General features: G+C 40.4%; 15 protein-coding genes and 1 non-coding gene across 30 annotated transcripts; 9 read left to right on the plus strand and 7 right to left on the minus strand.

Annotated features, from left to right (window-relative positions):
* The first annotated feature begins 18,966 nt into the window (after nucleotides 1-18,966).
* Nucleotides 18,967-34,303, plus strand: LOC122396345. Its single transcript, XM_043394656.1, has 2 exons — nucleotides 18,967-19,114; nucleotides 33,107-34,303. Exon 2 carries the CDS (start codon nucleotides 33,112-33,114, stop codon nucleotides 34,045-34,047), a length of 936 nt encoding a protein of 311 aa, XP_043250591.1. The 5' UTR covers nucleotides 18,967-19,114; nucleotides 33,107-33,111; the 3' UTR covers nucleotides 34,048-34,303.
* Nucleotides 34,304-36,562: 2,259 nt separating this feature from the next.
* Nucleotides 36,563-69,755, minus strand: LOC122396122. Its single transcript, XM_043394252.1, has 2 exons — nucleotides 69,619-69,755; nucleotides 36,563-39,061 (listed from the first exon to the last, which is right to left on the minus strand). Exons 1-2 carry the CDS (start codon nucleotides 69,633-69,635, stop codon nucleotides 38,092-38,094), a joined length of 987 nt encoding a protein of 328 aa, XP_043250187.1. The 5' UTR covers nucleotides 69,636-69,755; the 3' UTR covers nucleotides 36,563-38,091.
* Nucleotides 69,756-78,385: 8,630 nt separating this feature from the next.
* Nucleotides 78,386-79,311, plus strand: LOC122396344 (UPF0488 protein CG14286). Its single transcript, XM_043394655.1, has 2 exons — nucleotides 78,386-78,600; nucleotides 78,733-79,311. Exons 1-2 carry the CDS (start codon nucleotides 78,580-78,582, stop codon nucleotides 79,252-79,254), a joined length of 543 nt encoding a protein of 180 aa, XP_043250590.1. The 5' UTR covers nucleotides 78,386-78,579; the 3' UTR covers nucleotides 79,255-79,311.
* A 179-nt stretch (nucleotides 79,312-79,490) lies between these two features.
* On the plus strand, nucleotides 79,491-79,563 carry Trnar-acg. The gene has a single exon. It is a non-coding gene; the product is annotated as a tRNA-Arg (tRNA).
* A 449-nt stretch (nucleotides 79,564-80,012) lies between these two features.
* Nucleotides 80,013-118,228, minus strand: LOC122396285 (ribosomal protein S6 kinase alpha-5-like). Of its 6 annotated transcripts, none has more exons than XM_043394526.1 (7): nucleotides 117,444-117,544; nucleotides 108,596-109,038; nucleotides 90,379-90,453; nucleotides 89,759-89,977; nucleotides 88,522-88,637; nucleotides 87,766-87,966; nucleotides 80,013-87,223 (listed from the first exon to the last, which is right to left on the minus strand). In XM_043394526.1, exons 2-7 carry the CDS (start codon nucleotides 108,819-108,821, stop codon nucleotides 85,265-85,267), a joined length of 2,796 nt encoding a protein of 931 aa, XP_043250461.1. In that variant the 5' UTR covers nucleotides 108,822-109,038; nucleotides 117,444-117,544; the 3' UTR covers nucleotides 80,013-85,264. The 6 variants fall into 6 exon arrangements, with proteins under 6 accessions (XP_043250461.1, XP_043250462.1, XP_043250460.1 ...); XM_043394527.1 differs by lacking the exon at nucleotides 117,444-117,544 and adding an exon at nucleotides 114,413-114,940; XM_043394525.1 differs by lacking the exon at nucleotides 117,444-117,544 and adding an exon at nucleotides 113,196-113,986.
* A 443-nt stretch (nucleotides 118,229-118,671) lies between these two features.
* Nucleotides 118,672-120,557, plus strand: LOC122396287 (iodotyrosine deiodinase 1). The gene is made up of 4 exons (XM_043394533.1): nucleotides 118,672-118,900; nucleotides 119,113-119,325; nucleotides 119,383-119,699; nucleotides 119,784-120,557. Exons 1-4 carry the CDS (start codon nucleotides 118,726-118,728, stop codon nucleotides 119,967-119,969), a joined length of 891 nt encoding a protein of 296 aa, XP_043250468.1. The 5' UTR covers nucleotides 118,672-118,725; the 3' UTR covers nucleotides 119,970-120,557.
* A 91-nt stretch (nucleotides 120,558-120,648) lies between these two features.
* On the minus strand, nucleotides 120,649-135,500 carry LOC122396286 (zinc finger protein ubi-d4 A). Its single transcript, XM_043394532.1, has 9 exons — nucleotides 135,366-135,500; nucleotides 135,180-135,289; nucleotides 134,691-134,927; nucleotides 133,939-134,156; nucleotides 133,679-133,748; nucleotides 131,499-131,654; nucleotides 128,321-128,773; nucleotides 122,740-122,852; nucleotides 120,649-121,803 (listed from the first exon to the last, which is right to left on the minus strand). Exons 1-9 carry the CDS (start codon nucleotides 135,443-135,445, stop codon nucleotides 121,672-121,674), a joined length of 1,569 nt encoding a protein of 522 aa, XP_043250467.1. The 5' UTR covers nucleotides 135,446-135,500; the 3' UTR covers nucleotides 120,649-121,671.
* A 1,020-nt stretch (nucleotides 135,501-136,520) lies between these two features.
* Nucleotides 136,521-140,270, minus strand: LOC122396289 (threonine--tRNA ligase 1, cytoplasmic). 4 transcript variants are annotated; one of them, XM_043394538.1, is made up of 5 exons: nucleotides 140,002-140,223; nucleotides 139,621-139,696; nucleotides 137,927-139,482; nucleotides 137,554-137,843; nucleotides 136,521-136,861 (listed from the first exon to the last, which is right to left on the minus strand). In XM_043394538.1, the coding sequence occupies exons 1-5, from the start codon at nucleotides 140,085-140,087 to the stop codon at nucleotides 136,713-136,715; spliced, it is 2,157 nt and encodes a 718-aa protein (XP_043250473.1). In that variant the 5' UTR covers nucleotides 140,088-140,223; the 3' UTR covers nucleotides 136,521-136,712. The 4 variants fall into 4 exon arrangements, with proteins under 4 accessions (XP_043250473.1, XP_043250474.1, XP_043250471.1 ...); XM_043394539.1 differs by having other exon boundaries at nucleotides 136,523-136,861; nucleotides 139,621-139,707; nucleotides 140,025-140,222; XM_043394536.1 differs by having other exon boundaries at nucleotides 136,524-136,861; nucleotides 139,621-139,707; nucleotides 140,147-140,270.
* LOC122396290 lies at nucleotides 140,012-146,810 on the plus strand. 3 transcript variants are annotated; one of them, XM_043394541.1, is made up of 6 exons: nucleotides 140,012-140,067; nucleotides 144,818-145,151; nucleotides 145,216-145,383; nucleotides 145,554-145,974; nucleotides 146,045-146,235; nucleotides 146,430-146,809. In XM_043394541.1, the coding sequence occupies exons 2-6, from the start codon at nucleotides 144,963-144,965 to the stop codon at nucleotides 146,616-146,618; spliced, it is 1,158 nt and encodes a 385-aa protein (XP_043250476.1). In that variant the 5' UTR covers nucleotides 140,012-140,067; nucleotides 144,818-144,962; the 3' UTR covers nucleotides 146,619-146,809. The 3 variants fall into 3 exon arrangements, with proteins under 3 accessions (XP_043250476.1, XP_043250475.1, XP_043250477.1); XM_043394542.1 differs by lacking the exon at nucleotides 140,012-140,067 and adding an exon at nucleotides 144,705-144,817 and having other exon boundaries at nucleotides 144,907-145,151; nucleotides 146,430-146,810; XM_043394540.1 differs by lacking the exon at nucleotides 140,012-140,067 and having other exon boundaries at nucleotides 144,670-145,151.
* Nucleotides 140,349-144,483, minus strand: LOC122396288 (zinc finger protein 107-like). Its single transcript, XM_043394534.1, has 6 exons — nucleotides 143,387-144,483; nucleotides 143,054-143,226; nucleotides 142,826-142,984; nucleotides 142,569-142,697; nucleotides 141,024-142,487; nucleotides 140,349-140,932 (listed from the first exon to the last, which is right to left on the minus strand). The coding sequence occupies exons 1-6, from the start codon at nucleotides 143,868-143,870 to the stop codon at nucleotides 140,738-140,740; spliced, it is 2,604 nt and encodes an 867-aa protein (XP_043250469.1). The 5' UTR covers nucleotides 143,871-144,483; the 3' UTR covers nucleotides 140,349-140,737.
* Nucleotides 146,664-148,883, minus strand: LOC122396291 (RNA-binding protein 48). Of its 3 annotated transcripts, none has more exons than XM_043394543.1 (5): nucleotides 148,508-148,883; nucleotides 148,033-148,223; nucleotides 147,626-147,814; nucleotides 146,999-147,496; nucleotides 146,672-146,927 (listed from the first exon to the last, which is right to left on the minus strand). In XM_043394543.1, the coding sequence occupies exons 1-5, from the start codon at nucleotides 148,610-148,612 to the stop codon at nucleotides 146,819-146,821; spliced, it is 1,092 nt and encodes a 363-aa protein (XP_043250478.1). In that variant the 5' UTR covers nucleotides 148,613-148,883; the 3' UTR covers nucleotides 146,672-146,818. The 3 variants fall into 3 exon arrangements, with proteins under 3 accessions (XP_043250480.1, XP_043250478.1, XP_043250479.1); XM_043394544.1 differs by having other exon boundaries at nucleotides 146,676-146,927; nucleotides 148,492-148,883; XM_043394545.1 differs by lacking the exon at nucleotides 147,626-147,814 and having other exon boundaries at nucleotides 146,664-146,927.
* Nucleotides 148,884-149,347: 464 nt separating this feature from the next.
* On the plus strand, nucleotides 149,348-159,622 carry LOC122396495. The gene is made up of 9 exons (XM_043394977.1): nucleotides 149,348-149,572; nucleotides 150,178-150,641; nucleotides 150,722-150,991; nucleotides 151,783-151,934; nucleotides 154,983-155,080; nucleotides 155,256-155,616; nucleotides 155,693-155,904; nucleotides 156,001-156,336; nucleotides 156,422-159,622. Exons 2-9 carry the CDS (start codon nucleotides 150,318-150,320, stop codon nucleotides 157,825-157,827), a joined length of 3,159 nt encoding a protein of 1,052 aa, XP_043250912.1. The 5' UTR covers nucleotides 149,348-149,572; nucleotides 150,178-150,317; the 3' UTR covers nucleotides 157,828-159,622.
* A 272-nt stretch (nucleotides 159,623-159,894) lies between these two features.
* On the plus strand, nucleotides 159,895-163,527 carry LOC122396496 (large subunit GTPase 1 homolog). Its single transcript, XM_043394978.1, has 4 exons — nucleotides 159,895-160,052; nucleotides 160,897-162,274; nucleotides 162,923-163,244; nucleotides 163,387-163,527. Exons 1-4 carry the CDS (start codon nucleotides 159,951-159,953, stop codon nucleotides 163,520-163,522), a joined length of 1,938 nt encoding a protein of 645 aa, XP_043250913.1. The 5' UTR covers nucleotides 159,895-159,950; the 3' UTR covers nucleotides 163,523-163,527.
* Nucleotides 163,528-164,038: 511 nt separating this feature from the next.
* LOC122396498 (RNA polymerase II subunit A C-terminal domain phosphatase SSU72) lies at nucleotides 164,039-166,422 on the minus strand. Its single transcript, XM_043394982.1, has 4 exons — nucleotides 166,027-166,422; nucleotides 165,805-165,948; nucleotides 164,561-164,819; nucleotides 164,039-164,180 (listed from the first exon to the last, which is right to left on the minus strand). Exons 1-4 carry the CDS (start codon nucleotides 166,107-166,109, stop codon nucleotides 164,079-164,081), a joined length of 588 nt encoding a protein of 195 aa, XP_043250917.1. The 5' UTR covers nucleotides 166,110-166,422; the 3' UTR covers nucleotides 164,039-164,078.
* Nucleotides 166,423-166,585: 163 nt separating this feature from the next.
* LOC122396497 lies at nucleotides 166,586-215,427 on the plus strand. 3 transcript variants are annotated; one of them, XM_043394980.1, is made up of 4 exons: nucleotides 166,586-166,693; nucleotides 166,798-166,899; nucleotides 208,212-209,748; nucleotides 210,853-215,427. In XM_043394980.1, the coding sequence occupies exons 3-4, from the start codon at nucleotides 208,298-208,300 to the stop codon at nucleotides 211,184-211,186; spliced, it is 1,785 nt and encodes a 594-aa protein (XP_043250915.1). In that variant the 5' UTR covers nucleotides 166,586-166,693; nucleotides 166,798-166,899; nucleotides 208,212-208,297; the 3' UTR covers nucleotides 211,187-215,427. The 3 variants fall into 3 exon arrangements, with proteins under 3 accessions (XP_043250915.1, XP_043250916.1, XP_043250914.1); XM_043394981.1 differs by lacking the exons at nucleotides 166,586-166,693; nucleotides 166,798-166,899 and adding an exon at nucleotides 177,610-177,639; XM_043394979.1 differs by lacking the exons at nucleotides 166,586-166,693; nucleotides 166,798-166,899 and adding an exon at nucleotides 193,947-194,742.
* Nucleotides 215,428-218,309: 2,882 nt separating this feature from the next.
* Nucleotides 218,310-228,053, plus strand: LOC122396337. The gene is made up of 11 exons (XM_043394638.1): nucleotides 218,310-218,507; nucleotides 218,822-218,941; nucleotides 219,024-219,150; nucleotides 225,530-225,656; nucleotides 225,762-225,863; nucleotides 225,931-226,053; nucleotides 226,168-226,307; nucleotides 226,375-226,530; nucleotides 226,621-226,869; nucleotides 226,927-227,202; nucleotides 227,734-228,053. Exons 1-11 carry the CDS (start codon nucleotides 218,310-218,312, stop codon nucleotides 228,051-228,053), a joined length of 1,938 nt encoding a protein of 645 aa, XP_043250573.1.
* Nucleotides 228,054-228,956: the final 903 nt, after the last annotated feature.

Consider the following 228,956-nt stretch of genomic DNA (forward strand, 5'->3'; position numbering starts at 1 on the left):
CTTTCATGGAAACGGCTACTGGAAAAAGCGAGGGAAACTAGCGTTGTACAGACACTGGTCGAAAGTTGAAAAACTAACCCCCAAAAATGCTGAGAGATGGGGTTGCTTTTAGGTGCTGTACGATTAATGGATTTTTCAATTTTAACATTAGAATATACAAAGAAGCTATTGGGTCTAGGTTAGGGTCCATTTTTAGGGTCCATCTTACATCCAAGGTAAGTTACAAAGAGAGCAGAGGAATTTCATGACAGGTTACCAGAAACGGGTTTAACGAGAGTAAGAGTTTTAACATTGTCTTTTTGTACACTTTGTATAGACCCTGGTATTAAATCTTATAGTCAGTCGAAAATCGTCTCGTTTCGAGAGTCCTTGGCGTCGGTGTGCTAATACGACCACGCATGACAGTATCTCCTACGGCGTATGTAAATACATGCCTCTCGTTATGGAAATATCTACGAGCACGTTCGTTGTGTCCGCGGAACAAATTAGTAACTACCGGCGTGAACCTCTCGTACACAGAAGGACGTTAAATATCATTTGCATTCATGAATTCCAAGCACGCGTTTCGTAAAAAGTGACGAACAATGATACCTAAATAGATAATTAACGCCGTGTTCGTTCGCTCTGAATTCCGCGAAAGAGATGAACTTTCTCGTTACGATTTCTGACTGGATGGCAATTAAGTTACGACACGTTCTCTTTCGCGAAACGTCTCGGATCGTCCGCTAGAAAGAGATCGGACTAGAAATAGGTTAATTGTCTTCTAAAAGACGCTTCGTTTCTCCGACGCGAACAGTTATTACGTTCTCGTGGATAAGTAAATAAATTGGCTACCCAACGACGCGCTTGTGGTTTTCATTATCGTTTCTCGATTAACGTTTCAGATTCTTCCGCGTTTCCGGTGAAAGTACCGTATTGTGCTCGAATATGAATTTTGATACACATAGGTTGCTTCGTATAGAAGATTAATAACGTTATTGGTATAAAAACCAAACGATACCGTAATACGTGAAGCATTGCCAAGCGAATATAAAGTCACAAGTAACAATAGGATATTTGGTCACTGTTACGGGGCGTTTCGCGTATGTCGTGAGAAAGTAGGTGTCGTTCTTATCGCATAGTTTCTATTACACTTGCCGCGAACTAGGTGGAGCACAGATGGAAAGCGAATCGAATGGGTTGGTAGTTTCTTGTCCAATATATCCCCGTGTTAAGCGAAGTTTACATACCTCGGGTCTCGAATGAAAAAAAGGAATTCCTCCGAGGACTGCGGTAATTGCAATACTTCTTGACCGTGACCAAGTGGCTGCTACTTTATAGGTCGTTCCGTTAGAGGTATATCGCCATTTAGACACCTCTAATGATACATTGCGTGTCGTAATTATAGAACCGCTCTAAAGTTGTCAATTTCTATATATTCTTGTTAATATATCTTTAAATCTTACTTTTTCCTCGAGCTCAGCCACGCAGAACGCACCCTCCTCGTCTCCAGTCATCCCGAGCGCACTCTCTCGAGCACTGCCTGAACTACTTTCGAACGATGGCGCGAACAGGTGATTTTCTAGTCATTGTTGACATTTGCCTCGCTATAGAGGTGTCAGTTTCTCTGTTCATTCGACTGTTTGGAATATACTATTCTCAAGACTCATTACTTTATTGAATTCAGCAATAAGTAATTAATCTTTCTTTAAAATCTTCATTTACAAATATATTATTGTTATTATCGACTGTTGCCTCTTCCTACTTTTTTTTTATCTTACAAACAAAGCTCTTTGATATAGTAGAGTAAGAGAGTAGAGAATACAAGTCTGTGCAACAAGGTTTTTATCGATACATCCTGTAGAACTTAAAAGTAGATTAAACTTCTTTGTCCGTTCGTTATTGTCGATGTTCTCTAAGTACTATGGTTCCCATTTATTAGAAAAGTTAGCGTTCATCCGAGCTTCGCCGTCCGCGCGATCTTGAAGCATGATTCCCAAGTTCTTCGTCGAGCGACCAATTCAGGGAAGGATCGTTTCTTGCAGCCGCAGCTAGATCGCAATCGATTCGCCGCTGAGTCACTTCCCGATCGCTGGAATCGTCGATGGAACTTCTTTCTTTGCTCGCGATCGCCGGATCCCAATACCATAAACGATAAATCTATACGCGTTTTACGTCTTAGTAACATTCGTTTGAAACGCCGATCCGCGAATGTGGGTCATCCATTGACACGGGATCGCCCGTGTACGGCGTCGACAACATAATCGTTTCTTCCTTAACGACAAATGTAAATACGAGAAACAAATGAACCGTAATTTAGTACAATAATAAAACCAGCAAGAAGAATATTATTTAAACGATCATCGTCGCGACAAAAAATACAATTAGTAGAAAGAAGGAACGCCGAGAAAAATACGATCGGTCGAAACGGGGCCGGATAATCGGTAGTCTATTGTACAATTTTTTTGCGCCAAACGAAGATTCTACGTTTTTGTTCCGTATTCCGTTTTTCTCCACAAAATGGCCTTCCATATTTTTAACGTATCACGTTTCAAGATGGCAATTTGCCTCCATCCGCTCCGGTAATTAAAACTCTATTATGTTTTTTTACAGTTTTAGGATCCCGGGAACAAAAAGAGGACCGAACCAGCTTACAAATATCCGTCGGATCGATATCGATTCGTGAAAGTACAGAGAGGGGGAGGGGTAGTATTGGTCAACGGCGATCGAACGAAATTAATCATCTCGATATCTCGTTAACGCCGTCGCGCGTGGAACTGGTTTCGGCTCATCAAAGAAGAAACGCTATGCTCGATCGCGGCTAGGAAACGCGTAATCATAATCGACGAGGATCCCCGTTCGTTAAATTTCACGGATAAGCGACGATTGTCTCGTACGGTCGCGTAACAAAGACGCGTGCACCTGAGTGCAGCCATCGTTTTACAGTTAACCGTTGCGAGCGGACGAGCTAGGCTTTTCTTCGCCGGCTTCTCGAGCGTCCCGTAGATTACGGAGAGATTAAAGCCGTGGTGAACGTGACGCGTGTTCGGAATGCTCTCGATTTTATCTGATTGCAACCGTAACAGAAACTTTATTCCCGCAGACGGCTGGCAAAAGAAACAAGATGTAGATAAACAATGAAAAATCGCGGACTGAGGGAACGAGGGGGGCCACGGTGGGACTCGTGAAATCGGGGTTCGCGCGAGAAGATTCACGGAATCGAGCTCGTATCTGACGCGTTACGATACCTCTATCAAGGGGGTAAAAATGTCTTTTCATTTGTTGCAATCAGAGTTCGAACATTTTCTAACACTTTTAACGCTAGATTTATTAGTAATTATTTTTACTATTACTTCACAATCATTTAATTCCCTATCAGGGCCCATTGTTAACAATTTCGACTGACAAGGGGGCCTTATAGAAGTAGAAATTGCTTTTGAAACAGTAGCAAGTGCAAGTTATAGTACATAAGATAGAGGGTTCTTCACAATGGGCTTACTACTATACTTACTACTGTCTTTTTGTATTAAAAACTGAAGGATTCTTTGCTTTAATATTAATGTCATACACACATAATAAATGAAATATATTTTTCCATTTCAAAATAATAAAATAAAAAGTTATTGGAATATTCAGTTTCAATTTCGCGCCTTTTTTTGTTATTAAGTGATACCGCTATGTGGCGCTATAACAGGTTAAGTTTTTCCCCCTTCTTTTGTTTTTTGGTGCGTGGTTGTGGCTCTTTTCCTGATTAATGGAGTCTGCTATTTTGCTTGAGTTGGAAATTTTAATATCTGTACGAAATAAAGTTTAATTATCAAAACAAAACTAACTTGACCGGGGATTTCAACCCGGTACCAAAAGACTCACAGCTAATCTCTCTACCGGTTTGACCAAATCTCCCTCAAAATGAAAAGTAATTTTCTTAGTACATATGTACCAAACTTTAAATAAAAATAACTCGAAAACGAACATTGAGAAGAAACCTATTAAGGTTTTTTAATACTAGGAATATACTGTAACTTGCACCAGCTATCTTTACAAAAGCAATTTCCACGACTATAAGGCCCCCTTGTAAGTGGTACAGTACTCGCGACAATGTTTGTGGGGATTCCCCAACTACCTTCATAAACGAGGGGCAGTCACGAACACTAATTTAAACCAATATAGCTCGACTTTTAAGTTCGCCATAATAGTTATTCGGAGTAGAAGGATGCCTGCGCGTCCCGATAAGTCCCCGATAAGTCCCCGATCGTACTTAATTGTATAATTGAAGAGAAACGCGGCGCTTTCGAGGGAAAAGCACACGGTCGTTTATATGCGAGGATTGTCTATCACGGACTGCTCATTCGTGCCATAATTACTGGTTGGCGGAGAGATCATTAGATCTGGGGCCAGCCTCCCGGCCGCTATTACACGAACGAGTCAAGGTGTTATTTCGATTAGTGGATAGGATACTAAGAATGATAACGATATGCCTGATTATATACAAATTAATGCCTGCACGCGCCTCAACGCGCTATATCTGTTCATTTACATAATACGTACGCGATCTTTGTATAAGTGCAACACCGCCAATTATCGCTCCTAACGAGGATAAAACGTTTTCGCGCGTTTCTAAACCACTTCGGTGATATACTCTACTTTTACTTTTCTCGGTCGCTACTTTCCAAACTGTTGCCTCGGTGAAACGTAATGTTTTTTTTTTTCTTTCGTTTAAATTTCAATTTCACACCTCGACGGGTAAACGTCGTACGCGCGTCTTTCTTCAGTAAAAATTCGAGCGAAAACGAAGAGACACCGACCCGCACGTGGAATTAAACTGGCTATCGAGAGGCCTGCGGGTCGAACAGCAATTTTCCAAGTTGCGCGCGTACGTTTATTGTCGTCGTACGTTGTATTAATGAGGCTCCAGGCACGGAAACAGAAACGGCACTTAACGTTTTCAAAGAGGATTCATAAATTCATTTCTTTCTTCACCGTTGGTTTCTTGTTCCCGTTAAGTCGGATGCACGGTTTGCGTTAATGTTCGACTACGTTAATTGCTACGAGTCGTTCGGTTCTCACGGGACACCGGAGCCGTACGAAATTTTCCTTATCTCGCGTACCGATTTCAAAATAGGGTCAGACGGGACAAGGAACCGCCTCCGTGTGTCACCGCGTAAAAGGGAAACTCGACCAAAGTAATTTAAATGGCATCGTTCAGGTATCAACTGTTCTGTGGCGCCACTAGAGGGCCACGCTCTCAACTTTCTCGCAAGCGTTCGACCGAACTTTCGTTTCTATACAGGGTGTTCCACCACCCCTAGGAAAAATTATAATGGGAGATCCTAGATGCCAGAACAAGACGAAAATCATGAATACTAATTTGTTGATCGAGGCTTCGTTAGAAAGTTATTAACTCAGCGTGAGAAACTCTATTTAGTGACCTATCGACAGTCTTACAAATTTATGAGTCAAAACCACTAGCAACTGATCGCAGATTGCACTTCTAAGTTATTAAAACGAGGAATATAATCATAGATTTCTGGCCACACATTATATTTGCAGTAAAGAATTTTTTTCCCAAAAGTGAGTAGGAATTCGGGGGTATATCTATTCAACAAAAATGATTGTAATTGACCCCTGCAACTAAAAATAATTTTTTTATAACGATTTGAAATTTGTTAATTTCGCCGAAAAATTTCACACCTACTCGAATTTTTTTCTCGAAAATGGGTAGGAATTCGGGTGTATCTCTATTCATAAAAAATGATTGTAATTGACCCCTATAGCTATAAATAATTTTTTCAGAGCGATTTGAAATGTTTTAATTTTGTCGAAAAATTTAATTACTCGAATTTTTTTCTCGAAAGTGCGTAGAAAATCGGGGGTACATCTATTCACCAAAAACGATTGTAATTAACCCCCCTAGCTATGAATAATTTTTTCAGAACAATTTGAAATGTTTTAATTTCGCCGAAAAATTTGTCCACCTTCTATTATAGTTATTCGGATAATCGGAACGCCACTGTATCAGTTTTCTTGATTTCACGATAAACTGAACTCCAAAAATATTTAGAAACTGTACCACCATAAATTTCACGAATTACTATATCCGCCATTCAAGTCTCGAATCGAATACTCGAGCGGCCGCGCGGCGATGAAAGTAAACAATGATTTACAGGTGAAACGGTAGTACCGTTTCTTTTCGGGACAAGGCAAGTTAGACGCCGGGTATTCTCACGAAAGCAAAATCGTTCCAAAGACATATTACCCAACCGTCCAATTAACGGCTCGTTACGGAGGGGAATCGTTACTTTTGAGTAATTGGTGTTCCGCGGAAACTTTCTCACCGGCGATGCTTGGAAGTGCGCCGCGCGCCAACGGCCATCTGCAATTCTACGCGTCGGGGCTCTCCGCGAGGTAGGTAAAAAGAAGTCCTCGGTGACATCGAAGTCAAACATTCTTCTCTTCAAATATTTTAACTCGCGTCGGCTGGTTATATCTACAAGAAAATTCCTTAGACCGCACGGAAAGCGGTTGGTTCCGCGGACACGCACGAAAGCTTCCGATTAACATTTACCAGCACCGTTCCCCGTGGCTGTTTCGTCCCGCGAAATTACTCGGAAATCTATTCGAAGGCTGATATTATCTCCTCGATGGACAGAATTTCTTTACGTAACCGACCTCCGTATGGATACTTCAACTTTTAGCGTATTCGTGGCCGAGCCAACTCGCGGGCGACGAACTCATCGATAGTCCCCCGCTACTGTGCCCGAGGGGGAGTTGGGATCTTTTCAGACCAGGCCATATTCACACATTTTTTCCTGTTTCGTATGATGCATGCGTAACGTGTGAACAAATACTGGGCACATGCCACGCCCCGTACTGCACAAATAATAGACGTATAGCTTGGTCAACCGCGGGTGGGCGAAACACACTTTTGGGGAAATATTTTATCCTACAAAAATTGTTTCGAATTGTCGCGATGAACTTCTATTTTAAATAACTATTATGACAAACTTAAAAGTCGAGTTATATTTGTTTAAGTTAGTGGTCGTGACTACCCCTCGTTTATGAGGGTAGTTGGGGAATCCCCACAAACATCTTTGCGAGTACTGTAAAGATAGTTGGTGCACGTTACAGTATATACCTAGTATCAAAAAACCTTAATAAGTTTCTTTACAATATTTTTATTTAAAATTTAGCGGATATGTAGCAAAAAAATTACTTTTCATTTTAGGGAAGAAGATTTGTTCAAATCGATAGAGAGATTAGCTATGAATCTTTTGGTAGTGGATTCGTACCCCCACCAAGTTACTTTTTTTTTTATTAATTTGAAATGCAAAAATATATTTTATTTATTATGTATATAATGAGATTCGTGTGATGATTGTGGGGGAGTGACTATCATACAGGGTGTGTCTTATGTACTGTGTGTTTCAGAATCTAGTCTTGTTGGAAATAAAATGGAAGTTATTAATTCTGTAGCAGGTGAGAACTTACTACTACTAACTTGCGTGTTATGTAATAATTATCGACAAATCGTAGTCCTAGTCTTGTTGGAACTAAACTGGAAGTTATTAGTTCCGTAGCAGGTGGGAGGTTCGAATGTTTCTGAATAAATCCTACAGTAGGTACAGTAAAAGTTGGATATATGCCCGAAAATTGGGACCCCAAGTCAGGCACTTATGGACAAGATGGATGGATTCTGATTATAGAAGCAGCCCGAGTCGACTGTCGAACGTAGAAAAGGACAACGGAGCAGAAGAAGGAGGTCCTTCTTGGGAATGAGGAGCTTTATGGTATGTCAATGGGAGTCCCCTTTCCAGTGGCGGGGATGAACACCGGGCATTTATGCTGCAGATCAGCTCGGGCATATATCCAACTCTTACTGTGCACGCAATTATTATTAGAATTTTGTTACGTGAACGTTCAAGAAGGATACGACTGATCTCAGAGGATTTAAAAAAGAATATCATGAGATACTTAAGTGTCTTCCTTTAAATTAAGTAGTCGATTGTTTAAGCAATCTTGGTTATCCAGGAAACCTTGATTATTCAAGCAAACTTGATTATGTATCCTTAATTATAGTATTATATTTGAACAATAAAGTTCGATTGGGTAAGGTTTGGTTAAGCTTGGATAAAGTCAAGTTTATCTATATACCTGAGGGTGGTTTGATATTTGAATAGTTTTCTATAGTCTGCATGCTTAATGCTCCAACAATTCTGAAATATTATGACTTAAAGTTGCAAGTCCCTGAAACGTGACATTTTCATAAAAGACTTTCCTAAATTGCAAAATTAATAATCGGTTTGGGAGAGTAAATATAGGAATAAGTCGAGTGCTTGTGAGAGAGGTAGAGGCTGAGCGCCCCTCTGCCGGCGCTCGCAGGAAGTATCGCCACTCTTTGGTATCACGGTTGCAAAAACGAGAAGCACTACTGTTTCATTGATTTAGGTGATACATTTAAAAAAACCTTGCATTTCTAAAGAGTGCAAAGCATCTAAGCTACAATATTACGATGCAACTGACACGGTAACAATTTCGAAACCCTGTTTTTCGATCCCAGATTGCGTCCAAACGTTTTACTTTCGATTCAGCGTTGGATTTTAGGGCCTTACTTTGGACAACTGGTCCCCGGTGAGCATGATCGAGCGAGACAACGAACGTACGGTGGGAGGAAGGGAGGTATCGTGGCAGCGGGACTCGCACAGGTGGCATACAGAGGATCTGGCCGGCGTACAGTGCTCGGCAGCGGCTACCTGTCGGCGAGAAGGAACGTGATTAACAAACGTGATCGATCCTCGCGATGCCCGAGATAATTCGAACGGGCAGACCTGGCACGCACGATCAATATTTATAACGCGTGGCGGCCGGTGCTCCTGTTTCTTCGACGAGTGGAATCCACTGTGGTTTGCGCGTGCACGAGCACCGTGGGGCTCGCTCGCGCGCGTTTCCCGTGCGAATAGTAAAATTATTTTTCCCCCCTCGTTCTTTGACTCCGAGTCGTGCACGGTCGGTCAAACAGAATCTTACGATTTGTACACGATCCATCGCTACCGTCGCTACTTAAACCCATCGCTACGTATCGAAATCGCGACAAATATGTATCAGCGCCTGTGGGCCGCTTTGCTCGGCGTTGGAACGTGTTCTTGCCGGAATTTATGTTTGAACGAAAAACCATGCTCTTCCTGCTCCGGCACAATCGGGGGATTAAATAAGCGTGTGAACTGGAAACACGGACGATTAGTAAAAGTTTCGAGCGAAGGATGCGGTCGTCCGAATGATACGTCGATTCCTCGATCTTCTTGTCTATGATAAAATGTTTTCGAGCGAGAAAACCGTTTGGCTGAAAATGAGACTGCGGTTTGGACGGAATCGAGGTGTAATTTAGGTTTAATTACTTGCGAGAGAGAGGCAAAAGCTTGCTATATTGAAGTAATAATGTCTTCTGATTTATTAGATATATTTGTATAAATAATGATTAATTTAATTGTATTACTGTGTAACTATAATTTAGGTAAATGTATCTAATAAATTTCAAAATATTTTTTATTTCTTATTTATTTTTTATTTAGTATAGATTCGAATACTTTTGTCTCTCACTGTACGTAAACGTAAACGTGCACTTTGGAAAATTGTTATATTCGTAAAAGCGAGACTGCTGCGCAACGTGCGTGCGCGCAAACTGTATCAGCATCAGTGAATCTGCATTGATTTAGCAGAAGCGTAAGTACTTACTGTGGTTACGCGATGGACAGTCCCACACGTGCCTGGAACTATAATTTACTCCCCTATAGCGAACTAACGACCATCCAAGTTTTTCTTGCTACGTAAATCAGTGAAAATTGGTCGATAGAAAACAAGAAATCGTTTGCACCGAGAGTGCACAGCGAAAAAAAATGCTCGGGTATATGAGAATTTTCGAGAATTGCACGTGTCTCGAGAAATAGAACTTGAAGGGCTCAATAGATTTAATCCTCTCTATAATCCGAATTATGTTTCACTTTGGGATTCTCTACATTCCTGAGATTCTCAAGAATTCTCGAGTCTAATGTGCGTGTCAACATTTCTTGAACCATTTCTTGGAAAAATTTGGTACAAAAATATTAACGAGAGGCCTCCAAAAATTTGTTAGAAATGGACGTGTAATTTTTCACTGCAAGTTGCGAAACGAGAAACCACGCAATTTTCTTAAACTATAAGATAGAAACTTCAAAATGGTGGAACCTTGAAGGACAAATCTCGAAAAACAGCGACGCAATCAATATTTCTTTTAACACCACGTCGAAACTAATTTAGTATTAATAATATTAGAGTACAAAATTTTAAGTAGAACACTTCCCATACATATGAAACCTTTACCACGGTAAAAATAAAAGAGTTTCAAGTGAATGTTCCTAAGTCTAATAAATCTTCTGTAACTTTGTTATTTTTGCCAATTTTTACTATAATATTTTACCCCGAAAGAGATAAAAAAAAAGAAATTTCTATTTTTTCAATCCGTCACAGTGGTTTCCCTCTTTAAGTCTATAGATCACGTGACATTGGAAATTGACGATTCAATGTCGAATTAGTAATTCGCTTAGATCCATCATTAATCACTGGTATGTTGATAGGTTAAACCCATTGCTTGTATCGAAGCAAGTATCAGCGTCAGTATGCCGCTTAAAACACCACCGCGACTGATCTAATTAACATCCTACTGGTCGTCGTAATCCTATCGCTGCTCATGTTCGCGATGCCATTATCCCCGGGGAATATTTCCAGGTCTTTCCGTCCGTAAAAGAGCAATTTATCGATTCTATCCGTGCGTTTACCCCGATCCCTCTGGAGCATCGAACAGAAACCCTTTCGAGTCTCATTTTCACCCAAAACTTCGAACGCTTCGATCGTGAACAAAAACGGAACGAGATATTTCTAAACTTAAATTACGCGTATTCACGGGTGCAACGAACTCGATGATTCACGGCCGTGTAAACTAATTGAGAATTTCTTTTTGTAAATCGATTACTTGTCCTTTCGTTCGCTCCCTCACCTGTTCTGCTATTTTCATTCGATTCGTACCAAAGGCCAGATCACAATTACGCACTGGGGACAAATTTATCCCCGGCGGTGCTCGTGAATATTTGTCGTTGACTCGCGCGAGCACGCGATGTTATTAATTAGCATTTCGATTATCAGCAAAATAAAATTCACGATTGTTTATCGAGGACGATTTGTTTCCAAGGGCTCGTTTACCGCAATTATGCACGGAGACTCGCTAAATTGAGTATCTTTTTTTCTTGGTTAATTGAAATTTAAACAAAGCAGATGATTTATCGAATACTTCGAGTCTAGTTAGCAGCGATTGAACTTTAAGCGTTCGAATTTCGCGGGGGACTTTGTACTAATCGATCAACAACCGTGTCGATTATCCCTGAAATATATAATCGGGGACTTTCGTTGTCGGTACTTCGTGTTCTTGTTAATTTAAAGACGCGATGTAAACACGCCAGCGCGAATAAAACGATGGCACCCGCGAAAGGAAACACGTGCTCGGACACAGTCAGTCACACGTTAAATGCATTCCGCGCGGCCTTGGTATCGTCTTAAGTGCGGAGAACAAGGAACAAATACAACTTCGTCGGAATGTTTGCGTGAAACCAAAAAGTAACATCGAAAAAAAAAGAATTCTCGATCCTTTTGTTCTCGGGTATTCCCCTCTTCGAGGAGGTAAATGCACCAATGGCCAGCTCAAGACGATAGATCTTCATTAAATTTTTACGTTAAAAGTTAAATTAAATGAAATCTTATTCGTTGCATATTCGAAGCATACGATTAACAAACACGATAAATATTGTAATTAATATATTTACGAAGGTCTGGTTTAGGTCTGGGTGAAATTTTTAAAATGTTAAATAAAGAGTTACAATCTCATACTTAACCTATACGATCAACAAACACGATAAATAATGTAATTAATATATTTACGAAGGTCTGAGTTAAACTTTTAAAAAGTTAAATAGAGCTAAATCAAATAAAATCTCATACCTAAACTATACCGATTAACACGATGTACGTTGTAATTAATATATTTACGAGGTTCTAGCTTCCTTTAAATAATTACTATCTCGAACAAAATTAGCCATTGTAGCTCGTTCGTGTCAGTTAATTTTCCATTGGAAAGGACCTAATTGACAGACTTATCGATGGACGTTTCCGCGGGCGGAAATGCAAGATTTACAAGCAGCCCTGCTTCATATCGACGATAACAGGCCGTGGATGAGGTTCGAATAATCGATAAGGAAGCGTGATCGATTCAAAAATCAAATCCCTAGAAGATCGGAGATATGGATCGGAATGTTGTCGCGGTATTACGATCGGTATTTGTCGTTCGACGTTCAGCGGGATCGTAGAGCTGGTGCATTCCTCTCTAAGTGCAGGGTCAAAGAAGTAAAGCCAAGATCGCGGCGCAAAAGTTTCGCGGGTGAAAGAAAATCAGAGTCGATCGGCTTTTCCTGAAACTCCGGCGAGCGCCTATTAGACCCTTTCTACTGCGCTGGTATCGAGAAACGTTCCGATAGCATCGATGGATTCGCGTTTTACGCGTTACGTATGTATGTTAACGACGATCAATTAAAATTTAATCTTTCGTGCCGTTGCGTTAATTTGCTTGTCTGCGTTGGTAAATGGCTGAGCGTAAAAGGCAGCGGGATGACGGTAATCGGTACTAATGGGAGCGAGACACGATTCGATATCGTTGATACGTACGCGATTGAAGTTAATAATCCGATAAAGCGCCTTTGAATAATTGTAGACGCGTTGAAACCGTGGCTGAGCATGTTCGAGTAATTTTATATACTTTTTAGAAAATGTTATTAAAATATTTCGAATGAAACTGAGAAAGAATACTACGAATGTCTATATTCGTGATTGGTGGTTCGCCAAAAATATTAAACTGCTTGAAACACATTTATCGATAGATTGCAATAATAGTAACTGGAGTGCAAGTATTTATGCGTGTACGAGCGCGCGTATGTACCGAATGTGTGCAAATATGCGTATAATATATGCAAATATATGGGAAATAAACGAACAGATATGCAAAATATGTACGCGTGCATATGTAAAATGAGAGTAAATACTCTCTTCACACTTTACTTGTACGCGAAACCACAGAAATAATCTCGTACGCACCACTAATGCGTGTCTGTTCCGATGTACCTATTTGTTTGCACGTTGTACAAAGAAAATATCAAATATGGAATTTCATAGACGCTAGAAACTAATCGTGAGCGCTGGTCTACATTTTTTAATAGCGAAATCTTAATCGAAATAAGAACGTCTAATGGCGGCGACGATTAGAACAAAAGGTTTGTTATTCGAGCAAATAATGAGACCGAATAGCCAGCAAGGAGGCATTATGCGCTTCGTTTTAGACGAAAGTCGGGCATTTTTGATGGCTTTTTTATACCGGCGGAATTCCTAGATAATGATCTAGCGATCATGGGAAAATGAATTATATTTTAAAACAAGTCTAGATATAGTTAAGTTATCGCCAGTGGTGAATAATTCGACGGAAATAGTCGTTAAACTTGCGCGAGATTATAATCAAGTTTTAGCATATAATGTGAAGGGGATACAGTTAATATCACTAACTGTATCAGATTATCGTCTAACAATATTCCGACGTTGGGTGAGTCTATTTTAGTAAAAAGTATATGGGGTGTCTCAAAGCTACACGAACGTATCAGGAGAACACACTGAAACGAGTAAAAAAATGTCACACACGATTTACATAGCAGATACGTTGCACAATTGTTATCTAATATCGATGAAGTTTCGATAAATGGAGTTCTAGAATAGTGAAAACAATGAATTTTTACTGAATATCAAATATACTTTCTAAGTCTCCTCAATTTTCTCTCCAGGATCTTAACTCCTGTTCCAAAAAAATTTCACAATCCAATGTCTCGAGCCAGAAGATCTGCGTAAATAAAAAGGAAAGTCACGAGATACTAATAACTCTGTTTCCATAGTTGGCAACACGTTAATGTGAACAATCTTTTCGCGGGAGTTTCCATTTTCTAGCGTTAATATTCAGAGCGAAGAAATCGCATCTGGATACACGATGCAACCGATTTACAACCAATTCTTCATCATCATCATCATTAGCGGCGTGCTCTGTGTTCGAACGCATACACCTCTGCTTTTGCCACCCTCATGAAAGTTTAACGAACCATTAGTAACAATCCTCATTTTGCAAATACCTTGGATCCCGGATGAACGTTGGAATCTCGAAAGTTATCGTCTTCGCGCGTTTTTCATTGAACTCATCGATTTCGTTGTCGAATTCACTAATAGAAACTATCTTTTTGACTAGGAAGTTACGTGAGTAATTACTAGTCTACGTTATTCAACTTCCTAGTAGCTTTCCCGTGGTTTTACTACAGGTTTGGTATGTCTGTCCATGGCATCCAAATCTCCTTCAATGGCTGCATATAGTTTTTGCTGTAAACTCTTTCTTATTCTACACAGAAGTATACTATGATCTAGATATTCAATATTCTAGCGATTCCTGGTGACAATTAAGCAGATAATCATCATTGCTCTGCTGTGGTTCCACTACAGATTCATCCATGACATCTAATCTTTTAATATGACTCTGACAGTTTTGCTATGGTCATGTAGACATTATCCATACAACTACTTCTTAAACTCTTTGTGATTCTGCAATAGGTACATACTATGGTCCAGACATGCAATATTCTAGTGATTCACTACAGAAACGTATATGCACCAATGCAAGGTCGGTCGAGCGCTTGTGAGAGAGACAAGAGCGTCGCCCTCTAGTGGCGAGTACATCAAATCCCCAAACGTCAATCACCTATACCTCTCTATTACTCTACAATAGGTACACTACACTCTATACATCCAACAAATAATCATAGCTCGTACAAGATTCTAAAACTCTACGCAGACCTCTGATCCTTCACTTGCAGACGTCCTCGACCCTTCACACCGTGTTTCCTCCCTATCCATCGCGATCGATCATCGAGCTCGAAGCTCAGAAAGCCACTAAAGACTCCACTAAAGGTTCCACTAAAGATTCGTCCATGATATCTAATCTTTTAATATGACTGCCTCTGACAGTTTTGCTATGATCACGTAGACATTATCCATACAAATACCTCTTAAACTCTTTGTGATTCTACATAGGTACACACTATGGTCCAGACATGCAATATTCTAGTGATTCACTACAGAAGCGTATATGCACCAATGCAAGGTCGGTCGAGCGCTTGTGAGAGAGACAAGAGCGTCGCCCTCTAGTGGCGAGTACATCAAATCCCCAAACGTCAATCACCTATACCTCTCTATTACTCTACAATAGGTACACTACACTCTATACATCCAACAAATAATCATAGCTCGTACAAGATTCTAAAACTCTACGCAGACCTCTGATCCTTCACTTGCAGACGTCCTCGACCCTTCACACCGTGTTTCCTCCCTATCCATCGCGATCGATCATCGAGCTCGAAGCTCAGAAAGCCACTAAAGACTCCACTAAAGGTTCCACTAAAGATTCGTCCATGATATCTAATCTTTTAATATGACTGCCTCTGACAGTTTTGCTATGATCACGTAGACATTATCCATACAAATACCTCTTAAACTCTTTGTGATTCTACATAGGTACACACTATGGTCCAGACATGCAATATTCTAGTGATTCACTACAGAAGCGTATATGCACCAATGCAAGGTCGGTCGAGCGCTTGTGAGAGAGACAAGAGCGTCGCCCTCTAGTGGCGAGTACATCAAATCCCCAAACGTCAATCACCTATACCTCTCTATTACTCTACAATAGGTACACTACACTCTATACATCCAACAAATAATCATAGCTCGTACAAGATTCTAAAACTCTACGCAGACCTCTGATCCTTCACTTGCAGACGTCCTCGACCCTTCACACCGTGTTTCCTCCCTATCCATCGCGATCGATCATCGAGCTCGAAGCTCAGAAAGCCACTAAAGACTCCATTAAAGGTTCCACTAAAGATTCGTCCATGATATCTAATCTTTTAATATGACTGCCTCTGACAGTTTTGCTATGATCACGTAGACATTATCCATACAAATACCTCTTAAACTCTTTGTGATTCTACATAGGTACACACTATGGTCCAGACATGCAATATTCTAGTGATTCACTACAGAAGCGTATATGCACCAATGCAAGGTCGGTCGAGCGCTTGTGAGAGAGACAAGAGCGTCGCCCTCTAGTGGCGAGTACATCAAATCCCCAAACGTCAATCACCTATACCTCTCTATTACCCTACAATAGGTACACTACACTCTATACATCCAACAAATAATCATAGCTCGTACAAGATTCTAAAACTCTACGCAGACCTCTGATCCTTCACTTGCAGACGTCCTCGACCCTTCACACCGTGTTTCCTCCCTATCCATCGCGATCGATCATCGAGCTCGATCCTCAGAAAGCCACTTTACGTCCGATCGGTTCTTAGCAACGCGGTTATTCGAGTCGATTCCCGTTTTACTGGACCCGTCCGCGTCGCAACCGCCTCGTTTTCCACGTGTCGGTCGCGTTCGCTTTCGATTCAACGTCGATTAGATGCAACGATAAACCCGCCTGCTTGGTTTTTGCCTATTTTTCGGCGACGATCGATCGCGTTACGCACGATCCATCGATACCGCGAGCCGCTGTACTTTCTCCGCGGGATTCGTACACTATCTAGAACGCTTACGCACCGTATAATCTGCCGGCGGTTTCCAACAACAAGAAACATGTATGTCACGTCAGATTGGATATCGACTCGCGTGAAACGGCTATTTGCAGCGAGCAGCCGTATCGCTGCAAAACGATGAGCCGAGTTTCAGCGAGACGGAACAATGTCGAGCTGCAACGCTTTCTAAATACATGTATGCTTGTTCCTTACTTCGGGAATAATCGTCGGATGACTTTGGCTTTCGTTCGTTAATTGACAAGAATTATCGGAGAAAACGTTGAATTTTGGAAGACTTCAAACGAAATTAAGCGCGATTTGAATCGTACAAAGCACACCAGGTTTGGTTTATAGTTGAAAATCTGGAGTCCGACGGTGGCAGAGACCTCGTCTACGATCGTTTCCAGTTATTCACGGGGATCGAGGTATCGTGGAAGGAGAAATCTCCGTACGTAACAACGGAGAAACCAGCCACCGGGACGCGCGAGCCTCTGCACCGCGAACACGATGGATTTATATATGCGTTTATATTACGAGAATGATCTACGAGGAATAACGACGATCCGACGTTAACAGAATACCGAGCATTTCACGCGGCGCGGATTCAACGATCTAATTGTTCGCCGTGTTAACAGTTATCCGTTTAAGATGAACGGAATTCTTTCACAGTCACCGAGTGTTTTTGTTTGTTTGTCGCCTGGACGACTGAAAACAAGAAAAGATGAACGATACCGTTCGATCGAACATAGTATCAGTCGTGATTCGACGACAAAAACTATACCATATCGTGTATGGAATATTTATTTGTACAAATAATCATAATTTCCGTTCTATTTCTGCCTTTTTTCGTGGGTCAGGTAACAACTTTTCCACCGTGGTTCTTCATACTTATTCTTATACAATTATTTTACTGTTAATGCAATGTATACAATACAATAAAATAAAATATCGTGAGAGTAAATAAGGATTAAAATATCTCTAACGATAAGAATGCATGAGGGAAAAACGTTGTGTTGTTAGATTTACGTGATTTTCGGTGTGACTGACGCTTAATTTCTATGTGCAACGGTTGTTGATTGTTCGATGTCTGGATCATGTTGAAAAAAAAGCAACACGATCCGTTTCTACGGCAGTCATTGACCAGTCGAAACATTGGGAGGATTCCCATCCTCTCGGCGCCTGTATTTCAAATCTTACATCGTGAAAATTTAATTTCAGTTTTCAGTAATTTTAGTTTCTAAATTTTCTGTTATCAGCCAGACGATATGTATGAGTTCTCGTTTTAATAACTAATTAGGGAATAAATCCGATAGTAACATCTTGCTGTTTAGATTATTGCAAACTTTATCGAACAAATCAAGTTTACTTCAGTCAATTTTCACACGAATTACTGACAATTTTATATGGTGATTCTCAATGTTCTTTTCTCTTCAGTTGCTTCTACGAAATTTTTGTCACAGATTCTCGAGATCCTTTCTTCAAAGTTCTACTGTCTCATAGTTTTAAAAAATTCCATGATTTTTTGTTTCAAAATTTCCACTGAAAAATTACACGTCCACCATTTTGCAACCAATTTTTGATCTTCCACTTCGATCCCTATTCCATAATAATTAATACTTTCATTCAAAATTTTTACAAGAACTACACCAAGAAATGTTCTTTCGAATGCATTAAACATTCATTAGAAAAAGTTTTAAACCCCTCAAAAAATTCTCGAAAATTGCTTCCATTTTCAGTGATCACAGTGGTCTCCACCTTGAGAAACTATTTCTTCCAGGTCAGTTACCGGATAAATTTTGCGTCTAGTACTGGTCTGCAACCTTCCGCGAGAAGTAGGGTCAAAGATCGACAGGGTGGATCGTCCTCAAGGAGGAAAAGTGTCGCGTAGGCAAGAGTGAACCCGTCGAAAGAGTGACGGGAATCGTCGAAAGAACGAACGAAAGTGTGTCGTCTGTCCTGGCACTCCTGGCACGTATTTCCTTTTCTATCTTCTTTCGAGGGAGGGAGAGGGGGGGAAGGGGCCCGCGGTTCGGGGCCCGAACGCTCAAGAACTTGGAGGAGAGTCCGCGGCGTGCGTTGGGGCCCCATAGTGGGGGCAGCGACATAAGTACGAGACGGCCTTAAGAAAAGCCTTCATTCTGATACCGCGATTCACAGAGTCGGTGAACTCGTAAAACGCGTCCGCGTGTCCATCCAGATACGGAAAATCGATTCATCGATCGTATCCGCGAACGAGAGATCGAATCGCGCCACGTTTCGTCGTACGATAACGAAAGAAACGCGCCGTCGTCGCGTTTGGTGACCTGCGCTGGTGTCCTGCGGGCGGGATCCTCGATCTAATTCGATCGATCGCTTGGTGACGTCCGGGCCCCGTGGATCCCAGAGCTTTCGAGACTACTGACGAGGTGGGTAGCGCCAAATTTACGCAATTTTAATTTGTCTTTCAAGATTATGTGCCGTTTTTTATTGTAGAGACAGAGTGAAATGTAATTCAATTTTTAATTTTATGGTTTGAAATCGATTCGTGGTATGACACTTTTGGGATGTCGAGGTTTTTTTTAAATTGTATTTCTCGTCGTTTATACAGTCTTTCAAGATGGTTGACAGACTCCTCTATCGAGTGTTTAATTGTTAGTATTTTATTGGAAATTTTATGGTAAGAAGGCTCGTCTTGTGTTGATAGATAAAAGTGAGTTTAATTGAGAGTATATTTTCTCTTATAATCACTGTTCGTTTCATTTTTATAAAATTTTTCTACGTCTTGTTGTTATCATAGAATGCATTGTTTTCTTTCCTAATGGATGCACGAAGTAGCAACCATATTTGTTTTTGATTTTGTTATTTATATAATTACTATTTAGAGTTATATTTGATAGGCATACGTTGAACACAATATTATTATTGTTATTCGTTCTATCTTTCGAATTTATGCCCAGGTGATCTTCGAGAAAGAGTAAAATTAATTTATAACAACAAAAATTAAATTTGATCCCATAATAGTAGTTAACTGAGAATCATTTTGGAAAATTCAATTTAGACACATTATGCGAATTTTAACTTGAACGTGACGCAGTAATGGCGACTAAGAACAAATTGGACTAATACAGTTATTGCGTTGTGATTCCAGTCGAAAGTGTTCGAAGTACCGTTCGGTTCACGAATCGAAAATGATTAAAAATTCAGTGTCCCGCTCTTAATACAAAGTATCGCGATTATTGACCGACTGTTTTACGCGGAAGCTAACGTCTGTCACCTGCTATTTTTCATGCAAGTCGATACCAGAATACGTACGAATCAGTAATAGACAATAGCGACGAGTACTTAATTAATTTGTAGTTTGTTTACAGTCGAATGCTTAGAAGTATTCGCACGTTGCTTTCGGTAGCCGTGTACAACAACGGAATACTTTTATTCGGTTTCACCGTCGAACACGAGACACGTGCACAATTGTTTTGCAATTAACGCTAAATCAGAATCTACAAGTTGGTCCCAAAAGTGTTGGACCACCATCCACGGATTTCTGTGTAAAATTATGAGTTTGACGAAGCGTAGACCAGATGGATATTTGATTTGACGTCAAAAGAACTCATATGTGATAAATTATATCAATTATGTTAAATCCTAATTAAATAAATAATCTTCATACTTCAAAAACAAATATAAATATTTAAACAAGGGGGTACAACAAACCCAAACTCACAAACGGCAATCTTACGACGAGAAATACAAGTTAGACTAATGTCTCGACACAGAGTTCGCGTAATCTTAACATTAAGGAAACGCCTGTCGCCTTTAATGCTACTCACAAGGTAGATTCAAGAGTGATTTCTTATACTAGCGTCAAGATTTAATCTTTTGTATAGAAAAATAGGAAAAAGAAATAAAACTATATAAAGAACAGTGCTCCACCTTTGTCTCCATATTAGTTCGAGAGTCTCTACGGTAGCCGGAAGCGATCGAGAAAAAATATGGAACGAGCACGTAGCCATTGTAAAACTGTACGATGCCTCCGCCAACTAGTTTTCAATTATCAAGAAATTCTGCGTAGAGTTGTAAACGGCGTAATTTCGGCTCGTAAACAATGAAAACGGCGGGCGAGATGGCGGTCCCAGTTCGCTTGTTGGTCTATTAATCGAATTCAGAATTCGAATTACCGTCTGCCATGCCGGCTTTTACCACGATCGTTATCCGTTCCGTTAAGGTTTCCGCGATTATCGGAAGTTAATGCCCCGTTCGCACAACTCAATCTACATTCCACGCTCGGCGAACGACTACGCGTTCGCCCATCGAATGGACCTTATCTGAAAACGGTAATTCCCAGAGACTAACAACGGCGACTTCCTTGTTGCCGCGATGTTACGCGGTTATCCGAGTTGCCGCGACGCGTCCCCGAACAAGAAGAGGCGGAAGCAAACGCAGAAGAAGAAGACCAAGAAGGAGGGTGCATCTTTCGAGTGGTTGGCGCGGGGCCCGGAGCTTTTGCTTCCTTACAACGGGCGCTCCTTCAGGAAATGCCCTTTTGTTTGTTTTTCGAAAAAGTACTCGACGAGATTGTCGCATTAAGCATCCACGCTGGGATTACCATAATCGGACCCCGATCATCTCCAACGAACAACATTCCATCGGGAGAGCTATGGAATTATATTATTTGAATGCTTATTTTCGTCAGAATTTGGCGCGATTTTCTTTCGTTTGTTTTTAACATCTTCAGCGAAATTGAAAAATTTCAAATCATTTTGAAAAAATTATAGCTGGTTCCGGTGGTCGATTTCAAGCATTTTTGGTGATCAGACATACCCTCGAAATTCCACCCACTTTCGAGGAAAAAATGCGTGTAGTTGCTAAAATTTTTCGACGAGAATAAAAAATTTCAGATCGTTCTGGAAAAATTATTTTTGGCTGCAGGGGTCGATTACAATCATTTTTGGTGAATAGATCTACCCTCGAAATCCTAACCAGTTACGAGAAAAAAATTCGAATAGGTGCCTTTTTTCGGTGAAAAAAAAAAATTTCAAATCGTTCTAAAAAAATTATTTTCAGTTTCAAGGGTTAATTACAATCATTTTTGGTGAATAGACTTACCCCCGAAATCCTACGCACTTTCGAGAAAAAAATTCGAGAAAGTGTCAAATTTTTCGACGAAATTAAAAAATTTCAAATCGTTCTAAAAAAATTATTTTTAATTGCGGGGGTCAATTACAATCATTTTTGGTCATCACACATACCCTCGAAATCCTAACTCTATGAGAACTGTATTTTTTTTTACAGTAACACTTATTTTCTTTTTTAAGTTTTTCATTTTTGCCTCTAATTTCTCGATCAACAAGTACCTCCCGTGGACTACAAGCGAACATTAGCGAAAGAAGACTGTATTCGATACCCGATACAAAACTGTTTCTCTTCCATATTGAAAAATAGTTCGTTCGAACCAAATAAAGCTGGATTTCACAAGAGTACAGGCTCGCAACTCAACATATGTGATATGTAGAATTTAATCCGCGGCCAGAAATGATTTTCACGGTAACTGTTCTCAGCAGGAACCTTCGAAGGTTCAGTTTCTACCGTGGGCAATAACATTTTTGCCCCGGAAACCCAGTGATCTCTATTCCCGTAGATTAAATCTCGCGCTCGTTTCAGGATGTGGAATTTCGTGAACGATACGAAGATAAGGCTCGAGTAACAGTTCTAAAATGTATACGATCCGGTAATACGAGCCACTTTATGTGTCTGTCCCGTACTTTCAGTGGAAAACCGTTCCGGGGGTACCTTCGTGTCGCAATGGTGTGAAATTCTAGTAAAATTTTGTCGATCGAAGGGAGATACGTTGTCCCCGTTTTGGAGAAGCTGAAAGTACAGTGTCGTGAATCTACCAACCCTTGAATATTTAAAGAATTCGATCTTTCGGGAATAAATTATGCCACAACAGTACTTACATTGAGAAAAACGCTACTCGAAGACACCGAGTCTAACAGACAAACGAAACACGCGGTATCGCCATTTTGAAAAGATGTTTCTCCAAATATCTTCGAAAGTATCAAACTTACAGAAAAATATTTCCAACAAAACTTCTGCATTCTTTTATGCAGAATACGATTCCCAAATAAAAAATGTAAGTTTCCCACAAAATAAACAAGATGACCTTGAAGTAACCTTGAAAACGCCCACGCATTCGTTCCATTCTTTTGTACGTGTAAATTTCGAAACACCGGGAGATTTTAGCAAAAAAGGGGGCTGCTACCCCTACCGTGGGGGGTTGCAAAGGATAGTTTAAGCAGCTATGGTTTCGTATACTCTTTGCTGGACTCGTCGAGGCTATCGCGGCAAGGACGCTCGCACAGCGGAGCGAGTCATGCTCGTTTTGCACTATTTGTGCGTCACGGAAAGTGCTCTCTAGTCTAACATTAATGACGTAGTTGTCTAACTTATCCGCGTGTTAGCGAAACCAGTTCGATGCGCCTCGAGACGGATCGAATCGAACGTGCAACGATGATGGAGCCCCACGGACCGCCATTACGCGATTCAAGGATGTTTTCTATAATTAAGATCGCGAAACTGCAGTATACTTTGTACGCGTCGTATGATTGTACCCCGACTTTTATTAAATCGACGGAGATGCGCGTCGATTGGAGTCTGCCCGGTTTTTTCTACGCGTCGCGCCTAGTCAGACTTCATAAACAAACCGACGAAAGCGTCTAAGCATGTAATTTTCACAAATACACGGGTATCAGGATCTCGAGGATCGCGCTAATATCGAACTTCCTCGTCCCTTTCGACACGCTTTTAACGAAGCGGCCGGCTGCCCGAACCATCCGTATGCAAATGCTGCTCGAACCGCGGAAACATTAAAGCTAACAATTTTTCTAAACCGCTTGGCACGATTAACATTCCTCGTTAAGTACATTATGAGTCTCTGAATCGCCTAACATTCGACGTTTCCTTAAATTTTAACATCTTTATCGATTCTCATTCTGTATTTCTCAAGTACAGACGCGTGAAAAAGGTCAGTTTATTATTAACAAAATGGAAAACGAAATTCTGTAAAAATTGAAAGACTTTGCATACATTTCTTCGAGCGTAAAATTCAGTTTCAAACCAGATTCAAAATTTTAGATATTTCTTGAGACTTTTAAATCCCTTTTCCAATTTTTATTATTTCGTACTGAAAAAATGTGCATGTTTTTTCCAAAACAAAGAAAGTACAAAGGTTATTTGGTGCCCCAAATTCCATTTTCATCGAACGTTCGTTACCAAGTGCTATTACAATTTTTTTTTTGTAAATTTACAGTTTAAACTAACATAAACTCATGTTATTATTTTCCCCGTACCGTTAAGCATGAAAATCTAATACCGAGTATAAGTGAACGGTGCCGTTAAATATGAATGTCTATGAAAAAAGTTCCCGTAATACATGTATTAAATAAAAGGTGTATATCATTTATGTATCTGCAGTTTTAGCTTCCGTAGCATTAACTTGTTATTTGCTGTACTCGATGCATACAATGTGATATGGGTTCAGACGACGAAAGCGCCGATAGCTACTCGTTTGCACTAACGTGCATTCATGCATTCTAAAATACGAGAATCTTTAGAGAAAAAGAAAGAAAAAATGCAAGAGCTGCAAGGGCTTACAAAAAGTCAGGTTCTATTCATCCAGACGTGTAGATTAGCTAATGCAACAGTGGCGCTTATGATTTATCTGATTGAAATGTAGATAATCATTTGGTCTCTCTACGACGCGTGAACAAACTCTAATGCACTCTTGCCTACAGTGACGTAACCTCCCGTACTCGCCACCAGAGGGCCACGCTCTCGTCTCTCTCGCAAGCGCTCGATCAATTATCCAATATCCTGTCGTCCAAGGATTACTTTATTAATTAATGAGTCTACTATCATTCCCAGAACGATCTTTCTCACTTCCTCCACTAATAAAGCAACACCACACTACTAAATAGAAAACCAATTCCAATGCATGATTTATATCAAGTTCCTCAACTCCATAAATCATCTAATCTTGTTCAGTCCAAAGTTTATCGTAACAAATATAAAATTGAATCCACGGATGAAGGTTATCATCGAGACCAACGAAAGATTGTCGATCGAATAGTGTAATTTATAAGGATACTGTCGATATGCGGACGTTAATACCATTATAAACGTAAATTAATAACAGGATGAAACGACAAAGAGTATCGATCGTTGAATGCAAGCTTTTCTAGCCGTTGCAATTTATCTATCTCGCAAGAAGCGACTTCGTCGGTTGGCGTTCGGGACGACAGTATAACGGTCCCATTTACATCGGGCCGCACGTAGATTAATGACTAATTGAAAACCCGTGTATACCAGTACTAGTTATGGGCTTTTGTGGTTCGCGACGGAGACGGTACGCGATTTTTGGAATCTCCCTTGAAAGCTACAAAACGCCAAACATGGGCATCTCGAAGCTTCGCAAAGTTCGATTCCATTCAACGGGCGCTTCGATCGTCGATTTATAATAGCGATCGTGAATAAATTAAACGCATCAATCCTCCAAGAATAACTTCTTCGGTCGAAACTTCTAATAGCCGACAGTTTCAATCAGAGGATCTATATAAAGTTCGAATCGCTGATTCATTCAGCCAAGATTTCTCAAACCGGGTTCAAAGGAAAAGTGCATATCGTAAAGCAATAAAAATGTTTCCTGTAATATTTTATTCTCATTAAGAGGGATATTCAACTGCACTAAAAAATCCATGTTCCTTTGAAAGAAATCTTTGGTGACATCCTTGAAATATAATTAAAAAATTTGCAACAAAACGAACGTATGTATTAAAAATTTATATTCGATTTAAATAGTGCTCTACTACTTAACTTAGACTTTTATGTGCTGTTTATTAAAATAAATATGGAAAAAATATTACGAATTAAAGATTATGCATTTTTAAATACATAAATACATCATTCTCTAAATATTGATTAATTATACAGAAAAAAATATGTAAAAAATTTTCGATAATTCTGCATTAGAGGCGTTAATGGATCACAATGGCGGAGGATGAGACGATAAATTGGATCGTGCAATGTTGCAATTTTAGTCACGTCGGTGAAACTGGCGTCAAAGAAAAAGGAAAAACCGGGAAACGATCGTCGAGCAAAAATCGACACCGAGTTAATTAGATTTAACGTAAAATGAAGACGATACGCGACGACGCGGAAAGTTGTATGGAAAAACGAAGACGCACGATTACATAAGATTACGATCCAAGCAGTTCCTGCGCGACGATCACGATCTTTATCACCGCTACTAATTGGTATTCCGATACTGGCAGAGACCGCGAACGTTATTCGAGCAGCGAGTATGGCATGGGAAAATCGCGAAGAATTTGTCTGGTTCACTAGGCAATCGACACCTTCGTCGCATACCATATTTCTAAGCAGCTAGGGAACTGTTATTTTTACTGGACTAAGCCTGGTGTATAACACGAAGCGCCAAAACATTTTATTAGACAGGCTAAACGATACTAAAAAATCTTCAGTGTCGATTTATTTTAATAAAATTGTCACATTATGTAGAAAATGTATTTGCTGACCTCGATGAATCGATCTATTGCAATTTTATTCAAACAATAAACGTTGCATCGACAACCCAAAATTAGAATTTATTCAACACGAAATCCAGCCTGTCCTGTAAATTAAATTCAAATTTTTAGTCGACGAGTAACAAATAGAGAGTTATTTTTACTCGTGATCTCGATATTTTTATCTAAATAAAATTAAAAAAATAATTTATAAAACCAACGAACCGTGTTTCCTGTAAATTATTAGTTTCGTTATCGGAATCTAAAATGTGAAAAACTTCGAACTGATAATTCTGTAATAAACATGCACCGATTAAAGGAACGTTTAATTAACCGAGCAATGGCATCTAACTGAAGAGAAACACGCGGAATATTTTCATTTTGCTCGTGCTGTATCTGTTTGCGAACCAACATCCTACATCATACACGATGTCTTCGGATTGCTACTTAATACATTTTATTTTAAACGAAAACGAGTCGTGTTATTATTAGAAATAGGAAACGATCGACAAGAATATGAAAATGTCAAACGATCTATATTACAAAAAATAGAGAAACGTGAAATTTAAGTATCGAAAGTTTCTCGTGTATAGAAATTTAGAAACTTATGAAACGTGCTGGTAATTAATATATGGGCACTGTAGTCAAATGGTTTGATCGAAAACGTATTAAAAAATAATATATAATTAAATTAATATAATTATATTATATAAAAAGTATTGTTCGTGAAAAAGATTATGCAGTGTTAATGAAAATTATCAGAGGAGATTCTAAGTGTGGCGAAAAAATTCCGAAAGCTTCCGTTTCGATATTATTCGACAAAGTGGCGAGGGGAGGGGGAACAAAAGCTCATTTCTATTTGCGGGCTCGATCGTCCGTGAGACGGTTAAATAATAGGCGACCGTGTGGCGGACAATTTTCGCACGCCTGTGGCCTGACAACGTATCTGACCGGTTTAAGATTTCACTTCCTAATGATTCTGAATACAAATCGGAGCACCCTCCGTGCAAATGGCCGATCTCTCTCGTTAGGGAGGAAGAACGAGGAGACGCGGAAACGTTTCGCGATTTTGTAAATTATCCGAGTCAATAGCCGGAAAACGAGAACCCGCTGCTGACTCACCCGAACGAAACAACGATCGTTAAGCCGCTGAAAATGCCTACGCTGAAGCTACATCGAGGAACACATTGTCCATGTTCCACATTTATTGAAAAAGTCAATCATAATCGATAAAGATCAAAGGAAAACACTTTGTTTAAATAAAAATGTTGTGCCTTGATTATCATGGGAGAATTCCGCACCTTTGGGAAAACCTCGTTGATTTTTTGGAAGTCAAATTTTTCTACGATCGCATCTTATTCCACTTATCGAGAGAATTTACAAAAGGGACTCGTTATTACCTTAAATCGATCTTGTTCGAGTAATATTTGCATCCCAACGTTTCGTCTTTAAATTAAATTGCAATTTGTTTAATCATAGTCTGTCACCATACTCAATATTTATATTTCTCTTCTCTATTTACATACAAGTCGAAGAATGTTTAGTTTACTACGGTGCAATAAAACTGAATGCGCCCACGTGTCGATCGATCGAAGCTAAATGGTGAATCAATAAAAAAACGTCGTGCTTCCCATTGAAAGAAATTACACGCTTAACTTTTCGAATGCTTGTGTATAAACACACGAAACCGAAACTGGGTTAATCACTGCGCGTAATACAATTCGTAAATATACCGTTGCTTGGTCGCGGTGCAAGTTTTTAAAGAAATACGTCCATCTTTGCGCGGACGCTAACGGTACGCGTTCGGGCGCTTGTTTCGTCCGCGAAGAAAAGAAAATCATTCATAACGATTCGAATTAGGAACTGATCGAGCCTAAAATACTGTTTCTTTGGCGGGACAGCTTATTTCCATGAAATCCGTTTAATCGGTTCGTTAGACGCTGAATTCTTTCTTTCGCAATTTGCTACGAGCTTCTTTCGATTCATCTGAAATTTCTTTCTAATTCGAAACGTTATTAGAAATCGACCCTGTTCGCTAATCCGCCGAACGTAGGCAGCCACGACCGCATCATTTCTGCGACAATTGAAACGTGTCCGATCGCGAGAATGATGCAAACTGAACTTCTCGAAGCTCGATCGTTGATCCAGAATGTTTCTTCGATCGTTAAACGTTCCAACTCTGGTATTGGATCCTCGATAACAATTTGTAACGTTGATTAACTCAAGTTTTAAAGGAGACAAATATAATAAATACATTATTCTCCTTCTAATGCTTGTTAAGAGCTTTTCGTACCGTGTTACAGGAGGGTTAATCGTACTTTAAAACAATTTAAAGCACAAATAGAGTCCATGTGAGAAGATAACCGCCCCCGCAATCAAGCCACAACGTCTAGAGTATCTTTTTCTCGCGTAGAAATCCTTCTCTGGAATCCGGTAAGGTCTCGAAAGAGGTTAATTCGATTTTCGTAACGCGTGATCAGGCCCGAACTCTCGCCGCGTTTTGAGATTGCTGTATTATTATATCGACGAAATCGACGATCTTGTTACAGTTAGACACCGTGATTTTTCGAATGGGGATTCCTTACGGTACTTAAATTCGATACAAACAGTAATGCTTTACATTTCTCTAATAATATACTGCTCCCCGTAATCGATCAGCCACTCGAATGATCGATACTTTGAAATCTTACAATCGGACAAATTTATATCTAAAACTTAAAGACGAGAAAGACAAGTGAAGAATCGATTCATTTCTAACAAAGAATTTGGATTTCGTTGAACTGACTATTACAAAAATCACGGTATTTACGATAATATAATTTGAATAACAATGGCTGATTGTGAGTGTTAGTTTTAAGAACGTGTTATCGTTGTGTGTGTATAAGAGAACGTTAGGAGCAAATTTAGTATTAGGTTACTAACGTTGTTGAAGCACCGATTTAAGTATCGTTAATTTGTACGCCATCGAAGGTCGAGTGAGTCTTCCAGACTTTCTCATAATTGCACCGGCAGTCACGAAGGTCGGAACGACTACAGGTGGTTCTCGCGAGATCCCAATCATGTGAGTCAAGGTATTCTAACTCCACACAATGGCCTCTTCCTGTCATTATTACAGCCAGAGTCAGGACTCAGCGATTCAAATATTCGGTCCAATTCTCTAACTGTAATACGATTGTTCCTTTCGGTGTCCAATCGTTTCTCTGACAAATTTAATTCTATATAGATCATTGTCTCGATCTTGGGTAAATTAATAATCAATCCGTCTTTAATCTTCGCTGAATTACTACCGAATTGTCGATCGTTGTGGCGCCACCAGAGGGCCACGCTCTTCTCTTTCTCTCTCGCAAGCGCTCGATCGACTACCGAATATTTCCTTTCCTTTTCTACCCTTATACGATCTTTCTCGCTTTCTCTGCTAGCAAGAAGCAGCGTCACAAACTCATCGCTATGTATGGAGGTTCAGGAAACGCCAGGAGCCCCAACAGCGTCTTCGAGCGGACAACGCAACGGAAGAGAAGAGAATGACACGTGACGAAGGCGAGCTTTCAAACGCCTCATTGAAGAATCCTTATCCCGCAAATGTTCCCTCCGTGCCGCGACTCGCGATTCTTGTCTCGTCTCTGGCGTCGCGAGACGGTGCCATTGTGGAGTCCCTGACAAGGCTGTCCCATAGAAACTGGCAAGCATATACACGTACCCGGCATTTCATTTCGGCAAAATAACGGTGCACCGCGCCGTGTTACGCCGGTGACGGGTTAAAAAACGACCAGGAAAACGAGAGCGGATATGCTGCAAAGAGAGACTGCAAAAGTCTTTGGTCGTAAGAGGACGTCGAGCACACGGATGCAAACATGGGAAACACGAAATCCTTACGGTGGGCCCGTGGACCACGCGACGTGTGTTGTATTTTTTCAATTTTGACTCGTCACTCGCGTTGATGAACGTCAAGAGAGATTTTTAAGGATTTGTCCTTAATTGGGGATCATCTTTAAAATACCAACTGGCCCAAAGTTTTCAAGACTACGAATATAACCATACCAAACGGGCTACTCCAGAGTTTTTAATCTTCTAAAATTATATTCGTTCGAACCGATTCCAAGCGCATCGGTTTCCGCCGCAAAACAGAGTTAAATTTAATTACGATAAAATACGGATCAGGATCCGACAACTTTTTCTATAAACACCAATAATGTTGAATCGTTAACAAGATACTTCACCTTTACGAGTTCAAAAAAAAAACTGTTTTTTTCCCGGTTGTTCTATAACTTATTTAATTATGCGGGCATAGCTGGATATGAGACGTTTTTCTTCGTAGTGCTTCGTTAATGGGGTGCTTTTCAATTATATTCACGTTTGTTATTTACGACTTTCGACTACCTCTTAACGTTTTCGATGCTGTAACCGCAATAACACGTTCTATGAAATGCGTGTCCGCAAAAAATTCCTGTTCCACGGTTTTTGTAAACTGTAATACTACTAAATAGAAATAAAATATTGCACGTAGTAAAATAAAACCAATGGCTGACAATGCAGGTGCCTGCACGTGATCTGCTTTATCCTCGGGCGAGAAGGTAGTCAGTTTACTTGCAATAGTCCGACCGTGGTAAAAAGGAATTTCACGTCGATAATAACGGAGTACCGTGTAACAACCATCGGGTGTTTAATTATAACGATGGTGGACGAGTATGTAATGGCGTCACTATTAACACAGACGAGATATACGAGCAGACCGTGTAAGGTGGACTTTTGTAGCCCAATCTGACTGCTATACCGACGTGAAAATTCGGAGGTGATTTTAGCGCCCTCTTCGCATATATGGCTGTCAGTCGAGAAACTATTCACTGAATCAGTATTGACGGGCAAACAACTGTAGGTGTGCATAAAACATGTGAGTTGACTATGGGAGGGATTGAAAAAAGGCAATCCAGTATTATCAGACGGCAGACCGGTGCCCAAAGGAAACTGCCCCTCTACTTACACACATTAATGCATAGCCACCTTGTATATGAGTTCTGGCGCTTCGTATAGCTTTAGGGATTCGAGGAAGAAGTATATACATAGTTGATTCTAATGGTCTTCTACAATAGCGAATGTATTTCATTGAATTTCTGTAGTAGAGCTCATGGATACCTACAAGAAAAGTACTAAACAACATTTCCATAGAGCGTCAAACGAATTTTTAAGAAAAATCGACAGGGAGTAGGTGTAGAAATTCGACGAAAATAAAAAATTTCAAATCGTCCTAAAAAAATTATTTTTCATTGCAGGGGTCGATTACAATTATTTTTTGTGAATAGACATACCCTCGAAATCCTGCTCACTTTCAAGAAAAAAATTCGAGAAGGTGTGAAATTTTTCGACGAAATTAAAAAATTTCAAATCGTTCTAAAAAAATTATTTTCGATTGCAGGGATCGATTATAATAATTTTTGGTGAATAGATATACCCCCGAAATCCTGCTCACTTTCGAAAAAAAAATTCGAGAAAGTGTGAAATTTTTCGACAAAATTAAAAAATTTCAAATCGTTCTAAAATAATTATTTTCAGTTGCAGGGGTCTATTACAATCATTTTTGGTGAATAGACATACCCTCGAATTCCTACGCACTTTCGAAAAAAAAATTCCTTACCGAAAGTACAATGTCTGACCAATGTCTGATTCTCCTGAAATTAAAAAAATCGTAACTTCTGAACGGATTGGACGATTTTACTGTTTCGAGATGCAAACCTCAACCAATTTGTTTAATTATCGACTGTTTTATTTTCTGTTCCAGTACCATCTATAACCAAACTCATCAAGAATCCTTCACGTATAAATAAATCTAGTAAATTCAATTGCAAGTGGCTTGATACGCAAATGATTGCTAAAAAAACTTTGAAAAGATGCAAGGACGAACCGTTCGAAAGCTGAGATTCGAGCAGCCCCTCGCTATCCGCAACAGGATTTTCCCCCCTAAAGGTCTAACTAGCTCGCGACTCATTTTCCTTTTCATCCTACGCGCGACCTTCTGCAAGGTCCCCGCGCAGAAGTTCGCGGGTAGGAATGCACGACTGCATGACTGGACGATTTTATAACCCGGTTTCAATTACCATTCCTGGTGCGCTGCGGTTGCGCGAACAGAGAAGAAAACTTGACGCGCGGAATGTACGCGAACCGTCTAGGTAAATGCCGGCCCGTAGTTTGTCCCCAGCCCCCATCCCTGCCTCCCCTTCACGAACCACCCACCCGTCTCACGCGTGATCCTCATTTTCTCCTTTTTGTTTATGCTGCCACACCGGGGCCGTGATTTATTCGACGTCGCCGGACGGAGAATGGCCACCGCTGGTGACGCGGGATGAGGCGGGGAGGGTTTGATAGTGGCATCGAGGGTTCCCGAGAAAACGAGTTATCTTTAAGGAGGTTGTCCAGAGCCCGACGAGCCCGCAATTTGTTTCGGCCCGTTTCCGATACACTCCCCTAAATAACGACACGTTCATCTTATTAACATCAGATTCACCGTAGAATTATAATACAAATTACTTTTCAGTTTATTTATTACAATTTGTGAGCGTTAAATCGTTTAAAATTTGTGTAATCTCTCGAAGATATAAACGAGGTCTAGAACATATGAGTAATAATAAAGGAACACCCATAGACCGCTAAAGTTACGTTTAATTTATATATTCAGTTCACTTATAATTACTTTTCTTTCATAATTTCATTTAACGTATACAACTCTATGTTGCAAATAACTTAGATCCCTGTATGAAATATATTTTTCAGTCCCTTTCGATGGTCTGCCACTCTTTTTCAATCCCGTTTTGCAGACAAAAACATAAATGAGATTTTATTTTTATTTTTTAGAAGCCATGAGGACGTCGCTGGCGTTGCTGATTTCCGTGGTGGCGACCGCGACGGCGATGCCTCTACAAGACACCCCGAGCGCTCGATTGTTCCCGCGGAACAGGGACGCGATCGCGGTTTCCACGGAAACCGACGATGTCACCGCGAAGGACGCGACGAATCGCCCGGCAAAAAGGCAATACGAGAAGGACGACGGCGGAACGAAAGATCGCAGAGCCGCGATCCCGCCGGTGACCTCGATTCCGAGTCAGGATAATCGACCGGAGAGCAAGGAGGACGAGGGCAGGGACAAATCGGCGAAGAAGAGTCGAAAGCACAAAGCCATCTTCGTCAACTATCCGATCGTGCCTCAGCTGACGTACCCGAACGTGCCGTACGACGTCGACTACAACGGTTTCGACACCGACGAGAGGACGTCCGACGACAGGAGCAGGTACCAGGAGAGCAACATCATCTACATTCGGTTGCCACCCACGCAGTACATGTTCGTACCGGGGCTGGACTACGTCTCGCGACCCTCCGCCTACGCCACCTCGAAGATCCATCAACAGATACCGTTCACCAGGCCCAAGCCAGTCTATCAGCAACCCGTTAATCCTTTCATCAAGTTGCCCATTGATTTCGTGAGCAACGGTAAACCGACGTCGGTCTATCAATGGCAGAAGAAACCGAGCAAGAAGCCCACCGACAGCCCCATCACCAATCTGGACAGTCTGTCGGCGGAGTTCGTGAGCAACGGCAAACCGACGTCGATCTATCAGTGGCAGAGCAATCTGAAGCCGATCAAACGACCCGACGATCTGGCCCACAAGCTGGACAAGGGACCGTACAGTTTCAACGGGAAACCGACCAACTTCTTCCTCCTGAAACCCGACGGAACGTCCACGAAGCATCAGCCTTTCCGCTACCCGGACTACCAGCAAGACAATTCCTACTATTGAACACTTCGTCGGGATCCTAGAAATTGATGGTTCGATCGCACATTTCGAATCGTTGCTCCGCGAAAGAGTGGTTCGAGTGTAAAAGAACGCTCGAGGAATCGAGTTTGTAGATATTGTGGGGTCTGTGAGCGAGATGGAAAGGGAGAGGACTTATTAACGAATAAGGCGATCCTAGAAGGCGCTGTCTCAGGCGCCATGACATTGGATAGTCGAGCGCTTGCGAGAGGGATAAGAGCGTGGCCCTCTGGCGGCGATGGACCCCACAATATCGTAGTTCGTACGTTGAAACTTATTTACGATAGAGAAACTACGTCGATTTGCAATCGGGACGATTGTTTCGAAAGTCGATTATGGTAATCGATGTTCTATCTAGCGATTTTTTAGTGGCGATTTCGATAATTCCAACCGAACGAATCTGCCATAGAATCGATACGTTTCGTCGCAGAAATATTTACCGGAGGGATTCGTTGAAACGGTTTTGAATTTATGTCGTGAAACCTACAGAAACCAAAGCAACCGACCATGAAATTTATAGTCATCGAAGTTTGAATTTTTCCCCCCCCGTTCTCCGTCGCTACACGATTCGCCCCGTTGGCCAATTCGAGTGCTCGACCATCGGGCAGATGTGGTAATTAGTTTTTTAAGGAGCTATTTTATACAGAGTGATCCACGCGATATGTACGCCTTTATAATTTCCAAAATATGCATGAAAAAATGTTGCATACTAAGCTTGCTTGGTTTCAAGTTGTACACTGTGTAGTGCATTTATTTTTTTTAAATGGAATACTATATTTTTTATACCAAAATGTAGAAGAATGCTGAGTAAAAAAGTAATTTCACTTCATTTCCTGAAAATTTGTGTAATCTTCAAAGCGTGAAACAAGTAATTTTTAAGAAATAAAGTGAAATTACTGATTAGCTATTAATTTAATAGAATAATACTACATAGTGTACGCCTCGAAACATATTTTGGAAGTTACAGATGTGCACATGTTTCGTGGACCGCCCAGTATATAGTATCGATATTTATATGCCTATTTATACGTCAATTAATTAGGCGTTCCCTAATATAATCGTATATTTATAAACCTAACCGACAATTTACGTACGAGCACGAATTATAAGGAGTAATACGATAATTAGAATGCAAATTTTACTCGTATGCGCTAATGAGAAAAATAGCATACGCAAACCGTAACACGAATACATAATAATATATAACAACATTAATATTTTACTTTTTCACATTCGCATACGAACGGCGTACAATTTGCAATCTAACGACTATTTGCTCAAGGAGTTAGCGTAACGCGATATTTAATATTTTTGTACGATGGCTGGAGAGAACCACGATTGCGAAACGGGTAGTATTATTACAACGTCTTGCACGTAATCATATATTTATTTAGAAATCGAAGTCATACGTTTGTATATTGTTTCCTCGTCGACGAGACGACCGTTGAGAATTTACTGCTTTATATCTTGTAAATATGTGATAGATACAGAGAGAAAAAAAAAAAAATATCGAATCGACCCCTCACCTTCTTTCTTTCCACCCCCCGCGAGAGCGAAACCATCGTACTTTTCTCGAATCCTTGCCGTTCCTAGCCCGGCTACGTCGATAAGAAGACGTGTTTCATATGTTTCCCCCTCTCGCGTAACACAAATATTGACTTGGGACGCGAGTCTGCTCGGGATTATATCCTGTCTGGTCGCGGGCGCACTCCGGGGCGATCTATGCTACTTACTCAAAGAGATTCAATTCAAAGATCACGATAATACCGTACCCGTCGTCTCCAGGAAACCGACTTAAAGTGAAATTTCGATTCAAGCTCTCAGCACCCTGTCGAATAAATGTTTGATCCTCCGCCGCGAAGATCAAATTGAATACGCAAACAAATCTCTCGGTGGCCGTAGCAGAGGAAACTCCACGAATGGGCGAAATTATTTCTACAACCACGGGGAAACTAGTCCCTTCGAATTCAATTTAAAACAAACAAGGCTGTTTCAAAGCACGAACGTTTCAAAAAGATAGGAAAACAGTAAACACATAAATCAAACTATTTACTTCAAAGGGAGTACTCTAGTCTAGAGTTTGGTCTTTTTTTACAAGGAAAGTATAAGCTTCTTAATTTCGAAATTTTGCATGCATATTTATATATGCGTTACCTATGTTCGCAATTTTTTTTAAACGAAAATAATCAAAATTGACTGAATTGTCATTGAACAAGGTTCCTTTAAAAGGTCCTACTGGCTGACACGATTCCAATCATTCTGCTCATCTGAAATGAAAAAATCAAAAGGATTCTCGATTAGTATGATTGTGATTATAGTGTGCACCAAAATTATTAAAAAAAAAGGAATATTCCTTAATTTTTTTTTGCTAATAGAATTGAAGGAACAAAACGATCTCGTTAATTTCATTGGCGACACGCAGCAGGTAATATATACATATACAAAGTACTATAAATACTTTTATTCGCTACACTGAATGCCATGGTTCGATACAATTGAGCTTCTTCCTATAACATGTATATATATATGTATATATATATATTTATTTATATATAAGAATATAAAAAATGTTTGTTGCTTTCGCGCTCTGCAATTTAGTCATAAAAAACCCAGTAAAAATCCTTGCGCGGCAATACGTAGAAAAGGCATAGTACATCCTGTCGTGAAGTATACAAAGTGCTTTACTGGAAACAGATCGTTTTAATGTTTTCGCTGGTTTAAATGGTCGAAAGAATACGCAGGTATCCCTCGTTAGTTTTTTTTTAGCGAATTACGAATAAATAAATGTTAGATTCATTCCGTAAAGTAGCTTTTATTGAAAAGTTCATTCTTAAAATTCTGCTACTCAAAAACTAGTCGTTTCGTTTAATATAATATTCAAAGGTCTATTATTCTGTGAATTTACGATATTTTAGGTCCTCCTGAACGTGTACTTTATCCGTAAAAGACACTGAGCAGCGTCTAGTATAAAGTAAAAACTAAATTGAAAGCGTATACAATGCCTCACAGCGATGCAAGTAAATATTTTATTCATTTCGAGCACTGCTTTAATCTTTCAACAACAATTCTTTTCATATAAAAACATTTATTAGAATCAGAAGCGAACTAGTTAGTCTGGCCATTATTAAAAGTATAAATCTCCTTCCTGGGTTTGCAGGAAGGAGATTACACCGCAACTGATCAGACCAAGTAAATTTTAGCATCGAATTTGAAGCAAGTAGCTTAGTCTTTAAGTACTAAAAGCAAAGTATCGAATATTTTTGTTTATTTGAAATAAAGATTCAGAAAAGGGAAGAAGAAATCCTTCGATTATTTAAAACAGCAAAGGTTTTAGCGTTGAGACGATCTGTTCCCAAGACACCGTGCGTTGTCCAGTCTTTCTTAAGAATTGGCTCGCGAACGATCGCTTCCAGAGGACACAGAGAGCATTACTCCTCCGCCGTCGACCGGCGCCAACTCACGTCTCCCCAGAGTAGTCGCCCGAAGCACATAGCGAAACGACGCTGACGCCGTGTCGATAGAAAAAGTATCTGTTGAACTTATAAAAATATATTGTACAAGTTAAATCGTGGCAACGGGAAACGAGGATCGGGGCGAGACGTTAACAACGCCGCCGATAGATCGTTTCCATTCGCGGTTCTAGCCGAGTGTCGCGCGAGAACTCGGGGCCCCAGGCGTCGCGGAACACCCTTAAATTATCCTAATTTAAGTTCGCCCTTTCCGTGGAAAGTTCCGACAACCTAAACTAACCTCCTAACAACTGTAACGAAAGTGGAACGGCTTTGCAGGATACACGTAACTTCGAGTAAGGACGATTTTTTTTTTATCGAAAGATCATAGTCTCTGTCTTTCTCTCTCCCTCTCTCGATCTCTCATGTTCTGTGGTTCTTGAAAATTCCATTGTCGTCTTACGGAACGACGGCCCCTGTTCTTGTCTAACCGTGGTGATTGCGCGACTACTTAGGCTAACAAGCTCACGGGCCGTTAACACGTAACGTGATTACACACATGCGAGCACGGGCACGAGGATTAAGGTAATAAAGGGTGATAGTAGACAGGTTTGCGACTCTTCTCCATTACGTAGAACGCCTTGGGCTTGCCGTTTCCGGGGAAGTTCTTGTGGATGCTCGTGGAACCGGACTTGCTGGCGATCGGCGCGTAGTACGACATAGCTGCCTTCTTCCGGTGTTTCTTCACCTTTGCCGCGTTCCTCGAGCCGTGAAGCTCGTTCGTAAGGTGGATCCTGTGCATACCGGAATCGTTCAGCCTGTACGTTTTGTTCCCGTTGCTGTTATTCTTCTTCGATTCGGTCTTCTTCTCCTCGTGATCGGGATAGCTCAGCCTCTTGTCGTTGTTCCTCACGTGTTTACCGGCGCTGGTCTTCTGACGCAAGAGGATCTTGTTATTTTTCGCGCTGTAATATTTCTTCTCCTGAGGCTCGTGGGCGATCTTCAAATTCTCCGGACGATCCTCCTCGAAGTTCTTCAGCAGCGTGCCTTGGTACTTCTTCGCGTCCTCGAGCTTCTTCTTGGCCAGGTCCAGCTTCATCTGCGTCTGCAGCCTCTTCTTCTCGGTGATCTTCTTCACCACTGGCAGGTTCCAATGATAGATCTTCGCCGGTTTACCGTTCCCCTGGAATCCCATGGGAAAGTTCGACTCGCTCTTGGTCAGTTTCTCGTCTTTCACGGACTTGTGCGGTTTCGTGATCGTGTAATACGGCGGACTCGCCGGAAGCTTCACTATGTAAACGTGACTGTCCCGGTGCCCGTGGCGACGGCTGTAGGGCTGATGGATCCGCGTCTGGGAATTCAAACCCGGCGGCTCCGGGCCGGCCAAACGTTTCTTGTGATGACCGTCCGGTATCTGAAGCGGCGACAAACCGAGGCGATTCAAGATGGCCGCGTTGCTCGTGTGAACCGTTTCGTAGTTGGACATCGCGTCCTCCTTAGCGATCGTAACGACAGCGCCGAACAGCAACACCAACGCGCTGTTCAGTAACCTGAAACGAAAAGAATTGCGCTAATTTTACGTCGAGAAAACTGTAAACTTATGGAAGGGTAGGATTTTTTATATATTCTTTCTGTACTGGCCACCAGAGGGCCACGCTTTCGTCTCTCTCGCAACCGCTCGACCAACTACCCAAGGCAAGGCCTGCTAAGAAGCCTTTACTGCCTTTCTACGATCTCCCTCGCTTCCTCCACCGCCAGAGAGGCAACACCACGCTCTCCTCTGGACAAATAGAATGTGTTTGCAGACTCTCTGGCCCCCATAGAGATGAATAGGACGACAGGATCGAGAGATCCGGCGTCAGCTTAGGAAACGATCCATCACGGCTGGCAAGCCACACACACGCGATCCAAAAGGAGAAACAATCTAACTATGACCTCGTCAGCTTGCGCCTCTTTGAGCGTACAAGAGAGGGCAGAAACTAGTCTCCGTAGCCATCCCGACCGATCGTAAACCAGAACGTCCGAAGGAAATGGGAAGAAAAAGGAAATATCATTGACTCGTAAAAGCGACGAGTACGCTCAACGAGACGTACTTTAAATTTTACGAGCGTGGAATGGACAAACATCGCCACTAGAGTGGACGCCAACCACCGAGGGTGGCGCGATGTCTCGAACCGTTCCGAAACCACCTCCGCTTATCGCTTTAATGGCAAGACGAACGATAAATCACCTTTTCCTCTTAATTACTCAGTACACAGAGGAGGCAGTCTTCGCTAATTATTCCCTCGTCGTTCTACTCTTTTTCCTATGGCGACGCTTCGTGCATAATGCCGCGAAACGTGCGTTCCATTCCATTAACAGCGTCGGCATGTTTCACTGGCACGTTAATTTCCAAGTTCGACGAAGAAAAAAAAAAAAAGAGGAGAGATTCGCCGAGGCAAACGATTCACTTGACGCCCGTGAAACTGGAATACAGGTAGACACAAATCTAACTATCGCCATTACGTCCACGGGACTAAATGGGACATGATATTTACACTTCGAACGCGCGACGAACAACCTGCAATTTTCCTGTTATTGCTTCAACCGTCCCCGCGACGAGCCGTCGTATATTATTTAATATAATATCGACGCGTCCTTTAACGAATCGAGAGACGAGTTTCGATAATCTCGTTCCCCGCTATCGATGATGGACGAGGGAAAATAACAGGAGCTCCTTCTTGGATTAGTTTACGACATTATTACGAAACCGTGCACGAGCACCGTCGATGGATCGCGTACGAAAATATGGCGGGAACGAATAATTAAATGTTCTTCTTCGCGCGTAGCCGTGTTCGAAAGACAGACGAGTTAGTCGATGACCAGCGGTTCTGGGATATCCGTCACGCAATGCACATAAATTAATGCGCCGGTCGGGCGTCTCCCTCGTTGCAAAATTATTCCTCCATCCATCCATCCAGTCTCTTCGCGTGGTCGTGCGGGACCGACGTGCGTGTCTGACGTTAAAATAAGAAGAAAAATAGCGGGGTTCGAGGCGGGGACTGAAAACGACTGTCAAGAGTAAGAGTAATATTACTTTGACGAGTATTCATCGTATACGGTTCAAGTGTTTAATATAAATACAGCAGAAATACCATTATTCAAATTAACCGGGAGACACGTTGTTCTGTCTTTCGGATAAAATAATGGAAATTAATAAATAATGCTACCAAGCTCGTTAATTGGCTCTGATTAAAGAGAAATATTTATCTCGGGCCTGATCGTGACACGGTGGCTCGTTCACGCGGTTCCCTCGAGTTTCGAAGCGATAAAGTGGATACAACGCAGCGTTGCGATAGAACGAAAAAAAAAAGAATAGTGAATGATGTCATTGTTCCAAAAATTCTCCGTCTATGGTCCAGGGAGTTCAATAACCGGAATCGTGAGACCCAACGAGCAACCTGTGTAAGCCTGCTTTAAATGTCAACGACGGCGAACGCTGCACGCCATAAACAGAAGAACAACATCCTCCTATGCGAGCAGATAACTAACAGTAACTGGACATAAACGTCCGACGACTACCTATCGACAACCATACTCGACGCGCATCGACGCCCGTAACCTCTCGCAAAAAAAAAAAAGAGGTTCTAGGATTACAATTCCGGTTGGCCGTAGGAAGAATAAGATGGCCGTGCGCCGATCGGTAGTCCATTACGGCTGGATGTATTCGTCGAAGGCGCACGATTGGCAGGTTGGAGGAACGCGGAAGAAGGCTCGTACGCCGCTGAGAAGAGAACGAGAACCGACCGGGAGAAGGAGGATGAAAACGAGGGGACGAGAGAGAAGAAGAGGAGGAACCGTAGTAGGTGGAAAGACGAAGTAACAGGCAAGAGTACCGAAGCACGTGCGTGTGCGTACGAGTATGCGTGAGAAAAGACTGACGCTTGAAAAGGCATCAGCAACAGCACTGTCCGGAGGGACACCGGGGCTGCGTAGCGTCGTCGCACCGATGGAATGAAAGATGAAAAGGAATACCAACGCCGGCGTCTTGCGGTGAACCGAAATTAATCTAAATGATCATCGGATGGATCAACGTTCGCGCGCTACCTCGCTTCAGGCCCTTGGTTTAACACTGAACTTACCCACGACATGTCAAACGATCATTTTTTTAAATTTCATATTAGAATTTTTCAATATTCGCTTCTATTCCTATTGTTCGTTTACTGAGAAACATATGTAGTCTATCACGGTAGGGCATCGATATTGTTCTTCTTCAGTTTCCACCGACTTAGAGAGTCTAACAACGAGGGCTGAAAATAGTTAAACTTTACACGCGTGTAGCTCCGAAGATACTAGTGTTATGCCCATAATTGAGCCACTGTTAGAAGCGGCAAAGCTTCCCCTTTGAAATGGTTTTTGGTTTTTGGCGATCCGACTTCTCATTTTCGAGATATCGTAATTTATGTAATGGGTAATTTTTCTAATTCTCTGCACGTGTGGTCAACGACCTTGACAAGGCCGTAGTGGAAGTTCATTGACCTCGCGACGTAAACAAACGCTTTTAACCCTTATATCTCCGGAACTAGCCACCGCGTCGACTTGAAACTAAAATCGCAATATCTCCGAAACTAATTGAGCTATCGACTTGTTCGACCACTCATTTTAAAGGGCATTTCATCCCCTAATCAATGCATATAATAACTATTATAATTTATGCCGACTTCTATGTTTATTTTCACATTTACTTTGACGCTACATACCCAAAGAAGTTTCAACTATTCCTATTGATTATACGACTGGTACGCGATAATACTGGATCATAAATTATTTATTTAATTGAGAATGAATTTAAAATTTGTATGTATATAAAATAACAGAAACCGATATCGTAACTGTTTTCGATCCCCGTTTTCAAGACTTCCAACAGGTTCGAGGCATTGAAAGGCTTCGGAATCAGATCCCGAAGGGGTTCGAATTTTCCGTCGTTTCGCAGATTCGAATCGATTCGAAGTGTTCCGAGTCCCCCATCGCGGGTAGTTAACGGGATCACGCGACACATGGAGTTTCCTTATCGTTCCGGGGATATCGGTCTAGGTTGGAATACGAGCAGAAAATGATCGCGTCAAGCTGTTAAATTGCCTCGAATGAGTCACGCCGAGATCCTTAACCGCGAGGCCTGGGTGGCGAGTTGCCCTCCTCTGGCAGTCGAATGTTAACTCGACCAAGACAGAAATTACAGGCTTTGCGGGTCATTACAACCCCGCGGCAACCACCAGACGTCTGGTCGAACCTGCCTCGTTCCTCCTTCCCCTCCGGTTCGCAAGGCGTTTTCGCCTCGCGGTGAAACGAACCACTGAACTGACGTGTTATTCTCTCGTTTAAGCGTTCACGTGATCGTGACCAATTTGTTCGAAAATATGGTTCGAAGAACCGCGACGCCCAGGGTACGTACGATGGGATGCGCTCCGGACGGAGCAGGCGCGTTATTGAATCAATCAGCGTTTCCAGATCGACGCGTTGAATTTCTATTCGGTAATAACCAGTGTATAATCCGTTGGGGGTCACGACGGAGATACTTAACGAAGCAGGTAGTTCGCGAAACGAGCCGACGCGCCGGTAATTACGTGGTAAATTACCACGGTGCGTAACAAGTACACCGAAACAATCTGCGTTAGTGGTACTAATGACTCGAGCTTTCATCCTCCTTGATGCATATGTTATGGTCGAGGGTAGCGTCGGCTGACCAAACCTCTATTAGCCCTAAGTCGCTAGAAGACTCGACGGATATCGTACCAATGGTGTAACAATTATTCCCACGCGCCATTCGTCTCTATTCTTTATTTTTGGAACGTATTAGAATAACAAACTTGAATAGCTTTGCAGAAAATATGGTGAAAAATAACATTTGAATTTTGTACAAAATGAAGATGTATTTGACTTCCTCTACGAAATATTAATAGAAACAATTTATGTAAAATATATTCGCCTCTTTAAAAGCATAAAATGTAGACTGTTTGCTGTACATTTTAACTAGTTTAGTCATATCCGCCGATCTTCACAACGCTGGGTCAGGGCAATCTCTAACTTGGGGTCAATAAATACTCCCACCGCGCTCGTCGTTTGTAATACCAGCTTATGTCGTTCGTTAAAAATGCACGCAATTTGAACCACTATTAAGCCGGAACGTAGGTGTTTCAATACGTCCAAATCGGTGCATATGAACTACTGTTTTTTTATTTTTAAATTTATATCATACATACACAATAAATCAAATATATTTTTTCATTTCAAAATAATAATAAAAAAAAGTAACTTGGCGAGGATTCGAACCCACAAACCAAAAAGCTTCGTAGTCAATTACTCCACCAACTCAACCATATACTCCCATGTGAAGTAAATTTAAATAATTCTTTTGCTTTGCACATACCAAACTTGAAATAAATCTCGAAAACGAAGGCTCATTAGGAAGAAACCTATCAGGGTTTTTTTTGATACTATATACTATAAATTGCGCCCACTATCGTTTCGAAAGCAACGTCCACGACCCATTCTGAGAGTGTTGGGGTAACGTTAATCCTGAGATGGTCGTCGGATCATACCGTGGACCCGACGTAGGATTAAACCGTGGCAGGACACGAGAGCAGCCGTGAGTTTGTTCACCCTAGTGATCCAAGGAAGCAGGGGGCTATAGTCGGCGCGAAGACTGTAGCTCCGTGTCCGCGCTAGAATCGAGCGTGCAACTTTTGTGTCGTCGGAGCTCGTGCGAACGCCACACGTGCCCCGTGCGTGTCGTGGCGTGTACGATTACGCGTGTCAGGGAGGCCCGGGGAGCCCCGTTGCGTGTGTACCGCGTCCCAACAGGAAACGCAGAAAACCACTCGTCCGTCTAACAGGAGCTCGGGCCCGCAATCCCAACCGCCAGGATTCGAAACGATTTTAAATGCAGCCTGTCCCGTGCAATTGTATCAACTGTCCGGGGAACATTTCCAGCTTGAACATTTCTGATTTCAATCGAACATTGTCGGAATCTATCCCCCTTTATTTATTTCCCTAGTCATGTTTTTTTCCTATTTCTATACGTTTAAGGATTCGTTGTTAAATCATTGTATCTGTTTGTATATGTCTCGTAAGGCTTTAATAAACGTGTGTTAAAAGAAAAAAAAGGGGGCCTGATTGGTAAATCCAAGGTTATGGGTTCCCATTCTCGATTCAGTGGTACACACTTTTTTTAATTAATTGTTATATATGCAATAAAAACACGAATAATGGGAAACATAGACGATAAGAATAAATGTATCAAATGTACAAAACATTAATTGTTTGTATCCTTAAAATCGTCGAGTGCCTACGCTGCAGATTACGGGGTCCAAAATGAGTTTTAACGATCGGTTACGGCGATCGATTAAATCCGCATCCGATCGTCAATTTCTAAACGATAAATTCTTTCGTAACCATAAATCGGACGTTAACGACCGCGCTAAACGTTACGCTTCCAAAGAAGCAATCGGAACGGACGTTCGATTCTGACATAAAGTATCGAAACTGCCAGCATCCTGACGTTCGAAATGCCTCCGCTGTCTGTCGGGGATAGTATTTCCCGTGGCTCACGCGATCCGCGGACAACCTGCTATCACCGCGAGCCCGTAATTACGGATCGCTGCCTAAAAAATTAATTGCAATCGCCACTGATAGATGTCCGTGGCAGGAGGCGCGTAAGCAACGGCGGAATGACAGTGATCATTTGCAAATGCACACCGAAGAATTCAGCCGCGACGTGACTGAAATAATTTATCGATTTCCGTCGCGGATGCATCCGCGGAACGTGGACGACGTCATAACGCAAACGTCGGGATCGCGTTCGACGTCGCGGCAAGCTGGAGAAACGGGCGGACGTGATGTCCATAAATCTCAATACCGGGCCGAATTCGTTTGGTCCGCGCCAGACTAACATTCATTGCAATCAAGGCCTTCCTTCCTATCGGCGGATACCTCCTGCCCGTCTCTTCAACTATTTCGGAAATTTATCGTACGAATCTCGCCGGGAATCCACCGGGGACTCCAGGAACCGACCGCTCCCGGAATTCCGCCACGACCGCGTCGGATTTTCCGCGCGAACATTCTCCTCTCAAAGGGGACGACTCACGTAAAACGGCAAAACGGAAAGATATTTGAGAATTTTTTTGTGGCATAAGAGTTCGATGAAAGGTAACGGGGAAAAATATATTTGTATCTTGAAATGCTAAAGATTTAAGGTGGAAAGTGGCGAAAGGTTTCATCGAATCCTTATGCTGTAAAAACATTGTCAAATATCGCTTCTCGTTTTACCATTTTACATGAGTCTACCCCCTTGACAGATCGGTTGCCCATATATGGCCGACAGGTCTTTCCAGCGAGGGCTTAAAATAATTAACCCTTTGCTGGCGGGAAGCATTTTCACTTCCCCCAATGGGGTCGAAAGAATTTCTTTTTTATTGAGCGAAATTACGTATTAACCTCTTCAGGACCAAACTGTTTTGTTCCTAATAAACAAAAGCAGTAAATAGATTTATGAGAAATGGACCCAGTCGATGATTTTTGTATTTAAAATAAAACTAATATGCCATACAATGATACATGTTTATCTGTAACGTCTAGAGTATTAACCAGAATAAATGAAATCATGTTCACAAACGTATGCAGAGCTTCTGCTCGAATTACGTGAACGGGTAAAGTGTTAAAATAGTTAATTCAATTTTTTTTAATTTTAAAGCGTACTTTAATGGCGTTCGAGGATGGTCTACCTGATCCTGTCTCGTCACGGTGTAGAATTCCACCAGAACGTGGGTCATAAATTTCGTTTTCATTTAAATACAATTATTTACGATTAATTCAGTCGTTGTTTTTTTCAGTTACACCGTGCTAAAACATAAAATACTGGCACTCGTGAAAATAACGACACGCGCCGGCTGACGTTAAAGTATTAGGCACGCCTGCGGTAAGGTTAAACGGCGCTCGTAAATCAGAAGAGAGCGAAACAGAGCGAGAAAAAGAGAGAGAGAGAGAATTATCATGGAATTCTTGGCCGATAAATAATTGTAATGATATCGTCGATTCCCCCCGAGTCGTTCTACATCAAATCGATCACGCCCGTATCAAGGCCAAAGATTTTCATGTCAATTTAATATCAGATATCAAATCACTATTCAGGCCATTGAAATCTTTACTTCCAGGAAACCAACAGACGTTAACACCTCAAAAACGACTCTGTAAGCGTAACGAAAAAATAATACATTCGAATACCAAAAATGTGATAAAATTGTACGATAATATTGGGAAAACGTTTCAACTAACTATTTAATTTATTCACTTGAGTGCTCAAAGTGATGACTCTGACACGATCGATCATGGAATCGTGATTCAGTTCATAACGCAAACTAATATCTCGAAAAATCTCAAAAAAACTGAGAAAATCAATATTTCTTTTAACACCATGTCGAAACTAATTGTTCGATCGAAAATTCCGTAGATGCAACCGAAGAGAATAGTATTGGGAACCACCGTACAAAATTCTAAGTAAATCGGATGAAAATTGACTGAATTATCGAGCCACCCAGTTTGAAAAATGTGGTTCTGAGAAAAACGCGTTTAAAGTTTACCTAAAACGTATGCTCTGCAGAAAGATCATCGTCCATTTTCCTCAACAGAATAGTTATCTCGATCAAAACACTTTCCATTCATGTGAAACCTTTATCAGAGTAGAAATAAGAAGTTTCAAATGAATGTCCCGAAATAAGGAGCAGTTAGTTTACATTTTCTAATAAATCTTCTGTAATTTTGTCGTTTTTGCGAACTTTAATATTTTAGAGGGTCATTCTTAAAATACCCAACCATTGGAAACAGATAAAAAACAAATTTTACAGTGGTTTCGCCCTTTAATAGAGTGTCTTATCTCCTTGTCCCTAACTGTGCGGCGTCGCCTCCCATGCTCGCCGCCAGAGGGGCAGCGCTCTAACAAGCGCTCGATCGACTTCCCAATATCCCAATCGACTAAGGGAGGGCCTACTAGAAAGCCTTTTACTGATGAGTCCGCTAGCAGGACCAGCCGAAACGCGCCCCCTTCCTTTCCTTTTCTGCCCTACGAATTTCCCCGAGTTCCTACCCGCGGCCAAAGCAGCGCCACAACTGTACGAACTCCTCTTGGAATTTCTCTCGATCTTCCCGCGTTAAATACGGCCCATTCCTGCCAAACGACTCATCTTCCAGTCCCGGCGTGGCCGGTTTCGCGCGCTTCTGAATATAATAAATGCCCACGCGTGGTGTCTGTGACCGAAGTATGTCACGAGTTCACTGCACGTTCCCGTCATCTGCCAAACGCGCGAACGATCGTACGTTCATAGAGCAAGGAGCGGATTTTAAGCGGCAAACCGGTCGGCAACCGGTTCGTTCTAGCGAGAATTCAAGGGGATTTCCACGTAGAGCGTCGAACACGTCGGTGGCCAAGAAATGCTCTCCCTCTTAGGTCTATCGATAGGAACGAGGGGGCGTCCCTTTTCAAGAAAATGCATTAACGAGACCCGCGGTGAAACTACCGATCGCTAATGCCGCGACAATTGATGGGGCCCCGCGTCGGCGTGCAACGGCGCGGATAATTGGAATTGTTTCGAGGCACAATCGCGACTGTTGCTCGTTCGCGAAATAACAATCGACGATCGGGACGCGGACGCATAAATTCAAATCCCCGGACTGTTCGTTCGGTCGCAAAACCAAAACGAGCCTCGTTTTTCTGCCCGTCCGACAGGAGCGTACCCGTATATCACGAAAGGATCGTCCGAGAAAGGCATCCGGCCGGCGATTATCGTCGACAGAAAGCTTCCAGCGTGCTCGGAAAACCCATTAGAGCACTTTCTTCAACCGCTGCTACATACTCGCGCGTATCCCTAATCAGGTGACGATCCGCTGATCGATCGTGCTCGTTACTATCAACAAGGTCGCCGATTAGAGGAGAGCAATTTTACGGGAACGTTGATTAATGGAATTGGGCGCCGGCGAAACCGAAAGCGGAGGAGTAAAAAAAGGAAGATAGATAGAGAGAGAGAGAGAGAGAGAATCGTCGATTCTGCGTAGCGCAGACGTCGCCTTGTAGAGAATCGACCCTCCCTTACGGCCTATTAAATCCACACGCGCTGCCAAGAAATCGTAGAAAGATTGAGACAAAAAACAAAGGGGGAATAGACGGAGACGCAAAAGTCGATCGTGCTTCTGGAGAACCAGAGTATTCTGGCGATTCACTTTTTTTCTTGGTCCCTTTAACGGTGGAACTACAGACAATTATGGTGTACTTATTTGTACCAAAGAAATTAAAGCTCCTTCACCTTAAGTTTTCTTACTACCAATTCTCTTGCTCTGATAAAACTTTTAAAACATTCACTCGACTGGATTGTTGAAAATTTACCGTAGTTTTTTTACGAGTTATTCGAATAAAATTTTGCTAGTTTCTGTCGATAATATTGATGATCTATCTTTAATTTTTATTGGATAAAACTCGACGAAAATGTACCGTTGAATTCGTGCTTGCGATTTAGCAGCGGCGGGCTCGTTCGATATGTAAAATTGTTCGCTACGTGGAAAACCGTCTGAAAGCATCCGGCGGTCACGGGTTGTGGTTCCCAGTACGTGCTACGAATCCTGAAACGAGCATTCGATTCTACAGAAAACTGTTCGTTGAATAGGACGGCCAAAAATATTTTCCATGCCACTACGCTTTGTCGCGACGATTTTCATTGTATTCGACTCGATTAACAGATATGGGGATTTCCTTTATACGGAACGGGCACGAGAAGACCAGCCATTTTGAAACGAAATAGCTTTCTAATGTTCTATTGGAAATCGAACATACTTTAACCCTAAAACTACCGACAATTATAACCGTATTTATTTGTATCGAGGAAATTAAAATGATGTATACGTCGAGAAATGTGTAATGCGATGGAAATAAGTGTTTATTCATTATCCTATAGAAAATCAGGGTAAATTTTTTCCAAGCTCCATTAGAAATTACGAATGGGTCATTTTGACTGCTTAAGTAGTTCTAGTGTTTCTTTTTAATAAACTTTTCTCGATAAAGTATATTTTCCTCCCTTTTGGTAAATTCTCAAACTGATTTCAAAGACTTTGATATAATCAATATATGGATTGTTCGAGATGCTTTGGAAATGGCATCCCCTAACGCTGACACTTGAAGGGTGATTCTTGTGCACTGTGTCTTTGGTACAACCCCAAAATATGATATCCCACAAATTGAAATCAGGGGAGCAAGAACGCTATTTCAATGTTGGGGGGACTCGACTATCTCAGCGCAATCACATTATTACTAAACAGCTAATTAATTTCTCATAGACGAGACTGGTGCTTTTCCATATCATAAATCCTCCTATTTTAGAAGTCATAAAAATTTAACCAAATAAAAATCATTTTTCTTTGTATCAATTGACAGTCACGAGTGCTCATGAATCTAAACTATTTTCAACGATGTTGATATTGTTAGATAATTCACAAATTACCAAGATCGCTGCTGATAAATTCTAATCGAAAATACTTAGGAGTATTAATTATCGCTTTTACATGATTCTAAATTCCTTGGTCACGCGTATCGAAGGGATCTGACTCGCGGGGGCTATCCTACGGTTAAGTTTATTAATGCAGCCGGAATATAACGTCGGATACGTCGAACGATAATAACGACGACGGTATCTAAGCTGGATCTCGGGCGATAAAGGAGCTTCGGCCCCCCCCTCTGCCATGAAAGTGACGTGCGGCGAATTGCAAACAACGAGCCTGCGGAAGAAGGAACTCGAGAGCGACAGGGGCCTCCCTTCGCATTTACATCGATCGTAAATTCACCAGCCATAAACGTACATCTCGCCATTAGATTCCGCGCCACCCGCGTCGCATGCTCCTCGCGGTACGTCGCATGTGTGCAAGTACGGAAGGGTTTTCGTTGACATCAATTACTGGCGTTTGACGCTAGGCGAAATCGTGCAAAGCTTTGCTTTCAAGATTTGTGACCACCCGGTACGAATTTATCACCCCGTTACGATCGAATTCTAAGGATTTACTCGTTCACGTTCGTCCGTGGCGAATCACTGCACGCGATTCCCTGTCGCGACGTACTTTTCGAAATTTAAATTTGTCCCTTGTTTGTGCATTGATAAAGTAAAATATTTCAGATTAATTTTTCTTAAAAATCTTGAACTGTTAAAGAAATATACCAAAATTTAAAGAAATATACAAAATTCGATGATCGAACTTAGAAGGGTTGCTATTTTTTTAATTGTACACTGTTTACTTTTGTTCTAGTACTAGCTATAGTCAAATTTATATTAATTGAGAATCTTTCGTGTTTTTGCGTTTCGAACAAAGAAAATGGCCGGAATCACGGACAGTGAAACACCTTTTTTTTAAACGAATATGTTTGACTGTGTTTTAGAGTGAATAGTGCTCCTAATTTTAACTCGTTTTCGCCCAAAAAATTTGAGAACGTAACTCAAACATGTACAAATAAACCCTGTAAATTTGATCGAGAAAGGTGTTTGTCGAAGAAAGTTTAAAAAGGAATATCCCCTTAAACAGTGTTATCTTTGACGTTTCCTCCCTCGGTGCGAGAGTCACTGACGCGGAAAGCAAATTCTCTTGCATCCCTGTACAACTTCAAAACGCTGAGAACATCATTAGCGAGATTGCTGACCGGGAAACTCGCTCTCGAAACATCATCGTTGCCGGAGCGTCGAGGAAGCGATCGTACTTAACGCTAATAAGACGTCGGATTATTCTACTTAAAAAACTGCCGGAACTAGCAAAAAGGAAATATTCGAGGAATATTTGTAATATAATATACAACGCGATACACTTCCTCCTTCGAAAGGGGGGAAAAAGGCGCGCCGCGAACAGAACAGTGCAGAATCAAGCTACCATTAAGAAACACGAGTTCCTCGAAGAGAAACCCCTAAAGGTAATTAACCCTGCGCGCGTGCACCCCAAACGGGCGCAACAGAGCCGTTCAAGGGCCTCGAAACGTCGTCGTATCGAGAATTCGGACGCGAATCTACGGCTTCCGAGACTCCACAAAAGGGTGGAAACCGAGGGCAAACGACCGTTTAAAGGAAAATACAAACCTCCGATATCGGTTCTATCGAATACAGCGGGACTCCATTACGGAAACATGTCGGCGAGAACAGGGAACAATATTCCTACGATAAACGTTTTACATTCTATAAATTTACTAACGAAGTTTACGAAATATTCGCAATATGTTTACGGGGGTTGGATATTTTAAATCTACTGGCACGATTATCGAACAAAGGCGACGTTATTACCGGATATAAAAAAAGAAATATTAAAATTTTAGATTGGCAAACTTTAATCTTGTTTCCCTATCGTTTCACTGGAGGGGTTGCAGCCCTTCTATTGTGCGAAACTTCCACGACATTTCAACACTTAATTAAGATTCTTGTAAATCTCCACGTAAGAGTAAAATAAAAATGCGTCAGTAAAAGTGTCATTGATGATCTAATTTACATACTGCAATTATAATTTGCAAACTGTAAAGATCTTTTCAGTTTATGAAGGGAAAACGTTCGAGTTTTAACCCTCTATGGACTGAATTTTGTTCTTAAATATAAACTTTCATTTACTTTGATATTTCAGAAACATTATACATAGTGGTATCCCTCTATAACTTCCAAAGTCATCTTGTGAAAAAACTAAACTTATTTAATGAAATATCGATACACTAGCACGTGATCTGAAAGCTACACGTTCCTATAGAAAGCTACCAAAGCGAAAGATCATTTTGAATTAAATTTTGTTCAAACGAAGGAAGTTCCGCCGCAGTCTCGGCAGATCCAGCCGCGAGAAAAAGGCCGAACAGAGAAGACGAAGAAGGAGAAAGAGAGAAAACGATACGCTCGGAGGAAAGAAAAGGCGAAGAATGTTAAAAGAAGTGGGGAAACAAGGGAGGGTCACACCGAACGTTAAACAATGCCGGCTGTATTCCAGGAGAGGAGCCGGTCTAAGCCACAAGGGCATTGTTTTGATCACGTAGCCCTCCTCCATTTTGCCCTATAATAGACTCGAGTATCTTCTGGCCTTATATCTCACGCGTTCATCCGGCAACACCCTGAATATTCCGAACGTTCCAAGGAACCTGTTACTTAGCCAGACACGAGATACACCAGGCCTTTTTTTCATCCGGTATTCGGCCTCTCTGCACCGGCGAGCACGTTAATTGGCGCGGTTACGTATTTATAGGACCACGAACTGCTAATTAACTAATTGGATTAGCGCCGTGACGATGATAAACGAAAGTCTTGGATTCTGGCAATTAACAGAGGATAACGATAGCGGAACGTAACGCGAGAGACGACCATTAATTTACGAACGTTCGTCGACCAACTATGATCAATCCTCGTTCGCGGACAAGATAATACCGAGCAAAGGGAATTTGTCAAAGCGTATACCGATTGGCAACCGAGCACCGACGATCGAGACTCTTGGCGCGAGCCTTGTAATTGGCTCCGGCTACGGTCCTCCGACTGCCAAGGAAGTGTCTTCTCGTACGAGTAACGGGGGGTGACAGTGGCTCTCAAAGTCGTCGTTTAACACCTACGGAGGCAGACATTCCTTCGAATACCTGCGCTCAGAAATCGTTCAACGGGTTCCCCTTTCTAATCAAAGCGTTTCGTTGCAACATAGACCTTCGAACGAACGTCTACCTCGTATATCTCTACGTTTTCTACATGTGAGAGAAGAAAATTTACATTTTATATGCTCCACGCGATACATGCTATCTGTGGAACGAGATCAACGAACGTATCTGCTCCAAAAACCAACTTTTTCATGGCATACCGACGAAAGAAACGAAGCATAAACATATTTTTCCAAAATATTTCCTGAATTATTCATTTCTCGATAACGTTACTGCGACACACTTTTCGACGTTGTCTTTAAGAAAACCATTCAGGTTTCCTGCGTAACAAAAATAAAACTGGTTACAGTTACGTAGACGGCGAAATCTTTTTGCACGATGAAATAAAAATCGCGACGAGGCTCGAGGATTCTTTTAACGGAACCTCCCCGTTGGCTGGGTTAGGTCGATGAAACGAGGAAGCGTGAACGATTTCAGGAATCTCGTGCTCGCATAGAAACTTACGTTTTCTGAGTGGACGGATCAAGCTCGTCGGAGCGTAGATGCCAAGGTGTCGACCATTATTCGCACACTCTGATAATTCCTTATTGACGAGCGACACGACGAACCCCGATACGGAATGCTGAAAGCGAAGAATCGAGGGAATGCACTTTCGTTCTGCAAACCGGAGAATTTCAATAGTCTAACAGGCCTATACGATCACTTTCTCGCTCGCTGAACGAATGAAATACATACTTGGAATTTACAAGAGCCAACCGTAGCGATCAATACAGGCACCATTAACGCCGGAACCACACCGACAATTATAGTGTATTTATTTGTACCAAAGAAGATACATGTAATGCGATGGAAATAAATGTTTATTCGTTTGAAAAAATTCAGTCGAGTATATTTTTTACAATTTTTATTAGAAATTACGAATGGTCGACTGCTTCGATAGTTCTGATTGCGATCAATACAAGTACCATTAACGCTAGAACTACCAACAACTATAGTGTACTTATTTATACCAAAGGAATCACACCGATAAATTCTTGAAGGAATGTATAATTCAATGGAAATAAATGTTCCTTCGTTCTTTTAGAGAAAAAGGTTTGCAAAAATTCAGTCGAGTATATTTTTTACAATTTTTATCAGACACTGCAAATCATGTTGACCACTTCCGGTAGTTCTACTGTTAAATAACAACACGAGCGATCGAAGTAATTATTTTTAATAAAATGTTTCCTTCAAGTAAATTTGCAGTCTCGGGGACTGAAATTCACTTGGAACTTAATCCCATTTCAGTTTCGTAACTCGAAAGATCGCAGGCGTAATCCTCTTCCGAGTATCGAGTCGCGACGAGAGTACGTTTCGCGTAGCTCGGTACAACTTTGGCGGTTTAATCGAAAGAAATCGAGGCGCGTCGAGGCCGATATCCTTTCCGGGGTATCGGGGAAAAGCAATCTGTGAGAAAGGAAGAGCAGGAAGCGGCGCGACTTGCACCTGAGAGACCCATCTCAGTGCGTGTAGCCACCCATAAGAGTCCCAGGAGCGCTCGATGTTCTGGGAGAAACCGACGAGCGAAAAAGGGTATGAAACGCGAGACCAGGCGGGGAAAAACCGTCCTCGAGGACGAGGCCGGGATGGATATCTAACGAAGTTTCGAACCAACGTCGAGAGAGCTATCCCGACGACTGATGTAACGCCGTTTTTACGAGCCGCCGTCGACCGTGTTTCTTTCGTAACAATTTCCTTTTTACGACGCTCGAGAAAATTTAACGCGCGCGTTACGATTATCGCGATTCGATCTGCGCCCCAGATGTTTCGCAGTCGATTAAATCGCAGAAGCCGTTTGGCACGGACTAGTGCAATGCACCATCCGAGAAACGTTACCGATAGAGGCCACGAATCGTTTGCATAATCCATAACAAACGATCTCCGACATGTTCCCAAACTTGTTTCCAGTACTCCAGAAATAGACCTTGTGATCAATGGAGGTATTATCAAATTTTTAATATAGAAGACGGTAGTAAGTACAGTAGTGGAATAGCATTAGATTTATTATCAACTAAATTCTGTATTTCAAATATATCGTATGACGATACGAATGACTAACACATTTTTTTGTACTAAAAGTTGAAGGATTTTTTGTTTTAACATTAATGTCATACGCACATAAAATATAGTTTTCCATCTCAAAATGAAGAAAAAAAAAGTAACTTGTCTTGTAGCTAATCTCTTTACTGACTAGACCACATCCTGTTCCCTAAACTTTAAATAATTCTTTTACTTTGCACGTACCAAATTTTAAATAAAAATATCTCGAAAATAAAGGCCCATTATGAAGAACACTATTACTATTTTTTTTTATACTACACTATACACTATAATTTTCACCTGTTCTCGTTTTAAAAGCAATGTCTACGACTGATAGGTCTGCTTGCGAGTGATATATCAATTGTGGAGTTGGTTTCGGTTCGACGTTAAACTCAGAAAATTACACCTTTCGATATTACGGGTCTCGAGTAGCACGCGTCGCTACCTGACCCTCTTAACGGCACGAGATTCAGCTGTAAACTTTTGTTACCTAGGCGACAGTCGAAAAAGGGGATCTCAGGGTCCCTCGACAATAGACGCACCTGTTAACCGGAGGGATACTGGTAGATTACGCTCGAAAATTCGATTCACCTGCCTATAGTAATCCTGTTTTGTTACGTCGATACTTCCGCGTCCGAACCTTAGACACGTGCGACGCCATTCTTCTCGAGGATCTTTTCAGATCGTTCACGGATGGCTAGAATTTATCGCCCGTACCGACACTCGATATGCACAGACTAGAAAGAATGTCGCGGAAACTGAACCCCTCGTGCCGGGACGATTCGATCTCGAGACACGGAGATGGTCACGGCGAATCGATCGCGGATGAGACACGGAAACAATAGAAAGAAGGATACCGGTGAGACGTGGGTAGACGCGAAAGAAAGCGAGGAGAGGGAAGGTGAAGTCTGAACATAGAGCAGCAAAGCCGCGTCCGAAACATCCGCTGGCTGCTTTCCTTTTTTTTTCCTTTCTTCCCTTCCCCGCCGGCCGCCATTTGTCTCAAGGATCCCTTTTGCTTTCTTTCCTTTTCTCTCGGCCTTCCTGCCGCAGGACCTAACGCGAACCCCCATTCAAGCAACCGCGTCGAGAAAAAGGAGCCAAAAGAATCCGACGGGGAGCCGGAGCCGGCCAACCAGCTCCATTCTGACCGATCACGATTAACAAAAGCCATTATCCGGCCGGATCGTCGGATGTACCGGACCACGGACGCTTCCTGTCGATCCTTCAATAGGATTATTACGCGCGTCAACGGAAATTTACGATCCGTTAGCATTTCACCGTTGTATTACGCAACGTCGCGAACATCGGTGACGAAACACTGGTATTTGTTATGAAGATTTACATTTCGTTTGTTAAATCATGATTTTGAGCTACTACGAGGATGAGTAATGAATGCAATCTTAAAAAGGAGAGAATCTTCAGTTTCCACTATCTTAGAACAGTCCGACAACGCGTATTAATAATAGTCAAACTTTAGACCCGTGCTATTCTGAAACTACGAGCGCTTTATCCAAAATTGAGCCACTGTTAGAAGCGGTAAGGTCTCCCCTTTAAAGTGGTTTTTGGTTTTTGCCGATCGGACTTTCCGTTTTGGAGATATCGTGATTTATGTAAAGGGGTAATTTTTTTAATTTCACCTTCTGTGTCTCCGTCTGACACGTCGCGCATTGTTTACTATTCACACGCGCGGTCAATGACCTCGCGCTGATGTCATCAATGATAAGTAAACAAACGCTTCGGTCAGCCTCCGCGTCGACTTGAAACTAAAATCGCCATATCTCCGAAACTAATAAAGCTATCGACTTGTTCGAACGCTCGTTTTAAAGGGCATTTCATTCCCTATCCAATGACTATACCAACTACTATAATTTAGGCTCCCTTCTATGTTTATTTTCACATCTACTTTGACGCTACATACCCAAAGAAGTTTCAGCACTCCCTATTGGCATAAATTGTTTAATTAATTGAAAATTAATTTAAATTGGTATGCTATAAATTAGTATACACGAAGTGACGATAGGTTTACGCTATCGACTTGTACGACCATTCATTTTAAAAGGCTTTTCATCCTCTATCCAATGCATATAACAACTATTATAATTTATGCTGTAAGAACTCCATTACCTCGTAAAAGAGAAAAAGAAAGACCGATCATTTGACCGGTTATTTGATCCTCCGTACGCCTTCTCAAACATCATTCTAATCTTGGACAGCAATAGATTCCACTTGTCGGTGCCGGTGGAACAAGTTCTGGATCAGTTCCACGATATTTAACGTGTCGCGCCTCCACGTTTGGTTCGATCTCATAAATTATGCTATCGGTCTCGTAATTCGTGTAAGTTCCCGTGTCCATTACAAGATAAAGATTGATAGCAGCGATTACGAAATAAGAGACGAGGGTAAAAGCTCGCGAATTACTTGCGTCGGTCCGTTTTATCGCGGAAGGGTGCATGGAACGTAATTGCAAGGCCGCGAAACACGGTGTGCCCAAAGCTCCATTCCCAGATCGTTAATTCCGCGCTAGACCTGACCCTGTCATTACGTATCTTCGGCAGTAAACTTTGATTACACGTTTCGAGCGAATGCCGAGAGGAGAAATTCGTTGGGGAGGGAGGGAGGCTGGGTGATGGCGAGGGGAGGAAGCCGAAACAGCGTTATCACCGATAATTGGCCGTGCACCGCCGGGATATAGTCCGTAAACGACCTTTTTTCCACGTACCGCGCGGCTTAAAGGATTACACGGAGAACGTAATATGGTCACGGTCCGGTTCGTTTTTCCAGAATAAAAGAGATTAACGACAGTATCAAATTTAAACAAGGTAGCAAAAGATAAGGGTCGTTCGAATTAACTCTGAAATTATACGTTAAACTGCTGTCTGTATTCATTTTACGAGAACAAGTAACATATTCTCCTGTCAAATTAGGAATTTTTTGAATTCCATGCACGTAATTGCTAGGGATCGTGAATTCCCTAGGGGCACGTAGCGTTTAAAGGGATAGCATCGAACGTATTAACACTGGAACTACCGGCAATTATAGTGTATTTATTTGTAGCAAAGAAACGTATAATGCAATGGAAATAAATGTTCAATTTCTTATAAAAAAACTACGGGTATTAAAAAATCCAGTGAAGTAACTTTTCTACAGTTTTTATTAGAAACTACTAATGTATCATTTTGACCACTTTGATAACTTTTAATGTTAAACTAGAAGAAAATCGCAAGAGTCGATGAAGACGTAGTAAAATGCATGCAATAAAAGTTACATTACAGTTACACAAACCGTTATTTCCTGCCTACTAGTTAACACACTGAGGTAACTACAAATTTTCTTGTCATCTGTGCATACGAGGAAGCGTCAATAACACTTATATCCGAATAGACATCGTTAGTTTCGCCGCGACAAGTGGCTATTTCTTTTCGATTAAACGCTTCGTCACGCTGTGTCGCGAGGTACCGTAAGTTTTCGAGACTCTACCAAAGTGTAAAGAAACGCTGACCCAAAGTGCTCTTTCACGGATCGAACGCAACGAATTACGCAGAAACCCGTGGATAAGCTTTGGGCAAAAAAAAAAGAAAAAATTTGTATGAAGTCGACTCCGCATGCGTGAATATTTTCACATCGATACTCCGCGATCCTCCTTTACGAGGAACGTAAAACGGTTTCTGTTCATCTGACTGTGTCGCGTAAAATTCTCTCCCCGACAATTTTATCATATCTAGCAAAGCGACAACCGCTCGCCAATCACACGAACACGACTCGTCCATCGATAACAAACGAAAGCAATAAATTATTTTTAAACTGGCTAGCAAATTGAATAGGGCATTCAATGTTTCGACAATGAAGTTTAACCATCCGTGTAATTCCAGTCGTACGAATCGAATTCGGGTCAGAGTTGTTAAACCAAGTTCGAGCAAACACGCGTCAACGTCGAAAGACGCGATCGCGACGAACATCCGACTCGTTTAACCGCGCAAAGGAAACGATCTTTCTTTTTTTTTCTTCTTATTGCGTAATTGCACCCCTTGAGATACGCAGGGCAGAGCAGGAAGGGCGTCGAACAGGCCTGGTTAATTTTCATGTTGAGTAATGCAACGACGGCTGTTTCTTTTTGTGTCGGTTTCCAACGTCAAACCGTTCCCGTTAAGCCACGCTCGTCAATCTCGCTTAATAGCTTCAACGCCATTAATCTGACCACGTTCGCGTGTGTACCATTCAACACGCACGGGATAACCGAGCCAAGACTTTCCGAGAGACAATCAGCGCCTACAACTAATCACTTTCGTTGATTAATTAACGGTGCCCGCAGCTGGGAGTCCCGAGGAAACTTAAACGCGCGGCTAAAACCGTTAGCTCTATTCAATATCACGAATCGAGTAACGCATCCGATATACCGTAACCCGACATTATTCGCGTTCTGTCTCCTAATTCCAATTTCACGCCAATCTACCCTCGAATATGATCACCCCAAACGACCTTTACGACTTTAACTTAACCCTTCTGGGATTCAACCTTTTACCAACCGACCCATACATCGGACTGAAAATCGTGTCACTGGGCCTGGCGTTTGATAGATATATTTTTAATTAAAATTATTTTGTAAAAAAAAGCAAACAAATGCATTCTCGTTTTTTGGGATATGGAAAAACGCCTGTTACAATGTTTACACTAGGATTGCGTCTGCGACATTTTTCTACAGACGTGTACAGGGTGTTTCATTTAAGTTGAGATTGTACAAAATCTCAAAGACATTTAACAGATTTGCATAAAAATGCACAAATTTCGTTTGAAACATTTTTTAAGATATGATACCACATCTGGTAGGCTTGCATCTTCAAGTAGTATTAGTAGCTTGAGATACAGATGTTTCGATATTTCTCTCTGTCGAATGTAATAGAGATAAGCATAGCTGCTACGATTGTATCTACAAATGTATCTGACGATGTGCTATCAAAACAGGATAAGTTTGCCATTGAATTCTTAGTCATAGAGATACTGTATCGTCGGTTCAGTTTACGTAGCGATTGGAATATTTAACAGTTGCAGAAAAAATTGAAACGATTCTTCTTCATGGAAACATTGAAGGAACTATTAATTTGTATGCTATGTGATACCCTGGAAATTGTTTTATACAAGAGGGTAGTGTACAGAAGAAAACACGTAAAAGAAAATGTTTCAAACAAAGTGCACCTTTTCACGTAGAATATGATTCCGAAATAAAAAAAGACGACTTTGAAATAACCTTGAAAATTCAACCCCCCCCACCTGAAACACCAAAGTACAAGTATCAATTTATTTATTTTAAATCACACGTGTTCGAGATTTTTGACAATTTCTTAAAAGGAACACCCTGTATAACTTTAAAAATGCCACTCTCTATCCTGTATCATTACGAATACCAGAGAGTCGCAGCAAGGGACGCGTTCGTTCCAGTAACCCCAAATATTTCAAGAGGCTACTCCTCCGGGTCAATCAATTATTTTGAGGAGTGCTCGTTCCGTGTGGCTCCCTTTATACGTCCCTCCATTGTCCTTGCAAGCTTCTTTTTTTTTTTTGTACCCTACCCTCGCATGAAACGTCCCGATCGCAAGTGGCACTTACGCGGGAAAAAGCAGAGGACGCGACCGGTTGACAAGAAACCGAAGACCACCGGGTAGAAGATCGACTTGTCCCCGGGTCGTGCGCGAGCTCGTAAATCCTCGACGAAACTATACACCGCGCGGAGATTAATACCAGGCACGCAACATGTCGGAATAATTGCTGGATATATTTAGCGAACGAGAACAATACGCATTAAATTTTACGACGCACCGGGAAAAGTGGAACGAATTTCTCGCGTGGACGTTACTGGCGACGGTCTCGGGGCGCGCGTTAAGCGCGGTAACGTCGCGTTTCTTCCTTTTTAGGTATTTACGATGCCTCCGAGGAATAACGAAAAGGACGCCGACCGGCTGATTATGCGCAAAAGTGAAAAGGAAAAAGCCGGATTTTGTCCATTATCGACGCGAGTCGAATTTCTAATTTCTCATCCCTTAACCGACTTCTGATAGCGAGATATACTTTGGTTCCAACTATATCGTTAATACGAAGACCATACTCTTTTCACTGGCTCGAGACTGTCGAAATATTATCGATAATTTTAGATACAGAATGTTCTTATGTATATTATTACAGTTGGATATTAACCCCTTGCACTCCAAGAGTCTTTATTGATATGAATAACTGGCAATACCGATTGCAATTTTGAAAGTGAATTAATCACATATTTTCTAAACTCAATTTCTGTTATTATAAATGAAACTTGAATCGAGTATACGGTACATATTATGTGGTCATAGCCAGTGTAATGAATATTAAAATTTGTCGATTGAAAGATAAATGTTATTTCCTCCAACGAGCAGTACTTCGATTCACTATTAATCGAATAAAAAATGTAAAATATATCGTTTCGAATAAATATCGCGTCTGACCCGTATAAAGCAGATCGGAGGATGTAAACGAGCGCAGCGTAACGCACACATCTGATCTGCGCTATATGCCGCGAGAATCTATAGAATGCAAATAACAGGGAGCGCGTAGGAGAGACGCGATAAAGCGAAAGCTGGCGTTTTATCGGGCATTCGAACACGTGTCCGCGACAGACATTTATCGATCAACCGTTAACAATCCGCAGATATATCCCCGGGGGAGATTTATTATTGAACGCCCCTAAAACGATTGCCGTCGACGAGCTGCGTGCAACAGGAATGCGATTTAAATGCGCGTGTACGAGCACAACGCCCCAATGGAGACGCGTGCTGCGGTGAATGGACGTTCAGGAACAATTCATTTAACCCTTATTAGGTCAGTGTCAATGGCCACGATTGAAACACCACCGAGGACAAGTTTCACCCGCGATAAGCGGTATTAGAAAACCGCGGGCTCTGATTGCATAAGACGACGCTCGACGCGATACGAACGAGTGCAACGACCGTAACACGCGGGAGCGAACAATCCTTGTTAATTGATTTGTTGTTAAGGAAAATTAAGAAAACGGCAGCCGATTCAATTAAGGCCGTGGAGCGCATGCGCGTAACATCGATCTCGAAAACTAATCTCGATATACAAGTCCAATTAAACGAGTTCGCAGCCGGTCGGATTAAAATAATGTTTCGAAATCGAGAACACGAACGGTTCTGGATACGTTCGCGGCGCGAAACCCCGACGTGAAAGGTATTTTTCGTGTATCTGGTGGATCTCACGACTCTTAAAATATTCATGAGCGAACCGGCTCGAACGAGCATATCCGATGCACTTCGAACGCATCCCAGACTCCGCTTCTTCTCTCCCATCCCGTGCCGGCTCTTTGACCTCAGCACCATTCTGCATAACGGTGCATCGGCCTGGACGTTTGCCTATTATGTCACTATATTCGCGAAAGGATGCTGTGTACCGTAACTATAGCCTGGAATCGAGAGCCACGATGGATTTTCCGAATCCGTGCACGATCGCCCGGTTTGCGGTGCCAGATCAGCCATGGGAAAAACAAATTGCAAATACACGGTCGACCGACTACCGTGGAAAACGTACTTATGGTCGACAAATACACACTGAGTGTCGTAACTACAAAATCACTCTTTCAATCTTTATATAATTGCTGTTGAAACAATGAAAAGCAAAGCGTACCATATTTGAAATCTGATTTATTCTTGTTCCGTGACTATAAAACCGTAATAACGAGGTATTCTTATTAAACAAATTCTAAAAACATTGAGAACGCGATCGAATTAAGTTGTAAGAATAATTTAGTAACGCGTGGGACTTATTTTCAAGAATTTCAATCAGTCGATTTTTCATGCTTTACCAGCATAGATTCTTCGAACAATACTCCAAATGAAAATTGAAAATTTTAGAGTGGTTTTATAGTTTTGACTCGGAGTGTATTACTACCAGCAACAAAGGAATTATAATGTTCAGATTAAGATTAAGAAAACACATTTTTAACGACAAATCACACTCGATACGAGTGCAAAACATTCAACCAGCAAAAACGAGAACATCGAATCCGGAGACTAACATCAAAGGATCGCAATAAAAAATACTGTGAAATTCCTCGGATCTACCGATTTACATACATTAGAATAATAACACCGTATTTCGAGATGTCGATGGGATGTTAAACTTAGAAGAAGAAGAAGAGGATCTTAAACAACCCGTTTTTTCCCCGACAAATAAATTAGAAAGCCTTTTACGCCAAATTGCAGAAATACTCGTTTCGCGTTTACCAGCCTCTCCGAGATGAATTAATATAACGGTGCACGTCTGAAAAAAAAGAGAGAATAGCACCCCGATACAAACAGTTAGGATAACTTCTCGGAGCCTTAATTGCAATGGATGGTTGCAGTAATTATTCCACCTTGTTTGCATACCTCGCGTCCCCGATTGATCACGGGCCCGCAATAATTCCTCCAGCGCGTACGCGTAAACTCGTATTTTTCTTAATTGTTCTCAGACCGAATGGAATCCGGCGCTGGCCTGTTATTTACGATTCGTTTCGTACCGAGAGGTTTCCTTTCTTTGCATCGTCATGCTGTCTCGGAGCTCGCGGTCGGTGGTTTATTTTACCGTGGACTAATTGCCACTAATTACGACTCCACGCGCGATTCCACGGGAGCCACGCAAAGAAATCCGAAGGGATGCGGGATTCCTGCGAGAAGAAACACGATGCTCGACGTTAGCTTCGTGGAAGACGTGTACCGATTACTATACTCGAAACGACGAAATCTTCGAGCTCGAGAGCCTTGTGTTTGGTATTACGTGTACACGAAAGCGATCGCAGGCTCTTGCGTCACATCGTGCGAGAGGGACACGGGAGTTTCTTCGCGCTGATCGACCTCGAGGAGAGGAGCTCCTCGTTCAGTCAGCGACTCTCGTCAAAGAATTGGCAAACGGGAGAGGTTTCGAGGAAGAAAGGGTACGATCACTCGCCACTAAAGGCCGTTTATAGCCTCTCGAGCGGGAACGCGTCGTTCTTTTGACTCGTCCGAACCAGGAAGGCGAGGCAGAAGAAAAGGAAGAATTAGAAACGTCAGAAATCGTTAAAACGCGCGTGCTCGCGTTACTCACGTGCCAATATCTGCACACGCTTTCGTTCTGTCTTTAAGCGCTGCTATTTATGCACGTGTCTACTTATATACAAAGCAGTCAGCACGTACATACGTACCGGGTACGTGATACAGGGTGTCCCGTTGGAAATCGTCTTCGTACCTTTGGGGTGTTTTAAATACTAAGAATATGCTTTCTAAGATTGCATAATTTCGAGGACGAAGCAGTGTTATCGCGATAGTCTTGGTTTGTTCTAAATTGCATTATGACTCTGAGATTTGTCCTGTTGATGAGAGATGGGGAAAAGGAAGGTCTATTCAGCATAGATTTCTATGACAATATTCAACCATGACTATGACAACCTGAAAGTATTCCTTTCTTTAATGGTACAATTTCAGCAAACGTCGAGAAGGCAGTAAACGCGTTAAAATAACGAAGATACCAAAGTGGTATGTTTTTACCCGAACACCCTGTACATAGCGAGTCCCAATCGAACAGCCACCCTTCGTTCTCTTCTCGATTCTCCTTTCCTACGTGAGGGTCTCTCAACAAATAGACCTGCCGCCTGGAAATGGTTGTAGCCTGTGCGAGCAAACACGTACAGGCGTTTCGAAGATTGTGTTATTTTTACGCGCAGTGAATCGCTTCGTTTCCCCGTCTTTAGACAAATAAATCCTTCGACCGTGGTCAAGCAGTATTCAAACGAACGCCGCTGACCGTTTATTTATTATATTAGCGTTCTAATAGGAATTCCTGACCAACTATTCCGGAGAAAACTCTATTTACAATTTGATCTACGCTAAATGGGTGTGCAAATAAACAGTCAAATTTGCAAGAAATAATATTTTAGAAAATTTGCGTGCGGCACAACGCAGTTCTGTCCATTAGCATATGTCAGGAGGTGGACTTTTTCGACGAAATTAAAAAATTTCAAATCGTTCTGGAAAAATTATTTTTAGTTGCAGAGGTCAATTTCAATCATTTTTGGAGAATAGACATACCCCTGAATTCCTAAGCACTTTCGAGAAAAAAATTCGAGTAGGTGCTAAGATTTTTCGACGAAATTAAAAAATTTCAAATCGTTCTAAAAAAATTATTTTTAGTTCCGGGAGTCTATTACAATCATTTTTGATGAATAGATATATCCCCGAATTCCTAACTAGTTTCGAGAAAAAAATTCGAGTAGGTGTAGAAATTTTCGACAAAATTAAAAAATTTCAAATCGTTCTGGAAAAATTATTTTCATTTGCAGGGGTCGATTACAATCATTTTTGGTGAATAGACCTACCCATGAATTCCTAAGCACTTTCGAGAAAAAAATTCATTACTGAAAATACAATCTATGGCCAGAAATGTAAACATGCGTATCTTTAAAACGCCATAACATCTGAACGGATTGGAGGATTTTAATGTTTCAAAAGGCAAACGACGCGTATTTTAATCAAGAATATGTAGAAATTCCAAAAATATTCAAAAAGTTGCTCTATAACCCCTTAAACTGAGAAAACCCCCATAAAAATGGTCCAATTCCTCGTTTCTATCGCTTCATACGTGGGTACAGTCCAACTATCCGGCGTATTTTACCTTCTGGCATCGCCCCAGTACCAAGTACGCCGGATAATCGTAATTTTACTGCGCCTCGAAGCCGGTAAAAGCATCCGTACGAGTAAACCGCGCGCGTGCTGACAAGATGATAAATTTCCATAAGAGTATTCGTAATTCGACGCACGCCTTGGAAGCTTAAAGTGCACTGTGCACTTTTCCGTTTGGTCCGCCGGCACTCGATATCCCATTCGATGGGGTCGCCCACGCAGCAGCCACGTACACGTTGCGAGAACATGAACACGATCGCGCGCAGTGGCTCCTCATTCTCTCCCCCCACCGTGTGTTGGCGATTTATGGTAAGGGCACCGTCTGCTTTGTGTGTTAGTCACCGACCGTGAGGGGTGAAAAGGGACTGGCGGGATTGTTCGAGCGGGGGAGGGAAGGGGAGGGGTGGCGGGGGGGAAAAAAAAATTGAAGGAAAGAAAAGGTGGAACGCACACACGATCGGAACCGTGCGTGTGCGCTCTCGTGTTCAACAGGCCCGACGTGTTTACTTTTGCATACACGATGCTGCGTGTTAAGAGCATAACCATTCCTGTCGCGGATTATTACACCGGCAATAGAGAGTCCCCGTCGTCGACTCGCACGTGTTTTCTCTCTTTTTCCATCGCGCGACCGTGTTTCCCTTCGTCCCGTTCGATCCGCGGCGGTTCGCTTTCGAGCAACCGATTTTCTTAATTGCGCTTAACCAGCCCCCCCTCGGCCGATCGAATCCGAGGATATCATTGCGGAGAGGAATAGCCGATACTTTCGTAATTGATCGAGAAAAGAGGCGAAAAAGGGCTCCTGGGGGATCCCCACCACCGTTAGAAAATCTCATCTCCGGTTCGTATTTTGTTAAACGAGTGTTCTGTCCTGGATTGGAAATACTGTGATCTGAACTGTATCGAGGGAGGTTACCGTTCCAAGAATTACTCTCATCTCTGTTTATTGCGAACGAAAGTGAGAAACACTGAGAGTACACACCGTATCTGATATTAAATAAAAATACTGTCATAGGAAGTATATAGCTCGTTATTACCGTATACTATCTTTAAACGAAAATTTGTAAATACATCGTGTAATAAAGCATACAAAGTTATCGTGAATATCAGTTTCACAGTGTGCATTATCTAAGAAACAAGAACACGGTAAATATAAGTGTAGAAATAATAAACGCTGATAATTCTCAGTGCAAACGGAAAGAAGATAGGGCAATAAGACGCATAAAATACAGGGAAATCAGGTATGCGGCTTGCTTGCTCTACCTGCGTTGCAAATGGGGGACAAGAGTACCTGTTCTATATACAGTAATGGTGGAATATATGGCCGAAAATGGGACCCTTAGCCAGGGCGTTTATGGAGTAGATGGATCGATACTAATTACGGAAACAGCTCGAGTCGACTGTCGAATGTAGAAAAGGACAGCGAATGGAAGAGAAGGAGGTCCTTTGTGACGTGTCAAGAGGAACCTCCCCTAACTAGGGAACGACACAAACTGTCCGACTTCGATTTTAATGTGCTTTTGCAGAATGATAACATAATGATCTCTTTTTCGTGTATGTAAAATATTAAGCGTACACTTGACACTTTTTAAGATATAAATAATTAAAATGGTGCAATTGTACGTCTCGTAAAATTTACTATCAATTCAGTTCCTAAGCTTTTGTGTATAGAACGTGTCTGTGGGAGTTACGTTTTCGAATATATATAATAAATAATTAAAATGGGGCAATTGTACGTCTCGTAAAATTTAATATCAATTCAGTTCCTAAGCTTTTGTGTATAGAACGTGTCTGTGGGAGTTACGTTTTCGAACATCTGTTTCGAATTTTTATAGAACGTTAAAAGCAATCGAAGCGTTAGTGTTGGCAACATAAATGAGTACACGACGAGGGCAGTGAACGCGTTAAGAGGCTTAAGAAACAATTACCCTTGCAGATAAGGAGCTACGCCGGCGTTGGGTGCTTTAATGAGAAATCATGAGAATTTCTATCAGAAACTCTCAAACTGTGGAACGATCCGTGTTTAGACGATAAACTGACATTCATAAAGTGTTCGAAACGAAAGTTAACTCCATAATATAAAATGGAAAACGTCGTGATCTCCTTTTCATTAAGCATTTTAATTCTTCAACGGAATAAAATGATGAATTTTGTGTTTTACAATTAGCCTGCTGATTATTGAAAGATATATAGAAACAGAAAGGAAAAGATATATTATCTACTCCTCGAGAAAGCTTTAGGAGAAGAATGGTAAAAAATAACACCCCAGTTTTGCAAATATCATGTTGAAAATGCGCGTGAATACCCTACAAGATATTAACACAAGCTGTACATATTAAATATAAATTTGTATGTATCCTATGTCTGTATTTTAGTCATTCACTGGACAAAAATATTTTGTCCACCCGTTGTATAGCAGTCTGACTATCCCAGCTCAGAAACAGTAGCCGTGTAACTACCCACAAACACGTATAGACAAATCTCAATGTAATTGTAATACTTCTTTTATGCAAATATCTCCAAAGTTAAGGATGATCGCGAATATCTTCAAAAGAAAAAAAAATCGTTCTGATCCATCCTTTTCTGTTAAAAACTAGCAAAAGCACATTACTCTTCAAAGCTCCCCCATTAAAATTTCTATACAATTTAAAAAAAGCAAACACGTTTGGAGCAAAGTGACTAAACCGCAAAATTGCCTGCAGTTAGGGGCTTTCGCGATAAACTAGGAGAGAAACGCGCCTGGTAGAATCTATTCTCTCCCTGTCACATATATGCCACTAATATTTCCGACGGTTCGACGTACGTACGCGACGGTAATCCCATCACGAACGTGATTTATGTTGCACATAATTTCCGAGCCTTATGGCGAATAGTACCGGGAGGATGCGCCCGTACGGTTAATGCAGATCACTGCAGGACTTTCATGCTCTCGTCTGGTTCCATGAAGTCAATAATTTATTACGATGGGCTTTGGCCCGAGCGAGAGTCAATATTGACCGCGCTGGGATAGAGGATACGGCGCCGTTCGCCGCGGAGTACAACAAATTCAATTGCCCACTGCTCCATACGCAAATGTTTGCGACTGTTTTCCTCAGGGTCCGGCTTACGCACGGTACGAAATTAAAAAATACGTACGAAAAGAGGAACGTGCCACTCGAGCATCGAATGGAACGTGATCGACCATTAACGTCGTACGAAAATTTATTGGGAGGCGTGCTGCGTCCCGGGGATTTATTGTGCGGTCGTGCGTTATGGATTTTCGATATTTGCCGGTCGACACGATAAAAGTACCACCTCGACGACCAATGGACGAAACGCGAACTAAATGCCCGTCAACGTGTCGCCGAGATCGCGACGATGTTTCGTCGAACAGCGGCGCAGAGAAATGTCGGGAAACGCGAAACGTGGAACGTATCTTATCTGGAGAGAACCAGCCAGGGAAACGTATTCGAAGGATGCGCAGGAAGCGGTCCGATTCACTGTTTTCTTAACCACTTCCTGCCCGGAGAAAATTGTTTAACGTTCGCGAATGCCAGGGAACGTTCCACGCCATTCCGGCACGGATAAGTCGCCCACCGCGATTGATAACGGATCGAGGCTTTGAAAAGAGTCTTTTTTAAAAAAGATACGTGTGGTAAATATTCATGCAGTTAGAGATATTAATCTTCGTCGAGGTATGATTGTTTCCTACCTGGCGTTCGCACGCATGCTGAGGTGATGTTCTGCGTAACAAAATACAGGCACAACCTCTCTTTATATCGGAGCTGGACAACGAGTATTTCTTACGGGATTCGAAGCACCATTAATACCCGATGCAATCCAAACGAGCGCGCGTCAACGACTGACTGGAGCCTCGAGGCAGCACGAGCACGAGTTAAGAGTGGCACGAAGAGTGTCGGTAACCGCCGAAGACGCCCGAAGTCGCGTTTCAAGAGTTGATTTTTCACGACCCGCGACCCTACCGTTCCTCAACCCTTTCGTTTTGTCCCTAATTAAGATTGGTAAATACAGGTCGACCGGCGATACTTTGGGGTACTTACACGCAACTATTCCAACACGTATGCATCGAAAACGACACTTTTCTATCGCGACGTTTAATCCTTAAAAACCTGTTACATTTTCATATTTGTAAAACACCATGGAGCGACTTTATCGTTTTGAACGTTAAATCACAGACGAGGTATACGAGGTAGACCCTTCATCCAATGTATTCTTTCGGCCCATTACCATTTTCGCGTCACTCGCAACGTTACCAACAGATTTAGAAAAAAACACAAGAGGAAGTGAGACAGAAAATAAAATTACATAAATTTTATTATTTTTTAACGGAATGAAAGCTGTACGGTCCAGAATTGAGCATCAATCGATTAATTTCATTGGAATAACCAATCGATTGAGATTATTTAAAGATTTCAAAATTATTAAAATACGTAAGGATCTCATTGATAAATACACCGCAAATCCTCTATTTTTTATTTTAAATTGTAATGTATTATTTATTTAAAAACTAACTCGGCAAAAACGTATTTGCGACTCGAAATCAGTGTTATTAGACCGCATACCAGGACGAACAAGGTATGTGGAACTATAAGAAGAACGCAGCCATTAGCTCATATTATTTGCTATGTAATTAATAATGATATTAATTACATAGTAAATAATAATCCCCAGGTCTCACCACGAGGAGGTTGCTGCGACTGGAGACCCACCCTAGCCTCGCCCCAACCACCCTTCCTTTGGCGAGGAATTCGAATACCTATCCAAGAGAGAAACTATCGAAAAGTTAGAAATGAGCTAGAAAGAAACAAGTTCTTAAAAGAACTGTCCAATCAAGAGATGAAAGGCCTAACGAAACGTCGATACATGTGAGATGATACACATGTTTTCTAGAAACGAAATTGAAATGTGCCTAACAAAATGTTGATACATGTGAGATAAACCAGCACATGTTTTCTAGAAACGAAATTGGAATGTGCAACTGCACGTACGAACTCTGATCCATGAAGAGATCAAAAACCTAATAAAATGTTGATACGTGTGAGATAAACCAGCACATGTTTTCGAGAAACGAAATTGGAATGTGCGACTGCACGTACGAATCCTGATTACTAAAGTATCAATGTGTACTTTAATCCTAATTGTTCCTTCTGAAATAAATACTTGCATTATGACAGTGTCTAACAAGACACTTGTACAAAACGAAGAAAGGATCCTGAAGATCCAACCATAAATGTGCAACTGCACGTATGGACCTTGCATATTAGAATACTGATATGTATCTTAATATTAATTCCCACTTAAATTTACGCACCGTTTCGGTAATACTTAACAAACGGCAGGGGAACGCTTTTTTATCTTATAATCTATATACATTTGTACTTATGTTCTAACGCAATCTGTAGAAACATGAAGAAATATGATGAAATATTTTCTTCTTGGTGTCTTCATCAATCCCACGATGTTTTTCTAAAACATATATTCATATACAATAAATATGACCGACATGAAACGAAGAAATATGACAAGATATTTTCTTCTTGGTGTCTTCGTCACTCCCACGATGTTTTCCTGAAACAAAAACTCATCCAATAAAATATGTAACTCATATAAAACAAATAAATATGAAAAAATATTTCTTCTTGGTGTCTTGATTAATCCCACGATGTTTCCCTGAAACATAAATCAGACAATAAATAAAATTGTATGAAATATTTTTCTAAGAACGATCAAGATGGAATCCGTGTACTATTTCCAATTCCATTCTTCAATGATTTTATATCCTGTAACAAGAACTTGTTCAAAGGATTAATAGCTGAAATGAAAGTGTATTAATGGACACAGAAAAAAATAATATTATGATATGAAATTAATATTTGAACTGAAGCTTCCACGAGCAAAAATTGATATTAAAGAGTTTAAAAACACAAATACTATGTAATTGAAATTAAATGAAAAGTTAAATTCGTCTCAGTGTTAAGATAAATACGAAATATTCATTTATCAAATAAAAAATTTTTCACAACGTATACATTGCAATAATTACATTTTACTGTATTCAAAACTAAATTAAGTTCATACAGAACAAGCAATAGCGATCGAAAATGTCGATTCTACGCGGAAATTAACTCTCAATATGAAATATCGAATTGCAATTTGCATACCCTTTTGATACAAGCATTCTATTTTCCATCAATTAAAACAATGATCGCGAGCAAACTTTGATTTATGCAAAGAATACAGAATATTTATAAAAAAAATCCACTATTTATAAATAACAGTTAGATTGAAAAGGTTATTATATCCCGTAAAAATTATCAACTATAATAATGAATAATTGGTGATATATATATGAATCATGAATTTAATCTATGACACAATTAATTACAATACAGCAATTTTAAATGCATCACAAATCTGTGATAAAAATATATTCATAAAAATTACAGGTTTTAACACGTTTTGAAAAAGAAAATAATTGGTCTGTTTACACCAGTACTTTCAAGCAGTGTTTTCATTGACAAAGATATAAAGAAAAGGATATATTTTCCACTCATAAATTCAAAAAACAACCCGTGAGTGGATTTCTTTCGCAACGCTAATTTATTAAATATAAAACTATACGCGAGTGGTGCTTATTATTCGTAAAATGAATCACACAGGACTCCTTTATTAATTAAATCGCGAGCACCCATATTCAATCATACGCAACACTAATTTTAATAATAATGTTGAGCCATTCGAGGCTTTTTTGAATCCCAGCTGCATCGTGATGATCCTGGTGCAGTGGCCAACGTTTTGGCCAGCTTTTTTGGGCATTGAATCGCAACCCTAATTGATAAAAAACGCGACAAGTCAAGATCGCAACGCTAGTTTATAATATAAAAATTCCAAACGCGATTTATAACAATAAAAGCAACCGCGAATGGTGATTATTCGCAACACTACCCTGAAAAGTAAACGCGAAAAATAGTAATTCGCAACGCTAAGAGCAAACCGATCAGTTAATTCGCAACGCTATTCTTAAATAACGATAAAAGCAATCGCGTATGGAATTCGTAACGCTAACCTGAAAAGGAAACGCGAAAAATAGGAATTCGCAACTCTACAACCAAACGCGATTATTGTATATTCGCAACTCTATCTTTAATGGAAATATATATGTTTCGCAACGCTAATTCAAATCGCGTTGCCCAAAAACGCTGGATCAGGTGCTGGCGTCTTCGGTTGTAGCTATAAACATACATGCACAAAATAAACTAACTACATCAAGCTACTTCAAATTACAACAGAGTGGCACGTATGGGGATGAAGCTAGACGTTTTAAATATCGCAACACTACGGGGCAACAACGCGAGAAATCAACAATCGCAACGCTAATTTATAATAGAAAAATTCCAAACGCGACTTGTAACAATAAAAGCAATCGCGAACAATAATTATTCGCAACACTACCCTGAAAAGCAAACGCGAAAAATAGTGATTCGCTACTCTAACAGCAATCGCGTTTACTAATAATTCGTTAACGCTATTTTTAAAGCAAACTCCCGGTTCCTAGGTTTGCATAAAATCAATCGCGAATCGTGTTTATTCGCAACACTGATATATCAACGCGATAAATATTTTTTCGCAACTCTACGAGCAAACGCGAACATTGTATATTATTCGCAACTCTAACTTTAATCAGGGGCTATTGGTACATGTACATGTACACGTACTGGCCACTAAATAAACTAACTACTACTAGTACTACAATTCGGGTAGAATTTGGGCATTGAAAATATCGCAACTCTAAAGAAAAAATCACACGATTAATCAAGATCGCAACGCTAATTTATAGTATGAAAATTGCAAACGCGGTTGATGTCCATTATATGTATAAAAGAGTAAAAAAGCAACGCGAATCGTGATTGTTCGCAACACTACCCTGAAAAGGAAACGCGAAAAATGGTAATTCGCAACTCTACGAGCAATCGCGTTTATTAATAATTCGTAACGCTACTTTTAAAGCAAACTCCCGGTACCTAAGTTTGCATGAAAACAATCGCGAATGGTAATTATTCGCAACGCTACCCTGAAAAGGAAACGCGAAAAATAGCAATTCGCAACTCTAAAAGCAAACGCGATTATTGGATACTCGCAACTCTATGTATATCATAACCGCGAGTTATGGGGAGGGATGGCTGGCATGTATGGTGCGATCATGTACCATCAGGTACATGCATACGTGAGCCAGCCAGAAAAATAAACTAACTACAACTACAGACGAGTTAAGTGACAAAGTAGTAAGAGGAATGACTTTCCATCCTCATCCGAGGATGAAGATGAAAAGCCATTTGTTGTAGCCCACTCTTGAGACAGTTTGTCAGGGCCTCTTCAGCTCATTGTGAGCCTTTTCTTTCTTCGGCGGTCCTGCCGATGCCTGAAACTTACTTAAGACTTGGCTCGAGATTTTGTGCAATACGTAGTCTTCCAACAATATACGAATTGTTGCAAGAGCATACGTGGTGAATCTCGAGCGGGACGAACGTTTCGAAAGGGACCTAATCACGACCGCGAACGCGAGAGAGCGACTTTAAGAGTCGCGCGATTCGAGGAGTCGAAAATAAAGCCGAAACAAACAGCACATGTACACCGTTTGAATCAGCAAAATTTCTACTCTCGAAATCGTAACTACAGGAACAGAACTGCCACGCGAAAACGCGCCTACCCGAATTACTAATGTGGACAGTCCTGCCCTGACCCTACCTACTTAGATTAAGCACACACACCAGAAAGTTACCTACCTACCTAACGCTATATTTAAAAAATTGCAAAACTCAGTCTCTCAAACAAACACTCCACGGTTCTCATTCTCTATGTCCGGGCGCGACCTAAACTAGAGAGGACTCCCCGGGGTTCCTCCGACACCCGGACACAACCTCATTCATACTCTAATTGTGTACGTACCAGTTTTTGCAGTGGACTGACAAAGCTAGTGCCCATTGCGTACTTTTATTATTTATGTAAAACATTTTCATATATCTAATATAGTCTTTATTAAAATATACTCTATAATATACTCTATATAAGATTGAAAAGCTAATTCATTATGCATTTTGCAATATTATTGGCGTATATGCAATACGAACAATTGCCAAGTAAATAATAACTATAAGTTTAATATTATTATTGTGACTAGTATGAATCTAATGTCAAAAAATTCTGTATCTGAATTGTAATAAACTTTTGAAACGATGCACTTCCACATCCTAACCACAAACACACATATGTGGACAGTACATCGTGCACGATACACTAGCATTGTCAGTCGTACGGATAAATTATTATTATAAATGTTACAAACTAAGTCATCGTGCCCCGTTGCCTTCGCTCGTGCAAATAACACTTGGGCATGTGCATGAACTTAGGCAACGAACACGGAAAAGTATCCTGAAAATCCTGACTAGAAAAACTGGTTATTAATAATTAACTAAACGGTATCTATTCTCAATTAAAATGACTCGACTTGTTATATGTAATATATCAACAACAGAGTACGTTAATATTGAAAGATATTATTATTCAAAAAAAATTTGTGACTGAAATTTAATTGTTCAAAATGTAAGACTTTAATAAAAATTTCATGATAAAATAATCTACTTTGCAAATTGAAATAAATTTATTAAATTATTATTCAAAATATTCAATTAACCTCGGTCGATTCTGACGTCAAAGTAAATTTTTTAAAAAATAAAATTAACATGCATGTTCCTTTGAGTTCAAAATCGACCAGTCGCGAAACGCCTTCTTGCACATAAAATACATCAAATGATGTATTAATTGATAAAACGAATATTTAATAAATTATATTAATGATGTAAGATATTTTACTCAATCGTACGATTAATATAATGTGAAAACATTATATTAATTCATATTCTACTCAATTATCTAATTCATATAAAGATAATAAACATATTTCATATATTGTATCAAAATTGTGTAATAATCATATTGTGTAATATTTATTGATAACATTAAAAAACGCGAGTGCAAGAAGACCCTAGCCTGCACTAAAAATATATAATTCATGGGTATTTTTCATACCCGCGGTCACTTAACTCGTCAAAAATACTAAGTATACAACTGGTCGCCCGTGTTGATTCGGATCTTTCATCCTACAACATGGTTGGGGACCAGAGGAACATAAATAGCATGCAACTCACGAGTGATGAACTTGTACCTCTGGGATGACTGCATAATTATGCTGCTGCTGTCCAGTGGAAGTCATCAGTGCCCCCTGCATGGTCCTGCTATAAAGAATAAGAAAGCAATTATAATCTATTGTTAAAATTATAGAGATTTTTAATTAACAAATTTCAAAGTATAAATCTATACTTACGTTGTTCGCTCGTGGTCCACCGCCCGATACCCCCCCGGGTACTGCTGCTGGATACCAAGATCAGGTTCAGAAACTGTAAGAAAACTGTAAGAAAACAATTAGAATCTATTGTTAAAATTATAGAGATTTTTAATTAACAAATTTCAAAGTATAAATTTATACTTACATTGTTTGCTCGTGGAGCATCGCCAAATAATCCTCTTCAGTGATGCACTGACTCTAATTCCGATAACGAAGAGTTTAAATTTCAAATTGAAAAAATAATTGATTTGATTAGAAAATAATAAATTAGATTACCGCGACCGAAGATTGAAATCGGCGAACAAATGATTCTATTATCGCGATTCAGAAAACAGAAAGAGCCACGATGCTCTGGAAATAATTTAATACCGCGTAAGAAACACTGCTTCTACTCTCGCGTTTGTCTATCACCGTGAACGATAACGTGCTTGGGGTCACTTTGCCCCGAAAAACAAACTTGTTGCTACGCACAATCACTGAATCTACCGGCCGCATTGCGCTCGGCCAACAAATTTCCTGGAAAGAAAAGAGCTGAAAGAAAAGGGACAGGAGACAAGAAATACAACAAGCACATCTGTGCTTTGCCTATCGATTTTTGTTTTTCTTCTTACTAGAGTTCGACAACGAAAACACTGCTTTACTTAGTACTGATGTATACATAGTTTGTCCCGTACAAGATCAATGCCACGAAGGCGAAATATTCTCAATCACTGAGAATTTCAACGACAAAATATTATCTACGGAAACAATTATTCAATTTATAAATATTACATCACCAAATTTCATAATTAGAGTTGTAAGCATGATTATGTATACTTTATCGAACGTTAGAATATCCCGTAATTTTTATAAATATTCCGAAATTTGCAAGAATTAAAGTTTGCTAGTTATTTATGCTTGAATAGCATATTTCAACTTCGCAGTTACTACGTTTTCTGAAACTTGTATCGAAATATGTATGCAAATTGCAATTACAACAATTCATAAAGAAGTATAAACAATCAATTAAATAAATAACAGTCGGAAATATTTAATCGCGATCAGAATACAGTCTAATATAAACTATTTCAATCTATCGTTAATATCTACCGACGCCATTACTGTATACTTCGATATATATCGAAGTAGTTAAAAAGTTTGTTAATGATTTTAATATTTTATCTTAACAATGACCGACTACAAAATTAATATCATGCTTGCAACAAATAATGTTATAAAGCGATAAAAATGAATAAATATTAATATGAATGTTAATTTTTGTTATAATTGTTTAAACGTTACCAATAATGTTACCAATATTCTCTTCAAAATTTGTCGACTGGTCTGCCATCTGTTGTGGCGTCCTTTACGCGCCAATAAAACTTTTCATGGCGTCGAATTTCAATCAGAGACTGCAACAGAAATAAAATACAAATTAAATCATAATTAAACAATGATTGATTATAATGAGGGAATAGCAAAGGGTTAGAAATGCATACTTCGTTGGTCACGAAACGTCGACATGTCTTCACAGGTTTCAACATGTCTTCATAATTTCGAATTCCAATGGGAGACTGTAACAGAAACGAAATAACGATGCATTAAAGTACACACAAACGATTATTATAATTATGTACTGATTAAATCGAACCCGCATTACAAGAGATCGTAATTTGTACGCGAGTCGGAATAGTGGAACGATCAACAGGTTAGAAATACGTACCACGGTGGCGGAACGCCGATACGTCTCGACGTCAAAGAACGAATGATGGCCGATCGCTGTACTCGGTAATGCTCGCGCATACGGCGGCGTGGTGGGGGGAGCTCCGATGTCTCCCGAAGCTTGCATTACGAACCCGAGAGATGCCTCAGCTAGACACCGCGGATGGACTGATTTTAGCAAATTATTTACAACTTTAACTAGTCAAGGAATCGCGAATAATTCGTACTTTTCAACTCGTATGACCGCAATCCATGAGAAGAGGCCGCTAAAATCACCTCCGAATTTTCAGATCGGTATGGCAGTGAGATTGGGCCACGAAAGTCCATAAGGTAAAAGCACAGACGAGGTATACGACGTTATCATATCAGTAAAGAATAATACGATAGCGCTAATGGAACAACATGAACTATAATGTAACTTACCGATCAATTTAATTCAGTGGGGACCGTAAACAGAACGCTAATGTCACGGAAATCGTACATAACCTAAAACAAATAGGAAACAATTAGAAAAGTGACTGAACTACTTTATATTTAATGTAATTAAGAATGCCTCCCAAGTCTAAAACGGTACTGCTTTGTTTCTTTTCATTCTTTATAATTCTTTTTAATAATAACGATATGCTCTGTCGATCCTAACCTATATTCTATCGTAATTAACTAAAGTTGTCTGTATTTTTCAACAAATAACGTTACTTTCAGAATGTTAAAAAGTTAACGGTGAAGAACAAAAACACGGAACCACCGGAAGTAACAAATCCCACATGTTCGAACGCAGAAACATCGAGTGGTTTGAGCCTGGAAGCCGAGGATCAGTTCGAATTAGAATTATGTTGGTGCATCCAGCAATTGCAAACGGGCCTAGCTTCTGGCAAGCTTTCGGAGAAACAGGCACGCGATTTATACAGGAATATAAAGACTTTGAAGAGTAACACAGCGTCTCTGATCAAAAAGAGACAAATAATGCGAAACACTTTGGGGAACTACAGAGAGAAAATGTCGTTGGAGGAGCAGAAACATGGCAAAACCGCATCCTCTATGAAATTTATACCCCCAGCCACACAGAATAAAAGATGCGTATTTGTGAGAAAAGCTGCTTGCAAATTGATCACAGAAAAGCAACACTCTCATATCGACACGCTGCATTTCAGTTCAAATGAAAATGCTATCGACTCTGACAACATACAGACTGCATTTAAGTTTAATTTTCAACTTGTAGAATAAAGATACTGTAAATTTTGTGACGTGCGACTATCGATATGTATTTAAATAACATTATTATTTTAAGAAAATTTTATGAATGTTTTATCTATCCCAACAACGAAGTATTCCCAAGTACAACTTTCTTATTAATGTGCGATGATTCAAATGTTGTTTATAGTTGAATGTAATAGATATTTATGGGCTTGTTACTTTATGTATTCGTTTATATACTGCAACATTATCAATGATGTCAACATGGTCCTGTGGCGCAACGGATAACGCGTCTGACTACGGATCAGAAGATTCCAGGTTCGAATCCTGGCAGGATCGGTATTTTTTTCCATCGAGAACTTTTTGAGACGTCAACTACCGCGTCACTGTTTTGTATAATCATGGTATTATTAATTAAAAGTTTTAAATGATAAATTAAATACCTTCGTAAAGAAACTCAAGCATGAAAATTTCGAAATAAAATAACCGTTGTAGGGGTTCGAAGCGTTTAAAGCCGACAATGAAAATTCATTATGTAAATAAATATTTAGTTATGATATATTTAACAACCAGTAGTAACAAAGGTATTTCGTCTCTCTTACGTACTTATAGCAACAGAACAGCACTCTTTATCGTATGGTACAAGCTTGAATCCGTATATGACTATGTATATAATATATATGCATATAGGATGTCTCAAAAGTCTATCGCACAATTTTATTCGTCCATCGATAATGTTTCGGTGTAAAAAAAAACAATGCCACGAAACGCCGTTGTCGAAGAAATACTCTTTTCTCGGTCACAGAACCATAAACGTAAGAAACTTTACCACCGTCCAAACTTAAAAGAAATGCTATTCGTTAACATCTATGAACATAACCTTAACCGCGACGATCGCGATGATATGATTCGATCGATTACAAATCGTCAAAAAGAATGCACTAGACTCTTACGACGCCCTGTATAAATATACGTATTCTCCAAGGATATCCGTTGTTTTATCTTCTTTCCTTAATAACGTAACAGTGATATATGTATCTAGAAAAAAAAAAGAGAAATCAGTTCTTCCTCAGACCGGGGCCAACTGATTCAACTCATAAAAACTCGAATAATGACTTTTTTTTACGATTCTAAATAGAAATATTCTTTTATTAAAGAAATATGATTTTCCTAATATAGTCTTATATTAAATATATAATTCTTTATATCTGTTCATTTTTTTCATTAAATATTTCTTTGTTTCGTTTCTTTCTTTTTTTTTTTTTTTGTGTGTGTTTCCTTTCATCCGTCATACACGATAAACTGTTACGCCCGACAATTACGATTCAGTTTCACGCTCTCGACAAGATAAGCGCGGTATCATTTTTGGTCTTTGCAGAGCAATTTTATCGCTTCGGTCGTCTTTGGTAGAAGCACGCGTCTCCATGGAACGCTTATCCTCGTTATTCGATTTTTAAAGAATTTTCTCGGTCGCGTCTCTCTGTTCCCTGAGTCGGTGTACAACCATTTCAGTCTTCGCCGCCCCTCATTAATGCCACACTTTCTTCTCACAGCAATCAACAAACCCTTCAGACTCCTTTCTCTTCGTCCTTAAAGGCTAATTCGACGCTCAGCGACTCACAGACTTGTTATCACGCGTTAAAGTAATCGCCGATCCCTAATGGTCGCTAGTTGTCCTAATTCGAATACAAAATAAAGAAAAGAGGACACCAGACGACAATACGCGAAAAAAAATACATCGGAAACGTAGAGTACGATATTTTCGTACGAACCATCGTTAAAGTCACGATCGAGGTCGAAGATGCGCGGGGCACGAGAATTCGTTCTCATTTATCGAGACACTTAAGCCGATGTCTACGTGTCTTACGATTTATAATATATCTTAATAACGAAGAACCGATATTATGTAAAAAAGAAAGAGGAAGGAAATACACAATTAAAACATATTTTGTATTGTAAAACCTGATCGAATACTAGGCTATACTAAAATACGTTAACATTTTTGAAATCTTGTTAGTAAGATTAGGGCCTAAAAGAATTATTGAGTTTCTGATAAATGTTATCGACATTATAAAAATATAAATTTTGTAGTACTTTTTCAATCTCTCCAAGATTTTTGAAAGATCGACACCAGCGCCGCGCACCGTCGTCGTCAATTTTCGTAACAAAAGACCTCGTTCCACGTTTTCAATTCGCCTTTCCGCGAATTGCAAACAAATCCGCGAGTCACTCTACACAACCAATCGTCCAACAAAGACATTGAAAACGCACCAAAGAAGCAAACTTCTTCTCGACGGCGTTCGGCTTCGACTCCGCTCTGCGGCGAAAATCGACTGACGTATCGAAATTTTTCAAACTGACTTTCACGGGACAACGGTTTTGGACTAGAAGTTGTTCGAAGATTAGCGAAAGGGGATGGGGATGGGGAGTCGAAGCCTGTCGCATTAAAAATTTCTACGAAAATAAATCTCGGTACTCTGAACGTTCGCAAACCATTCGCTGATGAGCGCAACACTCTTCTGCTATATTTCTTCGCTGACAACGATTCGATGCTCCGTCCATTAAATCATTCTATATATAATTCTTGTTCATCGTTCGCAAACACGATCGAATCGAACTCGATTGGCTGCTCCGTGGACTCGGGGTCGGTGTCATCCCGCGCGACATATTGTTTCGCGCGCAGATTCAGCCGCCGAGGAGTGGGGGGTGGCCTTCAAGCGGCCCCGGGCGGCCAATTAATTTCGTTCCGACCGCCACACCACGTAAACGCATTCGTACGAAACGAAGGAATTTCGAGAAACATATATAGTACTTGATGACCTCATCGACCCTATAATCTAACACCCTAGAATGTACACATGTATGTTTTTCGTGTGTCGATCGTGTACAAGTATGTATATATGTATATACAGATATACATATATATATCCTACGCGTGTGTATATATATAATTTTTTTTTATATAATATTTTTATAAAGATTCAGGACTAAAAATCAATGTATAAGAATAGCATTCGATATATGCTAGTGAACAGAACCACCGTTTCGAATAGTCTGTAAAATCGACGCGCGCCTTGTCTCTCTCTCTCTCTCTCTCTCTCTCTCGCTCTCTCGTTCTCTCTCTCTCGCTTTCTGGTTCTCTCTCGGTTTCTCTCTTCCTCGTAGCGCGCGCCTCTTCCGTTAAATAAATAAGTTTTCCTCGCCGTTCTCGATCCTCGAGGGACGTGCGAATCGCACACACCTACTCGAAATTGTCTTTCCTTCCACTCGCCGATCGGTGGCGAGCATCTGAGGCACATTTGCTATGTATTTTCGGGCAGTGGGGGGGAGGGGAGAGGAATGAGGAGGTGGATGAGGGTGGAGAAGGAGTTACACGGGAAGTCTTCACTCGAGATGGCGTCGTGCGCAGCTCGGAGCTCACCGTGGGATTCCCCTTTATCATGGAACGATTGAGGTTAGGGGCGAGTTGTTAAAAGGCGACTCGGGACGTCTAGGAACACGCCCGGGGAAACGATGAAGCGCTTCAAACGTTTACGGTTGATCACAGACAACGTGACAAAGAAATCAACGCAAAATGGAGACTCTGACGCGTTTAGGATCGGTCCCGATCTTCCCCGTGGTTTGCGGCAAGGCGAAATAGGACACTGTACAAATCGCGCGCTAAAGATCGGACCGCGATTACGTCGATGGTTCCCCCCGTAATAAACAACGGTAATTATATAGATGGGGGTCCAACTCGCCGACTTCGATAATCGTGAAACACCTCAACAATTCGAAGTAATCTTTTTCTGTACGTGTTACCGTCGCTTTAGCGTCAGAGATATTCGTGCAAAAATTGCTACTATTACATTGAACTCTGTAAACTTAAAGATTTAATTTAACCGACTTTAATAACAATGAATCGGTTTAATTAACCGAACGTAACTAATTGATTATCGGTTAATTACTTATCGCGAAGGCCTCTATAAGGCGAAGGTATTTACGAAATTAGCAAGGGTACTTTTACTATAAAATTGAGCGCATATCACGGCACTTGCTTCCAATACGTATGCTTGAATATTCAAACTACTTGTAGATTAATAGATTACCCTGTAATTAGCCTACATTAAACCTCAAACTTAGCCAAAATCTTCAAAGTACAATATGTAACGTACAACATATTTTTGCGAATATCTTGGAAACTAAAATCGAGCGATGGTAACGCGTAATGATTCATTCAAGTTGCCCAGACCTGACCCAGACCTTAATCTATATAATTACCTAAACAACGTTTATATTCGTATGAGAACACAGCGCGTGTATGTGTGTGTATATATACATATGCCTAAATATCGACGCGGGAGAGCTGAGCGAACATAGTACTCGCGATAGAAAATAATAGAAAGAAGCTTGACGGCCATCTTGATTGCCAGAATATTGTCTGTGAAGCATTTTGCTTTTTCGCGACGATCGGGGTTCAGTTTTTATCAATCAATACTGAAACTACCGAGTTCTACAATCAATTTTACAGACGAAGACGCAAGGAAGTTGATGTGGATTCGAATTCATTCATCAGTTCCAAAAATTTCACGATTATGCCCTTTTTTAATACGTTGATTATGGTCACACGTTGGTCACTATTGACCGGTGCTTTTAATCTACGTGTACTTAATACTTGTAAATTTTTTAATAATGTCATTGACATTAAGAATACTATAAAATAATAAATACTCCACTGAACTATTGAATATTTCTATTCGTTAAGCTAGGAAAACTGGTGTGGCAGTTGACGTGTTAATGAAGCTACATAGTTTTAGGAAAATCATTCTATATTCCATGCTGTAATATTCTGTGGAACAACAGATAAATACTATTTTAAGATGATAATTGTAAAATGTTCGTGATAATATGTAATTCGAGGATTCTTTAAAAACGGTAAGAAATATCTGTGATTGATCGTCTAGAAAAACATATTTCATTCCACGTCGACTTCCTTGTACCTTCAACAAGACACTTAACTGAACGTGGTGGCACTTGAACAAGACACATTAAGATACCTTAATTTAGATACCAACACTTAATATCTTCAGCCAGAAGTAATTGTCTGTATTCGTTTAAACCATTCACGCTGTATAGGGGTATCACGATGAACATAGAAATTACTTTCTATAAGGTAAGGAAGCAGCGTAGTCCTTATTTTCTACTTGAAATACTATTTTCCACAGCTCCGATCGATAATACGTAACCCTAAGCATGGCATAAAATTAAACGTATCTACAATAATTTAAAGATTGCGATAAAGAACAGCGTCGTCCAAGGAACCCATTACGAATCGAGCACGAGTTTATCAAAATTTCGGATCGAACTTAAAAATTAGCGTCTTTAATCAAACGCTTTGTATTGCACTAAAGATGTCGATCGGAGGACCACGATTTTGAAACGCAATCGAACGAGATTATCGATTGCTTTCAATGTTTCCATTAATTTAAAAAAATTCTATTCGAAATATTTTCGATATAATTCATTGGATGATGTACAAAATAGCAAGACACGACTGATTTTTTTTTTGCATACATACTTGTGCAAACCAACATATCATGATCAGATACTTACTTTCTCCCAATAACTTCTTGCGCATGCGTTATTCTCAAAATCGCTTCGAATCAAGCTTGTTCATCTTCGCGAGCACTTTGAAACCGTACAAAAATTTCCATCAAGAGTGTTTAACGTTTCCTTAAAAGATCATCGTGCACGATACATGCAAAACTCAGAGAAACGATTCTTCTCTAAAGTTCGATCCCCCAATCGTTTCAAAACGACGCGGCAAAACCGCGAGCTGCGATTGTGCTTGGCCGAACGTAAATCAAACGAAACGAAGTTCGAAAAGGGAGTCCCTGGCCGCGGTTCCGTAAATAGGAATGACGCAATGATTCGCTCGCGCGCGAGCTTCGGAGGCAGCAACGTTGCAACATCACGTGAAATGCATAGGAGACACGAGGAGGTGCGAGCCTGCCGAACCGATTCGAAGAGACAAAAGAGAGAGAAAATAAAAGAACATAATTTACTCCACTATGATAGTGGCGAGTCGTTTGGGCCGCTTCCCAGCCTTCTGTTTCCGATGGAGGTCCCTGGAGTCGCCGCACGAGGTCTCGCTCGATTCCGTCGAACCGCCGTCGCCGTTTCCGGTCTGCTCCTCCAGTTTTCGCTTCCTGGACCTGGTCACGGGACCGATTCTGCTCTTGTGGATTCCGCTGTCCGCGTTCCTCTTGTGACGTTTCGATTGGGACTCGTCCTCGTCTTCGTCCCGCTTGCGTCGTTTCTTGGGGGTGTCCTGTTGCGTGATCCTCGGCGAGTTGGAGTCGGAGGAGGACGACAGGGAGCTGAGGTACTCGTTGACCTTGTCCTCGCCGAAATCGAAGGCGCTCGGTTGGGCCGGGGAGGCTGAGGTGGCGGGGTTCGTCGCCGCGCTGGGCGGTCGCAGGAGCAGAACAGACGGGCTGGAGGAAGCCGTGGACGCGGAGGAGGACACGGAGCTGGAAGTGGACCGTTTGTGGAGCTTCCTCCTCTGCGCTAGCCGCGCGCCGTCCACCTCGCGCAGCCTGAAACCTTCCGGCTTCTCGAGGAAGCTGGCGGTCGTGTTTACATCCAAGGTGATCACGTCAATGGAAGTACTGGATTCGGCCAGCCACGCGTGATTGGCTAACCCGTTCGCTGTCAGTCTTTTGGTCGGGTCGACGGTCAACAGACCCTTGGCGACCTGTTTCGCGAGGGTGGACACGTGGCTCCACGCCTCGCTGTCGAAGTCGATCTCACCCGCTCTGATCCTAGTGGCCAGGTCCGGGGAGCCTGTTCTGAACAGTGGCTTCCCCGACAGCATGGAGTACAGGATGGCCCCGAGGCTCCAGAGGTCGCAGCTCTGGTCGTAGCCTTGTCGGGCCACCACTTCCGGCGCGGCGTACGGAAGCGTGAAACAGGGCGTGTGCAGAGGCTCGCAGCCACGTTTCACCCTGGCGAAACCAAAGTCTACGATCTTTACCGAGGAGTCCTCGCTATCGTGAGCGAAGACTATGTTCTCGGGTTTGAGATCTCTGTGTACCACGCCTCGCGAGTGCATGAAGCGCACAGCCGACGCCAGGTGTCGCATTATCCTGCTGGCCTGTTGCTCCGTGAAGGGTCGCGGCCTGCGCAACAGTTCGCCCCCGGATAACAGCTCCATCACCAGGTACGTGTGAGCCCTGTCCTGATGGACCTCGATCAGCTTCACCACGTTCGGATGGCCCTGGCAGGTCCTCAGCAAGTTGGCCTCCCGTCCACAGTCGATCCTGCGACTGACGATCTTCACAGCGAACTCCTGCTGCGTTTTCCGATGCCTGCATTTGCGACAGACCGAGAAACTCCCGTCGCCGAGCGCCTCTTCGCGCGGGTCCAGCTCGTAGGTCTGGAAGAAGGTGGATTCCTCGAATCTGGCGGCCAGCACGTCCGACGCGGACGGTCGCTGGGACTCTGTGCTGGCTTTGGTCGCTTCCTTGAAGATGTCCTTGCTGACCACGTTGTCCCCGAAGAGAACAGAGGGCGCCACGTACGAGTAACCTCTGAAGATCTTGTCGTAATTGGGTGGCACGACCGCCGGACTATCCGCGGCTATCATTTTCGTGAACTCGTCGGAGAAGTTGCTGGTGTCCAGCTCGTGGGCGATGCGTGGAACGAAGGGTGGAGGGATCTGTCGTCTCTCCAGGGTCTGCCAGTTGAACGGAGGCGATGCTTTTCTAAAGAACGAATGTTCCTTCAACTCTCTGGCGTCATCGGGACCTCCGCCGAGCCTCTGTCGCGGATCCTTCACCAGCAAACGTAGGATAAAATCTTGTACGGTGGGGCTCAGATGGCTGGGGATGGGTGGATCGGTCTTCAGTATTCTTCGCGAGATATCCTGCTGGGTGTTCTTTTCTCCCTCGACCGTAAAAGGAGACGCGCCAGTCAGCAACTCGTACGTGAGCACGCCCACGCTCCACCAGTCCACCGCCTGAAAATTGTCCGTAATTCGATGGAATGTTTCACGGGGATTTCTGGATGCTTGGTGTCCTTGGGACCTTGCAACCTTTTGCACTGGATATGATTCAACGTTGGCATTTAATGCAGACTGAAGAGTCAGAGTCTGAGAAGTCAGATTTCAATGATCAGAATTGTTTAAAAGCTACTTCCTTATAGCTTCTTGTAGTGCTGAATCAACAAAGAATGAAATCCCAGTACAAAAGGTTTCAGTTTTAACGCATACAACAGCGAGTCTAATCTTAATCGTGGAAGCAATTCTTATTGGGGTACCTCAGGATTATTGAATGCTATTTTTAGAGGAGTTGTTTTTATGCAATTATCTTTCGTTAATGGATGAAAATAAAATGCCACGTGATACGTTCGCGTGCCGTTAATGGATGCTTCGACGACCGATTAAACGAAACAAACGACGGGACGATAAACATTGTATTTGACAGTGACAAGCTGAAGCGCGATAACGAAGTTCCAAGAACAGAAGGGAACAAATCGTGACGTAAATTCATCCTGACTCACAATATCGTGGCCCGCGGAGCCCCCTCGTACCACTTCCGGTGCCATATACTCGATAGTTCCGCAAAAGGAGTAAGCACGAGCGTTGCTGTCCCGTTCGTGCGGCAGAAACTCTTTGCTCAGCCCGAAATCTGTTAACACGATATGCCCTTCTCTGTCCAACAGAATGTTTTCTAATTTAATGTCCCTGTAAATAATTCCGAGCTGCAACAGAAAATTTCGTGGGCATCGTTAATACCGTGCAAGAGAAAAGGGAACGTTGTGGCATTGATGCTACAGGTAATATACAGGGTGTCTCGATTTATCGAAATAAACTAGAAATATCTTGCGGTATACTTGAATGAAATTTTGATAAAAACGAAACACCCTGTACACAGATCGTTAAACATTTATAAAATAAATATTCTCGAATTTATGATGGCGGTATTTTTGCAAAAGTTCATCGTTAACAGTACGCCAATCCAGTCTGCTCAAGATGATCAGAGGTCACATTTGTAAACAATTCCAAGGGCAAATTGTTTGTTGAAATTGAAAATATTTTGATCGAGTGTTCGACTTGTGCAGCATGTAAAATGAAACTTGTACAAGTGAGCCCTAATTTGAGAGCAGCGCGGATTGTAAATAAAATTTATAGTACGAAACTAACCGTTAAAAAGAGAAAGAAAAAAAAAAAAAAAGAAATAAAATTTTGGTACGGTGATATGATAAACGAAAGAATAGAATGCATTTCGATAGGGGAGAGAGAAAAATAAGATTTACTTTGTGCAGATGCTCTAGCGCCAAAATAACCTCTCCGATATAAATTCGCACTTCGTCCTCGGTGAAGTGTTCTCGTTGATACAAATGTGTAAACAACTCCCCGCCGCTGACATAATCTGCAAACGCAAACGATCATGTTGTTTAACCATTTTCAGAGCTAAATCGAGCAATATTCTTCGAAGCACGGTGACGCCTGGTTCCATAAACACCTATTTGCGTACCGTCGCGAAGAATCAAAATGGCCGATCGAAAACACGAACGGCGTATAAAAAAGAAAAGTTACTAAAACTTTAAAACGTAACAATGATTCCTTTATTCTACTTGTGTCTTTCAAATGCGTCGACGAAACGATGGGCTGTAACGCATGGAACGTTGCATATAATGTTTCTGCCATCTTGTCTGAACAAAAAGTCCCTAGGAATTTTGTCTCGATGAAAAGTATTTAATATGTTTTGCTTTTGGATCGTTTCGATCATCAGCTTGCGTTCTTCTCTGGATAGAAAGTCCCTAAAAAGTCTTTATTATACATTTCTTTGCTTGTCCGTTGATGTTTTCTAATACCACTTGAACAATCTAAAAAAAGGTAGAGAACTTTCTAGATCAGGAATGTATAGGAAACGACTCAGAATCCATATGAAAAAGAGGCTTCATATTTCACTTTGCATCTTTTAAACCATCATCTGGTATTCTTTTGACGACAGAGGAATTCTAATGCATGTATTCAAATTTTATTGCTTCACTGCCAAGATTTATCACTCGCAGATTGATCATCCTCTCTGCTGCCTGAATATTTTGTCAAAAAGACTGCCTTGCGTAATCACGAAGCTACAGAAAACATTCAGAATCCATCGAATCTGCTCCAAAAGTTCATGCAGATGAAACTCGAAAGACCTGTACGATTCATTGGCGAGAGTATTATACAGAAAATGGTAATTAGAGCAAAACGTCCATTATCAAAAGTAGTAAGAGGACATTTTGGTTCGGATCGAAGAATATTTCTATTGGATTAATAATCAAATTTCCTTTAATGTTCTTTCTTTTAGGAAAACTGTGGACACTTTTGAATAATGAAAATAAAATGACTCTTCGTGATAATATGGATAGCGGAGATTCTGCTGTATTTCGAAGAAGAAATTTGTTCAACAATGTTTCTGTTTCATGCGTTTCAACCCACTGGCAAGAATGAAAGAACCATTCGAGGGATTAATGATCCAACGAAGCTTCTGAGGCGTTTTACCTAAAATCAAATGGAGCTTCGCATCCGTCTGAAAGGCGTAATGCAACGTTACTAAAAAAGGACTGTCTCGAACGGCCTCCAGAACTTGTCTCTCCGTCTTCGTGTGCTCCGTCGTCTTCTTCTTTTGCACGATGGACGCTTTCTTCAGGACTTTCATGGCGTAAAGACGACCAGCGTCGGTGCCCGTTCTCTTTCGCACCAGGAACACCTTTCCGTAAGCTGCACAAAAATTTTCACGTCTCGTGTACTCCAACTTTCGTTCCATCGCGTTCTCAAATAATGTTTATCGCAAAATTCTCGAGCAATATTGTTCTTCGATAATATACACAGAACAGTTTCGTTCTCCGCAAAAGACAACTAATGAATCTTATTTTTAAAAATAAAAAAATTAAGATTGCTTTGAAATTTGAAATTTGAAATTTTTAGAACTATTACGCAAGCATAATTCTCGTTGGAAGAGAAATAGCAAGACTTTCTCTCCTTACGTTTATTTCTTACGCCATACGTTTACAAGAAAAGTTGCTAATAACGCGAGCACATTGTGTAATAAACGTTATTTGAGTATCTGACAGGCTTCGTCGCTGATTTAACGACTTCAACAAAGTATTTCGTTCACGTACCTCCAGTTCCAAGGACTTTCAACAAATCGAAGTGCGTCATATCTACCCTCTGGCCCCCACTGTCTTCCAGGTTTACTGCAACGAACAAAATTATTTTCGATCATTACAGATTGAACGTGATCGTCGAAACATCGGATCGAGGTCAGAAATAAAAATCTAGCGAAATTATATTTAAATTTAATTTCGTACCAGTAAAAGTCGGCAATCAATCGATTGATAAAAGGAGCACATATTTTTATCAACCAACGTCCAATTTTAAATTAATCATATTTGTCGTATTCGTATTTATTTAGTTGCGTTGGGAGCATAAGTAATCGAAATTAGGTTTTGTAACAGCACTTTGGCTGCACCATGTCTCTTATCCGTTTTCTTTTTATTTTCCTTCCTCCGCATCTTTATCGTTTCTGCGTTATTGCAACTGCGTGCAACAAGGACGTGAAATGAAAAAGATGAAACAAATACAACCGTTTCTCGCAAACATGATACATATAACAGTGATAGAGGTCAGGAGTCGAGAACAGAGTTCAAAGGAAGTACGGTTCCTATGTTCTATCGTACGAATGGCTCTCGAAGTATCGGCCACTTTATCGAACGGTGAAAAGAAGTGATCGTTTAATCGTTTCGAGCAATGTACTTGTGTTACTCTCGGAGGGAAAAAAGAACACGCTTGACGAGTACTTTCATCTGGACTCGGTTATCGAAATACTGTTAACTGAACTTTCTATTTGAATGCCTTCGGTCGGACTTTCGATCGTTCGGAACTTTCGAATAACCGACGGATTAACCTAGTCGATTAACAGGAAACGTTTACGTATTTTCCTGTTGATTAGAAAAATCGAGATGTCGCGAAAACTGTGAACGGTTTCACGTCGCCGAGGCACAGTGGAACGTTAACGCTTCTCGTTGCATAATGTTGTGTTTATAAAACACCTATCGTTCACAGTTGACCTTTTAATCATTCGTTGCATGAATATTTTCATAAACATATTACAACGAAGCTTGTTATTCGAGTATTTTTGAGTTTACAGAAGTCCAGAGTTGAAAATACCGAACTCAAATGGCGGATTCGAGAATCGATAATTAAGATGGCGATCGATCCAATATGGCGGTTGGAATATACAAACTCAATCGTATTTGCTTGAAAATTGCTGCTAGGGGGTTTTTCGGGTCGCTGAATACAAATTTGAAGTTGAAAATATGGACTTGAAAATGGCAGTACCTAACCACGTGCTTATTATAATACAATCCTCTGCTGAATCCAAGTTATATTTGAAATAAGATAGATTAGTTTTGAATTATCCTGTGTGAGGGAGAGGGATATGTACTATGTTTTTGGAAATTTAGATAACATGAAAGCTAGGTCTGTGTTAAGATAAGTTGTTGAATCTAGATTATGTCTGCAAAGATTAACTTTGCACTAGGTGTGTGTTAGACCAAGATAGGTCTATGTAATTTATCTAAACTGGGAGTGTCTGGAGATTAGTTGGACTAGGATAAGCTGGGTCTGTGTGAAAGTAATGTAAGTCTGCAGTAAATGTCTTCCGAATCTAAGTTACGATTGAGTTAAACAACAGGCAATGTCTAGGTTCTCTGTTAAGACGAATTAAATAACTATTTACCGTATCTAAGTAAAATTTGGGTGTGGGTTGGACTAAAACGGTTGACAGTGTCTGAACACCGGTTAGGCGAGGATAGATCTGGACAATCTAAGCTAGGTTTGTTAAAATGAGTGAAGTCTACAACAATTCCCTGCTGAATCTGGGTTATGTCTACGTAAGGATGGCTTTAGATTACGTGTGAGTTGAATTGAAGTAAATTTAGACAACGTTTAGCTTGAGTCAGTATTAAAATGATTTATATCGAAAACAGTGATTGTTGAATCTGGGTTATATCAGTATAATTAACTCTGAATTAGGTGTAATTTACGTTAGGATATGTATAGGTCATGCCTAAGCTAACTCTGAAGTAGAATGGTTCGAATCTAGGGTAGACCTATGCTGTATCTAGGTTAGCTCTGGCTTGGCTTGGTTACATCTGGATTAGGTCTAGGATATATCTAGGCCTGTAAAAAATATGTAACTTAACCCAACTCGCATTTCCAAACGGTCGTTTCACGCGTCTCTGTGCATTTTTCTGTCGGAATTTTTGGCACATTTTACACGTATACAAACAGAGTTCCATCAAATCAAAACACTAAACTGAGTTTGTGTTAGATGGTCGACATATTGCTATAATAGATAGAGCAGATACAATTGAACATAAGAATAAACGGAACAGGTATAGCAGGCATAATAAATGGAGCATATAGAGCAGCTAGAGCAAATAGAACAAATGTGCAGGTCTCAGATAGGTTTCCAAAGACAAAAAACATTGACCCAACAAATGGGAACGGGTGTGCTCTAAACCTGGATCATTTTTTGATAATTTGACTAATTTGGTGTTAACGAAGGTGACATCGTTGCTCAAAACGACTAACGCGTTGCACGTGCGTCTCTATATTTCCTTTGGACACGAAATTCTTGAAGGAGGCACACACGACTTACGAAATGACCCGATATCGAAGAGACCAACACGGTTACACAATGTGCGAGACTCAAGCTCGGGAATGTCGTTTTAAAACAGACGATGCTGCACGAGTTGTAACCTCGTGGCAATTTTAGCACGAAGAATAAGTAGTCCACTAATTATAACGGGTGTAACATAATTGATTGGAACTGTAGATAGGTGTAAACGAAACGGCTCCGATCGTTGGAAAGGTGCGAGGATCCGTTGTTAACTCCCTCGATTAAGTTTCTGCTCTAATTGATTCGCGTTTTCTGCTCGCGTAAATCGATAAACCGCCTTGATTTCGTTACGAAACAACGGGTCCACCATTTTTCTCCCGTCCGGCTCGGGTTTGGGAAACGCCGTCACCTTTTTTTTTTATTCTTTTTTTTTGTTTGTTTCTTCAGACCTTGCGAAATTATCGGAGGCCGGGGCGCTTTCGTGATCGCTTTGTTAAAACCGTATTTTCGCCGATAAGACACCGAGAATTTCCAGCGAAATCTAATTTTAATCAACGTTTCGCTTTATTTTTAAACCGAACATCGGCTGTTCGCGTTGTACAGGACGTCTCAAAAATCCAGCGACAACTTCATAGCCTGCAATTCCTTGGAAAAGCTTATTACAAAATGGGGTACTCGGTTTATAATGAAAAGGCGAAGAGTAATATAAATTAATGTAATATTTATAAAATAAAAATGAGATGCTAAGGTAAAAGCTGTTTAACATTGAATTAAAACAACTTCATGAATCTAAGAGAGTATTAAAGATGGTTGCAAATTATTTAATTGCAATTAAAACCACTATTCTTAATAAACTTCGATAAAATGTTACGCCAGTAATTTACAGCAAGTCATTAACGTTGATCGCGTGCACGAAGAAAATCACTGCGTCATCCTTGTTTTCATCGAATTCGTGAAATATATACTATTATCCAGCCACGTTTTGTCGGCGTCCTATTATTATACTGTCTGTTTGCGCCCCACTTCTGAATTAATCAAAACATAGCTATCGCGCGAAGAAGCCTTGTATCAAGCGTGTATCAGACAGAATGATTAGACAACTTTTGAATCGATATCCGGAGACCGTTTATCATGCCAGAAAACCCAGACAAGGTCGAGCAAGGTGATTGCAAAAACGATCATCCAGCGAGCCTGTCGGATAAAATAATTCCTCGCGACCACTGTGTGATCTTCTATGGGAGATACATCGAATAAAAAACACTCGATATACTTGTTTGCCAAACTCGAGAACGTAATCGAATATTATTTTTGTCCTTTTCTCCAACGTGGAACGCACTAAAAATACCATTTCTTTCCGAATACGCGAAACGTGGTTCTTTGTTGGCAACGCCACCTCTCGCGAAGGTCTCGACGTATAATTTGATTTATACTTTTTTATTTGCGTTAAACAGCGATACGCGTCCACCGCGAGCTTCCATTCCTTTCTTTTTTTTTTTTTATATATATATAAATTTATGTATTCGCACGGATCGCAGATTAGAACGGGAAATATATGGTTAAGTTAAACACCGCCATTGCGCTGCAATCAAATTTGAAATATCAAGGTTTGAACACGCTTTACGCCGTGTGCTTTTATCGAGTGTACCAGTGCTTCTCAACCTGTTCTGGCTCGTGGCACCTATCCAAGTTTTATTTATCACCGTGCCTCCCACTGTTCGTGGATTAAATAATAATAGATCGGTTGCTTATTTATAATACGTATAATGTATTATTTGTATCGCCATTAAATCATTTATACGTAGAGTAATATGATTCAATTTACACTTTTACTTCTCCGTTCCTCAGCGTACACGTCACGCTTATATTGTAGTATGTCTTCCTACTCGTGCTTGGTTCAGTTCATCGCCAACAAATGTTACTACTTTGTGCACGAGATATCACGTGCTGGGCAATACTCGATGCGTATCCGTGGATTGAGTGCACTCCGAACGGTGCAGAGACAGACGAAACGCGAAAGACAAAGACAGTGACGGACAGAGAGAGATTTGTCATCCATCACAGTGTGGCAAGATCATGCAAGATCGCGAAATATCACGCGGAACGCTGGTTATTCGAGGTATCGTGTGCAAAGGTGCATGCACCTGCAGTGCTGCTAATACCAGCAGGTGTGCGGGCGCGAATGAGTGCGCGCGCAACATAAATATCCACCGGGAGCGCAGCTGGATATTTAAAAACACGCGGCAAACCAACGAACGCGGCAGACGCGCCGCGTAATTCGACCGTGTCGCTACGCGCCGATTTTGATTAGTTTAAGTCACCGATGTCTCGAGTCATTAAATTTCCACACGTTCTGCACAACAAAATTAGAAGTATTTAGTATTGAACAGCAAAAAATAAATAAAAGTAAACGATATATCGTATTCCGGCTCCAATCAAACCGTGTAACACGAAACGACTCGCGACTCATCGTTCTGTAAATCGATCCATAATCATGATTCTGTTCCACGAACAGACGAATCGGTCGAGAAACGAAGAAATAACGATATCGAGCCTTCGCTTAACGTCTGGGATTTCATTTCGAAACACGTCACCGGTCTGCTTTCACTTTCGCGCTTCTCCGTCCCAGTTTTGCGTAACTTTTTCTTTTATTTCGTCCCTTTTTCTTTTTTTTATCTCCCGTACACGTAGCACGAACCGCGAAATTTCAACAGCCTGGTCGAAACTTGCGTACGCGACACGTCGATTCGAGTCGAACTGCGCGCGCCGAATGCCGGGGATTCCCGCGGAAAAAATGCGAAACGTTCTGCAGACGGCTAGAAAGCAGATTTCTCTGCAGGGAATCGCGAATTAGAAGCTGTAGATCTCTCGGGTACCGCGAAGTTTGTAGTAAATTGAAATATTTGTAACAAGACTTCGTATATTTATTATTAAAGTACTCTGTTTACGCGTGACACAAATAATAATTCCAAATATGTAGGCGTATGGGTACGGTGAAAACGAAAAGGTTAATTCTAAAGTCACCTTCGTGGCTACAAAATGGCAGTTCAAGATAATAATGGATACTATTTTTAACTGATCTCATTATTTATTCATGCTGCAACACCGTGAACGAGAAAAACGGCTGAACTTTCCCACAGATCTAACGTTTTTCTCCACCTACAAAGTTATATTAAAATCCATACGTAACACGGTCTGCGCACAGTATTATTATCAGTGTCTTCGAAAGTAGGGGGCGTGACCGCTAGGGGGTCGCCGAACAGTGGCGTCAAAGAAAATTGCAAATAACCGAAACATTTTAAGTTTAACTGCAGACAAATGATTGTTAAAATTGTTTCTTTGCCCGCAGCCGTCAGTTATTAACAATTATTTTTAATCGGTTGCAAATTGAAATAACCTTTAGAAAGATAAAGGTTATGTTGAACCCGTTTCGACCGATGCATAACCAGAGCGAAGCCAGTTATTTTCGGAACCTTTTTAATCCCTGGTTAAAAGCCGATCGAGGGATCGTATTTCGCGTCGAAACGTTCCACGAAAAGCATGGAAACTCGTGGCGGTACGGACAAGTGGGTCGTAAGAAGACATTCGAATCCACGAACTGGCGGCTCGTAATCTAGATACATAGAGGGACAGACAGGTAGAGGTGTGTGCACGAATGCGTCGGTGACACTCGAGTGCGCTCGTGGTCGCTTTTACTACCTTGACATGGATTCTCGGCTGGCAGTCAGGGCCGGGGACACGCGAGAAGGACCCCCGGCGTGTTAATTTCACGCGGAAACCCTTTCGACGAAAATTCGACCGACGCGGAATGCCTCTTGCTCGCTCGTGAAACCGACTTCTTCGCGCCTGCAAAAGGTATTACGCGGCTCCAGTTGCGCCGTGATGTAACTCGAAGTCGAGGCGAACCGGGTAAATGTATCTCTGCGCATTTAAGTCGACGGTGTCCGATGTATTTGGAAAATAAAGCAACTTACTGGACTCCTACTGGGGACAGGAATAATTTTAGCGCCTTAATATTCCTTATTAGGAAAAGTTTAGCCTGCCTCGTAAAGTAACGAACGAGTATTCAAATTTGGTTCCGAACCTGCTAACCGCGGACAAGTTAGCGCGTACGAAATATATGTTTCTAGAGGCCAAAATAAGACGAAAATCAAGAATACCAATTTGTTGAACGAGGCTTCGTTAAAAGGCTATTAACAAAATTATTGTTTTTTTCGAAAGTCGATTTCTTTTCTCGAAAGTGGGTAGGATTTCAAGGGTATGTCTATTGACCAAAAATGATTGTAATTAACCCCTGGAACTAAAAATAATTTTTGTAGAACGATTTGAAATTTTTCAATTTCGCCGAAAAATTGTTCGGTAGGTATGGAACTTTAAACGTTAATAACTTTTTAACGAAGCCTCAATCGACAAATTGGTATCCTTGATTTTCGTCTTATTTTGGTCCCCAAAATCTCCCATTCAAATTTTTATTTATTATTTATAAAGTTCGTTTTTGTTGATGCGAAAAATTCAGGATAAAATCTCGTTTGGTACGAAGCCAAGAATACCACGATTTGTGTTTTTTCTCTTAAAGGAGATTTCGAGAGACGATCGACGCAACGGGATAAAATTATCTGGTGATCGTAGAAAAATGGAAATTGCTCGACTCGATTTACGATGTGGCACTTCTGTCGCGAAGAAAACCGCACGAGAGCACAGTTTTAGTTGTACGCAAACAGCCAGAGCAAACAATCGAAGCAATTGATTTGCTCGGTAACAGCTGCCAATGAATATTCAAACTAAAACACATCCGTACAAACTCGACGTATCGTTGGCGCGTGGAGCACGTGCGTTAGGCAACCAACGATACAAAACGGTCCGCTATTGAAAATGTTAAGCAACGAGTTATTACATAACATTATACGCGACTATTAATTACATCGATATACTTATTTATCTGCTCGATTCGCATTCGCGCACGTGTACGATTTACGCTCAATTCGCTATCTTAACGATATACACCTTTCGATAATTATTTACGATCGTTGTTCCCTTCGAGGTCCTCTGCAACGCCACGAGGAAACAAGTAAACGCTAACGACGAATTTGTCGTGTCTGATACGCACCGAGGTCGCTACGCAAGTGAGAAAGACAAAGCATCGTATGGAAAAATAGTATTCTACATTTTCGACGTGTCCGCGTCTACGATTACCTCGAACGATACTGACCACCAGATGGTAACCATTCTGTGTAGAAATAACACTCAGAAATACACGAATACTATTTTGATTCTTGCAATTATATTTAAATAGTATTTGCAACGTTCGAATATTTGTCCTGGCCCCATTCAAAAGTCACGGATAACAGTGGGCATACCGTGCATCGTTGTAACTCTGATCGACCTTCTTATTTTTGTGTCCATCGATTCATCGATCGTGAAGGTCCGCGTTACGTCGGAAATGTCACGTTCCTTGATTATTTTGTATAATAGAACTACCCACCCAACGTGCTAATAGTAAACGGGAGAATGGTATACGATATTAAGTGCACGTGTAGTCTTGGCTTTCGTCGAGCGAAAGAAAGTAGTCTGTCCCGTTACGAAATAGCGAGTGAATGTCGGCTATCTGGGTCAGACAAAAGCGGAACTTCCGCAACTACTCGACGACTGCCGAACTGTTTAACCTAAAGCAGCGGTTCAATTTTTTATGCGCTCTTTAACGAAACAGTCGTGTCTGTCTAGGGACAGTACCCTTTCCCCTTAAATTTCTGTACTGGAAACGATCCTAACCTAACCCCTTATACCAGTCTTTTTCGAAATTAATTTAATTATAGTATGCACTATAATTTAGTATCGTTTCCCATTTGCATCATTTAATTAATTAAATCTTAGCGAAACGTCGTTTAGAAATGGCGATGGAGAATCCGGTTGGCGCAAACCGATTAAATTTTAACGTCCGGTTTAATATACGCGAAACTAGTCCTCAACCGGTGGTCGATAAATTTTCTATCGTCAACAATACGCGATACAACAACGTAAAAACATGTTCGAAATCGTTAGTCGCTGCGTGTACGTGGAACGGTGCAAAAAGGCATCAAAGGCGAGGCACAGCTGCTCAGTTATTAAACCTAACCTACAATGACGAAACGTCTTCGATTCGTCGAAGCGTACACGGCGTCGCGATCGTTTGGAAACGAGCTCCCTCGATTAAGACAAAGCTCTTCTCAAAAATACGCTCTCGTAGCTCGAGGAATCGCTCGAACTCGTCTATATTTAACTCTCTCGATTTAAATTTCAGAATATCGTTTCACAATTTTCATGAATTCGTCGCGCTCTCGAGGCCCCCGTGGTCGACCGTAGCCTCTAACTTCTAAATCGAGATGTTTACTCGTACAAAGTAGTTGGCTCGCTCCCGTGAATCGTTCGAATTAACATACGCTAAGCGCGCAGGGACGAAGTACAAAGTGCGAGTTTTCGCTTCGAATAAACGAACGTCGTCGATTTCATCGCGTCTTCTGTCCAACTGGGAACACAGGGGAAGGGGAACGTGGCTCCCTCCCCGCGCGAACGGATTTTTTTCACAACAGAGTCGAGCTTTTGAAAGGATTTCTCGGAACAAAGGCGATATGCACACGCGCGTACGAGTAGAGGAGGAGGAGGAGGACGAGGAGGCTTTTACAAACGTAAAAGGTGAAACGCAGAACTGCAAAAGGGTCCACTTTTCACGCGCGAACGGATATCTCGAGTTGTATCGCTAACTTTTCGCCGGAGACTACATTTTGCACGCAGACCGTTCGCGAGAAAATATTAAAAAGAGAAAAGTTTCATTGTTTTCTAAAATCTACTTGGAACTGAGAGTGAAAATATTCACAAGTTGTACAGCAAAAATTTTTGTTAATGAATTCTAATTTATGAACGGTATGCCGACGAAAGGTAATTTACGAACGAATATAAAATTTGTACTCGTTAGTCCGGAAATAAAAATTGCCTAATTCTGTGTTTCAGCGTTGGCCTCGCCGCTCGAAAGGCACGTGGAATAACGTAACCCAATCTCGTATCAAACGATACATTAAACGTCGAAACAAACTTTTCCGCGCACGTTTGGCGTGGATCAGCGTTAAATTCGATCCGCGGGATATGTGAAAGTCGCAGAAATGGGAGCTCGAAAGCAAAGGAAATTAGCTGTGAGTCAAGCGATGTTATGATTCTTCCCGTTATCCCTGGCCTAACCTAAACTGATTATTTCGATAAAAATTATCAACACGTTTTTTGCTTTGTTGTTTATCGCGGATAAAATTGCTCAGATACATATTCCTTGAACTTTTCGGGGCAAGAAGTTCGTGTATCGACCATGAACACCATAGACATAACCTCAACAAAATAAAATACGATTCTAGAATATTACACGTGACTCGATGTTTCATTTTCTTTTTTAGGTTTTTTAAATTATTAATATATATCGTCTTTATTACGCAAATAAGGAAAGTATACGCGATATATCAAATAGAACAATATTGCGTAAAGTCGATGATTGCTTTCGAACCTAACCTCAATAATATTGCATACGCGCTTAATCAGTTTATTTTCACGTAAACAACATTCTGCCGCAAGGACACATTTATTAATCGAAGTTGCAGAAAAATGTAGAAACAAAGAAACCGACGAGTTATCTTCTTACATGAGTATATGTATAATTGCAAGATAAAGAAAAAGAACGTGACATTTTATTTGGCATGATCTGGCAATGGTATCTATCGCGTTTAATTGACGTGCAACGTACGTAAGAAAGTGACCGCTTATCTGGGGTCGAAGTTGGTTGGTGGACTTCTTGTTTTCGAGAAATCGCATATACACGAAACGAGCAACAGTGGTGTGATCCGACGAGGCTTAGGATATATTAAAAATAGACGTTGGGCCACGGATTAAATATTTCAAACCAGCCTAGACCGACCAGGGAATACCATTAAAGACTCGATCGACATTTTCCAGCAAATTCATCGGCATAATTCAGGGGATCAATCGAATCGCTAGCGCTGACCATAAAATGTACTAACGGTACGAAACTAGAGAACGTAAAGGTCACGATTTCTGTGTCCGCAAACTTCGCCAAACGCTACACCGAAATATTTACTTCGTTTCGAAGGCCATTTGTTTCCTAGCGTTTCTTAAATTTAAAATAGAAAATCGATGCTGCTGAGTGCAATCAGGGAATATTATTAATTGATAACTCTATGCTGCACTTACTGGAAAGTAAAATAATATTATTACGTTAAATACACAGCAACTCCGTCGTCCGTGAAACCTGGTTCGCGATTTCCTAACTGTTTCGAGCAGTTTATCGTCGATTTATAGAAAACCGTGGGTTCTCGTAATGCATATATAATTAACGTGCAAGAGTTTTTAATAATTTTGAATGGTTCCGAGCGAGTCACTCGATACGCCCTTCGTGAAAACAGTATAAATGGGCATGCACGGTCGGTTTACCGTGGCACAACCGTTATTTGATACGGTACTGCCTTGCGTTACACGCATTCCTCTTCCTTGCCTCGACGCCAGGTAAATCGTGCACGTGTACCGGTACACGTGCGGGGCCAAAGTTTCGTCGTACGAACGCAACTATTGCCTCGCTTAATTAAGGCGAGATAAAAACAAAATGGCCATATCCGAATCCGGGTGTCGAAACCGCGGGGGATGGCTGAAAAGAAACCTTCGCGACGGAAACGCTCGTCGAGGACAATGGTGCGCGAAACAGTTACAAACGAGGCGAACGTAATTATTTGTTGTCGCTGTGAAACAAACGATAACATGGTTAACCGTAACCAACGTATAGTAATCGCCGTTAATGTACCAGCAGGGTCACCGGTGGTTACCCTTTAAAACTGGTTTCTACTTTCGTTACTAGGAGGCATATCGCCACGTGCGGTGTCCTACGATAATGTGACTGCCTCGCCACGCTGTAAATATCGACCAACTTAAACGAAATGTCGAGCGTGGGTCATTCGGTAACCCACGCGACGGTAGAATATTAATGATATTACGAAGTGTCTCGTAATAATATACCACCTACACCGTGCAAGTTGCAAACGGCCTGCAGAGACGAGCCGAACTTCTAATCTGGATAGAAATTTCGAATAACGAGCGCGGGATGCAACGTTCAACCGTTACACGTTCCATGAATAATTCCGAACGGATATAAAAATTTAACCGTTCGATCGAATCAGAGTTACGAGTAAATAACTTATACGTCGGGTTTTATTGGCTATCTATTACACGAATAAAATGTTTTAGAACAATATTTTCCTAGTACCTCCTATTTCACAGCATTCATGATTAAGTTTAAAGTGCCGGTCACCAGTGACCACCATAGCAGTCAGCGTGTTAAGTGTAATCTAGTTTAACCAGATTATCATCCGGTTACTCAAGCGGTAAGGAACAGGTTACCGATGTATTAAAATATATGAAACATTAAACGACCTAAATGAGAAAGTAAGCCACGGTGACCCACGCGACAAAAATTTGTTAACTGTATGACGAAACACTTCCTCGTAATGTGTCTCTTACGATCGAAAGTGGAGATCAATCTGAAAGTCCACGTGTCATCGCTGATCCAAACTGTACAGAGTGAAACAATGCACGAGGCTTGATCAAAAAGTGAGGTTACGACTATAGGTGAAATTTCTGTTTTCTATCTTCGATACAAACGTAGGCGTCGATATTACTAAAAAACTTGTAAAGTAAAGCAGATCGAAAGGTATTGTAGAATCTAGGGGACCAATCATTATACGTTACATAGACAATTGCGATAAAAATTTGTTAACTGCATGACAAAACACTTCCTCGTATATGCCTCTTACGATCGAAAGTGGAGATCAATCTGAAAGTCCACGTGTCATCGCTGATCCAAACTGTACAGAGTGAAACAATGCACGAGGCTCGATCAAAAAGTGAGGTTACGACTATAGGTGAAATTTCTATTTTCTATCTTCGATACGAACGTAGGCGTCGAGAATACTAAAAAACTTGTGTAGTCGATGATTGAAAGGTATCGTAGAGTCTAAGGGACCAATCGTTATGCGTTACAGTGACAACTGCGATAAAACAGCTTTCCGAAACGTGTTTCCGCCAAGCATGCGCCGAACAGGAAAACGACGAAGGATAAATAACTCTTTTCAAGGTAAGTTTGCGCGGTGTCTAAATATAAATTCGTAACAAATCAATATCAACACACAAGCAGCGGTATTCAATGGACATTTAACAGATACGCGAACGTTTTACAAACGTGCGTTAGCACGTTGATGAAACGTGACCGTGCCATTCGCGCAACCTTCGTCGGTAATCCCACGAATTTGTTTCTGGAAACAGTCCCGCGTCGAGCGCGTGGAACGAACTTCAAACCGTGAGGAATGGCTACGCGATATTAATCCGGTCGTTTATGGTACAAAGGTTAATAAATAAACGAGAAGCGAATTGATTCCACTAGATACTTTAACGAGGTACTTGTTGATATCGCTTCCAGCATCGCGGCGATTATTTTAATTCTATTTGCACGCCGAGACGGGCCGAATAAACCACTTTGCAATTGGCCCGACTTCGATCGTCGTTTACTATTTCCAAGGAAACGTTCATGCAGATTGGTTTGGTGCAAAGAGATGGCGGTTACGTAAGGTCGTTTCTATCAAGAAATTCATTGTTTTCCGCTTTGCGCGGACAAATCGAACCCGTTGTTAGTTCAGAAATCTTTTTAATCGCTTATCTATTCTTCTGAATAATTTCGATTTCGAATTTCGATCTCCGTGTACAGTGGTTTTTATTCTTCTCTTAAACGTCAATCATCCGTTACTCGTAGATGGCGCTAACGCGGACTTCATTACTAGAATTTCTGTTGGAAGATTTTACTACGCTTCGATCGCCTTATTTACAATACTCTGACCTTTTGGCTGCCTCTTCCTTTCTTCGTTCATAGAAGGAATACTAAACTTTAAATACAATATATCCCAACGCCACGTACATCTTTCAACACACGAGGATGAGTGTCGTTAAATTGCTGTAGTGCAAGGGGAGTCGCATTAAAATTCCACTGCACACAAGTGGTAATGGCGTTGTTCGAATCCAAATAAACTGCGTTCGCCTCACGCAGAGTGTAACCACGATAGACGTCCGGTTAGGTTACCAACGAGTTTAAAATTCTGGCGAATTTCGTCTTTGTAAAAATGATGGATAGCTACTTGGACCAAATATATATTCTTAAGGAAAGTCAATCGAGGAAAAATTATTTTCGAAAATAATTTCTATCCTCGGTGGTAAACGGTGGTTAAGAATTTGTCGCGAATCGGGACTCAAAGTAACCAACGTGTCCCCGGAGCCGACGATCTAAGATTACACAACCAGATGTACGACGCCTGGTACACACTGTTAACAAAACAGGCGGCGAGCAATATGGAAGGCATAATTGTAGCCGTGGAGATAGCCCGAGTCAGGTATGACATAATACGCGGGCGTATTACATGTCTAACAGGTGCAACGTGTCTCTCGTTGCATCGAGACGCGGAGGGGGGGAGAAAAAAAAAAAATGCACGCAGCGAACGGATTCGAAGACGGGAGGGATCGGGTGCTCCATCTTTTCCGGTTATCGGTGGCCGACTAGACGACGCATTATACGTTTCAGAAACGTCCAATATATTTCTATCGCAAACAGCGGCGTTGTCGAGCAACGAGTATCGCCCGGAAATATCTATAAATTTATTACGAGGCTGGCAAACGCGATGTTTGCGGAACAAAGCTGATGTTATTTATCACTTTCGATTCAGGGCCCTGAGAATGGCTACACCCGGAGACGTTCTCGATCGATTTTGTACTTCCAAATACGTCCTTTTGATTCGAATGAAAAATTCAAATATTTACGAGATATTTTTTGTTTTTACAGCGATAACAGTTGTCGAAAAAATAGCGTGGCGGAACTATTCTTTTTGCAGCTTTTCAAGACCAACGATAAGGTGTTTAAAAATAATTTACTATGTGCATGCATAATTTCATAGTACCCTGACATTTTTTGAATAAAATTTTTCGGAGAATTTCTAACAAATGCAAAATTTAAAAAAAAATTCTCCGAATTGAAACTGCATATTGTTTTAATTGGTTTTATAAAAACCGTTGCAGCTGTAACTTTCAAAATTTATTATACAATAGCTGGATCGCGGTAGTTTAAATGTCCTCGGACCCGGAACGGATTGAGTTCGCGTTTCAAGAGACTGGTATCCGTAATCTGTCTTCCATGCGCCGCGAAGAAAATCGGATTCATCGAAAACAGACTGGTTTTGGGGCGTTCCATAACGGGTTTCTGCCCCGTAACAGTTGCATTATCCGCCGACTCGGATTTCTTTTCCGTTTGGCCCGTATGTCCTTCGTGCGCCCGATGCAACCACGACTGGCCCAGCGAACTGGACCCAATTATATGCAAAAAATCTCCACACGACCGATACACGCCACCCGGATCGATGTTCAACGTGTCCAGTATTTTTATATTACGTTACTTATGGGTTGTAAGTATAGGTGATTTGTCGTTCCTGAATTTTATTTTATTTTAGAACGTAGATCGCCCCCTTGATAAATTACCTACGCGTTAAGAACAGTCGACACTGATTTAATTTTCCATCAAATAAAGGAACGTGATAGCTCTTTTGAAAACAAAGGAAACGTAATTCGTTATCTGCGACTCGTGTTTCTTTTACGTCTCGCTCGCGCTCGCCGTATGTCCTTCGAGAGACCGGTGCGACACAACGCAACTGGCCCTGCGAACTGGACCCAATTATATGCACCGCTTCTCTCGCTTCTTTCGTCGAGATCAACCGTTCGGAGAAGAATGCGGATGAGAAAGTACGCACACGGTCGACGCGTGTTGCCCAGATCGATGTCCAATGTATACGTACGCGTACAAACCGCGAGGAGAGGGGGAAAAAACAGGAATAAAAACCGCACAATGTGGCGAGCGATCGAGTCCTCGGATTTCTTACGCCAATGCGCGGGGCTTCACCGACGGAACACTGAGGATCCGAATCTTTAAAATTCGATCGAAATAATTAACCTTTTCGATCGATAGAATCGACAGAAATCTTTCTTCTGTTTTGCAATCTTAAAAAATAGGGAAATGTTTCCTGAGTGTGTCGGTATATGTGGCTACTAGGGTTTTGATTCTGGATTATACAGAGTGTTCGGCCATTCCTGGGGAAAAATTTTAATGGAAGATTCTAGAGGCCAAAATAAGACGAAAATCAAGAATATAAATTTGTTGATGGAGGCTTCGTTAAAAAGTTATTAACGTTTAAAGTTCCGCACCTACTCGAATTTTTTTCTCGAAAGTGCGTAGGATTTCGAGTGTGTGTCTATTCACCAAAAATGATTGTAATTGACCCCCGCAATTAAAAATAATTTTTTCAGAATGATGTGAAATTTTTTATTCATTTTTTTTTTTAGAAATTGATATTCTTGATTTTCGTCTTATTTTGGCCTCTAGAATCTTCCATTAAAATTTTTCCCCAGGAATGGCCGAACACCCTGTATAATGCAAACTTATGCATATAGTTTTGGATAAATTGTAAAGGTAAAATATACTGGAATTATTGCATAATTTTATAGGTATACATGCCTACATAATACACGTGTTCGAATATGTATGATAAATCACAATATTATTGACTTTCAAATATCATATGCACATACATTACCGTCAAAAACGAAAGAGATAATATCGAAATAAGAAATAAAATGGAAAATACAATAATTGTAAAAACCCATTAGGTATGGACTAATGCGAATGTAAAAGGTACGGATGCACAAAATAATAACATACGTTACGTAGATTATCGACGCGTTCGATCTGAATTGTAGATATTTTACTGTTTCAATTTCCATCGTTCAAATCAATTATTAGAAGTTAAAAATCCTTCGAACAGAGCTATAGATTTGTGAAAAAACAATTTCAAATATCTTTGAACGCCCTCTGTTGGTAAGATAATGGCGGTGCTCCCTGTGGAACAGTATTATCTGCCGATGGCAATAAATATCACATGAAATATTATATAACGTTTCGAATAGTAATTTAACACAATTTTATACTACGAGGGGAATTTATTTCCTCTGTTCAGCAATAAATTATTGAAACTATCGATCGTGCTCAATTGTTTATGCACCAATAAGGAAAACGCTTTCAGCGGTTTATCATCTGACAAAGATAATGGATACCTAGCGCACGAAAATATCATAAATTATTCTGATAAACATCACGTATTGAAAAGTTATATAGCAAATATAGCAAAATATCGTAACGTACGATTTTTGCTGTTCAAGTCTCGAAATCTTTGAATATCGAGACGCGTAATAACGAGCGTTACCCCTATAAACTTTCAAGTAAATTTCTCAGAAAAGGAAACTTTACGAGGAAAAACATTATTCAACACTTTTGATTTATTTTTAGACAGGGAATGTTACTTCCTGGTCGGATGTACTACGAAACTCACCACATCCTGTATGTATATATATCCGTCGAAGGAAGACATACAAAGTGAGTCGTCTGCTCAGGAAACTTTAAATAATCTTTTCGCGAATAATTATTTTGAAGTTTCAAGTATCTAATAATATCGAAACGCTTGTAGAACATACGTTAAAAATGATATAAAACCCTGTTCGTTGCTTTCTATTCTTTATTCGGAATAAAATTCAGTTACATTCTTGCAACCAAGGGTTTAAGAGCAACAGACTTATCTTAATACTTCCGAAACCAAAACGCGTTGACCGTTGTTTAAGGGATAGGTAATTATGTTCTAAGCTGTACCCATTTAATGGCACCGGATGACGCAGATATGCGTCATTCAGATTCTTTGCCAGGGCACGGATGACGCATATATGCGTCATGAGAAGGAAAAGGATATACAAATTCGATAGTTAAGAAAACAAAGTGAAATGGCGAATTTCAACTTAACCATTTTTCGAAAATTGTCTGAATGCCGAATAGTTCTAAAGGACGAAACAAGTAAAAAATGTGCAATACAAATTTTCCGTACGACCGATCGTTTCCAAGAAAAACGACTTCGAATGTCATAGATTCTTACGGGGAACCACCGAAACGCGCCGTATGCGCGCGCATATGCAATAGATTTCCGAGTTCGATTTCCTTGAAAGGCAAGGCCCGTACGAAAAATATGTATCGTACAGTTTTGGCTCATTTTTTGACAAGAAATCATCTACCACACGCGATAAGTTATTTTTCAAAAAAATTTTATCTTGTTTTTAATGGCTTTCGACACTGGTCATTAGCCAGGGACCTACAATTTTAAGATTATAGTAATGATTTCAAGGGAACTATTAGATCATTAACTAATGCTCTTTTACGACATCCAATAATGCACGGTTAACTTATACACGATTTGGGGCTCTCTTTACGTTTCTGCTGGGTCAGGTTTCGTTGAACTCGAGACTCCGGAAGTAACGAAATGAGGAGGATGAATCGTGGAAAGTTAACCGTGCACTATTGTACTATCATCAACAAAAATGAAATGTGAATGGACTAACGTGTACGAGACCTGGTATGGGCGATATTTGATACAAATTTGTGCAACACGGGACTAAAGAATGATCTATAACTTTGCACTGGCTCGGATGAAGTTACAATCTATTGTACGCGTCGTGACGAGCGTCGAATATATCGGACATCGGCGGTTTGGGGTAAAGCAACGCGTCCGTACCTCTATTGAATTTGTCCTCGTAGTCATCGGAAACTGGCTCGCTGGAGTCCCTGACGTCGAGGCTGTGGATGGCCTTGGCGAGACAGTAACTGGCCGATCCATACTTCCTTTCTTCGGTGACGATCGTTTCCTCAACGGCTGTCTCGACGTCGCTGCCGTCCTCGAAGTAGCCGCTCTCGTGTTCTGGATTTTTCATGGTGGTCGGCGACGCGCAACACTTCAGCATATCGCGGGCAGACCCGCCGGGGTTTTTTGCACGCGTGCGGCGTCACTGCATAACGCGACGACGACGAGGAACGCGTTAACCGAGTGACCGTTGCATGGTCGTCTCCGCCGCCGCTCGTTCTTGTCCGATTTTCTTCCTCCGTCCTCTCTCCCTCGTCTTCACCGCGGTCCGCGCGGAATTTGATTTCCTTCGCGACTCCGCGAGGGCCTTGTCGATCCTTCGACACAAACAACAACGCCTCGACTCAGTATCTCGACGATTCACGGGACTTTTTTCCCCCGGGGGTCGCAACTCTGGCGCAAGGAATTCAGTTCAAGCGACTGCATCTCTACGTCCCACCATAATGGTAGAGCCGAACTCGATTGGCCGCTCAAGGCCACTCCCACAAACGTGAATCACGGTTACTGGAACCGCTACGGGGTCACTCGAAAACACGAATTACTGTATCTTTCTTTGAGTTGCCGGGCGAGGAAAGCGAATGGGAACGTCAACAGTGAGCGAGCATCGCATTACCTCCATTGAAAAATGGAAGATTTGATCGTCTTCGTTATATCTTCGCGAAAGTATTACAGATGGATTGGCGAGGCTCTCCCGGTTAAAATGAGTCCAAACACGACCTAGTTTGTACTGTTTTTAATTACAGATAACCTAAACATTTTATAATTATGTGTAACTAAAAATGGTCCGAATGGGGTCGTGTTTGGATTCATTTTCATTGGGAGAACCCTATCAATTCGTTAATAGTATTGCCGTAAAGATATAACGAGAAATAATAAATTTTACAGGGTGTTCCAGTAATCGTAATACAACTGAATCTATACACACATGATAAATGATAGATTTTTAAAGCTATTAATCGATAACGAAAAGTCGTAAAAACAAATTTATTCCAAATAATAAATAATTCAAACGAATAATAGTTGTTTGCTGCATCGGATAAATCTTCGGAGAATAGTTTCTCGAGTATAATTTATTTGATTATATTATAATAATTTGCTTTACAGATTCTGTAATTTCTAACCTTTCATCTTGTTCTTATCCTTGCAGATATATTTAAATTATATTATACGACCTAAAGAGGATTTCAACGATTACTGAGACACCCTGTACAAATTAGGGTAGACGATTCGGTGTAAAAATTGTCACTCGAAAGTAGGAATTACTATAGTGGAACAATCGAGTAACACAGTGGGAATATAATATCTCAGTGACCTTGAGCGGCTAATTGATTTTAATGAATGGTAATATCTGCTAATAGTTATACTCAGTACGTTCAAAGCATTTCTCGAAAATCTACCGTAAACAACGCTTTTGTGCTGCACGTTGCAATCAACACGTGGAAGTACTGAACATTATCGATTGCTCTGGCTATAAGTTTGATACCACCCGAGGTTTCAATGTGCAATAAATAAACAACTATAATTGACATTTAGCGATATTCGACCATACGCATCGTTCGTTTCTATCGTTGCTTCAAAATACATACAAGCTACAATAACAAATTCTATTTCAGTGTATACTTGCGACTCGTTTTTAAACAAATAATAACAGTAACGCGTCTCTATTGTACCAAGATTGTATACAACAAAAAGTAAAGTATTCAAAAAAAGAAACTACAAACTGCCCATCTGTTGTTAAACATTCTCTGCGCTACTGATAACCGAACCTCGTAAACACTATAATAAATATGCAATGTGTGAATATTTTCGAAACTTTTAGCACAGCCCACGTATCGTATACGATTTTCATTCAAAGTGGCCACAAACTTACGATTCACGGGCAAACGTCGAATATGCACGCCTACGTTGCATTAGTCGCGTAAACAATGCGCTTTATCGGAGATAAAATTATTTCAAACGCGTCAGACGGAAAACATGCGCGTCATTCCACGGTATTTTGTTCCGGAAAACATCGAACGCCTAGCAGCGTTGTCTACGGTAAACAATTCCCTAAAGGTCGAGCGCTCTTTGTGAACACGTTGGGACAGTAACATAAGAAATGGCCGTTCCCAAACAGTTTCCTAACCTTTACACGCGCGAAAAAACTACTACTTTTAAGGTAAACGTATCGACAACTGACTACCACAACACTTCAAGGCAATACATTACGAGTATTATGCATAACGTTAACGTTATTCTAAATATTTTGCATAGAACGAGTCATCTGTGCGATTAAATAATATAAAATAGTCAAAATATTGGGACGCCATTTGTTCTGATCAGTTAATTGGTACGTTCACCTTACCTAAAATGTTTCTTTTTATCATTGGATCGAGGACCCGATCGTCGATTCTTTCGTTGACCTGCCCTTCTTCACGATGACACTAAATCACGTGTCACGCACACGATGATAACAACTGGCATTGCTAATCTAACCTCAACGAGCTGAAGTATGAAATTCTGACACGCGCAACATCTTTTCGATGACAACGGTTCTTATCTTCCGTCGACTATATATTTAAAATGTCTCGACGCGTATTTAGGTTTTTAAAAAACTGCAAGTTAAAAATGAAAATTCCGTCGAGGTTTGTATAATAAAAATTGTGCCTCGCGTCACTGTCGGTAAAACAGTCTAACCTCAAATAACGAACACGCTGATTCGTAGGGCTGTTTTGTTACGGAAACGGACACTTCTCGTGTATTACAACCCAATAAAGCGAATGTTCTTGCTGGTCATGGAGAATTCCTTCGGTTTTTGTTCCCCGGGAGCAAAGTTTCGTTCGTTCGGTCCCGGGGCTCGTAAAACCGATCGTGTTTTTCACGTATCGTACTTAACTGTCCGTTCGACAACAGATAAGAACTGGTCGATAAGTGTTTCACTTCGTTCCTCTAATATCTAATGTACCATGTACGCTGGAGGTCTTGGAAATCGGATAACCGGATGTTCGGGTAAGAACAAACTTGAACGATTAGTATCCGGGTAATACAATTATGATTCGCTAAACGTATAAGTACGTACTTGTATAATTAACCTATAAAACGTAGTTAATTAATTATAAATGTGTCTATGTATCGGCTACAACAGCTTAACTAGGGGAAAACTTTTTCTACCGCTGAAAATTACACGACCTCGCTAAGAGTATAATTTATACTTCGTACTATGACTCTATAATGGTATACTTTTATTACAGTGCAGTACTAAGGTTCGGTATGATAGTGTTTCTCAAACTTCATATTACAAAAGTATCAAACGTTAAGTACTGTATTAAATATAATTGAAAGTATCACTTCTTCCCCTGGTGTTTCGTTCACTCTGCTGAATTGATCAAGGACGCGACAATTATTTTAAGCTAATACTAATGCCAATAATGCTATTACATACAATGACTATAATGGTAATAAATATAAAAGCTCAAACGATTAAAATTAAAATGTCAAAAGGAATCGCTTGAAATAAATGAAAATGGTAGTTTCGTTTTTTGCACTTAAAATAAATATCTAAAAGTAGCTTTTTACGTCATCGTATAATTTTATACGAAGGTAAATAATATGCATTTTTAATTTACAGAGTAAAGTCCTAACTTTATTCGATAAACGAATAAAGTGTTCCGTATTGTTCGAATAAACCACGTTGCTATCTTTGCATGTAGCATGATCGACGTAAAGACACACTGAGAATCACTGTTCCAAGCTGTAAGCGGTGACTAAGTCGTCGTGAACGTTCATGGAAATATCTCGAAAGGGATTGTTCAAAAATGCATGTCATTTAGCTCACGGAATTCATCTTGAATCGCGTAATAAATACAGTCGAATCGACTAAAAAGATATGGAGGTGAATATATTAAAAAATCAAGGTGACCTTGAAGATTCTACGGCTAATAGTCTGAAAGAAGATTCGACCCCACTAGTCGGGTTTCCCCTTCGCGCTAAACGACTTTCCTGTATCTTAGATAGTCTAACTACACAGCAATTGAATGTATACATCGAACGAAACACTCTGTTAATAGAATTACGCGTGTATCGGGTTAACCGTAACCGTGTTATACGTGCAACCCGGCTACCAATCGAACAATCGTTTACCAACCGGTCAATATATTTGCGTATATCCGATGGGGAACCGGTTAAATCGATATCGCCCAGCGTACACGCTACTTATTTTCGCCTCGATTTTCTCGTCTTACGTCGATCGTGCCCCTCGTGACGCAACCGACGACGCGGCGAGGCTCGAAAGCAACCTATATTCTTCTTTCTCTTTTTTTTTTCTTTTTTTTTTTTTTTGTTCACACCGCGAAAAACGTGTATCAAAAGTCGTGTCGCAATCCCTTTCTCTGGTTATGCAGTCGTGTTCCAATTCCTTCGCCGAGTCAGGCAAAAGTGTCGGCTCGAACGAAACGGATTGGCATCGTTATCCTACTGACACACTTAAGTCGCGTACCTTGTACGGAGAGCACAGCCTCGGCCTTGGCCACCTTTGCGAATATATCCGATCTGTCTCGCCTCGCTTCAGGAAGAACACCAAACGCGCACGTATTCTCCCACAAAACCAGTGTGCCACGTGTTCCGTCGTGCCAAGCAGCACGGTGTCCCTTTTCAAACGATCGAACCGCCCCGAAACGGAGCGAAGGGCTTCGCGTTGGTATTTATTTTTAAATACTCAATAGGACACCACGTATGCAACCCTGGGTCCGCGTACACGGAAGTTTCCACTAGGTGTAACGTGCCGTGCGAACCACCGCGAGAGCATATGGTTTCGCGAGACGACCGCTAATGGACCTCCTTGTACGTCGCAAAAACGTTGCCACTTGAAACGCGACGGGCCCGCGGCGTGTTTAAGCTGTCACGGCGCGTATTCGCGCGACACACGTTGCCTCTGGCTTTTTGACGTCGCGCGAACGATATTAACCGCCGTGCACCTCGTGAAATATCGAAGCGTGACTTTTTGAAAAGTCCCTTCGCGACGGCTCGTTCCACTTTCACTCGGTGGGAACACGTTGCACAGCCACAAACACGGTGGGCACGGTGTTACGACGTGCGCGCACAAAGCTGTCTGTGTTGTATACGCGCAGAGAGTGTGGGATGAGGCGCGCACGATAACAAGACACACGATGCGCACCGGCCCGAGTCTCGCAGTCGACTGACGCCCGCCCCCCACTACGGGGCCGACGAGTCACCCTTCACCGGCGACTAACAGCTGATTTGGAAAACACAGAGACCCGCCCACTAACGGATCAAGCGTACCCGGTGCCCGACTCGTTGCGTAATACTGGCTAATCTTATTTCCCGATTCCACAAGAATCGAATTAACCGTTTCCTAGGTGTACACCACCCCTCGCGGAAAAACGTATCCTACAGATTTGTTTCTATTTACAACGCGGCGGTGTTTAAAAATTCAAATTTGAGTAATATTGTTCGATTATCGAAATAATGCTTTCTTCTAACATTCTTTCCTAGTGTCATAGGACATTGAAGTCCACGGTGCAATGACCAAACTACTGCTTCTTTTGTGTGAGAGCTCGAATCCCGTTCGAATTTGTCTTATTTTTAATTTTTTACGTTTGTACAATAAGTTATTCTTTATATGGCAATATATATACACTACGAATGTAATAAAGCCGTATAATAATAACATAGTGCGAGAAATTGTATACTTACGTACAACGGTTACGCTTCCTATATTTCTCAAGACTTCTTGAATAAGTAACGATGGTTATAAAGAGGGTTTATGTTTAAAGTTTTTCGTGCACGTGTTTCCTTTTTTACGTGACGAATAACTGTGTTTTGATGGTACAAAAAATCGTTGCAACGTGATCGAAGAAAATCCGAACGTCGTGAATCGTATGTATCGTGTCCCCTCCGAATCGTGTCTCCCTACCATGTGTTGTAACTTAAGTGGCTAGATAATGTTGGCTAAGGATAAGGAAAGAGTATCGTAGTTGGGCAACACTGAAGAGAGTTCGAAGTACTATGGTAGAGGCATGCGCCTTCGAAGAACACGAGCAACGTTTATGATTCATGGTATATGTACGCGTATCGTTAGGACCCACATCATTCGTGCGTTACGGCATACAATTAATTACTATAAATATTCATGGACGAATAGGCCTATATATATATAATGCGACGATAACTCAAGATATAGGATAAAAGACCTAATTATCGTCATTCGAACGATCGACTATGACTTCGTTGCACTGTTTTTACTATTTATTTATCAAAAACATGTATTTTCTTGTATCTGTTATCATTCGATGCCTCTATTGCAAGGAAAAAAAATAATACGACTCTAAAAATCTCTGTTTTTGTTAACATATTCAATAATTATGAAAAAACAATGTGGAAGCTATTACCGTCACCCCTAATCCAATTATTGTCACCCGATCGAATACCGTCAAGGTAAAAGACCCATTAACGAACGATATTTGGCAATATTTTAGTGTTGTTTATAGAACATTATATAAAAATATATTATGCAATATAAAAAATTTTTATTGAAAAATAAAATAGCTAGAATGACAGTAATTCGGTCTTTTACCTTAATTGACACAAATTAATAAGTAACTTACATACACGAACCATGTCGGTAGGTATATATCGATCGTTGATAAACGAAACACCGATTCGATCGATAAAGCTGCGCCTCCGTCGATAATTAATCGCACGCATTAATGCACATGCACATGCACGGAGACGGAAATGTAAACGCAAAAGCAATTATTTATTTTTAAATGTATCGACGTGACCGCTTCCTTGTATGTTGTTATTGTGCCACGAGTTAAGGAGAATCCCATTAATAGGATATCATAGACAGATAATTAAATTACAATCGAACTTCTATGATACAACAACAACGTTAACCTCGAAAGTCTCTGGGTTGAGAATCTGTCAGTTACGAATGCAATTTTCCCGAAACATTGCGAATACCTCATAACTATTACGCAATACCTGTTATATGATGCACAAATTACCACATTTTTCGTTCTCTTATTCTTCAAAGAAAACATTTTCAACAATGTTCAGAGGTAGTTCTGATCTATGTAGTTTTTTTAAACAATAAAAAATGCATATAGTATATACTTTTAAATAATAAATAAGGTACATGCATTCAATCAATTCAAAGTATAAAGGAAGGTTACGCTAATCCATTATATATAAATTTATCTTTCTTTAAATTGCAATTGAGATACTCAAGTAAATTTTAGTCCTGGTAGAAAAATGGTTCCAACAGTTCTAATAGATTAATAAAATATGACTAACATGTAATGTACATTACAAAAATCTAATTGTAAAAGGCAACAGATTTAGTTTAAACTCTCTTGTTTGTGTCAATAAAGGGTGATAAGCATTTCATTAGTATAGTTATATGATTCTATTTCATTGATCAATAAATAGGAGCCAATGTTGCATGCAACCTTCTGTTCACTGACCATTAAATTTAGAAATTCACACGCTTGTGTTGTTTCTGTTCTCTGGAAACTGTGTGTACAAATTTTTCCTTTGCTTACAGAAAAGGAAGATGTTCAAGGCTTTTGCATTCTTATCAGAATATATTATAATACTTTTACATTTAATCATCTAATAAAACAATTTTGTGTCAACTGTAAAGAATAAAAATGATTTTAACATAACCTGGCACACCTATCAGTAAATCATGTTACATAATCTTCAAATAGTAAGGAAAATTATGAAAAAAATTTATATAATATTTCCAACATAAAATACAATTCTACCCTGCTGCATAATTACTCCATTATGCAGTTGATTGTGTATCTTTCAATGTACAAAGAATAATTATTCAATTAAAAATTAATGGTTTTCAAATTTATTATAGTTTTTTCAAATTTTTTGATCCAATAGGGATTAGGTCAGGAAATTGTGGAAATAGTTGTGAGGCACTGTGCAATGATATAATAAGAATTTTTGGACAGCCCATGCTTTGTGTTTTAGATTGTTGTCTTAATAAAACTTAAATCTTTCTCCAATTTTTGTACTTGTATCAGATTTCTCTAGTCAGTGTTTTAAAATGTCAAGATATTTGTCTTCGCCAAAAATGTGGAGAACAAATTTTAACTCACACATTCTGTGAAAAGGAATATACCTCGCATTGTTAAAAATCAACTATTGGAACTTACAATTCTTCTCTCTGCTTTGAATATATTCACACTTGTACTCTTCCTTCCAGCTGTTATAGGAGTGTGTTTCTCCTCAAATAAGAGATAAATTGAAATTTCAAACAAACATTTCATCATTTTAAAATACCAATTAGCAAAGAGTGATACAAACATGGAGATTGGAGAAAGAGAGAAAGACTTCAGTTTTACCAGAGCTATGAAAAGAGTTTTACTAAAAAATTAACTCTTATCCAGGTCCTGTTAATGTTATTTATAACTTTAGATAGCATACAGTTGGTATAAGAACAAAGTTTATACATGTTTGTAACCTAGAAAAACGCAGTAAGCCGCAAAGAGAGATAATTCCTCGATTGGTTAGCAATGTGTTAATATACACAGGATAGTGTCAAAACTATACTGTTATTCGAATGTTTTCGTGATCGATTGTACGTAGCGGAAACTAATATTATCAATTATTGTAATGCCAATCGATTGTACGTTATCGTAATCAACGATAAGCAATTTATCTTTTCCACAATCGTGTCAAAACGTACGAGAAACATAATGCAACATACCAAATGTCAAGACATGGGTGACCGTTTGTTCTGTGCTGGTATTTCCAAGGATTTCCGAGGGTGGGGGTGGCGGTGGAAGTGGTGGCTGCATGGCGTTCTCCATTCCCCTCTTGCCTGGTTAAACTTGGATGTCACTCGCGATGCAATCCAGTCTTCCTCAACGAAAACACATTTCGCGAAATGTACGGCTCGACGATTGCTCTTCTCCGTTCGCGAAACGTACGCGTCGACCGTACGCGACGTATACGCGCGACACAATTTCGTTGACAAGTACAATTAACGAATGTAATCGTATGTGCGTGCGTGCACGGAGACACCGATTGTACCGATCATTGAAAGAATCGACAAACGATCCGAAAAATTCGCGTCGACATCGTGTTTTACATGATTGCCACGATTTTCGTTCCGTCCGTGTTGACGGACAACGACGACACGCACGTTTCGATACTGCGCATCCGCATCGCGCAATGAACGACACCGACTGCTTCGGTTGGTGGGTCAGTACTGTCGACCGATTACCGACCGTAGCAATAAGATGATGTTGGCGTACCGCCGCTATAGCGAAAGCATTCTTAATCATCCTCTATTATTAAATGCAATCTGTTCGGTTGAGAAACGAACGATCACTTTCTTCGAAAGATAATCACAAAGGAGGCGAATAATGGTTCACGATGCTTTACGAAATAAATAATAAATCGTTAAAAGTAAACAGTGACTTTATTTGTAATAACAAGTCTTTAACAATAGTAAGATGTTAATAAAAGTCATTGTCTAAGCCAGCGTCAATGAATTTATCGTAATTCTTAATAGCCTGAGTTCCTTACGCTGAATAATTAAATCGTTATCGTATATTGCTTAAAATGTAATTAGACGTTTTTCAGTAGATCGTATTCTTTTTGTATCGAAACGAAAATGTGCAGACGACAAATGACCGATTCGATCGTTACAATCGTACGATAAGAATTGAATTTTTCCGTTCTCGTTCACGCTTTAAAAATCAGAAACTTGCTAGGCATAATACTTTGAAAACACAAGTACTTAAGTATTTCGTTGTATCGTAAATGATTGATAGAAATAAACGAATGATTAAATCTACACAGTTTTAGTGCGAGTGATGGGGCACATCGTGCATTTAAAATATGACAATCTCAATTGTTTTAGGTCAGATGTATCCCACCACTCGCATTAACGCTTATCTTAATGTTAACCTTCTGTATAGTGTAAAGAATCGAGTAGAATACGGCAATTTCAACGTCGAAACGAATTTTGAATTTCTCTTAAAATGATTTCTGAATTGTTACCATTTTGGACGAAATACTGGCACCACGTGCTGATCGGTATTATTTCTTATAGTTTTTTAAAAATATTTTACAAAGTATCGAAGAAGAGCGCCCTTTTCATTAAAAATGACAAAAATAGATCTGAAATTTTAAATAATACTATGGAGCAACTAGAAGGTAATAATACTTGACATTATTGCCACCAGATTCGAATTTGCGAAATTAGAATTGTTCAAAAACGTATTATAATTTAAAATACAAATTAATTTAACAGTATGTCAAATCCATTTCATTTTATAGCATATAATAATAGGTAATCCCAATAATAATTTAGTCAAAATATATTTTAATAGAAATGAAACCAAACGTTATTACCTAATAATATTTAGACTCTAGCAAAGAAAGTTTAGAAGATAGCGAGGAACCTGTACTACCAAAAGACTTAGAACATATTCTGTACGAATATAAAAAATTCTCTGAAGCAGAGATACTCCATAGAGCATCTGAATTTTATAAAATAGTAGCGGCTAGGAGAACTATAAGATTTTTCAGTCCAGACCCCGTACCAAAAGAAGTCATACGTGAGATAATAAAAGCTGCAGGTACAATATTATGTAATTACATTCACAATGCTATTTATATATCTAAGTCTGTTTTAGGCACTGCGCCTAGTGGTGCACATACAGAACCATGGACATTCGTAGCGGTATCAAACCAAAAGGTGAAGGAACAAATAAGATGCATTGTAGAGAAAGAAGAAGAAATAAACTACAAACAAAGAATGGGAGTAAAGTGGACCACTGATTTACTTCCATTAAAAACTAATTGGATCAAAGAATATCTGACCACTGCTCCTTACTTGTTGCTCATATTTAAACAAACTTACGGAATTTTGCCCAATGGAAAAAGAAAAGTTCACTATTACAATGAAATAAGCACATCCATGGCATGTGGTATTCTCCTTACGGCTATACAGGTAATAATTGTTATAACACTATAATTTCTTATACCATGTACCCTACGAATAGTATGGATCTTAATACATGAACTTTAAAACTAGTATGCAGGTTTGGTAACTCTGACTTCTACTCCTTTAAATTGTGGACCTGCTATCCGCAACATTCTTGGACGTCCTCCTAATGAAAAGCTTGTTGTACTACTGCCAGTTGGATATCCAGCAAAGGATGCTACAGTGCCTGCTCTTCAACGAAAACCTCTATCTGATATTTTAGTCGAAATTGATTAACGCATATGTAATAACAAAATCGTGGATTCGCATCTAATACTCCATCAGAATTATGCTTGCTTATGGGATAATATAAAATGAGTACACATAATCATAGATTTATACAAATCCTATGTTTTATAAAAAAACTTATATTTTTCTTGAGTATTGTTTGTTACTTATGAATACCTTATATTACACTTTCGCAAATATATATTATTTATCGTAATTATAGAATATAGTTTTCCTTGGTCACAACATGACTTCCGATCTTATAAAGTTATCCTAAAATGTTCAAAAGGGAAACTAATCCCTGAAATATAGCACCCAAAGAAGTTCTATCGTTATGTATTATGTATTATCTTCCTGTACTTGGAAAATTTTTCATGGCACACAATAAGACTGTCTAAAGTTAGCGATTCGGTTTGTACAAACTAATGTTTATTCAAATTTGCATACAGTGTGTTAAAAATAAGCAATATAAAATGTAAATTCACCACGTTTAATCAATTCAAACTCAAAATGTTTATAGACTAATTTTCATGACACCTAGTACACAATTCTGTGTCGTTAAGCGACCCTAAGATTACTGAATAAAAAAAAAAAGAATTACATCAATGAGTACCAAATATCACCACGGTATCTTAAATTAAGTACATTCAATATATAAAATATAAAAATACTGAACTAACAATAAAGGGAATATAGAATATAATTTTCTGCTGTACTGCGAGTTTTTATGTCATAGCTATACTGCTACTAATGGCTGTGTCGTTAAGTGTAAAAGCTTTAGCATCATGATACGTACAGATAAACAGACAGTGTCTTATTTATCTTTATTTATGAAACAGATACTATTAATATCAATTGCCTAGAATATCAATTTTTTCTTACTTTTGCTTCTTTTGTGAATTCTTGGATCGGACCAAGTCAATAGCGAGGAGCTAAGAGTTTATGAAAATTTGAGATCTCCAAATTCTTTTAAATATAAGCATTTTCAAAATTTTAAAAGCAACCAAACTTCGAATGTCAATGGCTAAAAGTAAATTTGGCCTAGAACTAGGAGAGTACCATTATGTCTGCAATTCTCAAACTAATTTCTAAAATTTCTATAATAGTAATATCTCCATAGATACTACGTGACTTTCTAAAATTAATAAAAAATACATTTGTTCCATTTCAATGAAAAATGCAATAATTCGTCGACAATCCGTTGTCAGAGTCCTTGATACACTAAGGTTATCCATTAATTCCATTAACATTAACGGTGAGCTTAAAGACTGTTTGTTTATTGTTTGCTTTTTTTTTTTTTTTTTATAGAAATATTAAGACAATCCATTAACGACATACTTTTATACATCTACTGGTAAACACTAGTTCGTTAAAATTATAAATACGTAGTTATTATACTTTTAGTTTTCTGAGATCACCAGTGCCTGAGATATCTAACGCAGCATACACTACGAATACTTCGTATAGTTTTGTCTTATTATTGGAACTTAAATAAGAGAGAAAAAAAAAAAAAAGAAATAAATCGTTAATGCTGCCAACTTTGTAATGAACTTCCTTACCAACGAAATATCTTCGATAATTGGAAGTACATCCGCGTCTACGTAATACTATTAAGGAAAGTGAGCTTGCGAATACTCTCCTAATTCGAAAACGGCCTCTGCACCACAGCAATAGATTAAAAATCCGTGACTTATCTACGAGACAAGTAACTTTAATCACGGTGATGAAATTCTGCTATGCACAGACGGCAAGACCAGGAGCCCTCAGGAGGAGATGCAAGAGGTGGAGACAGACAATACATGTGGTATCCACGATCACAGTCGTCACAGAACAGCAGCTGATCCTAGTTTAGTTCGCGAAATAATTAATTAGCTTGCAACGATACCTGGCTCTGAGTGATTTTACGCGATGGACGTTTCAATATAAATGTCTCTGCTTCTTTCAGACTAGAGCGCGATACCCTAAAGTACACTTATTCGGAAAGTAATCTGACATGGCTAATCGTTGCCAACAAGAAATCTAAACGCGACGTAATATTTCGATCAACGCAAGGAGTTTAAAACGGTATGTCTCCTTACTGAATTGCAATTCGTTGGTAAGCGTAATTTAAGTGCCGATAGAGACAGAATAGTTTTCCGCACATCTTGCTCCGACTATTTTCTTTTTTTTTTAAATTAAGAAACCATTCTATTAACTTTTTAGCTATTTGCTTGTGTATATTTTACACTAATAATGGCATAGTGGGAATTTTTGAACGATCTCGAGTACGCAATTCATTTTAGTCGGATTATAGCAGCCGACATAGTAATGACCTTGCAGACGAAAATAGATTTGCTCTCGAGCGTAGGTGAAAACAAGTCGAAATACGTTAACGTTAATGCAAAGCAGGTAACCAGAGATGCTTAACCTTTTTATGTCCAGAGTATGATTAATCGTACGCAAAATATAACTTCGTAAAAGTAACAAACAATAATAAACTATGTTTTTTTGCAGATTACTTATATACATTTAATACAACAGTAACTTTTCTTTTACTCTAGTGGTAAGTTTATAATTTATATATTTTCACAAATAATTTTCTTTTATTTCATTAAATAATGCTTTCTCTTTTTTTTTTTTTATTTAAATAGACTCTAAAGAGTGAATACCAAGATAGATCAATCGAATGTCGTTGTTCCCAATAAGCCGTAGAAAATGCTAAAATAGTTGGAGCAAGCGTACGCAAACTGTATTTTTCCTCCACGTTAAGGGAGCCCGAAAAATGGTGATAAATACTCACATCGTTGTCAGAGGTGCCACAAATGGAACAGCATTTGCATTCGATACACTGCCACCTGTACTTGCGAACAGAAACGATCATGTTCGCTGTGAATTGCAAACAAGTCGGATGCCCTATAACAAGAACGTAGCCAGGTCATGGAACACGCATATGGGACGGAACAGGATAACTGTTTTAGGACGAGTAGAAAGGTGCTAGGACATTTATCTTGTGCCGAAGAACAGTGAACTCCAAGCTATCTCGTTTCTATAATTTTTTTTTTTTTTTTTCGTATCAGATTACATTAAATTTTTTTTTTTTTTCGTTTTTCAATTCGAACAGAAGCACTCGACTGAACATCAATAATTTTTTATCAATATGAAAACGCGTGCGATCATAATTAATATGATACACTAATGACTTTCACCCTTCCTCAGCACTAAAAACGTCCGGAATAATGATACGTTTTGTTATGTTTCCGCACAGAATGTTTTATTTCATGATATCTGCGATTCTTTTGATGTCACCTCTTGAACATATTGTTATTTTATTTGGAATAGTAAGGTGGTAAAGTAATAGCGGTGCGTACCTTGGAATAGTTCACGTTCTTTCTTGCGCAGCACAATATAAACGTCGCGGACCAGCACACTCTCACTCTTTTACTCACATACCTCCACAATCTTTCATTCGTCCACTTTCACGCTGTTCTCTCGTTTACTTGTTCACTCTGTTTCGCGCGCACGCACACAAACACGCAACTCATATAACGTATCACATTTCATATACATATATATAATATATATGTATATAAATATAATATATATACATATACATATATATTTATATATAACTAGCGTTACTTAAATACTAGATTTGTAAGCCTCATGGGTATTGCTTAATTAAAAATTGCCTAATAACAAGTCTTCGATTTTATATAACAAGGAGGAACTATTTGCATGCTTTCGTATTTTTTCGTATTTTTCATTTTCTTCTTTTGTTTTTCTGCCTCTCTTATACTATACCATGTGAGTTTTTCTTACGGTAAATATTTAAGGGTATCCAGAGATACGATAGTGATGCACCTTCGAATTTTACTCTTGCCGCATGGCCGCTACCGGGTGGTAAATTATAAGGATACTCTAAGATCTTTTCGTAACACATATTCCTTTTTTTTATGTTTTGCTTCTTATTTTCTTTTTTTGCTTCATTTTTTTTTTGCTTTGTCAAGACTCGAAAGTGTATCTCGGGGAACGACTAAAGGATATAGAACTAAGGTGTAACACTTAACGACCATCTAGAAAACTGTTGTTCCGCGCGGAGAACGCTGCATATACTCGGCTGATCAGACGCACCGTAAAATTAATCATCTATCACTGTATCGCTCGTCGCACGTTACGGACGTAAGACAATATAACAAGGGAAAGTAGTGACGAGAGTACGTACGAGTTACAAATCGCGTCATCTTGTGTATCCATAAATCTATAATATATAACGTTAGCATTAGAAAAAAATAAAAAAAAAAAAAATAAAAAAAAAAAAAGAACAGAAGAACGAACGCGAACGTATCCACGGAATTAAATACGATTTATGACGATTCACTCTAAGAGACGAAAAACTCATAAGGTATCGTTACATTGAATTGTTAGATGCGACGTCCTTTTTAATTCTATTCGAACGATATCTTGTACGAATATCAAAGCTTGTACAAAACTAAGCTATATCGAGTCTCTACTCAAGGATCAATAAGGATACGCCATTTCTCTCGCTCTCTCTCTCTCTCTCGACTCGACGTATCGTCGAAATCGTACCTAACTCGAATAAAACACATGAAAAAGAATATATCTTTTACCATACTCTATGCGTACGTTTACCGCTTACCGTCGCGTTTTTTTTCCATCTTTCCTTTTCTATTTTTTTGTTCCTCTAAATATGCAATAAATATTCTCTCGTCAACGGATGACGATCCAATAGCAGAAGACATTCACTATATGTAACATGACGAAACGATTAATGCCCAGAACGAAACCGAAGATTTTAATAAGAGCAGCAGGTCCGATGGAATGTGTTATAAACAATGGAGAACGCGTTGAAAAATTGTTTCGTTAGAATTTCGAATGATCGCGAGCACCGATTTTTCTCGACACGAATACAGAAACGTTCGCAAGTCGTTAAAAAGGGAAAATATTTTGCTGACTTATTCGATTGCTGCAGGGACTCTGTAATGAAAGAACTTTTAATATTAAAAAAAGTACCGTCGCTATAGCGACTTGATTGCGTGAAAACAGCCAGCCAAACGCTGAGGACTGTATGTTTTTGGACCCAATGTATTTTCTACGCTCTCTTGGTTAACCAGTTTGAAAACAAGTTGTCCAGACGTCTAAATAGGCGATAATATGTAAGAGACGTCCGACTTCGTCGCGGTGTCCACATCTGAACACGTATAAAAGACTCATATGAATTTTCTGAGAAATCAGTTTGACTTCAAGATATTTCACGGTGAAAAATATTCGATTAAGGTGAACTGAATCACCTGAAGAGGTTAACAGAAGTAAACCGGAAGCCAGAACCAGATGAATTGACCGCTCGAGGTTTCCAAAGGGTATCCCCCCTCGTCTGGGTTACCATATCGAGCACCCAATCGAATTAAACTTACTATAATTCGGTTCAAAATTAAAACTTTTAACCGAGGAAAATGGAATCACGAATTCTTTGCAAAGGGATAGAAATATAAAGAATTCTTCAATGATAAGATATCACCGATAAAACAAATAAAACCATGGACTAAAAATCCCTGCAGTAACTCGATAATTAAAAAAAAAAGAAAAAAAACAAGATAGCGAAACCGACTTACGAGTTTCCAGATGCAGTTCAATGTAAAAAAAATCAGGTTCATACGCGATTGGGAAGCTTCGATCGAGCACTCGTTTAACCTATACGGTGTAATGTAAAGAATGCGGGTGCATCGATCTCAAACAGAACAAGAAAATGTAACTGTAAATTTACGACGAACCTCTGGGTCGTGTTGCGAAAATGAATCTCTTTTTGCTCGAGTATATGAACGATAATACTTTAACTAGCGTTATATGTGCTGCGCTCTTAGGTGTCGTGTATTGCGATCTGTAAATAGAAATATGCGAAACGCAAAGAGACAAAGAAAATATTTACAGACCCGAGAAACGTAGAAATATCGAAAACATTGGTTCGACCTTCTTCTCGTCTTACTATATAAATATGTTGCTCTCGTTAAACGATTCACGACTGTGCTGGATAATATAATTATATAAAGTATATACTCGTATCGTTTGTTAAGCTCTCTTAAAACTTCTCGATTATAGAACGATTATTTCGCGGCAAGTTTCATTCGTTTTTTCTTTTTTTTCATTTTGTTTGTTTTTCGTCACTCGTTTGATTACCAACACAATAACGTAAAAACGCGATTACACTGTAGTCAAACAGAGAACACAAACACATCTTCTTCAATATGTGCTCTAGTGATACTGTGCAACAGGAATTTTGTTCGTTTTTTCCTTTTCTTTCTTTTCTTCGAAAATTCATCTAACTTCGTAAACAGTAGATTCGGTTACTACGTCGACGACGGTTCTTTTTTTTTTCCCCCACTTTTCTTTCGTTAATATCCGGAACGAGATTCGTATTTCGTGTTGAATTCGCTTTTTGTACATTATTATTATTATTTTTTTTTTTTTTTGCTTCGTAAAAATTTTCCCTTAAAAACTAATCATTGAATTACAATAAATCACAGTTGATCCGTGCAGTAAAGGAATTATCGAAAATTCCTATCACTCAGATGCGACAAGTTGCACCATTGACAATGTGATGTTTTTGCTTTTCGTGCCTTGACTAGTGTACGTAAAGCTCGTAACCATTTCTTTGTTCTTTATCCGTCGCCTGAACCGTGCAGATAATCGATTCTTAATTATTGCACACACGGGCACACAATGAATTACCCTTAACGATGGTTTCGAACGTATGTCACGCAGCAATTAGTTATCGTCCTATTCGACCCAAAAATATTCTTTCTTTCCTTTTTTTCTCGTGTTTTTCATTTTCCGTTACGATCCATGCCCGGTGGTATGAAAAATAAACTTGAAAACCGTTTCGTCGAACGCCTTATCGATAACAATTCGAAAACAAATCTACTCGAGCGCTTGGACGTACCGTTAAACGTATTTCAACGACATCCAATTGATAATAATAAATCACCCGTAACCTCGAGGAAACAACGAAGGCGATAATTTCGACTATTACCGTGCGAACACAAGTCGCGGATCGTAAGGAGACACAGGAGAGAAAACAAGCTACGCTATCGACCATGTACACAGAGTAGACAGCGACCATAACACCCCCCCCCCTGTTTGCACGCATTTTACTTTATCTTTTAAAAATTAAATTGCGCCCTGCTTATTTATACATTCGTCGATTAATTAATACCCAAATTGTGCAAAAGTTTGACGAGCCAGCCTTACCAGCATTACCAAACGGAACGCCATATTTCTATTTTTTCTAATCTTTTATACAATTTTCCGAACCACGGAATTAATAAATAAATCAATTTACATGCGCGAGTAACGTTTCTAATATAAAATGCCCTTCCACCCGGTTACTTCTCTAATTTTGATTTATTATTAAGGAACGACAATGGTTTCCGATCATGCCCAGATTTTGTAATATTTCCCTAGCAAACTTTACAGAGACTGCTCAAAGAGAAAAGCACGTAGGTGAAGAGAGTAACTAATATTTTATTTAAACAATCAAATACTGAGAAACAAAGGATATTTGAATATTTCTTACGAACTTTGTAATTAAGGATAAGTGAAAATAATTTGATATTTTAGGAAGACAAGGGCACGAAGCACTCGGAGAAACCACATTGCACCTATTTGGAAATGATGGAACTGCTAGAAATGTTGAGTACACGATCCACTGAATCGTTGGATCTGCTGCACAGAAAGCACAGTTAGAAAGTGATAGTTCAAAGAGTTTGGAAAACAAAATCCGCTCAATTCTTCTGCATCCTGAGGTAGATTCAGATACACAGAATATGGGCGTCTAAAATACTCTAGAAAACTTGATATGTAAGAATGTACAAAATATGCACAGGTGTGACCATAGCACTTAGTTTCAGAAAACCGTCAAGTGGGGCAACCTGCAACGAACAATGCAATGAGATATTATTATAATGTTAGCAAAGCTTCTAACAACAGCAAGTTGTTACCTCTCAATAGGGAAGAATGTTCCGTAAAAATTCTCTGTACTGCTGAAACTTGATCTAGAAATCGTGTAAGCGAGTAAATTCCAAGTTACTATTGCCAAGTACCCCCAACCGACGGTAACGAATAAAAATTGAAAACTAGGAACAAAAAACGTTCACCGAACTCGCCGAGGTAGTCCCCCGCGTACATGGCCGGTAATACGTATACACACCACCGAAAGTAAGCAGTTATGCTTCGGGGAAGAAGGCTCGATCGACACGCGGATTACCCAATTTATATACCGTGGCGGTGAACAACACGCGTACGCCACCTACATTAATTGTGATTCGTTCTTCGCGTATACTTGCGCTTGATCTTTTCCTCTGGCTTACCTGAGCGACCGCAATCACTGCAAGAGACCAATTCCTCGGAGCCGCCGGTTTTTTTATTTTCCCTAGCGTCGCCCAGACAGAAGTCGCAGTACGGGGAGGGTTGCGCTGATTTGCCAGCTTTTTTTTCATTGTTCCCGGGTGTCGGCGGACCCTCCGTTCTCACCGAGGACGGCGAGGGGACGGCGGTTCCAGGCGACGAGACGGCCGGCAGGTGTTCCTCCTTCACGGGTGGAACGGTGGGCGATACTGGCGCCACCGTCGCCGGCACAGCGGGCAATTGTTGCTGCTGCGTCTGCGGTGACGGCTGTTGCTGCGGCGGCTGCGGTTGCTGGGGCTGCTGAGACTGCGGCTGAGGCTGCGTGGACGCTCCCGCAGCGGACGCGGAAGGTGCTGCGGGAGAGGGACTCGAAGTACTCGATGAGGTTGCATTCTGACGACCCCGACGTGTACCACCTGATCACAAACCGACCACATACCCAGTTGCGCTTTGCGTCACAAGCTAATGACCATGCACACTGGCTTAGAGACAATGATTTAAGAGTCAATTCTGTGACAATGGCCAGCAATAATCGATTCGATTACACGAACGATGGGGGGGCGACAAACCGCCGACTGCCCGTCTCAATCTTCTTCGAGTTTCGATTTTAATTCTATTTTTTAAATATAGACAAAATGTACGGCAAGCCCTCGATGCATACTGTTAAATTTTGTCTAGTAATTACTAAACGATAGACAAATTGGAGAAAAGAACTGGCGTAATTCGAGGACTCGCTGTACCTTGTTATGTTATTTATCCTAAGGACCACGCAATATAATAAAATATTTATGCTACTTCCGAATTTTGCACTGCATTATGTGCAATATACAGAGTATTTGGCCATCTAGAGGCCAGAATAAGACGAAAATCAAGGATACTAATTTGTTGTTCGAGGCTTCGTTAAAAAGTTATAGAAACATTTCCGGCCACACAGTATATTTTCGGTAAAGAATTTTTTTCTCGAAAGTACGTAGGATTTCGAGGGTATGTGTATTCACCAAAAATGATTGTAATTGACCCTCTCAACCGAAAATAATTTTCCCAGAATGATCTGATATTTTTTTTTTCCGCCGAAAAATTTCTGACCTACTCGAATTTTTTTCTCGAAAGTGCGTAGGATTTCGGGGGTATGTCTATTCACCAAAAATGATTGTAATTGATCCCCGCAATCAAAAATAATTTTTTCAGAATGATTTGAAATTTTTTAATTCAATTGTTAATAACTTTTTAACGAAACCTCCATCAACAAATTGTTATTCTTGATTTTCGTCTTATTTTGGCCTCTAGAATCTCCCATTGAAATTTTTCCCAGGAGTGGCCGAACACTCTGTATACTTTATCGTTTATCTGTTAGTGCAAATGTTCTATAAGCGCCTAGTTTGTCCAGAAACTTTTTAAAATCTAATCGTTTCTATTAAATCAATAAGAAATTGAAGCAATGAAAATGAATATCGCGTGACTTTGTCCGCTCGTGAAATGGCCTTGCGCGGCTAGTTGAATCTATTTCGACTTCGAAAGAAAAATAATCACGCGAAACCGGTGAAACTCGAAGAAATTTTCGAGAGGCAGTCACTCATCCATATTTGCGGGACGTTCGTTCCGAGTAATCGAAACCGATTATTCGAAACATCACAGTCTTTAAAAAACAAGAACTGGCACAACAATGAAGAAAAAAAAAGTCAAATAATATACAGGTTGTACCGCCAAAAACAGGCAATTTTAATATACTCGTTATTCTGAGTAATAAAAAGAAGCATCGTTTAGAGAAGTTGTATACCTTTTGAGAGGGACGTAACATAGATTTACATGAGATTTCAAGATCAATTTGACTTCTTACGATATAATAAAAACTTGACTAATAAATAATAATAATACGACTTTATTATATTAAGATTATGTATGTAATCAAAAAAGAAGTATCTAGTGAGAAATAAAGAAAAGAACAGAATGAAAAAAAGACAATTAATTAATTATAATCGCAAAAATAACGACACTGTTATTAATCCAACTTCGATTACGTTCCGCTCATAGTTATAAAACTACTCGCGAGCAATGCTGCTTCTTATTGTTTAAAATACCGAAGATATTAAGGCAAGCCAGTTTCTACCAGAACATACTGTATAATCGTAACAAGGTGCACAAATTACGTCAATCAATGCATTCCATCACCAAGAGCAATTCCAACGATACAACGTCGAAGTATCCGTTCCAAGATCAGACAAAACAGCGGCACAAACGTAACAGAACTACTTTTGCGACTCGTGGAGAGCAAACTCCGATACGTATATATTTAATGAAGCTGCAGGCGCTTATCGAGAGGAAAATCGAAGCCAAAATCGCTCTAGGAATTCAGACAAAGCGTAAAACGAGCAAACGTAAAGAGAAAAAAAAAAGAAAAATATATAATAGAGAGAGAAGATTTATCAACGCCGTTAGAGTACTTACTAAATCAGTATTCGTCATGCTAAAGAAGAATACAGAAAACTATTTTCTGTTTTTTTTTTTTACATAAAAATACACACACATACCAAACACTCAAGAGGCTGCTCGCCCAAGAACAACTACCGATCTAAAGGGCTGGACGGAAAATCGCCTCTTCGCGACGACAACGGACTCGAGACGCGATTGCAGAAGCATGCTATTGCAAAACATTCGCAACAATCGCTGCTTTTTTTTTTTTTTTTTTCATTTTCTTTCGAATCAACGATACCATAATACATCGAGAAATATAAATTTGAAAATTTTAGAGTATACTGAAAGTAACGAAAAGATCGTTCGTATCATACTGGCTTAATGGTTTCTTTTCCGTATGATAACAGCTCGGTACAGATTCAAGTATTTCGTAAAAAAGAGTTGTGCAAGAAGAAAATTCCATACGTACGAGAAAAGAAAAGAACGCTGTATATGGAAGAGTGAACACAAATAATTACGCTACGTTATTTGCAATGCATGCATTCGCAATACATGTAAAGAAAATATACTTAGTTCCATCAAGTTTGGGGGAGTGGTCCGGGTAAACGGGGTTGCGTGAACGGGATCAGATCAAAGATGAAGGTGATCGGACGAAAAAGTGATACGGGGGAACAGGGAGCAATAAGTTTTGAAGGACAGTGAGAAAACTGAGCTGATTTTGGCTCCAACCTGGCTGGTTCGAAGCAGCGGTGTCTGCAACGCTCCTAGGTTCAACTTCGGCAGGACTGGGACTTAGTTCCTTAGCAGGATCACCGGAGGAAGTAGAGTGGGAATGACCGTAATGGTAGACCAGACCAGGTCTGGTTTTATACCGTGCGCTGCATACTGCAAAAGTGCAAATACTGTTTTCCCACAAACCATCCAATGCAACGTCCATGATGAGAAAAATCTTGGTCGACGAGTTGGTTGGACGTTTGGGAGGATGTACTCGTTTAACCGCCATGTTCGCTTGTCTGTTGCTTTAACGAGAATATAAAAACATCTTTATCGGTTATTCGAACATGTTTCTTTCATTTCATCTTAGAATAAGATATATTGATCTGATTCTTCATTTTTTTATATCTACTTTCGACTCTTCAATTACTCATGTTATTTACAGGTATTTGTTTTCTTTACTTTTTAGATGAAATTTCCAATAATATATTGATATTACTAGATGGTCAACAACGTTGAATTTTATCGTTTAAACACTTCGTTTGCTCTAAGGTGATATTGTAAAACATTCTATATTCTTTATAGGTATATGTTTTCTTTTCTTTTTAGATGAAATTTGCAGTGATATATTGATATTACCAAATGGTCAACAACGTTGAATTTTATCGTTTGAATAATTAGTTTGTTCCAAGGTGATATTGTGAAACATTCTCGTGTAACGAACGAAGATGCTTAAAAAAATATTGTTTTCTTATTGCGAACGATAGTATTTTAAATTCTGAGAAAACGCGGCGGTTAAAAGATTCTAGGAGAGAAGCTTACAGGTCAGGGACAGCATTTGCACACCTTCCGTACCAGTACATATCCCTATCCACCTACGAATCTATATGTGGACAAGCAGTGAAGGAGTTCCAGCCCAAGAAGCAAAACTAATACGATGCAAGGCTTGATGCTTGTATACTCCTACAGAATGAGCTCGCTACAGTGTGAGCCAGTACATTCTTGCTCTGTTATTGGCAGGTAGTATTAAGTCCGAAGATATTTGGTCAACTTCGTAAGCCTGGCCGAGACATAGAACGATATTCTGAAATTTCATTTAGAGTCGGAGCTTATCATTCGTGACCAAATGTCTTTAGATTTTCTGCTAATCTAACAGGAGTGGTTTCAAGAAGTAAACAGATTGCAGGCACATTCGAGTTAATTCATAGACTTCGTGTCTGAAAAAGTTCGATCAAATTAGTAGTGACTATTATACTCCTTCAAGGTTTGGACAAGCGCGACGTTATTGTTTCAAGAATTACTTTGGGTTTTTGCACTTCTTTGATTCACATTTTAAGCGTAACTTTCTGTGTTGCACTAAACAAACAAAAATTATCAACTACTGTACGACAATTTTGTCGGATAGTATATCCCGTTCACAAATCTGCGAATAATAGACGATAATTTTCGGAGTGTGAGTTAATAATAAAATACAAGATTCAAGGGCGTGATTATCTTTGGATAGAACTATACAATATGTAATTTAAAGTCATTGAAAGATTTAAAATTGTTGTATACAATTTTGTAGAAATAATTAACGTTCGAACAGATTGCGTACTCTTTACGCGTAAATTTCTGAAATGTTTAATGCGCGTAATTAGTCTTTGCCTTTCATTCAGAACCATATCATGTCTCTTCATACTTCAATAAATAGGAAACGAGAAATGGAATACAAGGTTTTGAACAAACACAAATTGTACGATAAGGACTGGAGTATCCTGTAATATACTGCAATTCATAAACTTGAAGGAAAACAGCAGTCAATACAGTACTGATCAATTTCTCTGAGCAAAGAGTATTGAATCAATATGAAATTAATAGAAGACTAAAGGGCACCTTTCCACGTTATAAAGTTCATTATATGTTCAATCACCATCCCCAGTGTAAAATTATGCGGTAACCAAGACTAAAATCTTCAATAATTTATTTCGATCTTCCATATCATATATATTATATAGTAACCTTTGCGTATCTTGTAAAATAATACGTAGGCATCATAAAAATATAGTTATTTAATAAAATTAACAAATTGTCTAACGTAATGCACTTTTTTTCTTAATCGAAATAACAACTGATAAAACTAATAGTAATAATATTTATAATGAATCTAGTAACAGGAAGTGGTCATTTGTAGTTGTATCTATGATTAAACTTACGGTCACAAACGAATGGCTTATCAGTGTCGGCGGCATCATAGTTGGTTTTTTTGCGCCCACGTCCCCCACCCTATTTAATAAACGTATACGGTGAACTAAATGTATATGTCGTGTTATAAATATGTACGAGAAAAGTGGGAGGAAAATTTTGTCAAATATTTAATCATGTTTTTAATATAATCTGCTGCCTAAAATTGCACGACAAAGGTTATAACAAAATGCAACATTGTCAATGATAACGAGACGTATTAAAAATTTACCTTCGTACGTTTGCTCCCGGGACTGTCCGTAACAGGTGGGTGACTTCGTGTAGGATGATGACCAGCTCCGCGGGGTTTTCTTCGTTTTCTTTTACTGCTGTAGCTTTCTTCGTAATCATAGTCACTTTCCGGATCAGGTTCGTCGTACGTGTCCATATCGAGCATGTCCTGCTCGTCGTAGTACCATGCATCTTTACTATGATGTTCATCTGTGAAAACTAATTGTTATTATGTTAAACATTAGACGAATTAAGTACAATATTATTTTGTTAATTTAACTCCTTAAGCATCCAGCCCATGACTGTACAGTTTATTCGCGAACAGACAAATAATTTAGAAAATTTTGCATAATTTTTCATCAGAATCACTGAAATACAGTAGTGCCCGCTTAAGTGACCACGCTCGGGACCGGCCGCGGTCATTATGTGGGCATGGTCACTTCTCAAAATTGAATGGTGATAAGAAAAGAGCTGACACCCAAAACCATATACTATACAATGTATCGATAACGACTGGCGTCAAGTTACGCTCGACATCCTAAAGCCGTTTGGCTTCCAAGAATTGCGGTCACTTATGTGGGCATTACTGTAATGCAATTGAGAATAACATACAATGTGTTACTAGTAACTAATGCCTTACTATATCCTCGAATTTATGGAGAGAGAAAAAAAAAAAAGGTAAACACTTGTGGGTTGGATTTCTTTAAATTCGTGAATCGCTTAAGGGGTTAAATACAAAATAAATATATTTACCTTTAAGAACAACCGATTCTTTACTATCATCGGTCACATGCTGCACAGTCTCTACTCCTTCAACGCAGTCCTCTGGGTCTCCTCTTGGTCCTCGTTTTGGATGCAAATAATGCATTAAATACTGACGCCGTTTTTTTCTCCATCTTTTACTAGGATATGTATATATTTGACCGTGCAATAAACCTGGTAGTCTTTCTCTCGCGGACATAAATAAAGCAGAATGATTCATCGCCACACCTGTAATTTGAATCAAAATTGCAAAATAAATGTTTACTCTGTAATCACTCTTAATTAGGTAACTGAAGAGTTTAAGAGCTTTGCAAGAGCGTTGTTTGAAAAACTTTGTTCGTACAAAACGAACAAATATGTTAATTCATTTTAATTATACATAATCAAGATACTTCTTCAATCAACTATAGTAGTGTTATACAACGTCACGATGATCGGCAAATATGAAAATTTTTGTAATAAGAGTGTAGTAAATAATACCTGTCTGTGAATCGAGGAATGGCATACGAAGCCGTCGATCTCTGCATAATCGGCTATTATAATTTGATGCATTTTCGATGGATTCCCTGTATGCCGTGTCATTGAGGTAGCTGCAAGAAATCGATAGCAGTGATGGTAGAATAACACCAGGAAATAATTACACACGATCGTTGGTGTGATACGTACCTCTCAATTTTACACAGGTTGCTTTCATTTATAACTTGAATAATTCCATGCGTGGCCGGCGAAATCGTAATGGCTGTCATCTTCTAACAACCAAACAGTACGCTTTCAGCTCCTGCTTGCCGCTTGCTCTTCTTCCCGGAAAAGGAATACCGTAGTGCCCTACTTCGGCGCATGCGCATTTCGTCAAACACAATATACCCGGGAACACATGTAAAGTTAGAGAAACACTGTGTAAATATAATAATTCCCAATATTCAAATAAATATAAATAAAAAATTGTAAATTAAATAACTAAAGTTAATTTATCATTAAATATCACACAGTAACGAAAACAAGAAAATTTGAATATAAATCATTCGTTCACGGTACTGACGCTACCGGTTGCGCATGCGCGAGAATTTATATTCAACAGAAAAACCGTTACCGGAGCAGAATCAACGTCGAATTGTAATTTAACTTGTTAAAACGTACATGAAGAAAGGCTATGAACAAGATTAACAGGGTAATTAATTAAAAAATCAATAGTAACTCGACTTTCAATGAATCGAGAACAGTTTTGATCGAATATGCTATTTTATTGTAAAGGTGGCTATAAACATTCAAAAGACGGAAATTTTCTCTTCACGCCGATACGACGTACAATTTACAGCAACAATTTATCCTCGAAGGACATCAAACGCAGTTACAGCAATATTTATACTGACAGTTTCTGCAATAAATTATGAAGCACAGCCGTTGAGATGAACATTTCAAGTTACAATGTACACTCAATGTTTCTGTTACAAAGATGGAAGGTAAGGTAACCAAAAGTTATTTGTAGCTCTTAAATAAAATGATAAGTCCTTAGAAAAATACTAGGAAAGAAAATTTGAAATATATTATTTCTACAATTTGAACATTACTACTTTTAAAGGAAAAAATATTTTTAAAAATAATGCTTAACATGGTGTGTGTCATGTGATTTTCCATTTGCACTGTGTGACTCAATGATGATTCACATATGTATAATTGCATATACACGATTTATTCTATAAATATAAATGCAAGTAATATTTAAAACAAATTTATGTGTATTTTCTACTTCTATTACATTAATATATTGAAACTTCTTTGAACTGAGAATCATTAAATGCAAAATATTGTATATAAAGCAACACTGTTTGTACGATTTTTCTAAAAACTGGAGATTTTCTTAACGCGGCATTTTAATTAAATATCTTCATGTGCATTTTTTTTAGTACATTTAAAATATGTTTAAATTCCTTCGTTTTAGTATTGCAATTGATAATATCGGAATTACCGACTATAAATAAATAAATAAATGTTCTGTTCGTTCGAAAAATTTATTTAAAACTTTTCCTCGCAATTTTTGTCCTTCCTTTCTTTGAATAATTTAAATTTTTCAATCAAATTTTCAACACCAACTTCTCCGTGTACTACATTATCTCTGGTACGCACATTTACCGTGCCAGCATTAACTTCCTTCTCTCCGACGACTGAAAATATATTACCGTAAACATTATATATTCTGGTATTTTATAATACAATAGTAATGCACGGTTGAACTTCCACGACCTATCCCCACTCAACGAAACCTGATCAGGTAGAGAAGGAAAAAGAATCGATCAAACAAAAGAAAGCAAAACACATGTAGCACACAGAGATGACACAAGAAAATATTGATCATGCAACAAGGAAACATTGACCTTCCATAATTGTTATCTTACACATTTGTAAATGATATCAAATGCATTGCTGGGATTCTTGCAATTCTTGCGATTCAGAAAGATAACATCGAAATTACGAAAAGTAACATTTTGTATACTGCATGATTGTTTTTTGTCGAGGCGGCATCTCTTTGAAATGTATATCTATCTCGCTTCCTCTCGTTATAACTATTCTCTTTCTTTGTCTATCAATCATTGTTGGGCCCCAAATTTGGTAAAATTCAACAGTACGTTACTATATACAGTCATACTCTGATTTACATCGTTTCTAGTAGAGGCACGATAGGCTTTAATGAAAAATGAAAAACCTATCTCTTAATCTAATCTAATGTTAATCTATGCATCTGCATATACAAATATGCATTGTTTACCGTGACTTACGTCACCTATTCTGGAACCAATTAGTATGTAAATTCGAGGTATGACTGTAATATACAAAATATATTAGCATTTTCCATTACCAAGGATGAAGTTGAATTGTGCCAGTTGCGCATTTCGTATTTTTTTGTTTAAAGTATCGCTTGGATCTGTATCAACCTCTACCATAAATCCAGCGTCCCAAAGTTTGTCTTTCACTTGGAAAGCATAATCGTCGAACTGAGAACTTACCGGAATGACCATTGTTTGTCGCGGAGACAACCAAAATGGCCACTTTCCGGCATAAGATTCAGTTAAAATAGCAATCATCCTTTCTACAGAGCCAAAAATAGCTCTGTGAATGATTACAGGCCTCGTTTTTTCCCCGTATTCGCTAAAATTTTACAACGATTAACCTTTCGTTTCGAATTGAAATTGATTTTAAGATATTTCAATAACCAAAATATCTCTGCTTACTTAATGTATGATAAATTGAACCTAATTGGTAGTTGGAAGTCCAACTGAATGGTTGCGCATTGGTGATGTCTTTTTAATGCATCCATAATCGTTATATCAATTTTCGGACCATAAAATGCACCGTCTGCAGGATTTAGTTTCCACGGTTCTCCGAACGCGTTCAAACTGTCCTCTAATGCCTTTTCGGCTTCATTCCACATACTTATATCTCCCATATATTTTTCAGGTCTCGTAGACAGGCATAGATTAAACGTGAATCCGAAAACGGTGTACACGTGTCGCAGAAAATCGAGAGCTCCAGTTATTTCTTCTTTAATGTGGTCGGGCGAACAGAATATATGCGCATCATCTTGTTGAAAACGTCTCACTCTGGTAAGTCCAGTTAACGCACCAGATGCTTCATTTCTATGCAATACGCCAAAATCAGCCAGTCTCAGTGGCAATTCGCGCCACGATCTGTTACGAACATCGAATATCATACAATGACCGGGACAGTTCATCGGCTTTAGCGCAAAAGTTTCCCTTTCAACATCGAATGAGAACATATTTTCCGCGTAATGCGCCCAATGGCCAGACGTTTGCCACAATTTACTATTAAAAATGTTAGGTGTGACTACTTCTTGGAAGCCTCGCTTTCTGTACTCAGAACGAATAAATTCGATCAGGGTGTTATAGATATATGCTCCGCGTGGTTGAAAGAAACACGAACCCGGAGAAAGTTCGTGGAAGAAAAACAGTTCCTGTTCTTTTCCTATTTTTCGGTGATCTCTTTTAGCAGCCTCTTCCTGAAACTTCTCCCATTCTTTTAATTGTTTGGTATCTGGAAAACTGATACCATACAGTCTCTGCAGAGATTCTGCATTGGCATTTCCTTCCCAATAAGTGGAAGAGTTTTTGGTAACTTTAATAGCTTTAACTTTTCCTGTATGCTTAATGTGCGGACCTCTGCACAAATCAATTAATGGTCCGCACCTGTACACTGTAGTAGTAGGCGTATTTACTTTTTCATTAATAATTCGAATCTTAAATTCATTATATTTAAACATCTCTAATAGTTCTTCCTTTGTCATTTCTAGTCTCTCGAAAGGCTGTTTCTCTTTAATTATAGTTTTATAGAGACTTTCCAAGAAAGGAAAGTCCAAATTTGAGATCCCTTTCTCACCCAGATACATGTCGTAATAAAATCCGTTTTCGATCGGCGGACCATAACACAAGCATCCACCATATACCCTTTCCATAGCTTCTCCTAAAATATGTGCACTAGAATGCCAAAAGACTTGCTGACCATCAGGATGATCGAACTTTAGAAGTTCAAGGTTACAATCGGATTCCAAAGGTCTGTCTAGATCCCATAATTCATTATTGACTTTTGCAATAACTGTACTGTCTGCCAGACCTTGACTAATGCTTCTTGCAACTTCATATGGCGATGTACGCCAAGATTGACCAATAACTTCCTTACCATCAGGAAGTGTTATTTTTATATCAGTAACTGGCTTTTCAGCTAATGAAGCCTCATATGCTGCTTTTAGTCTGTCCCACAATACAATACGATCCTGGAAAAATGTTTAAATATACATTGTAAGTTAACTTTTTGTTATTCTAAGTGTTCAAATTAAAGAAAACACCAGGTGTAGAAAGTTTTCTATTTTTCACTTATTCACGTATTATTAAATATAAACAATATGTTATACCTGTATATAACTGGGCCATGGTTTCAATTCGGATACCGAATTTTCATCGTCGGCAGCATTCTTTTTCTTTAATTTTATCATTTTCGCCTAAATTCGATAAAGAAATATTAAATTTCGTTATAAGACTTCGTAAACATTTGCTTAGACTTATGAAACACAAAGCTAACGTATTAAAGAATTAAGTCACACGTTTGGAAACGAAACGTTCGAATTACATCAGATTATTGATTCTCACATGGGTGGTCATTCTTATAACAACAGCAAATCAGGTTATTCTCGTAACGGAAGTAAGTTACGTCATTCTTTTCCAAGTAAAAGTAGATAAACGATAGAAAAATATAGCTTGTTAAATAATATTACGAAAAAATACGATAATGACATGTTTTATAACCAACCCTAGAAACATATTTCCGCTTATAAGCATTGTAAATGCTTCTAGAACTGCAAGTACGTAAGTTTGACAACATACTTTAACGCTACAAATAAAATTGATAAAAGTTGTATCAAATGAAAATCGTATTCATGCCTTTTCATCCTTTAAACTCAAATTTTGCACGTTATTCACCACGTCGTCACCCATGATGTCGACCATATTGAAACTATAATGCACTACAGACGTAGCGAGTACGTAATGCGACTACCATACTTTCGCATATGAAATTAGTATAGGATTACGATGGCAAGAAATGAAACACAGAGATTTCAATGTATTTGAATTCTTCAATGCCTCCTTTTTATTAAAAAAATAATAATTTACTAAGGAACAACATACAAAAAGAAATAGAACACAACTTGAAGGTCACTGTCGATCGCTATTAATTTAATGTCATAGCAGAACGACTTTAGTTTATAAATATGTATATTTCATAATGTATTTTCTAAGTGTGTTAAACCAGTGTTTTCCATAACGATAACCCCTAATGAGGCCACTTTACGATCTAAGAGTAACGTGATAGAAAATTTGGAATGTAAACAAATGCAATCGAAGGGGTTCTGAAAATAACTGTTTTTTATATCGGGTATAGAAATTTTATTTTATTTTTTTCTCGGGAGTGAGGGACTTTTCAAAAAGTTTGGAAATCACTGCTTTAAAGAAACAACAGAAGCTCGCATTATTCTAAAAATGTATACGTTCGTGTCGAATAATATGACTTCGATGATGAAACCTTTTTCCGCAAGCGCGGCAAACGTATGGTCGTTCATCCGTATGAATTCTATTGTGTATTTTTAAATCGTATTTCTTGAAAAACGATTTACCGCATTGAGAACAAACATGATTTCGTTGTTTCAAATGATCACGTTTTACATGTTCCTGTATAGGGAAAAATATTTTTATGTAATACCGGCTTAAAAAAAAAAAATGTAATATAAACGTGGATATTTAAATGTATGCGTATACTTACGTTTACTTGCGAAGACGTATTGTATATTTTTTGACATATATCACATGCATATTTCTGCGGACCTTCTGGTCTATGATTACTTGCAATGTGTTTATTTAATGTTGATTTCCAAGCAAAGGACATTTTACATTCTCTACAATGAAACTTTTGTTGGTCTGCAAAATGTGTACCTATGTGTTGCTTGTAATTATAACTGGTCGAAAATGATTTTTCACATACTGTGCATTGAAATTTTAGTAAAAATACTTTAGACTTTTTCGATTCTTCTTGTTGATCCTCCAGCTTCGTAGTACTTCCGATAGTGTCGGTGATTTGCACCTGTTCTTCGTCTTTTTCAAGAATTTCGTTATTATTCGTATTTATTTCACACGGCGTGTCCTCGGTAAGAGAAGTTAAAAGAACCTGTTCATTGTCGCTAATAGAAACATTCTTTTCATTCTCTTGCATAGAATCAATTTGACTGAAGCCTTGAAACGGTAAAAGTTGCTCGTTCTCCTTACATTCTAAAATTTTTGAACTTTGACTTCCAACTCCTGTATTTTCAACAAATTCAAGAAAATGTTCCGAACTATCATCGTAATGTAATCTCTCGAAAACCTCAAAATTTGTATCGACGTATTTCTCAAAATCAGTTTGTGGATCCAATAGAATCTGATTCGTAACAAAATTCTTTTCTTCACCTTGTAATTCATAGTGTGTATAGTGGAGATCACTATGCATATCGTCGCGCATATTTTGTTCGTGTTGAACTTCTTCGTTTAAATTTTTAACGTTTAAGCACATATTTGTTGTATTTTCTTGAATATTTATATTTTCATCTTTAGTCTCGGAAGATTTCACAGACTGTATATTTGGTAATTTTTCAACTAAATTATTAATAAGAAATTCGTAAAATTGATCCCCTGTTTCCGTTTGTACTAAACGCAACATCGGTTCATCGTGATTTGTAGTATTATTTACATCATTTGAACTTTCAGAAATTTTTTCACTTTGTACCGTATTTATATCTTGATGATTTTGGATATTCAAATCAGGTTTAATATGTTCGTTAATATTGGATTCCGATATATCTATTTTTTGAAACATATCGGTAACATTTATAGAAATATTTGCCAGGGTGTTATAATTCTGAAGTGTCTCTGATTTTTGTAATTCAGATTCATATGTTTGTGTATACGTGAAATGTTCATTACTATTTGCGAATTTAGTACCCAGTCTGTTTTTAAGAACAGGTTCCTCTACTTGACACACATATAGTACATTTTCTTTCGCATCGCAATCGTTGGATTTATATAACAAAATCGGACTGCCATCGTCGCATAGAGTTTGCTCATTATGAAGTACTAACTTCTCCGAGATATTTAATTCTTCAGTCGTTTGATCCTTTTCGTTTGTTTCATGTAACTGCTCTTGCGAAATATGATTTGTAGTGTCCTCGATGTTCTCCAGATTTATTTTCTTCAACTTTTTCAATACGCAAAGTCATATTATGTAGCGATCGAACGTATTTTAAAATCATAAAATCCTAAATATTGAATTATTTACCTGTTCCGACGTGATATAAATGATTGTTTCCAATGGCAATACTCTTTTTACATTTGTTTCATTTTCAAGGAAATCAAAATTATTAATGTGACTTTTCTGTTCCTGAAGTTCTGTAATTTTCTGAAAACTCTAAATGAGAGGAAACATTTAGAAATAAAGGATCTCTTAAATACAGTAGTGCCCACTTAAGTGACCACGCTCGGGACCTACCGCGGACACTTAAGTGGGCACTACTGTATCATTTTTACAATTCTTACCATTTCGTTATTCTCGCATTCCAAATTGATAGCATTTTCCGAATGAGTTTTCTCATGTTCTCTTAAGAGAAAAATAAAATTGAAACTCTCCCCACAAACTTTACAATAATGTTGTCTCTTAACTGCCTTTTGGTGAACAGATGCATTACCTTCAACAAACTATAAATTGACAATGAGATACATATATTCGTATTAAAGAATATTACATAACAAAATATTTTTAATTACCCTGTTTTTGTTCAATACATGATCTTTTTTCTCTATGTTAACACTATCACTAATGTTTTGTGCTTGATGTTTAATATCTTCTTTCGACCTTTCATGAATACGTTTGTGTCTCGCGAGAGAACTAATTTGAGTAAAACGTTTACCACAAATGGAACATGGATATGGTTTTATTCCTATGAATTAAATTTCAAATTTTTAATTTGTTCCATAAGACAGAACATAGATAGACAATGGTTGCAAAAATTTTTATTCCATATTGCATCCTTCTATATCTATGTCATATCTGAACATTATTCCCAATTAGACAATTTCTTGTACAAATAATACAATTACCAGCATGCATTCTGCCGTGTCTAATCAAATTGGATATATGATTAAACTTTCTTCCACAAACTTCGCAAATACAAATATTTGTTCCTAAATGAATGTTTAAATGTGTCCTTAGGTCTGCTTTTCGAAAGAAACCTTTACCACAAATTTCACAGAGCTGTGACTTTTCACCTAAGTGTATACTTCGATAATGATAATCATATTGAGATGCTCTGTCAAACGTGAAATCGCATTGTTGACACTTGAATGGTCTTACTATATTTTCATGAAAATTATCATGGAATCTTTCTTGGTTAGAATATTTTAGCTCTGTCTGAGATTCATTGTTTTCATTTTTCTTTAAGCATTGTATATGCTTCAGTAGTACATCTCCAGCATGAATATATAAATGATCATAAAATTCCTTTTTATTCTCGTACCGACAGTCGCATATCGGACAAACGAAATTGATAGATTCCGTTTGAACCAAATTTGTATCGATTGACATATTTCTATATTTAAACACGCAAATTCACTTTCTTCTAAATCCGATTTTATTGATTTTAAATATAACAATTAAAACAGTATTAACAATAGTTCGGTGTACGTTTTAACGAATTACTTTTATAATAAAAATAACCTAACAGGTATCAATATCATTAGCTTACGATGCGTTAGTATTATTTAAATTCCTTTCATACTGTTGCTTCCAATTAGCAATTTATATTAACGTTTACAATGTACATATAATCATAATTCAACAAATAATACAATATTTTCTTGATTTCAATACGTGTACGCCAACTTAGCTGTTCTTAACCAACAAGTAGTTAACGATGATTGCAATAGATTTTACACTTCAAATAAAAAAACAATTTCGTATCAATTAGTTACATGTTATTATTTAAAGTTCATTAGCAGAAAACGCAACATATGTCATTTTAGTTGTTTAGTTTAAAATATATATTATATGCATATACGTAACGAAAACAAAGAGCAGTGATTAGAAGGCCTTAGTCGCCTTAGCAATAACGAATGAGGTTAGTGTATTTGGTACCACTTGCTTAAAATTACATGTTGGCAACACTTCGTCACGATTTCGTTAGAACGAGAGCCAACTATGAATGTAACGTTATTATCGTTATTATACAGTTAACCAAATTTTATTCATGATTGTCACGCTATTATAAATTTCGATGACAAAATCACGACTTCTACTACCGCGTAAAAACGAGCCTTTAAAGCATTTCATCTTCAACACGCATGCACGACAAACCCGGTACGTCTGGCAACATCGCCTCTTATTCAAAATTGCACGTTGGTTCAGCTTTGGTCAATTTACTTTTCAGACAAATTGTCGTCAACAATTTGTCGAATGCTATTGAAAGTGGTTAAAACACAGTGTCACGAGTTATAGTTCTGTTTGATGTTAACTTCTATGTACATTTGTTTAAGGTAAATCGTTTATAAAAGTTATTAACTAGACAAAAAAAGACTTCGTTTTACTTTTCAAATAAGTTGTTTAAATAACATCTTTAAATCAGAACGAGTATTATAATTTATCGATAATTGTGGCGTACGATATCTAAAAACAACAATAATGGGAAATTATGTTACCAAGTATTTTTTCCATAATAATGAGTCGGAAAAAGAGGAAACAAATGTACAGTGTTCTATAGATGAAATAAGCAAACAGGTAGACATTATGTACACATCACCTATATGTCGTACAACATTATCTATGGATCCTAGATCAATAACAATTGGTATAGATAGAACACCAATAGAGGTAATTTGTATACTATAATGTTAGAAATACATAATGTTAATATGTATGTATATAACATTAATAGGTACATTCTACACCAATTGGATTGAATAAAAGAACCATTTCAGCAGTTCCAAAACATTTGCATACAAAGCCATATTTAGAAACTGATATGGATAAAGTAATACCATTAACACCAAATAAATGTGTGCCAAGGATAGTAGAAAGTAAAACAATTCAGTTTTTGGATGGGGTAAATTACCAAAGTCATTTTATAGCTTAGAACTTATTGTTTTTCAATAAAAATTATATAATACCTCATTAATTATTTATTAAAGTTTAACTATTTACAAAATTGAGATCATAAGTTTTCAAATTATTTTTATAAGGAGTGCCATGTAAAGTTTGGTTGATTCGGTTTAGGAAAATAAAAATACAGACAGTCCAGTAACGCCAACAGTCAATAATCTAAATGTTATAAAAAGAATGACATCAATAGAAAAAGAACGTTATGATATTTTGGGGCTAGATCCTAGATCTCCAGCTGCAAATTTTGATAGAACACCAATATTACCACCCAAATCTATACAACGTTTAAAAGCAAGATCTCAAGAATGTTTGCACAGGCAGGGTAGTTATGAGACAGATGTATTATATCCAAGATTGTCATATTGTGAAATGTTGTCGCAATTTAATATCCCTGAAATACAAGCATTGCCTGATTTAACTGCTGAGAGGATAGAAGCTTTAAATTTTCACAATAGTGATGACAGCTACAAATCAAATGACTCCAACTCGTCGTATTCTACCGTTTCGTCTAAAAACAAGACTAGCTTTGAAATTGGTGAGGGAGTTATTGTTGCTGAAGATATTTATTAAAGTCTTAACTTACCAGCAAATATTTGTATTAATAGAAAACCAAATGAAAAGTGAAGAAACAACTTCAAACCAGAACATTGATAATGTTGAACAACCAAAGGAGATTAACATTGTCAATAATGATGCAATTAAAATATGGAGAGACTCATTAGTATCCAGCGTGCTCGGGAAATCGGAAATAAAAATAGCAACAGATGAAAAGAAAAATGGAAATGAATGCACAAAAGTATTTAATAATTTTTTTTATTCATATAAAATCAATGGTCGAACTAAACGTTCCGGTTTGGGTTAAAGGATCGGTTTGTCCATTTAATTTATTGTAAGGCGTCAAATCTTCCAATTAATATCGGAAGTCTATCATTATCTCGCGAGATTTAATGGCCCCCGGCATACATAGTATTCAGACATCTTCGCTTTCAGATTCGACCTCCTCTTGGAAATCGTTCGAACAATGGACGAACGCAAGTTTCGATAAACTCTCCGCAGACGTTTAAAAATAAAAATATAATGCCCAAAATGCAAGAAAATACACCTCCGCATAAAAGATGCGTTGCAAGAGCTAAATTAAACGGAATGCAATGGGATCCAGATTCGTCAGTTATTATTTAATTAATTTTTTAGGAACATTAATTTATTATAAGAAGTATTCGAATATTCTGCCTCGTAGGTATTTTATAATTTTCTAGATAATTGTAAAAAAAAAAAAGAAGAATTGTAAGTATAAACGTAAAATATTAGACTGTTGCAATTTATTTAGAATGAAATAAATGATTTTTATAGCAATATGTTCTATTGTTTATCTCGCTTTATTACGATGGATTTTCCTTGTTATTTGCTTGCATAGCTGCTCGTATCTGAGATCTGGCTTCTTCAATTGAAATTTGGAGATCTTTACTCGGTTGTACCAATTGTGATACACTGAAACAATATGTATTAATAATAACTTATTAGGACAGAACATTCGAAATAGCGTATAATACAGGACATACCTTGGGTCCTTTATTACAATTCTTTTTTTCTCATTATCGGATTTTGGTATTAATTTGATAGTTATATTGCTCTGAATTTTTTTAGGATTACTGAATAAATTTTTTTCCGATTTATTCCACTTTACTATGGTGCTTGTGTCTACAATTTCAGGCCTAACTACTTTGACTTTGATGTTACTGTCAACAGTCTGTCCTTTATAATTTTTCCTTTTGCCTCTTCGAAAATTCGATTTCGATGTAATTTCTTTAACTTCGGTTTTTCTAATAACAGCTTCGGTTGGATGATACGGAGCATGCGATAATGCAAACGCGATCGAATCATTTACTTCATTACTATACGAAGTCGAAGGTAAGCTAGGTTCGGATACTGGTCTCGGATCTATATTTCGCGGTATGCCGTCATAAATGGAAGACAATGTTTCTCCAGGATAATGTTGAATTAGACGTTCTTTCGTTAACGGTAGTGCTGGTGTTTTCTTTTTTCTATGGTATTGTTCTCTACAATTTGAAATTTAATACTGACATTATTCCCTGAATAATTGTATTATTGGTATTAGTTATTGGTTGTTAATATACATTTGTATCACTATGTGTACATTCTTATAAACAATAAGTTTTACAACGTACTTAGGAATAAATTTGTCAATGTTTGGATTTAGTGAATCTTGCTGATTTCTCTTTATACGTATAGCTACGTCCCGACGACGCTGAATAAGTTTAGCTTTAGTTTCTGCTACAGATTCTAGTTCGGGTACGTAAAAAACGTGTAGTAAACCTCCATAAAAATTTTTACCATCAATGAAGCGTTTTGCTATTCTGTACGACATAACATTGCATGCAAATTTAGAATCAATAAATTTAATAATGTGTGGAAGTACTTTATAAGGCACAGTATAGAAATATACAGAAATATGCAAAAAATGTGCAGCTATTAAAATATGGAAAATATAGAGAATAGCCTTTCAAAGAAGTTTACACTTGACTATCTCTTTGAATAAGATGCCATTAATATAAAAACATAAACTAATATAAACCTTGCACTTTGTATACGAGCATATTGTACATAATAAGCTTCTGTGAATTCTTCTGTAGGATAGTCAGGTGCTACATGAATCTTCTTTACCTCTCCATAAGGATCAATGAGTTTCTTTACTTCTTCGTGTAACTGGAGTTTTGGTACTCCACATACCATCAAATGTTTTGATTCATCATTTATTGTATATACCTGTCACACAGAGCTAGTGTGTCAAGGAAATATTATAAGAAACGCAAAATATAAATTCATATGTAAAATCGCAAAGTTTATAAAATTATTCGTAGACCGTAAGATCTACGAAAGCGTCATAATTAAAAATTGCCTATTAAAAGTCCATGGCAGAGATATTAATTCTGTAATTACATCGCTAAAATATTAGAGTATTTTGAAGAAAACATCCAAATTTAAATTACAATTATTATTCATTAGTGCACATATTTTATGTTGAATAGGATACAAGTCCACAATGCTACCTTCACGGATGTCAATCTTTTCCCTTGTCTATAAGGTGGTCGTGTGTTACACAGCTTCTGTTGCACATGATGAGGGAGTTTCGTTATCACGTGTTTATCACTCATGATTTATAATTCTTTATTCCAATTTACTGTTTTACTACGTTACAATTTTCCGCGTTGGACAAACTATGAATTTCTCGAAATTCCCCAATAATGCTTTCGTCAAGACTTTTAGTCGAACAATTCCAAGTCGCATATTTCGTTTTTGATGAAATTCGATATTTGTTCGTTACAATAATATCATATGAAAATTGTACATTATGAAAAATATCGATATTTCAATTGTAATAATTGTACGAACAGTTGTAACCACAATAGTTTATGTTACACCTACACGTATGAGAAACATTAAGAGTGTAAATCTCAATAACCCAGAACAGGTGGCCTTCGCAATAAAGAAATGTACCATCGTTTTATTACTATAGTATTAATCGAACATAGTAATGACATTGTTTGTTGGAAAGCTTATTTTTAATAGTACAAAATCCTCGAAAACATTAATCTGTGAAAAATAAGTTGCAGAAAACAATATTCGTAACGAAGAATTGTAATTTAAAAGTAGAACTTTCAATGCAACAAATCTTAAGTCCCTATTACCCTTCACCCTATTTTACGTTTTCATATTAAAAATTTATTACGTTAAGATATTTTCAATAGCTATATGTCTATCGATTGTTTTTAATCAATAACATTTGATTAAAATATGCCTTATAATAATTTGCTTAAAACCTATTGACGGAAGTAGAAACATAAAACGGATGTCATCGCCCAAAAGAGTAATGGCGTCCATAGCGGACACACAATTTTCTTACTGTTTGCCCGTTGCGTTTACATTTACATATTTGAAGTAGAATACAAAAGTTGTCGATATTTTCGTCGAGTAATGATCTCTTTACTTTCTGTACTTCGTTAATCGTTGGGAAAAAGTTTTTATACATTCGGTGGAAATAAGTGGTTGTGTACATTTTAAGGGTTTTACAGTGCAACAGCATCAAAGAATATTTGTTCCCAATTAATGAACAGGTTATTAATCAGTTTTCGTAAATGTATTTTATTCTGTATCGTAATAACTTATCGTTTGAATAAAACTCGCGTTCGTCAGGTTGCTTTCCTTTTTTCTAGCAAATATAACGTCTAACCTTCGTTACCGTTCCAATTTCGCTGGAAGCAGGTTTAGCTATTCGTTTACGAGTATCGAGTATTTAATTATACGTTAATAAACCAATTAATGAAAGCTCGAAATCTGTGATAATAACACTAAAAGAAGTGTTTCGATTGACAAAACAATTTCATGCTTTCACATATTGTGAAAGTGTAGTTCCTGTTCTCTTGTGTTCAGATATTGTAAATTTACATTTAAACGTAAAAATTTCTATTAAACAAATCGTAACGTCATTAATGATTTGTTAAATTAATGCAATCTGTTTTTTTTTTTAAACAAGTCAAATAATATTTACAAAAATCATTGAGTCACAATTTTAACTGTTTTTCAATGGTCGATCAACCTCAAAATGTACTGTGTGTTGTATGCAATAGAAATAAAAATCAGATAAAATTATATAAATATATAACTTTGTTAGTATTTTGATAAAATGTTAATGAAAACTGTATTTTACATTTATTTACAGAATTAGTAACTGCAATGGATTTGGTATAGCGATATTGGGCAATATTAAGCTATGAATATGTTTGTCCCTTATTACCTATTTAGATTATATTTTCTTTTATATGTTTGAATTAACTGTAATATCCTATAAATTATTTCATTATGTCTGCAAATGCTCAATTTGCAACTCCTCCACCAGCCATAAGTTTACCTAATATGTCGGTGCCACCTCCCACCACTCCAAATTTATCTGCCCCACCTCCTAATTTAACTACCATAAATACCTCTGGGAGCTATCAACATCGGTACATTAACCACAGAGATGGAGCTCGTGGTTTTTTTAAACCATTCAGACCTTATCATGCTCCGAAAATTGTTGCTGCTGGCCAAGATACTTTGCAAGATGAATTTGATGGAAAGAGACTTAGGAAATCTGTTATGCGCAAAACTGTTGATTATAATTCAGCTATTATAAAGAGCTTAGAGGTAGGGTTTCCAATTTGTATTACAAAATTTTCTTCAATTGACATCAAATAATGTTAATAATGTAAATCGTGTGTGCATAGAATCGGATATGGCAAAGGGACTATCGGGACAGACGCGCTCTTCAGCCGGACGTAATGTATTATCCTGACTTACTTCCACCGCCCAGTTACATCGACAATCCAATAAATGCCGTTACGACAAGATTCGTGAAGACTGCAACAAATAAAATGCGTTGTCCAATCTTCTGTATGGCTTGGACACCGGAGGGCAGACGTCTCGTTACCGGCGCATCTAGTGGGGAATTTACCCTATGGAATGGCCTTACATTTAATTTTGAAACTATTCTACAGGTATATTGTGTGAATATATTACTATGGTTTTCTACATAGATGCAACTAATCGATATATTATTCTACTTCTCGATATTATATAAATAATTTTTATCAATGTAACGATACTTTTTAATTTATTAATGGATACTCCTTTCCTTTGCTAGTCATGCATATTGTATATTTCAAATAATTGGAAGCTCGGTACCACAATCTCTAATTATTTTTCACGCGTACAAATTATTTTAATTTCTAACTCCGGCATGAAGAAGGTTTTTATAAATCAAAACTTTTAAAAGAGTAAAATAATAAGCGTTCAAAGATTATTCGGCACAAGTCGTTTTTATTTGAGTCGGAACGAAGTTATTTACGTCTTTAACACGTTTATTGCGATATGGGACATATACACCGATATCATAAAGAGTTGACTCTAATTAAAAACTTATATGAGGGTATAAAATAGAATATTTTAAATTGCAAATATAAACGGTAGAAATATTAGCTACTGATATATAACATTCCTGTAAAAGGGTAATCACTTTTATTGTTTTACGAGTCCTATTTATTATTTTATGATTATAGACGATTTTTCGTATTGGATAGTCGCGTACTAATATACGAAAGTTTGTAATAAATTTTAGCAATTATTGAGTCTTTGTTTCATGCTAAGAAGTTATATCGAGTATAGCTGATCCGTGCCGTGAAATCTAAATGTTCATGAAAATAACTAGCGCAGTGAACGTGTTTGAACGGAAATTGTGATAAAAGAATGAAAATAAAAGCTAATGAAAAATTTGGTTCTGTTTGTGCAGGCGCACGATAGTCCAGTGAGAACAATGGTATGGTCGCACAACGAGAGCTGGATGGTCACAGGAGATCATGCTGGCTACGTCAAGTATTGGCAGAGCAACATGAACAACGTCAAGATGTTTCAGGCGCACAAAGAAGCGATTAGAGGACTCAGGTATACCATCCACCACACTAGTCCTTACGTCTCTTGCGCCACTGTTATCGATGATCCGTCCATCCTTGCTGTAGTTACGATACTGGACACGATTCTCATTCTCTTCCTTTTCTGGTTTTATGACACTCCCGCTATGAACAATAGCAATTCTTGTATGGGTACACAGGTGATTTACCGTGTTTTCGATGGATAGTATTTGTAAAAATTTTCTGGTATCAGGCGCATGGGAAGTATGCAAATTCTTGGTTCTTTAGAAATCTCTGTGATATATAATCGATCTGTGATAAAGAATTCGATATTCATCCTATACAGCAGTGGTTTCCAAACTTTTTGGAAGGCGCCCCTCCACCTCCCCTCCCTTAAAAAAAAAGAGAGAATTTCTGCGCCCGAAATTTATAGACTAGACTTTTCAGTATTATTTTAAACTAGCTTTTGCCCGTGGATTGTGCTTTATCGTATTTATTATTTTTTATATTTTTTTTTTTAAGCAATGTTGTTATATGTTCGATCTAGTCAAAAACAAAGAACAATGCACATTTAGCAACATTTACGCGAGAGTTATAGTTTATCGCGAGCAAAATACGATAGAAAGTAGCCTATTGTCCAAGTTGGAGAGACGTTTACTTGATAACTAACAGATAAAAATTTTGAAAATACAGTTTTAAACTTCGACTAAAAACAGAGTTACGTGAACATTCATAGTTGAAGTTTCCAATAGTATAACACAACTACATCGTCAGAAGATTTATAGATGTCGTGAGTAAATAACGGTTAGAATTTTAGTTTATCTCGTACGAATCGACTGGTCCTTTAAGAGATTAAAATGATATAAGAAAACTATAATACCTCTACACTTGTTAAACTTCGATGATCAATGTACTTAATAAAAATAGATGTTTAAGTTGTCCACATTTTTCCACATTAAAAATTTTCGTTCACGCGTCCCTTGGATTGTAAGGCATCCCACCTTAGGGGTCGTGCCCCCTAATTTGGAAAACACTGCTATACAGTATTTTTTATTTCGCGTTATTGCAACTCGTCGCGAAAATTAATATTTTCTTTTGTAAAATATTTCTACTGAATTTAATTTTGATAAACGTTTTATAATAAAAAGAAAAAGAGTGTTTTATACGAAGGTAAAAGAAATGTGATGGAATTAGATTTAAAAATTGTGAGCGTTATTATATATGTACAAATAGCTCCAATTACCTTTCCTTAAAAAAAAAATGCGTTTGTTTTTTTCGATCGAATCGAGCGTGTAGTAGATTTTCAATGTTGTACTAAAGTTCTTTTTTTTTTTTTTATTTTTTTTTTTTTAAATTCTCACCTTCATGGATCATAACAACTATGTTGTACGTGTGTCGATATAAAATTTGTCGTTTGTACTCCTAGAGTCTTAGGGACCTAAGTAGATTTACATGGTCCGTTAGATTACAGTAGCAACAACTTATTATTTCGCATTGCTATTCATAAAGAGTCCGCAGAGAAGAAAGTAAAATAATAAATTATTACGAAAGTAAAATTAGGTCCTTATGGCTCTCGGTTCGAGGAGTTTATATAGCCAGGCTGTTGGGTAAAGATGTATATTTTTAGAATTACAAATAAACAAGAAAGAAATACAGCAACACCTAGTCGAGATTCCCATTGAATTATAATAAAAATAAAGTATCCTATGTCCTTCTTTACATCATCCAAGTTTCAATAAAGTTGAATAAAGACATCGCAGTATTGCATTGGTTCCGATAATAAAGTATTTTTTCTTTGTTTTGTGTCGCTTGTGCCCTTTTGCAGATGAGAGAGAGAGAGAATAGCAGAGAGATATAATGAAATTCATGTACACTTCGGACATTTTTTTTGTGTAATAAATGTTAAAATGTTAAAAAATATCACTCTTGGTACATCACTCGGTGGTCATGTGGCATCAAAGAGAGATTCTAATTACACGATTATGAGAGTTTGTTGCTTAACGGGCAATGAATTATGTTTGAGTGCCAGATATGACTGTCGATGATGGTTTTTTGTTTATTTACAATATTTACACATAGATCTTCCTTTTATTACTGATGTCTGTCTATTCCTTGAGATGCATTTACAGTAAAATCCACTATGCGTAATTCCATAAAACATCATGCATTTGATATATATACATATATATATATATTAACAACTTTTCAAATTGATCCGAAATGCAAAGTTCGTTTTTTTTAATTTTGCGCGTCGCTAAGTGCGTTTCTTTTTTTTTTCTGCATAAATTTGCTTACGCTCGAACTCTCAGGAAGAATCGTATGCGAAGTTCATCGGAAACCGTGAAATAATGTTATGCGTTTAATTCCCATACAATTAATTCGAACAATTTTTTTGAAAATTGCGATCGTTTACGAACTCGTAGGCTGATTTAAATGAACTTTTACAAAATATATTACTTAAGATCCATTAAGGGATGCATGTGTAGATATATGCAAATGTATAAGTAACTTAACAAATGGTACCATGGAGAAAAATGGCAAAATTCTGACGATATTATTCCTCGCTTGTTTTGCGTATACATGAACATTGCATGCGGTAATATTTATTTAACAAGCAAAATGACAAATCAGTAATAAATGTAAGCCATTGTATGCTTTGATTTCGATTTCTAGTAATTGTGTCCTGAAATCATATTACATTAATGTCCGTAAGGTGTACCGTATATCTTAAATGCCCTCCCAATCGAATTCTATAAATATTTCACATGTTTCGCTTTCTTCTACTTTGGCTATATTTCACTTTGTAAAAAGATAATTTAAATAAAAGTTAATAAAGCTCACAGCGAGTAGTTGATCTTTTATATTGTGCCGTGTTATCGTTTTACTATTCGATACTCCATAAGTGTGCCTACACGAAACAAATCAGACCCGAAACATGTGCTACGTATCATCGCACTATAATACTATCTTATATTTCATTGTGAACGTTTTAAAAATGATAAAAATAAAAATAAAGAACTGCTTCATTGACATGCAACACAGCATATTGTTTGAATATAACTCTTGTTTTCTGGGTGGGTAGTTTCAGTCCAACGGATCACAAGCTGGCAACGTGCAGCGACGATGGAACAGTCAGAATTTGGGACTTTCTTCGCTGTCACGAAGAACGAATTTTGAGGGGTATATATTAAGATTACGTTAAACATTATAATTAAATTTGACTATATATAGTGTCATGTATAGTCACATTTTTATGTAGTTAAAATAATTAAACGCCATGTGAAATATTTCTTAAGAAATAGTTTAATAAATTAACGTTGGAATCAGGAGAAATACTCATACGGTTCTTGTTTAGGTCACGGAGCTGATGTGAAGTGCGTACACTGGCATCCGCAAAAAAGTCTAGTCATCTCAGGGAGCAAAGATAATCAGCAACCGGTAAAATTATGGGATCCAAAGAGTGGGCAATCGCTTGCAACTTTACATGCACACAAGTCAACGGTCATGGACGTTAAATGGAACGAAAACGGGAATTGGCTAGTGACCGCGTCACGAGATCACTTGCTCAAGCTGTTCGACCTTAGGAATTTAAGTCAAGAGGTTCAAACGTTTCGTGGACACAAGAAAGAAGCATCCAGCGTCGCGTGGCATCCGAGCCACGAGGGCCTGTTTTGTAGCGGCGGCAGCGACGGTGCCATTTTATTCTGGCACGTTGGGTATGACACTCGATAATTTTTCTACTTTACGATCTTGTGCTTTTCACGCGTTCCACACGCCGCGATTAATTTTTAGCGCCGACAAAGAAGTGGGTGCGATAGAACAAGCTCACGACAGCATAGTGTGGACGTTAGCTTGGCATCCGTTAGGTCACATTCTGTGTTCTGGTAGTAATGACCATACTTCGAAGTTCTGGACACGAAATAGGCCTGGCGATTTAATGAGGGACAAGTATAATCTCAACACGTTACCCGCAGGATCTGCTGGCGTTGACGATCACGAAATAGGTACGCAAAAAAAATACGCGACGATGTCGTGGTCATCGTAGTCAAAATTGAAACAAGATCATAATCTGTACTATTACTATTTCGACTGTTTCATAGCTGACGAAGCGGCCGTAATACCTGGTATGGGCCCGGAAGACAGAATCAACGCCGATGGCGAACCAGAGGACAAAAGCGGCGGAATACCGGGATTGGACTTGGACCACGCTGTTGACGAAGGGAAGAAGTTCGCTAACAAGAAAGTTCCATACAGTAAGCCGATCCCGAGAAACTTCCAAGCGCAGTGGAACGAAATGGAAGCGGAAGACATGGAGCAAGTTGAGGCTTTGAATGCATTCGTGAATCAGTTGATTGAAACCACACCGGGAGCAGTGCCTCTGAACGAAGTAACGCCTAATGGTATTATATTGTACGGAAAAATGATTCCCGTCGAACGTAAGTACCATTTAATTATACAGATTTACAGTTCCAAATATGACCAGCCGTTATATATCGTTGTGTCTCGTCGTGAACGTTATAGCCGGTTCCAAGCTAGCGGAGGCAATCAGCAAAGGAAACGATGCTATAAATAAATTAGTGTTCTCCGGGGAAATAGAAGATTTACGTGATGTCGTGGGCCCTCCGGACAACGTGGACGAGTCCGAGGAGTATTTACAGGATGACGGCGAAATAGATTATTCTAAGGTCCCCGATATCGAACTACCTCCGCCTTTGCCTAGTTCCAAGTTCGCGCAAAATCCTGAACTGCTTAAAGCTTTGAATCGTGGCGGGAAACGGAAATTCGACCAACTGATCGGTTGGAGCGACGGCGGAGCTAGCGATCGTACGTCAAAGATTCATCAGCCAGTTTTCGGCGGAATAATGACGGAAGACTCGCAGTCCAGCGATACCGATTTAAGGTACACCGGGGGGAAATCGAATCAGCATACCGGCGAGAACAATTTCCATGGCGGTCACGATGAGGATCTCAGGAAGCACTCGCACGGTGAAAACGCGAGAAGTATGAATCGCGGCGACGAGGACATGCGGTTTAACATATCCAGCGGACCTGGCAGGCCTAGCTCGCGTTCCGATTACGATATAAGAAGCAATTACGCCGATAAAGACTTCCGAAGTTCGCACGGATTCCCCCTAAAGAAATCCATAGACAACGACGGTTACGACGACAGGGATAGTGGTTCGCGATGGGACGACGATAAACCAATGAACGATGGCCCTCGGAAAGGGGACGGTGGTTTCTCGAGCAACTTCGATAAACGCGACAACATGCCGATGGGCATTGGCCCCGGCATGAGTAATAATATGTCCCACTTGAGCAATAGCATATCTCACATGTCCAGTCATCACAATATGCAGAACATCAATCCCAACATGCCCCCACCAATTCCAAGTTTAGTGCCACACCCAAACATGTCTCAGCATCCCATGCAGAATAAACCGCTGCATCCTGGTATGCAAGGAATTGACGGTCCCATGCACATGATGCACCATCCTAACATGCATCCCGGTTTTGGTCCCAATGGGCCGCCGCCCGGAGGCTTCGGTCCTAACTTTAGACCGCCGAACGGTAATTTCGGTCCGAATCAACACTTCCGGCCCAACCCGTTGCCCCTGTTCGGTTCGAATCAGGGCCCGTTCGGGAACAGCTTTCAAGGTTTACCGAACTTTCGAGGGCCTAACGCCGGTCCGCCGAATTTTGACAGGCCGGGTTTCGGTCCTGGTTTCCGGGGTCAAAATCCCGGTCAGAATGCGCCAAATAACTTTAACACAAACTTTGGTAACTTCGGGAATAAGCTCGGACCTAATCGCGGTCCCATGAATCGGGGTCCCAACGACAATAACATGGGCAGGAGTGGGTATAATAATCGTGGCAGAGGGCGCGACGGCGACCCGTCGCGAGGTATCAGAGGAAGAGATAATTATTGAAACGATAGTTAAAGTTAAAGTGTCTGTATGTTATGTGCACGTTGACAGACTGCCGTTCGTCCTGTACGAAGCAGCGTTGATCCGCGCAGGTTGTACAGTCGCCGATGAAACGAAACTTGTCGCGTGGAACGGTGGTATTCTTTAGACATCGCGGTGCAGGCTAACGACCCATATCGGACACATTACGAGCCATTTTGTACTCTCCGTTAAAGAAATCGAACTTAGGGCGTTGCGCGCAGCGTGCTTGGATGAAAGTATATTTTTTTTCGAGGAACTTTATTTGGGAGTGCTATCCCTTTTCCAGAGAAGCGATCGATCGCACTGTCCAACACGAATTTTATTTTCCAATGTCCATTGCTCGATCCCTGTACAGTTTCTCATCGAAAATGTGAATCGGAAAGCAGAATAGCACCATTATTCTTAGTTGAAAAAAGAAAGAAACGAGTTTTAGTCAAAATACATGGTCCTGGGCGAAAGCGAGATATTGCTTGAAAAGTAAGAAGCTAGACAATTAAATTTAATCTTAAAAGACGGAGGACAATATTTTTAATATAAGAGTGTATATTTTCATTCAATTTTGTGGTTTTTTATGGTTGTAAATTGCCATCAAAGCTTTAAAAAAAGCAGATGTACGCACTGTTTAGGTATTACTTTTACATTTTTTAGAAAAGTTTTTTCTTAACACGAATTTACAACATGTTATCGAATTCTGTAGATGTTTCGAAAACGAAAACCATTCCGAAGAAATGTTGGAACGGTTTTTAATTTGAAGATGAGTAAAATAAGTCCTGAACTAGCGCAGGGTGTTTCGGCGCCATGCGGCTATTGCCCGCCTGCTTCAACTCGTCAGTGTCGTAGCAATGCAGAATCAACACCGATAATAGGTACCACTTTTCTACACGTATAAAAAGTTCTTTATAATTTTATGATCAATATTCAAGAATATATTTAAAAAATATATGTATAGGAAATAGGTGCTTGTTAACGGAATTAATTGTTGATGGTTACATCTAGATACGGCACTGACGAGCCAATGTAGGCGAAAAATGGCGGCATGGCGGCAAAATACCGGCGCACCCGTTCTAGTCAGATATATTCTCAAATTGTCCAAATTAAAAACTATCACGAACCTTTTTCTAAGCGGTTTCTTCTTTAGAAACATCTATGGGATCCGATACCACATAGTAATTTTGTTGGACGAAAGCTTTTCATAAAAATTGCAAAAATAAAATGAAAAAAAGTACGTATGTCGGTTCTTTTAAAATTCTGATAACGATTTATAGTGGTTAAAAATCAGAAAATTTACAAGAAACTGTAATTCATGGTTGGGACGAGAAACTCTGCAAGCATCGCTCGACGAATGTTGCAAAATAAAAAAGAGAACGTTTTTATTTGTTGAACAGTGTTATCCACGCTAGATGGCTAGATTTCTAAATACGGAAGGTGCTCTGTCGAAACAAGCACGACCTCTTCGCGTCTTATAACACTATGTGCGCAAAATGTATGAATGTCTCGAGTTGCGCGAGACTGCAGAAAATTGTAATATAATATATAATCGATGACATCCAATATTATTTCGATGAAAAAAACTGTTCACAAGCTGCCTTGCGAAAGAACTTTCTTGTTCCAATTTGAGAATTGATCGGCGCGTGTGAAGAGGGTAGAAAAGAAGCATGTGAAGCATGTCGAACATTTCGTAATTGTTGCTGGTCGTCGAGAAACTGTGAACCAGAACAGTTTATCTATCAGTTATTAATAAAAATGGAGTAAGACGCAGAATTAATCGAATTGAAGCTCTGTCCCAGATTTAATTTATAGGTATCGTAGGCGATAGGTTTATCTTAATTGACTATATATAGTTCAAATGTATGATGCATAAATATATATTTTAATTCTACCCTGAACATTTCACCCGTACATCGAACTGAATTCGAATATTATTTTTTTTTTCATTTGCACGTAAAATATCTATGTATCAATTCTTAGAAGTATTTTATATATACATATTTATTGACATTTCGTTTACGCCGATTGCTTTACTGTCGTTGTTTTGATGGACGTATTTTGGTACAACTTAACCTCGTGTTATGTTTTCGTGAGAGGATATTATCAATTCTAACATAATGGGCAAGAAGGGAAAGGCAGGAGATGGCAATTTAGGGAAAGCTTTAATCAGAGATCGTTTTGGTCAGTCGAAAAGAAAAAAATGTGTTAATACGCCTATGGTAAGATAATTACTTTATTCATAACCTATTATCTGTACGTTCTAGTGCCACGGTTTTTAACCTTCTCTTTCACGGAACCCTTTTGACATTCCGACACAACACATGAACCCTTTCTATGCAATGTTTATCAAAATAATGCCCTTAAATATTGGTTGAATCAGTGTTCTTCGCTTGGCGTTGAAAATCCTGATTTACTCAGATACAATGCACCGATAGGAGAGTAAAACTTGCACATGTTGCTTTACAAGATGAGAATGAGCTTAGAAGGAACATCAGAATTTTTCAAGACTTTTCTATCCTTGGTTAGATCTGCATCGAGAATAGGATTGTAAATTCACATTTAATTGTAATGTCAGAGATAAAAAAAATTGTTAAAAGAGTCCTGTAGTGTTTCCGTTCAGTTGTAAAATTCATTTCTTAAAAAGGATATTGTTAGAGGATTTTAAATTTCAATTCTTCCTTAGTAAAATGCTTTTCATCTCCATTTGAAAGTTTTTAGATGTCAGTTTCCATGTTTCCCTTATATATCAGCGGCTTAGCTAAGAAATCTTGTAATTTCTCTGTACAAGACAGATTTATTTTCATTTAACAGCTATTGTAATGTCAAAACATTAAAAAGATGAAGTTTATGGATCTCCTTGGGGTCCGTGGATCATGGATTAAAAATACTTTGAATATTATTAAGAATAAGGCTGAAATTATAAAGTAAGACTGTTTACAAAGAGTCAATGTTTTGTTTTGTCCCAAAGGTGACCGCAAGCGCACGGTCAAAAACGTTTAACGAGTGTAAACGGCTTATTATTACTATATTATTTATTGAATATTATAAAAAATTTTCGAATAGATTCATAGCGTCGAATTAAATGACGGATACGACTGGGGACGTCTCAATCTTCAATCAGTCACGGAAGAAAGTTCGTTCCAAGAATTTCTTTCGACCGCGGAGTTGGCGGGAACAGAGTTCCAAGCAGAGAAACTGAACGTTAAGTTCGTCAATCCGAAGAGCGGAATAGGATTACTTTCGAAAGATGAGAAACGAAAGGTCGTGGAGTCGCAAATAAAGAATAAAGCACTACTTAAGATACCAAGGAGGCCTAAATGGGACAGCACCACAACGGCTTATGAATTACAAGCTAAAGAGAGAGAAGAGTTTTTGGATTGGAGACGTTCACTCGCTCAGCTGCAAGAAGATGAAGAATTAATGTTGACGCCTTACGAAAAAAACTTGGAATTCTGGCGGCAACTGTGGAGAGTAGTGGAACGCAGCGACGTTGTTGTACAAATCGTCGACGCACGGAATCCTTTGCTGTTCCGTTGCGAGGATTTGGAGAGTTACGTTAAAGAAGTAGATCCTAAGAAGATGAATGTGATATTAATTAATAAAGCAGATTTCTTAACGGATGATCAACGCCAAGCGTGGACAAAATATTTTACGGATATCGATGTAAGAATCGCCTTCTTTTCTGCTACGTTAGCGTCCGAGAAACAAAAGATCGACGAGTCGGTGAAAGAAGAAAGTTCCGAAAACGAGCAAGACAGCGAAACAGAGGACGAGAACGACGATAACGAATCATCGTATAACTCGGAATTTGCCTCGGATAGCGAATATGAAACCGCAGACGATGGTAGTAGCATTGCCAATGGAGATTCCGGAACCAACGAAGACAGCGAATGCAATTTGAATGTATCGAAAGATTCGACTGAGAAAGAGGATGAAGAAACTACGAGGGAGGAGGAGAATAGAAATACGGAAAACTCATCAAAGTTATTAAATAGGGATCAATTAGTATCATTTTTCAAAACAATTTACAAGGGTGAAACGTATACCAAAGGCTTTACAACGATTGGTTTAGTAGGATATCCAAATGTTGGCAAAAGTTCTACTATTAATGCTTTGTTAATGGATAAAAAGGTATCTGTGTCTGCGACGCCAGGCAAAACGAAACACTTTCAGACGCTATTTTTGCAGAAAGATCTACTTCTTTGCGATTGCCCTGGTTTAGTAATGCCAAGTTTCGTTTGTACAAAAGCAGACATGATTCTAAACGGCATATTACCGATCGATCAGATGCGAGATCATGTTCCGCCTATTACATTATTAGGTACTTTGATACCAAGGCACGTTTTGGAGGACCTTTATGGCATTATGTTACCTCTGCCTCTAGATGGAGAAGATCCTGATCGTCCACCGACTTCGGAAGAAATTTTAAATACTTATGGATGTATGTAATCGTATGTATATACATTTCGTAATAATGATAATGTTATATGGATTTGAGCTACGAAGACATTTTGTTGATAGAGGTGTGCGAAAACTCGATGGTCGGGCAACACAATTTACTGAAAAAGTTTTGCTGCTCGAGTTAAAAAATATTATCGTTTATTTAAAAAATTTTTAAATCAAACACATTTGAAATGAACGACGAAAGAAAAATACAACTGGAACAAAACAAAATTTGCAGATCTTAACAGCAAAATCTTAAATCCTCTACAATTAAAATTTTTGTTATCTTCATCTTCCAAGAATTGTTGTTTTTTCTGTGCTTTTTTTTGGTATTGATTTGAGATCATTCTTCTTTGGCTTGTGTCGATTCTGCCACAGGTCTTCCGTGATGTGACATATACTCTTGTAAATTAAAAATATTTAAAAAATCCTAATCAGGTCCCGGTTATTTGAATTTATAGATTTAAAATCGCGAAGTTCTTTGAAAAACCCGACCATATTTGTTAAATGTTTAACGATTAGTAAAGAGAACCCAAACCTAGGGGTTCAAGATATACTTTTTATGCTTGTAAAAACTAATATAAACTGATTGAACATATTTAAATTATTATTAGTATTTTTAAGATGGTTTCTTTTTTTTTTAAAGATAACAGAGGTTTTATGACACAAAATGGACAACCAGATAACCCGCGTTCAGCGCGATACGTTTTAAAAGATTTTGTAAACGGTAAACTTTTGTATTGCGTTGCGCCACCAACAGTAGAGCAAGAAAAGTTTCACACATTCCCTCCGCGAAGAAGAGCTGTTTCTGTGAACAAACATGTACCACTTAGGACAATACGTGCAAATAAAGGGAGCAGAGTCGGCTCCGAAGACGTAGATAAAGTGTTTTTTCAAAATAATGTCCCGAATATACATACGAAAGGAGTGATTGGAAAAATGCACGGTTTGTACCGTCCTGGTTCTAGGTATGTAACATTATTGTATATTTATTATTCAATAAAATCATCCTTGTATAATTGTTGACAATAATCGTTTGTATAATAATAAGTAATGAGTCGTTTATTCGAATCTCTTCGATAATAATGTTTGACAATTATAAATTTTTAGCGATATAGGATCGGTAGCTGGTTCCACGCAAAGTTTATTACTTGAAGAGAAACCGTGGAAAAAGATAAATAAACATTCGAATAAAAAGAAACGTGAAAAAACGAGAAGATTGTTCGCTCATCTTGATCAACATTAATTAATTGGTACTGTATTATTTTTAACTGTGTGAATCAAGGCCTTTTCGCTATATAACAGCGGATCATATTTTGTAATGTACAAATCTCAGAATTTATAAGCTTGTCAGAGACTCATATCGATTCTACATACCACAAATACATTCTAACAATAGAATACATACACATATAAGAACTATTCATCGTTATATGCGTATATATTATAAAATTAAAATGCTCTGTAGTTTATGTCCTTTGTGTTTATTTTCCTAACTCCTCTCCGATGCTCTTGTGTCCAAAAATCATTGAACAAACACAAGCAATCTTACTTTCACATTCTTGCCATGGATTGTAGGTGTTAATGTAAACGCAATAGCGGATCTCTTTGAAACATATCCTTTGGAAAGCAATGACCTGTTAAATAGGAAGCACAGATCGAATTCCTACTTGTCGCTGTTGGAATTCGTTTCACATAATCCGTGTCAGAAAATGTGGTAGTACATTTCTCATATATAATTTGGTTTCCTTTATAAGTTAAGTCGTTGGCGAACACCAGGTCCCTGATACATGTCAGTCCTTTCAATAAAAGAGCACCGTGTGTAGAATCGTTCTCGCAAACTTCGATTCAAATTCATGAAGTAGCTCGTCTATATCATTATCTAAGTCCTCGCTGTTCGCCAGCTGTAACACCATATTTGTTACTTTAGTTAATATTAGATCAAAGTTACCATAACATTTACAAAAGTACAATACGTCCTCGAGTTACTTGGTTTTGTGGACGCGTAATTGTATCAGTTATATCCTTGTACATGCTGCAACTGTGCAAAGCTGGAAAGATGATCAGCGGGACGGCAGGGAGGTAAAAGAGGTAATCACGGTCGATCGTGACTACATTCCTTCCGCTAGCCATCTTTCCAGCTTCGTACAGTACATGATTATTAACTTACGATTAATCTTTTCTTCGTTCTACGATACATCGTATTTGCACGAAACGGCCTAGAACGAATAAACCACGCAATTCGAGGACTTACTGTGCAACAACGTATGAAATTTAAATGTACCACGGTGACCAATTCGCAAATGAGAAATGATCCAACTGTAGCTTCCTCGTGATTATCTTGAATATCGATATTGATCAGATGCACGGGCTGGCTATCTTCTTGGGTTCTAGATTCCATACATTCGATCACTTGATCGTACACGCGTTCTTCGCAAGTGATCAGAATGTCGAATTTGTCCTTGGACAATTGAAATCGTTCGGGCTTAGGTTTTATTCTACGGTTTCGGTCCAACATATGCAGCAAACCATTTTGCGTATAACTGAGACCAACGTCAAGGAATTCTAATTACTTTCAATCGTTTTATACATTTATATCGTAAAGATGAACGTTTCCTTTCGGCAATTTATTATTATTAAAACGGTAATACTCGTACAATTAAAATTTCTTACTTCGATTACTTCGTAAATTGATTGAATTATGTTATGCATTGTAACCCGAAAATTCTGTTTTTTTTTCAACCTTGTGGGTGTGTTGAGTGATCTCAAGAGATGTAAACTATTTTTTTTATCAGTTACAATTTGATTCTTCAGTGTCAAAATACCTTGTATATGTATTTAACTGTATATCTTTAAAACTACCATACCTTGAAAAATGACTAAATTCGTGAGAAAAATTTAAAAATCCTTGCTCTATAATTTATATAATCCTTTATTTTAAAGATAACCTAAAATCGATGTCCCCCCAAATGGGAATACCCTCTTAAGCTGCTGATACAGAATAAAATATAGAGGCTGACATTTTTGGAGATTTTCAGACATCAATAGTACATTGCTAAAATCGAATAGAGATTAAAAATTCTCAATACCTTTAATAAACGAATTTTGCAAACACCTGGAAATACTATGGAATTTTTCAACAATTATTTTTATTTCAATGATATCAAAATTGAGTGGATCCATGATCCTCTCCTGTATAATACAAATTCTACCAAAGGTGGACACCTAGCCAAGGATAAACTCGATTTTAGAACCAAAAATTTATTAGAGTCTAAATTAAAAGCCTTTGATGATTCTGCCATTCCTCGAAACATTCTCAGGATTTTTAACACTGGTTGAAAAATACTGATCAATATATAAAAGTGGTATTCTAAAGAACATTGCACAGAGAGGGATCGTTGAGAAAATAGCAATAGCTTAAAGGAGAAATCATTATTCAAAGAATATTTGTCCCACAATCATAACTAATAGACTTCTGTAGTTCGCATCTGTAACAGAAAATATTTATTCATATAATAATTAGGATACTATTGCTTGTCTTTCGCTAAAAGGTCATTGTAGATTTCTTCGTACGAAGTTCCAAAGTCATAGATATTTGGACGATCAGGAGCATTCCCAGGAAGTTTAACTTTGTCACCAGTTCCGAAGCTCTTCACGTTGAACCCTTTTTTGCTGAAAGAAACCGATTAAAAATTTATATAGAATTTTTATTTTTCGAGTTATAGTTTAATTATCAACAGGATTAATTACCTCAAGAAGGCATGGGCTTCCATGCTTCGATTCATATTACTAGAACATATTACAGCCACGCTGATGGAGTTTGGTGCCGGCATTCTTTCCGAACCTCTCTATCGATTAAAGGAAAATCGTGATATTAAAAAAAAAAGAGCGTAATTCACTTAACCTTAAGGGTCGTTACGCTGCCTGTCACATACGGTACATCTGTTAACGTTACATAAAATACGATATAGAATATCTCTTTCTCTATAGCGTTTGGGTACAAAGGGATCTGCTTTGTATAGCGAGAAAGCCCTGGGAATTCGGAAATTAAAACGATTTTCTCGTATTGTACGTCCACTTTAACGCTTTCTCATAGTAAAATTTTAATGAAAATCGTGTCTACTACACTTTTACGTTTGGTAGTTTATTGTCACGCGGCGACATCTGTGTGCAAGCAAGAATCTGCAGCGTGGAGGGAATCGACGGTCAGTAAAATGAAACAGACGATTCGTCGACGTGGTTCGTGGTAAATGTCGTTATTTTTTATCGACCAACGCGCTCGTGACGTCATGAATTAGTTTCAAAACCCGCCAGTTTGACTAGTTTATTCGAAGTCTGTGCAGCGTTAACAAGAAATCAAGTAACGTTCAATGTTCTTAAGTTAATCATACGAACTGGCCATTGGGATACATTTTAGGTAGTTGTAGAACCCAATTCTCTCTACCAAATATAACGTTCGAAGCGAGCGGAATATTTGCGTTGCTCGCAGTGGTAATTACATTCGTCGATCTTTTCGTATAGGTTAACACGATGGCTGGCCATGGTGGTTACTAATGACCGGCACTTGAAGCTTACAGTGTATTAAATAACTCTACTGTCATCAGGAATATTATAAAATCAGAGGTACGTCATTGAATTACCGAATATTTCTATTCTTTACACTGTAATTCGAACAAATTGTAAAGATATCCATAGACATGAAAAATCGGGATGGCAATCAACGTGTTAACACAAGTCTTTCTTAAAAAGGTTTTCGATTTTTGTTATAACTGCAGTCGTAATCAATTGATTAATAGATATCACGTTATCAATAGAGTAGCAGAAGCTAGTAAATTGTTTTCTATTTCTATTGATAATGAGAGATACTGCAGATAATCCAATAATCCTAAATTCGTATAGTATATTTTTAAGTATAAACGGGAAGATTCCATTTGATATTTCAAACGACAAAAATAAAATATGTATGTGCGTTGACAGGGTGGAGGGCAGAAAGATACAATTTCTAATCGGATCTTGGCAAGGTTGCGGTTTAATATTATTTTTTCACGCAGATACGCGAAACGCAAGTCTTCGATTGCAAATAGTTACTTCGACGAAGATAAAACACGATATTCTGATCACCCGAGCTTTAACCTCAAACTCAACCGCATGATTTCTGGAGGAATGCGGTGAGTCAAAATTCACTTATTTCTTACAAGAAACCAGAAATGTAGAATTTTTCAATCGTCTTTAAACTAAGTACAGGTAACCCTCCTATAACACGGTAAATAGGTTCCTAGAAAATGCCGTGTTGTATGAGATCCAAAGCCAGTACCAATTTGTTGATGGAGGCTTCGTTAAAAAGTTATTAACAATTAAATTAAAAAATTTCAAATCGTTCAGGAAAAATTATTTTCGGTTGCGGGGGTCAATTACAACCATTTTTGGTGAATAGACGTACCCCCGAAATCCTACCCACTTTCTAGAAAAAAATTCGAGTAGGTTAGAAATTTTTCGGCGAAATTAAAATATTTCAAATCGTTTAAAAAAAATTAGTTTTAGTTGCAGGGGTCAATTACAATCATTTTTGGTCAATAGACATACTCTCGAATTTCTACGCACTTTCGAGAAAAAAATTCGAGTAGGTCAGAAATTTTTCGGCGAAAAAAAAAATTTCAATTCGTTCTAAAAAAATTATTTTTGGCTTCAGGGGTCAATTACAATTATGTTTGGTGAATAGACACACCTTTGAATTCCTACCCACTTTCTAGAAAAAAATTCGAGTAGGTCAGAAATTTTTCGGCGAAAAAAAAAATTTCAAATCGTTCCAAAAAAATTATTTTTGGCTTCAGGGGTCAATTACAATCATTTTTGGTGAATAGACATACCCCCGAAATCCTGCGCATTTTCGAGAAAAAAATTCAGTACGGGCGGAACTTTGAACGTTAATAACTTTTTAACAAAGCCTCCACCAACAATTTGATATTCTTGATTTTCGTGTTATTTTGGCCTTTAGAATCCCCCATTAAAATTTTTCCCAGGGTTGGCCGAACACCCTGTACAATTGTATTGAAAGAAATATTGATTATTTTGGTAACTTTCAGGAATTATTATTATAATGCAACATATTAACAAACTTTGTTCTTGAATGATATCGGAATTATTAAATCATGTTATGGCGTTAATAACGAAAAGCGATTTAAAATATTTAGAAACGTCTAGGGTTAGAAATGAGTTTCGAGTCAGTCGCTGCTCGCCAGTCGGTCGGCGCACAATACGGTTGATTGACTTTTACGAAGGGAAGAGTAGCGAACGAACTCGTCGTTAAATTGCATAATGTCGTACGGCCGCGGATCTCTTGCAAAACGGAGACGTAACGAGCGGCGTCGACAATGAAAATTGCGGGTTTCGTGGCTCGAATTACGGGGGAGATCGCCGAGAGGCTTTAATTCCAAGATCGGCCAATCCTTGCCTCTCGGGTACCTCATCATCGCGATTTACTCGAATTTCTATCCATCGATTCGACTAATCGACAGCCACTTCGAGGCCTCGATTCTTCGATCTTACGATCGGGATGCCATTCCTTCAGGAATTGTTCGAACGAATTTTTAAGATTTAATGTTACCTTTCTTTATCATTTTTATGCATTATCAGACTTAACCTGATATTATTTACTTTATTTAAATCGACGTTGATCAATCATCATTGCTAAATAGAAGTAAATTTTTTCAGTATTAAAATTTACTTTGTTCAATTTGTTAGAACTGTTCTGAGAGTTTCTCGAACGTTAACATTTATTAAAGTACGCAACGAAATGTGGACTGTAATTTCGCTAAAGGTTGAAAAATGCATCTATACATTCGCTACGAAGTACGTAATTATTCTCGACGCGGTGTCGGTTGTTACGACACGAAACGGTCTTCAATTTGCATCTGCGTTTAAATCCGTTTCTTCACCGGCTGAATGTGCATCTCGTTCGTCGGTGCAACTCCTTTCGTTACCCGCGCCGAGCAAATTGATTGACGATTGACGAAACCAATTTAGAACCACGGCCCGTGTGTTTGCAGCGTTCGTAATAGTTCTCGTCGCACATGCGGCTCGTCCGCGCGACAGAAGGTCAATGTTCGATATAACTCGTATCAAATTTCCGATTTACGACCAACGATTCGCGTTTTGCGGCCTGCGACTCGTTACGTGGTTTATGGCTCGTGATTTGTTACTCGCTATTCGCAATATGGTCTGTGATGTTGGACGCGGTTTGCAATTCACGAGTTACTTGTATTTTGCGTAATGCAATTCATTATTTCTGACTTTTGATTCGTCGCCATTTTGTTTCGATCCATTTCGTTTGTCATCCGTGATTTGTAATTTTAAATGTTGCGACTTACAAGATGGACGCGTTGGCGCAACAGTATCAACCAGGCGTCGAAGTCTCCGCGTTTGAATGATCGTATTGTAGTCGCGAGCTCGGTTGCCTAACAGCGCTTACGCGAACAAAATTGATCTCCGATTCTCGCGTGAATTCGCACGGAGGTTCTTACTGGATGAAAGGACGACTTTCAATGGCTCGACGAGCCAACAGGAAGCGCGTTTAAGACACACGCGGTACGTTGAGTACTCGCGTCACGAAATTCCTTTGTTCCAAACTGATCGCGCGCTCGTATCAATTTAAACTCGTGACTAGCGTCTTTGCGAGATTCGTGGCAATTTACGCCCTGCGCGTTGGTTTAAGTTTTTCCCCCAACAGCCATTAAAACTTTTCGCCTCGAGTATCCGTAATCACCATAATCGTTTTGGTTACATATTTCTCGCAGTTAAGCCCACTGTATATTTTTCTATTGTATACTTTTTGCCCGTCTTTTAATCGCATAGCATTTATGTCCAGAGTTACTTTTTTGTAAATACAGTAGCGTTTGGTCTAGCTTAGGTTGGCACAAGGACGTTTATTTCGTGCCAGAGCTGAGATCGACCACTATCAGGGAGTTTTTAGGACTGGAAAAACCAGCCCTCCCTTCGTTATCTAAGTCGTAAAGGGTCAAGGAATTCCGTCAGATACCAGACACCGTAAGAAAGTCATAGGCTGGGTGCCTAAATTTTTTGGTGAAAATGAAAAATTTCAAATCATTCTGGAAAAATTATTTTTAGCTACAGGGGTCAATTACAATCAATTTTTGTGAATAGACATACCCCCGAAATCCTACGCACTTTCGAGAAAAAAATTCGAGTAGGTTAGAAATTTTTCGGCGAAATTAAAATATTTCAAATCGTTCTAAAAAAATTATTTTTAGCTTTAGGAGTCAATTACAATCATTTTTGGTGAATAGACATACCCACGAATTCCTACCCACTTTCGAGAAAAAAATCCGAGTAGGTCAGAAATTTTTCGGCGAAAAAAAAATTTCAAATCGTTCTAAAAAAATTATTTTTGGCTTTAGGAGTCAATTACAATCATTTTTTATGAATAGACATAGCCCCGAAATTCTACGTACTTTCGAGAAAAAAATTCTCGAAAGGTTCACTCTTATACCTCGTCTGTGGTTTTATCTTGGGTTTCTGTTACGACACAAACCCAGGTATAAGGGTCTACCCTGATTCGTACATCGGGGCTTTCGACGTTCCAGACTCAACTTCATCGCGTGATATTTTGAATTCGATGTCGCCCTCGTCGGGAAATCCTTAAAATAAGAAAACATGAGCGGTTAATGTACGAAACCGTCGTTGCTTATCGCTAAGATCGACGAAAGGAAACGGCGTCGGTTCGTGTCCTGCATTATTACCTCGCGCCGGTCGGCGGAGTTATTTTGCCGCGATTATCTCGAATCCTTGTAAATTATTCCGCGTGTGTGCGCGAAGACGGATGTCCGCTAACTTATGGATATTGACGAGGGACGCTCGAAGAACGCGTATCCTCGAAGTCTGACGCATGTCGTCTGCATAAACGAGCGCCAGAAGAGTCATCCGCGCGATGCAGCGGCACCCGTTAAATTATACTCCGAATTATGGCCGGTGGCGTCGTTCGAATATCAATCGAGTCGCCTTACCGCCTTCCTGCTCTTGTCCCTAAGCGCTGCACAGTGGCCGCCATTAGTTAGTCGTCTAGATAGCGCAGGAGCACGCGTTTTAGAGAAACTAGATTCCTCTCGAGAGAAAACGGACGGCGGAGCGACAGAGGCACTCGGGATGGATGGAAGAAAGTGGCGTTGAATGTCCTGGTGAAGTGGTCCGCGAATTGGCCAACATCTGTTTCGCCATTCTTGGGTATCAGACGTCGGAGGAGTGAATAGTTCGCGAGATGCAGTAGAATCATCCTATGGCTCTAACGAGTAGCAGAGATGGCCATTTAGCAATGAACGAAGTTTCAAAGCGAGATACATCCTTGCATTTCTGAATAAAGCGAGGTTGCAAGAAGGCAGACTTCGTCGTGCCATTCTTTTCGCGAGGGACCCTGCGTTTCTTCTACCCGGTATGCATACATCCTGCATTCGAGAGAACGTTGGAATTCGCGTTCTATTCAATCCGTGCAACGAAAGTACGGAAGTCGGGAACGTTGGCGGTAATTTTTTTTTTCTGCGAATATCGCACGACCGGGGAGGAAACGATCGGACGATCGATCGAAGATGCCTCGTAATCTCCGCGAAAGCCAGAAAGCCAACCGTCTCGTGGCAACAAATGTCATTAGGCTTCGATTCCCGTCACGATTTGTCCTCGATCGGTATGCGAGTGCCAAAGATCTTTGGTGGCTCGAGTCGTCATTGAAACCAGACACACGTCGAACACGAATCCCCCGAAGCGTTCGATCGTTTCCTTTTCGAATCACTCCGATTTTGTTCGCACCGATCGTTCCTGCGTTTCCCGTTACGCAATCGTCGTTGCTGATCTTTCGTACAGGCCACTGAAGATATATTTAAAATCTCCCACTCAGAAATGAAGTTCAAATTTACTCAGAGTTTCGTGAGTTTTACGTGTTCCGTTTAGCAACAGAATGAAAAATACCAAAAAAAACACACAAAAGGTGTCCAAAGTTACGACCAATCGCAGCGAAGCTCCTCCCCCGCTTTCTCTCCCGCTCGATACGAAGCACAGATGGCGCGCGAGGGTGAAAGGCAGAACGCGGTATAACGGGGCAGAACATCGTGCAAAGAAGGTTAAAAAGTATATTTTTGCATATTTCGGACCCCCTCTGTCCCCGAGCAAAGTCTTCTGGGTCCGCCCCTGCAAAGAATACGTCGTAATTCGTCTCACGTAAGAGCCGCCCGACCAATTACCAAAATGTACACGTTGCACGTGTAACAGATAAGGGTACAACGAACACACTATAGGGAAGTGTGAAGAAAAGTAATGGTCGGGCTAAGGAAGTTCCTCGATACACGCGAACATTCACAACCTTGATAGGGCATTGGCCCCCAGCATCTCGCCGGAGACAGTGTGGAAGGCTGTACGCGTGCTCGCTGTATCTCTAGGAGTCACGAGAGTTCCCGCTTATGCGAACTAGAAAGTGTAAAAATATCATTTACAACGCGATACGCGCGTTACGATAAACGTTTCTCGCGGGTTCGTTCGAGGTCTTCGCGAATTGCACGGAAGCACACTGCATATACTGTTCCCCAGTTGCGTGGGTTTCGTTCTTATGGCTGTACGATAATAGGAATTGGACCAACCGGTGTCGCGCGCCATGATGCAACGCGTCAGGCTTAACGGGGGATTAACAGTCTGAGAATCTTTTTGAGGGAAGAAGGAAACGTCTTCAAATTATTTATTAATTAATCTAGTATCTGGCTCACAGTACATTGGTAATTTTAATTATATCTTTGAGACTATCGAATATCTACGGCTAATATTTGTCAGATATCATTGGAAGCATGTATTCTATCATTTTGCAAAAGATCATTGAAATCGAAGTGGTACAGTCGGGGTCCCCCAAGTGGCATTCTTCGTTGGTTCATGCAGTGGTTCGTTGGGATCGGCGGGGTAACGCGCTCCCTTTTCGAATTACCATAGAAACAGAAAATGAAACGGTTCGTTAGTCCGGTTTAGCTCGGATCTTATCTGACTATTCTGCTATCTCGCTAGTCGGCCACGTGCACGGTGTATATAAATATGGCACGAGCAAAAGTCGTAGGAGCGAGATGAAAGTCTAAAAATATTGTGAACGGAGATGGCGGGCGCAGAGATGGACAGTCAGGAAGCCGCCGGGGCTACGGATATGCATGCACGTTTGCTTTCTCCGTGAGACCTTTTCTCCACGCGTGAAAGCGACGACTGCCCTTACAGTTCCACCTTCATACTTTCGGTTTCGTGCTCGCATCTACGGGGAACGTTGCAAACGTTCCGAACTAGATTTTAGCGAAGTTGGAGATTGAGCAATGACACGTGATGTCTTAACCCTTTGCATACTATTGTATTTTAAATTGCTTGCTTAAAAATACCGTTTAACGAGTTAGAAACGAAAGTTTAATATTCGAAACATCGTCTCGACGATTCATCGTCAACGAAATGAGGTTGGAATCTCCTTCGAACGCCCAGAAGGATTTCACAACCGTAGTCGTTTAGTCCGGAACGTCGATTCTTATTCCATGCAACAATTTGCAAGAAGCTCCTCCGACATTATGATCGCCAAGTGTGGACATATTTCGAATAGATCGCGGCACAGTTTTCGAGCGCCATTTTGCCAATTCAGGAAACCCGCGCCTCGGCGCGCGCAACGCAAATGGCGATCCTCCGAGGCGACTAGCGCATCAGCGCGACAATTAGTGGCTCAGGGCGTATTGTTAATCGGTTCGTCGGTCCAGGTGTCCGTTTGCCCCCGAATCGCCTTAAACGTCCGCGAATTGCACGACTCGTTGCGAAAATCGAAGACGAGCGCGACCTTTTTACGGCGTTGGCGCGCGAACAGACGTCGAAACTGGTTGCGTAACGCGCGATTCATCCGAGATCTTCTAGCAATGCCATGAGAAATCTGCGTGTCCAGCCGGGTTAGACACGTTCGCGATGCGCGCGTGATTCGACTGCTGAGGACTGCACCGCGTCCTAGACATCGTTCGAGCCCGGTTTCCGGTGCTCGTGGTTGCGTCGCGACAGCTTGACCGCCTTTTATTTCAAACAAATTTGGATCTGCAATTTTTATAAAATTGTTCGCGAACTATATTTTTATGACGTACCGTTAAGCTTAGGATACAAATATTTTCCTACGCATATGCCTGTAATCTGTAAGGTCTAAGGGGGGAAATGAGCCCTTTCGTGTTAAAATCCGTGACGTTACGCGATAGTTACAGCGATTTAACCACCAACGGAAACCTAAACACGTGGCAGAGGGGGGCAACTATTTTTCAGAGCGTTTTGCTGCATCACGAAAGATCGACGAACCCAAAAGACACGTTATGGCTGATCTTCGAGCCATACGGGGGAATACCGTCCAGTTTGGAAGCACGACGACAGTTCGAGCTCGAATGGATCTTTAATTGCACAGCTGTGGCGTGAGTTCGTCGCCCCATTTAGTCACCGAGCACCCCTATTCGGTGCGAAAAGCGAGGCGGTACTATAAATCGTCCCTCGAGAGGTTATATCCGCTACCAGTGTTCGGTGTTTATTCGGGGTGGAGGGGAGTGCGATCGTCCGACAGAAGGTACGAACAAGAGACACTGGCGAAACGGGAAACTACAGGGAAAAACACGACGGCCCGTAGCGCACGATTCGACGAAAACATAGTCTTTCGCGGTAGCTACGAGCCAACGACACAGGTCTAACGTCAACGGCGCGCACATGGTGCACGCACGGGCTGCATTAATCATCGTGTATTTATCTCGCGTTCCGTTTGCGCGCGCTGTCTCGTGCCAACGGTTCGCGCGAGATTATCGCGGTTATATTGTCGGTAGCACGGTACACCGTACCGTGGAGAAGTAGCGTGCTTCGCGATCCACTGTCTGATAAAATTGGCGAGAATCTGTAACTCACGACCAACGTTATCCAACTGCCCCGGAATCGATCCTGTCCTCCATGATATACGTTCCAGAGCGCTAAAATCTAAGAGATATCCAGCTTTTTTTTATTCGTCCTTAACCTCAAATCCGAGAGGCGATGCGGTCGTTTTATAAACCGTGAAGTTTGCCTTTACGAACTTCGATGGTATCGTCGACGAGATATATTTTGGGACCAGTTTAGATTTTTAGGGGCATTTTATCTATGTCATTCACGTATAATATATTATAGCTCGAAATGGAGATAGGTTAGAGAGTCTAAGGGGCTTTCAAAGTGTTGATTCCAGGTTGGTTTCAGGCACACCACCTTAATCCTTGTGAACTTATCTTAACTTAAATTATGTTCACTTCAGAGATTCGTATATGCAAGGAGATAGGTTTAGATAAGGTTAGGTTAGTAGTCTCAAGAAGTCCTGATAGGTTATAAATATACTAAATCCTTGTGAATTCTTGTTTGATATACAAGATTTAGGGACCAAACTTAACTTTCTTTACAGGTAGACATATAGATTAAGAGTATATTGTAGGTTATGTCTGTGTTTGTTAGAGACATACCAACTTCTATTAATTTATGAGAAGAGTTGAATGTAACAGTGGCACGGACATTAGCTAAATCCTTGAGTACTAATACTCAGGTACCTGTCTAAAGTTATTAAACACTATTTTAGAAGGCCATATTGAAACTGTTAAGTAATAATAAACAATGGTGAACGTGCTCTCCACTGTTACACATTCTAATAACAAAAAATCTCATCCTTGAAATGCATATTTCCTAATACTTTCACTCGGTACACTAGCCAAGTATTTGAAATTGATTTTGTTGTCTGTAATAAGACGAGCAGTATCTTTTTATTAGTCCTTAATCTCAAATTCAAGGGGTCAAACAGCCTCTGAGACATTGAGAACTGTCACTCGATGAACCAAGATTATACAGTGAATTATTTAACTTTGTGAAACAAGAGAGCTTGACGTGCGTTCTGTGCGGGTTGACGCTATACCCATACATCGACCATATCCATCGACCGCCCATAGGCGTTCAACGCACGCGGCGCACCGACGAGCGCCCCATAGGCGTTACCGTTTCTCTTCGAAAGCGAAACCAGCCATTTGCATAGAATCCCACCGTGGAAGTAAATGAATTTTCTTGCGTGACGGGACATAAATTGCAATATAAAAATGGCGTTTCTGGTGCGGTCAGGAAACGATTTTCGTAGGAAATAACCGTAACGAAGTGGTCCGTACCGTGCCCCATAATCTTCCTACGGTTTGAAGCTTTTTATTAGCCGAAAGCTGATATCGTCTCTCGTTTTAATGTATTAAAACGAACCAGCGATCCTTTGTTTCCGGTGATTTTCGTGAAATTATTCGAGGGGGCGGCTGAGCGTCGCGATTTCTGTCGTTACGTGGCTCATAAGAGGACGTCGAATTATATAACGGAACCGCGTGCCATTGTGCGCCTTATTGGCTGCAATTATCGCGTTACGTTGCATAACCTTGCTACTCCGTTTTATAGCAATATTCGCGTTCGTGCGTGTTCCTCGGGGGGCAGTTTTAATTCGCGCGCACGAGGCAAAGGCACAGAATGTTTTTTTTTCTGATGCTCTATCGATGGATCCATCGTATGTTAAATTTGATTCAAGGGCACATTTGACCCCCCTTATTCGGCTATACCCTTTCGCGTTATCGATGGATTTAAAATATCGTATCCAAGAACTATAGATATCGATTATTAAGATTAAAACTAGTTTCCATGTAGTTACAATCTAATCTCTACGTCCAAGAATTATTGATTTGATTTTCACTATCCGGGGAATATGAATTCGAGTCACATGGTACAGATAAGACTTTAATATCTAGATTCTTAAATAAAAAATGTTGCCAAAAATTGCAACAGACGCGAACAATGTGTACCTGTTTCTCAGATTCGCAATTACCAATAGGCAGTTCCCCTCGATTTGTTTCTAATTGCAAGAAGCGTTTGACGGGGGTTGATCGTGACGAAAAATTTCGTCGAACGGCCCGTTTCTTCCGTGAGAAGTTAAGATGCGTCGAGCAGTCGTGGCGTGCACGCGATTACTGTTCCGGGAGATGCCTCGAGGGCTCTATGTACCGAACGTTTCCGTGATTTTTCATGGAACGTCGATGGATCGTACGGTAATATTGCATTAAAATCAAAACGTCATCGGAGCCTTGACGATCTAACGACTGCGGCAGTCGCACTATCCGCGGAACGCGAAGTTGCATAACGGAATTATACCGGTCGAGATTATTACCAGAAACAAGTAGAACGTCCGGGGACGTTTTTGCGCGGTCTCGAAACGACCGTCTCGTATCCGTCGAGCGTTTAATGCTTATTATTCCGTTATTAACCATCGTGGTTCATCGTCGTCGCAGAACAACGTTAAATACCGTAAGTCTGTTATCTGATAATTCGAGACGCTCCGACGATAAAGCGTGAAAACCGTGAATGTGATACGCGTTAACGAGAAAGGACTCGGGACCGTTAGGTGGCTCGCAGAAATTTTTCGTTCGCTCAAACGCGGCCGATGATGGTCATCTTATCGAGTGGGCGGGCGTCAAACGGTAATACTGGACTTCTGGAGATCGCCGACGAACGCAGGAAGAGAGAAATAAGCAAAATTGGAGTCGGTTGATTATTAGCTTGTATCGAGATTCAGACGGGATCTGGGTTAGATCTGGGTTTCCACCAATTATATTGGAAGATTTCTTACGTAGAATATACATAGATACGTCTTGAATTATTGTTTCGATCACTTCAAAATCTTCTTGACAGACTCTCGTAATAATCTTATCATTGATCGAGAAGATAAATCCACGCGATATCCCTTAATAGAGGGGTTCCTAAAGTATCGACTATTTGACGTAAACAAAGAACTCTTCGTAATACGAAGGTGGGGATTGGGGACCTCTCTTGCCCCGTTGACGTCCTGGTAGCCTTCCGAATTTTGCACAGTTTGTATCAAGCACTTAGTGGCCTAAGAAAACAGGAGTCGAAGCAAGAATATGCTTCTTGCACATCGATAATATAGTCGCCTCGTCTCAAAGGATAAATACTCAGAAATACTCAATGTTCTTCTCGTCATCAGAAAAAGGTATTGTACTCCGCTGGCAAGAAGTCCTCTGACAGGAATGCAGGTCTGATCGGTCAGAAAGAGTCTAACTTAGTAAAGTCGAGAGAGATAGTCAGATAGTCGAGACCCAATCTTGAATACTGTCGCGACCAAGGACGTTCCCTCCCGAGTGTTTTCCATCTGTTCTAGTCTGTAATACTCCAGCGACCAGGGACTAGGTCCGCGAAGGAAAGTTCCAGTTGGACCAGTGTTCCGCCATTTTGGGACCACGCGGAGCATGTCGCGTTGGTCGTCCACCTGCGGAATCGACACGATCGCGAAAAACTGCGTGTCGTTCACTTTCCTTCGCGATCACGGCACCGTAAAGCTGTCCGGTAGCCGTGAAATAAGAGTCCTCGTCCCTGTCAGCGAGAGACGATTTCGATCCGCGGCGTTTGCGCAACTATCTAACGCGATTGCAGTCGTCGACCATCAAAATGGAAATGTATACTTGCCCAATCGAGCGCGCGTCGGCGAATAAGACATTGACTTTCGAGTTTCGGCCGGTAAATCGAGATTTATCGGCCCGTGGATCGTTCGTCGAAGCCTGGATAGATCGGTCGTTGCGCAAACCGATCGGTCGTGACGATCGCGACTGATGGGGAAGATTAGAGGGGCCTGTGTTAGTATCCGAATAATCTATAAGTTGTCACGATAATCTCAACTGCAGTAACGATTAGAGATTTAAAGTAGCAAGCATGACATATCAAAACGGTAAGAAAAGAATAAGATTGTAGTAACATTAAACACTCTGGATTCGTGATCGCTAACCTCAAAGTCTCCAAATATTGGCAAATACTGATTTTCGTTTATTTCAAGAATACATACTACTGTAAATATTTAAAATATTCAATACAATAAACGAAGCAAATGGTAGAAACGCCAGAACTAAAGGATCATTAGTTCCAAGAATGTACAGCAACCAACTCGATTGTTTCCACGGAAATAAATGCAAGAGTTTCGAAAGGTCTCCAGAGGAGTGAAATCACTAGATTTTCGGCGGTAACTGAATATTCAAACGAACGTCGGGAAAGTACGTAACGACGATCCTGGTGAAAGAGAAAGGCTCTGGGAAAGGATGTATAGCAGAACGAGCATCCCGTCGTCTTGTCGCGGTGCATCAGCATAGTGACCTTTCGTCGTTACGAAACACTTAATACTCGAGGTTAGTCCCTAGACCAGTATCGATATCGTTCTCGACTCTATCGGAGGAACGGAGGCTCCTCTTGCCGGCAATTTACCCGTAATTACTTAAATTCGCTGCCTGTGCAGTGCAACGCTTCGCTTGGCGCGAATAGCATTTGGCGAGGATGCCTTGGAATTCGGATTTTAATCGTGCTCGTTAACGATGACTCAATGCTAACGCGGGACGTTTCCAACCGTGACTAGCAAGCTCCTTTTTCGGCCAGAAAATACTATTCTTTTCTCCATACTACAACGATCGTAAAAATTTCGCAAACGTCAAAGTCCACATTCTTATGTTTATCATTGATGCATTTAGGTTGATGCAGTTCAAGACTGTATCTACGTTAGGCGTAGCGTCATCTAGAATCTGTTATTTGGGTTAGATCTATGGTATATAACTCAAACCAGGTCTGGGATTCAACATTTTTATCACATTCAACAGACTCCGTTGTTCCATTTAAAGACTCTTCGGGGATTTCCCATCGATGTAATTTAAACATCCTTGCGAAATACAGTGGGTGGTGAATATCATCGCCGCGTGTCTAAATCTGTCCGTGCCTCCTCATCGAATTTTTAAATTTCAAGCCTCCTCTGTGATATCCTATTTTAATCCCACCCCTTCTGACAGGCGTTTCTCGCGACCCGTCCTCTTTCGAAAACACTTTTAGAGTCTCTTAACTTCAAGTATTTCATTCATAAAAAATTAAACTTTAGTCGCACGATGCGTAGATTTATTTATAGCAACGACGTTTCGTTGTTAACATTCAATCGTCGGTCGGTGAGCCATTAACGAAATGTCAACGGGTTCAACAATTAATTGCGCCGTCCAGGGTTCCCCGGTGGCTTCTAACTTGCACGGTAAACGACGACGACGCGAAACATATCGTTGGATGAGACTAGTTAATAAAATATTCGACTCCAAGACGAATGGTAAAAATGGTACTTTCTCCGTTTGTCGATTCCATATTTCCCCATCGAACCGTACAATCTTCCGAGATAAGAGCGTTTTATTTTGCCCCCTCCATCGCTCGGTATAATTAACAGCCAACTTGATCACGAGTAATGAGTGGCATCTTCGTTGGTGGTACCTTAACGAGAGGAATTTTCTGTTCGTTCCGAACGGTTACGGTCGGTTACCCGGTCTCGTCGTTGAACGTTCGAAACAATCGAGACGAATTTGTCATGGTCGACTTGCAGCTGCGTATCGATTTCCCTGACGGTTCAAAGCGTTACCTTCTGCTAAGATTGGTACGCGTGGCAGCTCGTAACGACGCTCGTTACGCTTATTGACAATGCAAACGCCAGATCCTATCGGCTGGAGAATTAATTCCGCGTTCGATTTTCTATCGATCGAGCAGGAAGTTTCTGCTAGCGTCCGCCATGTTGATTGTTACGTTTCAATCGAGGTTAGGTTATATATTTCATCTCGATAGCATTAACCCTTCGACATAAATTAATTGACAGAAAAATACTGCTCGATCTGGGTCAGTCGAACAGTTACAATAATTGAATAAGACTTTATCTCCGTGTCATTTCTAGGTCTGAAATATAAAATGGGAATTGGTACACCAAGTTCTACTAAACTAAGACAGTGGACCTGACTTGAACTCTTGAACTGTCACAATTCGGACAAGTGCCTAAACCTTCGAACAAACGTTCTGCTTTCGGAGTTCATTTCACGGAACTTGAACTCTCTCGTCTCATTGTTCGGACCTTGAACTTCGAAACCTTCGAATCTGCGACTCTCGAGCCAGTTACATACGCGTGGGAAGACGAGACCAAAAAAAAGAAAAATCAAAGTCGCCGCGCCATTTAAGTAGCCACAAAAAAAAAAACAATATGGCCGACCTACATCCTCCGTTTGATGCGTCGTTATTAGCGGACAATTTAAACGCCATTAGTGGCTTTATACGCGTTTTCTGGCAGCTCCGTCCGGCCAGTGATTTTCCATGGAAGTTATTACAACGCAATTTGTTTGACGTCCATTTCGAAGTTCGTTCCATTTGATGGTCGAATCGGACTTAAGGTGTTTACAGACCGTTTTATCAAAAGACACGAGTAACGTTGCTTGAATCGATTAGTCACGTGAGAAAGGGTACTATACACGGCTGAAACGGAACCGAGAACGTTTCCAGGCCTGGCGAAACAAAATCGTGCGGCAAATGGCGTCATCAAACAGTAACTGCTTTCGGCGAGCAATTCTCCCCGCGCGCGAACCGATACCGATCAACTTTCCACGAGATTATTCCACCACCGCTGTTCCGAAAAGCTGTTCTCGGACGTAGAACGACCTTGGCTCGCTTAGTGCTCGCGTCACCTTCAGCTAGGAGCACGTTTTCTTGCTCGTTCCCGCTTAAGTACCTTCTGTCTTTCATAATAAGCGGGTTATTCGCCTCGAGACTTCGCAACAGTCTGACTAATATTGACCGTTTACCGAAGTCTTTATTAAAGACCACTTTGCTTGGTTTAGACTAATGATCGTTATTGTTAACGACTCATTCCCGACTTTTACGATCGCCGTTTGCTTCTGTAATTGCCATTTAAAAGCGATCCGATATACTTTGCAACGTGCATGGGCTACTCTTTGCAACATCTTTGCGAAAGACTACTTGCCTCTCTAATTGTGACTAATCGTGACTTCCCCCATTGAAAACTAGTGGTCTAGTTTTGGATTGTTGATATATCCAGTCAAGGATCTCCAAACGGGCAACTCTTTCACTTGGTTCGTGAACATCTCTGTGTAACCTCTTTTTGAAAGACTACTTGCCTCTCTAATTGATCATGACTTCCTCCGTGCATTGGAAACTTGTGGTTTAGTCATGAGTTGCATCTCATCAACTTTACAGAAGCTTCTCTAATGATAATCCTTGATATTGTCAATTTTTAGTTAGTAGTTTGCTTTCTCAGACCTGGATAATGTCTCGTTAATAATGATTAGGACTGGACATTTGATATTATTAAGTTTCACCGTCGATTAGATCTCTGGTACCGCTAGGTTACCACTCGGACATCTGTTATTGCGCTGCTAGATTTAGGTTAAACCGGTCCTATTTTTAAATCAGACTTCTGTTAAATTCGTGGCGAAACAAGCACTTCCCAAGTAACAAGTATGTTCTTCGCGAAATCTCGCTAATAGGCGGACGAAGGATTCGTTGTACTTCCGGTTTGCAGACCGCATAAATCTCTGAGCCGCGGGACCCGTGGCTCTCCCGCTGGTACGTTTAGCGGGCTAACATGCGCCGTAACAGGAAAAATAGACGTTACCGTTGAATTTGCATATTATCTCGGCCCGACCGTCCGTATAAATAATAAGTAAGTCACGATCGAGTCACGAACCCAGCGCAAAACGGAATTACGAAGTTGTCCGAGGTAGCCAGGCCGTGATTCACTGCGCTCGGTAGCCGGATCGACCAGCAGAGTTATTGCTATGGCGAATTGATAGCGGCCACAGAGTATCTAAGGCCTCTGATTACAGTAGACCTAGCCTTATCTCGCCACAAGACGAAACAAAAAACGCAAGAACCAGGTGAGAGTGCCTCGTTAAGGATATTTCGAAATATAGTTAATGGAATCAAGGTTAAAGATACACGGGCAAGTTCAATTCCTTATTTTATCACTGCACACTGTTTGACTTTCTGATATACTGCGCTTTCTATAAGCTCCCGGATCGTTCTTGTCATTGTAGGGGTGCGCGAAAACGTTCCGAGTTACGAATCCAAGCACAGACTTCGCATAGATCGTTATTAAAACGAATAATGCACCGTTAGAAACCATGTTTGCTTCTTATCGGCGATTCAACGTCGAAGGAGCACTAGTTGCAGGATTTTATTAAAAAATCCGGAACATAACCGTGCCTCCATTGCAGTTAATCAGCTCCATATACTCCCGACTGGTCGGTTCGACGCGATACGCATCGGTCCGGCGCGGTTTGTTTCGCGGAAATGAAAGAAACCAAGGTCTGGAAATCACGAAGCTTATGAAGAAATTTTTAAATGATTAAACGAGAGATCGGGTATGAGATATTTGATATTCTTTGAAATTGGTATAGCCGTTCCGCTCGGATCGTGTGCACGATCCGATTCTATTTCCCGAGGAGGAAGTTATAAGCTTGGATATGCACGAGTACGGGGAACAGTTTCTGTTGATACGAGGCGCAAAACGTTTCAAGGATCTCTTCTCGTTCCACCGGCCACGTATGCTCGCTTAACGAACTTAAATGGCTCGGTACCGGCTCTTACATAGGATGATACAATTATCTTGTTACGTCTGTTGTTATCTTGGGCGACACAAAGGTGTCTGGTAATCTGGTTGCTCTGATTAAACGTAATCGAGGTCGGAAATCAACGTTCGACTACTGCGCAATTCATCGTTTTTGCACTTACGTAGAGTTGAGGAAAAACAGGAATTTTTCATTGCAAGAACATTGAACAATATTGGAGCAATAGTCACTGCGCAAACATTATAGTTCCTATCTAGGTTACGTAATTTTATTTAGTTTATTACTATTCTGTCTCTGGTTGTCACTGAGTTATCCCTACCATTAGCAATCGTATCTCATTCGGTGCTTCTCTTTGAAGGGGTAACGGTTATGAAATATCATCTACCTGCCTCTCAGATTGTTGCAGTCTGTCTAATACTTTCTATCGCTGTTTCATGCATGTCTGCTTCGACCAAAAGTCTCTTGACAAATATATTATTAAACTTAGGAGCTAATTTCAAGTTACAATTTCAAAATATGTCTTTCACCACCCTCGGTAAAAGTAGTGTTAGAGATGAACGGATGGTGACAACCTGAGGGACAATGTTATATTATTCTCCAAATTAAAAAATGCAAACATTTAATATTCATGGAGGACCAGAAAGATGGCGGACCACGGAAGTTAACGGGTCAACGTCCATCAATAAACACGGTTCCGTTACAGGATCATCCGATAGTCGAGATAGCCTTCAAACATCGACTGCTACCTGGGCCACGAAGATGTATGGTCGCCTAACGATCTGAAACAGCTTCTTCGGGTGACTCATATGTATTCCTTAGGGTCGTTGCGCAAGTCTTCTCTCCTCCTCTTTCGTTCTCCCTCCCCTAACGATCCAGGATCCGTGAACCGTGATGGGAGATGCGTTACAACTCCGCCAACGCGTATGCACGCGGTCGATTAGAAATTGGTTCACTTTCGTTTCTAGCAGGGGCTCTCGACTCGTCCCATTCGATTCAGAGCGTGCAACGTTCAGACTTTCCCAACTACGAGCGACGGAGATGCCCGTTTTCGGTATGTGCCCGCGTCGTCATCCTCCAACCGGTTCGGTTGCATCTTGCTACGTTTCGAACTTCTGTTATGCTAATCCTCGATGTTGTCATTCTTCGATCGAGCGGTCCAGGGTTCGAGAGAACCTTACGCGCGGTATTCGCGTATTTCTGGACGACGTATCACCGGTTCGAGATAAACATTTCTGCAGAACCGCATCCGGGGTCACGTCCAACTTGACCCGGGTTAGTCTGGTATTTATAGGCAGGATCTGGGTCACGTTCGCGTTATTCGTAGGTTTAGACCTTCGTATATCTTCTGTATTTCACTGTGGTTGGATTGTTAGCCTTGGAACTTCACGAGTCTCGCCACAATTAACCGTTTGGCGAAGCCATTACTAGGGGCCAGTTGGTTTTACAATTAACAATAACTGTCTGCATGATTCTATGATATCACTATGAAGTTAACGCTAACTTACTCGTCGGTCGAACCGACGAAACCTAGGGCTTAACAGCGAAACTCTGGATTTCCAATAGTTAGCCTCTGTTGCCGTAATTTCTGAAGACCAGTGTATGTTTAGTGCAAATATTTTTGGATTTTGTGCATTGCCACGAGGACGTAGACTATTGGAACCATAACTGGTGTCAGGTCAATTTGGCCTAGGTTAGACCTTTGCCCTTCGTAGGTTACAGTTGGTGGTATTTCTAGACTACACTTGATTTAGATCTCTGTGCCATTTCTAGGGTAAACCTTCCATGCAAGTATCTTTAGCCTTTCTCTGTGATTGTGTTATTAGCCTAAAAATTTCGCAACCAGATTTAACCGTTTGCTGAAATCTTTATTAAAGACCAGATGATTGCATTACTGCTAATGACTGTTTCCATGCCTCCGTGATTGCATTGCTAAACTGTCTCTTGCCTTGCATTTTAGAGACTCGGTTCAGATTTTCGTTTCTAATATTCTGTTATTGTAATACTTAAAGGTTAAAAGGTTGGGAGAGTTTCCACGTAATATGTAATTAAATTTCCGTTCCCTATCGATCCTTTATTTTAATTCGTGCTTGGACGAGAAACTCGCTTCTGTACCGAACAGTCGTTTCTATCTCAGGATGCGTTGTTTCCAGGCGTGGATAATCACCGCTCAGCCGCGATTACGTAGAGAATAATCGCGGAAGTTCAATTAATTCAAATCACGCGATTCTGAAATACTAAATAATGCGACGTAAAAGAAAAAACTGGAGCGGACAACGTAATAAGCGAAAGTCTTGCATCGAGGTGAAAATCGCGATCGAGAAGTTTGAATTAATACGTCGTATCTTCGGTTAATCGACGGAGAAAAGGTCTAGTAATTAGCGCGGCAACGGACAGCCCCGAAGCAATTTATCGTTGTTCGACGTTGTTATCTTTCATCTTCGTACTACTCAGGGAGAAAATGTTTCACGCTGTTACTTTTGACTGATATTTTTCGTGAAATTCTTCAAAAATTACAACGCGCATTCGGAGCTCTTGAAAGCGTTGGTAACGAGCTTTATCTCGGATCTTTTTGCTATTTGAAAGGATTTGGAAATGCTCGTCGGTTGCAAAAATCGCGAGGAAATTGTTATCCTAGGCTGTGATCGGAAACTCGTCGAAAAAACAAGATATTCCCTCGGCGATTTTCTTTCTTGACGCGATTTACGATCTTATAATTTGTTAACACGAATATAAATTGAATTCAGTGATAGTACAATACTAATTGGAAAAGGTGCAACGCAAGATAGTTGATGGGACACGCTCGAGTGCTCTGTTAAGCAATACACTTGCTATGTATACGCGGGAGAATAAAAATATGTCCTGGTTGGGCGTGCCTTTCGACGCCACGCCCTAATGTGCAATATTGGGCGGAGTCGAGGGACGTTTTCTCACACCGGGAGCACCACCCATTGGGAACGAATGCTCGTGCTTCGATCTATACATTTTCTACAAAATCAATCGTGTTATTAACGATTACAATTGAACATCAATGGAGTCGAGATTAATGCATTAGCTAACGTGAGAAGCGTGTCTGTTTGTACGAAATATTACGTGAACGGATTACGAAGCTAATTATTCTCGTTAAGGCCTGTTTTAACGCGCACGATAGAAGAGTCGGATTCTTTTTTTAACCGTTGATAATTCATAAAGTAAACGCGATAAAAGTCGTTCGCCCACGTTGATTACCCCCTGTATCTCATTAAGGATCCCCACTAATTGAGAAACGCGTACCTTCATTCAAACTGGAGTGAAAATGGCGCGAAATTAGATAGAGCTCCCGACGATATTACGCTTTTGCTCATCAACGTGCGCGATGGAAAGGTAAAAGGCTCGATCGAGGTCTACCGGATCGGTGCACTCGGATCTCAATTGAGGTCTGCCGGAATCAAGTAGGTTAATGAAAACCGTGTGCACAGTTTGCCTTCTGAACCGTAAATTTTTGCAAACTTTCCACCGATGGGGGGGCTTTCTTCGAACGATCCATGACAAACGACGTGAAAACGTAGGAACTAGTCTGTGAAGAGAACGACGACAACCCTAACCAAAGGGAAGCATATGATAGGGACGACATAATCTCTTGGTACTAGAAATCAAAAATCAGTATCCGAGCATGTAGATCGCCAACTAATAGGCAACGGTAGATTATGTCGATCAATTACTGGAAAGGAAATGCTCAGATAAAATAATTAGTGATGTGATTCAAGCAGTGTTAGATAAGGACAGTAATTTAAAATACCCAAGTACGCAGATCTAATCGATAAGCAATATCAGTCGACGTTGGTCATCGTCAAGGAACAAGGAAGTAATATTGAATTTATCCAATCTCGACTGATAACGAGTTCAATTGAATCTACCGATTACAAGAAAAGGAAGAGGTTTGACTATCCTTGTCACGCTAACGGAGACGAGACAACGTAATGGATCGAAGAGGATCGAGATGAGCGTGCATATACATATGCCTCGTTGCAAACATGACTGGTCCGGAACCCTATGCTCCTCGTCCGCTATTTCGCTCCTGGGAACTGGGACGGAATAGCGATTCCAAGATGCATATCTGACAGGGCCATTATAAAAAATGTTAAACGATTTCGTCGTAGGAAGGAAGACTGTCACGAAAATGACGATAATCGTGGCCAGACGGTGAAGATTTATAATGGTCCTTCGTAGGAAAGCCGCGAAACGTGAGAAAACGGTTCTGCCACGGCGTTTCGTGACAAAACGGTCCTCCCGTTGTCCCTGTGACCGATCGAACGATACAAGCATCGCGACCAGCGTAAAAAGACGCTTGGCAGACCTCCGTGGCGTTTGATAACAGCACTTTGGTCCGATCGATGCAACCTCGTCCCCTTTTCGAGTCATTATTTATCGAGAAGGATCGCGGAGGGATTCCTGCGCGTTTGTATCTCGTTAGGAACGACACCGAAGAAGAATCGGAAAGTCGAGTGCAAAAACTCGGGTCGAGGGAAAAACGACAAAATGATTTATAATGTCATGCCCGGGGAAACGTGCACAGACGATCATTCCGAAAGAAGTTTATTTCTTCGACGCGGAATCCCGTTACGTCGTCCAGGAAGCACCATTTATCAATCGTACGGCAAGAGAAATCGTTTGCCAGGCCAAATAATATATTCGTCGCGGGTATGCATTATCATCTTCCCCGTGGCCGCGCGGAAGATCGTTGATCGGGCATAATGGATCCGTACGGGACGAAAGAGGAACCAAAGTTGCGGGGCGTGCGTCGTCCAGCGCGAAACACTTTGCAATTTCCGGTTCTGTCGATCGTTGCGACGCTCCCCCATGTCGTTGCGAGACCGATGGCGAAACGACGACACCGTGAATTGCACGTAAACGCCGCCGATGCGCGCACCGGTGGATTGGATATCGAGGAAACTCGTCGAAACAATTACAGATCGTAATGGCGGTCGTGACAGCCACGTCCCGATTTCGCCTTTTGCCGTACTCCATCCTCCGTCACCCACGCGGATCTCGCTTTCGTTTGGCCGGGCGTTGCAACAGCGGACCTTGCTTCGAGATTTACGCGACAACGTCGTCGATACAGAGCCGTTGTAACGATGGTGAATACGTGTGACGCGATCCAATTCTCTGTCCAGATCTGAGGTTGATGTATGCGAGGCCTTATCTGGGCCCAAACAAGACTAATTTTTTACCTAAAACAGATTTTAGGTCCAATTGCAGCATGTTAGATAAGGTAGATGAGATGTTGTCTAGGCATAGAAGAGATTAAACCCAACTTGAAGCAAGTCTGTGACTCAATAAACAGTTAGAGGTATTATGTTTAAGTCCAAAAGAGATTAGTTCAAATGTAAACCAGGATTAGACACTTAATTGTAGTATAGCAATTGAAGTAGAGACATCATCCAAGGCTAGAAGAGATTAATCCCAACTTAGACTAGGTGTGAGACCTGATCGTAATATGTAATGTAGATCTATGAGGCATCAAGTAGACCCAAAAGACTAATCCAAACCTAGATCAGCTTCAAGATGTAATTATAGCATGACTTATATGAGGTATCGTCTAGGTTCATAAGATATTAATCTTAATATTATATAAACTACATGAAACCTCATCTATCCTCAGAAGGGACTAATTCAAAGTTAAGCTAGGCTAAAACACTGTTCTGGATGAACTCTAACACAGTATAATGTAGGTTTACCATAAACTGAATGTAGAGTTAATTTAAGATCATCTTACAGATTGAATCCAGTTTAGCCTAAACTGAAATGACATTGGACGTCGTCTCAGCAGAAATGGTACGCACTCTGACCCAGGCCTGATCAGTTTAATCTAGGCCTACCACAAATTACTCGATTCCAACTTGGATTTGATTCAGACAAAGCTTAGCGGAGTCATCCTAAATTAGATCTCAACCCAATTACCGTGTCCTATGCCAGGGGCAATAGATACTTCCACACACATGGTGTAGGAAATTGGTGCTAGATCTAGGTTAATCTCAAATACAGACTAGTTTACTATAATTCTAATTGAAATTGAGTTGCTTCTAGTGCAACAACTAAGGTGGGCTCACATGGGGTATCACGTAGGCTAAAAGTGATTAATCCACCTAAATTTGTGACCTAGTTGTAGTACAACAGTTAAAATAGACCTAAATGAGAAATCAACTAGGCTCAGAAGAGACTAATCCGAACTTAAACCAGGGTCAAAGACTTAAGGCCAAGATTGAGACCCAATGTGTCATCTAAAATGGATGTATATAAAGTATCATCTAAGCCTAGAAGAGATTAATCCAAATCATGATGTAACTATGCAATATGAAAACTAACGTTGATCTACAAGCCTAGCTTATAAAGGTTAAACCCTAGACCAGGTTTAAGATTGAATCGTAGTAGGATAGCATTATAAGTAGACTTAAACGGGGCATAGTTAATCCAGAGTTTAAGTTTAAGTGAATCTATCCTAGATGAAATTTAACGCAACATTGATTTGCTCGAGATCCGACGCAGATGCTACGTAGCCTTATTGTCTAGCGCTGCGCGGTACCGTTTTATAACACGATGTTTCGGATTGTAGCGTTAAACATAAAAGTATTACACACGTTATGTGCACTCCGGTGCTACCCGACAGCTGTCGAGCGCCATTCGTGTCCTTAATTCTGTTTTCTCTTGCCATCGACGTCGACCCAAATTTTCTGAGACACCTTTACTCGTGGTCAGCCACCACTCGATTGTAATCGGTCTTCTCGAGGTTGCGCGAGCGCATTCTCAGGCCGTTACAGTGGTCATTGGCTGACTCCATCGTGATAAACGCGTCACGTGTTCTCTTAGCCTCGTCTTATTGGTCCATTTTACTTCTTTTCGTTTAGGTTTAAGGATTTATGATACTAGGCTCGCCTGCGTGCCAAACGTTCAACGTGATGGAATCTGTTCAATAGTGAATACAACATGAGGAGGAGGGGGGGGGGATACAGAAGCTTGTGACTCTATTCAAATTTTAATTACTATTTAACATTTGTCAAAAGCAATTAAAGTTCGGATGGTTTCTATATTAGTTGACAGATGTTGAACAATTAAAATTGAATATTTTTATTTTTACTTATAATTTTTATGGATGGGATTCTCGAGCGTTTTGTTTGCCCCGCCTCCTTTACATTTGTTAGCACTTCCAGATCCGTTATTGGAACAAAATAATGGAACAATCAGACTGTGCAATTTATTAGAGACTGTGTATCCATTCAGACGCTCCTAAGAATCTCTTTTGTGGTTCGTGGATCATTACATGCTCGGCGGTTTTAGCGCGAATCGGCCATTCTCAGAACACTTTCGAACCCAGACGTCTGTCAGTCGCGCTACATCACGCGCTGCACTACGAAACTTATCTCTCCTCGTTTTTATGAAACTTTCGAAACAGGAAGCACGCGTTCGAATTCTACGAGCGTAAGAAAAAAATTCGTTGTCGACTCGTGCCGGGTTTTTATGAAACGTGTATAACAACGAGGTAAATCGCAAATTTACATTCGCGCAATTTGCGCTTGTCGAAGGAAGGTCAGTCGTGGAATATACCCGGTTGAAAACGAGTCATTGGTACGGAGGAAAGAAATGAAATGGTTCAAAAATACCACACGCCGAATCGCGTTTTCGTTCTCTTTGTTTCGGAATCAGCTCGCTGTGCAGAACGTTACAGTTTTACATAAGCACGTGCTATCAAGACTAGACATTATTCCAGTGAATTATAAATCGCACGCCGCTCGTAATCTAGCGATCTGCCTCGAAACAGGATGTTGAATTAAATGTCGCTACGCGGCGCGAAACATCTGGCTGAAACCTTGCATCGACGAAGAGCCAGACAGAGACGAAGCGAAACACGAAAGGAGGTTTCATAGTTATCAATTTTACTCGTAATAACCCGTAACGACGTGGAAGATATTTCTTTTTTTGCATAAAATAGCTTCCAACAATGGAGGTAATGTTTCTGTAAAAAGCAGACTAATTTCAAATTTCATTGCTGCAAATTGCAAGAAAAATGCAGAGAATGACTGTGAGGAATTAGTATGTCGCTCCGATGAAAATGTTTCCGCATTCGTTTGCTTTGGTTTCGAGATACCACGCGAGCCGCGAGACGAACATCAATTTGTAAGGATAGGTGAACAAATTAAATAAAAAAAGAAAGTACAAAGAGAATCGTTAAGCTCTTACGTAGGGTATTTACTTCGATCCATTAACGTGTTATTATGTAAGAAATAATAATCGTTCCTCATCCGCCGTGCCCAGTGCGCGATAAATAATTTACAGCGAAACGAATATCGGCGAGATAAAATTTATTTTATAGATTCCTTCTTCCAAATACCCCGTTACTATATCCATCTAACTGTTCCTATCTCTCTGGCTTCGTTTTGTTCGTCGTTTCGCCGCGTATCCTTTTACTCCTATCTCGAGAAACCACGTTATTAATTATTTCCATTTAATTATTATATCTGGAACGGTATCGCGTTATCGGGATTAATTAATCAGACGTCAAAGAGAATCCACGATCGTCCGCGTCTCGTTTCAGACGTCGCGTCGTTAAGATTTCATTAGTGTTGTTGAACCACTACAGCTCAATTCCTGGACGATTTCTTCCACAGTAATTAGTTACGACGCCGCGAGAGGAAAGTAATTTTTGGACTTTCATAACTCGTTCTGTATTTATTCCGAGTTTCTATTTCTAATTTCATTGAAATTAGTATCGTTTCTAAACGTGCGTTTAAATTGATAGAAAATAGAAAAATTTTCTGTTGCTCTGAAATTGTAATTGGTTGAATTGCCGCGAGGAAAATATGCTTTAGACTTTCACGGAATATTCTATATTTATGATGAATTCGATTCCGTTTTTCTTCAATTATTTTAGTTTTACGTCTTGAAAATTTTCCGTAGAATAGCGTAGGTTAATTTTTCATATATTATTTTGTATTTGTGCAGATGCATGCGTTAATAAATAAATAATCTCGTAAGTACACGCTCGGATATGGAGATATGAATATTTATAGTTGATTAGTAACAACACGATTTAATTATCTTATTCTTTGGACTTGCAAATGGTTGAAACGTCGAGTTGAGTCTGCGTTAGAAATACCTGCAGTGTTTAAAAAAATATCAGAAAAAAAGAATTTCTTCACAATGATGCGTAATTTCACCAGATCGTTTTATTTCATGAAAAATTTTCACACTAGATAATCGCGTCAAGGAGAAACGAAGGTCACCTTGGTTCCGTTTCGCGATATAATTTCTTTCATAGTATCTCATAGTCATCGTCTGTACGACGAGTTCAACGACTTACAATTCAAGGTCATTCAAGGTTTCTCTCAGGTATTTCCTCTTACGCACTTCTTCTCTGTCCAATCCACTCAAGGTCACATTACGACTCATTAAATTCACATTTCTTTCCTCTGAAAGAGTACCAACGAACACGCCATTCTCTTAAAAATAATTACGTTGACATTGAATTGACCTTCGAAAGGAGGGATTAAAAATAGCCTGCTTGTCCCAGAGTATCGTAACTTAAAAACAAAAACAAATTTCCCTCCTTGTTGCGAAACCTTCGATTACATAGTATGTATATTGGTCCACTAAAAGTTTCATGGATATCGAGATCGACCTTTATATAGAAAACAACAAAAACGGGTCGCAAGCTTTCATATTTTCTCAATATAAAATAATCAAACTGTTTATAGAAAAACAATTTCGTTCTTTTCGAATCGAATATTATATGTATTATTTATATCAATGGTTTTTAGCGTGACTACGTGTACAAAATAATTAAGTTGACCTTGCAGTGGCCTCCAAAGGCATTTTCTCGTCGCCATTATTTCGAGGTTAATGGCAACGTATTCAATAAAAAAGAAGGAATCGTTTGTTTATATATTATCGTTAGGATTTTCAGGATCTGCGAGCCTAAATTTTGTAGTGCATGCGTGGTAGGCGACCGGGTATATTCCCATGAGTCTTCCCATCTGTTCCCAATGTCCATGGGGTCCCGCGGGCATTTCCCTCTCCGTGTTAGGGCCACGTAAGTCGACCAATCGTTCCCTCCCTCGTCCCCCACCGTAGACGCAGCTCGACCCTCGAGCGGCCCCGTATTCAAAGACTTCGTCCGGCGTCTGTCGGCAGTTAGTCGCGGCCCGTCCACCGTGTAACGCGCGTCCACGCTCCGCTTACGAAGTGTCCCGGACCAATGTCTCGGATCATCCCTCCCCGTCACCCAAATCCTCGTCGATAACCATAGTCGTCGCTCGGCGACATTGGACTCCGTTCGATCCTACAGTGAGTGCACGGATCGCGGAACTGGTGCAACAGGTCCTGCGAGTCTGGAAATTAATTCTTTGTTCTGGAAGTTCTTTTCGACGCGATTCCATCGCACGAAGCCTCCATTCGTCGCGATCTCGACCGATCTCGTGATTAGACCGGTCCAGACGCTATTCGACTACCGATCTACGCCGAGTGACCGGCTTATTGAGGTGCCGGTTCTCGAACTTCCAGTGGACATCAGTGGGCCATTTTTTGTGGAGGTCTGGTTCATGGTGCGGGTAGTCTACGTCCGCGATTTCGAAGGTTGCCGAGCTACCTGGGACGGTCGATCGGGAGAAGAAAGTTCAGCCGCATCCGGCTCGAGGCAGCGCTGCCTTCGCCTGCCCCGATCGTCGTCGCTCATCCCCGCTCGGTGGAATTTCGTAACTCGTCGTTGAATTTCTCGGCCTCGCATATTTGCGGCGACTGCGAGTCGTTAGCGGAGGACGAAGAGGAAACCGATCGGAATGACGCGGTCCTTCCGCGGAACGCCGGCACGCTGACCGTCCCGACGCGTTTCTTCGCGACGCGTTGGTCTGCAAAAACCCGCGGAATGAAAGGCGTCGCGCGAGCTGGTTTTCGGGAGGGATCGCATGGAGCTATTCCGAACTTCTGACGATTCGGCGCGGACCAGTCTCTCGTGAGTAAATATTTCACGAGGCATATTAGTTTGTTCGGCAGGGTAAACAGACGTAAAGTATAATGGAAATTCTGTTTTCGCGATACCAGGGGACAGTTGGATAAGTCTAATTGAAAGTAGGGCTTCGAAGATCGTTGAAAGTATTAAGACTATTGTCAGCGTTTGAAGTATTAGCTCTGGTGTAAGTGTTAGGGCAATTACGAGCGTTGGAAGCGTGTTACGACTATCGTGAGCATTTGAGGTATTAGTTCTAATGTAATTGTCGGATGTATTAGGACTATTACGAGCTTGTCCCAGTTACCAAACAAATTTCAAATCGTGCAAAAGAATGATTGGAAGAATACTTTTATGTATCCCCCCTCTACACTACCCAGCAAGGCTTCTGGATCCGCTTCTGTTCTGGGAGGCATAAGTTATTGTACTAGGTGTGGTTGTTGCGGACATCAAGACCAGATTCCTTCTGCAATCTATTAATATTAATCCTTCTTGACAATAGGGCGGATAATTCTCTCGACACTTTTCCATTCAAACTATTGTGTACAAATTTTACCTTTCCGAACACATGAAGTTGTTCCATTATTCGAAGCTAATAGCCAATGATGCAATCAACCCGGTTGAAATGATAAATAATGACTCACAAGGAAAGTTAAGAAATTGTTCTACCAAAAACCAGTTGAATTAAACATGAATTTCTTATTTATTGTAGTCAGAAGTAACGATGAAAAATTTCTAGTCAGAAAATATAGTTTGATATTTCTGAACACGATAAGCAAGTGTATTTTTAATTCAATAGTTTCTAGCAATGAATATGTAATTGCGTTTGGTAATTAATGATCTGTTTGCGTTGCCTAGAGAAGAGAACAGTGATTCTGTAACACTAATTAACTATCACGTAAGGCAAAATATCGTTATTAAAAAGTGAGGAACAGCGTTTCTTAGAAAACCAGCAATTACGCGATGTTTTGCAAATCTTTTATTGCCAGTTCGTGCTTTTTTCCACTCCGTTCTGATTAACTGTCCCTTTATTTACAACCGAATGCAGCGCGTTGCGTGCCAAGAGCAGATAAAAGAATGCACGATTAAAGAACTCTTGAATACCGTGAAATGTTTCGGATGAAGATTGCAGTTATTATAAAATGCTTTTGCTCATAAAACGTAATGTAAAACAAAGTTGACCTTTGTATGACCTCCACGCGTTCACGAGTACCCTTCCGTATGCAAAGAAAAGAGAGAAAATAGAAAAAGTTTGAAACAAAAAATTAAACGCGTGTTCGTCTTGGCTATTAATTTCATACTATCGCGGATGAAATTCACAATTTATTCAATAACGGTATTTCGCCAATAAATTTCGTTACCTGTCGACATTTCGTGATTCGTTCCACGACAAATTCGTTTCTTTACGTTCCGATAGATTCGTAGGCAAATGCCATAGGTGCTTTGATCCGAGAATCGAAAGCGTAATGTTGGAATTTCGACGGCACGAACGACCTTTCTATAAATTTTGTTTCGTCTCTAAAACACGGGACTGGCGTTTCTGCATGAAATTTACGTAATTACCATACGATCAGGGCATTTCGATGCCGATAGCTTCACGGTTAAAAGCAATTGTCCCCAGAAAACTACCGTTAAAGTGATCGTGACCTCGATCCAGTCTCCGTAGATTCTGTATAGATCCGCGTTCATCGTCTATATATGACTAAACAACTGGATCGGCAACTTTTTTACGAAATCGTAGATCAGACATAGCCTAAACTTGATGCGAGAAACGAACTTCGATTCTCACAATCGAACTTTCGAAATACAACCGTGACTATATCGTTCTTCGGCCCCCAGAAAATTATATAAGCGGTTGTTTAAGAAATACTAACAATATTGTAATTTCATACATTCCATATAACCTAAAATTTACTCTAAAAGAGATTTAAATTCATTTCAATTTAGCTGAAATGCTTTGTTTGGGGAGGGGGCGTTGAAGTATATTTTTTAACTTTCTTTTGCATGATTGAAATATGCTTATAAGTTCTTTATTACTATGTATGTGCGATGGTAGCCTAAACAAATATATTTCTTTAAGACTTTGTGACTTTAGGAAGGGGCATAATTGCCTCTCTCTTGGATGGCTCTATTCGATAGCTATATTGGATTCCTCTGTTGAATTCCTCTATTAGATTCCTCTATTGGATTCCTCTATTAGATTCCTCCATTTGATAGCTCTATTGGATCATTCTATTGGATAGCTCTATTGGATACCTCTATTATAGAGCTCTATTGAGTACCTTTATTATAGAGCTCTATTGGATAACTCGATTGGATACTTCTATTATAAAACTCTATTGAGTACCTCTATTATAGACCTCTATTGAATACCTCTATTATAGAGCTCTATTGAGTACCTTTATTATAGAGCTCTATTGGATAACTCTATTGGATATCTTTATTATAGAGCTCTATTGGATAACTCGATTGGATACCTCTATTATAAAACTCTGTTGAGTACCTCTATTATAGACCTCTATTGAATACCTCTATTATAAAGCTCTATTGAGTACCTTTATTATAGAGCTCTATTGAGTACCTTTATTATAGAGCTCTATTGAGTACCTTTATTATAGAGCTCTATTGGATACCTCTAATGGATACCTCTATTGGACATGTCTACTATATCAATTAGAGCGTTCTCTAAAATTTTACTATTTATAATATTTTTTTACAGACGTCACTATCACAGAGCAAAGCTTAGATACAGTTCAATCGGGAATATGACGTGAATTATCTTAAGAAATAAATCATTCTGTATCAGAAAATAATATTAAAACGCACGTAGATTACAATACGCAGCAGGCCAGAAAGAGATTAAGTTTATAACAGCGCGTTAGTTACTCCCGTATCGCCGTTGAATTAATTCGGATCTCGTTTATCTGATGACTCCCGGATTCCTGTGGCTGCTGACGCCTAATATGTAGACCGACTGTCGCGAAAAAGGAAAAAACGAAAGCTGGAAGACGTTGGATAATGGCGACGATCGGTTACTATTCTGTATAACGGCGGGTACGGCGGGAGGGGACGCGAATTCCATCTCTTGATCACGGGAGACAACTTTGAAACATTTTATCGCATCGTTAGAACATCTCTCGATTGCGTTTCCTTGCACCAAGACCAAAGGAAGCATCGAAGACCGTGAAATAAAAAAAGAAAAAAAAAGACGAGGCAGAGGATGCGCGAAGCGGGGACGTTATAAATAGAATCGACTCGGCGAGATGGATGAAGAATTTCGAAACGAGCAGAAAGGAAAACTTACGTGGAACTCGATGTGTCAAGGACTTTCTTTTTTTATTTCTGTAGGGAAATTTACATTTAAAGACGCTACGGTCGAAGAGATATAAAATAATTAGACGCGTGGAAGGGTGGATCCGAACAGACCCCAACTGTTTTCTGTTGCCAAGCCAGGAATTTCTGAGAACAATGTCGAATTGCGTGGCACGTTCGGCGAAACGAGCGTGCAGCGATTGCAATGCCTTCCTGGGGATTATTTCCCTCGTTTACAAAGTATAGTGAATTGATAATCGAACCGATTAAGTCCAGAGACGCGCGACGTTTACGTAGACTACGGCACACACGCGACTGGCGGCAACAAAGCTGCATGATACACCGTGGATATTGTAAAAAAACGACGTTTTAAAGTCCTGACGTAAGACAGATATCATCTGCGGTGGATATTATAATATAATGTACGAGCGAGGCGACGACGCAATCTGCGTGACTAACGTTTCGTAACGAAACGCGGACAGATCGTTATTAACATGGGTGCTGAGCGTTTCGTGGAGGCTTAAGCAACGCCTGGGGTCCTAGATGAGGAATTGCGAAAGGCACGTGATTCGCGAAGATACGTCAGTAGTCCAACTGGACACACATACGCCAATTGGTTGTACATGACGTTATAGCAATCTTCCTAGGAAAGCTAAACGTTGCACTAGTGGTCCAGTTAGATCCATATGACACTGTAGTAATCCTAGTAGTCCGATTGAGCAACCATGACACCGTACTAGCCCCACCAGGGAAGCTAGAATTTAATGTAATTACACGCACACACAACACTTTGGTAATCCAAGTAGACCAATGGGGGATCCGTGGCGTCATAGCAGTGATATTAAAGTAGTTACACTCTTTAGTAGTTTAGAGGAACACACACGACACGCTTACGATCCTACCAGAGAAGTAGAAATTCACTAGAAGCCTAGACACACGTGAAACCCTAGTAGTTCAACCAGAGATTCACACTTTTCATCCAATTAAGGATTCGTGTCACCCAGCTAGTCCATTAGTAGTTTAATTAAAGACACGTGCCACTCTAGTAGTCCGGTCGAGGAAATCCACGACCACCCTTTTCATCTCGGTAGGGAAGCTGGTCCTATTAGTGTTCAAACTTAAGGCACACGACACTTCAGTAGTCTGACTAGCGACTCGTGGCTAAGCATTGTCCGAGGACCTAGGTGACACAGTGTGAAAGGCATATGATTCACAAAGGTCCGTTACTGAGCCAACTAGAGACGTATAATCTTCTAGCGATTAAATTATAGCTTCATAGTAAACTGGTAGTTTTACCAGGGAAGTTAGTTCAACTAGACTGTATATAGAGACTCGCTTGTTGGTCCAACTAGGCAATCGCAATCTCAGTGATCTAACCAGGCACATTTAACCTCTTCATAATCCAAGGACCTTACGTAACCTCTGAATGGTCAAGCTTATGAACTCCTAATAGCCCAATCGAGCATCTATAATGCTAACAGCGGCTCGACTACAGACACACGGCGTCTCAGGGAATCATGACGACTCGATAGTCTTCGCGCAGAGGAAGTCTTTGAAAGGCAGCTCAGTTTTCCAGGGGTGATAATTCTGGTAGCGTGGGTTCTTCATCCACTGAACCCTTCACGGTGAATAGGGTCTACGGTAGATCAATAGTAATAGGGTGACTGGCCATTTCCCAAGAAAGTATTCGATTGCTTCCAACCGACTGGAAAGTATCGTCAAGTAGAAAACGAGAGAAAGGTCTACCGCGCGACGGAATCGAAATTTCTCGGACTATCGTTTGGCGTTTGCAGCCACGCGGAGACGCATTTGTCACGTTTGTCGTACCGGCGATCAATTTGTCGCGGACTCGGATTTCCCGCGAATGACGAATCGCGTGGCGAATTAACTGGCTTGATCGAGGGACTCTCTTCTGTTCTTGGTAACGGTCGTGCCAGCCGACTATCTGGCATCTACGACAAAGTCGGTCGACTCGCCGCAGGCGACCTATTAATCTCGCCGTTTGCGTCTCGTCGCGCTTAAACACGGTCGCTTACCTCCTTAGCCCTATAAATATTGCGAGGAATCGTTGCGTGGGCGCGTTACTTTCGCTCTCGAGTCGTTATCGTTCGCCACTTTTAATTCGGTCGGGCTACCGTGGCGATTCGCGAAACCATCAGGCCGTCCCCGTTGGTAATGCGATTTCCTCGGCGTACGTGTCACGGAGCAATAAAGCGATCAAACATGACGGCGACGTCCATTTCGAATAAAGACACGAGCGCGCGGAGACTTTTCCTCCATGGCCTACCAGAGTGTGACGAGCTCGGATATTATTACCCGCGAAACATCATAAACTGGGTTTCTCGGACAGCTGAGCACCACATGTGCCCAGGCCTAACCTAGACCATGACTCCTTTCAATCGTTGCAACTCGATTCCTAGAAATCCTAGGGCAATCTAGGGTACTATTACAAGCCTGGCGTCTTCGTTGTTTTCACTTCACTATATTAATCGCGAAACACAATATCATCCAAATCAGTTTTAGCCAGTTTTCCATCGTTACGCAACTATGGTTTTATTGCATTAATCATCTCGGTCTCGTAAATACGCGTACGGTATTTACGTATAATCGTAAGTTATCGGTGCCGTAACAGTGCTCGTTTCCAGAATTTCAACTGGCAGTGGCGAAAGAACGAATTCGGCGCATGTAGCGCGTCGAGCCAGTTTAAAGAAGAAGGCAGTGCAACTGCAATGACGAAAGACACGCGTGCCAGGTGTACGAAAATGTGGAAGGCGATACACAAGAAGGCTCAATTCGGTTCGGAACGTTGTGATTCGAGGATGATCGATAGAATTGGACGAATACGTTTTACTAACTACCGTTGAGTCGAAGCCAATTGGCTCCGAGACCTAGCTCAAATTGGAAATGTCCCAATCCACGAATGCAGAATGCCAATTTCCCATCGACACGTAACGCTGTGGGTGAAGGGAGGATTGGATCCACACTGGTTCGAATAGAGTTATTATTGCATATGAGAATAATCTGTTGATATTGGTCGAGAATATTATTGTGATTATGATTGCTCTCTTTCAGTGATCAATTAGAATGTAGCAAACTACTGCCCGACTCTGAACCAGTGGCCCAATTAAGTCTATATAACCTCCTCCAACGTACGAACCCTTAGTAGCCTAATTGAGAAGTTACGGGGAGTCCTACTAATCCTAAAGGGGTTAAGAATTTCGAGAGTTGTCGAGCAAAGTCTGTATATTGTGGCCGCGTGCACTGTTATTGCGCAAGCGATTGTAAATATAAGCCGAACAATCGAATCGAATAAAATGGAGCGTGTTCCGAGAGAAGGACCCGTCCAGTTATCCCCCGACCAGACGATGACGTGCGTGCCGTTGGCAATTTAAAGTACCATTTGCTTCCTGTGGAAGGGAACAACGGCCTCGTTTCTACGTTCAATGTGCCGCCGCTAAGTATTCGCGTGTGACCGTCCTAATTGCACGATATACGACACAAGCTAATCGTCCGTAACTACACTCGTTCGCGTTTCATACGCAGATACACGCGTCGTCGGTACACATCCATGACGCGATTATTAACGATACGTGGCCCGACTATCGTCAAACGAGACCGAGAGGAATACGAAACGAGCCTTTGATTCATTGTTGTCGTGTTACGCTCGTACGATGGGCTCTTACTTTCCGAGAGATACGGTAGCTATAGGGGAGCATCCACGCTCAAAGAGCATTGTATTTCGAATAAAGTTAAACGCCATCTGTCCGAGAGTTAATTGGTCCGCTGTCGTGGCTTAATTGTAACTTGAAAGACCACTGTCGCAAGGGTCGGTTCTTATTAACCTCGGTTGAACTTCCTTTGCGTTAAGTTTAGATCATTTTATCGAGTGTAAACTGGGTTCCTTTCACGAGTGATGCTTAATGTTTCGTCAGCGTTCAAGATTCTTAGACTAACAGCGAACAATCGTCAGATTTCTGATGAAGCAATCCGTCAGTACGGCGACACCATTACTGGTTATAATACGTTTATAGACTTCTGATGACGTTAGATAGCTAAGCAGTCGGATATCATTACGTATCGATCGCAGTAGTCGCGTGCCTTCAGATTTCATATAAAGACATCTGGTCGATGAATCAAAACACAGTGTGGCCGTTCACTTTCAACGAAAATACACAATGTTTTTTATCGCTATAGATAGTTTATATTAGTTGTAGGCGCACGGATCTCTAATGAAGGTAATTGATCCTTGTTAGACATTGTTCACAGTGTCACTACGTTCACAGATCCTTGACCAAGTTAGGTGGATGGTCAGTTAATCAAACAATATGTATATAATAACACTAGGTGACTAGATATCTGATTAAGATAGTTGGTCATCACCACACATTGATGTCAGTATCAGACATCAGACACCCCCATTTAACTGACTATAGTCAATAGTTCAACACACCTCCAATCATGAAATTGGCTAGTGTAAGACATATTACTCACAGATCCTTGACCAAGTTAGGTAGATGGTCAAGTTAATCAACACATCGCTAATCACGATATGCCCATACACTTCTGACGATGCTAGCTGATCGGTTAGTCACTACACGAGCCCTATAATAACACTAGGTGACTAGACATCTGATTGAGATAACTGGTCATCGCTACACATTGATCATAGTATCAGAGACAACACCCCCATTTAACTGCCTATAGTCAATAGTTCAACACACCTCCAATCATGAAATTGGCTAGTGGAAGACATATTGCTCACAGTACCAGTAAATCTTCATACCTCTGACGAGGGTAGTGATCATTACTAGGTACTTATCGCAGTACCAGTGTGTCCTTAAACTCTCGATCAAGTTGGCTGATCAGTAAATCAACACACTACACATTTCCGGAGGACACATTAACCATCAGATGTTGGTCATGATGTCGTTGCGTCTACAGACTTCTGATGAATTCGTCAGCAGTGCTGTCGAAATGTAATCATTTATCAGAAGGACACTTGCACCTGCAAAGCATTAAGCAATCCGTTTAAGCTAGCATAGCTTGGGAATGACGTCAGGAACCTTGGCCTCGTCGTAGACTCATCCACCCCGTCTCCACGATAACTGTCAACGACATTCCTGTAAAATTAAACAAGATTTGAATTATTTATAGTCGCGCGAACGCAAACGAGAGCAACAGCAATATTAATGAACGGATCGACGCGATGTTGGTGATCCTAATCGCGGGAATCGTTACGTTTAACGGATAAGGACGTTTGTCCCACGGCACAGATAACGCGGAAATTAAACTAGCTCGTTGTTCGAGCCATTTTCGCACCTCGTAAGGTAATTCGTATGCAAATTTATGTGTCATTATGCGTTACACCGCGAGTACAGTTACATCCGCGAAGTTCGTACGTGTGTATAAAGCTGTTCCGTGGCTCCGGGAAGCCTTTCGAGGAATCCGTCGAAGCAGATGCAGCTCCTATGCACATGTGTTCGTATCTCTGTGGGAACCTAGGGGCTAAGATTTATGGCGTTCGAGGGCCTCGTTAAGGGTTTAATGCGACCGAGTCGCTCGTTGTCGCGAAATCTTCGGTATCTACCGACCATTACACATGCATCTCTCGTACGAATATTAACTTTCTCAGCGAATGCTTATCCTCGTTCGTTCCTTATTGTTCGTAAATAAAATCTGATCTTCAATTTTCGTATCGTAATAAGTCTTTGTTGTGTCAAATACGCGATAAGCGACTAGATACAATAGCGGAGTAATTGGCGTTTAGTCGAGACAAGGTTCCATGTCGTTGCGACTTCATAGTGTCACCGTTCGACTCGAGTCAGTGACACAACGAAAGGGTTCTCTGTATCGATGCCAATAACTAGTTACGCCGCCGTGCTGGCGCTAATACTTTTCTATAAAATTGTAATCCAGCGGGCAGTCGAGTCGGTTCGACGACCGTCGTACGAAATCTTACAAAGTCCCCAGGCGCATCGGTCCGCGACCCGAAGACGTAACGCGCGAGAGACGCTATTAGCGAGCCTCGTTTGACATAACCGCCGTATGGCGTACACGTAATAGCGGTCTACAAGAGCACACGAAACACGGAACTTTCGGTGTTGAAAGGAGTCAGGCATGCGTGACACGTACGTGCGCGGCCCGTACACGATCGCAAACGATACATCGCAATGGTATCTCGCTCTCGAATCGCGAAGATCGACGAGAAGAATTCGTACCGAGTGAAATCGTCGGGACTGGCTCGTCTCCTCTCCTCTCCGTCTTCCGTCTTCTCTGGCTGCCGCTACAATTAGGGTTAATTAGCACGCGTAAGCGAGAAATCGCAATTGGAGCAGACATGTATAGCAACAGCATCAGTCGCTCTCTCCTCTCGACTTTCCATAGAGTCATCCTCTCGGGACATTGCGAGGCAAAACACTTTGTCTCTCGACGAACACCACGCTCAGACGCGCGAGAATGACGTTACGAAGCGTTACCAGACGTTTCGAAGGCTACCAAATTGATATTTCGGTCCGTATAGTTTTATTTCCATCCTCGTCCAAGATGGTATTATTTGCTCTCGGGTAACCAGTTCCGAATAAACAATGGATTATGCATGTATAATCGAACGTAGGCATCCAACGGTACGCGGGATTCCACGTCCGCTGCGCGGAAATTGAAATTGTTGGCGAACTAGCGCAACACAGCGTTCGCGATTCTTCGATTTGCATATTTCCTACGTCGGGGAATCAAGGTACACATTTTTTCCACCGCGCATCCGACGCATTCGCGTTTGCACGGAGGGTTCAGAAAATCGTTCGACGGAGAACAGCGAGGCTCGTGAATATTTATCGAGGGTTACAATGAAACGGGAATCGCGAAGAAGACCGTTCCATCGTCTTCGCGGTTTCGATATCGTATGCGCGCGTGGTTACGACGGACAAATTAATCGCGCCGCGAATCGACTAATTTATCGCCGGGCGTGGAAAAACAGTTAATAGCAGAAGCAACAGGTACCAGCGAAGGACGAGAGACCGAGACGAGGAGAAGGACGTTCTTTATCGAGATAAACGTTTTTCCACGGCGAACCGTGGAACGCAATTATGTTCGCGGGCCGTACAGCCTGCGTATTTCATTTCGATTCATGTCGTTTATTAACGAGTTTAGTATACGAGCACGGTTACTCTCGGCACACGGTGCTCGTTGTTTCGCATAAACGCGATCTACCTAATCGACGAACAAACATCGTTGCGATCGAGATAAGCCATTGCGTTGTACATTGACAAATGGTAACTCGAGACGTTGGCGGTTGGTGCACTTCGGTATTTTTTAGAAAAACACTGAAGTTTGCAACTCTAGCGTTACGGTGCACGATTAGAATACTGAAATTAACGCCCCGGCGTATCGGTCCGCGACTTCAAACACATGGCCCACGATTGATATAATTGGACAACCATTGTATCGAGGAAAATATACTTATTGCCCGTGTAATTTGTGAAAAGATTGAAGTTAATATACTAGTAACATTGGTTCGTAGCTCCAGAGACATAGTAGTCGATCAGAAAATCGAAAGTAACGCTTTGGTTTCGTTGATTTGCAATTTACCTCAGGGACACGGATCGCGGTAAAACGTTGGTGCACCAAATAAATTTGACATTAATACTCCAGCATTGGTTCGTAACTTCAAAGACATAATCCTCGACGGATAATAACAGGTTGATATTGTTAACAATAATATATTAATTGACCACGTAATTTGCGAGAAGATCGAAGTTAATTCTCCAGTCGTATCATGCCGTGACAGACGATAGAATGTCCCCCAGCGTCGGAAAATAATCTTTGCTCTCGCGATTTATGTGAAGATCCAACTTATTGCCCGAAACCGATCGGTCCGCGCGCCAATTACAATGGCGTTAATTTAGTACGGCTTCTCGGCGATCGTCCCTCGAATTTAACACGAACGCGTATTATATACGCCTCCGTTAATTGGTAGACTAATCGATCCCCCAGGGTCGCGGTTGGTGATTCAAGATTTACGCGTGAGCAATCGCATATATCAACGCGAAGCAACTGAGTTTAAGCCTTTTTCCTCGTGTCCCGTTGTAATTAGCGTTTTCAAGGATGAATTATTAACAGGCTGTTTGCGGAGCCGCTGCGAAATAGGATAAGGTGCAGCTATGGATAGCTGGGAAGGCGTGTTTGTCTCGAAGATTGTTAATTTTTTTGGTAAACGTCAGGTAGCTATCCCACGCATCGGAAGCTCTAACTGTAATCTCGGTGGATTACGTAAGTTCGATTTCGAACTCCTCGCTGTCCCCGCGATTTACTCACTTTCTGTCTGTTCTGCGACCGGCCGGAGTACATCGACCACCGCAAACACGACGGATCCTTATTTACTCGAGAAAACCAGTCATTGTTCGCACCTCTTCGAACCTAGGAAGCATTTGTTCTCCCGTTTAGGTGAAACTTGTAGCGTTCTTGCTTCGTTCCTCCGTCGAACAAATCGTCACGATGACGAACGATGCAACGATTCGAAGGATCTGGGCCTAGAAGCCTCGTCGGTAGGTGGTTGTATCGTTTCGAATCTGTTTCGCAGATAGCTTGAAACGCGGCGTAGGGTGAGGTATCTAGACACTAGACGAAAGAACATCGTCGGTAGTGAGCAGTCTTCAACGGAGGGGCGATGGCCAGGTAGAGGGAGGTGCAAAAGGTGAAAAACAGTTTGCCATCAGCATAACCGGTTTCACGTGTCCCGAGTCTGAGCGTCTCTGTTTCTCCAGGCCTGGCGTGGCTCGGTGCAGGCGATTCAGGCAACGGGGTTTCTTCGTCAGGGTCTCTCGCTCCTCGGATCATAATTGATCTCTGGCTGCTACCGGTGCTAGTATTCTTGTACAGTTAAGCATATTAACTGGTTTATCATCCAGAGCGCGAGGACCAATTTGATTTGCGCCGTATCTACGCTCCCAATCGCGTTTAGCTTTTAAATGGTTATCGATGGTATTGGATTAGTCGGTCGACAGATATAAATATATCATGGCAGATCGTACGCCGAGTCCTTAGAACTGAAAGTGCAATGTTTGTTTTACGATAATAATCCACGGTAATGACTTGGTCACACCGGTCTGGCAACACTGACCGGGTAGTTTTCTAAATCACTGGCTGTATCGACCATTCGAAGGCGTGACACGTGAACTGCGATCGGTATTATATTATATCCGAGCGAAAGTCGTTCTTGCCGAGCTGATATTTGACAAGAAAATCCGAATTTCCAGTCCACGTTTGCACGCTGTTAGAGATGCTGTATTTGTCGTGAAATGGACAATCGAACGTAGAAACGCACCGAAAGGGTAAATAGTTTCCACTCGGTCGAAAGTTGTGAGAGTTGCTCCGGGGTTTTCATTACCGTTCGAGCTCTAATCGTGCATTGGAATCCTTATTTTGTCGTTCGATACCTTTTGCAAGCTTTAACGAGTGCGTTATATCACGTACGGCTGGCGCGTTTCGTCCGTTCGCAAAATAAACGAATAAAAGCCGATCGACGTGAAAGCCGCGATGGTGTCTGGTATCGCTACCTTGACATGGTCGACTCGTTCCAAGCGAATTTCCAGTATCTATTCCGGGCCCGCTTATCGCGTGACTCGGGATTTTTCACTTTCCATACGGGTTTGCCCGCCGGTAAAACGAAAAGCCATTTGCATCGGCGAAGGGTCAAGGATAATCGCGTATCGCCGGGCTGAACGCGTAATTGCACAGACTCCAACGAAGACCTCCTCTGGCATTTAGTTCACGGTAATGCCGTTCTAGATGACTGATCGCCGTTAGGTTAGAAGTAATCGCACGCTCGTTAATGAGTGCTCTCGCGGGCAGGAAAAGCCTTCGAACGTCCTAGGATCGCCGTTAACCGAGGATCCTCGGCCGCGGTTAACCGACGAAAATAAGAAAAAAATACAGCCAATATTAAATCTCGATTGCGATGTTCGTCGAGGAGGAAGTCTTTGATTACGATCCTCGCGCGTTTCACCTGTTGCGTCAATGCTGTCGGGAAAACACTTCCGGTTATTATCGTCTTCCTCTCCCGGTGGCGGAGGATAGTACTTTCCATACTCTTAATCTCGACGACATCCTTCGGGGCGATATCCGGCGCGACGCATCACCAATCACGAGGCGTCGTTGGTGTGTTTCAGACGCAGCGCCTTGGCACGTCATCGCGAGCCGAACCGAGGAGAGGGACAGCGTCTTCGTCAGTCGGTGGCCGGACAATAGCCCGAGGATGTTGCAAAACTGCAGCGGCGGCGGCGGGCCCAGGTGCGTCAAACGCGCCCTTATCTTCGTCTTCGCTTGGGGACTGGTGATGATCGCGGCGGTACAGTTTCGCAACGCGGAGAGCAATTTTCGGGAGACGCCGACGGCCGACGAATCGACGGGCGACGCACTGGTGGACGACGTCTATCGGCGCCGGGAGGCCCTGACCCACGATCGCGGCTCCTCCAGCCTCGGCCTTTCCAGATACCTGCTACAAAGGTCCCCGGCGGACTCCAGTTTCTCGAATTCCGGCGGTTCCGGCCTCCTCACGACGCTCACCACCCTGGCCAACGGTCCAACGAAAAATCCCTTGGACTTGGAGCCGCTGCTGGACAAGAGGCCTGCGAAAACCGAGGAGGAGCTGATCCAAGAGATCGAGCAGAGGCTGCCCAGCCTGCCTCTCGCCTACTGGAACAAGAACAGCAAGTACTCCGGCGGGCAGGCCAAGTCCAAGGGCAACGACAGCTGCTCCAGCCTGAAGTACCCGTCGATCTACGACATCGAGTTCAATAACGTGTATTGGCAGACGATGAGGACCAGCAACGGGACGTTCCAGTTCTTCGGCGCGTTTTACGATCGACGGAAGCTGTCCAGGATCGGTCCAGCGATCAGGATCATCGGTATGATCGACAGAATCGAACCCACGGTGAAGACCCATTGCCAATTGTGGTACGACGGAGAAAGGGAACCGAAGGTGGTCGAGACCTTGGAGTACAAGTACATCTGGTACTCAAAGTGGGGCAACTACAAGCAGGGCATTTACCAGCCCTACGTGATAGCGTGCAAGGTGCCGCAGTCCCACTGGCTGAAAGGTGCCCCAGCCTCCGTGTCCATGGTCGAGAAGCCTTGCGACATCGCCAGCAACAATCTGAGGGTGATCTACAACAAACCGGAACGCAAGAAAGACTTCGCGGTTTGCGTGAAAGGCCTGGACTTTCTTCACGAGGACCTGTCCGTCAGGCTGGTCGAGTGGATCGAGCTGATCACTTTGCTGGGCGCGGACAAGATCTTCTTCTACCAGCTCCAGGTGCACCCGAACGTGACCAAGGTTCTCGATCACTATCAGAGGCTGGGCAAGGTGCACGTGACTCCGCTCACGTTGCCCGGCGGGCAACCGAACGTGCCCGCGTTCCAGCACATGTATCTGACCAAGAAGACCAACCACAAGAGGCAGAACGAGCTCATCCCCTACAACGACTGTCTCTACAAGCACATGTACGAGTACGAGTACATCGCGCTCCTGGACGTGGACGAGGTGATCATGCCGGTACAGGACGCCACCTGGCAGGACCTGATGAAGAGGGTCCTCGCGAAGGCGTTCAAGATTAGAAACGAGACGCGAGCCTCGTACAACGTTAGGAACGTTTACTTCCTCGACGACCTGCTGCACTCCCATGGCTACTTCAATGACATACCGAAGTGAGTAAGATCTCTCGACTTTCACGTCGACCGGAGTTTATCGGTCGACCGTCCGCGGAAGAAATAAATTCGTGGCCTCCGCGGTTCGCTCCTGCATCCTGCCGTCCTTTACCGAGTTACGCGACGCGTTAACGATCGCTTGGTCGAGTCACTATAGTTTCCTATGCTAAATGCTCATTGATTCGGGACAAAAAACTGCTTCGAAGGCGAGTCGTTAAAGTTCCAAGGATAGTTGCAGTTTGAAAAAATGGGGTCGCGGACCTTGATCTTTGCAATTCCTTTCGTTTAGTCAGAAATTAAATTAAAAATATATAGGGTGTCGGAGGAAGCCCTAATAAACGTATTCAAAAATCGTCCGTTGCGTAACTTAAGTTCGATGCAAGAGCAATAGCAGGTAAAAAGGTTAATAACCGTTTTGTTCTTCGCTTTGGCCAAACGAACCCCGTGTTTCGAAAGTGGGATAAGTTGCACCAGTTGCCAATTACAAGATATTCCTTCTTCGACGTTTCTGTATCATTAAATGTATTAGCAAACTTTGTAATTCCACCTTCGTTTAACGTAACCACACGGTGGAGGCCATCTCTAATAAAATAGCTGGTGAAAATTGCAATTTAATAAACTCCCGAACGCTGTAAGTGGCACTCTCGATTTTGCGAATACATCGCGGGATGAAATAATAAGACGGATTGAACATTGCCGAGAAGAAACTGTACGAAAACATTCGTGCCAGGGCGATAATTACACTAATTTGATAAAAGAAATGCAGTAACGGATTGTATAACGCCTAATAAGACAAAATTATGGAAGAATCTTGGAAAGGGTGTTCTGATATTGCAGAACACACGTTTTCATATGATTCGTGTTTGAAATACGCGCGTTCGATACTAGCGCCACGGTGGTGGTTCACCAGAACTACTCCCTTGGCAACAGCACATTCGGACAAATATGCTTCGCCTTCCTTTTGCTCGGTTCAAATGGGAACCGTGCAAAAGGAGGGTCAAGTGTAGTCACCCTGTCAATAAGTGCCCTCCCATAAATATTACGAATTGCTAATTAAGAAGGAAATTGGCAACCCTCCGTCCAAAATGCATCGTTTGTTCGCAGGTACATGCACATGTTGCAGCACGTGTATCGTTCTAAAAACTTCACGAAGCCAAATCAGTATATCAAGTGCTTCCACAATCCCGAGAGGGTGGTGACGTTGCACAACCATTTTCCGTTGGCCTGTTTGGGGGCTGGATGCACCAGCTACCCCATAGAGACGGAGGATGCTCAGCTGCAGCATTATCGCGCGGACTGCGTAAAATCGTTGAAGAAAACCTGTGTCGAGTACAGGGAGAACAGCCTGTTGGACACGAATATTTGGAAGTACAAGGACCAGCTGATCGAGAGGGTGACTAGGACCCTCGAAACCCTAGGCTTCTTCGGGCCGAGCTAGCGCGAGAAAAGACTTCGTCTAGAGTGTCTGTTGTGTGTTATCGACAAAGCCTTCGACTACTCTTTTCCTTGTTCGTATTTTCCACGGCTCGCTCGTTCTTCGAAACGGTTCAACGCGGAAAGTTTGCTCCCCGAGACGTCGTCGGGCATGCGTTTGCCCCGAGAGGGCGAACGCGAGACGCGGCGGTTCAGTTTCGTCGCTTTGATCGAAATTGGCTATATTTTTTGGCTTTTCTCCGGAGAGAAGCTCGAGAGGTTCTCGATCCTTTGATAGAAATGTACGAGGTGTCTAAAAATTTTTGGGGCACAAATAGTCAGCCCCTGAAAGCTACTTGCTCAACGGCGGGTGATGCCACTAAGTGCCTCCTCTTGGTTGTACCAGGGACTTTCCCTTTTTTAAGATACGTGGGTTAGCCGCGTTTCTAGTTTGCAATTTTGATGAGGCGAAAAATTTCGAATTACAGATTTTTGCACGCATCGTGATAGGTGGAATCTGATCGTATTATGATTCTAAAGATAATCTTTGTTGAAAATTCTTTTCTTTGTCTAATATTTTAATTTTATAAAAGGTGAGTTTGTGATCGTTAACGATGTTTTCGAATTATTTTTCTTTTATCGAACCAAACAAGCTGCGCGTTACTTTTTGACGCGTTCGAAGACGAAAAGGCTGTGCGATGATGATTGGATGGAATGTGTGTCAACGATTAGGATAATTCGTAGGATAGGATAGGATTACGATTTTTCAATTTGTGCCACTTGGAGAATGAAAACGATTGCGCGCAATTGGACTAGACCGGCGCCTTTCGAGAGAATAATGGTAAAAATTGCTCTCGAGTTGAATGCAATTTGCACATCGAATCGTGTCATAAGTCTTTGTACGTTTTATTCGATACGCGTGCAAATAACATTGTTGTTCGTCTAACTTCAAGATAAAGCGGATGTAAACAAGAAATGATCGTGTAATCGATATCTTATTGGCCCGTTCTGTTTTCACTAGGGGTGTGCATTATAGGTTAGGTGCAATATAAAATTCCACGGCAGAGTTTCCTCTAACAAATTATTATAAATATCAGGACTTTCGAAAGGAACTAAAATATTACTGTTTATACATAAATATACAAGACCGTATTTGTATCTATTGGGGGAAAAGCTGTCTGCCATTGTGGCCTTGTCAGAGTTATGTGACTTTATCTTTACGCGAACGAATAACGACTTTGATAACGATCAATAATTATTTTCCAATTGGACGTTCTTATACGATCGATTTAACTCGGAGAATTTATACTCTAATAACCTAGATTCGTTAAATCTGGCGTCTGCCATGACTACTTACGTCGGATCGAGAATTTCCACGGCGAAATCTGCAAAGACTTACGACTCGATACTTTCCATTGAATCAAACGTGTCCAAAAGACTGGCAATCCCGAGACGACGTCCAGAATGTTTTATACGTTGCTCGAGGAGGAATAGTGGCCGCTATTTACGCGAAAATCGAAAGCGACTAGAGTGTCGAATGTTCGCGACGATTCTTTGGATTCGTGCAACGCCACGCCGCGGTCGAAACGAGGTTCGATCTTTTAATCGATGGACGAAGATGCTCGCGAGGATCGCGCGCCATCGTCGTCGTTATCTTTTGCGAGCACTCGACGAACTAAGTGGCTCGTCGCTGACGCCTTAACCTTTTTAGGGACAAATTACTTTCTTTTCCAATAAATGACAATATGACGTCGAGACATCCCATACAGCACGAAATATTACACAAATATCGTAATACCACGGCAGTACGTCTGTGCAATATTGCGATGAGAATATTTGGTAAAACATTCTAGTGACACGAGGGTTGATCGTAAAGTTCCCTATTACGTTAAATTTTTTTTATCGCAATTTCTACAACTGTTAAAGCCCCTGTCTTGAACTCTAGATTAAATGTTTTCTTCACAGTCATCGAGAAGATTTATCTCATCGCGGTACAAGTTTATAAATTCACTCCTAGAGAAAATTAGGTTCTCACTAGGTGCATATGTTGCGTTATAAACAATACACGCAGGAAATTTAAATTTCTTCAAGCATACACAAAATTGTTACCAAGGTAACCTGATTTTTCGATCAATCCTCGTATTATAAAGCGACTAGCATATATTAATAATATATTTTATACAAATTATATATACACATTCTAATCAGTCTGTTTATATGTAAATTAAATACATATACTTCAAATATGAACAGACTGATAGGAAGCAATATAGATAATTTTGAGAAGGTATACTCGGTAGTCTATTAACGAAAAACATTACTGTGATATACATACATAAAATTTTATTCTATAAAAAATACATTGTTAGTTACGTTCGCTTATGCTCACTGCTTTTTATATATGCTACAATTTAAACAATGTCGTTGAAAGTGGCTAAGAATATAATCATTTATCTTCGAAAATTATAAATATGTGTACGTTTACGGAATATTTTGGTTCTTTGTAGGAAAATATTCTTGCAATACTCTGTGCTATATGGGTTGTTCAGATTTAATTGTATTTATTCAGAATTTTAGTGGTTATATCTATCCTGCTGCATTTAATATAAGTAAATTTATAAGGCGAGCGCCACTGTCCCTGAAAAGGTTAGGTCTAACCATTCTTTCGTCCTGGAACAATCGAAAAGCGCCGTATATCGATCGATCGACGACTTCGAATCGATTTATTGAAGGAAAGTTGATACACGACGCTGTCACGACGTTCTCGCGTTACTTTATCGACTACGAGTATGCATTTATCGACGAACGTTGGCACTGTTCAATCGAGCTGCACGACTACATTAGTATTAGTTAGATTTATTTCTTTCTGAAGACTAGAACTCGCGGTATACATAGCGTTTCGGTTTTTACTCTTTCCTCGTAGCGAGCGGAAGAACTCTAAATGGGTTCCTTGTATGTTATCGGGAGATAACGGAAGGGGAAAGCTGATTGTGGGGTTAGGATAAAGAGCGAAGAGGGATGCCGCGTGAAATATGCTGCTGGTCAAAAGTTTGAGATCGTCTTATTCATCCTCGTATTTCTGCTCCCATAACTTAAATTACTATTTATTATCTATAAAAGTATTTAATTTCAAACAGTTTTGAAATTTCCAAAATGTAGTAGGTATAATAAGACGCTATCAGAATTATGTTTGTAGATGTTGAAGACAAGTTTGCTGTGTGGTAATATTTAACACAAACAGGAGGCGTGAAATGACTCTAGATCTATTTGAACAGGAAAAAGTTACTATGGCGTCAGTAAACATTGACATTTCGTCCAATTATATGGTGGACGACTCGTGCGATGTGATAACTTTTTAGAATCTTTTTTATGACCTTGGTTTATTGAAAATATGAAAGAACTAAATCTTTAAAATAAAAAAAGAACCGAGGGAATTCCCGTTGCGTTCCGATCGAACATCTCGCGGTTTATTTTCGACAACTGTTTTGCAGGGCTGTTGAATTGTTCATAACACGATCTGTTTTCGGCGCACCCGTCTGGCGGTCTCGAGTTTATGACAGTAGCGTAATTCGAGTTTACCAAGAACTAGCGACTGCGTTTGTTTCCAAGATCCGAGAGTCTCGCCGGTTTCAGTCACGCATGACGAAAGTTCCTTGTTCCAGGGATGTACCGGTCAGTCGGATCGGAAAGATGCGCAGCGGTCGTGAGCCGAGCCGATTAAGTTCGGTCACGCGCAGCCAGGATGACACGAAATAAATCGCGTCGATGCGGACGGGCTTTGAAATGGTGTGCGTTACGGTCATCCGTCAATTTTTACGTCACAGTTACGCGACTCGCGACGCCAAGCATTAACTTCTGCCGGTCTTCGAGGAAACTTTCGACCATTAACCTCACTTACGTGCTTCGAAATATCTTCATGATAATATTACCACCGGATCGGCGAAGTCCTCCCGGCGAAAACGAGTACAAACACGACCACATTTGGACAACATTTTATTTTACAAATTTGGTTATTTTTTCAACATCAAGATAATCCAAATATGGTCGTGTTTGTACTCATTTTCATCGGGAGGGCCTCGCCAATTCATCGATGAAACTCTCGCAAAGTTATTATGAAAAATATAACAAGGTTTTGTTTCTTCAGTTTTCGTGGGGCACACAATTCGAGACTCGCTCACCGTTGCCCCATCTCGTTCGCCCTCGGTGTTTGCATTCACTTTTCCCGTCTATCCCCGCTTTTAAGCGAACCGGTGTCTTCGATGTTGTCGCTCGAAAGGGAGGATCAACCTCGCGAAACGATGAAAGTACATCCGCGGAATGACCCAAGCTTTCTTCCGTGTCGCACCTTTTCCTTCGTAACTCGAGCGAGCTCTCGCAGTCTCGCTCTGTTCTCTTTAACATGGTGAACCTCGATCGCTTTCTACGCGATACGATCGATCCCGCTCGGCATCGTAGGAAATCATCGACGGACCGTTTTATCCGAAGGCGAGAGCGCGATTGACGTTGCACCATGAATTGAACTTGCATTAACGCGGACAGATCTGTTCTTCGAACGGTATCGTTATATGTAATGTTAGGAGGAATATTTATGCTCACAGTGGGTTTATGCGTTAATCGACCGTTTAGGTTTTATTATACTCTAACGCGCGTATCATTGTCCACGAGGAGCGATTGCAATGATCAGACTGACGACGATATTCCTGTCTAAAACGAACATTTACGCTCGGTTTTGCTATCTACATTTTAATATTTGCACGCTCGTGCGGTGACAATTAGCGATTTACTCGTTGATCTACCGATCACGGGACTCACGTTCATCGAATCGACGCGATATTTGCTTTATTGGGCGACACCGAGCGTTTACGAAGTGCCTAAAATCGTTGGGCGCGAGAAGCGTCTCAGCTCAGTCGACGATCGACCTTTCGTTTTAAATGTACATACACTGAAGAGTCGGTTGGGATAATAATAAAACTATTACAAGAAACACGCACCTCTTCTCCCGTATATCTGCTTTAAGTAGTATGTAACAACCGCCCACCGTCCACCATCCAATAAAAAACAATTAAAAATTCGTAAAATTGCATATTTAGTGCAATACTTCTTAATAACTAAACTATATTCAAACCATCCCGTAGATATATTTGATATACCATCTGAAATATGTCCACAATTAATTTAGATATTTAACAACGTTGTATACAAAAGTTGTAAGTAATGATAGAGATCCATTAGGGCAGTGATAGTACAGACGAGGTATGCGAGTAGACTTTACAATTTACGGACTTTCGTGGCTCAATCTGACTGTCATACCGACCTGAAAATCGGAGGTGATTTTAGCTGTAGTGTTTGCGTAAATGCATGTGAGTTGACTATGGGGAAGAGATTGAAATTCATTTCTGAATCTGTTGGTAATGTTGCGAGTGACACGAAAATGGTAACGGGGCTCTAGAGCCCCATAAAAATGGGCCAAAAAAATACATTGGGTGAAAAGTCTACTCGTATACCCCGTCTGTGCTGATACAAGATACCTTCACTATGGATAGACGATAACTTTTGTGGCATGAGATTATACACGGTCTATAGGATCAAAAATAAGGTCTAGGATAGACAAAGTATTCAACAAAAACGAATTTTTAAGAAAAATTGACGGGCGGTAGGTGCTAAAATTTTTCAACAAAATAAAAAAATATAAAATCGTATTGGAAAAAGTATTTTTGGTTGCGGTTGTCAATTACAATCATTTTTGGTGATCACACATACCCCTGAAATCCCACTCATTTTTGAGAAAAAAATTCATAAATCATATATATGAAAAGTCTTAACACTTTACCGACCGATAGCCTATTAATCGACTGTTTTATCGGTCGACGTTTACCGACCGATAGCCGATTAATCAACCGCTACCGGTCGGTAAAGTGTTAACTCTTGAACGGATTGGATAAATATGCCTTTTTCCTTTTTCTCTCTAATTTGACTTAGAAACTAGCTGCGTGGAACAGTGCTACCACGTTGGTAAGTAAGAGAATGATGATACCACCACATGGCAGAGAGTCATGGCGTCATCTAACGGTAGGTAAAGCGAACTATCTCTTCTACTTTGGGCATATTTTTACAAATCGGGCGATGATGCCTTTCTCTTAGCAATTTCTTCTTTTTTAATACGCTTTGAAATGATATTAGTGCACAATTAACAAAATTACAAGCATAAATGAACACACCAAAAATATTTTGTACTTTGTTTGTATATGCAGTGTTGTTAGAAAATTTAAACATTAAATTATTGTTTATTGATTATGCAAATCCCCGAGACATTTACAGTTCAGAATACCACGAAACCGTAAAACTCGGAGGCCAAAATAATGAATCGTCGGCTCCCAATGGCAAGTAGCTCCTCGTAGAAAATACTTGTAAAATAAAAACGTTTACAAGTGTTAACCACTACGAAACTTATGTCCAGTTTCGCCTCTCCGACGATCCGCGGTTTCCTCCGCAAGAAGATGGCTCGACCGTGAATGCGAAAACAAACGATCCGACGCCTTAGTAAACAACGAACCGGCCGTATAGTCCAGAATAGTAATCGAAGACCAGGAAATCGTGCTCGTCTGTCTGGACGACGTAGGTGGACGCCTCGAAATGAAATTTCGTCGGCGGCAGAGGTAGGATAAATTTGGAACAGCCATCTCGAACGAAACACGCCTTGTATTTTACGTTTCCGCGGCAGTTTCGCGTCGAGGATCGTTTCTCGAGCGTCGCGACGTAAAACCGGACGAACGACGGTGCACGTTTTCATCGAGTAAATAGTCTACGAACGATCGATGAAAAAATCGTAAATTCCCGCGGGATAATATGAAATTATCTTCCTTTTTCGTCGCCATTACGCCTCTCTATCGCGAACTATATATAATATCACGGGAATTAAAATACTGAAACACGTAACGGGCAAAGTATCATCGAAAATGTTGTTATCGAAACCTAACGCGTATTACAAGGCTGCAAAATGTCAGGGTGAACGAGATACCGCGAGTCGTCACGCGTCGAAATCAATTTTCGATTCGGATTGAAAATTCGGATCGCGTGCACGTGTCCATTTTCTCGCGGCAAGAAGCATCGACGGGTTCGAGGTTTAGTGCCGGACGGCGGAAACTAGGATGCCACGCTCGCGACAGGAAACGTTGGACGCGATGATCGAGATCGAGGAACCCTCCAAGTGCATCAAGTTTCTTCGTTTCTTCTGGAAATTCTTCAGATGCGTTTTCTCCCACGTGTTCCTCATCTCGCTGGTCGTGTTATACTGTTTGATCGGTGCGTACGCCTTCGAGGCGCTCGAGGCTGGCCACGAGAAGGAGGTTCGAGCATTAAACATTTATGCACCTGTTGTTGTTCGTACTCGAACGTAAAACGATCGTGAGAGACGAATACCAACGACGCCATTTGCAGAACAATTAAGATAGCTGAGCGTCGAACGGGACTGGACAGACGCGATCGCACACAGTGATCTTAAGATCGATACTTTATTTTTAATTTTGATTGAAAATTTTTTGTCCTGTTCAGATTTATTTTCTTCAACATCTCATAGCAAGAATTAATTATTTTATACAATATTTACAGTATGTACGAACGCAATATTTATGAAAATGATCGTTTGTTCCCCAATGTGCAGATAAAGAAAAGTATCAAGGACATCAGGGGAAACGTGGCGGAGCAACTATGGAAGATCACCAAGGAAGTCGAAGTATTGATTCGCGAAAATTGGACAGACAAGGCACTGCGCGAATTGAAGGTACGTTTGAACACGTGGAAACCAAAAATAGCAATTTGAATTTCTTTGTTCGATCAGAGTTATCGATTCGTGTTTCTTCCAGAACTTCGAGAGCAAGCTTGTGTGGACGATGGAGAAGGAGGGGTGGGACGGCAGGGAGGGTGAAGATGAAATTCAATGGACGTTCGCTGGTGCTCTGTTTTACTCCATCGTGGTCATCACAACAATTGGTAAATTCTGTTTTTACCAACGCTATCAATGGAAACAAGAGAAACGTGGCTCGTGTACAAGTATCGAGGTTCCACTGTATACGATCTTCATCAATGTAATTAATTTTATTTATTTGATTTTTCATACCCAGGGCTCATTAGTTGATTCGTCGAAGACATTTGGAAGGTGTAGTGTCTTTTTATTTATTCATTAACAGAGCAATGGTCTCTGATATTTGTACAGTTCTCTCGTAGTGAAAATACTTGGGTCGTCTTTGGTATTTTCTTTGCAAAACTTAGGGTTTCTTCGATTAAACTAAACTTAGCCCTCACGTAAGATCAGAAGTTGTCATAATTTCTTGGAAACTACTGAAATGACCAGATAAATAAAAATTAACGTAACTATGCTCGAACTAAGACGAGCTCGACTCGGTTTCCGTTTGGTTCTTCTTCGAAGATCGACCGTAGACATCGTCGAAGTCGTCGTAGTCGTAATTCTGGTCGTAATCGTAACTCTGGTCGTAAGGTTTGCTCTGAGGTCTCCGATAAGGGTTGCCGTTGGGTCTTTGATAGGGGTTGCTGTTGGGTTTTGGATAGAAGTTCACGTTCTCCCCTAGGAAATAGTAATTCCCAGCGTTGAAGCTTACTTGGGGCCTTCGATTACCGTTATAATTTGGCGGCTGCGTCAAAGTCACCGGTCCATACTTATTGGGTGGACTCTGGAGCACAATAACAACAAAAATATATATTTTTTAACGCGTCAGTTAATTTTGTTTAAAAACTGAAACCAACCTGGTACGATGGGAGCCGCTCTACTCCAGGTGGCCTAAGAACCAACGCTGGGTACTTTTTGCTGCTGAAGCAGCAATAATTCTTGTCCTTCGAGCAAGATCCCTATGAAAACAAAATCGTTGAAACGATCAGAAATAAAAAAGATTTAATTGTAAATTTATTTCTGCCCCTGTATAATGTTGATACTCACAAACTGTAGTCCGAAGGATGGACAATCGAAGCTGTATCTGCATCTACAGCTGTCATATTCTTGATATCGAGGGTCGTTTTTGATCCATGGGGGTACATAACCAACATTCAAAGCGCCATCGTCGATAACTCCATTATAGGGTGGCCTGATAGATTAAAAATACATTTGAAATCCTTCATCTCAATTAATTCCATCGTCATATCGTATTTCTCTCGTAACGAAAACATCAATTCTATTCCAATCAAAAGAAAATTTCCGTAACTAATTAATTTTGTATAATTTCGACGTTTCACGTTTAATAACCAGCATTCTTCAGATTTCTGCGCTACGTTAGCAATGCTTAGGATATAATAGCGGAGAAATTATCGTAGAAATTTAGCAAAAAATTTGAAAGAAAGAAGGCTAATTAAATGGTACCGAAGTATCAAATGATTTATTGAAAATTTAGATACAATGAACTGTAATAGAGCCATCGAAAGAATCGTCTTGGGTGACCCCCTTTATTGAAGACCCCTTCCTCTCTTTGGCTGATGCCTTGGGCGCTCAGAGTTAGCGTTCAATGAAAGTAGTGACGGGTTTGAGTATTTCGCGTGAATTTTTGTTTGCACGACTACTATTTAGATTCAATGAATCTTAGCTCTCAAATTTATAATGTTGTTCATATCGGTAGCAATCTCTGAAACGTTCGTCCATTGTTTTGAATAAAAATAGCATAACCTGCGGTGTTGTACGACAACCAAGAGACCCTAAAATGCTTCGAATACTTCGCTACGAGCGTCCTGTATAGCAAAAGCAAGGCAGGAAGTGGAAGTTCTCGTTTCAGGAATTTTTTCCCACCTGTCGTAGTCGGTTCCCTCGTCGACGGCGACGTTCGAAGAAAAGTCCGATATTTAAAATGATTTAACAGGAATATTTCGGTAATAAGAGTTTTATAAGGTCGGTGAACACGGAACGCGAAACGTCGAAACAAAATTATTGGGTCGGAATAGAATGAGAAGATACGAATACCTTTTTACAATGGCCGTTGGTCCACCAGGACCGACAAGAACCTCTTTGTTGCCAGGATACGTTGCTGGCACAATGGGTCTACTGTGAGGACCGTAAGGTCCAGGATTTTGTGGTCTAAATCCTGTAAAAGGCCGGCCGTTGTCCAAATCTTCCAGGTTCTCGTTTACCTGGTACCTATAACTTGACCACACAAACAATCCACCTTTTGTCATACAAAACATACAGCACCAAACTTCAGTAATACTCGACGATATTTTCATTTACACTTGGCTTGTTAATTACTTGAGAATTTTTCATCTCGAATAGAAATTGAACATTGTTAATTTTTATAAGTACACCATATGGAAATTGTAAATAAATCAATGACCATGCTAAGTCAGGAATGCAATACCCCCGCTTGTATCAGGATTAGACCCTCTAGCGTGTAACCTACTCTATCAGCTTTAACTATGATACAAGATCAACTTGCTTGAGGTTACTGTTCGTGGACCTCCTGCTGGCCATGATTCACCGAAGCATTAGACTGATATCTGTCCTAGTATGCCGGGTTTCTGTTAATTGGGATATATCAGGACCAAGATATTTTGGCCTAATTGAGACCAGTTGCTCGTAGACGATCAGCTTAACAAATTTGCGCATTATAATCGTAAGGATTCAGGTTATAATTAATATCTAGTGATTAGTCGTTCTTGTTAACTACTAAAGATGGCCCAAAATATATGCTACACCTGGTAGAAATAAATTACAGAGTAAATTGTAATCTTCGTGTAAAAATGAATGAAAAATGTGTGCTGCAATTTTTTCATTCGAGGCTTTGCTTTCGAGAAAATCGATTTTTAATGTTTTTGGGGCACGTGCACGTTCGAGTGTCTGACCATTCCTCGATACCTCTACTTAAAGTCGATCTTCGTGTGCATCGATGAAGCAGAAACAGAGTAATTTAAGTAGAATCAGAGGATAATGGTCCGACGCGTCAACCATACCATATAGATACTTACGAGCGCGCCAAACATTTTCAAACTCAATTTTCTCCAGAACGAAGCCTCGTATGAAAAAGTTTCATCCCACATTTTCCATTTACTTTTAAACGAAGATTCGAATTCACGCTTCGGATTATGTCTACCGGGTGAAAATTTGAAACAGTGCGTACCTTCCTATACCGAGTCTGCTGTTCTGTGTGTTGTCCTTCCAAACCCATTCGTCGCTTTCGGAGCCCACCGTGACAACGGTGATGCAACAGGCGAGGATCAAGGACCTCATGCTGGACAAAATTCGGATCGAACGATAACCGATAAAATCAACGCGCAGCAATTTATTCGAATAATTAAATTTCCATCTAAAATTGAAAATCAGTTTTATTTTGTTAAAATTGGTGCCCGTCCGTCGTGAGTTTTAATTTAATTTTTACTCGACGAGTGACTGGAACTCGATGTTTATTTTTCGTTTCGTTTCTATTCAAACGGGACTTTTGCCCACGTTTGGGCGCCGATCGTGAACGTTCGCGAGGGTGGCTGAGATTCCGCGATAGTGGCCGAGATTCCGTGGTAGCCTGTCGGTCAGCAGGCGCCGAATATCACCGGCGCACGACTAAACGCGAGGGAAAGTGAATCGCGTCTTTATATATGCACCGTTGGAAGGTGAACGCACCGCCGGGCGAGGCTCGAGGTCCCTTCGATAGCGATCTCGGATCAACAGTTTTCGTCAGGGGTGATTCACCCTTGAAACGGCTCGCTCTGAGGCCAGTTTCGGTCACTGGAGTAGAGAAAGTCGGAGGAACACTTGCCAATACTGCAGAATACTTGCCAAAACCGTAATAACCTAATAGCGTAGCAGCAACGGATTTAATCTCCCTTTTCAAGATCATGGACCCTTGGCACCAGGAGCCATTTTAACACCCCAGATTCATTCTATTTATCATTCGTATTGCCCTCTATTATTCCGTGCAAACGGCAGCATAAATCGTAGACACTTATACGAGGAAGTCAACATTCTATTTGATCAATAGTATATTTTGGGGTATATTTAGTATTTTATTTTTTAGTCTACAATTTAACAGACTTTAAAATGTGTAAACCACTGTCTCAGGACAACAGAAGACACAGGCATTCGTAGTGATACGTGGGTGGCGATTATACGAGAAACAGCTCTTTCTCGGACTTGTCCTTCGGTCTGGGAAAATCCGTAGTTCGGAGAAGGGGAGATCAACCTATCGCAGGTGATTCTTTGGCCTCTTTCTTTGTATAAAATCAAGCGAAATGCCGTCACACGAAGGACGCCCAGATCAGGACTCAACAATGACAATTTCTTTCGTTGTATCTGTGATTTCTTGTAGCACAAGAAACATAAACATAGACTTTATTTACGTACATGTCGGATGATAGTGTAGAAAACAATTCGCCATATTTTTACAATATTCAATTTTGAGAAAAAGTTTGTCCACCCAATAGTTCGGATGATAAACGAGTTTCTATGCAACACGATTGTGGAAAAGTTAATCGAGAGAACCAGCTAGCAACACGACGAACGTTAAAATCGAGGAAACCGAATTACTATGGGGTTGGAGGGGTGGGGGGGGCTCGTGACATCCTCTCTCGCGGAAGAAAAGTGAATTTCCACGATGGCCAGAGTAGCAGCGCCAGTGAGAATGACCTTGATCATTGAATTTTCTTTCAAAGGGAACGTTTGATCGTGCCTTCTTCCCCGAAATAAAATTATACGAGGACGATCCAAGTGGCCATTTCCTTCGCTCAAAGATTTCGTCTCGAAACCGACCCCTGATACGATTTCCTTTGTCTTTCGCGATAGCACACGATACAAGGGAACAGTGTTGCCATCTATAATCGATTTATCGAACGGATAGGAACCCACCGTCGTACACAGAATTCTTTCTCAATTCTGCGTTCTCGATTCATACATAATAAATATAGATATAGTAAATCTTCAATATAAACTGAACTTATATTTTTCATTATACGTTCATAATAATATTACTAACACATTGGTGAGGTTCTCCCAATGAGAATGAGTACAAACACGACTATATTTGGACAGAATTTAATTTTTCAAATTTGGAAAATTTTTACAACGATTCGAGTAACATAGAATCAAAAATCATCCGAATAGGGTCGTGTTTGTACTCATTTTTATCGGGAAAACCTTCCGAATCCATCGATGAAACTCTCACAAGGTTTTATTTCTTCAGTTTTCGTGGGACACGTAACTCGAAGACTCGTTCCCTTTCTGCTCGCAACAATGCAATTAAAAAATGTAAGGGGCAAAAAGGTAGCGTCTATTGTCGATTTCGATGAAATGCAACCCGGTTTGCTTGACTCCGTCGTACCAGAGTACGCTGAAAAAGGGGTTCAAATTGTATAGCCTTTCAAGAAACTCTTTGAACCAAATACGCGCCCGGCGAAATCGAAGAGTTGCAGATTCTATCGTCGCGGATACGTATCGCGAGCTGGTTTGAAATTTGCTCGAGCAGCCTTATCGCGGACACAAGGAGAATCGTTGAAACGGAGATCCCCGACGCGTGACCGAGTTGCGTTCCGAAATCAAGCTGCCCGCTCGGACATCCGCTCCCCTTTTGTGTTCGATCGATCCTTCTCCTCGTCCGCCGGATGCAGTTCGTCTCGTCCCTTTTTCAGCGATCCCTTTTTCGAATCGTTAAGGAGCCTGTTCGCAAAGCAACACTGGTGTACTCCCTTCCTTTCACGCGTGAACAATATCACACCGGAAGGAGCGTGGGGATGCTCGAAAAATTGGCATTGTCACACAATATTGAACTCGATTCTCTATAGAGGGTGGCTCGAATATACACGATCGTATTTCAGGGGGGTGTGAATCGAAACTCGAGTTTGAACTGTCGAGAAAACGACGACTTTGGACGGTCCCAAAGCTGCGTGTCACGCAACTAGGAATCGAGGGTCGAAACGTAGGAGTATGCTAATCGCAAGAGAACTGTTCGAAGGTGGAATCTCGACGACCTTGACCCACACTCGAGGATGAATCTTCGAGATGGCGGATGTTGATTCAAGGTCGTTGCGAAATCGCTGCAATTTGAACCGATCTCCCGAATGTTAACCTTCGAGTTTGTTCGCATAATGATTTGGACGCTAACCTTGGTCTTCATACATTTATCTTACATTAGTATGACTTGCTCGTAAAAGATACTTAAGAAATATACAGAAAGGGGAATTAATTTAGTAAACACAGAGCGATTGATTATCGGTTTTTAAACAAGCTATTTTAATTTTTCGCTATATAAATCGATTCAGATTTTTTGTTATTAAAAGAGTCCGAGTAAAATTTGAGTCCCAGACCCGAAACTCGAGTCTCCGCGGGAAATTAATTGCTCGTTACGCAAGCGGTAAATTAGGTAAAGGCTAATCGAGCGTTTCGCGCCGCCAGGTTACGGTCACATCGCTCCGAAGACCAAGAACGGGAAAGTTGTGACCATATTCTACGCCATCCTGGGGATTCCCCTGATGTTGCTCTGCCTCTCTAACATCGGCGACATCATGGCGTCGAGTTTCAGGTAATTGATCCTCCGGGATGCGACTCCAAAATGTTAAATTTTTTATTTCAAACGCATCACTTTGCTTCTGCCAAGTATCTCCAACGCTGTGCACCGTGTTTCTAGATTTTTGTACTGGAGAGTCTGCTGCTACGTGTGCACGAAACCACCCAAGAGGAGGCGACCGAGGCACAGTATGGGCAGATCGTATTCCGTGCGACAATCGGGGTAATTGTTTCGTAATTAAAGTAAACTGAAATTCAGCTATGCATAATAAAAGTGAAACTTTTGGAAGACGGTACGGTACGAATAGAGGAGCTTTTCGTCGGTCCATAAGGATGAGCCAGAGGTCCGCAGACTCAGCCCTGGGCCTATCGGAATGTATGACGAGGTCCTCGTACTCCGACACCGATTGCAAGTACGCCATCTTAATTTTGCTTTTTATTCGATATTCTCCTGTTTCATTTTGTAGTAACAAAAGAATTCCCCTCCCCCCTCCTGAATAACGTGTCTTGTTTTGTTTTAAATGGAGGTACAATGCTCGACGGTTCGAGGACATGGAGCAGAGAAGGCCGAGTATCTACCAGCCGCCAGGGAATCAGAATTTGGGATTCAAGTCCGCGACGGTTTATCGATACTCGGATTTACCAGTGGAGGCTTCGAGGACTAGAGGTATCTGAACCTTTGAACTAACTCGTTTGAAAAGGAAACCGCTGATTCTAAGTGACGGTACATTCAGCTAGTCCCAAGATGACGACGCAATCGTTGGACAGAAGGCTGATAATGAATCGTTCCCCCAACGATACGGATCGTTCCGCGGTTTTGTGCAACAGATACGCCTTGGACGAGCTGCAAGACGAGTTAAAACGGTGGCAGGCTACCGCTGGAGACAGATGTAAATTACTTTAAACCGACTATTCTCTCAAAATTCGCCACTCGATCAGCGATAGCTGTATCTTTACTGTCGTTTGCCCGTTAGCGGTAGCCGATACGAGCAAATCGCATGACAAAGACACGGAACCAATCGCAGAGAGTACCAACAAAGCCGAGAAACAACCTTCATTCACCACGAGGCCCTTGCCCAGGAGGTGTTTGTCGGTCGAGGGGGCCACCACGAATTACAAAGCGACGCCAGGCCCGCCATTGCGACTGCCCTCGGCGTATCTGGAAATGGAAAACCTGAGGAGATCTCAATCCAACAGGACCAGACGTTACAGGAGCAATTATCCTGTTGGTAAGCATGTTCTTTCGTCTCGTTTGGGCCTGTTAGTTCATCTAACCACCTTTTCAGCGCGATCTTACAGACGGGATCAGTTGCCAGCGGACATGATGCCCCCGCCGGGATTCCCCGTTCACAGGCAAGTTTATGTCGATGACTTCGATTCCGATTACGAGTATTATACCACGGACGATCAAGACAGACAGCCGATAAAGCCCGTACCAATTTGGCTGTGCGTGTTCCTGGTGGTCAGCTACATATTCGGGGGTGCGTTTCTCTTCAGCGCCTGGGAACAATGGCCGTTCCTCGATTCAGCATACTTTTGCTTCATCACCCTAACCACCATCGGTGAGTCGTACACTTTGATAACTTTGTTGGGTAGTGTAAAATCGTGATAAATGAGGGATATTCCGGTACGCAATGATAGGCTAGTGTGTTTACCTGTTTGACCAACCTCTTCAAACATTAGGAAGACACCTCAAACTGTTAGGTTATGTCGAAGAATTTAATGGGGCTGCAAACCTCGAACGTCTGACAGCAAATACAGTCACCTCAAATAACTCGCAATAGTATGCTAGAGTGTATATCTGTTAACCAACCACTTCAAAGTTTTAGTAGGTCTAGATTGCACATCTTTATTCCTGTTTCGAACGTTTATACTGCTCAGATATTTAAAGAAGCGTATACCACCGAGGTCGTAGAATATTTCTACGTTCGAAACGTTTGATCCGTGGGACACGAATGGCTGCAACTGTTTGTTTTATGAATTTTCTGGTGGTCTTGCAACGAGCACAGGGGGATTAGAGTCGTATGCCGTCGTTGGAGACGGTCAATGACGGTCGAGGGCCGTAAGAAAGTCGAGGATTTACGGTGTTTCAGGATTCGGGGATTTCGTGCCGGCGTACAAGCTCGACGCGCACAGAGGGATCGCGGTTTGCTCGTTGTACTTGTTATTTGGAATTGCTTTGCTGGCGATGAGCTTCAATCTGGTGCAAGAGGAGGTCATCAACAATGTGAAGAACGTCGCCAAGAGGCTCGGGATCATCAAAGAGAGTGACGACGAGGAAGATGCCGACGACTACGACGCGTACGACGCTGAATACAACGACGAGGTCGACAACGAGCTCGAGGGCTACGCCCTCGATGCTCCTCGATGTCACTCGATGGCGAGAAACGTTCGCGGAATGTCCATCGCGTAGCTCACCGTGTTCAAAATACCTCTGTTTTTTACCAACAATTCACAGTCAACGTTCTACGTTTCGTCGACCCGCGAATGCGTCGCTGTATTTACATTAAACATAGCGATGTACTCGTTTAATTGGGTTTAACTGCATCGAAGTCAACGGAAGAGTTCGACTCCTCTTTGACTTGAGCCGCTCTTCCACGTAGATGGCGCGGCGGTCGTGTAACCGACGTCAGCCGCCTGGAGAGCGCGCTGCGATCGCGCTTAAGGTTAGACAAACAGGCGACAGTTAAGCGGGTCAGGTGTACCGTACTTCAAACGATGTGGTTATTAAACAATGTTAGTTTTATTCGATTTTTTATCAATACTATTACCAATTACTCGTCGATAGGGTCCGCGCGATATGCTCAATCCCATCGCTACTTCCATTATAAGAGAGAGGGGAGGGTTCCCCTCAACAGTGCAACTGACGGTGGGTCTCCCAACTCAATTATTTCGTTGACTCCGCTGTAAACGGGTAGAAGCTAGTTGTGGAAATTGTATATTGAAATAAAAAGATTAGCTCGAAAGTTTCGTAAAAAGATTTAGGAACTTCTGGATGAACTTTGATCCGGGGTAGATCTCGAGAGCTGAATATCTCGTTACGATTCAACGTTAATTCAGTTAATTCTTTACCCCGGGGAATCGATCTCTCAAACATTTTATATTATCTTACTTTCATTATCAAGTTTGAATCCCCATCTAAATTTCTCGAAAATTTACCATCAAAACTCCAAGGAACCCCATGACGTCTGCTATCGAGGCGGGTCAAAAACACCTAAGGACGACCAAGGGGTGTCTCGTTCGACGCGTGATCGATTTCCAAGGCGCGTAGCCCTCTTCTTGGACGGTTCCCGCGTCTAACGGGTGTCCAGGAAGT

Source organism: Colletes gigas, unplaced genomic scaffold (genome assembly GCF_013123115.1).
Source record: "Colletes gigas isolate AHSC1104 unplaced genomic scaffold, ASM1312311v1 Colletes_gigas_Sc00007, whole genome shotgun sequence".
Lineage (NCBI taxonomy): Eukaryota > Metazoa > Arthropoda > Insecta > Hymenoptera > Colletidae > Colletes > Colletes gigas.

What these genes read in the sequence shown, in the direction of transcription:
- LOC122396498 (XM_043394982.1), bottom strand. Translation starts at nt 166,109, where the DNA reads ATGCCGGCACCAAACTCCATCAGCGTGGCTGTAATATGTTCTAGTAAT. An exon ending in GAAGCCCATGCCTTCTTGAG is followed by an intron (nt 165,949 to 166,026) that starts GTAATTAATCCT and finishes GGTTTCTTTCAG; the next exon opens with CAAAAAAGGGTTCAACGTGA. An exon ending in TTAGCGAAAGACAAGCAATA is followed by an intron (nt 164,820 to 165,804) that starts GTATCCTAATTA and finishes CGTTGGTCTCAG; the next exon opens with TTATACGCAAAATGGTTTGC.
- LOC122396290 (XM_043394541.1), top strand. Translation starts at nt 144,963, where the DNA reads ATGGGAAATTATGTTACCAAGTATTTTTTCCATAATAATGAGTCGGAA. An exon ending in CAAGACTAGCTTTGAAATTG is followed by an intron (nt 145,975 to 146,044) that starts GTGAGGGAGTTA and finishes TTGTATTAATAG; the next exon opens with AAAACCAAATGAAAAGTGAA. An exon ending in ATGGAAATGAATGCACAAAA is followed by an intron (nt 146,236 to 146,429) that starts GTATTTAATAAT and finishes CTTCGCTTTCAG; the next exon opens with ATTCGACCTCCTCTTGGAAA.
- LOC122396497 (XM_043394980.1), top strand. Translation starts at nt 208,298, where the DNA reads ATGTTGCAAAACTGCAGCGGCGGCGGCGGGCCCAGGTGCGTCAAACGC. An exon ending in TACTTCAATGACATACCGAA is followed by an intron (nt 209,749 to 210,852) that starts GTGAGTAAGATC and finishes GTTTGTTCGCAG; the next exon opens with GTACATGCACATGTTGCAGC.
- LOC122396288 (XM_043394534.1), bottom strand. Translation starts at nt 143,870, where the DNA reads ATGTCAATCGATACAAATTTGGTTCAAACGGAATCTATCAATTTCGTT. An exon ending in ATGTATTGAACAAAAACAGG is followed by an intron (nt 142,985 to 143,053) that starts GTAATTAAAAAT and finishes GTCAATTTATAG; the next exon opens with TTTGTTGAAGGTAATGCATC. An exon ending in AATGCGAGAATAACGAAATG is followed by an intron (nt 142,698 to 142,825) that starts GTAAGAATTGTA and finishes CCTCTCATTTAG; the next exon opens with AGTTTTCAGAAAATTACAGA.
- LOC122396286 (XM_043394532.1), bottom strand. Translation starts at nt 135,445, where the DNA reads ATGACAGCCATTACGATTTCGCCGGCCACGCATGGAATTATTCAAGTT. An exon ending in AGAATCGGTTGTTCTTAAAG is followed by an intron (nt 134,157 to 134,690) that starts GTAAATATATTT and finishes AATAACAATTAG; the next exon opens with TTTTCACAGATGAACATCAT. An exon ending in TAAGCCATTCGTTTGTGACC is followed by an intron (nt 131,655 to 133,678) that starts GTAAGTTTAATC and finishes GCACTTTTGCAG; the next exon opens with TATGCAGCGCACGGTATAAA.
- LOC122396495 (XM_043394977.1), top strand. Translation starts at nt 150,318, where the DNA reads ATGTCTGCAAATGCTCAATTTGCAACTCCTCCACCAGCCATAAGTTTA. An exon ending in ATTTTGAAACTATTCTACAG is followed by an intron (nt 150,992 to 151,782) that starts GTATATTGTGTG and finishes CTGTTTGTGCAG; the next exon opens with GCGCACGATAGTCCAGTGAG. An exon ending in CGAAGAACGAATTTTGAGGG is followed by an intron (nt 155,081 to 155,255) that starts GTATATATTAAG and finishes GTTCTTGTTTAG; the next exon opens with GTCACGGAGCTGATGTGAAG.
- LOC122396496 (XM_043394978.1), top strand. Translation starts at nt 159,951, where the DNA reads ATGGGCAAGAAGGGAAAGGCAGGAGATGGCAATTTAGGGAAAGCTTTA. An exon ending in AATTTTAAATACTTATGGAT is followed by an intron (nt 162,275 to 162,922) that starts GTATGTAATCGT and finishes TTTTTTTTAAAG; the next exon opens with ATAACAGAGGTTTTATGACA. An exon ending in TTGTACCGTCCTGGTTCTAG is followed by an intron (nt 163,245 to 163,386) that starts GTATGTAACATT and finishes ATAAATTTTTAG; the next exon opens with CGATATAGGATCGGTAGCTG.
- LOC122396291 (XM_043394543.1), bottom strand. Translation starts at nt 148,612, where the DNA reads ATGAGTGATAAACACGTGATAACGAAACTCCCTCATCATGTGCAACAG. An exon ending in AAAGATTGACATCCGTGAAG is followed by an intron (nt 148,224 to 148,507) that starts GTAGCATTGTGG and finishes TCTGTGTGACAG; the next exon opens with GTATATACAATAAATGATGA. An exon ending in ATTGTAATAAAGGACCCAAG is followed by an intron (nt 146,928 to 146,998) that starts GTATGTCCTGTA and finishes ATATTGTTTCAG; the next exon opens with TGTATCACAATTGGTACAAC.
- LOC122396337 (XM_043394638.1), top strand. Translation starts at nt 218,310, where the DNA reads ATGCCACGCTCGCGACAGGAAACGTTGGACGCGATGATCGAGATCGAG. An exon ending in AGGCTGGCCACGAGAAGGAG is followed by an intron (nt 218,508 to 218,821) that starts GTTCGAGCATTA and finishes CCCAATGTGCAG; the next exon opens with ATAAAGAAAAGTATCAAGGA. An exon ending in CATCACCCTAACCACCATCG is followed by an intron (nt 227,203 to 227,733) that starts GTGAGTCGTACA and finishes ACGGTGTTTCAG; the next exon opens with GATTCGGGGATTTCGTGCCG.
- LOC122396344 (XM_043394655.1), top strand. Translation starts at nt 78,580, where the DNA reads ATGCCTCCCAAGTCTAAAACG. An exon ending in TGCCTCCCAAGTCTAAAACG is followed by an intron (nt 78,601 to 78,732) that starts GTACTGCTTTGT and finishes CGTTACTTTCAG; the next exon opens with AATGTTAAAAAGTTAACGGT.
- LOC122396287 (XM_043394533.1), top strand. Translation starts at nt 118,726, where the DNA reads ATGATTTCTGAATTGTTACCATTTTGGACGAAATACTGGCACCACGTG. An exon ending in TACTATGGAGCAACTAGAAG is followed by an intron (nt 118,901 to 119,112) that starts GTAATAATACTT and finishes AATAATATTTAG; the next exon opens with ACTCTAGCAAAGAAAGTTTA. An exon ending in TTCTCCTTACGGCTATACAG is followed by an intron (nt 119,700 to 119,783) that starts GTAATAATTGTT and finishes CTTTAAAACTAG; the next exon opens with TATGCAGGTTTGGTAACTCT.
- LOC122396345 (XM_043394656.1), top strand. Translation starts at nt 33,112, where the DNA reads ATGAGGACGTCGCTGGCGTTGCTGATTTCCGTGGTGGCGACCGCGACG.
- LOC122396289 (XM_043394538.1), bottom strand. Translation starts at nt 140,087, where the DNA reads ATGTTGTCAAACTTACGTACTTGCAGTTCTAGAAGCATTTACAATGCT. An exon ending in TCTAGGGTTGGTTATAAAAC is followed by an intron (nt 139,697 to 140,001) that starts ATGTCATTATCG and finishes GGCGAAAATGAT; the next exon opens with AAAATTAAAGAAAAAGAATG. An exon ending in TTCAATTTATCATACATTAA is followed by an intron (nt 137,844 to 137,926) that starts GTAAGCAGAGAT and finishes GTAAAATTTTAG; the next exon opens with CGAATACGGGGAAAAAACGA.
- LOC122396285 (XM_043394526.1), bottom strand. Translation starts at nt 108,821, where the DNA reads ATGCTGAAGTGTTGCGCGTCGCCGACCACCATGAAAAATCCAGAACAC. An exon ending in GAAAGTCCTTGGAACTGGAG is followed by an intron (nt 89,978 to 90,378) that starts GTACGTGAACGA and finishes ATTTTTGTGCAG; the next exon opens with CTTACGGAAAGGTGTTCCTG. An exon ending in CGCTAGAGCATCTGCACAAA is followed by an intron (nt 87,967 to 88,521) that starts GTAAATCTTATT and finishes TTTCTGTTGCAG; the next exon opens with CTCGGAATTATTTACAGGGA.